Here is a 250,449-nt window from a genome sequence, read left to right as displayed (position 1 = left end):
AGGCAGGCTCTGCCATTGGTTTCTTTTCTTCTCCCTCGAATTTACCCTTGGTCGCCTTCTGGTCCCTCTATCTAGCTGCTCTGATATTCAAGCTCCTCCTCTGCGCCTCCCCCCGCCCCGCTGAGGCCCCTTTACCCAAGCTTCTTTCTGAACATCTGCAAGGCCGTTGTTCTATTCTAGGCCAGCTCTTTCCCACTTCCTCCGACTCACCTTTTTATCTGCTTATATGACATTGTGTTTCTCCTGAACCCTTGACAGCTTTGCGTACTCATGATAGTTTCTTTTTTTTAGTGACTTTTTTTTCTTTTTAATCAAAAAGATAGGAAGAGAAAATGGATTCCTTCTGGCTTTGCCTCCACGATTTCTCAGGGGCCCTTGGTACCTTGGGGGGTCATGTCGTTGTAGCTCAGTTGCTAGGTCATGTCTGATTCTTTGCAACCCCATGGATTGCAGCCCGCCAGGCTTCTCTGTCCTTCCCTATCTCCCAGAGTTGGTCAAAGCCAATTTTCACCTAGTTTACAGATGGTGACTCTTACCCAGAGAGATTTATGAGAGAGGAAGCAGAGAATACAGTTTTCCTATTTCTTTTGATTGATGATTTGCTAAATATGTCAACAGTCACGAAGTGTAGCACAGCATATTCTACTTGAATTTTCTGTTTACACATTTGAGACCCTAGACTTGATTTGCTCGTGGGCAAGGATTGTCTCAAGCTCATTTTTATATCCCCTGGAATATAAAAATATCCCCTGGAATCTCTATTCCAGTCTTCCTGGAATACAGTCGGCATGCAGTGTGTTTGATAGATTGGAAGAATGTGTATCTGTGTCATGAACCCCTGTGCTAGCTGTGTGCCATGATATAACAGGAGTTCTAGACATGATCCTGGAAGAATTGAACCATTTAAATATGAAGCTGGAACTAACAGTGTAGTTTGAGCTGAAGGGTGAGATGCTAAGTGGAGAGGAGGGTGAGATTGTGATTGTGGTCTAGGATAATTAGAGAAGGCTTTGGAGAGGAAGAGAAAATTATTCTTTGCATGAATCAGACTTGAAAGCCGGACAGAGAAGACAGGGTGTTCAGGAGACAGAAGAAGGAGAGGGTGCAAGCATGGAAAAGGCTTTAGACATCGTGGAAAATTCACAAAATGTTGGGGGAAAGGTCCCAGTTTGGGAAGTTACCTGTAGAATGTTCTTGAGCGAGTAGTCGCCAAGGGCAAATCTGCCAATTTTTTCCATCAAGCTAACTTTTTAAAAGAACTGTCCTCAACAAAAAAAAAAAAAAAAAGAACTGTCCTTTACTTTAAGAGTTTTGTCACTCCCACCAGTGCTGGTGTCTCTCTGGGTTCCTGGGGGGAAGGGTGAGAGGAGTATGTTCCCGGGGGGTCGTATATACATTGGGGAGAATGGGGTGGGTGAAAGAGGTGGTGAACCAGAGCCTCAGGAAGGCTTTGAGAGGAAAACATGCCTGGGTGATTCCAAAATTCTGCCCACATTCCCCACAAACATGGTACCGTATACCTAGGTGGTATAAAAATTACTACTATTTCAGTGACCCATACTTACTGCTGTTATTAATACCATAGAGTGAGTAGTTAAATATGCTTTTTTGAAGAAGTCTTTCCCATTAATAAAACTTTAAAAAGTAATTTTTGCTTGATAAATGTAAGTGATCTAACCTAATATAAGCAAAAAGTACAACTGCAAATCAAATAAACTTGAAATTTCAATGCAGCCATGTAAAAGTGAGCAAGCAGTGATAAATCAAGTAAGTTGTTCTTAAGAAACCATTCGAGTTAAATGAAGTGGCTTGTTGCCAGATGCTGTCTTGATCGGTTGGTTACCTTATTTAGGATTCTGATGGAAATGTTTACACGGCCACGAAATTCTCAGTGTAAGTTGGGCTCAATAAACATTTCATGCGATGCACGCACGCATGTGAGAAGAACACGTATACTTTTAAAAAATTCATTTCATTGAAGTCTGGTTGATTTACAGTGCGTTAGTTCCTACTATCGGAGAATGCGATGGCACCCCACTCCAGTACTCTTGCCTGGAAAATCCCATGGACGGAGGAGCCTCGTAGGCTGCAGTCAATGGGGTCGAGAAGAGTCCGACACGACTAAGCGACTTCACTTTCACTTTTCACTTTCATGCATTGGAGAAGGAAATGGCAACCCACTCCAGTGTTCCTGCCTGGAGAATCCCAGGGACGGGGGAGGCTGGTGGGCTGCCGTCTATGGGGTCGCACAGAGTCAGACACGACAGAAGCGGCTTAGCAGCAGCAGTTCCTACCATACGGCAGAGTGAGTCAGTCAGGTGTGTTCTTTTTCACGTCCTTTTCCATTTTGGTTTGCCACAGGATATTGAGCATAGTTCCTGGTGCTGTAGAGTGAGATCAGTTCATTTTTAACTTAATGCTCTCAAGGTGTGTGTGATGGGCAAGGAAAACTACCAGCACAGTGTCTTCTAAAACTCAGACTTGGGGTCAGCAGTGGCTGAGTTTCATCTCATCTACTCACCTTCATCTTTCTGAGTTTTGTTCTCTTAAAAAAAAATTTTTTTATTGGCGTATAGTTGATTTACAATGTTGTGTTAGTTTCTGCTAAGTGGTTCAGTATACGTATATTCTTTTTTAGATTATTTTCCCATATTGGTCATTACAGAGTATTGGGTAGAATTCCCTGTGCTATACAGTAGGTCTCTGTTGGTTATCTATTTGATGTATAGTAGTGTATGGGTGTTCAAGCTAGTTTTAGGAAAGGCAGAGGAACCAGAGATCAAATTGCCAACATCTGCTGGATCATGGAAAAAGCAAGAGAGTTCCAGAAAAACATCTACTTCTGCTTTATTGACTATGCCAAAGCCTTTGACTGTGTGGATCACAATAAACTGTGGAAAATTCTGAAAGAGATGGGAATACCAGACCACCTGACCTGCCTCTTGAGAAATTTGTATGCAGGTCAGGAAGCAATAGTTAGAACTGGACATGGAACAACAGACTGGTTCCAAATAGGAAAAGGAGTACGTCAAGGCTGTGTATTGTCACCTTGCTTATTTAACTTATATGCAGAGTACATCATGAGAAATGCTGGGCTGGAAGAAGCCCAAGCTGGAATCAAGATTGCCGGGAGAAGTATCAATAACCTGAGATATGCAGATGACACCACCCTTATGGCAGAAAGTGAAGAGGAATGAAAAAGCCTCTTGATGAAAGAGGAGAGTGAAAAAGTTGGCTTAAAGCTCAACATTCAGAAAACGAAGATCATGGAATCTGGTCCCATCACTTCATGGGAAATAGATGGGGAAACAGTGGAAACAGTGTCAGACTTTATTTTGGGGGGCTCCAAAATCACTGCAGATGGTGACTGCAGCCATGAAATTAAAAGACGCTTTCTCCTTGGAAGGAAAGTTATGACCAACCTAGATAGCATATTAAAAAGCAGAGACATTACTTTGCCAACAAAGGTCCGTCTAATCAAGGCTATGGTTTTTCCAGTGGTCATGTATGGATGTGAAAGCTAGAGTGTGAAGAAAGCTGAGTGCCGAAGAATTGATGCTTTTGATCTATGGTGCTGGAGAAGACTCTTTCGAGTCCCTTGGACTGCAAGGAGATCCAACCAGTCCATTCTGAAGGAGATCAGTCCTGAGTGTTCATTGGAAGAACTGATGCTGAGGCTGAAACCCCAATACTTTGGCCACCTGATGCGAAGAGTTGACTTATTGGAAAAGACCCTGATGCTGGGAGGGATTGGGGGCAGGAGGAGAAGGAGACGACAGAGGATGAGATGGCTGGATGGCATCACCGACTCGATGCACATGAGTTTGGGTGAACTCCAGGAGGTGGTGATGGACAGGGAGGCCTGGTGTGCTGCGATTCATGGGGTCGCAGAGAGTCTGACACGACTGAGCGACTGAACTGGACTGAACTGAAGTGTATGGGTATCTTAATTCCAAACTTCGAGTTTAATCCCTTTTGATAACTGTAACTTTGTTTTCAAAATCTGTGAATCTTTTTCTGTTTTGTAAATAAGTTCATTTATATCATTTTTTAACCTTTGGAAAATGTTAAGGATTATAGGTAATCACATATTTTTTTCATATTCCTGAGGTCATCCAGAGGCACAGTCAGCATGAGTTTTGCCTTATTTCCTGAAATGCACTCACACACACAAAATCAAAGCCAGCACCTCACTCTTCAGCATTAGCTGTAGATGCTGTCTTTCCTTTCCTGTGTTTGCATTAACGAGTATGTCAAAGCCATGCAAATGGTTCTGAAGAAATATGTTGGTTGAGCAATGGTCTGTACTATAGAAGTGTTCACTAAACATTGAACAAGGTCAGTGAAAACTTAGGAATTACTCTTATCTTTTGGAAAGGACCCGGATGCTAGGAAAGATTGAGGGCAGGAGGGGAAGGGGGTGACAGAGGATGAGATGGTTGGACGGCGTCACCGACTCAAATGGACATGAGTTTGAGCAAAGTCTAGAAAATAGCAAAGGACAGGGAAGCCTGGCCTGCTGCAGTCCTTGGGGTCTCAAAGAGTCAGACACGACTGAGCAACTGAACAAGAACAACTTCCCTTTTGGAAGGACGCCTAGAACCACAAGAGCTGTCCTACTTTTCTGGGGTTCAGCCTGGGACCACAGAAGACTTGCAACAGCGCAGAGTCTTTGCTGATGCTGTGACAGAGATGAGGGATCAACCCGCCTCGCTCCTGACTGCGAGTGCCCCGCCTGGCTTTTTCTTTGTCTTGAGGCATGCAGGATGGAGAAGCCCACAAAGCTTGGAGTTCATCCACAGCGTGTGTTTTCTCCCTGATGACCTGCCAGATCCTTTCCAGACAGAGCTTGGGAGGTGTCCAGAGACCTTCACTGAAAGCTGCAGGTGTCTCTTTGGAAGGGTTTTGACTCAAGCGAAACAGTGTTGGTTTTGTGGTTGATGCCAAGAGATAGATTACACTCCCTGAAATCAAGACTTAACAACAGAGCTGTCATCGAGTTCTTTCTCTGAGGCTCACAGGCTCGCTGCCTGGCTGGTGAGGGAGAAACTGTCTTGTCTGTGTAACACGTGCCGCAGGTGTGACTCTCACAGGTGCACACTCGCTGATCCAAATATGTAATCCTGTCCCCGTATCTCAGGGTTGCCATTCTCCTGTGTAGAATGGACTTCACTCTTGCCCGTTCATGGTAAACCATGCTTTGTTGTTGTTTAGACACTAAATTGTGTCCGACTCTTTTGTGACCCCCCTTGGACTGTAGCCCACCAGGCTCCTCTGTCCATGGGATTTCCCAGGCACGAATACTGGAGTTGGTTGCCATTTCCTTCTCCAGGGGATCTTCCCCACCCAGAGATCGAACCCATGTCTCCTGCATTGGCAGGCATATTCTTTACCACAGAGCCACCTGGGAAGCCCCCCAAACCATGCATGTGGATCTTTAAAATTATCGTTGTTTTCTTAGTCAATTTAGGGTTTTTTTGCCTTTCTTCCTCTCTGTTAGCTGGGTCCTAAGTTACAGAAAGTCATTAGGGAGTAGACAGGGAGGAGCCACTGGTCCTCAGTCATCACCTGTGTTATGGATTGAATGTTTGTGTCCACCTAAAATTCATATGTTGGAGTCCTAACCCCCAGTGAGGTGGTATTTGGAGTTGGGGCCTTTGGGAGGTGATCAGTGCGAGATGAAGTCATAAGGCTGGGGCTTCCATAATGGGATTAATGTCCTCATAAGAAGAAGAGGAGACACCAGAACCATCTCTCCACCTTTTGAGGACACAGTGAGAAGTGACTGTCTTCATTCCAGGAAGAGAACCAGTACCTGGAACCGAAACAGTGGCACCTTGATCTTGGACTTCCAGGCACTAGAATCTGAGAATTAACTTCTGTGGTCTAAGCCCCCAGTCTGTGGAATTTTGTTACAGCAACCTGAGCTGACTGATACATCTGTTCATGTTGGCACTTACATCATCCCATCTCGTTGCCAGGGTTTAGGGATGCAGGGAGGGACTGAGGGATGGAGGGATGGAGGGCTAACAATTCCAGGGACACCCTTGGGGTGATGAAACTGCCCTGTATCGACTGTGGTGGTGGTTACACAAGTCTACACGTGTGATAAAATTGCATAGAATTTACTACACACACACACAAATGCATATAAAACTGGTGAAATCTGAGCAAGTCTATGGGTTGGACCAATGACAGTTTCCCTGATTTTGACCTTATGCTATCATTATGTGAGATGTTACCAACAGAGAAGTCAAGTGGAAGGTACATGGACCTGATGTTTTATTTTTACAACTTCCTGTGAATCCATAACCATCTCAAAACAAAAGTTGAAAAAAGAAAGTTTATTGTACCCTACGTCTTTGGGACTCTAGGTGGAGGAAGAGGTAGGGAGAGAAGGGAAGGTTTTTTCCTGCTGTTCATCTGTGTGTGGGGGGTGTGGTCATTTTGTACCTCCTTTTACCATTGAAAGTGAAACTCCCTCAGTCATGTCGGACTCTTTGCAACCCCATGAACTGTAGCCAGCCAGACTCCTCTGTCCATGGGATTCTCCAAGTAAGAATATTGGAGTGGGTACCCATTTCCTTCTCCAGGGGATCTTCCCGACCAAAGGAAAGAACACAGGTCTGCTGCATTGCAGGCAGATTCTTTACCTCTGAGCCACCAGGGACGCCCCCCTCTGGCCGTAGTCACCACCTTTATTTTTTATCTTTCTTATCAAAAATGAACAAAACCATTCTTTCTTGGCTTACTCTTATCAATGAGGCATGACATCATATCTAATACAGAACACTGTTGGCCAATGAAATCCTACTATATGGGATTATTTCTTAGCTCTGCCACTGATTATGTCATTTATCTTTCTAGTGGAGTATCTTAAAAAAAAAAAAATATATATATATATATATAGTCATGCTTTTACCATCATTTAAATGAAATACCAGTGCCATGCTAAGACTCATGATTCTATCATGAGTCATGCTAAGAGAACTTTGTAACTGAATGCAAGAGGTACAGCCAACTTGTCTCACTTAATGCAACCACTTGCCAGTTGACGCTGAGTATTGTACACATGGCTTCTTTCTTCCTCAGGGCAATCTCTCACACACAGATAAAAAGGTGACTTCAGGATGGCGAGGTCCTTCGCCAGGTGACAGAGTTGGAAATGGTGGAGCTAAGAAGTCATAAATCCATGACCATCTGACCCTCAGAACAGCTCCGTAGCTGGTATTTCCTCACAAGGCTTCTGTGCTTTTGTTGACTATTCCACCTTGGAAGTGAAAGTGAAAGTTGGTCAGTCGTGTCCTACTCTTTGCGATCCCACGGACTACACAGTCTGTGGAATTCTCCAGGCCAGAATACTGGTGTGAGCAGCTGTTCTCTTCTCCAGGGGATCTTCCCAACCCAGGGATCGAAGCCAGGTCTCCCAAATGGCAGGCAGATTCTTAACTAGCTGAGCCACAAGGAAAGCCATCTTTGCTACACTCTAAAATTTTAAAGTCATGAAATACATCATTGAAAATGCCACCAATTATGTAGTATGATCTTGGAATGGACTCTCCTTTTATTTTTATACTGCCGTGATTTTACCATTTTTTCAATAGGAATACCATTATATCCCCCTTGTACCAAGACTCTTGTTGAGATAATGTCATCACAACAGGGAAGTATCATTTGCTATGATGTATTTGTATTACTGGAGAAGGAAATGGCAATCCACTCCAGTATTCTTGCCTTGAGAATCCTATGGACAGAGGAGTCCATGGGGTCACAAAGAGTCAGACATGACTGAGTGACCAACGCACACATTTATATTATACATCGATGATGTTTATCCCTGACAGATGCTCCGTGAGCATCTGAACTGGTTTCCTGTGGCTGCTATGATAGATGACCGCAAACTTAGTGGCATTAATGGCGCAAATGCAGTCTCTTAAAGCTCTGAGAGTCTGAACAGGGTGGACAGGGCTGTATTTCTCCTGGGGCTGCAGGGGAGAATTGTTTCCTTGTCTTCTCCAGATTCCGGGGGTAAACGGGGCTGCCCTGTCTCACGGGCCCACATCCTTCCAGCCTCTGCTCCCAGCCTCATGCCTCCTCTCTGACCCTGACCCGTCATCCTCCACTTTGTCTTACAGGGATCCCAGTGATCACCTTGGGTCTACCCAGATAACCTGGGATAATGTCCTCATCTCAAGATTACTTAATCTCGGCTGCAAAATCCCTTTTGCCAGGTAAGTTACACATTCACAGGTCCTGGGGATTCAGATCTGAAGATCTTTGGGGCTCTTATTTATCCTACCACACCATCAGAAGGCTTCCTTGGTACTCTCCCTGGTGGCTCAGCAGTAAAGAATCCATCTGCCAGTGCAGGTGACAGAGATTTGATCCATGGGTCAGAAGATCCCCTGGAGAAGTAAATGGCAACCCACTCCAGTATTCTTGCCTGGAGAATCTCATGGACAGAGGACTGGCGAGCTCCAGTCCATGGGATCACAAAGAGTTGGACACAACTGAGTGACTGAAGAACAACAACAACCCAAAGCCTGTGCTTTTCACTTCCAAGGAGAGAGGAGAGATGTGTCTTCTACAAAGGCTCTTTCTGCAGACACCCCAAGATCAAGAACAAAATGATACATCATACCATGCTGCAAGATGTGTGCTGCCCACAGGCGGGTCTTAGGGAGATGCATCCCCACCCCACTTCTGTGCCCCCTCAGCCATCACCTCCTCCAGGGCCGATGCTGGAAAGACTGAGGTCAGGGACCTCTTTGGGGAAGGTTGCTGGGGGTCTCTGGCACCTCCCCACCCCAAGAGGCTGGCTGAAGCCATCTATGAGGGGAGAGGGCAGACTGAGGGGTCAGCTATATGTGGTCCGTGCACGTGGACACATTCTCAGGAGGTATGGGCATACCTTGGAGGTAGCTGGTCTGGGATCACTTGCTTTCCATGCATGGAGAAACACTCAGTAGGACCCAGTGGAGGGACCACAAGGCAGGAGGCCAGCAGTTGAGCATCTTCAGACAGACAGGCCTCTGCCAAGGCACTTGCACCTGGAGGTAACCCCAGCGGAGCGCACGCTGAGTCACTTCAGTACTCTTGACTCTTTGCGACCCCATGGACTGTAGCCCGCCAGGCTCCCCTGTCCTTGGGCTTCTCCAGGCAAGAGGAGACTGGAGTGGGTAGCCATTTACTCTTCCAGGGGATCTTCCTGACCCAGGGAGTAAACCTCAGTCTCTTATGTCTCCTGCATTGGCAGGCGAGTTCTTTACCATTAGTGCCACGTGGGAAGCCCCGGGAAAGCATGCCAGCAGCCTATTCAGAAGGGAAACCAAACCAGCCCCCTCCCAGAGTTCTCCCCCCAACCCCTGCCTCAGCCAGGATACTGGTGTATAGAAGGTATTTTCGTGAATGCCGCTTGCTCGACTGGCTGATTATTTATAGTACGTACTTATCCACTGCTTCCGTTTCATAAGTGCAGCTTCTGAATAAGACTTAGAAGTGAATCTGTCCTCTGTATTCATGAGTTTTATGTGTTGTATGTCGGAATCAGTAGTTTTAATGTGTGGTGAAGCCAGTGTTTTTGAAGGGAACGCTGCATAGTTGACTCTGGTGATATTAGGTGTATGGCTATGCAATGCCACTAAAGTAGAGCTCCTGTGATTATTCTAGAATGACACAGGAGTTCCTGTCTACCTACTGCCTGGTCAATGTTTTACTTTAAAGTTCTTGGTCCCCTATTTTGCACAAGGACCATTTTGTTGTTGTCATTTAGTTGCTAGGTCATGTCTGACTCTTTTTTGACCTCATGGACAGGGGCCCACCAGGGTTTTCTGTCCATGGGATTTCCCAGGCAAGAATACTGGAAGGGTTGCCATTTCCTTCTCTGGGGGATCTTCCTGGCCCAGGGATCGAACTTGTGTCTCTTGCATTGCAGGCAGATTCCTTACCGCTGGGCCTTACCGCAAGGAAACCCACAAAGACCATTGTTGTTGTTCAGTCACTCAGTCATGTTTGACTCATCTCACACGACTCTTCACCATCTCCCAGAGCTTGCTCAAACTCATGTGCACTGAGTCGGTGATGCCATCCAACCATCCTGTCCTCTGTCATCCTCTTTTCTTCCTGCCTTCAATCTTCCCCAGCATCAGTTCAGTCTCAGTCATTTCCAATTCTTTGTGACCCCATGGACTGCAGCACGCCAGGCTTTCCTGTCCATCACCAAGTCCTGAAGCTTGTTCAAACTCATGTCCATCAAGTCGGTGATGCCATCCAACCATCTCATCTTCTGTCGTCCCCTTCTCTCACCTTCAATCTTTCCCAGCATCAGGGTCTTTTCCAATGAGTCAGTTCTTCGCATCAGGTGGCCAAATTATTGGAGTTTCAGCCAAAGTCCTGGAGTTTCAGCCAATGCCAAAGAATGTTCAAACTACCACACAATTGCACTCATCTCACACACTAGCAAAGTAATGCTCAAAATTCTCCAAGCAAGGCTTCAACAGTACATGAACCATGAACTTCCAGATGTTCAAGCTGGATTTAGAAAAGGCAGAGGAACCAGAGATCAAATTGCCAACATCCACTGGATCATCGAAAAAAGCGAGAGAGTTCCAGAAAAACAGCTACTTCTGCTTTATTGACTACGCCAAAGCCTTTGACTCTGTGGATCACAACAAACAGTGAAAAATTCTTAAAGAGATGGGAATACCAGACCACCTGACCTGCCTCCTGAGAAATCTGTATGTAGGTCAAGAAGCAACAGTTAGAACTGGACATGAAACAACAGACTGATTCTAAATGGGGAAAGGAGTACGTCAAGGTTGTATATTGTCACCCTGCCTATTTAACTTATATGCAGAGTATATCATGTGAAATGCTGGGCTGGATGAAGCACAAGCTGGAATCAAGATTGTCAGGAGAAATATCAATAACCTCAGATATGCAGATGACACCACCCTTGCGGCAGAAAGTGAAGAATTAAAGAACCTCTTGATGAAAGTGAAAAAGTTGGCTTAAAACTCAACATTCAGAAAACTAAGATCTTGGCATCTGGACCCATCACTTCATGGCAAATAGATGGGGAAACAATGGAAACAGTGAGAGACTTTATTTTGGGAGGCTCCAAAATCACTGCAGATGGTGACTTCAGCCATGAAATTAAAAGACACTTGCTGCAGTCCGGCACTGAGTGGTTCTTCGGATCATGTCTGGTGGCTCCGCGGATTATAACAGAGAACATGGCGGCCCAGAGGGAATGGACCCCGATGGTGTCATCGAGAGCAACTGGAATGAGATTGTTGATAACTTTGATGATATGAACTTAAAGGAGTCTCTTCTTCGGGGCATCTATGCTTATGGTTTTGAGAAGCCATCAGCTATTCAGCAGAGAGCTATTATTCCATGTATTAAAGATCCAAAAGGTAATTCTGGCACTTGGAGATTATATGGGAGCAACTTGTCATGCCTGCATTGGTGGAACAAATGTTCGAAATGAAATGCAAAAACTGCAGGCTGAAGCACCACATATTGTTGTTGGAACACCAGGGAGAGTGTTTGATATGTTAAACAGAAGATATCTCTCTCCAAAATGGATCATAATGTTCGTTTTGGATGAAGCAGATAAAATGCTGAGCCGAGGGTTTAAGGATCAAATCTATGAGATTTTCCAAAAATTAAATACTAGTATTCAGGTGGTGTTGCTTTCTGCCACAATGCCAACAGATGTGTTGGAAGTGACCAAAAAATTCATGAGAGATCCAATTCGAATTTTGGTGAAAAAGGAAGAATTGACCCTTGAAGGAATCAAACAGTTTTATATTAATGTTGAAAGAGAGGAATGGAAGTTGGATACACTTTGTGACTTGTACGAGAAACTGACAATTACACAGGCTGTTTTTTTCCTCAATACAAGGCGCAAGGTCGACTGGCTCACAGAGAAAATGCATGCCAGGGACTTCACAGTTTCTGCCCTGCATGGTGACATGGACCAGAAAGAAAGAGATGTTATCATGAGGGAATTTCGATCAGGGTCAAGCCGTGTTCTGATCACTACTGACCTGTTGGCTCGTGGAATTGATGTGCAACAAGTGTCATTGGTTATAAACTATGATCTACCTACCAATCGTGAAAATTATATTCACAGAATTGGCAGAGGGGGTCGATTTGGGAGGAAAGGTGTGGCTATAAACTTTGTTACTGAAGAAGACAAGAGGATTCTTCGTGACATTGAGACTTTCTACAATACTACAGTGGAGGAAATGCCAATGAATGTGGCCGATCTTATTTAATTCCTGGGATGAGATAGTTTTGAATGCAGTGCTCGCTGTTGCTGAATAGGCGATCACAATGTGCATTGTGCTTCTTTCGTTGGGAATATTTGAATCTTGTCTCAATGCTCATAACGGATCAGAAATACAGATTTTGATAGCAAAGCGATATTAGTTGTGAGCTCTTGTGAGGAAAGTCATTGGCTTTGTCCTCTTTAGAGTTAGACTGTTGGGGTGGGTATAAAAGATGGGGTCTGTAAAATCTTTCCTAGAAATTTATTTCCTAGTTCTGTAGAAATGGTTGTATTAGATGTTCTCTATCATTTAATAATATACTTGTGGACTAAAAGATATAAGTGCTGTATAAAATCAGCCAATTATGTTAAACTAGCATATCTGCCTTTATTGTGTTTGTCATTAGCCTGAATAGAAAGGCCTTTAAAATTGATTTTTTTTTTTAGCATTTGAATGCATTTTGTTTGGTATTATATTTATTCAATAAAGTATTTAATTAGTGCTAAGTGTGAACTGGACCCTGTTGCTAAGCCCCAGCAAGCAATCATCCTAGGTAGGGTTAAACCCCCAGTAAAATTGCCATATTGCACATGTCTTAATGAAGTTTGAATGTTAAATAAATTGTATATTCACTTAAAAAATAAAATAAAATAAAAGACACTTGCTCCTTGGAAGTAAAGCTATGACCAACCTAGACAGCATATTAAAAAGCAGAGATTATTACTTTGCCAACAAAGGTCCGTCTAGTCAAAGTTATGATTTTTCCAGTAGTCATGTATGGATGTGAGAGTTGGACTATAAAGAAAGCTGAATGCTGAAGAATTTATGCTTTTGAACTGTGGTGTTGTAGAAGACTCTTTAGAGTCCTTTGAACTGCAAGGAGATCCGTCCAGTCAATCCTAATGGAAATCAGTCCTGAATATTCGTCGGAAGGACTGATGCTGAAGCTGAAACTCCCAGCATCAGGGTCGTTTCTTATAAGTCAGCACTTCACATCAGGTGGCCAAAGTACTGGAGCTTCAGCTTCAGCATCAGTCCTTCCAATGAATATTCAGGATCGATTTCCTTAGGATTGACTGGTTTGATCTCCTTGCAGTCCAAGGGAATCTCAAGAGTCTTCTCCAACAAGGATGGGTGTATCAGCTCAAAATAGGTGAGCACCTTGCGCCATCTAGTGGAGTTACACAAAAAACATTTCCAGTGATTTGTTCAATTGCTTAGCAGCATCTGACTCCTTAGGACCCCATGGACTGCAGCATGCCAGCCTTCCCTGTCCTCCACTATCTCCTGGAGTCTGATCAAATTCATGTCCATTGAGTCGGTGATGCTGTCTAACCATCTAATCCTCAGCCGCTCCCTTCTCCTTTTGCCTTCAATCTTTCCCAGCAGCAGGGGCTTTTCCAGTGATTTACTGACCTGGATTTGCAGACCCACACCATTTAAAAGCCACTTTGGATACACTTAGGAATCACAGTAAAGACAGAAACTTTGAATAAAACCGGAATCTTTCCCCCACTAAGCAACAGCTCTAAAATCATTCTTTCAGACTCTCCCAGCCTTGTGCCCCCGATTCTGTACAGCAGCTTTGTATTAAAAATACCGCGCCCCCACCACGTGTCCTAGAAGAGACCACCCTGCTTATCATAGGATCTCAGAGATTTCCTTCCTTCACTATGTGATGCAGCGGCTTCTGGCAAAGTCAGCAGCGCTGCTGGCTGCCTAAGGGCAGCTGCAGGGCATGATGGAAAATGCAGATTCCTGAGGCCTGCTCACCTCTTGTCAGCTGCACACTTTGCTGTTGACGTAAATGCTGTTTGAATGTGCTGTTCCATGCATGGTACAAGGGCCTCCCCAAATTTCTGCAAATTCTATGTCTCATTCTTATGGTAGCATCTGCTTTTCATCTTGCTGAACCCCCAGTCTCGGTTCTACCTTTCCTCTGCTGGTTTTTTTGGTACCAAAATGCAGCTTCCTCCTACTTCCTGGCATAGAAAGTGAAAGTGAAAGTATCAGTCACTCAGTGGTGCCCAGATTTCTGTGACTCTACGGACTAGGGTCCACCAAGCTCCTCTGTCCGTGGAATTTTCCAGGCAAGAATACTGGAGTGGGTAGCCATTCCCTTCTCCAGGGGATCTCCCCAACCCAGGGACTGAACCCAGATCTCCTGCATTGTAGGCAGATTCTTTACCATCTGAGGCTTGAGAAAGACTGCTTTCCCAGCCCCACTGAAATGAAGCCTGGCTGTGTGCCTTCCTCTGGCCAGTGAACTGTGGACGGAAATGACATATGTCATTTCCAGACATAAACATCTAAATAATGTACTCTTCCTCACTTTTCCATTCTCTCCACCACAGCCTCCCAGCAGGGTTGGTCTTGTTCATTTTCCTGCCACAGAGACTGGCTGCCTGCCCGGCTCCATCCAGCTTACAGATTCTTTGCCTGGCTTCTGAGTTTTCCCTCTGTTGTGCTTTGGTATCTACATAGAACTATAACCCCATAATGAACCTCCTCTTTGGCCAGGGGGCTTCAAACTTGGATGCTGTCATACCCATTCCATCTTTTCATTTTTGTGCAGCTCTTTTCCTAAATTATGTATAGCATTATGCTCTCATATGACCCAGTTTTCAAATCTCTAACAATCCTGACTACTGTCCAGTAGTTTATCTCTAATTTCTTAGAGTCCCTCATGCTATTTCGTTCAGAATTGAATACAATTTTCCAGGTAGAGTCTACACTGGAGAATGCCCTGACCCTTTACTGCAATTTACTTTTGCCTATCAAGATGTCTTTGAATTCTCAACCTGTCTTCCAAAATATTAGGCACCCTTTCCAACAACTTGTTGTCTGAAATTTTGTCCAGCATTTCGTTCAAGTCTACTTCAAGTATATATTTGTTTGTTTTGTTTTTTCAATCAGCGTTATTACTGAGGTATAACATATTCATAGGAGAAGGAAATGGCAACCCACTCCAGTGTTCTTGCCTGGGAACTCTCGTGGATGAAGGAGCCTGTTGGGCTACAGTCCATGGGGTCGCAAAGAGTCGGAAATGACTGAGAGACTAAAGAACAACAGTGTGTATACAATACAATTCACCAATTTTAAGTGTGTAGTTGGATAAATTTTGACAGATATATAGAGTTGTATAATCATACCACGGTCATGATATAGTCATGATGTTTCCATGTCGTAAAGTTAGCACCCCCTTTGCTGCTAATCCCCTTCTACGTCAAGTTTCTTTTATTTGAACAGGTTCCGTGAGTTTTACAATTCTTTTTCTCACCACAAAATCTATTCCTTCATGTTAACATGAATCTACTCGTAAGAGCTTTTCTGCTTGGGTTTGTTCAGACAACAGGTTCCGTAATGAAGGCTTGGAAAGCTCATTCGTTTTCATTTTCCACCTCGTCCATGATAAGCATATTAGAATCCATTTGTGCTTATAAGAACTCTGGGTCTCCAGTGTAGAAACTTTGGGATAAAAAGAACTGAAGTTAGTTCAATCAAGCACTGTATAATCAGCAATCCTTTAGGCAGGGCAGGAAATGGCTCTTTGCCTTCCACGAACTCACAAATCAAGGGGGAGAGTTAGGCTATGATACATGATCGTGTTAATGGATTGCGTGTGTGTTACCAGCCCCTGGCTCTGCTGACAGGAAGGATGGCCCTTCGGTGCCTGGCCAGGCTTGGGCCCTCGCCTATGGTTTGGCCTCCAGTCAACGCCAGCACTCACCTGAAGGTGGCTTGGTCCTTCCTGCTTCCTGACCCTTGAGAAGGTCTTTACAGCACTCATAACTTCCCGTGGTCTTCAGATCCCCTTCTGCCTCCTGTGCACCCGCCTCCTAGGACTTCGGATCTCAGGCTGGCCTGCTTTGCCTTCTCTCGCCCATCCACCCCCTGAATCCCACTCTGATTCATCACCCCGTGTGCCTCCCGCCCTGTTCCTGCCTTGCAGAGTCTAAGGAGCCTTAGTCATCAAACCCCTTCCACACACATAGAACCTTGTCAGACTGCTCCCTTTTCTAGTTATTAAACCCTCTTTTGAATGGTTTCATTCACTCAGGCTTCTTTTTTTTTTTTAATTTTTTCAAAATAAAATCAACCTCAAAGGCCTTCCCTGGTGGTCCAGTGGTTGAGACTTCATCTTCCAATCCTGGGGTTGCAGGTTCGATCCCTGGCCGGGGAACTAAGATCCCACATACCTCAAAAAACCAAAACATAAAACAGAAAGAGTATTGTAACAAATTCAGTAAAGACATTGAAAATGGTCCACACTGAAAAAAACGTTAATAAAATAAATAAATAAAAATAAAATCAACCTCAAGCTCTGAAACCTATAATGTATAGCATCTAAAGGTCTTCTTTTTTGGAAATGGAGGGAACCCAATGGGAATCCTTTACAAGCTGTTTCTCTGAAACTTCTTTTGGTTCCCTTGGCCCTTAGTCTGGGCCAAGACATGGTTAATTTGAATTAGTGCAGTGCAGCCTTATTACCATCACATTCCTCCTGGGTTTATTTTCCTCTTAATCCATTGCTTGTGCTCCTCCTTCTGGCTGATGGTCCCATTCTAAGGAAGAGCCAAGGTAAATAAACTCCTGGTTGACTTTACTCTATTTTCCCTGGCTTCAGGCCTAGTGTTCTTCATTTTTTCCCATGTGCTCCAGACATCATTTTATTTTTATTTGATTTTACTTTTTAAACAAAGACTAATTTTTAGGGGAGGGGGGAGTGCAGCATGTGGGATCTTAGTTCACTAACCAGGGATTGAACCCGAGCCTCCTGCATCAGAAGCAGAGTCTTAACCAGTCAACCACTAGCGAAGTCCCCCAGACATAGTTTTAAAGGTGCGTTTTGGTGTTGGGATCTCTTGATTTATTCCTACTGTATAGCACAGGGAACTCTACTCAGTACACTCTGATAACTTTATGGGAAAAGAATCTGAAAAAGAATCAGATAACAATCCTTCTGCTGTGTACCTCCAACTAACACAACATCATTGTGTGAGAGTTGGACCATAAAGAAGGTTGAGCACCGAAGAACTGATGCTTTTGAACTGTGGTGTTGGAGAAGACTCTTGAGAAATCCTTGGCCTGCAAGGAGATCAAACCAGTCCATCCTAAAGGAAATCAACTCTGAATGTTCATTGGAAGGACTTATGCTGAAGCTGAAGCTCTAATACTTTGGCCACCTGATGCCAAGAACTGGCTCATTGGGAAAGACCCTGATGCTGAGAAAGATTGAAGGCAGGAGGAGAAGGGCACGACAGAGGATGAGATGGTTGGATGGCATCACTGACTCAGTGGACATGAGTTTGAGCAAACTCCAGGAGATGGTGAAGGACACGGAAGCCTGGCGTGCTGCAGTCCATGTGGTTGCAAAGAGTTGGACATGACTGAGCAACTGAACAGCACAACACTGTAAATCAACTATACTCCAATATAAAATTAAAAAAATTTTTAAAGTATGACGCGTCACACACTCTAACTTTGTATTTTTGGCTCATGCAAGCTCTATCCAATTTCTAACATTTTTCTTCTGAAATTTATGTTCTGTCCCCAAATTACAGTAACCCACACTTATGCTTGTTGTTGTTCAGTCGCTTAGTCGTGTATGTCTCTTTGCGACCCCAGGGACCACAGCAATCTTGATTCCAGCTTGTGCTTCATTCAGCCTGGCATTTCGCATAATGTATTCTTCATATAAGTTAAATAAGCAGGGTGACAGTATACAGCCTTGACACACTCCTTTCTCAATTTAGAACCAGTCTGTTATTCCAAGTCCAGTTCTAACTGTTGCTTCTTGACCTAGATACAGGTTTCTCAGGAGGCAGGTAAGGAGGTCTGGTATTCCCATCTCTAAGAATTTTTCACAGTTGTGATCCACACAGTGAAAGGCTTTAGCATAGTCAATAAAGAAGCAGTAGATGTTCTTCTGGAATTCTCTTGCTTTTTCTATGATCCAACAGGTATTGGCAATTTGATCTCTGGTTCCTCTGCCTTTTCTAAATCCAGGTTGAGCATCCGAAAGTTCTCAGTTCACGTACTGTTGAAGCCTTGCTTGGAGAATTTGAGCATTATTTTGCTAGTGTGAGAGATGAGTGCAATTGTGTGGTAGTTTGAACATTCTTTGGTATTGCCTTTCCTTTGGGATTGGAATGAAAACTGACCTTTTCCAGTCCTATGGCCACTGCTGAGTTTTCCAAATTTGCTGGCATATTGAGTGCAGCACTTTCCAAGCATCATCTTTCAGGATTTGAAAGAGCTCGGCTGGAGTTCCATCCCCTCCACCAGCTTTGTTATCCTTAGTGATGCTTCCTAAGGCCCACTTGACTTCGCACTCCAGGATGTCTGGCTCTAGGTGAGTGTTCATACCGTAGTGGTTGTCTGGGCCATTAAGATCTTTTTTGTAGAGTTCTTCTGTGTATTCTTGCCACCGCTTCTTAATATCTTCTGCTTCTGCCCTTTATTGTGCCCATCTTTGCATAACATGTTCCCTAGGTATCTCTAATTTTCTTGAAGAGATCTCTAGGCTTTCCCATTCTATTGTTTTCCTCTATTTCTTTGCATTATTCACTTAAGAAGGCTTTCTTATCTCTCCTTGCTATTCTTTGAACTCTGCATTCAGACGGGTGTATTTTTTGAGAAGAAAAAAGACCTGACAGAATGATATAGTAGCGTCTTGAGAAATTAAAAAAAAATAATCCTTGAAGAACCTAATGCAAAATATCTTAACCTGACTATCATAAAAAAGGCATCTAAGTTCAAAGACATGTAGAAAGCAGACCTGGTCCATATCACACCCAATCTGAACAAGCAGGTAAGGATCGGATACAGCTATTTGTAAGTTATATCACCTTTTGACTTCAGACTTTTAAAAGTATACTCTTTCACAACGGTAGAAATAAAACTGGATTTTGTAATTGTGTGATGGTTATCACGACACCATTATCTAAGCTACCAAAACTTACACTCAGAGCCACAAACCCAAGTGTATCGATGTTCCTGAGAATTCTCATTGGGCAATAAATGAGTTATTATTTTATTTAAACATTATGAAATGTACTGAATTTTTTTTCTCTTAGATTTCCTACCGATTCTCACATTTATGGAAGTGAATATTCCTGCAACATTTGTGGTAGCGATTTCCATATAAATCCAGACTGTGTAAGTAACAATGGAAAGTACCAATGGATACCTTCCATTCACCGGTGACAGCCACCCAGGCCCAAGGCTAGTGGAAGGAGCCCAGGTGAGGACCCCATGACCTGAGTACACACCTGCCCTGGTAGGGAGCCTGGCACTTCTGGATGGCAAGAGAGATCAAACGTGGTGAGTTTTTTTTCATGACCTTGGAATCTGGAGATAGGTCATCAGCATAAAAAGAGAAGCCTGGCTCAGGCTGCTCTTAGCTTGACTTGTCCTAAGGTCGTTCCAAATACCAGATTACAGTCATCAAGAGGAACTGATCAATGGAAGGGGCCAGAATTTTGGAACTCATACTTAACGTTTGCAAAACGTGCAGTAAGGTCTGAATAGTCATTATCTCAGCGGGGGATGCAAAGCTGTGATGGAACTTTTCCGTGAGGGCCGGGTTGAAGCACCCACTTGGCTGGGAGCTCCCCCAGCCCAGCCTGCACACAAGGGAGGGAAGGAGTGGTTTTCTCACTTCCAGCGTCCAGAAGATACATCTTCCCAGAGAGTATAGCACCGTGCAATTTCTAAGGCCGAAGGGAAAACCTGGGCAGAAAAATAGAGGCAACTCTCAGTTGCATCCTCTGTGATTGTATTTTATGCTCCAGGCAGGTTTTCTTTGGCTGTTTAGAACAGTAGCAGTAGTGACGCAAGCACAGGACAGCCACTCGCTCTGTGCCAGCACCTAATCTCATTCGTTCTTGGTCTGCTCTTCCTCCCTGCTGCGCTATGACATGACGGTATAGCCCCATTTTACCGGTGAAGAAACTGATTTACAGAGAGAGGCAATCTCCCACTACAGTCACTGGTCTAGTAAGAGACAGACTCTAGGTTTTGAAGATGGTGTCGTGTCCCTTTGGGGCTTCCCATGCGGCTCAGCTTAAGAATCTGCCTGCTAATGCAGGAGACTTGGGTTCATTACCGGAGTCAGGAAAAATCCTCGAGGAGGAAATGGCAACCCACTCCAGTATTCCTGCCTGGGAAATCTCATGGACAGAGGAGCCTGGTGGGCTACAGTCCTTGATGACACAAAGAGTCAGACACGACTGAGCACATCATGTTCCATTATTGGGAACTAAATAGCTTGATGCAAAAATATTTTGAAAAGGACAACGCATGAAAGGAAAGAGTTATTACTTTGGGGCCAGATCACCTTCCAAGAGTGGTTCAAGTCAGTGTTGATCCTTAAGGGTCAGTTATGTTCAAAGGCACTGTGGTGACTGCTGTATACAGTGCCAGGCACAGAGTAGGCTATCTATGAAGGCTGGGTTTTTTAGTTTATTGAAATATAGTTGATTTACAGTGTTGGGTTAGTTTCTGCTGTATGGCAAGGTGATTTAGTTACACACATATATATATTCTTTTTCCATTATGATTTATTACAGGATATTGAATATAGTTCCCCATGCTCTACATGGGACCTTGATGTTTATCCATCCTATAGGTAATAGTTTGCATCTGCTGACCCCAAGCTCCCAATCCATCCCTCCCCCTCCTTTTCCCCCTTGGTAACCACACATCTGTTTTCTATGTCTCTGAGTCAGTTTCTGTTTCGTAGACAAGTTTGTTTGTGTCACAGTTTAGATTCCACATATAAGTGATATCATATGGTATTTGTCTTTCTCCGTAAAGAACAGTGGATGAAGGTGTGGTGGTCTCTGCACTTGAGAAAATGTGGCAGGGCATGGAGTTGTGTGCTGCAGATATGCCCCCAATGACACGAGTGATGAATGTCAGCCAGAGGAATCCGTAGCATGTTGGTGACAGAAGTCGCAATGAAGATGACCTTTGAAAGGGGGATGTGATGCTGATAGATGGACATTGGAGCAGAAGGTGGGATTTGCAGGCAAGGGAGCTCTGTCGGGGAAGCCCTTGGATGAACGGTTTGGAGCTGAGTAAATTGTCTGGCTTTGTGGGGTGTAGGGCTTCCCTGGTAGCTCAGTTGGTAAAGAATCCACCTGCAATGCAGGAGACCCCAGTTCGATTCCTGGGTCAGGAAGATCTACTGGAGAAGGGATAGGCTACCCACTGCAGTATTCCTGGGCTTCCCTTATGGCTCAGCTGGTAAAGAATCTGCCTTCAATGCTTGAGATCTGGGTTCAGTCCCTGGGTTGGGAAAATCCCCTGGAGAAGGGAACAGCTACCCACTCCAGTATTCTGGCCTAGAGAATTCCATGGACTATATAGTCCATAGGGTCGAAAAGAGCCGGACACGACTGAGTGACTTTCACTTTGTGGTGTGTAGGTCACCTGGAGATCAGGCTGAAGGTAGTGGATTGACCACTGTGAAGTCACTTTTGGCTGGATCTTCTATAGGAAGAGAGTGGAGACTCTGGAGCAGGGAGTAACTGCTTCAGAGCAGCACCTGGGTGCTGTGTTCAGCCATGGTGTGAGGGTGATGGATTCAGAAACTGTAGCCAAGGCATCCTCTAGAAAACACTGCTAGCATTCCAGAAAATTAGTGAATGTGATGACAGTGGGAATGGAGAGGAAGTGGAATCCAGATCAACTGGTACGTTCCCAGAAATGCTTACCACGTTCACTCTTAGCTGAGACCAAGCATTTGGGGGGCGGGGAGCGGGGTGTGTGTGTAAATTCACTACCAAAGTCATGCAGTACATGCTTAACAAAACCAAATCAGTACTATCTGGGGTCTGACCCCACGTCATCTTCACTTATAGCAAACGCTGCTCTGTCTTCAACTAATAGATTTATCTGGTTAGCTTAGACCTCTATTTTACTTAAACAAAAATAGGTGGTGTGTAAAACAAGTGATTTTCTTTGTTCTGCCAAGGTTACCTGTATTCCTTGCTGAAAATATTTTAACTGACTTGGAATCGGTTTTCTTTGCTCTTTAAATTGTTTTTTAAATGTTTAATTGTGAAATATCACAGAGGAAAATTTAAAATATACTTGTTTAATGGAAGCAAGCCAAGTGTTCACGGCAGGATGAATGGATAAAGAAAATATGATATATACATACAGTAGGTGATTATATTCAGCCTTTTTTTTTATGTGGACCATTTTTTTTGATGTCTTTATTGAATTTGTTACAATATTGCTTCTGTTTGATGTTTTGTCTTTTTTTGGATCTTAGCTCCCTGACCAGGGATCAAATCTGCTTTGAAAGGCGAAGTCTTAACCACTTGGACTGCCAGGGACGTCTGATAAATAAAGAAGGAAATCCTGATGTAAATGACAACATGAATACACCTTGAGGACGTTATGCTAAGTTAAATAAGCCAGTCACAAAAGGACAAATACTGGATGATTCCACTTACATGAGGTATGTAAGGTGATCGTACTCATAGGAAAAACAAGTAGTAGGTGGTTGCCAGGAGCTGGGGCCAGGCAGAATGGAGAATTATTGTTTACTGGGGACAGGGTTTTAGTTTTGCTAGATGAACAATTTCTAGAGAGAGGCACTTCACAACAACGTGCACGTAGTTAATAATCTTAGATTTAATTCTCTTCTTTCTTTTATTATTATTTGCTCTAACGTCTGTCTTAACCCAATACCATCTTTGTAACCCCCATTTTCAAGTATTTAGAAAAAATAAGATAGATTTTAATGCAATCTCAACTTTCAGTCTGCTTTTGTCCCTTGGAGATAAAATGTAAATCTTAGAGACAGCATAAAGTTGAACTTTTTAAAAAAAATCAGTAAACCTTCATAATCTTACAGATACATTTAATCCATTTGCATTTATAGTACATTTGAAGCAACACTCCCAGTTATTTTGGGCACGTGCTTGGATTTAACAAATTTGTAGTTTTTTAAAGATCATCTTGCGTTATTTGAATGTCAGTTTATCTTCTTTGGCATGGTTTTTTATTTTCTCTTTCCACTTGCCTTGTTTTTGAAATAAACTTTAAGCCGTGTCCCTTTAAAGCAAACCAGAAGACAATCTCAGAAAAGTGATGTGTTTGTCCTGGGTTCACTGCAATCCACGCGGTGAGTGTCAGGGCCATGGAAAGCAGCCGAGTCTGGTCGGTACCGGTCTGGTAGAAACAGCCCTACGTCACAGGTCACACGGGTCATCACAGACTTCCTGTTTTCATGGGGTGCAAGTTCCCTTGTGTTAGTGAACTTTTAGAGAAATTATTTCAGCAGCAGCTCCCTGACCAGGTGCTGGATCAAACAACTTTGGACAGAAAGGCGGTAGTTCCATCCTGGTAAAGGAAACTGCCAGAAAAGACATGGGAGCTGGCCAGACTGGGGTCCACAGCCTGGCTGTGTGCAAGCAGATATCTGGAGTAGAGGCTCAAGAAACAGTTTCATCAAATAGACTGGTCACCCAGCTTGGGGACCACAGGTAAACTTTAGTGTAAATTCACACCCGGAACCCCGATCCCAGGGAGGAAACCCAGGGCGCCTCTCCCGGCACCTACTGAACTTTGATTCTCAACCTTGAATCAAGTCCCCACTTGCTGACTGTGAGATGGGGAATCAATTACCGAATCTTCTTTTCCGCCATTGTGAATGGAGATAAATGTAGTACACACCTGATATGGCTCTTTTATAGTTGAAAAGTAAAGGACTAAAGTTAATGCAAGTAAAAGAGACTGATACCACAGAGAACTTCATGAATCCTAGTTATCATTGTTACTAGGATTCCTGACCGTGAGCAGGAAGGGATTCCAGGCTGGGCTGTCCCTGGTTCTGGGACTAGGGGGAGCTGATTTTCCACCGACCTGAGTGAGGCTGACTGGAAGCAGTGGGAACAGACTCTGTTCTCTTCATCAAAGATGTTCCCAAAGTTTCCTCGCTGCAGGGCGTGCCTCCCACACTGCTTCTCACCCAGTTCTTTCATGAAATAGGTTCTCGGTAATCAAAGGGAGACGGAAAAACGCATTGCTCATGAGTGCTTTGCTCAGAAACTCTGGGGTTTCTTCTCCTCCTTTCCCTAAATTCCTCCTGCTTTCACTTTAGGCTTTTGTTTCCAGAAACTTTTTAACTTTAGGTTTTTCCCATCTGACTCAATTTCTCGGAAAAGTTCCTCACCTGGTCTTTCAAAGAGGATGACACTGACCTTTAGATCTCTTTGATTTTAAGATGAACAGAAATCAGCGGAAAGGGAAAAAAAAAAAAATACCGCACATCCATCTGACCCTGACATGCTCTTACAGCCCAGGGACTGCCTCTGGCTTGGCTGTTTGAATAACCTCTGGGCATCTGATCCACCCCCAGAGCTTAAGTTTGAACTCCAGAACAAATATTTGTCTGGTTTGGAGCAAAGTTTGAGAGCTCTCTTCTCTTTTCTTCTTTTTAAAGCCCAACTGTACTGCTCTGCTGTGCCTCTCTGATCGTGGTTCAGGGGACACTGGGCTCCCCCCCAGACCCCCCGCCTGAGAGCTGGGCAGAGACACCCAGCGCGATGAAGGGGCTCACGTGCTTTTTCCTCTGCTTCTTCCTTTCTGAATCGAGAGGCTTTGAAATCCCCACCAATGGACTTTCAGAAGTAAGTACTTCCAGAAGACTCCTTGCTGTAGGCCCCTCTGTTAGTTTGGTAAATAGAGTGTCGCTCAGTCGTGCCTGACTCTTTGCGACCCCATGGACCATGGTCCACCAGCCTCCTCTGTCCATGGGATTCTCCAGGCCAGAATCCTGGAGTGGGTAGCCATTCCCTTCTCCAGGGGATTTTCCCGACCCAGGGATTGAACCTGGGTCTCCTGCATTGCAGGTGAATTCTTTACCATCTGAGCCACCAGCGAAACCTATTACCTGTTGCTGTTCAAGGACTGTATCCTGTGAGGGTTAGAAATTTATGATAAAGTTCATCTGAGTAGAAGTGTTCGCTGTTGAAATCACTCAAATGTGTATTTACCCTTTAAAGCATTAATGGGCTTTTCATGAGAATTGAGTTCATGGGCTGGCCCCATAGTGTAGCACTTATGGAGTACAGCTGCCTCTCCTTATCTCAGAAACTGGGGATATTAACTGATCTGATCCAAAGGATGGTTATAAGGTTTAAGTGGCATTTGTAAACTACCCAGCACAGTGCGAACCTGAGCAAGAACTTGATAATTATTAGCTCTCATAACTATTATTATGAAATACCATTATTAGTCTTTTACGTAAGAGTATAAGAAAAGCCATTTTCAAAGCACTCTGGTTGAGGGACTTCCCCGACTCACCGGAAAAGACCCTGATGCTGGAAAGATTGAAGGCAAAAGGAGGAAGGGGCAGCAGAGGATGAGATGGTTGGATGGCACGACTGACTCAATGGACATCAATTTGAGCGAACTCCAGGAGATGGTAAAAGACAGGGAAGCCTGGTGTGCTGCAGTCCATGCAGTTGCAAAGAGTCGGACATGACTTGGTGACTGAACAACAACAAACAGCTGATGATCCAGTGGCTAAGATCTGAGCTCCCAATGCATAGGCCCTGGGTTCAATCCCTGGTCAGGGAACTAGATCTTCCATGCCACAACTAAGAACCAGAACAGCCAAAAAATTAAAAAGGACTGTTGTTTGTTATACCTAAGTGAACAGTGATTTCCAAGTTAAGGGCATTTAATATTCCTGTTAAAGGGGAAGATGGATGAGGCAGCGGGCAGAGTATAGGAATTATTCCCAAGGAGCTCATGGTCTTCCCTTCAGACCCTTGACCATCCTCAGCATGATGAAAGTCTTGGATTGAAAGTCATATAAGAGCTATTCTGATACTAGAAAAGCCACATGTATTCTGGGAATATCCTGGAAGATGCAGCGGCTTGTGATACAGGGTGGATTATGTATACAAATGCCAAAGAACAAGATGGCATATTTGCAAGAAAAAAAAATCACTCTGTCTGCCTAGAAATGATCATATTTTCCAACACTTTAGAAACCACCAGAGTGTGTTGGAAGCCTCATTGATTGAGCCAGGAATTGGAGGCAGGATTTCTAAAGGTGCTTGTGCTTTTTCAGTCACTTACTGGTATTCCTTTCATATAGACATTTCTAACATCTTAGTAGACATTTCTGATGCTACTAAGATCATCGCAACTCTTCCCCCAGGTACCTCCTTGTCATCTTCAGGCAAAGTGAAAAATGAATTCCTGCATCCACCAAGTTTGGAGATATTAACTCCTAGTTACTCACCTCCAAGATATAACCAGCAAACAAATAGATTAAAGAAATCATTGTAACAGACAGAGAAAACAGCTTTTGGTTACCAAAGGGAAAAGGGGAGAGGGATAAATTAGGGGTTAGGGATTAACAGATACACACTCCTATGTATAAAATACACACAAGGACCTCCTGTATAGCATAAGAACTATATTCAATACATTGTAATATTCAACCTATAATCAGAGAAGGCAATGGCAACCCACTCCAGTACTCTTGCCTGGAAAATCCCATGGATGGAGGAGCCTGGTAGGCTGTAGTCCATGGGGTTGCAAAGAGTTGGACACAACTGAGCGACTTCACTTTTACTTTTCACTTTTCTGCATTGGAGAAGGAAATGGCAACCCTCTCCAGTGTTCTTACCTGGAGAATCCCAGGGACGGGGGAGCCAGGTGGGCTGCCGTCTCTGGGGTCGCACAGAGTCGGACACGACTGAAGTGACTTAGCAGCAGCAGCAGCAGCATATATAACTGAATCACTTTGTTGCACACCTGAAACGTTGTAAATCAGCTATTGATTTAAAAAAAAAAAAGACATTATATGAAAAAAAATGAGATTGCACAGAAATATAGAAAACAAGACAAAATAATATATTAAATACTTTTTGCCTATCACCAGCTGCCTTTCTTTCATTGATGGAAATAAACATCCTGATTTGTTTTAAGTTTGCAGACTATGGAGACCATGTGGAGTTGGCTCCAGGCAAATTCCAGTTTGTGCCAGAGAATCGGAGGTATCAGGTACAGTAAACCTCAGTTCCAAAAGGGAAAATAAGTGCAAGAGATCATGAATGAAAAAATAAGAAAAAGACTGTAGATCAGTCTTATGGACTCTGTGGGAGAGGGAGAGGGTGGGGAGATTTGGGAGAATGGCATTGAAACATGTATAATATCATGTATGAAACGAGTCGCCAGTCCAGGTTCGATGCACGATACTGGATGCTTGGGGCTGGTGCACTGGGACGACCCAGAAGGAGGGTATGGGAAGGGAGGAGGGAGGAGGGTTCAGGATGGGGAACACAGGTATACCTGTGGCAGATTCATTTCGATATTTGGCAAAACTAATACAATATTGTAAAGTTTAAAAATTAAAAAAAAAATAAAAAAAAGACTGAGATGCTTTTTGCTACATTTTCTCAAGAGCTTGTTTTTCTTAGCAGCAAAGAGTCCAGTAGTATTATACTTGGGAGAAACACAGTTCTGCTGAAATGAAGGGAAACCTCCACGTGACTGTCCATCTCTGAACGCAGTGGTCATGTTGTTCGCTTAAACAATACGTGGCTACGTGTTCAAAGCTTAAGATTATGGGATGGTTTTACTGTCATATATGGAAGAATTTCCTCCTAGGAGGACATATTTTGTGGCTTCTTTGTGGGGCCACACATGCTCCCCCACTGGTCACGGTCACTACCGTTTTGGGGAGCCGCTCAGAGAGCACAGGCAACCTAGCCACGCTGGAGGCCGTCTCCAGTTGTTAAGATCTCTCCTTCCAGTACAGGGCGTGTGGGCTCAATCCCTGGTCTGGGAGCTAAGACCCCACATGCCTTGCGGCCAAAAAATCAAAACGTAATACAGAATAATATTATAATAAATTCAATGAAGACTTTAAAAGTGGTCCCCATCAAAAAGATTTAAGAGGAAAAAAAAAGAAACCCCATAGGTAAATCCTCATGTCAGGGTCTTCATCTAAAAGACAAAACTTAAAGAACTGTTGAGAATTGGATTTGAAGATCTGAAAAAGATCCATGGACATAGAAAACAAACTCATAGTTACCAAAGAGAAAAGGGGGAGAGGGATAAGTTAGGAGGTTGGGAGTAACAGATACACACTACTGTATATAAGATAGATAACCAGGAATCCCCTGGCTGTCTACTGGTTAGCACTCTGTTCTTCTACTGCAGGGGGCACAGGTTCAATCCCTTGCTGGGGAACTAAGATCCTGGAAGCTGGGCAGCATGGCCAAAAAAGAAAATAGATAACCAACAAGGACTTATATAGCACAGAGAAATATACTCAGTGTTTTGTAATAACCTTTGAGGGAAAAAAATCTGACAAAAAATAGATATGTAGAAATAACTGAATCACTTTGCTGTACATCTGAAACTAACACAACATTGTAAATAAACCTTGCTTCAATTAAAAAAAAAAAGTCTAAAAGAAGGCAACTGCTGGCCTTACTATGTCATATAACACCCCCGAAAATTTCAGCTCACCCCAAAGCAGGCAAGCTAAACTCTACTAACCCACATCTGAATTATTACTTTAAAATCCATCTGACATTAGATGCTCACCCATCGCTCTAAAGCCAGCCCGCTTTCCATGCCACAGGACAGTCATTCATGTGGATAAATCTCTAGCATGGCAGTTAGAATACAGGATTTTCCATCTGCCAATTACCATGTTTAACTCAGGGGCTACGCCAAGGAGAAGACCCATGCGTTACAGCTCCCATGTTGCTGCGTCTAATGGAAGAGACAGACATGCCTTCCCACTGTCTGGGTTTGAAGGAATTTTGCTGCTATGAAAACACTCAGGCAAACAGATGTTTTTATTTGAATTAATAAGGTGGTTTTTACAGGATAAAGGTGATCTGTGCTACTCAGCATGAGCTCAGTTGAATATTTTCATTTAAAAACATTGGTTTTAACATTGTATCAGAGAATGATGGGCATGCCACCAAAAGACAGCTGAGACGCTGAGACACTTACTCACGGAAGCACCCCAGGGGAAACTAGCATTCAAGAATATTTGATAGTTATGTCTTGGTTCCAGTGAATGAATCAGAGCTCAGTATGGAAGGAGAAAATGTTTCTTGACAGAGAAAACAGTTTTTGCCCTCAAAGCAGTAAGCAACACGCTTCTAAAGAATGATTTTATCCAACTTCCTTTCACAGAGAAGTATTTCTGGAGAATCTGGAGAAAGGACGGTAAGTGTACTTTGATTTTGTTAAAAATTGATGTCTGAATGACTTTTCTGTTACCTATTACTGAGAAATCAATACGGCTGCCTTCTTTGTCTTCAGCACCAAGAGTGTTTACCTGACTTTCGAAATACCTGTTTGCCCAAATCTGTTTGGAAGTGTGTTTAAAATTCAGCATAAGAGGGTGGAGTGTGTAAGCAACCAGGAGAGATGTCCCCAGGAGCTGAAAATGTTCCTTTTCTTTACTTTGGCAAGTTTTGCCAACAACACAGGTTTTGGGGTTTTTTTTTTTTGTTTTTTTTTTTTTTTGAATAAAAACTATATATTGATTCCAACATAATGGTTTTGATTTAAAATAGGACACCTAACAGCTTTCGTGAGTGTGGAAAAGGCACTTTTAAACACGAAATCGGAGAAGGCAATGGCACCCCACTCCAGTACTCTTGCCTGGAAAATCCCATGGATGGAGGAGCCTGGTGGGCTGCAGTCCATGGGGTCGAGAAGAGTCGGACATGACTGAGCAACTTCACTTTCACTTTTCACTTTCATGCATTGGAGAAGGAAATGGCAACCCACTCCAGTGTTCTTGCCTGGAGAATCCCAGGGACGGGGAAGCCTGGTGGGCTGCCGTCTATGGGGTCGCACAGAGTCGGACACGACTGAAGCGACTTAGCAGCAAACAGGAAATGGCCCGATTCCCTGAGCCGTTTGGTGTACCGTAAGTCCCCTACATACAAACAAGCCCCATTCCAAGAGTGAGTTTGTACATCCAGCAAAGTTAACCTAAGTACACAACCAGCACAACCAGCCGTATGTGGCTGCACTGTAATCGGTTTAGAATACTTTTCATACAAATAATACATAAAAAAAAACTGACACAAAAAATAAAGAATGTTTTTAATCGGACAGTACAGTACCTTGAGAAGTACAGTGGTCCAGTACAGGAGCTGGCATGCAGGGACTGTGAACAGGACAGAGGCAGTACTGATGGAGGAGGGAGAGGAGGTGGGAGACGGTAGGGCTGAAGGGTCGTCAGCAACAGGAGACGGAGGGCAAGCTGCGGTTTCACTCATGCCTGATGTTGATGGCACACGTTCCGGTTCCTTGCTGGAACCAGATGCTGGTTCGCATCTTTGAAAATTTGCAGCTGCACCTCAAAGGTCCGTATGTATGTTTGGGCTTACTGTAGTTCCTCCTGTGGCAGGAAGACATCAAAAGGAAAGTTGTTTCCTTGGCTTCATAGTCTGAATGGACAGCAGCTGTGAGAAGCTCTGGGTTAAGGGGGAGGAAGGACAAACAGCTTAGCCTGGGTTTTATCTTTGCTTGAGGTGAGCTGGATGTTCACCAGTTGAAAGATTTAATCTTGGATGCGAAGTTTGGGGAAAATGATACCTAGTATTGAAATAAGTAAAACGCTTTGGAAAAAAAAAAAAGTAGAAACCAGTGGGTCCCATCACTGCCACAATCCTGGCAGTTTAGAGGCACCTCCTAAAAGTTGTGTGTTTTCAGTGCTTTGTCTTTGAGCATATGGGTACTGGAACTGCCTTCAATCAATAGAGAAGGGTTGGGAGCCAGGTCCACAATGCTGGACCAGTCACCGCATCAAAATGCCCTCTGCGAGATGTTCTGTTCTTCACTCATATCCATCAGCATTCTCGTGCGTGCTCAGTTGCTCAGTGGTGTCCGACTCTTTGTGACCCCATGGACTGTAGCCTGTCAGGCTCCTCTGTTCACAGGATTCTCCAGGCAAGAATACTGGAGTGGGTAGCCATTGTCTTCTCCAGGAGATCTTCCCGATCCAGATCGAACCTGGGTCTCCCACATTGCAGGCAGGTTCTTTACCGTCTGAGCCACCAGGGAAGCCTAGCTCTCCTGTTCAAACTATATCTCATAGTTTGTTTTGATTTGGGAAACAACAGAAGACTGGGAAAAGGTGAAATTGCAATAGATGAGGTTCAGAAAGGTAGGTAGCAGTGTGGGGCTTTGGGGACCGCCTGTGTGTTCCACTCCACTGTACTCCAGGAAGTGCCTGGGTTCCCCTTCTACACTGCACACCCGCATCCTTTCCTGCCCTCTGGCCCTGTATTCAGAGTTATTTCCTGCACTTTGATAATCCAATCTTGCTTCCCCACAACTATTTCCTCCTCATATTCCAACTTTCAGAATCATTGTTAATAGACTCACAGTGCTGTAGAGGCATCTCAAGATTTCTTAAAACAAGAGCGAGCTTCTGCCTGCAGGATATCCCAAGAATTTAGGAGAATGCTTAATAAAAGCTGAGTTATATACTTAGTGATGCCTTAGAATTTTCTGTACTGTTATCATCAAATATGCAGTGAAGTTCTGTCATTTTTCTCCGAGTACAGTTGATTTTTCTTGCCGATTTCAGGAAGATGTTGATCAAGTGACTGTTTATAGTTATAAAGTCCAGTCTACTATTACTTCTCGAGTGGCCAACACTGTTATCCAGACCAAAGTGGTGAACCACTCTCCACAGCCTCAAAATGTCGTGTTTGACGTGCAGATCCCCAAAGGAGCCTTCATCTCCAACTTCTCCATGTGAGTAACTCCCACTCAGAACCGGAAACTGGATATGCTCTGCTCCCAGGATCAAACCCCTCTCAGAGTGGACCTTTAGTGCCTCAACTCTTCATGGCTCTATACCCAGCATCTTTGTGTTGTTTAATTGCTAAGTTTTATCTGACTCTCTGCTACCCTCTGGACTGTAGCCCACCAGGCTTCTTTGTCCATGGGATTTCCTAGGCAAGAATACTGGAGCAGGTCTGCCATTTCCTCCTCCAGGGGATCTTCCTTAACTAAGGACTGAACCCGAGTCTCCTGCATTGGCAGGCGAATTCTTTACCACGTAAATTACCAGGGAAGCCCAGAGTGGACCCTGCTGGTCAGCAATTCCAGGGGTTCTCGATTTCAGAGTTGTGGACCCACTGGACATGGAGTCATCTTGCTGCTGCTAAGTCACTTCAGTCTTGTCCGACTCTGTGCGACCCAAGAGACGGCAGCACACCAGGCTCCCCCATCCCTGGGATTCTCCAGGCAAGAACACTGGAGTGGGTTGCCATTTCCTTCTCCAATGCATGAAAGTGAAAAGTGAGAGTGAAGTTGCTCAGTCGTGCCCGACTCCCAGCGACCCCATGGACTGCAGCCTACCAGGCTCCTTAGTCCATGGGATTTTCCAGGCAAGAGTACTGGAGTGGGTGCCATTGCCTTCTCCGGAGTCATCTTGGGGTGGGACCAAATAATTTGCTTCTGTTCAGAGTAACAGAATTTGCAAAGGATTTGCTTCTCTTTTCTAATGAGTGAAAATATCCTTAAGCCTGTCTCTATGGCAGTAATCTCCCACTTCCTTACGGAGAGGCCATATGTTCTATTTTGCTTCAAAAACTCTAATCGGACTGCTCTGACTAATCATTGTTGGAACAGATTAGGTGACAGCAAGTGAAGAGTAAGGTAGGTAGGGACAGAGATGACAAGAGAGGGCAGAGTTCCCCCGGAGAGATGTTAGAAAGAGAAACACACACTTGGCAGGGATGGATCAGCACTTTTCTCCATCTTTCTTTGCTTTTTTTCACCCTCAAAGGATCCTTAATACATGGAAGAATGACCCTATAAACCACATGGCAGCCAGATAGCTAGTGGTTTATCAATCACAGCCCTAGGCACGTTTGTCATTCCAAAGGGATGCACAGGAGAACAACCCTTAATCCAAAGGGTAAACCTGGAAAATGAAGAAACATTTTTTAAAATTTTGCCTTGGAGGATAGTTGACCTACAATGCTGGGTTAGTTTCAGGTGTACAGCAAAGTGATCGAGTTACACAACTATATATGTCCATCCTTTTGCAGATGCTTTTCCCATATAGCTTATTACAGAATACTGAGTAAAGTTCCCTGTGCTATACAGTAGGTCATTGTTCTTATTTTATATATAGTGGTGTGTGTGTTAATCCCAAACTCTAATTTATCACTTCCCCTTCGCATTTCCCCTTTGGTAACCATATGTTTGTTTTCAAAGTTTGTTTCTGTTTTGTAAATAAGTTCATTTGTATCAATTTTTTGGAGGGGATTCCACTTATAAGTAATATTATGTGATGTTTGACTTTCTGTGTCTGATTAATTTCACTTAGTTTGATAATTTCTGAGCCCATCCATATTGCTGCAAATGGCATTATTTCATTCTTTTTTAGGGCTGAGTAGTATTCCAGTGTGTATAGGTACCACATCTTCTCTATCCATTCCTCTGTTGGTGGACACTTAGGTTGCTTCCATGTCTTGGCTGTTGTAAATAGTGCTGCTGTGAACGCTGGGGAAGAAGCATCTTAAACACAAGTAACAATACGGGAGAGAAAGCTTCTAGTACAGGAGCCTACCTCATCTACCTTAAATCACACTGCCAGATAAAGAAACTCCTTTTATGAAACCTGCAAATGTCTCTCTACTTGAAGGTTCCTTCCAGGTGCAAAATGATTAATAATTCATTAAGTCCACCCGGTTGGGTTGTTGGCTTGTTTGTTCATTGTGCTTCTATTCAGACCAGCTGTGACCCTTCTGTCATTTTTTAGGACTGTGGATGGCACAACTTTTACTAGTTCTATTAAGGAGAAAACCGTGGGCCGAGCTCTCTACGCACAGGCGAGAGCGAAAGGCAAGACGGCAGGACTGGTGAGGTAAGGGCAGGGTTCCCCACCACTGCTGCCTGTGCTCAAGCCCGTTCCCTCCGTGGCAAGCCAGCCCCCAGGAAGGCAGAGAAGCTCGTCCTTCTCTGCTAGGTCGCTTCTTTGTGGTACTTCCCTGATCCCACACGATCCAATTACCCACAATCTCACCTTGCTTGTTTACCATTTAAATTTTCTAAAAATCGCTGACTGTTTTTCCTAAGGCTCAACTCACCCTCATTTGACAACCCTGCTGTTTTCTCTTTAAAACCATAAACACTTCAAGATGAGTGATCACATTGGATTTGGTGTGTACGGGAGTAAATAAGGCATTAGGGCTGGAAATACATATTCAATTTGAAATAATAGATGTCTTCTTTATGAAGACTTTTAAAAATGTAAAGAATCCCTAGAATGAGTCTTACCAGCAGTAGGGGAAAGGTGTGCTGTCCTTTGGATCATCTAAACTGGAATTGAGTTCCGACCCTACAACTGACTCGCATGTGATCTCAAGTGGGTTACTTACCCTTTATGAACCTCATTTGTCATCACTTGCTAAATGAAGGTCTTGGTGTCCATCTTTTAGAGGGGCTATAATAGCAATGATATGTGTCAAGTTCCTGGCAGGTAACAGGGGATCACTAACCAGTAGCTCTTTGCAGATGACACTCAGATCTGTATGAAGCTCTGCAAGAAAAACATCAAGTAGGAGAGGGGAGGGGAATTCCAGGCTACTGGAAGGAAATTAATCTAGAAGTTGCTGTTATGTCTCCTGGACCTACCATTCGTTCTCCTAAGCAGTGAGCAGGTGGCTAGCCCAGGGCAGCCTGGACGCCCTCTGCGTAGATTCTACATGTGGACTTATGTGGGCGGGCTCGTATCTTTAGGAGCAGAGCTCTCGATATGGAGGACTTCAAAACCGAAGTGAGCATCGCCCCTGGAGCAAAGGTGCAGTTTGAACTTCATTACCAGGAAGTGAAGTGGAGGAAGCTGGGGTCCTACGAGCACAGACTCCACCTGAAGCCAGGACGACTGGCCAAGCACCTGGAGGTGAGCCCTCCCCGCTAGAGCTGGGCCCCCATCTGTGCTTTCTGTTCATCTTCTCTTCGTGGTGTTCCACGCCACTTGACACTGCAGGACAGGGTGGTGTATGGAAATTGACTCTGGGTTTGGAGTAAGGAAGTGCCGCTTCCTTACACATTTCAAGGCTAGCTCATCTCCTTATTTGCTGTGTCAATTTCCTGTGGCTGCTGTAGCAAATGATTGCACACAGGGGGCTTATGACAACAGAGATGTCTTCTTACACAGTTCTGGGGGCACGGACTGAAGTCAAGGTATTGGCAGGGCTCTTGAGGAGGGTCTGTCCCACTGCTTCTGTGGTCTGGAAGCGGCTGGCATTCCTTGACTTGTGGCCTCATGGCCTGTCATTCTGACCTATGCCTCCCTGATCACATCACCTCCTCCTGAGTGTCTTAAATCTCCCTCTGCTCTTGTAAGAACATTTGTCATTGGATTTCGGGCCCACCGGGTAGATCAGGATGATCAGGATCCTTTACTGTATCCACAAAGATCCTTTTTCCAAATCAGGTAGCAGTTTCAGCTTCCAAAGATTTAATGTAGACATGCCTTTGGTGGGGGGTGGGGGTGGGGGGACCATTCAACCCTCTGACCTTCCAACTAATGCTGATTCTCAATTTTCTCATCTGTGAAGAGTCCCATCTTAGATTCCTTGGTTCCAAGTGTGATGAGAGGTCGGCGAAGGTTGAGTTCATTGTCTGTTCCACGTTCCCCCCGTTGCACCCCAAGTCTCATCACCTGGATAGCAGTGCCTGTGCAGGGCAACTTGAACTCACTTCTGCTGTAGTCTTCATGTCTTGTCTTGAGAACTGAGCTTCTCTTTTCTTGGCTCTAAACTTGTTAACATCATGTGAACATTTGTGTAAGAGGCAGAGGAGGGCTGGCTGGAAGAAACCCAGGGAAGAACACAATTCACCTGGTCTCTGTTTGACACAGACGAGGGTGAAGCAGACAGGTTGTAAATTGTCTGTAGACAAAGAAGATTCAAGGGGATGAGTGGATCATGTATAATTTTCTTATAAATAAGAATGGAATGGCATGGGATGGAGTAGAAGGAGAATTAAATTCCAGAGAAACAAAGCGATAGAAAGGGAGCACTGAGTTGCCCAGAGGGTCTTTCAGCCTCCCTGGTGAGATGCATCATATCACACAGGATTTAAAGAACTTGCAGAAGAGATGGTGGAGCCATGCTAGGTCATCTTTGGGAGATCCTAGAGAGGAAAAGAGCAGCAGAGGACTTAGAATTGATAATCGTACTTCTTGCTCAAAGTCTTGAAAGATGTTTTAATGTTTTAAGTAACTTTCCCACTTCTAGGTAGATGTGCGGATTATTGAACCTCAAGGACTAAGATCTCTTCATGTTCTGGACACATTTGATGGGCATTTTGATGGCGTTCCCGTTGTATCTAAAGGACCCCAGAAGGTACCACAAGCAGTGATGTGACACAGTCTGAGTGGCCACTGGTTTGCGGGTTTTCCTCTCCCTCTCTGCTCTAGGGGATGGAAGAGTTGTCAGGTGCTGAGCTCAGGGAACTTAGGAACTGTGATCCCTGAGCAAAGTCTAGGGCCTCCCACAGGACATACAGAACAAAACCAATTGTTTCATTGCATTGTGACCAGTATCTGTCCATTTTGAAACCCATTTCCCCCAAGTCATCCAGTGGACTGGTAGCTAAAAGACAGTCTTCACATACTATATAGAGGATTTTCCTTAATCACTGAGAGAGCTACTCAGCTTAATTCTCTCTGCCTTAATGGCCAATACTAACCACCTCTGGAGGGGTCAAAGTCCTCTAAGAACCTTTTGCCAACTCTTTCTAGAGCTGGTGGCCATTTCTTCCATGGGGTGGGGGTGAGGGGGAGGGAGGAATTCTTCGAATCTCTTATAAAGGACTGAAGCCTGGCCAACAGCACTGAAGGCTGCTAGGTGCCCCTGTGATAGGACCACTGATGCTGCTTGGGTGCAGAGTGGCCCTGGACCCTCCCCTGTGTGCATGAGAAGGTGCTCCCCCCAGACAGGGACGGGGCAGAGACCAGGCTCTGACACCACTGCTCCTTACAGGCACACATTGCCTTCAAGCCCACGGTGGCACAACAGAGAAAATGCCTCAACTGCTCAGAGACGATGGTCGACGGCGAGCTGGTGGTGATGTATGATGTGAACAGAGAGGAGAAGGTTGGGGAACTTGAGGTGGGTGCAAACAACTCTCAGGGGCCAGCTCTGCCTTAGCCAAAGATCTATTTCTTGTTGAATAAACCCCCAGGGAAATGCCCTGGGAGGTAAACTGCAGAGAGGCTGGGCCCTTTCAGAAAAGGATGGAGCGGGCGCAGGAAAAAGGGAGAGATGGACGCAGCCAAGCCTCTGTTCTCTTCTTTACGACCGTCATGCCTCCTGCACCCCGTGGTCTCCTCTCCCCTCTCAGTCCCCAGACCCTCATCCTCCTACATGCCAAACACTGGTAATGGTTTGGCTCACAAATATGTCCTGTTTTTCAGGTATTTAATGGATATTTTGTCCACTTCTTTGCTCCTGAGAACATGGACCCAATTCCCAAAAACATCCTGTTTGTCATCGACGTTAGTGGCTCGATGTGGGGGATTAAAATGAAACAGGTGAGTAGCCCTGGGTTGCAGTGGTACCCAGGACTCCATGCCTTCTCTGATCCCCTCGTGATGGTGCAGTTGCTCGAGGCCCCTCCCCCCTAGAGCTAGTCTTAGTTCAGGCTGCTCACAAAGGAACAGAGGCTGGGTGACTTCTAAACAGGAGAAATTTATCTCAAAACTTGCCTTTTTGAAAAATTTCACCTCCATATAAGCCCACTCTGCTCAGGCTTCTGCTTCATATTCCTTTGGTTCTCCTGCATGACATTTTAGACTAATATCTTGCCATTGTGCATGAATAATTTTAAAAACGTTTAATGCACAGTTTTTCTAATTATGTTGTAATTCCTTGAGGGTGATCATTCCATCTCATGTCTTCCAGTTTGGAGTTCCTCATAGGCTCCTTCAGTGTTAATGGTGTAGGTACAGTTGTGAACAAGGACATTCCTAGTCCACCCATTCAACTAGTGTGAACCAAGCAGTGAATCTCTGTTCATTCAACACTCACTTGTGACCACCCAGGTGTTCACTACTGTTCTAGGATCCTAGAGACGGAAAAGACTTGGCCCTGCCCACCTATCACCAGGTTCTCAGCAGTGGCACTTGTGACATTTGGGGCTGATGAGTCCGTGTCGTGGGGACCACACTGTACGTTGTAGGATGTTTAGCAACATCTATTCACTAGATGCCATGGAACTCACCCTCCTGGTCATGACAATCAAAGATGTCTACACAGGGCTTCCCTGGTGGTCCAGTGGCTAAGAATGGCTAAGAATCGCCCTTGCAGTGCAGGAGACATGGGTTCGATCCCTGATCTGGGAAGATCGCAGGTGCTGTGAGGCAACTAAGCCTGCGAACTGCAACTAGAGAAAGCCTGCGCACAGCAGCAAAGGCACAGCACGGCTGAAAATAAATAAATAAAATTCAAAGTAAAAAAAAGAATGAGAAAGAAGGTGGTCTTCTCCCCCTCCACACTTAGAAAAGTGTCTTCAGACATTGTGAAATGTCCCCTGGGGAGAAAATTATCCTCATTTGAGAACCACTGCCCTAATACAGTTTATTTGTTCCTTCCTTCCCTCATTTAACAAGTATTTATTAAGCACCTGTCTTGTGTCAGGCACTTAGTTCATCACTGAAGTCTGAGATGACTGTTACACACCCAGTGGACATGACACAGCAAGCAGGCTATTGGCTCTCCAAGTCTGGTGTCAGAAGGTATTGAGTGAGACATGCACTTAGGAGCCACCAGTGTGTAGAAGGTACTCATAACAATGAGACCAGGTGAGAACACCGAGGAGGAAGTATAGATAAGAGAAGAAACAGAGAGCGAACCTCACACTATCCCAGTAACTAGAATAATGTGGGGAGAAGAGGAGGAATCAGCAAAGAAGACTACGCCAGCAACTCTCCTTGTGGCCCAGGGGCTAAGACTCCGTGCTCCCGGTGCAGGTGCTGGGGTTCGATCCCTGGTCCGGGAACTATATCCTGCACGCTGCAACTAAAGATCCCACATGCTGCAATGAAGACCTAAGGTCCCATGTGCTGCAACTAATACTCAGTGCAGCCGAAATAAATACACACATTTAAAAAGAAAAGAAAAAGCAGCCAATGAGAGGAGGAGAAAACCCAGAGCGGCCGAGGCTCTGGAAGAAGATGAGGAAGTTGTACAAGGACAGCGATGTGGCCGGTTGGTCCAAATGCTGCTCAGATTGGGTCTGATGAGATGAGAAGAGTCCATTGGATATAGCAACAGCCTTGATGAGCATAGTTTCAGTGGAGGGATGATGGTGAAAACCTGAACGGAGCGGGCTTCAGAGAGAACAGGAAAAGAAGATTTGGAGACAGTGTGCTTACAATTCTTTCGAGGAATTTTATTGCAATGGGAAACTGAGAAATGAGGGAAACGGGTACGTTCAAGGTTTCTAAAGGCATGAAAAATGAAAGCGTTATTGTATGTATGGAGATGTACCAATAGAGCGAAATGTATGATACAGGAGAGCCAGAGGACAGACGCCAGAGCCATGCCTTTCAGTAGCCGAGAGAGAGCCCAACCTAGGTCACCAGCGGATGGATTTGCATTAGGCAGAAATGCTTCTCCTAGTTCTGCATTACCTGGCATCAGGGAAAAGTGTATGGGCACAAATCCTGGCAGGGGGGAGGTTTATGGTGGCAGGGGTTGTAGAAATCTTCTTCTGATGACTTCCATTTCTCAGTGAAGTAGGATTCCAGGTCATCAGCTGAGACAGGGAGAGGGAGGTGTTGGTGGTTTGAAGATGAGAAGCAGGAATTAATGCATGAGAAGGCTGAGTAGAGGGACTTGAGAAATACATTTGATTTTCAGGCACCACAAATGGGACATCTGAAGCTCAGGATTCTCAGTGTAAAGTCAGGCTGGTGAGACTCGTCATGCAAAACAAGACAGTAAAACTTTCAGTATCAAAATGCAGACAATACATGTTTGGACGGAATAGGAGAGTGTTAGATCTGTGTTGACAGAGGTGGATTTATGAGGTTTGTGGGAGAACTATAGCTCGAGCTAGTGCTTAAAATGATGAATGATTGAGCTTCCTCATTTCTTCTTAGGTTTAGAGAGTATGTAGTAAGACCCTTCTCCATTCTCTCTCGAAATAGACGGTGGAAGCAATGAAGACCATTTTGGATGACCTGCGAACTGAAGACCATTTCTCCGTGGTTGATTTCAACCACAATGTTCGAACCTGGAGAAACGATTTAGTCTCAGCTACTAAAACACAGGTTGCAGATGCCAAGAATTACATTGAGAAAATCCAGCCCAGTGGAGGTGAGTGGGTTTAGCCTAAAGCCCAGTGAGAAACTCCCACAGGATTCAGCGGAGTCCTGAGAAATATGAGAATCACTTGAGAAATGAGATTCCTTACCCCAGTGGTCTTTGCCTTAATAATACAGTTATTATTAAACAGTGCATACTAAGTTCATGGTGAAAGCATAATATGCATCCCCCATCCCACACACATTTTTAACCATTCTGTCCTCAGAAAACGGTGTCAGTAAGTGACACTAGCTTTCTTATGACTCACACGGTAAGAGAAAGACAAATACCATGTGATATCACTAAAATAAGACATAAATGAACTTATCTACAGAACGGACTCAGACACAGAGAAGAGACTTGTGATCGCCAAGGGGAGCGGGGTGGGGCAGGGATGGATTGAGAGTTTGGCGTTAACAGATGCAAAGTGTTATCTAAAGAATGGATAAACAACAAGGCCTGTTGTATAGCACGGGGGACTATATTCAATATCCTGTGATAAGCCATAATGGAAAAGAGCACAAAAAAGCATGTATATTATATACATACATATATATATATATATATATATATATATAACTGAATTACTTTGCTCTACAGCAGAAATTAACACAACATTGTAAGTCAACTAAGCTTCAATTTGAAAAAGGGAAAAAAACACGTAGAATAACACACAGTTGTCTGCAGAACAGTATCCAAGTATATCAGCAAGGCTGAATAGGCAACTTCAAGTTGGTGGCTAACAAAATGACTGGTGCTTTGAAAGGGTTACTTCATCTCTAAGGGAACTGTTCACTCTTAATACAAAGTGAATATTTCACTCCACTGGGGGATCTGGACCAGCCTGGGTAGAATTTGGAAAGCAGTTGAATGATTTGGATACTGAAAGAATGACACGTGAGTCATCACCAGACAGATGAACCTGGGCTCCAGACGTGGTTGTTTCTGTGGGAAGTCAGAGTATATAACAGAACAGCACGTTCTCTGGCTTTCCCAGGCACAAATATCAACGAAGCCCTGCTGCGGGCCATCTTTATTTTGAATGAAGCCAATAACTTGGGAATGTTGGACCCCAACTCTGTCTCGCTGATCATCTTGGTGTCTGACGGGGATCCAACAGTAGGTAAGCACCCCTTCCATTTTTAGTGATACATATTTTTCCGGTTGTTTCTTGGGAACGTGATTGGCTTAAAATGGGAACTTGAATGGCCTTTGCATGAGTGTCTAAACCAGCTTGGGCTTCCCAAGTGGCACAGTGGTACAGAGTCCGCCTGTGAATTCAGGAGATGCAAGAGACACAAGTTCAATCCCTGGGTCCGGAAGATCCCCTGGACCAGGAAATGGCAAACCCACTCTGCTATTCTTGCCTGGGAAATCCCATGGACAGAGGAGGCTGGCAGGCTACAGTCTGGGGTGTTGCAAAGAGTTGGACGAAACTTAGCAACTGAGCATACATGCAGCACTAAACCAGTTTAAACCCATGCTTCCTAAAGGAAGAGTTCGTTTGACCCTGAAACACTCACCCCACTTACAACAGCCTCTAGATGTTTGGGAGGGGGATGCTGAATGCCTCAGCCTCACCTCCACAATCCGGGGAAACTTGCATTTGAATTTGAGTCTGTGCTATGCGGATTGCTGATACATACTAGTGCAGGGTCTTATCTCCTCAATGTAACTATGCTGAAGCTTAAGTGCATTTATAATTTGGACGAATTTTGCAGAACCGCCTTCCATGGATGTTCCCAAAACTTTGTGCCATTGCCTCCTCACTCCTTTCCTTCCTGTCCACATCAACTTTAGGTGAACTGAAATTGTCAAAAATCCAGAAGAATGTGAAGCAGAACATACGAGACAACATCTCCTTGTTCAGTTTGGGGATAGGATTTGATGTGGACTATGACTTTTTGAAGAGACTCTCCAATGACAACCGTGGGATCGCACAAAGGATTTACGGAAACCAGGACACTTCTGTCCAACTCAAGGTGACTTTGTTTTCTGTGCCTTTTTTGGTCATTGTTCACTCGAAATCATTCAGCTAGCAATATCTGATGCCTAAAAGAAGATGGCTGAATTCAAGTAAAAATTGTCATTATTTCAGCTATGTTAGTGCTCAGTCCCTTTCTCATGCACCCCACCCCCACTTGTATATCTGCAGTAACAGTGAGATGAGAGGCAGTGGTTGATGGGTACAAAGGTCCCTAGTCCCTGAACAGGTCTTGGGAAGCACCATCAAAGTTTCTTGAATCTCTCCAGTCCCACTGCTTGTCACGGGAACTGTTCTTCCTTGAAAGTACATTGGCATTGGGACTTCCCTGGTAGTCCATGGCTTAAGACTCTGTGCTTTCAATGAAAGGGATGCAAGTTCAATCCCTAGTTGGGGAACTAACTTACATGCCAAGAAAAATTTTTTTTAAAAAAAGGAAAAGTATATTGGCATTTTGGAAATCAACTTTTTCTAATGCAACACAAAGCAAACTGTAGCCTGTTTGTTTCCTTAAATACAAAGGATATGTATGCATCACTTGTTTATTTTGACTAAATGGACCAAGAAAAGATTAAGGAGAAGAAGAATATATTTTACCCTACCCTCTGTTGGTACCAAGTACCATGTATCAATAGGAGGTACTGTATATAAACCTGGGAACAGGTAAGAGACAGGTTCTAATTTAGGGATATCCACCCAGAGGACTTATTATGAGTGTCCCTGAGCTTTTCATGCTCGTCATAACAGAAAGAAAAAGTTCTGGGCTCTTGAACTCTTGTAATCTTCTTCACAAGCCCTGTTTGTCTCTATTTCGGTTCATGTAATAACTATGAGAATTTTCCATAGCTTTCCACAGAGATCTTGGAAGAATACTAAGCACTTGAAGAACCTCAGAGAAAAATGCCTCAGATTTGTAATACGATGTGAAAATAATGATTTCTCTGTTCTTTCTTTTTTTTTTTTTAATGAATTGTAGAAATTCTACAACCAGGTCTCAACTCCCTTGCTCCGGAATGTTCAGTTTAACTATCCCCAACCGTCAGTCACAGACGTCACTCAGAACAGCTTCCATAACTATTTTGGAGGCTCAGAAATCGTGGTGGCTGGAAAAGTGGACCCTGAGAAATTGGGGCAGTTACAGAGCATTATCACTGCAACTTCGGTACTTTTACTTTAATTCTAAAAATATGAATTGTCTCCTGGGTACACCTTGTATATTAACAGGCTGATAGCAGAATTCCGAGAACCACTTAGGTAGAATAAAAGCAAAAAGTGAAAGGGAAGTTCCTGAGAACAGCTGTGCCATCTTCCCAACTATGGTGTAAATCCTTACCTTTTTCTTCTGAAACCCAAGCCCAGACCCCAGAGGTTGGCACTGACTTCCTCTTGTGTGTTCTTTTGGATTATTTTGCATCCCCCTGCAAGTTACCTGCTACCCTAACTCACTCACAGGAGGTCCTTTAGAAAATGTGAACTGCTTAACTACAATTCCACTCCCCTGGTGTCCTTCCATCGTCCAGGCCAATGCAGAGTTAGTCTTGGAAACCCTGGCCGAGATGGATGGCTTGGAGGATTTTCTATCCAAGGACAAGCATGCAGACCCTGATTTCACCAAGAAATTGTGGGCCTATCTGACCATCAACCAACTTCTAGCTGAACGGTAAGAAGACCATATGCCACAGGGATTTGCAAAAGGTTTGCTGAGGTTACTTGATGTCACAGACAAAAAGAGTTTGGAACCAAGAAAGGCAGCAAATTATTTCAGGGTTTGGAGTATTCATTTCCACTGCTTTCAAGCACTTTGGGGGCTTCCCAGATGGCACTAGTGGTAAAGAACTCACGTGTAAATGCAGGAGACATAAGAGACGTGGGTTTGATCTCTGGGTTGGCAACCCACTCCAGTATTTTTGCCTGGAGAATCCCAAGGATAGAGGAGCCTGGCAGGCTACAGTCCACAGGGTCACAAAGAGTCGGACACGACTAAAGTAACTTGGCATGCATGCATGCGAGCACTTTTAACTAAAGCAGGGTTCACTCTTTTTTTTATTTTTCTTTTTTCGCGGATACCCCGAGCCCTGAACTGCCCGCGAGTCCCACCCACACCTCGCAACAGCCTGGAGCCCAGGGAGCCGCCTACCATCACCCCCACTCTTTTTTTTCTTGATGGATAACAAGCATACAGTAAAGCATGTGATGTGCATTCATTTTAAATGTACAGTTTAATGAATTTTAACTACGTCACCCATGTCATCAGTACTGGATCCAGCTCCAGAGCACTTCTTTCATCTCTGAAGTCTTCTTCATTCTTCTTCACACTCAACACCTACCTCTGGCCTTGAGTAGAAATCACTCTTCTGACATCTGTTACTGTTAGTTGTCTATGACAAAATTTCTTATAATGATACAAACTGTATTCTTTTGTTTCTGGCTTTTTGCACTCCATATGATGTCTGTGAGGTTCATCCATCTCATTGCAGTGGGGACCATGAATTCATTTGCATTCACTCCTGAAAATAGTTAATGTCCAAAGAGAAATTTAAGGTTATGCAATTCTGATATTGACTGAGGGCTTCCTATAGATACTGTTTCATCTCTGGCTTCTCAGCTAACTGGTGTTTAAATGCTCCAATACAAAAGCTATGTTTCTAGTGCAATGTATGGTTCTTTGACCACCATCAGGATTATGGGGTAGGGTTGGGGCTGGTCTTTGGAGAGGAACGTGACTGCTCCTCAGTCCCCTCCACCTATTTGATCAGATTCTTGGGAAGGGGGAGCAGACTGGTCTGAATGGAGTTGGGAAAAATGAAATATAGTTGTATAACCATACTCAGAAAATCCTTGATATCAGTAAGATTATAAAACAGACACAAGATTGTAAGCTGTGGCTTTAGAGTGAGTGAGCAATGTCTCCTCCCCTTTACAAAGGCAACTGGGTAATTTAAAGGTATATAGCAAATTGGTGCTGAAGTTAAATATTGATTTTTTTAAAGAACAATCCCTTAAACGAATCAGTGGTTGTCAGCACATGGGGAGCAGGAAGGTTGCATGGGGGTTGGGAGGGTTAGGACACTGAAACTACTCTGCTTGACACTGTAATGATGGATACCTGTCGTTATACATTTGTCCAAGCCCACAGAAAGTACAGCACAAGCATGAACCCTAATGTCAGCAGTGGACTTTGGGCGATGATGATGTGTAGATGTAGATGTATCGATCTGACACATGTACCACTTCTAATGGGAGATGCTGAGAAGGGGGAGGCTGTCGGGTGGGGGACGGGCAGGGAGTAAATATAAAATCTCTACGTTCTGCTCAGTTTCACTGTGAGTATAAAACTGCTCTGAAAAATAGTCTGTTTGGATGTGTGGTTACCAAGGGGGGTTGGGGGGTGGGGACGGAGGAGGAGTTTGGGAGGTGGGGGCTAGCAGATGCAACCTGTTCCATATAGAATGGATAAACAACAAGGTCCGACTGTATGGCACAGAAAACTATATTCAGGATCCTACAATAAACCATCATGGAAAAGAATATTTTAAAAAAGAATGTATACATATATATGTATATTTGTATGTATCACTGAATCACTTTGCTGTACAGCAGAAACTAACTCAACATTATAAAGCAATCATACGCCAGTTGAAAAGTACGTTTAAAAAAAGAATAAAAATAAATAATTTCCACAAAACTCAAAAAAGAAAAAAGAATGACTGTCATACGGACAAGTCTTGTTAATTAAAAAAAAATACATATATTTTTGTTGTAATTGCTAATTTAATGAGGAATACTCATAAAAATAAATTTGAGATCCATCAAAAAAAGAAAATAACAATGTAAATCACTGTACTTCACTAAAAAAAATAATAATCATAATCTGTTTAAAAAGTTCCAAGAGGGAGGCTCAAAAGGTAGGGTATATATATATATATATATATATATATGATATATATATAATGATATATAATGATATATATATCATTATGACTGATTCTCATTGCTGTATGCAGTAACAAACGCAGCATAGTAAAGCAATTTTTCACCAATTAAAAAATAAAAGAAGAAATTTAAAAAAATTCCTTAAGGGTACATAGCTAGGTAAAATACCAGGCTTCATGAAGCCAGCTCGTTCTGTTTTCCCTTGTGGCCCCCCGAGTCCTGGTTGACCCCAAAAGTGACAGAGTTCGGTCTTGTGATGCTGTCCAATGTCTCTGTTTCCTGAACACAGGAGCCTGGCTCCTACAGCTGCCACGAAAAGGAAAATTACAAAGACGATCCTGCAGATGTCTCTGGATCACCACATAGTGACCCCCCTCACAGCGATGGTGATTGAGAACGAGGCCGGGGACGAACGCATGCTGGCAGACTCCCCTCCGCAGGACCATTCCTGCTGTTCAGGCGAGTCTCCCTACCTGGACAAGAAGTATTCCGGTCGGTTTTCCTATCCTGCAGCAAGGTCCTCCATCCCCTCCTCTCTCTTCCCAGTCCTGTGTCCCCAGCTGACCTTCCTGCCAATTGACTTCGGCGACAGTTTCTCGCTGCCGTCTTCAAACATGTTTGCTCACTTGTCTTCCAAAGGAATTCTGAAAATCTGTGTATTCCCCTCACACATTGTTTAAATCAACATTAAAAAATTCTCACCTTCTTTAAATAGTGACAACAAATTTCATTCATGATGACACATGGAGCTGAAAGAGAACTCAGGAATAAAAATAATTCTAGAAAAACCTAGCTGAGAATCGCTGGTGTTGGCCTGCATAAACCCAATTCTTAAAATTATAAGCAGCTTCTATGGAAAAGTAAACCCAGAAACTAATGGATAGTGTTCTCCACGCAGGCGCCCTGTATCACGGCAGCAAAGTGAGCCCAAATTCAGTCCCATCTTGGGTCAACCCTTCACCAGCGCCAGTGCTCCCAATGCCTGCTGTCGGCGCTCAGGTGCTTGAGTCAACCCCTCCTCCACATGTGATGAGAGGTAAGAGGATGAACCCTCTGGGATGGAAGAGATGCACCTCTTGTGTGGGGAGGGCCAACGGGTATCCGTGGAAAGGGCATTCTCTTTGGAGATTGTTCACGACACTCACGTGAATATGCATTACTTAATAGTCTTTACTTCACTTCCTTTATTGTGAAAACAGGCATCATGATTCTATACATGACTGGGTTGTTGGTGAAATGTGAAACCATCTGTAAAGAGCTAGCATGTAATAGCCACTCAATAAACAGGTGTTATTATCAAAGACGAGAAGCTATCCATCTTAGGATCAAAAATACTTGAGTGTTATTTCCTGTAGAAGTGCACTATTGTTACTGTTGAGTGGCTAAACCATGTCCCACTGTTCGCAGCCCCATGGAGTATAACCCGCCAGGCCCCTCTGTCTATGGGATTTCCCAGGCAAGAATATTGGAGGGGGTTGCTATTTCCTTCTCCAGGGGATCTTCCTGACTGTGAGATGGAACCTGCATCTCCTGCCTCTCCTCCATCGGCAGGCACATTCTTTACCACTGAGCCACCTGTTCAGTTCAGTTCAGTTGCTCAGGCGTGTCTGACTCTTTGCCACCCCATGAATCGCAGCATGCCAGGCCTCCGTGTCCATCACCAACTCCCGGAGTTTACCCAAACTCATGTCCATTGAGTCGGTGATGCCATCCAACCATCTCATCCTCTGTCGTCCCCTTCTCCTCCTGCCTTCAATCTTTCCCAGCATCAGAGTCTTTTCAAATGAGTCAGCTCTTCGCATCAGGTGGCCAAAGTATTGGAGTTTCAGCTTCAACATCAGTCCTTCCAGTGAATATTCAGGACTGATCTCCTTTAGGGTTGACTGGCTTGATCTTGCAGTCCAAGGGACTTGCAAGAGTCTTCTCCAATACCAAGTTCAAAAGCATCAATTCTTCGGTGCTCAGCTTTCCTTATAGTCCAACTCTCACATCCATACATGACTACTGGAAGCCACCTGAGGAGCCTGTAAAACTGCATTATCATCACATTATTTGCAGGACTATTTGTTAATTTGCTTGCTCGATTTTAAGTGTATTTGAAAATCCTAGTTTTGCCCAGTGTTTAAAAATCTAGAGCTAGGGACCTTGCTTCTGTGTTTCAATGATGCCCTCTTGCACCCAGCTCCTACACAAAATCAATTAACCAAGTGTTTACTGATGACAGAGCATGGGCCTGATGGTGTGAGGAGTGCAGAACAGGGCAAGACTCTGTCTGTGCTCTACTTGAGTTGACCCTGCACATCTTGCTCCCACACATACTTGAAGGAGCACATCAGGATGGCTGGGAGAATCAGTTTGTAATCAGTGTGGCTTTAAGTCATAGCTGTGCCACTGACTAACTCTGTCACGTGACCTCAGGCAAGTCACTTGTCCTCTGCAGGACCACAGTGAGACTTAGTTAATATTTGCAGAGAGCTTTGTGACAGTATCTGGAAAACAGTGGTCTTTCACTGGACGGTACCCTGCTCTTTCGATTTTATTCTGGAGAACACAACCACTGCTGCTGCTAAGTCACTTCAGTCGTGTCCGACTCTGTGCGGCCCCATATTTGGCAGCCCACCAGGCTCCCCCATCCCTGGGATTCTCCAGGCAAGAATACTGGAGTGGGTTGCCATTGCCTTCTCCGAACACAACCACTGCAGCTCCTAATTCAGACCTTCCTCTTCAGTCCCTTCAGTTCTGAGGCTCAAAGCCTGACAGTGCGAAATTACTCCTCTCCACTAGGTCACCAGATACTGTGGCTTCTACCAGATGTCTCTTGAATTTCTCCCCCCACCCCTCCCCAAACCAATTCACCATGCTAGTTCCTGCATTTAACATTTCTTGCTTGAAAGACTGCTGTCTTAGCTAGTAAATGATCTTCCTGTGTGTACTTTCTGATACTTAATTCATACTGAGACCAGTAATTGTAATATTGGGTCGGCCAAAAAGTTCGTTTGGGTTTTCCTGTAATATCGTACAAAAAACCTGAATGAACGTTTTGGCCAACCCACTTAAATGGGGTCAAATCATATTACATTTATTCTCCAAAAGCTTTAAAAGCTCCCCAACAGAATAAAGGTCTGTTCTGTAGCGTGGCGGTTCATGGTCTCTATGACCTACATTCTTGGTCTTATCTCCAGGTACCTTGAGTTCCTATCCAAACAAATCATCAACTTCTCTCCCGCCATACCTTTCTCCATTCTGTCCACTCAAGGATAAAATCTCTCTCTCTCTCGTGTCTTTTACCTACCGGTCTTCCCCTACCTTCAAGACTTAGTTCAAAAGCCAACTCTTTCAATTGTTTTCTCTTTTTGGCCACACCATGGTATGCAGGATCTTAGTACCCCCGCCCCCTGCCACCAACCAGGGATCAAACCCACGCCCCCTGTGGGTGAAGTGCAGACTCTCAACCACTCACCCACCAGGGAAGTCTCTGCCCACCCTTTCATAAGGTCCTTCTCCACTTGCCTGAGTGGAATTGATCATCCTTTCATCTTCATTCCCAGAGCGTTGTGCTTGGGTCATTTTTCTATCATTTACTTTATTCCATCTCATATGCATGCTTGGTTCTGCCTTCATGAAAGAAAAAATGATATTCGTTAAAGGAAAGAGATTATTCATGACATCTGTGAAAGCACGGTAAGGAAGATTTTATTCAAGGGGATGTAGGTACCACTACACTGGGGTATTGCAGTGGGGTAAGGAGATTGGATTCAGTCTGAACACACCGTGGGAAAGTGGGCATTTATAGACAAAAACAGGCTGGGGTCAGTGGACGGAAGATTACTAAGAGGAAGCATCAGTGGGAAAGGGGAGGTCTGGTTAAACTGACCTAACAGGGCCTCCCTGATAGCTCAGTTGGTAAAGAATCCGCCTGCAATGCAGAAAATGCTGGTTCAATTTCCTGGGTCAGGAAGATCCGTTGGAGAAGGGATAGGCTACCCACTCCAGTATTCTTGGGCTCCCCTTGTGGCTCAGCTGGTAAAGAATCTGCCTGCAATGTGGGAGACCTGGGTTCGACCCCTGGGTTGGGAAGATCCCCTGGAGAAGGGAAAGGCTACCCACTCCAGTATTCTGGCCTAGAGAATTCCATGGACTGTATAGTCCACAGGGTTGCAAAGGGTCAGACACGACTGAGTGACTTTCACTTCACTTCAGCAGGATTCTTGCTGAAGGTAGGCCAAGTGATCAGACCCCACCTAGTGGGGGATGGAGGAGGGGAGGAACCTGATGAAGATAAAAAGGTGATCAGATTTGGAGGGTGGAGGATTCTAGCTAAACCTCCTTAGTAGGATTTTTGCTAAAACTGGACAATGCAGAGATGAACACAGAGGTCCAGAATCTGAGGTTGAACTTGAAGAGTTCAGGGAAACCTGAGTTTATTCAAAGAGAGAATCTTTGTCACGCCATTAAATTGTTCCTTTCTTGAAGGTAGGGACCACGACTTTTATAGCTACACCAAACATTGCCTAACTCAAAGCTTTGCACATAATTTGGTTTTTTCTCACTAAATATTTGTTGAGTGGTTAAACAAACAAACAAAAAAGATCAGCCAAAATAATGGTGTCTGGTAACAAAGGAGTACTTTCTTGGGAATAGCTTGATCCTTGATTGCTCTTGGAATTGATCAATACTAATTTGTATGCTGACAGGTAATGTCTTTTTTATTTTTATGCACTGTGTGCTGCTGCTGCTAAGTTGCTTCAGTCGTGTCCGACTCTGTGCGACCCCAGAGACGGCAGCCCACCAGGCTCCCCCGTCCCTGGGATTCTCCAGGCAAGAACACTGGAGTGGGTTGCCATTTCCTTCTCCAATGCATGAAAGTGAAAAGTGGAAGTGAAGTCGCTCAGTCCTGTCTGACTCTTAGCGACCCCATGGACTGCAGCCTACCAGGCTCCTCCGTCCATGGGATTTTCCAGGCAAGAGTACTGGAGTGGGGTGCCATTGCCTTCTCCGTATGCACTGTGTATAACTATTTAAAAATACAGGTACTTTATCTATATAAACATTCACTGTATACACACATATGTTGCTCTTCAGTTGCTAAGTCATGTCCAACTCTTTGTGGCCCCACGGACTATAGCCTGCCAGGCTCCTCTGTCCATCGCTATCTCCTGGAGTTTGCTTAAATTCATGTCTGTTGATTCGGTGATGCTATCTAACCATCTCATCCTCTGCCACCTCCTTCTCCTATGCATATATATGTAGTATATATATAGTATATGTGTGTGTGCGTTTCTTATGTCTTTTTTTAATATTTTATTTATTATTTATTTATTTGGTTGTACAGGGTCTCAGTTGCAGCATGTGGAATCTAGTTTCCTGACCAAGGATAGAACCCGGGTCCCCTGCATTGGGAGGGCAGAGTCTTAGTCACTGGATCACCAGGAAAGTCCCCCTTATGTCTTTCTTATTCATTTTTCTCTCTAGCCAAGCACATATGGTGTGGCTACAGAATGAGTATCCACTCTGTACATAACCTAAAACCTGATGGCAGCTCCATGAGGAGGGGACAGTGCTTGGACCCTGAGTCCCTGGTGCCTGGAAGAGTACCTGGCATATAATAGGAGCCCAAAACACATTTGTTCTTGTGAGATGTTTGGCAATAAAATACTGTTCAAAATAATCTTTTCTATGATTTTGCTTAGTTTCATTTTCTTTGTATATTTTCCAGTTGAAAATGACCCACACTTCATCATCTACCTGCCAAAAAGCCAAAAGAATATTTGTTTCAATATTGACTCAGAACCTGGAAAAATCCTCAACCTTGTTTCTGATCCAGAATTAGGTAAGATTAAGATATACTATATTTGAATTAGACTACTAGGTCATAGTCATTCTGCCCTATTGTTTTTATCTGGATTTCTTTCTTTCCCACCTTAATAAAAATGTTTTATATATTATATATAGGACTTCCTAGGTGGTGCAGTGGTAAAGAACCCACCTGCCAATGCAAGAGACTCGGGTTTGATTCCTGGGTCAGGGAGATCCCCTAGAGGAGGAAATGGCAACCCACTCCAGTATTCTTGCCTGGAAAATTCCACGGACAGAGGATCCTGGAGTGCTATAGTCCATAGGGTTGCAGAGAGTTGGACATGACTGAGTACAGCACAGCATATTTTTCAAGCTCTGATAGTAAGAAATTAAATATATTCTTGTTTGAACTATTATAGATACAATACGCTGAGTATAAACTAGCAGAACTTGTGATATAATTCATTTAAACCATAAAAAAATTATAAAATGAAAATTACAAAGGAAAAAATGGTGTGTAAATCCTGAAGCAAAATAAAACAATAATTTCCCATGTTGTCACGTTTTCTAAGTTTGAGTTATTGTGCCCACATTGGCCAAAAAAAAAAAAAAAGAAATAGCACATGGGACAGAAAAAAACTCGTGTCTTTTCCTGCAGGGGTTTTGGTCAACGGACAGCTCGTCGGTGCCAAGAAGCCCAAGAATAAAAAACTCAGCACCTATTTTGGGAAACTGGGATTTTATTTCCAACGTGAAGATGTGAAGGTAGAAATCAGCACGGAGACCATCTCCCTGAGTAGGGGCTCCCGAACATCCGTCTTGTCCTGGTCTGACACGGCCCACGTGCTTAATCAGAGGCAAGTACTGTAACATCCGGATTCAGATGTGACCTCGACCCATGATCCCATCAACAAACCCAGACGTCCATGACACAGAGAACTCAAAATCATCATTTTAAATGTGAGGAAGTCGAGGTTCAGAAAAAATTGTGTTCCTTCCTTCCCCTGCTCCTGGCAGTAGAGTCTGTGTGCTTTGGTCATGGAGTGCTTTATAGCCTAGCACCTGGCGCACAGTAAGGACTCCATAAGGACGTGTTGGACAAGTGAATGAAGCCATCAGCTGAAAGCCAGTCAGCCGTGTCAGAGCGTGCTCAGAAACACAGGGCTGTTGTCTTAGAGTAATATCTTCCCATGAGTATCTGTTCATTGTTGATACAGAAACGGTATACACTGACAGAATTCCAGTGCTAGGAGATACATCAACATTCTGTGATGAAAACGTTTTAAGGCTCTTAGAAAACTGGGGTGGGGATGGGGGGTTGTACTGGGCAGAGTGAAGTCATGTTAGGAGTGGGAGGGGAATGATTTGATAAATGAGTCAGTTCTAGGGACTTCACACTCCCAGTGCAGGGGGTGTTGAGTTCGATCCCTGGTCGGGGAACTAGAGGCTACATGCGGCAACTGAGAGATTCCACATACCACAACGGAGATCTCAGATCCTGCAAGCTGTAACTAAGACCCAGTGCAGCCAAATATTAGTGTTTAAAAAATAAATAAATAAATTTCTAGAAACATTCATTCCTTTTTTAAAATCTGTGAGTGAAGTGAAAGTCGTTCAGTTGTGTCTGACTCTTTGCTACCGCATGGACTGTAGCCTACCAGGGTCCTCTGTCCATGGAATTCCCCAGGCAAGAATACTGGAGTGGGTGAACATTTCCTTTTCCAGGGGATCTTCCCGACCCAGGATGGAACCAGGGATTGTAGGATAATTGTTTTACAATGTTGTGTCATTAATTCCTTTCTGCCTTCCCACTAGGGTGCTTGTCTCTGTGAAGAAAGAGAAAACTGTGACTGTCATCCTGGATAAAGAGATGTTCTTCTCTGTTTTACTTCATCGCGTTTGGAAGAAGCACCCGATCAATGTCGACTTTTTGGGGATCTACATCCCCCCCACAAACAAGTTTTCTCCTAATGTGCACGGGCTGATAGGTAAAGTGTCCCTGGACCGTCTGGCTGGCGTGGGACTGACCATCCTAGGTCTTAAGCAACTTTGCCTCAAGGTTAGAACGTTTGGGTAGAATGTGGAAAAGTGACAGGTGTGGAGTGGAGGCTTCAGGGGGACCCACACTCACACCTGGGTCTTAATTTCTGAAGGTGCCTGAGTGACACAGAAAGAGTTCAGTGTCACTGACAGAGTGTAATGTTTGTCACTGTTCAGTTTCCATAGAAACACAAAGTGCATCTTGCCATGCAGGGCCATGGGGAGAAAGCCAGATTTGGGTCAGGAACCAGAAGCAGAAACAAGGTCTGGGCTAGGACCTTTACTCTGTGGCAGAGACAAGACAGAGCAGCTGGTGTGGGGTTGGTTGGCTTGGTAATTGCAGCAGGCGTTAAGCTATAGGACGTCTTTCCGTGCGTGGTACCTTGTCCAGGAATGATTCCTCTGGGTCTCAGGCCAGAGAGAAGAGGTCTGGCTCGGTTCATTTGAAGATTCCAGCCGGGCTCCTGACTTCTTTGTTATCTTTCACAGTTGGTTTTCCCAGGGAGGGGTAGATGTAGTGTTTAAAAGATATCAAACATCATAAGATAAACACATAATTTTAAGATATCAAACATCATAAGATAAACACATAAAACACATGATTCCTCTAACAAAGCAGTGTAGGGCGACTCAGTCATGCTACAGCCAGGACAGTTTCCTGCTCCAGACAAGGTTTTCCCAGGGCTGGGCTTTCATCACCAACTGGGCAGATAAAGAGAACAGATTAAATTTTATGCTGAAGATTTTTTTCTCACTGAAGAGAAGTGAACTGGCTTAGGAAGTCTGTGATAATGAACAGGGTGTCCAGGTAAACCTTCCCTACTTTGTAAAGAACTATGGCAACTTAAGCGTATAGTAGCATCGCTACTTTGGCCACCTGATGCGAGCTGACTCATTGGAAAAGATCCTGATGCCGGGAAGGCCTGAGGGCAAGAGGAGAAGGAGAGCGTTAGAGGAGGAGATGGTTGGATGGCATCACCGGCTCCATGGACACGAGCAAACTCCAGGAGATAGTGAGGGACAGGGAGGCCTGGCGTGCTGCAGTCCACAGGGTCGCAGAGTCGGACATGACTGAGTGACTGAACAACAAATAGCATCACGAACCAACTTTGTTTTTTCAGTTTGACCAGTGCTCTCAGGTGCTGACCTTCAGGACATTCACATTTACTTAGGGTCCAGTTGATCAGCCTCATTGTCTAATGACAGCAAGGTGAGCAGCATGGGTCTGCCCTCAGGAAGGACCCACCCCTTTCCATCTGAATCTTTTTCCTCTCAACACATCTTTCTATCCCAGAAAGTCTGAGACTGACCCAAATGCAGCTCGGATCACGTGACCAGCTTGCCCTTTTGTCGCCCCTTGAGTTGCATGTAAATAAACATCTAGACCTTGTCTCATAGGCCAGTTCATGAATGAGCCAAAGATTCACGTCTTCAATGAGCGACCGGGAAAGGACCCTGAGAAGCCAGAGGCAAGCATGGAGGTGAAGGGACAAAAGCTGGTTGTCACCAGGTAGGTCTCAGATGCGTAAGACGGGATCAGAAGGGGCTTCTGTGAGGATTGGACTCATAGGGCAAAATGGAAGAGGTAAACACACTAGTTGTGTTTATGTGAAATTCAAATTTAACTGGCATCCTGTTTTTATTTATCCCTTTTTTTGGCCATGCCCCACAGCACGTAGGGTCTTAGTTCCCTCACCAGGATGGAAACTGCGCCCCCTGCATGAGGGCACGAGGGAAGTCCCTGACATCCTGGGTTCTTATTTGCTAAATCTGGCAGCTTCTTCCTTGCTTTGAGCTAATCTGGAGACTATACCAGCCCTAACTGACCTTGAGAACACAGCCGCCAGCCAGTTCTCACTGCTCCCTTGCCCTCTGTGTACCCCATGACCACAAAGAAGACTGGCCCTGAATCCTTGGGCCTCCCCTCTGCCAAGGTAGAAGGTGCAAAATGAGAAAAAAAGAAAGTGAATTTGCACTCCTTACGTTCCTGGGACTGTATCGGTCAATCTCTATACAGGTTATTTGAATTTCTAAGGACACACTGCTTATTCTCTTTCTAAACCAAGTCCCAGACTCTGTTATTTTGTACAACTTGGGGAATGGGGATGGGAGGGTGTTAGCAGATACAGTGCTACGTGTGCACTCAGGTGTGCCCGACTCTTTGTGACCCCACAGATGTAGCCAGCCAGGCTCCTCTGTCCACGGAATTTTCCAGGCAGGGATACTGGAGTGGTTGCCATTTCCCTGGGATCTTTCCGACCCAGGGATGGAACCTGAGTCTCCAGTATCTCCTGCATTGGCAGGTGGGTTCTTTACCACCAAGCCAATAGGGAAGCCCAGAGATGGTGCTAGAAGGGGGCAGAAAACAGAGAGGGAGAGCGTGTCTCTTTTCTGGATGTGCAGGCTGGCCCCGCCCTGGTCTGTTTCCTAACCACGCTCACGCTGTCTTGCAGGGGCCTGCAGAAGGACTACCGGACAGACAGAGTGTTTGGAACGGATGTTCCCTGTTGGTTTGTGCACAACAGCGGGAAAGGCTTCATTGACGGGCATTACAAGGATTACTTTGTGCCTCAGCTCTATAGCTTCCTCAGACGGCCTTAAAAGTTTATAGCTGGGGAAATTCTCGGTCAAAAAATAAAGTTTTTTTTTTTTTTTCCTGCCACCTTTGTAGTCATTCTTTGTAATCAAAACCTACCAGACATCAAGGTGGTTGATAAAACCTATTAACACAGCTGAAGAAAATAACTTTGCCAAGAAGTTTTAGGATGTTGCTGTTTGCAGATGTGAAGTTGTGTTAATTGAGGCACAGAGGAAAGCTGCTTTGGTGAGTCAAGCCACCATCTGGACAGTCCTGGGTTCGGCATTTACTGGGAGGACGTCACTATGGTTGAGTGTCAGGGCCTCGGCTTTACAACTGAATATATTTTTAGGTGGTCAGTTCCACAGGAAGTTCAATTATGAGGTTATCTGGTGAACTCTGAACAAGAAGTCACTCACCTTAATTGTCTTGTAGTTATATATACATAAATCTGTCACCCAACCTTGCTAAGATACCTATGATGGTCCATCGGCTTAATCAAAATTCCCTCCTTGGTACTGGCCTCAGAGACCCTTTTTAGTCCAGGAAGACATACAGTCAGGGTTCTGCTGAGAAAGAGAACTGGTGGGATGGCTGTATCATATATACAGATATACACACACTATACACACACATATATACAGTTGGCCCTTCAACAATGTGGGGCTTGGGGCTGCCAAAATCCCACAGTCAAAAACCTACAAACTTTTATCTCTGTCTCAAAAACAAAGGAATTGACATCCGATGACTCACCCAAGGGCAGGAGATGGAAACAGTCTGGAATGAACTAGGGCTCAAACACTAGTTCTTTTGATTCCATGTAGTGTGATCTCTAATCTGACACAAACTTCTCCCACACTTAGTTCATTTAAAGATCTGTAAATTGAAAATGTAAGTACTATATTTGGTTTTTAAAAAATCCATGCCGTTCATACCCATGTTGCTCAAGGCTCAATTAAAGAGCTCTGTTATTAGGAATTGGCTCATGTGATTATGGAGGCTGGTCCAAGTCTGATCTATAGTTATTCTGTACTTTCCTTTGCTTATAATCTTCCTTTAAATCTATTCTGAAAATGGGTATGTGTTCAAAGACCAAAGTGATAAAATTGCACTTTAGAAAAAAATTTAAATCTGCATTTTTATGAAGCTTTCTCTGCATAATTTGACAAAAACCAGTTTTCATTTTAGAAAGCAGACAAAGCTACCTTTTTGGAGATACTCAACCAGTATTTGAGAAAGCAGGTGATTATCTTTGGACATAATTGCAAAATATGAAATGTATGTGATTATTTCTATAACCTAAAGATAACCTCAGTGCTGACGAGGTAAAACAGCATTGCCTTTTAGTTCCATTCATCTATAAAAACTGGTCACCTATGATTTTTAAAAAAAGTCTACTACATCTTTTCCATTCCATTTCAAAAGTATGAATCTTAAAATGCTAATATTCAACACAAACTTCAAAAGTGGGTTCTTATCATGGCTACTTTGTAAAACATTTTTGCTCTAAAACCACTACTTTAGCTACATAAGGTTACTTCTAGTCCTAGTATTTTACATGTGCTCAGTAGTTTTACAAATAATTATGAAAATCTTGGGGTATAAATTTACATGCAGTGTATTTAGCAACACAGTCCTAGCAAAAGAAACTAGATTTAAAATTGAACCCATGTTATTAAAAACTTAAAAGTTATCAAAACTTCTATTAATAGCTGGTATTTTAAAATTGCCTATAGTCTTATTAATACTATTCATGTGACCCTCTTGAGACTAAAAAAATGCCTTCTCTATATAATTAATTTTGAATTATAATCATCAGTTTTGAATTTCAAATGAAGAAACCAAATAAATGAGAATTGTTGGAAAGAAAGGAACTATGCCACTGCCTCTTGACTAGTCTCTGAAAGTATACTGTGCTCAGCGATGAAGAGAAACAACTTGGTAATTATCTGTTTGTTTATTCGCTGAAGTACCTTGGAACCCATTGGCAACTGGTCAATATTTAATTTTGTATGTGGCTTGGTGGTAAAGAATCTTCCTGCCAATGCAGGTGATCCAGAAGATGCAGGTTTGATCCCTAGGTCAGGAAGATCCCCTGGAGGAGAGCATGGCAGCCCGCTCCAGAATTCTTGCCTGGGAAATCCCATGGACAGAGGAGCCTGACGGGCTACAGCCTATGGGGTCACAGAAGAGTCGGACACAACTTAGCAACTAAACCACCACCACAACAGAGCTAGGGTATGACAGGGCTCTGTGTGTGCATGCCAAGTTGCTTGTCATGTCCACCTCCTTGTGACCTCACGAACTGCAGCCCACCAGGCTCGTCTGTCCATGAGATTTCCCAGGCAAGAATACTGGAGTGGGTTGCCATGCTTTCCTCCAGGGGATCTTCCCAACTCAGGGATTGAACCTGTGTCTCCTGCATCGGCAGGCAGGTTCTTTACCACTGGTGCCACCTGAGAAGCCCAATACAGGGCTAGTATTTGTCAGATTTATTCATCTTTCAGACAAAGGTAGCCTGTCTTCAATGCTTTTCCTAAGTATCAACCTAGTTACCATTAAGCCAACTAGATACCTATGTCTTATTGTCAGAACTGAAACCCTTTGAGAAAAAGTGGACACTGGGTTCAGATCATACCTGTCGTAAGTTTGGGTTGTTCAATTACTGAAAATTAAACAAGGTTTCTTAGAGTTGGAATATTGATAATCCAAAGAAACAACTTTTTAAAGGGGGGGAGGGGAATTAAAGTGTCTCAGTGTGTAGTAAAAATGAACAATGAATCAGTAAGTTATTTTACTACCTAAGGGTATGAGGTCTTATGCAAATCCTTCTATTTCCTTTAAAGGATCACTTAATACCATAAGAGGCATCTTCTCTTCAGCCTTATCCCAACTGAAAGACACATAAATGACCTCAAAGACCCCTGTAAGAGCGAAGTAGAAGTTTACCTGGCTGCCTAGATACACAAAAAATGCCTATATGCTGTAATAGTATTTTTTATTCTTTCCTTAACACTTTTCCAGAGAATTCCATGGTGGTCCAGCGGTTTAGACTTGGCTCCTGGGGCCTGGGTTTGATTCCTGGTCAGGCAAACAAAAAAACACCAAAAACAAACAAACAAACAAATATTTTTTCCCACTGGCAAAGTCTACAGTGGAGAAGGCGATGGCACCCCACTCCAGTACTCTTGCCTGGAAAATCCCATGGACGGAGGAGCCTGGTAGGCTGCAGTCCATGGGGTCGCTAGAGTCGGACACGACTGAGCAACTTCACTTTCACTTTTCACTTTCACGCGTTGGAGAAGGAAATGGCAACCCACTCCAGTGTTCTTGCCTGGAAAATCCCAGGGATGGGGGAGCCTGGTGGGCTACCGCCTATGGGGTCGCACAGAGTCAGACACGACTGAAGCGACTTAGCAGCAGCAGCAAAGTCTACATGGGTGCTGTAGTTGTGTCCGACTCTGTGCGACCCCACAGACGGCAGCCCACCAGGCTCCCTCGTCCCTGGGACTCTCCAGGCAAGAACACTGGAGTGGGTTGCCATTTCCTTCTCCAATGCGTGAAAGTGAAAAGTGAAAGTGAAGTTGCTCAGTCTTGTCCAACTCTTGGCGACCCCATGGACTGCAGCCTACCAGGCTCCTCCGTCCATGGGATTTTCCAGGCAAGAGTACTGGAGTGGGGTGCCATTGCCTTCTCTGCTACATGGGTGACTTTTTCCTAAATAACCACTGTAAGAGGAAGGAAAATCAGGGATGCTTCCTTTAATGGCATAATGATTCAGTTACTCAGTTAACATTTCAGGGGCACTTCAGTCTACCTAATGGTGACCTTACAATGAAAGCTGCCCCATATTTGAATCCGGGGACCCCATTTTACCAGAGTAGGAACCGAGGTGTATGCTGGCAGCAGTTATAGGTTTCTCACTGAGGGACAGCAAAGTCAGGGTGGGTTTTTAAGCAGCTATTCCAGATTAGCTCATTTCCGTCAGCCAATCGTTTCATTTGAGTATCAATTCATTGAACACTGTCAGTTCCTACGCTACACCCACCTTGGGCCTATACCTGCTTCTCACCCTTTTATCTCCAGCACTTATGGCAATGGTTTACTTCTAGAGGCACTTAGTAAATGTTTGTTGAATAAATTTACTCAAAGATATCAGCAAAAACTGATAGGCAGTTAAAAGCATAAGGAGAGGAAACTTCCTTAGTGGCCCAGTGGTTAGGACTCAGCTCTTCCAATGCAGGGGACCCGGGTTCCATCTCTGGTTGGGGAACTAAGATCCCACAAGCCACGGGGCACAGACAAAAAAGCAAAGTAAATAAGTAATAAAATAAAAGAAGTATATAAGGGGAAAATGAGCAAATAGAGCAATGGGACCCAATGGCATTCCTAATGAAGAAACCTCCAGGAATTAGGTTTCCTAAGATACCAATGCCAATAATTTTATCTGACCTCAAGTAAGACTGTGAAAAAGAATAGCCTTCCAAAAACTGAGAAGCCAAAAACTAAGAGAAAGTACTTTCAAAAGACATATCTGGTATAAGACTATCATCCAAAATATACAAAGAACTCTTGGAACTCAACAGTAAGGAAGTGAATGACTCAATTTAAAAATGGCAGAAGACTTGACTAGACAACTCACCAAAGGAGACATACAGATGGCAAATAAACATACAGAAAGATGTTCAACATCATATGTCATTCAGTTCAGTTCAGTTCAGTCGCTCAGTCGTGTCGGATTCCTTGCGACCCCATGAATCGCAGCACGCCAGGCCTCCCTGTGCATCACCAACTCCCGGAGTTCACTCAGACTCATGTCCATCGAGTCAGTGATGCCATCCAGCCATCTCATCCTCTGTCGTCTCCTTCTCCTCCTGCCCCCAATCCCTCTCAGCATCAGAGTCTTTTCCAATGAGTCAACTCTTTGCATGAAGTGGCCAAAGTACTGGAGTTTCAGCCTTAGCATGATTCCTTCCAAAGAAATCCCAGGGCTGATCTCCTTTAGAATGGACTGGTTGGATCTCCTTAGGGACTGCAAATTAAAACAATGAAATACTACTACACACCTATTAGAATGGCCAAAATCAAGACAATACCAAATGCGGGTGAGGCTGTGGAGCAACAGAACTCTCTCATTCATTGCCTGTAGGACTGCAGACAGCAACAGAGACTTTGGAAGTCACTCTTACCATTCAATCCAGTAACCACGCTCCTTGGTAATTACCCCAATGAACTGAAAACTTGTGTTTACACAAAAATCTACACGTGGAAGTTTACAGCATCTTTATTCATAGTTGACAAAACTTGGAAGCAACCCAGATGTCCTTCAGGCTAAGTAAATGAATGGCTAAGTAAACTGTGGTGCATCCAGATAATGTGATATTATTCAGCACTAAAAAGAAATGAGCCGTCGTGTCGTGAGAAGATGCATAGAGGAAACTTAAACACATGTTACTTAGTAAAAGAAGCCAGTCTGCAAAGGCTCACACACTGTATGAGCCCAACCATGGCATTTTGGAGAGGTCAAAACCATGCAGAGGTCAAAAAGATCAGTGACTGACGGAGGGAGGGGAGGGAGGGAAACGAGGAGGTGGATTTTTAGACAATGAAACCATTTCGTACGATCCCATAATGGTGGATACATGTCGTCATAAACTTGTCCAAGCCGACAGAATGTTCAACACCAAGAGGGAACCCTAATGGAAACCATGGACTTTCAGTGACGATGACTGGTCAGTGGAGGTTCATCAATTCTGCTGCGAACCTGAAACTGCTCTAAAAAATAAAGTCTGTTTTTTAAAAAGAATAATAGCTTACAATGTTTTAAAAAGAAAAGTCAGGGAATTCCCTGGTGGTCCAGCGGTCAGGACTCTGTGCTTCCACTGCATGGGGGCTGGGGTTCGATTTCTGGTCAGGAAACTAAGATTTTGCAAGCTGTCTGGTGCAGCCAAAAAAAAAAAAGAAAGAAAAAAGGTCAATATAAGACTTGATTTTAGGTGTCTGCAGTTACTCTGCTTAATATAACCATATTGGCCTCTAAAACCTTATAGGGAAAACAATTCTATAGTATAGAATCATATTTTTATGCTTGATTTTTTAAAAATTAAACCTAACCTCAATAACGCTACTTTATTTTGTGATAATTTCAGGAAGATGTTGGAGAAAAGAATGTGAGAAGTAGGGATGAAACTTTTTTCTGTGAAGAAAACTACTGAGTTGATTCCAAAGTTACAGATTTGGGGGAGGCCTGTGGAAAGCATCATGTTTTATTTCTGCACCACAATCAGGGAGAGCCATTCCTTATGGAAATGGCTCTTCAAATGTTAGACACGGTATAACACGAGTGAGTTACTGTGCCCCAGGATCTGAAAATGCATGACCACAAAAAGTCTTGTGCATGCATGCTCACAGCAGCATTATTCATCATAGCCTCAAAGTGAAGCAATCCAAGTCCATCAACTCATGAATAGTTTTTGAAAAATGCGTTATATATCCATACAAAAGATTACCATTGAATGAAAATGAGGTAGTAACCTATGCTACAACATGGATAACCCTTGAAAACACTACGCTTTGTTTAAGAAGCTGGTCATAAAAGACCATATACCGTATGATTCCACTTCTATGAAATGTCCACAACAGGCAAATTCACAGAGATGGAAAGCAGATTAGTAGTTGCCAGTAGTCTGGAGTGACTATAGATCCAGGGTTACTTTTGGGGAGATGAAAATTCTCAAATTAGACAATGGTGATTTTCAAACAACTTTGTAAATATTCTAAAAACCACTAAAACGTCCACTTTAAATGGGTGAAATTGTATGGTGTGTGAATTACATCTCAATAAAGCTATTCTATTTATAGTTTGACTCTTAAAAATGTAATTATATTACATCCAACTTTACTACTTTACTGATGAAAATATAAATTTAGAGTATATGAAGGATTTGCTCTACAATAGTTCTACATTGTCCTATATACAACACTTTACAATAATATTCTTTTAATGTAGATTAAAAAATCAAGGAAGTATTACAAAGGCAACAAAAACAACAAGGACATAATTTTGATACTTCACGAGACATAATTAGATTTTTCTATAAGTTAGACTAAACAACTACAGTAATATTTAAATAAATCCATTTGTTTTATACAAAAGAAACACCCTAACACAGTAGAGTCTTGTAATGTCTTGGTGAACACCAATTTGATGCTTTAAGATTTTAATGTGATGCTAACAAATTTTCAAACTCAGGCAAGTTTAGAAATGTCTTCGTATTGAATTCCTTCAACTCTGCGTCCTTTTAAAGGGCCCTACAAATTAAAATAATTGAAGAAGTGGTTAAAAACACACATGCACTTACAGGACAAGAAAAGGACATATGCTTCTGGATGCCAACGTGCCTTTTCACATCCCTAAGACACCATTAAGGTGGCTAACAGTTCTTCGTGACTCTGAATTTTAAAAAAGTACCCTATGGTGTCCTTGTCAGGAACTGGTCGTGTTTTCTTCATACTGGGTGGGATGCATTACCACTAGATGCTGTGCCGGAGACCTGCTGGCTGGTGAGTACCTCCTATACCCCACCCGCTCCCCCTGGTCAGGCGTGGTGTGAGACGGTGCTCCGGCCCACAGAACGGACGGGTAGTGTGGGGCTCGCCAGGCCACGCATCCTCCACACGCACCCTCCACACGCAGTCCACGGACAGGGGTGGCGCGGGGCTCGCGCAGGCCACGCACCCTCCACACACAGCCCGTCACGCTGCCCATGATAACGGTGACACGGTGCAGCAGCGCGAGGATCTGAAGCCCGTCTCAGATCCTTCCTTTGAAGACAGGTCAGGTCTCAATCTTGTGAGCAGAACTGTCAGTGGACCAACTCTAAATGAATCAGCAATTTTACTTAAATATCAGATTCCTGAAATGAATTACTTTATTGATGTCACCTACCTTAAATCCTTTATGAAAGAAAGAAGAACACTGGAAAATTATTGATTTCTGTGGCTTTCCTCCATTAATCATGACTAATTCCTCACTAATTACACTCTGGCAGATTAAGTTTATATTAGTTATGAGGGGGAAAAAACAGATACAAAACTATACATATTATACATAATTTTATAAAATACAAACATGGGGGAAAAACAGACTAAAATATTAATGGAGCTTACCATTTGCCTGGAGGTTTATGGGCAATTTTTTAAAGTATTTATAGTAAATTGTAATTTTCAGCTTTTATATAAGAGTATTGCTGCTGACTGAATGTTTGTGTCCTGCCCCAAACTGATTCAATACATTAAAATGTGATGGTGTTGGGAGGTGATGAGGTCACAAGGGCAGAGCCCTTGAGGATGGGATTAGTGCCCCTAAAAAGGGACTCCAGAGAGCTCCCCGCCCCTTCCAGCACATGAGAGAACACAGATCAGGACACAGACCCTCAGCAGACACCCAGCTCTGCCTGCGCCTTGGTGTTAGACTTCCGGCCTCCAGAATGTGAGCAGTCAATTTCTGTTGTTTCTAAAGTTGCCCTGTCTATGGTACTTTGCTATAGGAGGGTGAACAGATAAAGACAAGTATGTACGGTATTTCTTTTGTAATCAGAAGATAAACTGCTTCAGCAATGTCAGTTATTAAAGAAAACAGGCTTATACAGGAACTTCCCTGGTGGTCCAGTGATCAAGAAACCCTCTTCCAAGGCAGGGGCTGTGGGTTTGATCCCGTTGGGGAGCTAAGACCCCACATGAAGTGAAATTCATTCAGTCACGTCTGACTCTTTGAGACCCCGTGGACTAGTCCATGGAATTCTCCAGGCCAGAATACTGGAATGGCTAGCCATTCCCTTCTCCAGGGTATCTTCTCAACTCAGTGATCGAACTCAGGTCTCTGACACTGCAGGAGGATTCTTTACCTAAGCCACAAGAGAAGCCCAAGAATACTGGAGTGGGTAGTGTTGGTTGCTCAGTCATGTCTGACTCTTTGCAATCCCATGGACTGTAGCCCAACAGGCTCCTCTGTCCATGGGATTCTCCAGGCAAGAATACTGGAGTGGACTGCCACTCCCTTCTAAAGAGGATCTTCCCGACCTAGGGATCAAACCCAGGTCTCCTGCATTGCAGGCAGATTCTTTACTATTTGAGCTGGAGTGGGTAGCCTATCCCTTCTCTAGGGGATCTTCCCAACCCAGGAATTGAACCGGGGTCTCCTGCATTGCCACCAGGACTTCCCTCGTGGCTCAGACGGTAAAGTGTCTGCCTACAATGTGAGACCTGGGTTCACTCCCTGGGTCGGGAAGATCTTCTGCAGAAGGAAATGGCAACCCACCCCAATATTCTTGCCTGGAAAATCCTATGGACGAAGGAGCCTGGTAGGCTACTGTCCATGGGATCGCAGAGTCGGACACGACTGAGCGACTTCACTTTCACTCCTGCATTGCAAGTGGATTCTTTACCAACTGAGCTATCAGGGAAGCCCGGATCCCACATGACTTGAAGCCAAAAAACCAAAATATAAAACAGAAACAATAGTGCAACAAATTAAGTAAAGACTTTTAAAAATGTTCCACTTCAAAAAAACTCTTAAAAATAAGGGATATTTGGCAAAACTAATACAATTATGTAAAGTTTAAAAATAAAATAAAATTAAAAAAAAAAAAAAATAAGGGGTGGGGCAGCGGGGATGGGGGAACCTTACAGATTTCCAAACAGGAGCGAATACAAACAGAACACCCAAATTCATAAAACACCAAATCAATGACAAAAACCATAGCACATTTTAAAAGCATTTTGAAATTTGTCTTTCTGTAAATATACTTACAGTTTCAATGACTATAGTAGCAGAAAAAGTCTTCTCATTGATGGATTCTAGGGTGCCTTCATTTCCTCTGTAGCCTCCATTTAAAACAAGGATTCTTTTTCCTGCAACAGAAAAAGAGTTAACACTTAATACAAAGAAAATGCCACTTTCTTACAGCCAAATATAACTGCTCTGCATCAACACAATGCAAGTTCTTAATCATTTATTATCTGTATGATTCTAAAGTACAGTTTGTAGATACTTTGATCACCACCACATTATAAGACTCCTCATTTTTTCCACTTATTTGTTAAGGGATGTTTTAATTTAAGACCAAAAAGCATAACATTCTTGGAGGGGATGCCCAGAGCCCGTAAGTAACCAGAAAAAAATTCAGCTTACTTTGTCTCTTTTTAAAATCACAAGATGGTTGTTAGTTTCATAAAAATGTAAACATATGCCTACTGAACCATTCTATCTCTAAGAATTTTCTCAGAAAAGAAATCTTATATCTATATAAAGATCTGTACATGAATATTCATATAGCAGTTTTATTTATAATGGCCAAGAACTTTAAACAACCCCAGTGTCCATCGGTGGGTGACTGCTTAGAGGCTGGCATGTCCACATAATGAAATACTCAGCAGTAAAAATGAATACAACACAGATGCACCAATATTATTCTGGATTCATCCAGAATAATGTGGATGAATCCAGAATAATGGATGAATGTGCTTAGTGAGAGAAGCCACACAAACACAGGACACACGATATGATTTTATTTATATAAAATTCTAGAAAAACAGGAGCTAATCTGTATGATGGAATGCAGACTAGTGGCTGCCTGGGGGAGAGCGGAGACAGAGCAGGGAGCAAAGGTTTGTAAAGGAAATGAGGAAACTCTGCGGGGGTGATGGACACATTCATCAACCTGATGGTAGCAATGGTTTTCATGGGAGTGGGTACGTGCTGTAACTTATCAATTTATATACCTTATACACGGATGCAGTTTATGTCAGTTACACCTCACTAAAGCTTTTGAAAAAAAAGTCCACAATTCCTAATCCATAAAATGAATTTTGTTTTAGGGAGAAAGAATAACAGGCTCTGATCTGATAAATGCAAGTTTGAGAGACTAACATTATCACTATGCCACCAATGATAATACCATGAAGGGTTTTGGGTCAGAGGCAGACAACCTAACCACAGTGGCATTTACATTAGAAATGTGTAATATGCTTAAGGAACAGAAAATGCAAGATAATACTAACTTTTACTTTACTATCTCAAATGGCTAAACAAAGGCATTAATAATCATCCTAACATGATTGATTTTATCCAGATATGTCTATGATTTGCTTCTGGGGGAAAAAAAATAGATTCTAGGAAGGGAAAATTTATTCATGCCACAAAATAGCTTCCTCAGAGGACTGGTAAACATCCATATCACCAAGTCAAACAGGAGCTGGTTATAATAGGCAATTACATTTTTCTAAAGAGGAAACTCATATCTGGAATTATTGGGTAATGTCCAGTAGGAATGGAATCACTTATTTCCACGGTATATGTGTTAAAGGGTCTGCAGAGTGATTTACCTGGTGCTGGAATGACTGTCTCTAAATGAGTCTGGTCAAGTTTCAGCTTGTCTCCAGAGTCAATCATCTTTACGACAGCTGTGTATTTGTCAATTACTTCCTGTCATGTAAAACCAACACTTTAATAACAGAAGAGACATGCCAATATGAAGTCCAAGGACAGAAATAAATAAATGAAAACAAATGAAATTCTAATCAAAGAGTAAGAGCAACTTGTTTTAAGAGTAACTCCTTCTATTAATATCAATGGAGTTTATTTTCTAGAAGCCATATTTGATCAGGCTATGACCATGAACTCCTTATTGCCAAATTCAGACTTAAATTGAAGAAAGTAGGGAAAACCACTAGACCATTCAGGTATGACCTAAATCAAATCCCTTATGATTATACACTGGACGTGAGAAATAGATTTAAGGGCCTAGATCTGATAGATAGAGTGCCTGATGAACTATGGAATGAGGTTCGTGACATTGTACAGGAGACAGGGATCAAGACCATCCCCATGGAAAACAAATGCAAAAAAGCAAAATGGCTGTCTAGGGAGGCCTTACAAATAAATGTGAAAAGAAGAGAAGCGAAAAGCAAAGGAGAAAAGGAAAGATATAAACATCTGAATGCAGAGTTCCAAAAAATAGCAAGAAGAGATAAGAAAGCCTTCTTCAGTGATCAATGCAAAGAAGTAGAGGAAAACAACAGAATGGGAAAAACTAGGGATCTCTTCAAGAAAATCAGAGATACCAAAGGAACATTTCATACAAAGATGGGCTCAATAAAGGACAGAAATGGTATGGACCTAACAGAAGCAGACGATATTAAGAAGAGATGGCAAGAATACACAGAACTGTACAAAAAAGAGCTTAATGACCAACATAATCATGATGGTGTGATCACTCACCTAGAGCCAGACATCCTGGAATGTGAAGTCAAGTGGGCCTTAGAAAGCATCACTAAGAACAAAGCTAGTGGAGGTGATAGAATTCCAGTGGAGCTATTCCAAATCCTGAAAGATGATGCTGTGAAAGTGCTGCACTCAATATGCCAGCAAATTTGGAAAACTCAGCAGTGGCCACAGGACTGGAAAAGGTCAGTTTTCATTCCGACCCCAAAGAAAGGCAATGCCAAAGAATGCTCAAATTACCACACAATTGCACTCATCTCACATGCTAGTAAAGTAATGCTCAAAATTCTCCAAGCCAGGCTTCAGCAATATGTGAACCATGAACTTCCTGATGTGCAAGCTGGTTTTAGAAAAGGCAGAGGAACCACAGATCAAATTGCCAACATCCGCTGGATCATGGAAAAAGCAAGAGAGTTCCAGAAAAACATCTATTTCTGCTTTATTGACTATGCCAAAGCCTTTGACTGTGTGGATCACAGTCAACTGTGGAAAATTCTGAAAGAGATGGGAATACCAGACCACCTGATCTGCCTCTTGAGAAATTTGTATGCAGGTCAGGAAGCAACAGTTAGAACTGGACATGCAACAACAGACTGGTTCCAAATAGGAAAAGGAGTACGTCAAGGCTGCATATTGTCACCCTGTTTATTTAACTTATATGCAGAGTACATCATGAGAAACGCTGGACTGGAAGAAGCACAAGCTAGAATCAAGATTGCCAGGAGAAATATCAATAACCTCAGATATGCAGATGACACCACCCTTATGGCAGAAAGTGAAGAGGAACTCAAAAGCCTGTTGATGAAAGTGAAAGTGGAGAGTGAAAAAGTTGGCTTAAAGCTCAACATTCAGAAAACGAAGATCATGGCATCCGGTCCCATCACTTCATGGGAAATAGATGGGGAAACAGTGGAAACAGTGTCAGACTTTCTTTTCTGGGCTCCAAAATCACTGTAGATGGTGATTGCAGAAATGAAATTAAAAGACGCTTACTCCTTGGAAGGAAAGTTATGACCAACCTAGATAGCATATTCAAAAGCAGAGACATTACTTTGCCAACAAAGGTCCGTCTAGTCAAGGCTATGGTTTTTCCTGTGGTCATGTATGGATGTGAGAGTTGGACTGTGAAGAAGGCTGAGCGCCGAAGAACTGATGCTTTTGAACTGTGGTGTTGGAGAAGACTCTTGAGAGTCCCTTGGACTGCAAGGAGATCCAACCAGTCCATTCTGAAGGAGATCAGCCCTGGGATTTCTTTGGAAGGAATGATGCTAAAGCTGAAACTCCAGTACTTTGGCCACCTCATGAGAAGAGTTGACTCATTGGAAAAGACTCTGATGCTGGGAGGATTGGGGGCAGGAGGAGAAGGGAACGACAGAGGATGAGATGGCTGGATGGCATCACTGACTCGGTGGACGTGAGTCTGAGTGAACTCCGGGAGTTGGTGATGGACAGGGAGGCCTGGTGTGCTGCGATTCATGGGGTCGCAGAGTCGGACACAACTGAGCGACTGATCTGATCTGATCTGATGGTCCTTAAAGAGTTCAATTCAAAGTTTAGTTGAGGTTTTCACTTGGAAGGAAAAGGCTGGCGATCTTAGAATAAGTCTTTAAGACATACAGCGAGAGGAACAATTCTGCCTTGTTTAAATACATTAGGAGGGTAATTTATGCAGGCACAAGGGCTGGCTGCTAGCATGAAACTATACTTAGGAAAAGCAGAAGAAAGAAAAAGACTAGAGAGCTGATTTTTAAATTTTAAAATCCTAGGGCACTCAAGATAAGCCTCTCAGGTTAAACACAAGGAAGTCTTCCTTAGAACTCCGGGGCATCATTTCATTGCCTGTCAACAACAATGGGAATGCATAAGGTGTACTTGCTGAAGTTTTTTAAGACATGGCCATGGACACCTATACTATTTGCTCCAGTAAGAAAGCAAACCACAGTTTATACTATGGCTGGAAACAGAATATTTCTCCAACCATTGTGCAGTCAGCCATCAAAATCCTTAGACACACTGCTTCTGCTGCTAGGACTTGGTTTTTGAGGAGTATCAAGATGGCTTTCGGAGAAGGTGATGGCACCCCACTCCAGTACTCTTGCCTGGAAAATCCCATGGACGGAGGAGCCTCGTAGGCTGCAGTCCATGGGGTCGCTAAGAGTCGGACACAACTGAGCGACTTTACTTGCATTGTTCACTTTCATGCATTGGAGAAGAAAATGGCAACCCACTTCAGTGTTCTTGCCTGGAGAATCCCAGGGACGGCTGGAGCCTGGTGGGCTGCCATCTATGGGGTCGCACAGAGTCGGACACGACTGAAGAGACTTAGCAGCAGCAGCAGCAGCAGCAAGATGGCTTTACTCAGCCCCCCACCAGCTCTGTTCCCAAATTCCATCCCTAGCTTCACAGTCCTACCTTTACAATCCCCTTCTTCTTATGATACTTCTCTCCAAGTTTTTTGGTTATAATTTTCACTATGATTTCCTAGAGAAAAAAAAAGATGGAAGGAACAATATCAATTACCTTTCCTCTTTTGATACTATATTTTAAACCATTTTCTCCAAAAAAATCATAGTAAAATGTTACCTGTTGTCTAAATAAGACCCTTTGGAGTTGGAAGCCTTCCCAGCACAATGGCAAGACATTTTCTTAGTAATCTTTCATTTCTTCTTTCTCTTTTTAACTCAACACAGTTGGTTACCAAGAGAAAAAAATGCATATCTCATGGCTGATTTCCACAGTGAAGGTTCCCTGAAATCCAGCACTTCTACCTACCAATCTCAACTAGTCTAGGTCTTTCACAGATGGCCAAAACAGAAAATAATTCTAGACTTAAATTCAAGGGGTCCTTAGAAAAATTTGGCACTAAACTCAAGGCACATTACTGGTTCAAGAACAGGAAGCTACCTTCCAACAAAGGTACAATCAGGACTTTACAGAGCAGATGCACAGATGAGTCATTAAAGTTATAAATGTATCTCCAGAAATGACAGATATTTAAGAAATTTAGCCATTTATATCAAAGACCATTTAAATCATTCACTTAATAGCACGGGGCTCAGCGGTAAAGAATCTACCTGCAATTCAGGAGACACAAGAGAAGTGGGTTTGATCCCTGGGTCAGGAAGATACCTTGGAGGAGGGCATGGCAGCCCACTCCAGTATTCTTGCCTGGAGAATCCCATGGACAGAGGAGCCTGGCAGGTTACCATCCATGGGGTCTCAAAGAGTTGGACATACAACTGTATCAACTTAGCACACACATAAGAACACACTTAGATGTAAGAAGGCCCAGTGGGATACGTACAGGCTGCAGCCAGTAATCTGTCCGTGCAGTTCTTTTCTTCTCCTCTTCAATCTGAAGGACACATGAGACATTCCAACAATTGCCTCTTTAAAATATTCAGTTTATTTCTAATAACATTCTATGTAGCAAAAGAACTCCATAAAACACACTTCACAGAAGACTGATATAATGTGCAAGCTCTGATAAAATTTTCTGCAATTTATTTTTGATTGAAAAAAAGCAACTCTAAGAAAATAAGGAACAGGCAAATCAACTGACCAAGAAGATAAACAGCTTCTATCAAGTCAAACTGCAAGGCTGCCTGCCAATATCACACAGTCCCGCCCCTCCTTCCTTCCCCAGACTGTCATGAGACGGAAAACAGGTGATGTTTTCAGGGGTAAAAATGTAACTCTTATGGACCAATCTAGGACAGTGTACTTGGGTATACAGTTTGATGACAAAAAGGAGCTTCCCTGTTTGACAAGGATGATAAAGCTGTCAAATGAAGGAGAAGGAAAACACATCCAAGAGAGATGTAAACAAAAGGGTGACCAAAAGGAAACATGCTAACCACCAGCAGAACTGCATCTCACACCTTTTTCTTTCTCAACTGCTTAGTTAACCCTATCAAAGGGAATGAACAATGCCATTCTTTGGTTGACCTGAAATTTCATTTTAATTCTGCCGACTTCCCAATGTGAACAAAGAATACCCTATAAACTTGGCATGTTATATTCTAAGCAGGTAGATCCAGCTTTCTGTTTCACTTAATTATATTCAAAATGGGCTCTAAGACTTCTGTGGGGCTGCCCCTTCTCTAACGTCAGATGCCACCACTCCAGTGCTCACTGGGCTCCAGCCACGTGGATCTTCCTTTCGAAGACTGAAGTAGCGATCTTCCGCGCCTCAGCTAGGGAACAAACCATCTCCCCACTCCCTGCCTTCAGATCTCCTTAGGGCTTCACATTTTGTGAATACTCATCCACTGGTTCACTTTGTCTGGGATATCTCCTTTGCTAGAGCAAAAGCTCCGTGACACGCAGGGTCCATGTTTTTCTCCCTACTGCACACATGCAGGACCTTGCATGATGCCCAGCACATAACAGCAACTCTGCATGGCTTGAATGCTAGAATGAACACATCTCACGGTGTACACGCAATATGTTATACTTCAAGCTGTTCTGACTGCCCTGCGTTTTCTGTTTTTCCAATAATAGGGAAGACCAGTTTCCTCCTATCCCTTCGCAAATGAAGGAAAAAGGTTGAGGAGCCCGGAGAAAATGATGTTAAGAGGGAAAATAATCAGTCTCTTGAACCCATTTATTCTTTCTCTTCATAAATAACTTGAAGATTTCATAAATTTATTGATGAGGGAAGGTGGTGGGGTGAAAGGGAGAACTGTGTATTTAAGGATATATTAAGAACCTTCTGCAGAATGACTCCAGAATTTCAGGTAAATTTAAAGCAAAGGTATAGCTCTAAGTCAGATAATCACAGGTTTTCAATGATGTCACATAAATTTGGCTATCTGGTTTAATCAAATTAAAAATATGTCTAAATGTTCTCTTCCTAGCTAGGAGGTGTTAAGTGGAAGTTAAGAGGCCACAGAAGAGATCCCTGGAGGATGCCAATTTTCTGAGCCACCAAAGGTGAGCAGAGCTTTTATTTCTGGCGTCAATCACCACAATGGTCCTTCTAAACGAAATCTACTGACCACAATTTCAGGAAGAGTTCTGCAGACAGCAGTTGAGGCACCTACCTAGGGAGGTTCTGGCTCCACCCAGATGGAACTGCATCTGGGCTCTTCGCCCCTAATCTGGCCTGAGCACATTTTCCTCCCTTTGTATTAATCTCTTAATTGGTGAAACTGTTTAACTCTCCTTGGTTGGAATCACATCGTTCACCAAATAGCTAGAGTGGACAAGCAGTTCATAAAGTTCACCTCCATGATTTCATCGAGGGCAGACTTCTTCTTCTTCTTCTCCTTTGACGGAGCCGAGCTCTGGGAGGACTCCTTCCGCTTCACTGATGCCACGGTCCCAATCGTTTTCAGGGCACTTGGTCCCAAAGAACTTGAGGGGAAGAGGAATGCGCTGTTAACAAAAACTGCAAACGTGCAGGCTTTATAATGGGTGAAAGGAACAACACAGAAGGAGCCTGTTAAACACGGTTAACTACAGATTAGTCAAACAATGATGGGCGTGTCCCTCACGCATAGGACTGGGAGCACGGAGCCCTTCCTGTCCCTGCCCCAAGTCAGCGCCACTCTACCTGTGTGACCGTCAGGGACGACAGCATCAGCCTCAGGGCTGGGGCCACGAGGGTTTCTTTCTACTTCTGCTAGGACCCTCAGCAATTCTCCCTACGTCCCAGTTCCCCAGCTATGAACGGGGATTGTAATGTGGCCCAACTTCAGTTGGACTGCAAGGATCAACCAGGTGAGAGGTTTGTAAGACAGCCAGCGGAAGTCCAGCACAGTGCTGCTGGTTCCACTTCTTTAAAACAAAGATTTCAACATTCAGTGTGAACTTTTTTATTACTCCTGATTGCCTGAGGTCTTCACAGCGCACATTCTCAACTTTTGAGTGCTACTATACAACCGTCACCACTGGCCCCAGAATACCATCCCTGATTTACTAGGTATACTTATCATTCTGAACAATTTGCTATTGATTGAGCCATGCCTGTCCAAGCCTCTGTAATTCTGCACATGCCTCTCTGTACCTAAAATAGTCTCTCCATTTATTTCCATTTGTCGAAATTCTTTAAGATCCATTCTTCATGAGACTTCATGGATTGTGTCCTTTTTCGAACTGCCAGAGCACTTTGGGGCAGGCACCTGGCTCCACCTCATATAAAACTCTTTGTATATATGATTCCTCTCTCATAGGAGGGGAGAGACTACATATATCCATATATATATATATATATATTTTTTTTTTCTCCCTGTGAAGTAGCAGTAACTATCTTGTGACTCAAATACATGCTCCATTAATATTTGCTGACTCACTGAACCCTCCCAGTCTAATTATTTTGTCGTATTTACAAAATATGAAACTGAGTTGTACTAAAGCTGTTACTTTTTCTTAAAACTAAGCTGAATAATAAACAAACCAGTTAAAAAATGGGCAATAAGTGATTCTCCAAAGATTATAAATGGCCAAAAAGCACATGAAAAGATCCTTACCATCACAAATCATTAGGGAAATGCAAATCAAAACCAAAATGAAACACCCTCAGTAGGCTGCTACTATTAAAAAAAAACACAGAAAATAACAAATGTTCACAAGGATGTGGAGAAACTGGAGCCCCCTGTGCAAATGCTGGTGGGAATGTAAAATGGTACAGCTGTTGTGGAAAACCTTTTAAAAATTAAACACAGAATGACCGCATAATCCAGCAAATCCACATCTGGATAAACACCAAAAGGAACTGAAAGCAGGAATGTGAACAGATATTTGTACACTGATGTTCAGAAGAGCATTAACCACAAGCACCAAAAGGCGAAAACAACTCAAACGCTCACGATGGATGACTGGATAAACAAAGCGTGGTCTACATGTACAAGGGGACATTTCCATCGAGACTAAAGAAGAAAGAAATGCTGATCCAAGCCAAGACATGGATATACCTTGAAGATGTTGTGCTAAGTGAAAGAAGCCAGACACAAACGGACAAATACTGTATGATTCTGCTCAGATTCATAAAGACAGATGAGCAGAACAGAGGTAACCAGGGACTGAGGGGAGGGGCAGTGGGGAGTTATTTTTTAGAGTGCAGAGTTTCAGTTTGGGGTGATGAAAGTCATGTAGATGGGTGGTGGTGATGGTTGTACCACAGTGTGAATCTACTTAATGCCGCTGAATTTATACCATTGTGATTAACCAAAAAAAAACAAAACAAAACAACAATCAACAACAAAAAACCCTCTACCCAACAAAAAATTGAGTTAGGTTAAATAAGCATTGGGCTTCCCTGGTGATTCAGCTGGGAAAGAATCTGCCTGCAATGAGGGAAACCTGGGTTTGATCCCTGGGTTGGGAAGATCCCCTGGAGAAGCAAACGGCAATATTCTTGTCTGGAGAATCTCCATGGACAGAGGAGCCTGGGGGCTACATCGATGGGGTCGCAAAGAGTCAGACACGACTGAGTGACTAAGCACAGCACAGAAATAAGCATCATGTAGAATATGAAGAAAAATAGCAAATATGATCCAGCTCAAAAGATAAATTCCACCAGATACCGGTGTCCTCCTGAACACCTATCCATGTTTAAACCTCCATGACTAAAACTGAGTGCACCCCACATGACAAGCAGCACGTGCATATCTGATGGAAGAACACATGAGGCCCTCGAGAAAAGAGAACACGAAGGGTAGACACAAACACCCAACCACAGGCCATCCCAGGGCTTGACACACTGCAGCCTGAGGGCCAGACCCAGCCTGCTTTCATAAACGAGATCGAACTGGAACACAGCCGGGCTCATTCACTTACGTATTGTCTGTGGCTGCTTCCTCAGTCCGATAGCACAGTTACGTGAAGTGGTGACAGACACACGGCCAACAAAGTCTAAAATACTCACTATGTGGCCCTTTACAGAAAAGGCTGGTCAGCTCCAGCTCAGTACCACACCCTTTAGAAGGGTAGGCAATTGCTACTGAGTGTCTACTAACGCATTTATACTTAACCAGGTGCTAAGGAGACAGCTGGAGAAGTTAAGTCTCTATTCTCAGAAAATCATAACAGAGCAGGTAAAACAAAAAGTGTATACCCCAGCTAACACAGTGGGCTATGATAGAAAAATAAATACTGCCATAGCATACAAAGAACCACTGAGTGGAGGAGTCAGGGAGTAGTACATGTTTACCATGTGAAGCATTTTAATAAAACATGAGCTTTCCTCAAAAAACAGAATCAGTTCATCACAGACAAATAAGAAAAAAACAATTTCTAAGAAAAAAATCAATCAACCATTAAACAAAACAAAGAGAGATGAAAATGACAACTAGAAAAAATAACTCACAATCCTGCACCTTTTAAGATAGTCATCAACATTCCACCCAAACTCTCAAGTTCTAAGATACCTGTCCACATGGCTCACCTTGATTTGGAAGATGCTGCTCCTGAACTACAGGCTCCTTTATTCAGATTAAATGTAACTGGAAGAAAAGAACTGGTATTCGATATATATTTGGGGAAAATTCTAGCAAAACATCAGGTAAATACCACAAAGAAGCCACACAGAAATTCATGGACATTTTGAATAAATGAGAGCTGGAATGCTCCTACCCAGAGATCATAAACTCCCGTAAAATATACTGAAGTGGTGCTTACAGAGCAGGGAGAGATCTTCACTGGACAGAGCATGTGGCCTTGACCCCTTCCCTGCTCCGCCTCCCCTCTCCCTTTGGTAACAGGAATCCCATCTTGTTTCGGTGTCTGAAGGCCTCACACATGGCTTGGAGGATGCTATGGTCTGAACGGGTGTGTCCCCTCCCAAATCTAAACGTTGAAAACCTAACACCCAAGGGGATGGGACTAAGAGGTGGGACCTGTGGGAGGGGATAAGTATGGTTCTTTGGTCTAAACCAATCAAAATCATTCCATTTCCTTTCCCAGTGACTGTTTTTGAGGGGGGACACAAGATACAGTCTGACCAATGACATTCAAAAGGAAACCTGCTGCTAGGAAGAAGGTCTTCTAGGAAAAGCTTACTTGCTCATAGGGGACTCCAGAAGAGAAACAGGCTCTCTGTTTTCCTCTGGACAGGCTGGGTCTGCATATGATGGCTGGAGTGCTGGCAGCCACCTTGTGTCCAGCTGCTGACAGTGCGACATCCAGAACCACCCTATCTCTGGGAGTCGGAGTCTTGGTATGGTAAAGTATTTCCTTACCGTTTAGGCTAATTTTACTCAGTCTGGTTATTCATTGCTGAAGGCATTCCATCTAATTCATTGTTATCATCTTTTCATTTTACTAATGAGAATAAAGCAGTCCAGGTAGATAATATGTCCTATTCCCAAACATGTTGCTAGTTTTTGGCAGGGCCAATATAAAAGCATCCATTTTCAAACAGGAAGAAAAGTACCTTTTTCTTCATCATTTTCTCTGCTTAATTCCGTAAAAACAGGGACTTCCTTAAAAAAAAAAAGAGTTCAAAGGTTTGGTTCACAGTGCATTTACTAACAATAAATATTCAAGAGCTCTAAATTATAACTCACTATCTAAAACAGTTAAGGTATCATATAAGAGATTACATGTATTGTAAACATCTTCCAATAAAGACATCCTATGGGGGGTGTGGGAGGAGCTGGAAACAAGCCACATGCTTCTCAATAGGAAAACGGATAAACACTGTTATAGTCATAAAATGAAATGTTATACATCAATCAAAAAGAAGAGCAGCACTAATGGGAAAGGACATGGTGAATGACACGCACAGAACGTTATGTTGAGCTAAGGAAGCCAGACACAAAGAGAACATACCATCAATAAAAATAAATGAATGCATGAATACATAAATAAAAAAGACAGCATACTAGATGATTCAATTCTTACAGAGTTCAAAGACAGGTTAAACTAACCCACAATTAATAATAGTGTGTTGGAACAGTGCTTCCTTCTCTGGGGACAAGGGGTCCTGGTTAGGAATGGGCATGAGGGAACCTTCTAGGATACTAGAAATGTTTAATATGTTCATGTGGGTGGTAGCCACATGGACTATCTACTTATCTATAGTTCGATCAACCCATCCATTCATCTCAAGACACATACATACGTAAAAGTTGATGGAAGTGTAACCGTAAGATTCATGCATGCCATACACTTTATGCATGCTGCATCACAATAAGAAGCTTTTAACAATACTCAATGGCTAGTAGTTCCACATACACACAAGGCTGTATTTTCCTGCTCTCACACACATCTAGTATACAAGCTCCTCGAAGCCAGGGATTTTCCTCTTCTCTCCACTACTGGATCCCCAGTGCCTATAAGAACGCCTGGCACACAGAGGTGACCAATAACTATCTGCTGAAATAAGTGCTTTGATCTAGTTATTCTAATGGCTGAAACAATTTTATCACGCCTTCCCTCCCCGTTCACCTGGGTTTGGCCCAGGAACTCCTCAAGACTTCTCAGCCTGGGGGGTTGTATCTGCCTTTAAATAATATTGCGTCACCCCAGGCTGGGGCAGGCGCCGGCCCTCTGTGTCCCCACACACTGTGGTCTTCCCCAGCACTGCATTAGCTACAATTAGTTGAACTGACTTGTTCACGTCTTCACCTTTAGGTACTGACTCTATTTTAGGGATGAGGAAACAGGTTTAGAAGATTACACAGTTACATAAGCATGTGAAGTCAGGAAGTGACCCAGCTTTGTCTCCACTCCACAACCTGGGCTTTTATACCAGGCCACGCGCTTTCTCCTACAAAATGTGGTTCAAGGCAAATAAGTGATTGTGCTTCTTCAGACCTTTGTCTGCTGCATCTCTGGATGATGCCCACCTGCTCTTTTCCTTCCAGACCTCTTCTCACTTGTTCTTGAATAAACTTGGCAGTTTTTTCTTCATCATCAAGGTCCTGCTTCTTCTTTTTCTCTAGTTCCAGCTGCCGGCGGATTGTTTCAGGGTCCCTATCTATATACTGAATATACCAGCCTTTTGGTGTCTCATCCACTTTGCACAAACCTTTAAAAAAGTAACCAATACTATTAGTTTTGTACACAATCAAAGCTGAAAGCAAATATAAATGTGATCTGTCTACAGTAATTACTCATTCATTCAAGTATACTCATTCAAACATGTTCAAATACACAAATTCATACAGTATGTGAATTTTCCATATTTAAAGTTACTGACATTTAGATTTTAATTGGAATACGTTCTAGAATTTTTAAATAGAAAAAAATATTATTTTGGTTTTTGACTAGGTTGCGCCAACACATTGAAAGAAGGGAAACAAAAAATGGATTATCCTGCTTAGTAATTATTCAACTGTCTCTAAGCATTTAACATCCACTGAGTACATGATATTCCTGCTGACTTCACTAGCAGAAAACTTACCCCCAAAATGGAATAAAGAAACACACTGAATAAGTAATACAATAATAAAAGAAATTTCTTCATCTTTTCTTTTCCTGAACTTTTTATCCTATTAGAAATGGGAAAAGAGGCAGCAAATTTAAAAATTGCCTTAACAAGAGTTTGTGAAAGTGAAATGAATGTGGGGGAAAAAAACTGGAAGAAGACAGGTACCTCTTGGTTGATATTCAACCTAACGATTGGATGCTTCAGTGATAAACCTTGGCATCATCAAGAGAATGGCTCCAGACGCCCTTACACGCCCGCAGTGTGCAAAAGCAACCCTGCAGGAGGCACTCCTCTCCACCAGTTTCTAACTGACCTACTCAACCTCTTTCCCGTAAATTTACACAGAAAGTGGACAGAGGAGTCTGGCGGGCTTCCATCCACGGGGTCACAGAGTTGGACACAACTGAGCAGAATACAGGACCATCTTCTCCCTGCCCACGTGCAGCCATGGAACAGCCGTTCACATCATGTCTTGTTCTCACCTTCTCTGCCCAGCCACTTGGTAAAATCTGTCAGTGTCTCCCACTGTGTGGCGTTCATGTGGATGTGCTCCCGGTGGCTGATGTACTCGTTGTAAACAATGTTGTTGTGAACCCTCTTGGTGCCTGAGAACAAAATACAACATGGCAGACCCTGAGCAGATTATTAGATTACAAAGTCACTGAGTGCACAAGACTTAAGGTGCTTACCAAAGCGTCTCCTGAGAAGTTCTAGGAAGTCATTTCGGAATTCCCTAATAATGCAAGAAGGGAAAGCATTAAGGTAATTTCTACAAATATACAGCACCATCTTCCTGAAATTTAAGCCATCATACAGTTTGCATGAGCAAATGATATGTGAAATATCTACGTGAACATCTGTTGTGAACCTTTAAACATTGAACGAGGGAAGAATCCTGAAAGATTATAGCTTTCAACAATTAAAGTTAACAGTTGGTTTGGAGGTGAAACTTTGTCTTGGTGAAGCAGGCACAAGGTGACCATGGGTCTCTGGAGAGGGTGCTTCATGAAGTTTCACGCTTCATGAACTCTCAGTAAATGTGGTGTAATAACCCCATTCTATCAATAACAAAACTGCCTTTTCCATGTGAAGTTGGCACTTAATGTGTCCCTCTGAGCTACGCACAATGTTAAGTGCCAGACAAACATAGGTGAGTAAGATACAAACCCTCACCGAGGTCACAACCTAGCAGAACCATCATAGCCATAACAGAAACTAAACTGTTGCTTGGCTAAGCTAACCTGAAAAAGAGATGTAATAAGATACCATGTGAACCTTGAGGGAGATACCAAGAGGCAGAGGCAATCTTTAATCTGGGTGGTGAAGTACAAATACAATTTTTACAGATGAAAAGGAAAAGAAGGCTGCTCCCAACCCCAACCAGCACAGAAACATGAAAGCATCACTTGGAATTTGAGAAATGACAGACAGGTAGACAACAGTTACTTCAAATTAAATATTCAGTACCTATTCTTCTCAAAAATAAACAAATGAGCCTTTGATATCAAGGAAAACAATTGACAATATTTGTTGCCAATATAAAATCTCAGCTTCCAAGTGAAAACAGAAATTTGGTAAACTAGTATCCACCACCATGATTTGACTCGCTTCCTAATACTTAAAGGTGTTTCTAAAGCACTGACCGGCATTAATGAGTAAGATGTTATGACAATGCATAGTAAAACGTATCACCGTTCAGAATTTCAGAATACCTCTCTACTGAAATAATAATAATATTAATAATTAACGGCTAATATTAATCAAGTACTGGGTACTCTTCTAAACGCTTAAAAATATTAACTCATTTAATCTTCACCTATGTGAGAGTTGGATCATAAAGAAAGCTGAGCACCGAAAAATTAATGCTTTTGAAAAAGACCCTGATGCTGGAAAGGTTGAAGGCAGGAGAAGGGGACGACAGAGGATGAGATGGTTGGATGGCATCACCAACTCGATGGATGTGAGTTTGAGCAGGCTCTGGGAGTCGGTGAAGGACAGGGAAGCCGCAAAGAGTTGGACACGACTAAGCAACTGACCTGAACTGAATCTTCACATAAACCCTATGAAGGAAAGACAATACTTGAGAAGATACAATATCTATAGATAAACTCTGGAAGCTCAGCCAAAGTCACTCAGCTCCTAAGTGGAGAGCCCAGGTTTGAAGGACTTAAAAGTCAGGCAGTCTGATTCCAGAGCTGTGCTCTCAGCCACAGCTATTTTAGAATGAAAGTCAGTTTTTCATTATGTTTGATGTGGAAGGAAGGAAAGACTGAATCATGAGAAATACTTTTTTTTTTTTTAACAATTCCACACAATGATAAGTTGTCAAAAGAAGACAAAAATGGAGCACAAAGTTAATGCCGCTATCACATTAATTTGTAAGGAATAAACAGAGCCTCTAATATATAAAATATTAAGCATCTCTTAAATGTCCAACTGAATAAAGCTTATGAGATAAAGATGGTGTTGAGTTACTTACTCTGAAAAATAATCCATAAACTGCTGAGGATTTTCTGAAGCCAGCAACAGCTGTCTCTGATGAGATTCAGACATACAATGACACTTAAAGCCATTCTATAAAAATGCAAAGGCAGTAGTTAAATTCTGATTTAGGTCATTAAAAGTATTTAATTAATAATAAATAATAATAATTTAATAAATAGAAAATAACAATTTAATAAGTAACATTAATACACTTATTAATAAATCAATAAGCAATTAAACCATAGATAACTGCTCTTTGATGATAAATTATAAAAAATAATCAAGTCACTGGCTGTAGCACCCTATTGTTTGTTTTTTTTTAACTTCATAAAACTGAGTTTTGCAACCTTGCTAATCAAAGAAGAATCCCAGAAGGTTAAAGAGACAGAAAAATGGCACTTTAGAAAACAGACATTAGCAAAAAACATTACATGGCACAGTAACGAAGAGTGATTTCATGTTTTGACTCTAACAAATTGCTATTGGGCACCTGCTTCATACAAAGTGTTAAGCAAGCATTTCGAGGAATATAATGAAGTAAAATGGGTCATTAGTGAATTTCCATTAGGGAAACTATTATATTTTCACTCACTTTCCTATACTTTACTCCTATACTTTAGCTCATTACCCAAAAGACACTACTTCATATTATACATAATCTTTATCATACTAAATCTGTATAGTCTTCAGATGATTTAAAAAAAAAATGCAAGTTTTGGCTTTGTATCTACGCTGCTTAGCATCTGAACCTAACTTGTCACTAGTAAGAGACATGAGAAAGTGCCTCTCCTGCGTCTCCCCATCCCGGGAATGGCGCCGTCCGGACCCTGCACCCAGTCCAGGACGCAGGATGCTGCACCCCAGAGGCCTCCATCTCCATAGCACTCTGTCTGCTCAGCCCTCCTAATGACTCACCCGGACCCTCTGCTCAACCCCCTTCCCACTGTCCTGAGTCCAATCTCAATCTTGCTTAGAGTAGCTTCTCATCTTTAGTCATCCACAGACGCCTACACAATTTTTGCCAGGACCCAGTTTACAGAAACTACAAGGGTTAGAGAAAGAGGACAAAAGACAACCACAAGCAAACATAATGGTTAAAAGGGAGTCCTCCAGGATCACTGCCGGCCTGGTCTCTTCAAGTCAGTGTCAATAAAAACAAATGGGGGAAGGAAAGGTGCTCCATCTCAAATTGAAAACTGAGAGAGAATTAAAAGTCCTAATATACCACACCACTGAGACTTTTAGGGCAGTGAAACTATTCTGTATGACACTATAATGGTGGATATTAGTCACTATACATTTGTCCAAACCCACAGAACGCTCAACACCAAGAGTGAACTCTAATGCAAACTAGGCACTTTGGTGCTAATGATGCACGAATCGCCTCACTGACTGTCACAAAAGTACTATTCTGCTGCACCATGCTGATGGTCTGGAAGGCTGTACATATTGAGGGCAGGGTGGGTAAGAGAGATCTTTGTACCTTTCAAAAAATGGACTTCATTTTTGCTATGAACCTGAAACTACTCTAAAAATAAGTCTGTTTTTTTTAAAAAAGTTCTAATAACTAAATCCAATGTATTGCTTTTGACTGGATCTTGGTTTAAAAAATAACTGGGGTTTTTTGTTTGTTTGTTTTTATTTTTATTTTATTGAGGTATAGTTGATTCACAATGTGTTAATTGCCACTGTGTAGCAAAGTGATTCAGTTATACATACACTTACATTCTTTTCCATTATGGTTTATCACAGGACACTGAATACAGTTCCTTATGCCAAAAAAAGTTTTATACAGCATTCATGGGAATAATTGAGAAAATGTGACTATGCAGTATATACAAGGTGATATGAAGAAATTATTTGACTGCACTGGGTCTTAGAGTTGCAGCATATGGGATATATTTTTCCATGTGGCTCATGGACTCTCTAATCACAGGCATGTGGACTCCATGGTTTGGGGGCTCAGTGATTGCGGTGCATGGGTTTAGCTGCTCCGTGGCACATGGGATGTTAGTCCCCCAACCAGGGATTGAACCTGTGTCCCCTGCATTGAAAGGAGGATTCCCTACCACTGGGCTACCAAAGAAGTCTCCAAGAAATTTTCATTAATTTGTTTATGTGTCATGACATATACTGTGACTATGTAGAAAAATATCCTAATATTTTAAAGAAGCATATTTAAACATTTCTGGAGTTTAAATGGATGAAGCACAAACTGGAATCAAGACTGTCGGGAGAAATATCAATAACCTCAGATATGCAGATGACACCACCCTTATGTAGATGACATCACCCTTCGCACAAAGTGAAGAACTAAAGAGCCCCTTGATGAAAGTGAAAGAGTGAAAAAGCTGACTTAAAAACTCAACATTCAAAAAACGAAGATCATGGCATCTGGTCCCTTCACTTCATGGGAAATAGATGGGTAAACAGTGGCAACAGTGGCTGACTTTATTTTTGGGGGCTCCAAAATCACTGCAGATGGTGACTGCAGCCATGAAATTAAAAGATGCTTTCTCCTTGGAACAAAAGTTATGACCAACCTAGACAGCATATTAAAAAGCAGAGACATTACTTTGCCAACAAAGGTCTGTCTAGTCAAAGCTATGGTTTTTCCAGTGGTCGTGTATGGATGTGAGAGTTGGACTATAAAGAAAGCCGAGCGCCGAAGAATTGATGCTTTTGAACTGCGGAGTTGGAGAAGACTCTTGAGAGTCCTTTGGACTGCAAGGAGATCCAACCAGTCCATCGTAAAGGAAATCAGTTCTGAATATTCATTGGAAGAACTGATGCTGAAGCTGAAACTCCAATACTTTGGCCACCGGTGCGAAGATCTAACTCATTGGAAAAGACCCTGAAGCTGGAAAAGACTGAAGGCAGGAGAAGGGGATGACAGAGGATGAGATGGTTGGATGGCATCACAGACTCAATGGACAGAGTTTGAGTAAACCCTGGGACTTGGCGATGGACAGGGAGGCCTGGCGTGCTGCAGTCCATGGGGCCGCAAAGAGTTGGACATGACTAAGTGACTGAATTGAACTGATTTAAACATTTAGAAGTGAAATATCCTGATGTTTGTAATTTACCTTAAAATATTTCAGGGAAAAGGACACAGCAAAATACTTCAAATGTTAAATCTGGGTAAAGGGTATACGGATTTCCCTGTACTAGTTTTCTGTGTGAGAATTTTACTGTGAGTAGTAGTAAAGAGAACCAAAGAGAAATGAAAGAGAAAAACTGTTATCAGTGTCATTCAACATTGAGTTCCATCTAAAGTATCTCATCCCTCACTTGCAGAAACACTGGATTACATTATTCCAAGTGTCCACTGTTCTTCCTTTCCTACCCAATTCAACATCCAGAGAAAAATAGGATCGCCTCACTAGCCTGCGGTCAATTTTTCCAGGTGCTTTTATCATCCACCTAAATAATGGGAAAAAAGTGCTCCACAGCACAGTCTACAAAGCTTCTCAATATCTGCCCCTCAGCCACTTTGCACATAATTTACTCATTTAAAACTCAGTCTCATGAGAACGGACAATTACTAGTCTCACTTTTCAGATAACTAAACAGGTGGAGAGACAGCAAGTAACTTGTAAGGGAACACAGCTCCGCCTCCTGGTTCTGACTCGAGAGTCCACATGTCACCCGAAGAAAACATCCCAGACCTGGCACGTCGCAGGCGCTCGACAAAGGCTTGTTAGGTGACTAGCTTGCAAGGGCTTAGTTCTGGTCTGTACCCTGATTATGTCTAAGAGCCTAGCCAAGTCTGAGACGGTGTTGTTATTCCAGGGCGTCCAGCGCCGCACGGCTCATCCCGAGTTTCGTGACAGCCTGACTAACGTCGCTTCTCAAGGGGGATGCAAAACCTTTTCATTCTTTATTCCTTTTGGGGTTATAACCTTTTCATTCTTTATTCCTTTGGGGGTGATCAGACTGAGGAGAAGGAGGTGTCCAAAGCCGGCTTCTCCGCCAGGACGGGGGGTTGAAGGAAGTACAGCCCTACTGAGTGGAGTCCCGGGCTCGCCCTGCGCAGCCCCCACGCCTGGGGGCGGGAGACCCAGGCGGTCGCCGCGGCGTCTGGCACCTCAGCCTGCATACCCAGCGGGGTACCGCCGGAGAGGCGCGGGGGTGCGCGCGGGGCCACCCCGCGCCCGCTTACCTCGTCCCGGCACTGCTTCTGGCACATCTGGCAATACCAGCGCAGCTTCTGAAGCCCCTTGGACTTGATCCTGTTGGCGATAGCCTTCGGGGTGAGGAAATCTGACTTCCCCATCGCGACGACCACAACACCCTTCCGGGGCCAGCGCCTAGACGACCGGAAGCGGAACAGGGCAAGCGGGAGTGGGCAGGACAAATACCGCCCGCCAGTCGGAAGGAGGCGGGGCCTCGGAAAGCTGGGCGCCGGACGCTCGCGAGGCTTCCTTCAGTCCGGCAGGAAGAAGAGAGGCTCAGGGAGACAGCGGGGTGGGCGGGGCGCGTAACGCAGCTTCCGCGCACGCGCGGTGAGGCCTGTCTGACCGACCTTCAGCAGGGCCGGCGTCACCATGTTCTCTCGGGCGGGCGTCGCTGGCCTCTCGGCGTGGACCGTGCAGCCACAATGGTAATGGCAGGTCGCAGCGAGTATGAGAGGGTTGCGAGGGATGGGAGAGCTCGGGTAGGGGAAGCAAGTGGGGAGGCAACTGGGACTGAACCGGGGTCTCAGGGCTGGCCAGGCCCCGGTCTCGCGGAGGCCGGCTGCAAGAGGCGCTCGGAACAGAAGGGCTCGCGAGGGCAGCGGAGACGGCGAGGTCGCGCCTCGTCTCCTGAGACGGGCCGGGGTGGGGTGAGGGCCGAGCGGAGTGGTCCTCAGGGACTTCGGTAGTGGACCTTGGGCCCAGTCAATTGCAGAGCGGCCTTGGATCTCCTCAGCGACTAATGAGACGCCTCGGAAGTCTCTGCTGCTCGCCAGGCGACGGGCCTCGGGGAGGCCTTTGGAGGGCCCCAGGGAAGGTCCAACGGAAGGTTAAGGAGTGCTTTTGTCCTTGACGCCGTTTGAAACCCTGCGGTGCAGAGGGCAGTGACTCCCAGCCTGTGTCGAGCACCGCTTCTGCAGCAGGCGCCTTGCTGGGCACTGGTGAATGAAATAAGTGCCCTCGTGGGCTGCAAAAGGGACCTTAAAAATATTAAGGCGAGGAAGGGAAAGATACCTTAACTATCTCGAAACCGTTGTGCGGAAACAGTAGCCCTGCAAGGTCATGACGTCATCATAAGGTCCCGAGGAGGAGGAGATAGACTTGTAAGCGTCATCTGTTCATTGCTATGCAAGTTTTAGGGATTTTAATAAACATTGGTTTCTCCTCCATCCCCAGAAAAAGGCATATTGGAAGGCCTGGCAGTAGGCAGATAAATGTTGGTTTGTGGTGGTGCTCTGTAATAGGATGAAATGTTTTGAAGCTAGGCGGTCTCGAAGGATTGCAGATAGGCTGCTAAGGGGATTGTTAGCTGTCGACTGGGTGTTTTAGCAATTACTTGGTTTTACAGTATAGGAGAATTCTAAGAAGCCACAGCACTAGATGTGTGTATCCTAATTTATGAGAAGGGGCTCTAATGCATTAATTAAAATAGGTATGTTTTCATTAAGCAGATAACTGATAAAAGATTTTCAGGGTAATGAAGAAACTAAATTTGATGTGAAAAACCTACACACAGATGTTAGTGGGTTTGCCGTGGAAGTCAAATTTTCTTTCCCCTAATGTTGAAAAGAGTATTCATGGGGATGAAGGAGTCAGCTTAGTTGGAGTCTCACTCATAGGTTGCCCTATTTCTTCATCACTCGGCACACATTTGTTGGGTGCTTGCCCAGCACCAAGTTGATACTGGGCAAAGTGCTGAGGTGTGAAGAACAGACAGACATGGTCCTGATGAAGTTTGTGAAGAACAGACAGACATGGTCCTGATGAAGTTTGTAGGACAGTGTGTCTGACATGCAGCAGTGGTGTGCAAATGTCAGCTCTCCTTCCTTCCTTCTTTCCCATCTTGCTGTGCATGAATGTAACCTGTAAATATTTTTAGAAGTTTAAGTCAGCCAAGTTGATCTTTTAAAAATGGACAGTTTCTGAAATGAGTACAAAATATTTTACCTTTAACTGTACAAAATCACTTTTTAAAAACCTGTAAGATCATTTGAGGATCCTTTAGTAAAGGATCATTTGAGCGTGCTCTCTGTCTGCGATGGAGAAGGCAATGGCAACCCACTCCAGGACCCTTGCCTGGAAAATCCCATGGACGGAGGAGCATGGTAGGTCCGTGGGGTCGCAAAGAATCGGTTGCAACTGAATGGACTTCACTTCTGTCTAAGATAACTACTGTGGGGGGCAGGGAGCTTAAACTGGAACCCCAGTGAGCAAATACATGTGGAAGTCCTGACCTTCATCAAATTGGTAGGTTGTGAATATTCATCAGACATCAGTGTTCCACCTTGGAGAACAGACGCTGTCCTCTTCCTTTTTTTGGATGGACATATTCCATCATTCTGCGTGCCTGGTGTCTGTTTTGCTCCTGCCACTTCCTAGTCACTGTAATCGCCTTTTGAATTCAGCAATTAAAGCCGTCTTAATGTTTCATACTCCACAGAATTAATCTGAAAAGGAAGTACACCTTTGCCTTTATAGAACCAGGAAGAGGCATGTCCTTGGTTCTGTTTTGGTTAACGTGTAGTTTGTCATTGTTCCAGAGACGTAAGCATACTAATATTAACTGAATGGTAGGTTAAAATTATTTTCATTGTTTAGGGTGTCAGTAAAATAACAACTAAATTTTTGAAAATTAAACCTTTTTTTAAAAGCTCATTTAAGAGAATGGAAATAAGAAATTTGGTTGGGGAGGGAGTTTTTGATTTTTCTGTGTCAGAGGGAAAATAAATTTCTATTTCTCAGTGTTCCACCTTCTCTAAGATGGAACTATTTTATATTAGGAAACCAATGGCCATAAGTGGAAATGTAGATGTTGAAAAGGAAGGGAGAAGGCGTTTCAGAGGAGAGAAGGCGTTTCAGAGGAGAGAAGGCGTTTCAGAGGAGAGAAGGCAGGCCTTCATCTGAAACTGAGATAGCAGATACTTACTTTTAAATGTAAAAAGCATGAGGCAGCAGTGTGTAGTATGCCAGATGGAGTGGTGCCAAACTGCCCGGGTTGCAATCTTGACTACCCTCAGGTTTGAATCCTGACTGCCTCGCTGTGTGGCCTTGTGCAGCTTACTCAGTGTCTCTATCATTTCCTCATCTGTTAGATGGGGGTAATGTAGTGCCCCATTAATTGGATTGGTGTGAGGATTAAATGAGTGTTTGTAAAGAAGTGAGGGTAGGGGGAGAAATGCTTGTGGGGACCCAGATGTATCCACTGAAAAATGAAAATGAATTTGTACATACATGTTTTATCTATATAAACTAACGTGAGAAGGTAGAAGCCTAATGAGGATGGATCGTAGATGGTAGTAAAGTTCTGGAAGTCAATTGGTGGAGAGCCAGGGTTGGACTTCCACCCCGGCATTCAGTATTCAGATTGCAGATACTTCATAATTTTCTTTTCCTCAGGAATTAGTGGATGCTGCTTCTTCCTTAATTTTTATGTTCACATCAGATCAGATCAGATCAGTTGCTCAGTCGTGTCTGACTCTTTGCGACAACATGAATCGCAGCACACCAGGCCTCCCTGTCTATCACCAACTCCCAGAGTTCACTGAGACTCACGTACATCGAGTCAGTGATGCCATCCAGCCATCTCATCCTCTGTCGTCCCCTTCTCCTCCTGCCCCCAATCCCTCCCAGCATCAGAATCTTTTCCAATGAGTCAACTCTTTGCCTGAGGTGGCCAAAGTACTGGAGTTTCAGCTTCAGCATCATTCCTTCCAAAGAAATCCCAGGGCTGATCTTCAGAATGGACTGGTTGGTTCTCCTTGCAGTCCAAGGGACTCTCAAGAGTCTTCTCCAACACCACAGTTCAAAAGCATCAGTTCTTCGGCACTCAGCCTTCTTCACAGTCCAACTCTCACATCCATACATGACCACAGGAAAAACCATAGCCTTGACTAGACGAACCTTTGTCGGCAAAGTAATGTCTCTGCTTTTGAATATGCTGTCTAGGTTGGTCATAACTTTGCTTCCAAGGAGTAAGCGTCTTCTAATTTCATGGCTGCGGTCACCATCTGCAGTGATTTTGGAGCCCAGAAAAAGAAAGTCTGACACTGTTTCCCCATCTATTTCCCATGAAGTGACGGGACCAGATGCCATGATCTTCGTTTTTTGAATGTTGAGCTTTAAGCCAACTTTTTCACCACTTTCACTTTCATCAAGAGGCTTTTGAGTTCCTCTTCACTTTCTGCCATAAGGGTGGTGTCATCTGCATATCTGAGGTTATTGATATTTCTCCTGGCAATCTTGATTCTAGCTTGTGCTTCTTCCAGTCCAGCGTTTCTCATTATGTACTCTGCATATAAGTTAAATAAACAGGGTGACAGTGTGTAGCCTTGACGAACTCCTTTTCCTATTTGGAACCAGTCTGTTGTTCCATGTCCAGTTCTAACTGTTGCTTCCTGACCTGCATACAAATTTCTCAAGAGGCAGATCAGGTGGTCTGGTATTCCCATCTCTTTCAGAATTTTCCACAGTTTATTGTGATCCACACAGTCAAAGGCTTTGGCATAGTCAATAAAGCAGAAATAGATGTTTTTCTGGAACTCTCTTGCTTTTTCGATGATCCAGCAGATGTTGGCAATTTGATCTCTGGTTCCTCTGCCTTTTCTAAAACCAGCTTGCACATCAGGAAGTTCATGGTTCACATATTGCTGAAGCCTGGCTTGGAGAATTTTGAGCATTACTTTACTAGCGTGTGAGATGAGTGCAATTGTGCGGTAGTTTGAGCATTCTTTGGCATTGCCTTTCTTTGGGGTCGGAATGAAAACTGACCTTTTCCAGTCCTGTGGCCACTGCTGAGTTTTCCAAATTTGCTGGCATATTGAGTGCAGCACTTTCACAGCATCATCTTTCAGGATTTGGAATAGCTCCACTGGAATTCTATCACCTCCACTAGCTTTGTTCGTAGTGATGCTTTCTAAGACCCACTTGACTTCACATTCCAGGATGTCTGGCTCTAGGTCAGTGATCACACCATCGTGATTATTTGGGTCGTGAAGCTCTTTTTTGTACAGTTCTTCTGTGTATTCTTGCCACCTCTTCTTAATATCTTCTGCTTCTGTTAGGTCCGTACCATTTCTGTCCTTTATCGAGCCCATCTTTGCATGAAATGTTCCTCAGCATTATACGCTCTTTAAAATTCTTCCAAGCTGTCTGCAGTGAATCTCGCAGACCCCATCCTGTACGGGCTCCTTCGGTTTTTCTCACACTGCCATGTGATCATAGGAGATCATGGCAGTCCACTATCTGTGCAATTTGCCCTCCATTGTACTGGGTAAGCTTCCGGTTCCTTGGATAATCTCCCGACGATTTCTCAGGACATGAGACAATTTTCTGGGACACACAGCTGATTCAGAACTTCCTTTATCTTCTCATTTGCAAAAACTGTATTCAGTAGAGCAAGCTCTCCCTAAAGAGAGCGCAGATCAGCTCTTTTTATTTTGTTTTTCTATTTTAATTTTTTTTTTTTGCATCAACCATCATGTCTGTTGATAGTTACAAATCTGTCTCTAATCTCAAAATACCTCATATTTTCCACAGACCCGGATCACATTTCCACCTGGTCCCATAGTACAATATTGCATTCAAAACTCATTATCACAAGTGAGAATCCCCCCCTACCTAGCTTTTCTGTCTTGGTTAAATGACAACACTGTCCACTCAGGTCATTAAGTTAGAAACCTTTGGGTCCGCTTGGTCACAGATCTAGGCTCCCATTGCTTTGCCAGCCTCTCGGTCCAGGTTCTTGCCTTCTCTTGTCTGGAAACTGCAAGCAGCTGCCCCTGTGGCCTCTGTGTCATCAAGATTCAGTATCATTCTGTGCTTTTCCTTGCCATCTGAGGTACTTTACTGAACAACTAAAGTTTCATCATTTCCCCGCTACCTATAAAATAATATTTAAACTTACTAACGCAGGCCGTGTCTCCAGCTTCAAAACTGCATACAGTTCCTTGGAATGCCCTAAGGCCCTCCTTTATGTACAATGTATGCTGCTGCTAAGTTGCTTCAGTTGTGTCCGACTCTGTGAGGCAAGATGTATAGATTCCTCAGTTCTTCCTTGGCGCTTTCCAGGCCAACAGGTGCTTGATGGATTTAAGAGCTGAAAGATGATGTATGTTCGATAACATGTTGTCTTCACCAATAAGGGGAAGAACCTCTCATATTTATCTTTAACTGTTACTATTTTTGACTTTTATGTGTTTGCACTTTAAAGACTAGAAAAATATTTAATGTAAAATTTATGTAAATCTTAAGTTTGCATGAATCTTGTTTATGAGATAATAGAATGCTTATTGGGAGAAGGCAATGGCACCCCACTCCAGTACTCTTGCCTGGAAAATCCCATGGACGGAGGAGCCTGGTAGGCTGCAGTCCATGGGGTCGGTAAGAGTCGGACACGACTGAGCAACTTTACTTTCACTTTTCACTTTCATGCATTGGAGAAGGAAATGGCAGCCCACTCCAGTATTCTTGCCTGGAGAATCCCAGGGACAGGGGAGCCTGGTGGGCTGTCATCTCTGGGGTCACACAGAGTCGGACACAACTGAAGTGACTTAGCAGCAGCAGCAGTATGCTTATTGTGGTCAGAGACCCAAGTCCTGGAGCAGAGTATCTGCTCCATAAAAGCTCACTGGATTGAGTTGAAACAGTTAAGAATTGGTTTTTAAATTCTACTTTGATACATGTGGTTATGTTAGAATGTATGATTGACCCTAAAGTGTTACGTTATTTATTGGTGAAATGAGGAAGTCAGGAGCTTGCCTGGGAACTGAGCAATCGTTTTTAGAAGTGGCTGACCTTGAGTTTAAGAATAACTGGATAGCCTGACAAGGGGAAGGACTTGTCTGTCATGGAAACAATATAGGCTAAGACATGGAGTCGGAAATAGAGCCTGTGTGAATGCCATGTGACCTCAGTGGAAGCTTTATGTTAGGGCAACTAGAAACAGACCTTTCAAACAGGGCTTGATATCTGTATTAGGGGTTTATATATATCCATATATATTCAGAGTCTTACTATTTGATAGATTGTTTCTTTATGGGCCACTCTTTAAGTCCATATATTAACTTTGGAAGTTTCTGGAGCTTTTTCCCAAAAAACTAAAAAACATTTTTTGCCATCTTTATTTTCAGGATCCAAGTTCGAAATATGGCAACTTTGAAAGATAGTAAGTACTTTATCTCAATATGCGGATTAAGAAAAACTAAATTTTGCCCAATACAAATACTTCTGAAAGTGTGCTGCGTTAGCGCATTTACGCACTTGGTTAAAATGGACAGTGAATGTGTGTCGTGTGTCTGTGGCATTGGAAAAGCCGCTGTGAGGTAACACATGGTGGCTGTACTTCTGTTGTCTGTGGAACGATGATGATTAGGAAAACTGTACTCTGTGTGGTGTGTGAGATGTTATGGGGCTTGTTTTTGGTTGAAAGCCACTTTCAATGCTGTTTAATGTTTTACATGCATAATTTACTGTTATATTGCCGTTTTTGCCTGTCCAGATAGCGCAAGGTCTGACTTACTGGTACTCTACTGTTAACTGTAATATGAAGCCTAGTTTGGTCTAACTGCTAGTTATTCTACCTTGCAGTTTAGGAAAATACTCCCATAAATTCACAAATGAAATCATAATTCCTTTATCTTAACACAGCACTTCTGTTTTTCAGTTACCAGGCGACTAAAATCAATCAAAAACATCCAGAAGATTACCAAGTCTATGAAAATGGTAGCAGCAGCGAAATACGCCCGAGCTGAGAGAGAGCTAAAACCGGCCCGAGTGTATGGAGTGGGGTCCTTGGGTAAGAGGGGCGTGCAGTCAGATTACAAAGACCTTTTAAGCTAGAGATCGCGGTCCTGAGCACTTACAGGCACTCGCGGTCATGGCAGCCCTGTGCAGGCGGGCACTGTTGGAGCCCCAGCTTTGCAGAGGAGAAAACCCAAGTCCAGTACAGTCATGACTTTACCTGCGTGACTTGGCATCCGAGCCTGTCTCTGTTCATCACTGTATGTGTTCACCTCCCTTTTAAAGTATTCTGAAAGATTGTTCCTAGATTATTAAATATGCCATCAAAAGAACATGGGGTTTAGTGCATCGGACTCAGATGCTTGATTTTATCCTGTTACAATGTGATGTGATCTTTTAGGACTGCAGGTTGGGATGGGGGTACCCTGCAGTGGAATTTGACTCAACAGTCATGGCTATGACTGAGTATATGGACAGAGTGTTGAAAGAGCAGCTGTAAAGGAGGAAAAAAGATATATCTGTATTATCTGTATTAATCTGTTAGAAATTAACTTTCTGCAGGAGTTTTCTTGTGTTCATATTTCTTGAGCATGCATTCATACTGCTACCGAAAGTTTTGTATGAGAAAATGATAGCGTTCCATGCTTCAGTTGAAATGACTCATTGCTTTGAAAATGCCATACTGGGACCTCCCTGGCAGTCCGGTGGTTAAGACTTCACCTTCTGTGCAAGGGGTGCACGTTCAGTCCCTGGTCAGGGAGCTTAGATCCCACGTGCCTCATGGCCAAGAAACCAAAACATTGGACAGAAACAATATTGTAACAAAATCAATAAAGACTTTTTTAAAAATAAAAATACTGTATTTAGTTTCACTTAGCAGTATAGGAGAGACTTGTTCTGTTAGGTTTTAGCCATCTTTAACAACACCAGCTGTTTGCTCTTATGAGTCCTGTTCTCTGCTGGGCTTAATGAAGAAATTGACTTGCATATCTGATTAGAATATTTGTGGTATAATATTAAAAAATCTTTTTTTTTTTAATTTTATTTTATTTTTAAACTTTACAATATTGTATTGGTTTTGCCAAATATCAAAATGAATCTGCCACAGGTATACATGTGTTCCCCATCCTGAACCCCCCTTCCTCCTCCCTCCCCATACCATCCCTCTGGGTCGTTCAGTGCACCAGCCCCAAGCATCCAGTATCGTGCATTGAACCGGACTGGCGACTCGTTTCATACATGATATTATACATGTTTCAATGCCATCCTCCCAAATCTTCCCACGCTCTCCCTCTCCCACAGAGTCCATAAGACCGTTCTATACATCAGTGTCTCTTTTGCTGTCTCGTATACAGGGTTATTGTTACCATCCTTCTAAATTCCATATATATGCGTTAGTATACTGTATTGGTGTTTTTCTTTCTGGCTTACTTCACTCTGTATAATAGGCTCCAGTTTCATCCACCTCATTAGAACTGATTCAAATGTATTCTTTTTAATGGCTGAGTAATACTCCATTGTGTATATGTACCACAGCTTTCTTATCCATTCATCTGCTGATGGACATCTAGGTTGCTTCCATGTCCTGGCTATTATCAACAGTGCTGTGATGAACATTGGGGTATATGTGTCTCTTTCCCTTCTGGTTTCCTCAGTGTGTATGCCCAGCAGTGGGATTGCTGGATCATAAGGCAGTTCTATTTCCAGTTTTTTAAGGAATCTCCACACTGTTCTCCATAGTGGCTGTACTAGTTTGCATTCCCACCAACAGTGTAAGAGGGTTCCTTTTTCTCCACACCCTCTCCAGCATTTATTGCTTGTAGACTTTCGGATCGCAGCCATTCTGACTGGCGTGAGATGGTACCTCATAGTGGTTTTGATTTGCATTTCTCTGATAATGAGTGATGTTGAGCGTCTTTTCGTGTGTTTGTTAGCCATCTGTATGTCTAGCCATCTGTATGTCTTCTTTGGAGAAATGTCTATTTAGTTCTTTGGCCCATTTTTTGATTGAGTCATTAAAAATTCAAGTCAAGGCTGCCAGTCAACTTCTAAGTCCTTCAAACTGAAAAAATATTAACTGCTGGATATTAAATGGCTAATCTTTAAAATATTTAAGAACTTTAAATAGGAATTTTATTTTTTATGCTGTACAATATAAAAGATAAAAAGAAACTCAAAAGGAATATTCTCTTCACTTCCCTGAACTTTAGAGTTGAGTATGTACCTTTCTCCACCTTTTATGGAGGATTCTCAGGTATTGAAATTTGAGAGTCCTGCTCTAACTGAAGAAGGGTAATAGGAATTTCGTTGAAGTGGGGGCATGTGGCAGCCATGAGGATGCAGTTTCCAACTAGAGAGACAGCTGCTGAAACCATCCTGTGTTTGCACCTGAGACAGGCTTCCCACGAGCCCCTCCTGACAGATGGGGTGCTCAGGCTGCATGTTCTGTGGAGACCTGGGGCTCCCTGGCAGCCTTGCTGAGCTTTCCCTCGACTGCTCTGCAGGCCAGGAAGCTGCCTCCTCACCTTTCTTCCTACTGGTCAGACAGGCATCGCAGTGTGATGGCTCTTCTGACCTCCTTCCTGTGTCTTCTCTCAGGCATTTTCCCAGTAAAATCCATATGTATTGAACCCTATTTGAATCCCTCTTGGCTTCTGCTTCTTCGAAGATCAGACCAACCAAGTGAGGCTGTAAAAGTAACACCCAAAGTAAAATGGCATCCATTATTTTAATGTCAATAGTTTTCATAAAAGCTCGCTGTGCAGATATATGAACAGTTCAGTAAATACTCCCTGCTTTCTTGGTTGTACTCTGAAGATTTTAATTATTTAAAAATTTGGTAAGTCTAGACAAGTTGTCGCTTCTCTAAGTCTGGCCTCTTTTCAAGCTGTGTGATTGTACTAGTGATTTCTTTTAGTCAGTACTTAGATAACTTTGTGTCTAGAGACCTCTTAACAGAGATTTAGACCTTTATGGTTTTCAACCTCTTTGTAAATGAAATAAGTGCAAAAATACTTGATAAGTAAAGGCATCATTTTGTGAATTAGGGGTTATTGCTGTATTTAGTGTAATTACACCTTTTTTTTTTTTTTTTTTTGAAGCTCTGTATGAAAAGGCTGATATTAAGACTCCTGAAGACAAAAAGAAGCACCTCATCATCGGTGTGTCCTCGGACCGAGGGCTCTGTGGTGCTATTCACTCCTCGGTTGCTAAACAGATGAAAAGCGAGGCGGCCAACCTTGCAGCAGCTGGGAAAGAAGTTAAGATTATTGGAGTTGGTGATAAAATCAGGAGTATACTTCACAGGTAATATAAATACATATTGTTTATGTAGAAGGCTGCAGGCGTGAGTAAAGGGCATTTTCTTTGATAGTTGATTTAAGCAAGGTGTCTTTTTGGTTACCATTTTATACACACGGAGAAGCTTTGTTTTGTTTCAAGTTTTGTTCCAGGATATCTTAGAATGTGTAGATTTCCCTTGTTTTTTACTTGTCATTTGCTTCTCCTTCTTCCAGACCATAAATGGAATACAATAGGAGTGTCAGAAGCTAAGGGCTTTTTTTTTTTTTTTTTGTAATGAGGACTCTGAGGAGTTGTCATGGCCTGGAAATGCCAGAAATGAATAACAGTTAATTAGAATTGGCAGGAGAGGAGTAAAGGCAGAGAGAGAGATAAGGCGAGAAAAGCTGATTGTGAGTCCTCAGTTCTGGGCAGGCTCTGAAGGATGGGTGATCATAATAACGTAGGGGGTACCTTATAATTCAGTGAATACCGCGTTCTCCACTCAAAATACACTTGATTCATAGAGTATTTTTGCCTTGTTCCCTGCGCAGAAGTATTCCACTCAGCTGTTACAGATGATCTCTTCGTTTTCTCATAGGACTCATTCTGACCAGTTTCTGGTGACATTCAAAGAAGTGGGGAGGAGGCCCCCTACCTTTGGGGATGCGTCAGTCATTGCCCTTGAGCTGTTAAATTCTGGATACGAATTTGATGAAGGGTCTATCATCTTTAACCGATTCAGGCAAGAAAAATGTTGGAATCCAAGCTTTTTTATGTTCAGATTTTTTTCAGTTGAGTAAATGTCTCCTTAATAGTGTGAAATTATAATCTTGGAATTTACATTAGTTTTTGCCATTTCTAGGTCTGTCATCTCCTACAAGACAGAAGAAAAGCCCATCTTTTCCCTTGACACCATTTCAAGTGCTGGTAAGTATATTTTGTATGACAAGTATTTTTCCTATGAAACGAGAGATTTGCAGATTGAGGAAAACAGTATTTGTCAGGGTGGCTTTTTTTTCAGCAGTAACAAAAATGTTGAGTTGTTTCTATCACCATCTATTAGGAGCTTCCATGAAACCATAAAACATTCATTGTATAAATAAATATCCATTGGGGGCCAACATTATATATGAAAGTCATCATTGCTCAGTGAAGCATTCTGGAAATAATACTCAGGAACCAATTTCATTTTCCTCTCCTATATATTATATTTCTTCTATTCTAAGAGGTACACTTTTTAATGTCTCTAAAATTGAGGTGCTTCTACCAGTCAGTAACACATCATTTTTAATTGGCTGTGTTACTTTATTTCTTCATGGTATATAAAATAGGAGTTACATGATCCTCTGCATCTTAAGTCAACGAAATGCAGCCCTGTCTCATTTTACCCTAATGAAGACTTTTTGAATGCGCTGCTAAATTTCTGCTGCCTAATTGCTGAAATGCAGAGCAGCCTCTAACTCTCTGACTCATATTCTCAGAAAAACTTTCCCTCCCTCATTGTCTTGACACTGTCAAATTTCTCCAATAACCACATGGTTGAGTTGGGATTTTTATATCACAGTATACAAGTCTCATTTCTCTCCTTAATTTCTCTATTGAAAAACACGGTCCCGGACTGTGCTGGCTTAGTCCAGGGCACTCTGCTAGATGCTCTCCAGAGGCTTTATACCCCTGAAATGTAGGGCTGTTACTTTAAATGTCAGCCTTTTGAGTTTTATGAAGTTAAGCATTTCAAGTAGAATACCAAGTGCTTTGTTTACACATCATGTTTTACTGAAAATCTGCTATAATCTATAGTATGAAAATAGATGATGAAGCTTTTAGAACTGTGTCTTTTAACCAGTCTCACATTGACTTCTCTGTGATTATAAAGGATTTTTGCACCAGGAAGCTTCTTGATTAAATCAGTCTTTGCATTTCAACAGAGAGCATGAGTATCTATGATGACATTGATGCTGATGTGCTGCGGAACTACCAGGAATACAGCCTGGCCAACATCATCTACTACTCCCTGAAGGAGTCTACCACGAGTGAACAGAGCGCCAGGATGACGGCCATGGACAACGCCAGCAAGAATGCTTGTAAGCGCTCGGCACAAGGGCTTCCCTTTGCTGAGGCTGCATGGAGGCCCTCGCTCATACCAAAGGGTGTTAGCAATTCTGGAAGAGGAGCAGGAGAGCTGGGGTCTGGTCCTGGGCTCTGCCACTGATCCTGTGAGGATAGAAAAGTTATATTCTTCTCCTTAAAGGAAGTAACGTCTTACTTGGTAGGAAGTAAGTGTGCAAGTACTTTAATTCTTGGAAAATACAAAAAAAAATATCTCCATAACATTTTTCAAGAGGCCAGTTCTACTACCTGAAAAGAGACAGAATCTTATTTTTGAATTAAACAACTTACATCTCATGAATGAGTTAGTAAGCAAGGTATTCTTTTCTGGTTTTAGATCTTGTTGTCTAATCTTCTGTTTTGTTTGTAGCTGAAATGATTGACAAGTTGACTCTGACATTCAATCGCACCCGCCAAGCTGTCATCACCAAGGAGCTGATAGAAATCATCTCTGGTGCTGCGGCTCTGTAAGTAACTGAGCGTTGCCTTCAGCATTCTTGTCTCGTAGTGCCTGCTCGTTTATCCTTGGCTCATTTATGTCCCCTTCTCCCCTCGCATTTTTTGGTCTGTTACAGCAAAAAAATGATCCATTGCTTAATCTTGTTTGCTTACTCTTAGAATATAAAGATTTGATGAAAATGAGATCTCTAGAGTATTTTTGATTGTTTCAGCTGAAACATTCAGGCTTAGTTTATGAGTTACTGGTTTTCAGTTTGTTTTTTTTTTTAATCTGTAAATTATTGAATGGTGGTAGGGTCAGGAAGTTTTTAAATAAGTTTTCTGTATCAGTACTGTCCTTCGATAGTTCTTAAAATACCGCTTTCCTCAAGAAAATGTCTTGGTTGTTTAGCTAGATGTTAATGTTTGTAACCAGGGTTGCAGTAATGGGAAATCTATAAAAAATGATTACGTTGAACACCCATTACATGCCTCATATAGTGCTAAAGGGTGGGATCCTTTGTCCCAAGGCGTTTACATCCTAATAGGATAAGAAAATGTAGACAATTGTAGACAATTGTGCCGAAAGATAAAATGTGTGTTAAGTAATCTTTGGCTCATTCTCACCTCCTGCTAGTTGGTCACCACGTTCTCTAAATCTTACCTTCTTCTAAATATCCCTTGACTTTCTCCCCTTTATGCCCTCTGAACGCATCTTTGTCATTTCTCTCCCAAATTAGGAAATAGATTTTTTAAGTGGCACATGCTTTTTCCTGAAATGTCATTCTTTTTTTCCCCTGCACCCTTAATCCTCCACCTGACTGACTTCTGTTTGTCCTTCATAACGGAGCTGGGGGACTCCTTTCCCCCAGAAAACCCTGGGGGTTTTCTGTGTGAATGGGGCTATTTCCCGTGTTTCCCTCCATCACAGCACTTACACCATTTTATTAGGAACTGCCCTTAGGTTGTCTGTGTCCCATGGCTTGAGAGGGGCCATGTCTCATTCACTTTGGTAGCTTCATCACCTGGCATGCACTTCCTTAGTAAATATTTGTGGAGTTAATGAATGGTGAGCCATGAGTGTATTAAGAACTGGAATTTTAGAAGAGACAGAAATAACACTTTGCTGAATATATGAGTACGTGGGTCCAGGTTTAAGACTTGGGGAAAGGTTCATTGCTAAGGTGACATAGAAGTTGGTCCTTTTTGTCTCTGGAGGATGGAAATGGGCAGGATTCCAGAGACACACACAAATTGGTTGAGACCATTCTGTCAGTGTTGGTTGACTCCATCAGCTCTGCTGTCCTAAACAGCCTTCCTTCTCTTATTTTGCTTTCAAGCCTGCGTTTGAACCATCTGTCCTCCTGGTCACTCCTGCTCTGTTAGCATCAGCATCCAGGCAGTGATGAGTGGTCCTGCCACTTGCCAGCTTGACAGAGACAGTTAAGATGCTCTCCCTGCAACACAGTTGTTTTCTATGACATGCGAGCTAGGATGGGGTTAAGCAGGTGTATTATTCGTGTCCTCCTTGCTGTACATTCTACTGCTTCTCTGGTGGCGAGTGTGCCGAGGCCTGGGGGAAAGAACTGCACTCTGAAGGTCTGGGAGCTGTGAGATGCAGAGAGCCAGGGGAAAGAGGAATGGATGCTCAGAATAAATGGAGGCTACAGCCTCTGCAGAGTGGAGGACCCAGCTCTTGATTAGGAATATGGGGACCTGACTGAAAGTAGCAAATGCAGAGAAATGAGAAGGAGATTGGGACATGAAGAATGAGACTTTTAATAACAGTTCAAATAACTGGAAATTGACTATTCAGTTTTCAGTTTCTAGAAAGGCAGGCTAAATCCTTTATTAAAGGTTAGCTATGCAAACCTTAATAATCCTCATGATGGATTATTTATATGAAATGAACTTGCATGCTCTGTAACCTATCAGCTCTTCTGCTTAAAGGCTAGTATTTAATACAAACACATTTCGCTATTTGGTAATAAAAGGCATGAGTAAACCATACTTGAGGTGCCAAATGTTAGTTGCTAGCTTAAATTAAAAAAAAAAAAAAAATTATATACTACTTATAACAAAGTTGTGGTTTAAAGTATGCTTTCATAGCCCTGCCTACTTGCATGAACATGGTTTTATTACTTTAACCAGATTCAGGTCTGTAATGTTTCCTAACAATTAGTGACTCTGTTTCAAGGAACTCTTTTGGTAAGTATTTATGTGATATACTCAAGGTAGTGAATGAGGAAATGGGCTTTTCTAGTTGGAAATTGTACATGATTAACCAGCATGGATTGCTTCCTGACCTGCTTGTTTTCTGTTTGTGTTTTCCTTCTAATATAATAACCCAGGGACTAATGAAAATCAAGTTTCATCCTCAGACAAGAGGTAAAGTGGTAATATTTCACACCTTCCCCCCATCCCATCAGAAAACAAACCCAGTCAGAGAGAATTCAAACTAATTCAGCAACAGGGAAACTGATTTCTTGGGAGATGAGACTGGCCGGCCATTAGGGCAGCAGTCAGATTGTGGGAGCACAGGGCTGATGCTAGGGGTCTTTTTTTTTCCTTCTTAAATATATTAAACTACAAGGATAAAGAATCAGCATTCCTTTGCAGTACTAAAAACAGGCTGGTGAAGAACAGTGGTTCTCAGACTTCCTGGTCTCAGAACCCCTTGAAGTCTGACTTCGCAAAAGATAGCTCAGTCCTCTCCACTTCTCTATTCATTCTGTTCTGACATTGCAGGTCATGTAGGTTCTGGAAAACTCCACCATGTACTCTTGAGAATGAGAATAAAACAGGCAAGCAGCATTGTTATAGAAATTAGTTTTGCCCTCACAGACCCCATGAAAAAGTCCCTAGACCAAAACTTGAGAACCATTAGTGTATAGAGTAACAGCTTATTATGTAGAGTCAGTTCAAGTCCCACTTTAGATACATATTATCTCTTGATATATTTAATTTCCAAGAAAAAAAAATTGTTTTTTATTTGTTGTATACTTTTATTTTTCAGGTAAAGAAGAATTCAGCAAGCTGATTTTGTTTTTAGCTTACTGCTGTCCTTGTCAGAAGAATTTATTGGTCCATTGTTCAGATTACTAAAGACAGCAAGATATTTGTAAATTATCTTACAATAAATGACTCAACATAAAATCACTGCTTTTTTTGTTTTACTATTATTATATAAGAACAACCATTTTCAAACTGAGATCTTACAACACTTCAAAATATTAACATACTTGTATTAAAATTTCTTAGTAAGAAGCTAATTGAAGAGGCTCTTGCGATTTTTTGGTTTCTTAACAGCCATGGAAAGCCTGGCTTCTGAGGGGTCACAGAGTGGAAGGAAGAGGTGCCAGCCCCAACCCCAACCCAGGCCTCCCTGCCTGTCACCCTCAGAAGACCACCAGCGCAAGGCAACAGTGCCATGTCCGAGCCATTCACTACTGTATAGAGGGTGGAGAATTCCAGGGACATACTGACTCTAAATAAATGTTTAAATCTTTTCCAAGGACTGAGAACCATTTCAGTAGGATATTCACTTCACATTCACATTTAGATAGCCATTAACTTTGGGCACCTGAGCTATTCTACAGAACGAGCTGGCCCTGCCAAAATGTTGGGATTTTTTTTTCCTATTTAAGAGGATTTAGGGCTATAGTCCATGGGGTTGCAAAGAGTCAGACATGACTGAGTGACTAACATTTAACTTTTTTAGGGGTTTTTTTATTGCAAAAGTAATACAGGAATTACAAAAGACTACATAACTATAAAAAATATATATAAAGCCTATCATCAACACTTTATATTACTCTTTTAAAACCATTAAGAAGGTTGCCAGAGGAAGGTAAACTGAACAGAATCTCAGTGTCATTTTCTGGCTTCCCTGAAATGATTTAAGAGCCATTTTGATTTCTGAGTTTTTGTGACACTTGTTTTCCTCTGAAAACTTAGGTCTCTACCTGCTTTGCTCTGAAATGTTGCCACGATGATTGTTAATAAGCATCTTTGGGCAAGTCTCTGCACATGTGGATGAATACTTCTGTGTACTTAATTGATCAGTGACTCAGACTGTGTATTGGGTTGGCCAAAAAAGTTCATTTGGGTTTTTCCATAAGGTCTTAACATGGAGCATAAACTTTGGGGCAAATTGGGTTAGAATCCTAGTTCAGCCCTTACCAGCTGTGTGACCTTGGGTGAGTTAATCTTTCAGTTTTATCATCTATAAAATGATTAAAATAGGACTTACTTTATAGGGTTGTTACGAGGACTACATGAATCAGTATTTGCAAAATACTTAGAATCTGACGTGGGATGAGTGCTGTAGCTGTTTAAATGTTACCCAATACACTTAAGTTATCATCATGTTTACTGATCTTCTATGTGTTGCTGCTGCTGCATCGCTTCAGTTGTGTCCGACTGTGTGACCCCATAGACGGCAGCCAACCAGGCATCCCGTCCCTGGGATTCTCCAGGCAAGAACACGAAGTGAGTTGCCATTTCCTTCTCCAATGCGTGAAAAGTGAAAGTGAAGTCGCTCAGTCGTGTCCAACTCTAGTGACCCCATGGACTGCAGCCTACCAGGCTCCTCTGTCCATGGGATTTTCTAGGCAAAAGTACTGGAGTGGGGTGCCATTGCCTTCTCGGCTTCTGTGTGTTAGCACTCTTAAATTCTGAAGATACGATAATTATGCTCCTCTATAGGAGCTTACAGTCTGGTGCAAAGACATAATAAAAATGTAAGCCTTTTGGGTATAGTGAAAGTGTTTGTCACTCAGTCGTGTCCAACTCTCTGCAACCCCATGGACTATAGCCTGCCAGGCTCCTCTGTCCATGGAATTCTCCAGGCAAGAATACTGGAGTGGGTTGCCATTCCCTTTTCCAGGGGATCTTCCCAACCTAGGAATTGAACCCAGGTCTCCTTCATTGCAGGCAGATTCTTTACCATCTGAGGCACCAGGTAAAAAAATCCCCCAATGAGGAGGACTTGTCTGGCAATCCAGAGGTTAAGACCTACATGGTTTCACTGCAGGGGACCAGGGTTCCATACCTGGTTGGAGAAATAAGATCCCATATGTCCCATGGCAAAAAAAAAAAAAAATACATATATACATATATATATAATTTTAAAAAGTCTTGACAATCGGAATTTATTAAAATTATCGAAATACTGAGGGAAGACATTTGCAATACAAATAAAATTTGAATATAGTTGTATTTTTTTAAACATCCACAAATCAGACAAAACCCACTTTTAAAAAAATGAGTTGAAAAAGCTCAGTTTACAGTAACTTAGATGAATGTCCAGGGAATTATGGTGGGAATTCTGAAAGGTTATACACTCTCTGATTCCATGTATGTAGCATTTTTTTATATGACAAAACTTTAGAAGTGGAGAATAGACTAGTGGTTGTCAGAGATTAGAGACAGCGGAGCAACAGGAAGGCTGGGATGGGTATCAAAGGGCAGTGAGGAAGATCCTTGTGTTAGACAAAAGACTGGACATCCTATTAAGATAACTGTCCTGGACTTTGCAAAAAAGTAAACGTCATGAAAGACCAAACAAAAAACCAACAAGCAAAAGACAAACAACTGGTGGGATTGGCCTTACCAAGAAAGGAAAATGAATTTGCTGGTGGGCCAGTGGTTAGGACTCCAGTGGCTTTCACTGCCTTGGAACTGGGTTTGATCCCTGCTTGGGACTGACTAACCTGTAAGGCGCTTGGCACGACCAAAAAAAAACTAAGTGCAATGAATGAGTCTTGAATAGGTCAGAGATTTAAAAAAAAAAAAGCTATAAAAGACATTTGGGAACAATGGTAAAATTTAAGAATGCTACTTCACATTGGGTCAGGTGACTGTATCAATCTTGTGTTTGCTGTATGTGATAGTTTGGATGGTGGGGTAATGGAAGTTGAGATACACTTCAAGGATCCCCCCTTCAGCTGGACTGAAGGAAATATTCTCTTAGCTTCCGAGGATTCTGGCAGCACACAACCCTCAGCTGACAAAGTTCATTGGAACTGCCTCAGCTGGAGACCACCTTGCCCAAGGTCATGGCTCCACTCCTGGGCAGCCCACACCCATGGCCTGATCACCGTGGGAGTAAAGCCATGCCCCCTTGCCTGAGCTCAGGACAGTTCTAAAGCTCTCTGTGGGGTTTGCTGAGGTCTTTCCTGAGGATGGGCTGCAGCTCAGCATCTCCCTCCCCAGCTGGACTCCTTCCCTTCATCCAGGGAGTGATCTCAAGAGCACCTCTTCGCTAGTCTCCATCTCAGACCCTGCTTCTGAGATCTGTCTCAGAACACACCTTGGAGGCGGGTCTGACTTGGGACCCTGCTCACGGGAAGGGTTTGAGGGAGCGGATGCTAGGACAGGACTTGGGAGCTGGCTCAGCCCCTCGGCCACCACAAAGACTGCTTTGGGAGTGGTAGATGGAACACACAGCCCCAGGCACGAGGTGGATCCCGAACGTGCGGGTTCGTACAACCCCCACGCTGGTTCCCTGGCTTCTGGGTAAGAACTATGGCAGTGGGAAGGCAGAGGACAAATTTTTCAGACTGGTTAAACTGACTTAACGGCTTCCCTGATAGCTCAGTTGGTAAAGAATCTGCCTGCAATGCAGGAGACTTCAGTTTGATTCCTGGGTTGAGAAAATCTGCTGGAGAAGGGGTAGGCTACTCACTCCAGTATTCTCGAGCTTCCCTTGTGGTTCAGCTGGTAAAAGAATCAAGCTGGAATGTGGGAGACCTGGGTTTGATCCCTGGGTTGGGAAGATCCCCTGGAGAAGGGAAAGGCTACGCACTCCAGTATTCTGGCCTGGAGAATTCCATGGACTATACAGTCCATGGGGTTGCTAAGAGTCGGACATGACTGAACTTTCACTTCCACTGGGGGTCGGGGGAGGCAGAAGTCAGTGGTACACTTAAAGACTTAAAGAAGTTGGTGTATGTGCACACTCAGTTGCTCAGTTGTGTCCAACTCTGCCATCGCTCGGACAGTAGCCTGCCAGGCTCCTCTGTCCATGGCATTTCCTAGGCAAGAATACAGAAGTGGGTTGCCATTTCCTTCTCCAGGAAGGAAATTCAATCCCAACCCAGGGATTGAATCTGTGTCTCCTTTATCGGCAGGTGGGTTCTTTATCACTGAGCCACCCGGGAAGCTCAGGGGTTGGGGCAAAATAGGGGAAAGGGATTCAGGGGGACAAACTGCCAGTATGAAATAAAACACAAAGATGTAATACAAAGCACAGAGAATGCAGCCAATATTTTACAATAACTGATGCCCAGTGTGATGGTGTTACAAGGTGGGGACTTTGGGAAGGTCAGGAGAGGGTAGCCCTCATTAATGAGATTAATGCTGTAATAAAAGAGATTCAACAGAGCTCCCTGGCTCCTCCCACCTTGTGAGGACACAACCTGAAAATTCTGTGCCCCAGGAGAGGGCCCTCCCTCACCAGACAATACTGATCTCAGATTTCCAGCCTCCAGAACTGTGAGAAATAAATGTTGATAAATAACCCAGTCTGAGTTACAGCAGCCAGAAGGGACTAATACAGTATAGGCTATCTTAATGCACTGCCCACTCCCCTGAAGGACTGAAGGCTTCCGTGTTCCCTGGAATTGTCTCATATCATATGCTCTCCTCAGGTAATGATTTGCTAAAATGGGAATATAAAGGTCCAGCCCCTTTGTTCCAACTCAGGACAGAGGTGAAGGGTCAATCCCGAGTTAGAGTTCCCTATGGGATTGCTGGAGGTCCCTCTGAAAAGTGCATTGGAAACCCCTTTCCTTGTATAGGTGTAGACCCTAGGAGCACTCGATAAACCTGCAGGTCAATCTCCACCTCAGAACTGGAGAACTGAATCCATGACACACGGTTACGGAGGGGAATGTCCTTCTCTGGGGAGATACATGCTGGAGTATTTCTGGGTTAAATGTCAAGATGTTTGCAATTGATTTTCAAACTATTCTGAAAAAAAAAAAAGTTCTATATGGATGGATGTATATAGTAAATGTGGCAAAATATTTACAATTGGTGAATCTAGGTGATGTGTGTACCTGTGTTTGTACTTCTGTTTCAATGTTTCTGTAGGTTTGAAAACACACAGAGAGGCGATATAAGAGATGTAAAAGGAATTTCCAGAAGTATTAACAGAACAGAAGAGAGTAGGGTGTCATGAGATCTAAGAGTTTCAAAATGAAGATGAGTGTTCAACATTATCAAATGGCTACAAAATGGTCAAGCAAGGATAGGACTGAAGTGTCCCAGAGATTTAGCACCCAGAAGGTCCTTGATAATCTTGGGGATAGAACTGTCAGTGGAGAAAAACAAAGGCAGCCTGCCGCCTACTAAATTGTTCATTGTCTGCAGCTTGTCATTCAGCTGCAGTATCATATTTTCCATTCTGTTGGTTTACTGGGACTTAAAAAAAATTGAATATTATGTTCAAAGTTCTGGAATGGTCCCTATAAGAAGGTAGAGTCATGGAGCAACTTACAATTTATTGGAGAGGCACATTAAGTCAAATACTAAATGCACTGTGATGGGTACAAGAACGAGGGACACAGCATAGAGGAGGGGAGGGGAGGAAGGAACACTCCAGAAGCTTTTAGAAGAAAACAGCAAAAACGGGTCAAGACCGAGTAGATGAGTCAATACAGCCTGGCTTCCTATAGGCTGAACCTAACTTAAATGTAGGATTAGTTTGGCTTGCAAATGTATTCCCAGGATTTCCCTGGTGGCATGTACAGTGAATAAGAATTTGCCTGCCAATGCAGGGGACAGGGGTTTGATCCCTGGTTCAGGAAGATTCCAGATGCCAAAAAGCAACTGAGCCCATGAGGACAATTACTGAGCCCACTCTCTGGAGCCCTAGAGTCACAACTACCGAAGCCAGTGCACCTAGAGCCTGTGTCTGCAACAAGAGAAGCCACCTCAACGAGAAGCCCACACACCACAATCAAGACCCAGCTCAGCCAAATAAATAAATAGAATAACACAATTTTTTAAATGTATTCTCAATAGTTAAAAATATTGATCGAGCTACTGATCACAAAACCCCAATTTCCTGCAGCTCCTTAAGATCTGGTAGCCCTTACCTGGAGCAGGGAATCTAGGGCAGGCAACAGTTCTTCATACACCCAGCTGGATTTTAGGACTTTCACCTCTGTAGGCAACTGAGTCCTCTCTTCTTTTGACAGATCCTAGACGCTGGTGAGAAGACAATGGCACCCCACTCCAGTACTCTTGCCTGGAAAATCCCATGGACCGAGGAGCCTGGTAGGCTGCAGTCCATGGGGTCGCTAAGAGTCGGACACGACTGAGCGACTTCACTTTCACTTTTCACTTTCATGCATTGGAGAAGGAAATGGCAACTCACTCCAGTGTTCTTGCCTGGAGAATCCCAGGGACCGGGGAAGCCGGTGGGCTGCCGTCTATGGGGTCGCACAGAGTCGGACACGACTGAAGCGACTTAGCAGCTGCAGCAGACGCTGGTGAAGGGAACACTGGCAAACTCTCGCCCAGCAGCATGCCACCCGTTTTTGTAAATAACATTTTATTGGAACCAGGGCTGCGATTTGAAAGAGGTGACCCGAGACAGGAAAGGGGCAGGGTAGTAGCTCGGATTTTTAAATAACTGTGATAAAATACTAGTAATTTTCATTACGCTTTTTGCTGTCCCCTTAAATTGAATCCGGTGGTCAGCGCCACACAGGCCACACCTTACATCCCGCCCTATTGTGAAGAGTTGCCAATGACACGATTAACAGCTTGGACCTGATTTAATCTATACACTGGTAAACAGATCTTTTCTTTTTTTAGCAGAGGCTTGATTAGATCCGCGACTGGAAGTTTCCACGCCCCTAAAGCCCACCCTTGCACTCACAGCCTCTCGGGTTCTCACTTCTCTCTAACACCCACATCCTGGCTCCTTCTTCGGGCCCTGAACCACTGACGGTGCCCTCCCCGGTCCCCTCCGATCGAGTACCCCAGGAGGCCCCAGGCACCTGCCTCCTCTGGCGCATCCCTCACCTGCGCCCCGCGCCGCCGTTTCCTGCATCCTTCCAGGCCCGAGAGTCAACACCGGGACCATCGCTCTGCTACAACGGGGCGGAGCTTCCGCATCGGCCCGCTCCGCACTCGGCTAGTGCTGCCTCGCCCCGGCGACCATCCAGCGGGAGGCGGAGCAAGCCCAAAATGGCGGCTCTCAGGCTGGCGCGCTCCGTGCTGCTCAGGCTTTGAGGTGGTCGCCGGGGGTCGGGGGGGGACGATTTCCCCGCCGCGGAGGCCCTGGAGGATGAATCGGGGGCCCTGCTAAGACTAGGCGGCGGAGGTGGAGAGAAGTGGCGGCACGGACTGCGTTGGAGTCCACGGAGCGGGATGTGCGAGAGTTACTCCAGGTCGTTGTTGAGGGTCTCGGTGGCGCAGATCTGCCAGGCGCTGGGCTGGGACTCGGTGCAACTGAGCGCCTGCCACCTTCTCACGGACGTGCTGCAGCGCTACCTGCAGCAGCTGGGACGGGGCTGCCACCGGTACTCGGAGCTGTGTGAGTACCGGGCTGGGGACGGGAGGCTGCCTGGCCGGTCACGAGTGACACCTCCGCGCTCCCCTGTGCTCTCCCGGCGTCCGGGAGGTGTTGGTCCTTCGCCCTCACCCCGCGATCGGGTGTCTTCTCCGCCCCTGATGCTCCTCCGCTCCCACTGCCCCTGGAAACTCGAGTCATCCCTCTGCTGCCTCTTCGCCAGCCGCTAACTTATCCCGCGTGCAGCAGGAGCCGGGTCCCGGCTCCCAGCTCCACACCCTCTGCTCTCCTCTCTGATCTGAACATCGGCCTTAATCATTGTCTCCTTTGGCAGCGTGCAGAACCCCCTGCAGAACGCCTTACAGCCTCTGTTAGTTTGGTCCTTTCCCTCCCCTTGCCCGCAAACTACTACAACTAGTTGTCACAGGCGCTCCGTCTACCGGCCGTTTCTTACAAGCCTGGCCGTTCTTCAGCTCCTGACAACACAGACTCGTTGACAGCTCTGCTGCGTTAGGGACACTGCCTCTTCTTTCTGTTTCTGTTCGTTTCACGGGCAGCATCTCTGCGAACTTGGTCAGTTTCACTTATGTTCACTTTCACTTACATCTCAATTGATTTCCTCCTCCTCTGTATTTTTATGTCAGTGGTTATCAGAGTGTGCAAGAGAGATCATAGGCAGTTTACAAGGTTACCCAGGTAGTCTGGGCTACAGCAGATGGTTTTTAAGTGAATATCTGGTAGTATCTGTTCTTTAGTGGCTAAGTCGTGTCTGACTCTTTTGCGACTCCATGGGCTGCATCCCACCAAACTCCCCTGTCCATGGGGTTTCCCAGGCAAGAAGACTGAAGTGGTTTGCCACTTCCTTCTCCAGGGGATCTTTCCCGGCCCAGTGACAGTCTGGCAGTCTCCTGCCTTAGCTGGCAGATTCTTTACCACAGGGCCACCAGGGAAGCCCCAGGAGTATCTATAGCTGGTGGCATTTACAAAGTTGGAATATTTAATAGGTGCAACACATCATCTCATTGATGGGAAGTCTGTGTGTGGAGACGGAACTGACCCTCATTGAAGTTTCAGGGCATTATTTTTCAAGTGGTAAGCTCCACTGAAAAATTGACACCCATGGATACACTTTACTTCTTAGGTCCCAATTTCCATTCCAACTTCCATGCTGCTGCTGCTGTTGCTAAGTCGATTCAGTCGTGTCGGACTCTGTGCGACCCCAGAGACGGCAGCCCACTAGGCTCCCCCGTCCCATGGTGCTATCAGAATAACCTGTCAGTCACGCCATAACACAAATCTGACTGTGTCATTCTTAAAAATATTCCACTTAGTTACAAGCTGGGAATCCGAGCTCTCCGGCAGCACGCGCTTTTGTGAGCTCACATTTTCTTACCTTCTGCTGTCCTGTCATCCTCAGTCTGCAGCCATGCTGCTTGCTTTTCCTGAAACACTTTAAGCGCACCCTTCCTGCCTGCGTGCTGTTTGATGGCATGTCCTTCACCCCCTGCCCATGGATAGTATGACTTCTGTTTTGAGATTCACTTAGGAAATCATATCTCTTCTCATAATTCTGTGCATATTTTCTGCCATGTTAACTGAACATCTTGTTTGTTTTTTAAATATATTTATTTGGCTGTGCTGAGTCTTAGTGGTGACACGCGGGGCCTTGGATCCTCATTGAGACTTTTGGGACCTAGTTCCCTAATCAAGGATGGAACCTGGGCCCCCTGCATTAGGACCTCGGAGTCTTAGTCACTGAACCACCAGGGAAGTCCCTGAATACCTTATTTTGTAATCATCTGTGTATGACTCTCACCCTCTCCTCTTCCCTCACCAGGAGACAAATTTATTATATTTGTATTCAGTAACCTAGTATAGTGCCAGGCAGCCAGCAGATACTTGTTGAATAAATAACTGAACTGATAAGCCACCACCATGATAACTATTTAGTCGTTTAACTTTTTGTATTTTAAAAATGTGTATCTTTGGACCGCTTGATTCACAGCCGTGTCAGATCTGCACCTGAAGCTACTGAGTGGCTCGTTCATGGTTGTCTTGCACGCGCACCGCCAGTGCATTGCTCTCTGCTTTTGCTTCATTTTCCTCCCTCCTCCCTTCCTGGCCCTTGAGTGAGTTTACTGTTACAGTATGTGTGCTCCCGGTTATATTTTTTGCTCCCAAATTCCCTAAATGAGGATGGCTCTTCTGTACCTTTAGGTCAAAATATCCCCAGAATACATAGTTACCTTTCCTGACACACAGAAACAGATGGGTGCTGGCACTGCACGCAGCCAGGTGTCCTGGAGTCATGGGCTGAGCCTTGTTTTGCCTGCATGTGAACCTCGTGGATAATTGCCCAGTCTCTGTAATGATTGTCTTACTATTAGTGAGAATAGGATGATCCGGTTCATTACTCCCCATTGTGATCTGGTGACTTTTCAAAAATGCTACTTCCTGGTATACTTAACTGGTTACAGACTTTTCTAGGTTTTTTTCCCTCCACTATTCTTATTTCAGACTGGAATTAGGTCCCTACTATGCAATCTTGTCTTTTGTTTCTGTATTTCTTTTGTCTTTCTGACACAATGTTTATTGAGCACCACTTACATATGTGTTACCTGATGGAGACGTAGGATTACTTAGGCATAATCCCTGCCCATAAGATGTGTACAAGGGTGTCGAAATGTCAGTAAAAACAAAAAGATGGTATTTGTTCCTTTTACAAAAGATGCTCTTTCAGTAAAGCAAGTATCGGAAGTTACTATTAATTCAACAAATAGTACATTTAAAAATTTCCCAAAGGTAATGATTTACCAAAGCACTCAGGAGCAGAAGTTTCCCTATGCACTCTATTATATATAAACAGTGTGTCAGTTCAGTTCAGTTCAGTCGCTCAGTTGTGTCTGACTCTTTTCCACCCCATGAATCTCAGCACACCAGGCCTCCCTGTCCATCACCAACTCCCAGAGTTCACTCAGACTCAAGTCCATCAAGTCCGTGATGCCATCCAGCCATCTCATCCTCTGTCGTTCCCTTCTCCTCCTGCCCCCAATCCCTCCCAGCATCAGAGTCTTTTCCAATGAGTCAGCTCTTCTCATGAGGTGGCCAGAGTACTGGAGTTTCAGCTTTAGCATCATTCCTTCCAAAGAAATCCCAGGGCTGATCTCCTTCAGAATGGACTGGTTGGATCTCCTTGCAGTCCAAGGGACTCTCAAGAGTCTTCTCCAACACCACCGTTCAAAAGCATCAATTCTTCGGCGCTCAGCCTTCTAAACAGTCCAACTCTCACATCCATACATGACCACAGGAAAAACCATAGCCTTGACTAGATGGACCTTTGTTGGCAAAGTAATGTCTCTGCTTTTTAATATGCTATCTAGGTTGGTCATAACTTTCCTTCCAAGGACTAAGCGTCTTTTAATTTCATTTCTGCAATCACCATCTGCAGTGATTTTGGAGCCCACAAAAATAAAGTCTGACACTGTTTCCACTGTTTCCACTGAAAGTAGTGCACGGTATCAGCAGTAACTGCAGAAGAAATACAGAGACGGAGAGACACATGTGCACTCTGGGTTCCAGGGCCGGCTTCACAGGGAAGACGAGATTTAAGTTGAAGCGTGACACACAGTGGTGCGAGGTGGGGAGCACGCCAAGTAGAAGAAAAGCATAACCTGAGATAACAAAGTGGGGTTCAGTGAGGCGGCCAGCTTGGAATATGTAACCAGTTCATTTGGAAGGTGCTAGAGAGAAGTGTTCGGAGAAGGCAGTGGCAACCCACTCCAGTACTCTTGCCTGGAAAATCCCATGGACGGAGGAGCCTGGTAGGCTGCAGTCCATGGGGTCGCTAGGAGTCGGACTCGACTGAAACGGCTTAGCAGCAGCAGCAGCAGAGAGAAGTGTTAAATGGAGAAAAATCAGGTGAGGGAGGGACTTCACAGATAGAGGCAGGAAACACTGCATACCTCTGTGCAGGGGGGAGGGTGCTGAAAGTGATACTTGAGGACAGTTGCGCTGTCGGTGAAATGCACTAGAGATGCTCTGGGGAGGGCTTGAAGCTGTGATGAGACGGGAAAGTGGGACGGAGTGAAAGGAGAAGTGCCGAAAGCCAGGGCCCACAAGGATGGTGCAGGGGGAAGGACTGGAAGGTCTTGGGCTGAAACTGCACAAATGTGGAGGAATTCAAGAGGATCACATTTTTTTAGAGTGAGAAAAGAATAGTGCTTTTAATAAGGATCAAAGAGTTGAAAATGCCTGCCTGTCATTAAGGGGAAGAACAAGTATTCATTTTATGTATTCTCTCTTTTTTATACATCATAAAAGTAACCTGTACTTGTACAGAAATTCAGACTACCACACTCTTGAAGTTAGATACGAGTCTCATGCTTCACTTCTTCCCTTCCCCGTCTGCTGCTTTCAGCCCTGTAACCTGTTAAAGTTGAATGTGTATCTTTCCAGAAGTTTTCTGAGTGGGTGTTAGCAAACATGTCTAGTTTTTGCAAACTGTGTATTGTTCTTTTCCATTTTACATCATGATTTAATTTCAGGTAAACTGAATTTGATATGATTATAGGAGATTACAGTAAAAAAAAAGAAGACTATCAGAAATCTGGAACTGGAATTTTCATAGTTTTCAAAGATGTAGAGACCTTAAGTTCTGCTAAGAGCAGGCAGAGAAGGAACCTCCTTTTCTAAAGAGAATCTCACTATATCTAATGCTTTATCGGTTTATCTCTACCCATTTTATATAGTATCTTCTAAATACATTTAAGATGTATATTTAAATTGCCTGTATGGTCTAAGTTGTGTCAACACATTTTCTTAGATTTAAAAAAAAAATTGATTTAGTGGTATAATCATTCAGCAGATGTTTATGGAGTGCCAGCTGTATGCCAACCACTGTTGTAGTTTCCAGCATTGTATCACTAACAGAGAGAAAATGGAATGGACGTTTACCCAGCTCAGCATTGTACATATTTGATAAAAAATTATAACAAACATTTACTTTGTGTCAGCCAGTGTTGCAGGTGCCCTTGACCATCTTGAGTTACTTTTGACGTTAGTTCTGTACTGGCTGGTTGTTAGTGTGAATTGTCTGTGGTGTTCTGGCTGGTCATCAGATTGTATTTAAATTAACTTTCTAATATTTAAACAATATGATGTTCTGTTGAAACTCTATTCAACTCTTTCCAATAACTGAGTCCTAAGTATATAGTATATTTGTTTCTGAGCTCCATATTTACCTAATACTTTTTATCTTAATGCCTTAAAAGATATTCATGGAATTTTCTTAAAATAATTTGCTCTGCTTTTGACTTTGTTTCAGATGGCCGGACAGACCCAATTTTGGATGATGTTGGTGAAGCTTTCCAACTCATGGGGGTTAGTCTTCATGAACTAGAAGACTACATCCACAATATTGAACCCGTCACTTTCCCACACCAGATCCCTTCATTTCCTGTTAGCAAGAACAACGTCCTTCAGTTTCCTCAACCCGGAAGTAAAGATGCAGAGGAGAGAAAAGAGTACATCCCCGATTACATGCCACCCATTGTGTCTTCTCAAGAAGGTTTGTGGGGGGTTTTGTTTCTTGCTCATGTATTTGTAACTATTTTAATGGGTTTTTAATCTGCTTAGGTTTTCTAACTGAATTATATAAAATGTTATGCTAACATATAAATTCTGGAAATGCAATAAAAATATTTTAATATTACTTACAGATTGTTCTAACCTTTAAGGCAACAAACTTGTAGTCGGCCTCAGCAGGCAGAGGCCTGGAATCATCAAGGCATCAGTTTCCTTTGTAAACTTTAAGTAGGGGAGAACCAAACGTGACCTCAGAGAGAAGCCTGTCAGGAGACATAGTAAATGAGAATGGGATATTCGGTAAATGAGAAAAGCTTTGAAGCATAAAATTGGGGTGGTTCTCCCCACTTTCTGTAGACGTGAGTTGGATGATACTGGAAACAGTGGGTGAACATTCACTAATATTATGTAGATTTATCTGTATCTTTATGATGAGTAGAAATATTTATGTTTGGTCATACAGAATTTTTATTGCAAAATAATACCTACTCAGGCATAGTCAATCCTTGAAGAGTTCCTTTTTTCCTGCATGATTTTACATGTTGATCTTCTAGGTTCACTAAGATTCTAAAGTGATACATATGTAATTTGTGGTCTGTAATGCAGGTACAGAACATTTTTTCTTGTTAAAAAGCAGAAAAGTTGCAATTTCTTTCTTTCTTAAAATTCTAAGACCGTAGTTGTGCTTCAGGATAATGCAGATGATGGCAGAAATCGCTTTATAACTTTTTTATTAATGTGCAGTTCGGTGGCTTTACGTGCATCGGCACCGTTATGCCACCAGCACCGCTGTTCATCTCCAGGACACTTTGGTCTCTAACTCTGTAACCATTGGACAATAACTCCTCATTGCCCCCTCGCCTCAGCCCCTGGCAGCCGTCGTTCTATTTTCTGTCTACAAATTTGACTGCTCTAGGTATTTCATGTAAGTGGAATTTTACATATCTGTTTATCTGGCTTGCTTCACTTGGCATAATGTCTTCAAGATTCATCCATATTGTAGCAAGTGTCAAAATTTCCCTCCTTTTAAAGGCTGAACTATACTTCATTGTGCATATGAAGCCACATTTGTTTTCCATCCATTTTTTGATGGCTGCTTAGGTTGTTTCTACCTTTTGGCTGTTGTGAATAATACTGCTATGAACATTGCAAATACTTGATGCCCTGCTTTTCAGTTCTTTGGGGTCTATACTCAGAAGAGAAATTGCTGGATCATATGGTAATTCTATATTGTTTGACGAACAGTTTAGACATGGAAAACTATCATAGCTTTCTGCTTTGAGTCCCTTGGAAAAAAACTCTACTTGACAGCTTAGTACTTTTCTACTTAAAGTTCTTAGAGATTCAGTCCTGACTGAAGGCAGCAGTCAGTTTCACCAGTAAATGTGATACAAAGCATGCCTTCAGTAGGTGTTCTTGAACCAAGTTCAATTAAGCGTTGTTTGTAGGGTCTTGCCTATAGAAGTTCCTTGTTTGTCCTCCTTTCCTGACTAATGGTACATTAACAGCACGGCTTGGAAATCTTCATACTTGGAAATCAGTCATTCCCAGTGTTCCTCAGTAGCTGCTAAGAATCTGTCTCCTCCCCACCTTTGAATTTATTTGTATTTGTAACCTTTATTACCTTGGAGGCTGTCTTACTCTTTGTAACCCCCTGTGTAAAGGCGTTCTGTTTAAACCCCTCATTCCGTAATGTCTGTGTTCTTGATCTTAGAAACTTATATTTGTTACAGCTTCTCTAAGCACATATTTACTTTAATAACAAATGAATTTCAGTGTTAACATCATCAAAGGAGGGTTTCTTGGGCTGAGGCCTGGTACTAACTGTTTTGAAAAGAACCCCTCTTCATGAAAGTAGCATTAAGTTAGTCTGTGATGTGTCCTCTTGTACTTTAAGAATAGCCTTTGTATGGCTCTGAAATTTTTTTTAGATGAAATGCCATTTAGAAGTATACCAGTATGCTTAAAATGCTACTTAGAATACACAAAATTTGAAATTGTGCTAAGAAAACGTGAATGGTCATCAAATGCTGGGAGAAAATGGAAGGCATTACATAGGAGGAAACTGAAGGGAAGACACTGTTGTGAGTCAGTGGCATATTAGTGATTCTCAGAGTGATTCGTGTATCATCAGCGAGTTAGACACTGGTCAAGTGGAACAGCAAGACTGTGTATGTTATCATTTGGTATGTGTTTGAGCTGGAACTACTGTCTTCTCCATATAAAGAGTTATATAGTCCATTTTCTCTGTGTACTTTGGAGCTTTCTAAATCTGTTTTGTAGTTTTCATATCATTTTGCCTCCCGTTCAACCTCCTGTTTAGTAGTTAGATTGTTTAAATTGTTTTCTTTTTTTTTTTTTTTAATTTGAATTCAGGTTCAATTAATCTCACTTCCTGGTTCACACACAGATTCCTCTCTGGTCATTGCATGGCCTGCATTTATTAATTTGGAGAGTTAATTATTTTTAATATTGTAATAAACCCTAATGAGCTCACTACTCAGAACCAAAGCTAGGACTTTGATTATAGTCTGTGCTTACCTTCTTGTTTCGTTTTTATGGCACTCAAATTATATACAATGAAATTCTCTCAAAGTGATATGGTTATCGTGTTTAAATACTGCCAAGGAAACGTAGTTAAGATAGCAGATTCGTACTGGGTAGTGAAGGAGAGTGAAAAATGATTCAGTGGTTTTAGCTACTGACTGCTCTCTGAAATTACAATAGTAAATTTTTGAGTTTCTCTTCTGGATTATTTGAAGCAAAGGAAGAATCCTATGTTATTTGAAGTTTCTGCAATAGAAATTATAAACATTCTAGGAGGAAAATAATGTAAGCCTTGACCACTTCTTTTTCCAGCTAACACTTGTGGATTTTCTAAGGAGCAGAAATATTGCTGATTCATATAATGTGCATATTGTTCATAAGGATATAGTAATGATAGGCAGTACAATAAGGTGCTTATTTAAAACCTTTTATTCAGGGAAAAGAACATAAAATACAGTCTTGGTTACCCAGTTTTTAATACAGCCACACAAGTCAATTAGTAAGTCATTTACAACCTGAAGTCTTTTTTTTCCACTGCACAGCACATTAGAAGGTATCTAGTATTCTGGTTAGTGGTGCACAGTGTGGTACAGATGTGAACAACTTTGGTAATAACATCTGTTCACCAGGTTTTTTGTTTTATTTTCCTAAGAGCCACAGGCATGGTCAGACTTTGGTCATAGAATCTTACTAGCAAAGTTCTGTCATGGGGCTACCCTCTTATTAATCTTTCAACCTGCTTCATGTCAAAAAAAGAGTGTGGGGACTCCCTCTGGTGATCCAGTGGTTAAGACTTTGCCTTCCAGTGCAGAGGGTGTGGGTTTGGTCCCTGGTTGGGGAGCTGTAGAAGAAGCCTGGGCTTCATGGAGCCATTTAGCTGTGATGCAGTTTGTTATTCAGTTTGAGTTTGTAGTCTCACAAAGGCACTTTACCTTTCCCAGTGTCATTTCCATCATCTGTAAGGCAGGTATATAATATCTGCCACCAGAGTGGTGGTGAGGACTGAGGGAGAGATTCTGTAAGACATTTATATAAAATAGGACAGTGCGTAACACATAATAACGCATGTTGGTCCCCTTCCCATCTTGCTGCTTCACTCTTGAGGAATTTCCTTTTCCCTTGAAGGACAATATACATTCGAGGAAGTGACTCAACAATAAGAATAAATCTAAAACAGTGTTAATCACATGCTTAGAGGCTAAGGAGACACAGACTTAATAGCTGGGTTGGGGTGTGTGCTTGATGGAGGAGCTCTCTGACTGTCAGCCGTGTGAAGATGGGGTGGGAGAAGATGAGAGACGAATTCCTACCTGTTATAACTGATTATGTGTTTACAAGTGAAACCTCTTTGAAAGGATATTATAAATGCACATCCTGCACACACTGTTACAGTTCTGATGGCCAGTACCCAGTGTGTTTTACCCAAGAACACTGCCCACATGCCAGCCCACCGTATGTATTTTCAGATTCACAACAGTAACATATTTTTCTTTCCTGTTTTATTTGCCAAGGAATGCGTGAAAAATAGCATTCTCTTTCAGAGTCATTGTTCGGTTCTCAAAAGTATGGTCAGTAAATCACTGGTCTTCTAGGTGATCTGTTGATTGGTCCATAATATTTGAGAAGGAAAAAAGAAACCATTTATTTTGCTTTACTTATTGCAGGAAACTTAACAACCTCAAACTAGGAAACTTGGTCAAGATACTATGATGTTGCTACTTTTAGGGCTTTAAAATTTTTTAAGTTAACTTTCTTTGAATAGATTTAGATTTATAGGAAAATCCTGTACCCAGTTTCATGTAATATTAATATACTACTGTGGGATGTTTGTTATGGTTAATGAACCAATGTTGATACATTATTATTATGCATTATTAATGTCCATTATCTTTACTTTTTACCTAATACCCTTTTTCTGTTCCATCCGTATCGTGTGCCGTGTCTTCTTAGGCTCTTGTTGACTCTGACAGATATCAAACTTTCCATTTCTGATGACCATGACAGTTTTGAGGAGTATTGGTCAGAGGTATATAGGTGCCCCTCTGTTGGAATTTGTCAGGTTTTTCTCATGATTGCATTGGAGTGACAGGTTTTGGGTGAGGAAGACCACAGTTGGGAAGTGCCATTTTCATCATATTAAAGGTACATCCTATCAACACGATTGATCACTGTTGATGCTGACCTTGGTCGTGTGGCAGAGGTAGTGTTTCTCGGTTTATCCATTCTGAAGGTACCCTCTTTTCCCTCTTCCCACACTGTCACCTTTGGAAGGAATCCCCTGTGCGTAGACAGCTGTTAAGGAGTAGGGAGTTATACTTTCCCCCTTTAAAGGTGGAGTATTTCCACAAATTAAACTCTTCTGCAGAAATCATTTGAAATTCTTCTGCATTTGTCTCTTCTCTCCCAGGGCTTATTTTATGAAGCACTTTCAAAAATAAACATTTATAGGTTCAAAATAATTTTTAAAAGTAACACAAGCATGTTGGGAAAAAAAAATACTGTCCAAGTATATTCAGTATAAAACGAAAGGTCTTCCTCGTCTTCCTCATACTCTCATTCGCCAAGAGTAATGTGTTTAAGGTGTGAATCCTATGTCTCTTAATAGGAAATGTTTTGACTCAAGGGTGTGTGTCCAGGTCAGTTCCTACCATTTGTCTCTCAAGCTGCTTCTATGTCTTCCTCCGTCCTTCTCTTGAAGTCGCTCTCATTGAGATCACAAAGTACCACCTGACTGGTTGACTTAAAGGCAGTGTTTATCCTTATCTACTGATGTATTTTTTTTGAGGAGTGGGTATAGCTTAGTGAATTATTACAAAGCAAATACCTTTATAAAGGGCTTCCTTGGTGGCTCAGTGGTAAAGAATCTGCCTGCCAATTCAGGAGATGCAGGTTCGATTGCTGGGTTGGGAAGATCCCCTGGAGAAGGGAGTGGCTACTCACTTTAGTATTCTTGCCTGGAGAATCCCATGGACAGAGGAGCCTGGCGGGCTATAGTCCATGGGGTCGCAAAGAGTCGGCTTAGTCGGCTTAGCAACTAAACAACAAGCAAATACCTTTTAACCACCTCCCATTTCGGTACCCAGAACTTTACCAACCACTCCAGAGCCCCGCTGTGTGCCCACCCCTATCTTTTCCACTCTTCTCGCTTTATTATAGGGAATGCTGCTGCTGCTGCTGCTGCTAAGTCGCTTCAGTTGTGTCCGACTCTGTGCGACCCCAGAGACGACAGCCCACCAGGCTTCCCCGTCCCTGGGGTTCTCCAGGCAAGAACACTGGAGTGGCTTGCCATTTCCTTCTCCAATGCATGAAAGTGAAAAATGAAAGTGAAGTCGCTCAGTTATGTCCGACTCTAGCGACCCCATGGACTGCAGCCCACCAGGCTCCTCCGTCCATGGGATTTTCCAGGCAAGAGTACTGGAGTGGGGTGCCATTGAATACTGCTTTGTTTTTCTTAATAGTTTTATCAGTCAAACGTGTATCCCTAGATGCTTTAATTTCCTTTCACATCTACCATGGGTTTTTTTTGTTTTTTTTTTACTTCTCGTATCTTTTAAGTTTCTTTTAATCTCCAGGCCCACTTCTAATTCCCTGCCCCCGCCTACTCCCTTTTCCCCCTTACAATGCATTGTATTTGTTGAGAAGCCTGGAGTGTTGGACTTTAGGATTTCCCACGGTCTGGATTTGCTATGTACTGTGTACTATCAGTGGTGCAGTTCACTGTGTTCTTTGAAATTGGCAGCAAGGATCTATAAGGACTGATAAGACTTTGTTTCCCTGCCTCTGGCAAGACAGGTGTGGGTTTGTACCTATAGTGTAAGTTTTTGAGTTAGAGTTTTAAAATATATGGGTGTCTCCAGCTTTGCATTCAGCCCTTAAGTAGAGGTGCATATATTTCAGAGTGGAGAGTAGAAGTTCCAGCACACACAGCTGTGATGGACTCCACTTTACACTGGACCAGGCCAGGATTCTAACGGAGAAGGCAATGGCACCCCACTCCAGTACTCTTGCCTGGAAAATCCCATGGATGGAGGAGCCTGGTGGGCTGCAGTCCATGGGGTCGCTAGGAGTCGGACACGACTGAGCGACTTCACTTTCACTTTTCACTTTCACGCGTTGGAGAAGGAAATGCAACCCACTCCAGTGTTCTTGCCTGGAGAATCCCAGGGACGGGGGAGCCTGGTGGGCTGCCGTCTATGGGGTTGCACAGAGTCGGACACGACTGAAGCGACTTAGCAGCAGCAGCAGGCCAGGATTCTCTTCCTGGTTGGAATGTTTTTCCTTTAAGCTTTCAGGATTTATGAAAATAAGAGCACGCTTGCAATATTAAAGTAGTTTCTGTGCTTCTAAATAAGCAAAGTATCTAATGCCTTAGGAAAGTATCTAATTAAGTATTAGATTCTTAATTAGAAAGTATCTAATTAAGAATCTAATTAAGCATTTGGTATTTTACATACCTTAACCACCACATTTGTCTGTTTCTCCCTTCCATGATAGAAAAATATTTTGTTGATTTTAATAAAATTTTAGAAATTTCAGAAGTTTCTAATATCCACAGTTAGATTTCTTGGAAAATTTCCCATACGTAGCAGAGGGAAAGCTTGAGAGGTGAATAGGGCAATAGACGTTACACGGCTGACTTGGACTAAGACCCCAGTGTGAGTGCTTTTGTTGTAAATTAGGATTTATTCTCTCTTGCTTTGTTGAATTTGAATCTTATCTGGAACAGTGCAGTAATTGCATTTTATTTAACTAATTAGCTGCTATGGCTGCATGGAGCTTTTCTGTTTCGGATAGAATAATACCAAGTTATTTGCTTCACTTACAATGGTGGTATATCGATCTTGTACCATTGGTGCTAAAGAAAATTCAGAATCGTATTTTCATTTATTTAACAAATAGCTATGAAGAGCCTACTGTCTGCCACGCACACTGGTTATTTCAGGAGATACAGGGGTGTGTCTCCAGAAAGGGCCAGCTTTGCCTTCCTAGAGTTTCTAATCTAAGAGGGTGTGGGAGAAAGACTAGAGTAATATTTATGTATGATTTCAAATTATGATTTAAATTATGATTTCAAATTATGCTGTTAAGGAATGAAGGACTTGATGACTGTGTTTTAAGTGGCCAGGATACGGTGATGGTGAGGGTGGAGGGTGGCTTTGAGAGAGAAGAGTCTGGGTGGAACTTGGTCATCCAAGGGGGAAGTGATGGGGCCTGGATTCTGACTCGTGACTCCATCAGAGGAAGGACCATTTTATTTCTGGTGGAGACTTTAAATTCTGCAGTCTAAATAAGAATATTGGTTCTTTTTTCCTGTGAAAGGGCTTACAGTTCAGTAGGTGGCACTCTTTCCTTTTCTGTAAGTGTTTGATATCCAATTAAATGCCCCCCAAAGTTTTTAAAGTCTTAAGAAAAAGCATATAACTTAAACCGTAGGTGGCTTGTTTTAGAAAGAAAGAAAATAGCATTGTTAATAATTTATTGTCTCTGGAACTTTGTTAGAGCAGTTATACATGAATATATTTACTATTTGTTTTCTTTAAGGAAACTTTTGTATTTGGCCAAGATTCCTTTTTATCATTTAGCAATATCATTATCCTTCCTGAAACTCCAGCTTTTCTTTTCAAAAATTTTTAATTATCTGTATCTACCTTTCCCTCTGTTTTGATTTTTAAACATCTTCAAAGTCCCATTAGTAGATACTTTTAGTGTGGGCATATTTTCCCCATTTTCACTTTCCCCTTATGTGTCCACCCATTTTCCATTTATGAAGAGAAGTTTTGGTTAATTGACATAGTTAATACAATTTGTATCCTGTGGTTTGAAAATTGTGTAAATCTTAATTATGTTGAATTGGTTCACAGTGCTTTTCAGGTTTACTGTATCCTTCTACTTCTCTATATATTCATTCTGTTAATTTTTGAAAGTTTGATATTAAAACTCCAACTAAAAATCTTAATTTATCTATTTAAAAATAATTGTTAATATAGAGTGGAACTATATGTAACCTTGTTCTGTATTTTCCAAGTCTCCTGTAAATGTGTTATCATACTTTCATAATTTAAAAAAATAAAAATTAAAGCTCTCTAATAGAGGCCTGAAAAAAACTTCTTAATTCAACATTATTTATATTCTGCTTTTAAACTTAACATTCTGTCATCTTTTTTCCTAGTTCCTATTTTTATATTTACTTTTTTTTTTTTAAAGAATGTACCATAATTTACTCAACCAATCTCTTTAATTTTAGAGACTTTTACTGTTTTTAAGTATTATAATTTTGTCTCAAGTGTCTTTGTACATATTTTTCTTTTATATTATTTTTTATGATAAATTCACAAGGGAGGAGTTCTTAAATCGAAGGTATACACACATGTATGGCTTTTGGTATTGCACACTGCTTTCCAAAAGAAGTTACCATTTTATGATACTTTTATGATCATCATTTTATGATGATTTTTGTGGTTTGACCATACCAGTATGCTAGACATCTCACTGGAATTGAACTTCAAAGTCTATTTTTAAAAATCTAGATTAAAATACATTTGTATTAATGTATTTAAAATGGCGGGGGACACTTCTGTTTTTAGGTAAAAATTGGGAACTAAAAAAAATAGTCTCGGACTGGAGCGTGGTTATGTAACATGTTAACAACTGTTCCTGTGATGTGGCCCTCAAACTGTGTGTGTGTTTACCTGTGCCATTTAACATAGCTTAATTACAGCATGAAATTTTATATACTGTGCTTTCTCATTTAATAATTCACCTACTATGTGCTAGCCATCAAATAGTTTTTATTTGGAGACAGTGGCAGATGTGGGCGTGAACAGGAAATGTATACGGTAGATTCAGAGGACTTGGTGTGGGTTTGTCATTCTGTCGTTGTGTTAGAAGTGTGGAGATGCTGCGGGTTTGTTAGAGATTTTGATTTGTGGTGCTTACTTAGTGAATATCTTTGAGTATCTGCCCCATAGCAGTTAGCTGTTCAGCTGTAGAGTGATGGTTGAGAGGTCTCGTCTGAGATGAAAGATGAAGAGTATTACTTATTCCATGTTGCTGGATAGTCTTTATAACCATCATTTTATTTTATTTATAAATTTTTTTGGCTGCACCACAGGTTTGTGGGATTTTTAGTTCCCCAACCAGAGATCGAACCCAGGCCCTACTCAGTAAGGGCGTGGAGCCCTAACCACGGGACCACCCAGGAGTTCCCTTTAACTGTCATTTTAAGTGACTGTGTGATGTGACACCCCTTAGTCTTGAAGATTTAGGCCTCTTCTAAGTTTTAACTTACATGAATATCACTGTAATACATGCTTTTATTCATACAGTTTTCACAGTATTTCAGATTATTTCTGATTGACTTTTGAAAATTTGATTACTGAGTTAAGACTATGAAGTTAAAAAATTTTGATGAAATTCTTCTAAAAATATTGTATTAATTTACAGTACTACTAGTAATATGAAATATCCATTTTATTCCATCTTTCATTTAAAACAGTGTTTCTAACTTAATAGGTGATATTATGTACACTTAAAATTTTTAATTATTCTGGTATTAACATTTAACACAATTTGAGAAAAAGTATTCTTAACCTTTGGGGTATTTTTAGAATTGATTAGCTCCAATTTTTGGTTTTGAGTTTTGAGCAGTTCTTTTTATTTGGAAGGATTGGCATTTCATGGTTTTTATTCTTTCTTAGAGGTTGTCAAAAGCACAAAGAGAAAATTTATTTAGTTTTTTAGTTGAATAAACCTCCTTCTGCCTTGCCATTACCATAGGGGTCCATTGCACCCTTACATAAATTTAAGTTACAATATGGGATCTTATGGATCATGTTTTCTGTATCTTGAAACATCTTGCTATTTAGTCATCATAGGTGTTATTTTATTATGACTCATCATTACTCATCAGTTATTCCAAAATATGCTTAAAAATGGAGGAATATGAAATGCAAATATGCGAGTAAAATGGAAGAATGATGAAATCACCTAGATAAGGATGATCCAATAGTGAAATAAGTTGTCACTTTTCATTTTTCTAATTTTGGGGCCATTTTCTAATTCTGTATTCTGTTTCAAGAATGTAATTAAGAAGACTGGAAGCGTCGTTCTAGCCGACTTTCAGGTTTAATTGAACACAGTTGAAAGTGCAAAATTTTTCATTTTCCATTTGGAAAAGAAGAAACTAACATTTCATAATTATTAGACAAATCAGAAATAAATGCAGAGCTAGCAACATTTTTTGCCTTGTTTTCATTCTCCTTATACTTATATTTCTGCCAATTATGTGTAAAATGGCTTAAAAATATGAAGGTTCCACTGAGCCAAGATGTCAAATCGTAATTGTTATTTTTCCTGCTATCCTGAGGGTGAAAGTAAGAAACATTTGTCGGATTTAATGGTGCTATTACATTTGAACACTTCTCTTTAGTGTACGGCCCTAATTATGTCTTGACAGACACAATTGGGAATAGTTAGAAGGAACCAGTAGTTCTGGGCCAATCAGCAATGGAAAGGAAATCTCAGGAAGTCCCAGGGCCACAGTAGAGGAGAAAACTCACTTTTCATTTCCTCTCCTGTACAGCGTGTTCAGATTAACTTTAAAGGGGCCTGAGCTGTAGGTGGGAAGATTCTGTCTGCAGTCGAGTGTTACCTGTGTGTTGGGGCCCCTCTCAGCAGGCATCGAGTCGTCAGTGCACAGACCTTGCCAGGTCCCCTGAGAACTGCTTCATATCCTATTGCATTCAGTATGAAACAGGGATACACTTAGTTTTGCATTTAAAGGGTTTCTGAAAGTTCAACCTCCAGTGAAGGCTGGCAGTGAATTCATTATTATTAAAGCTGCTTTGTTGGGAAGAAAAGGATCGTTTAGAACTGTCCTCTTTGGTGTTACCAAAAATGCTCTGGGAAATTTTTTTTTTTTTTTAATGGCAAAGAATTCTGTATCTTTACATGTCTATATGGTACACATCGTATGTCTTCTTACAAACACTGTGCAATTGTTGCACCCACCAAAGTGGTGTTTAACCCGCCGTGGCCTCGGAACCTATCAGTATACACGTGTTTATAGTTTAACAATGGAGAAGGCAATGGCACCCCACTCCAGTACTCTTGCCTGGAAAATCCCATGGATAGAGGAGCCTGGAAGGCTGCAGTCCATGGGGTCGCTGAGGGTCGGACACGACTGAGCGACTTCACTTTCACTTTTCACTTTCATGCGTTGGAGAAGGAAATGGCAACCCACTCTAGTGTTATTGCCTGGAGAATCCCAGGGATGGGGAAGCCTGGTGGGCTGCCGTCTCTGGGGTCGCACAGAGTCAGACACGACTGAAGTGACTTAGCAGCATAGTTTAACCAATGTTCAAGGTTTCCACAGATATTCATGGCAGGGTTTGTTCTTTCTTGAGACCTTTTTTTTCAACCTTGTCTTTCTAAATTTTAGTAGCAAAAAGGTGAAACATGGTGAGTTTATATCAGACTTTGAGGGACAAGGGCCTGAAGGCTGGATTTGATGGAACTTGGCGAGAAACAGCAGCACTTAGATGCCCTGAGTGAGGTGCCACACATTCTTCTCAGGGTCTTCCACATACTGCCTTATTTCATCCTCATCATAGCCCTGCCTGAGGATTAAGAGCTGGTGTTGGTCCTTCTGCAGACGAGCAAACCGAGGTGTGAGGGTGGTAGGGAACTTTTAAGATCACACACTAGCAACTGGGAGATCCAAAGTCTGACTCCAAAGGGCTAGTGTTTTTGTTTGTTTCTTTAAGTTACTTGAGCTCATTTTTTTATGCTTAAATTGTATTACTGTGATGTTCCTATTTATAAGGTTCAAATATCCATAATGAAGCTTTTGGTTACTTTATGCCACTGATTTAACCCTGTTGATTGTGGACTTCTGGGAAGACTTGAGGTTATTGTCTGAGTTGCCTGAAGCATCCTATGCAGGCTAAGTAAAAGAACTTATATGAACATATAATGTAACTCTATTTTTAGTGTGTAGAACAGTTGTTGTGGTTAATAGCATACAATTTCATTTAGTTCATAGTCTTTTGTTATTATGTATTTCCCTAAGTGGGCTCTCCAGGTGGCTCAGTGGTTTAGAATCTACCTGCAGTGCAGGAGATGTAGGAAATGTAAGTCCAATCCCTGGATTGGGAAGATGCCCTGCAGTAGGAATAGCAACCTGCTCCAGTATTCCTGCCTGGAGAATCCCATGGATAGGAGCCTGGTGGGCTACAGTCCACGGGATTGAAGAGAGGCAGACACGACTGAGCACATACGCACGCATTTCCCTAATTAGTGTATGCTAACATTACAGCTGTGTTGTGGGCATTCATGATACCTTTGTTATTAAAAAGGAGGGCATTATTTAGACATGATTGGGAACCATCAAGCAACTGCCTTCAGAATCCACATCTCCTGATGAGTCCTGCCTGGGCCAGGGTGAATTGCTCAGCTGACAGTGAAACCGGGTGTTTGCAGGGATGTACTTGTAGATTACATCTTTACAGTGTTTTAGTTGAGAAGTACACCTGATGGTTACTACTCCTTTCATTGATTTGCTCTCATGAATGAGAGCATTCATTATATTTGGGAATTGTAGGGCAACTCTTGCTATTAATTTAGGGAAGTCACGTTGGAGGCAATATCCATACCAGACATTAATTTAAAGTTAAAAATGGATACTATTTAAAATATTGACCTTGTAATACATATTATGTAATACATAAAACATGACCTTGTAGTACATTCAGCATGTACTTAGTGATTGTGTGTGCCAGTGAACAAAGAAAATACATATGAGCAGAACAGACAGCAGTTTTCGTCCTTGTAGATTTTATACTTTCGGTTCAGTTCAGTTGCTCAGTCGTGTCCGACTGTTTGCTACCCCATGGACTCCAGCACGCCAGGCCTCCCTGTCCATCACCAACTCCCAGAGTTTACTCAGACTCATGTCCATTGAGTCGGTGATGCCATCCAACCATCTCATCGTCTGTCATCCCCTTCTCCTCCCTCCTTCAATCTTTCGCAGCATCAGGGTATTTTCAAATGAGTCGGTTCTTCGCATCAGGTTTCAGCTTCAACATCAGTCCTTCCAGTGAACACCCAGGACTGATTTCCTTTAGGATTGACTGCTTTGATCTTCTTGCAGTCCAAGGGACCTCTCAAGAGTCTTCTCCAACACCACTGTTCAAAAGCATCAATTATTCCGCGCTCAGCTTTCTTTATAGTCCAACTCTCATATCCATACATGACTACTGGAAAAACCAGGGCCTTAACTAGATGGACCTTAGTTGGCAAAGTAATGTCTCTGCTTTTTAATATGCTGCCTAGGTTGTTCATAACTTTTCTCCTAAGGAGCAAACGTCTTTTAATTTCATGGCTGAAGTCACCATCTGCAGTGATTTTGGAGCCCCAAAAAATAAAGTCTGTCACTGTTTCCACTGTTTCCCCATCTATTTGCCATAAAGTGATGGGACCAGATACCATGATCTTAGTTTTCTCAGTGTTGAGCTTTAAGCCAACTTTTTCACTCTTCGTCTTTTACTTTCATCAACAGGCTCTTTAGTTCTTTGCTTTCTGCCATGAGGATGGTGTCATCTGCACATCTGAGATTATTGATATTTCTTCCAGCAATCTTGATTCCAGCTTGTGCTTCCTCCAGCCCAGCATTTCTCATGATGTACTCTGCATATGTTAAATAAGCATGGTGACCATATACAGCCTTGAAGAACTCCTTTCCCAATTTGGAACCAGTCTGTTGTTCCATGTCTAGTTCTAACTGTTGCTTCCTGACCTGCATACAGGTTTCTCAGGATGCAGGTCAGGTGGTCTGGTATTCCCATCTCTTGAAGAATTTTCCACAGTTTGTTGTGATCCACACAGTCAGAGTTTTTGGCATAGTCAATAAAGCAGAAATAGATGTTTTTCGGGAACTCTCTTGGATTTTCAATGATCCAGCAGATGTTGGCAATTTGATCCCTGGTTCCTTAGCCTTTTCTAAATCCAGCTTGAACATCTGGAAGTTCATGGTTCATGTACTGTTGAAGCCTGGCTTGGGGAATTTTGAGTTTTCCTTTACTAGCATTTGAAATGAGTGCAACTGTGTGGTAGTTGGAGCATTCTTTGGCATTGCCTTTTTTGGGACTGGAATGAAAACTGACCTTTTCCAGTCTTGTGGCCACTGCTGAGTTTTCCAAATTTGTTGGCATATTGAGTACAGCACTTTCACAGCATCATCTTTTAGGATTTGAAATAGCTCAACTGGAATTCCATCACTTCCACTAGCTTTGTTCGTAGTGATGCTTTCTAAGGCCTACTTGACTTCGCATTCTAGGATGTCTGGCTCTAGGTGAGTGATCATACCATCATGATTATCTGGATCATGAAGATCTGTTTTGTACAGTTCTTCTGTGTATTCTTGCCACCTCTTCTTAATATCGTCTGCTTCTATTAGGTCCATACCATTTCTGTCCTTTATTGAGCCCATCTTTGCATGAAATGTTCCCTTGGTATCTCTGATTTTCTTGAAGAGATCTCTAGTCTTTCCCATTCTATTGTTTTCATCTATTTCTTTGCACTGATCCCTTAGGAAGGCTTTCTTTTCTTGCTATTCTTTGGAACTCTGCATTCAAATGGGTATATGTTTCCTTTTCTCCTTTGCTTTTTGCTTCTCGTCTATTCACAGCTATTTCTAAGGCCTCCTCAGACAGCTATTTTGTTTTTTTGCATTTCTTTTTCTTGGGGATGGTCTTGATCCCTGTCTCCTGTACAATGTCACGAACCTCTGTCCATAGTTCATCAGGCACTCTGTCTATCAGAGCTAATCCCTTGAATCTATTTCTCACTTCCACTGTATAATCGTAAGGAATTTGATTTTATACTTTAGTGGATAGAATAGAGAGGAAATAAGAAAAACAAATTATATAGTATTCTTGAAAGGGGATAAGTACTATGAGAAAAAAATAGGGCATTATGAGGAGTAATGAATATGCCAGGGCTGGGAAGACAGTTGGAAGTGAAACTATGGTAGCCAGGTAGACATCACTGAGAAAGGGACATTGGAGCAAATATGTTAAAGAAGCGAGGCAGGTAGCTGTGCAGGACATCTGGGGAAAGAGCCTTTAGCAGAGAAATAGTGCAAAGCCCTCCAAGGAGTGCATGTCTGGTGGGTTTGCCCTGATGGTGAGTATGACTGGTACGGAGTAGTGATGGAGGGGAGGAGGTTGGGTAGGGAACCTTGGAAAGGAGCATCCTGGGAGGCTTCCGGTGGAGTCTCTGAAAGCCAGGGTGCTTCGGATAAATGGGTATTTCTGAGTCTGGGGCAGTAAGTCTACAGAGCAGCCTGGAACATTATATAGTTGGCAACAAGTTCTCAAAGATGGCTAGAATTAGAAGGACTCAGAGGCCAGAGTAGAGACGATCCCACTAACTGGTGTTCTGGTAGATGTTTCAAACCTCTTCCAAAAAAAGAAAGGAAGGAAGGAAGAGGAAAAGAAAAGAATGCATATATATGCGTTCACAGATTTATCATACATTTTCCTAACATAAAAATGTGTAGTACACCATTTGCAAATAATAATAAAAAATAAGACTCTTAGTTGTAAGTTCTATATAATCATCTGGTTTTACAGAATGCTTTTGATTTTTGCTAAACTTTCATATCCACAACCAAGCTACGGGTGCAGCTGCCCAGTGGGTATAGTTCTAACATGCATGGTTGATGTTTTCCCTTATATTAACAAGGAAGACAAAAGTGAAGCAAATAATATGTGTTGAAACTTGGCTCATTTGTTAGTAACAGGAAAGACTCCTTTGCTATTTTTAATGCTGGTTTTTAAATGCTGGAAGAGTATTTTCCCATTTGTTTGTGCTAATCTGCATTTTCAGCACTTTCTCCATCATCTTCCTTAGTCTAGACAATTAACAAAAATCCTTCTGTGTTTTATGATGTTTACTCATTTCCATGATGGAGACCTGGGTTTGATCCCTGGTTTAGAAAGATCCTTTGGAGAAGGGAACGGCTACCCACTCCAGTATTCTTGCTGGGAGAGTTCCATGGACAGAGGAGCCTGGCAGGCTACAGTCCATGGGGTTGCAAAGAGTCAGACACGACTGAGCAACTTTCACTTTCACACCTGATATAAATACTCCCACCATGGCTGGTTTCAAGCACTAAAGCGATGTGATGTTGGGAAAGAGAGCTGGTGACTAATGTTATTAATAATGTTTTCATCATGCAGGTGCAGCAGATGTAAATAACTCAAAGAACAATGTGATTCGGAGTGATGAATTTTAAGTCATTCATTACTTTTGTTTTTATATAATTTAATCAGTCACAAGTTTATATGATCTGATTTTAATTTAATTAATTTAATTTTCTCCCTTTTTCCAAGAGGTGTATATCTGGGGAAAAAATGTCACTCAAATTTTTAAAAATAAATTTAAAATAAAGCCAGAATGTTCCCTACTTAAAGGATACTTGTCCCTAATCCTTTGTAAAGTGATAAATCCTTCTGAAAACCAAGTGGCCATCTCACTTTCAGACTGAGGGACATTGATCTATGTGTGTGTGTGTGTGTGTGTGTGTGTGTGTGTGTGTGTGTGTGTATAAAATTAAGGCTCTAAAACCCAAAAGAACTCTTTTGAACTTTTATCTCCCTGGAAGGAAGATAGATCCTGCTTTGTATTTAGCATATTATGATAACGATATTACAGTTCCATCCCAAAAGGACTATGAGAACTAGAAATTCCCCTGTTAGTGTTCTAAAATTTCTTTTGAATTTACTTTTTAATGGAATCAGATCCACTCCTCTTTCTCTTTGAGTAACAATCAGAGCAAGTAGACACTTTGTTTCTAAGGTCGTGTTATTTGGGTGGTCATGCTGGTGCCTAAAATAAGTAAATGTGGAAGAAAGGAAGGAAGATAAAGGAAAAAAAAAAAAAAAAACAAGGATTAATGAAAATGTAGGCTCTTCAGCAAGCCTCCTAAACTCCCTTCTGAAATGGTGTCTCTCCTATCATGGGTACATTGTTTTATCCCATTAGCAGACTTGAGCTGCTTCTCACCACTGCTCTCACAGGCAGTGTATCAGGGAGCAAGTTCTGTGGAATCGGAGGAGAAGCTGGCAGGGTGCCTGCGGGGCAGCGCCGAGTACTCCCAGAGAGTCAGCGCCTTGGTGCCGGCGAGTCTTCGGGACGTCCAAGTGGACACTGGATAGGGTATCATTTGGGGGACCGTCACAGGACTCCACTCAGACTAGTTCTAGAGTTTTAAAAGGCATTTTGATTTTATGTTGCTTGAATTCTTCATCCTATTTGTGAGTTATTTCATGAAAGGGGAATTGTATTTTGATTTGAGGGGAATAATGACTTGTTTTTCTTTCACACGGGTATAAATATCATCCAAGGAAAGCTCTGAGCTTTCTCATAGCTTTTTTACACGACTATTTACTTCAGCACCTTAAGCCATGTTTTGTTAAGGTTAAGAAAGAAAACCTAGGTGAAAATGAGAGAAATTACGAAACTACTATTAGTTTTCTAAATTCATTAGGGGGATACTCTGATTTTCAGCCATACCGCACCCCTGCGGCCTTTTCAGCATTTCTGAAGTATGTTGTTTTTTTTTTTCCTACCAACCTTAGGGATTTTTCAGAAACTTTATCTACTTGTCAGTTGACTTATTTGAGGGGGAAGGTGGGAGTAGGAAAGAGTGGAATTTGAGGATTTATGGGGTTGACACGTTACAAATAGGTTTAAATGGCCTCAGTAGCATATTAACTGTTGAGCTCTATTTTATTACAAATGGGGATGTGAGATAATATAACTGCCTTATATCCTGTCGCCTCATAGAAGAACTCCTCTTTCAATAGTAACTGACCTGGCTGTTAGAAACAGTCTTTCCCCAGAGAATTTTAATGGTAGAATCGTGAACTCTTTATCTTTATCCTAAAGGTGCTGGTTTACAAATCATCAAAGAAATGAGTGATAGTACTAGAGATTTCCAGTAATTCTGTATAATTTGGACTTGGATTCTAGTTCTTTCACTGAATTTACATTTAGTTTTTCTTCCTGGCACTTGGTACCTTAGACCCTCTCACATAACCTAATCATTTATGTCAGATTTTCTGAGGACTTAAACCTGGAAAACAGCTTCTCTGGTTGCTCTGAGCAACCTTTCCTAAGAGGTAAGGGAGGATCCAAGATATGTAGGTAATGCAGACATCAAAAGATGTCAATTAAAGAAAACCAGACATCTCGAGTTCAGAGAAGGCAATGGCACCCCACTCCAGTACTCTTGGCCTGGAAAATCCCATGGCCGGAGGAGCCTGGTGGGCTATAGTCCATGGGCTCACTAGGAGTCGGACACGACTGAATGACTTCACTTTCACTTTTCACTTTCATGCATTGGAGACGGAAATGGCAACCCACTCTAGTGTTCTTGCCTGGAGAATCCCAGGGACAGGGGAGCCTGGTGGGCTGCCGTCTCTGGGGTCGCACAGAGTCGGACACGACTGAAGTGACTTAGCAGCAGCAGACATCTCGAGTTAATAAATTTAGTGCTTTTCTGTGTATGGGAAGATGCGAGAGTCTGGGCTCTTTGAAATCATTCGTTTGAAGGTGCGCCTTGACTGTCTAGGGCCAGCATCCTGCTTTCTCCATCCTGAAGGATCACCTCGAGGTGCATGATCAGGCCACCACAGTGGCTGATGGCTTGGCAGCTGCAGCGTCCTTGTTTTGCTGATGTGGCAGGTGACATTTTTTCTCCCACATCAGCTAGGCTACAGTTAATATCATTAACAACATTGATTTATTCTTGGATATATACTTAACTAGTTTTTCACAAGCTCTGGTCGTTCCTGACTATTTAGGATCACTCCAGACTTTCTTTTTCCGGTGTCTTGCAGACTGGAACATGGAACTAGGAGTCTGAAGGTTCTCGCATGGGCTCCTTAATCCCTCACTGTGTTAAGTTGAAAAGTCTTAGCTTATTAACTGAGTTCCGTCTTTTTGTTTCTTTTGACCCTCAGATACATCTTTTGTTAATAGAAGTTACTGTAGGGTTATTGTGAGTTTAATGCAGGTAACATAATGAGAATAGGGCTTAGAACCTAGTCAAGCACCCAGCTCTTTCGTTGTTTTAATATCAACATCATCCTCCTCCTCCTCCTCAGATGCGCTGATACATTACAGCATTTCTTCATTTTTGTTTGTCTGTTGGCTTGATTAGATCATCCAAGATACAGCTTTGCTTGTAGGACAGAAAGTGGGAAAGCGTATGCGGAGTTACGGCCCTGGCTCTGCTGCTTGTCTGGAAGCAGTTCTCTTCAGGATGGAGAGAGGTGGAAAGCTGGGTGTCCTCAGATAGAAAGAGGTGAGCCCTGAGCAGCCTCTTCTCTGCCTCCCCAAACAACGAAAACAGGCTGCAGTTACTGACTTCACAGAGAAGCAGATTTACCCCCTGCCTTCCTTGTGTCTTCTACTGAAAATACTGTCTGACCGACAGTGGCCGAAGCCTTCCAGCCCACTTGTTTCACGAAAGGTGACAGCAGAGCACCAGCCGTCTCGTGGACCTCACACAGTCGCTTGTGGTCTGTTGTAGTAAGACTCTGACCTGCTGGGCCTTCAGGCGCTTGATATGAGGCGTGGTCTCTCGGTTTCCGACCGAGGCAGCGTCACCTTGTTAATGCACTACTTTTTGTGTGTCTGCTTTGTGAGCGGAGCCGGAAGTCGAGTTTCTGTTGGACAGTTAGGAACCAGCCAGCTTGTTCTGAGCATCCGCTGTGTGTTCACGGTGCTCATCCCCTCAAATACAACATCTATTTAATCCTCAGAGCCTCACTCTAAGGTAGGTCTTCAGTCCTCATTTTAGATGGAAAACTGAGGCCCAGAGAAGTTAGATCCTTTCTCAAGTGGCAGAGCCAAGTTTGAAAGCTGGGCTTATGGGACTCAGGATGTGTCTGTTTTTAACCATCTCTTAATCTCATATCAAACAAGTGTACATGATTAGTCAGGGATGCAGAGGGATTCTGAAAGTCTGAAATTTGCCGTGCTTTCATTCCTGTTTAAAGTCAGTGATCTGAGGCTTGTCGGTGGGGATGACACCAGAGCCTTGCTATGTGTGTATGTGTGAGTGTGTGTGACCGTGTGTGTATACGCGACTGTGTGTGTGTGTCCCACTCGCATCCTCACTTTCTTCAGTCTTCATTCACATGTCACCTCCGCAAGACTTGCTGGAACACCACGTTGAAAGTCACAGCCCTTTTCCATCCACACACGTCCTGTCTTCAGGTCCTGCCGTGTGGTTTCTGAGTTCCGAGAGGGCAGCTGCGATTACGGGCTTTTCCTGCAGGCCCTCCCAGATTGGGCTGTGAGAATAACAGGACCCATATTCCGACTTGCCCACTTCCTGATCCCACGTCCGTGGTGAGACTGCTTGCTGTTCACCTAATTCATTCACTCATTCATTCCTCCTGCCCTGCCTTTGCCCTTGAGAGAGACAGGAACTTGTTAAGGCCATCCTCAGTTGAGAATGAGGTAAGGAGACAGAAGGAAATTCATTTGCCACTTGTGTTTCATTCCATTTTTAAAATTTTTCTTGGTTGAAAGTAGAGTAGCATTTCAGATGCTTTATAGTACTTGACAGTAGACTTTTTTGCTCTCCTGTGTGCAATTCAGGACCAGCCTGTAAACTTCTACATGAAACACTGCTGGGATTTGTGTTGGGACTGCATCAGGTCTGTAGACCAGTTTGGAGAGAATCAAAACCTTAACCCTGTTGAGCTTTCTGATCAATGGACATGGGTTAGCTCTCCTTTTATTTAGACCTTTAGTTTTTCTCAGTGGTGTTTTGTAGTTTTCAGTGTACAGCTCTTATACATATTTTGTAAACTTGTGTTTATAAAAGTGAATAAGTATGTCACATATTTGATGCTGTTTTACACGGCATTAAGAAAAAAAAAAAGGCTTTGTTTTTAAAACAGTTTCAGGTTCACAGTGAAATTGAGCAGAAAATAGAGTCCCCAGTTGTTACCTGGGGAAGTCTTGTCTGGCTCATGCTGTTCTGCCATTCCTGGAAGTTGAACTCCAATCAGCAGTTTTTCTTTTTGGAAATGATATTTCAGAACCACAGTCTGTGCGCTGGAGTGCTCCTTGCTCTTGCGTTAGCCTGACAATTCTGGTCTTGTATTTTCCTTTTTAAAAATATTTTGTTCTTTTTAATTAGACACTCAAAGGATTTCTTTTTTTTTTTTTTTTTTGTTTTTCTAGGAAGTCTCCCGATTTTATCAGACTATCTTGGCATTGGTTGTTCTGGTTGATGTTCTCAGGTACATCTTGTCCTCTTTAAATATGTAGTTAAAATCTTCAGGAAATTTTTCTTAAAGTATTGCCTTTCTGTTGTTTCTATTCCTTTAGTTTGGTTTTCTTTTTCAGGACTTACTGTTAGCTGTATGTTGGGGCTTTTTTGCCTTTCACCATTATTTTTTTTTTCTTCTTAATTCTTTCTAACCTTTTAACTACTTGATTTTAGTATTTTCCTTTTCACTTTCTATTTCTCTTCAGACATCAGAGTTTATTTGCTCTTCTTTTTTTTTTTGGTCTTTATTTCTAAAATTTAAAAAAAATTTTGAAGTATCTATCATCTTGTTTCTGAATTTTTTCTAATTCTCCTTTATGTTTTTATTTTCATAGCTTATATAATTTTCCAAACAATCCTTAGGTTGTTTTTAAATAGTATGTTTCAGTGCTGAACTGGAGAAGGCAATGGCACCCCACTCCAGTACTCTTGACTGGAAATCCCATGGACGGAGGAGCCTGGTGGGCTGCAGTCCATGGGGTCGCTAAGAGTTGGACACGACTGAGAGACTTCACTTTCAGTTTTCACTTTCATGCATTGGAGAAGGAAATGGCAACCCACTCCAGTGTTCTTGCCTGCAGAATCCCAGGGACAGGGGAGCCTGTTGGGCTGCCGTCTCTGGAGTCGCACAGAGTCGGACATGACTGAAACAACTTAGCAGCAGCAGCAGCAGCAGCACTATGAACTGTTTTTTTTTTTTCCGTATGTGTGTCCAGTTTTTATTTCATTTTCAATTGAGTGTTAATCTCTTTCTCCCTTTTCTGCCATAATGGCTTTGCATGGGTTTTGACCTTGGTACTTCTTGGGTGCTCATTTTTGTTGAGGTTCGTTTTCTTAGGAGAGGGCTTGGTTCAGATGGCTTTTCTATCTTCCCAGGGCTCCCTCTTTTGGTCTGTGCATATAGTGTTCAGAAATACTGCAGCTTGACTTAAGCTCCCCTTGCTGCTTCTCCTTGTCCACTTTGTCTGACTTCGTCTTTCTTTCATCTCTGTTGTCCCTGTTCTGTTCCAGTTCTGGTACCAGCCCCAGGAGGTTCTCCTGATTTCAGGGCCCTGTGCCGGGAGGGTGCCCTGACCTTCGCCATCCCCCGAGGACTTCACCGCAGGGCTCAGGGCCTGGTCTGGTCTGGAGTGACCAGCACCCCTGCAGTTTTAGCCACTGTTCTCAGCTCGGCCCCTGTGCTTTCCCGTGAATGTGTGTTGGTTATTTCTCAGGTTAAGTCCAAGGTTCTGATGCTTGCTTCTACTTTTTCCATAACATGCTGATGATAAATAGGTCTTGTGTTTCTTGTATTCTTGTCCACATCTGCTTGTATTTTGGAATTGTTGGGGATACCCCTTAGTTTTCTTGTAAATATTATTCATGGGTTTCTGATTTTGCTATCTCATGGTTCTGCTGTTCTCATGTGGAGGTTCAGAGAGATCCCAAAATTATGCTGCCACTGCATACGACCATTTCCCCAGAGTTTTCAAGATAATTTTTTAAAAAATGCAAATCATCCCAGTCAGTTTCTCGTATCTCTTTGTAATTTCCTCCCTTCCTTCCAAACCCCACCCGAGCATCCCTCCCTACAGTCACTGCCCTGTATTCTAGTCCTGTGATTTTTCCTTTTCTAGAACATCATACATGGAATAGTACACTGTGTAGCCTTTTGGGTCTGTCTTCTTTTACTTGGCATAATGCTGTTGTGATTCATCCCTTTTATATTTACCAGTAGCCATATTTTTATTGCTGAGTTGTATTCCTTATAATGAATATGCCGCCATTTATTTATCCATTCACCAATTGACGGACCCTTTAGAAAAGGTTTTGGTAAGTATGAATAGAGCCGTTACAAACATCCGTGTGTTGGTTTTTGTGTAGGGACTGAACATTTTGGAGGGCAAATATTTTCTCTCAGCCTCTGTTTTGTCTTTTCATTTTATTAACCATGTCTGTCAGGGAGCAGGCATTTCAAATTTTGATGAAGTCCATTTTATCTTTTTTTGAAAAATGATTTGTACTTTTTCTGTTTTGTGAAGTCCTTGCCTATCTCAAGATCTCAAAGGTTTTTTTCATGTTTCCTTCTACAGGTTTTATAGATTTAGGTTTTACTTTTAGGTTTATGATCCATTTTGAGTTAATTTTTGGTGTAGAGTGAAAATAGGTTGAGATAGTTTGGTTTTGTTTTGTGGGGTTTTTTCCCCTGGGGCATATGGATATCCTATTTTATTGCATCATTTGTTGAAAAGTAACCCATTCTTTATTGAATTGCCTCAAGTGCTTTGTTGAAAATCAGCTGACCATGGATGTGTGGAGATAAGACCTTTGATAAGACTTCCTCCCCTGTTACAGGAGGGTCTGGTAGAAATGCAGGGAGATTCCTAGGTCTGGAGAGGGGTTGGGGGGGAGTCCCCAGTCATGAGCTTCTGAGTGATGAGCAGAGACTGGAGGGTCAGAAGGCAGAGCAGGGTGGAGGAGGTGTGACCAGTGGTTCAGAGAGAAGGAGAGCGGGCCAGCCAGAAGACACGGCTCGGCGGCTGAGCTGGCGCCGGGCCTGGTTGGAGACTGGCGGTAGGATAGGCCTGCCTGCGCTGTCTTGCTTTCGCTGTGCCTCACAGTTCTGTTGCAAGTCCGTGGATAGTGGCGACATGGTTCACCTAGACTGAGGGCTTTTCACAGGCAAGAGTGAAAAACTAATAGAAAGGTTAGCAGAGGTATTTGTCTTGACCAGGCGAGCCTTTCAGTTAGCTCGAAAATCAGAACAATGCAAGACAGCACACCCTGAGTAGGGCTCTCGGCTGGCTTCCTCTCTCCATTTCATTCCCTTCTGCTCACCATAGGGCCTCACTTTTATGTCTCTCTTCACAGCGCTTGTTTATGTAGATAAAAGCAACTGTGACACTGTTTTACCATCCCCCCCCATTTCCTGCGCAGGTGCTGCATTCAGCGCCCACCACCCCGCGCCCTGCCTCGACTTTCCCTCACAGCACAGCCTCTCGTTCCTTCGCAGTTTCTAGCTCAGAACTCCTGAGTCCTTGTGATGGACATGCCAAAATAGCAATAGCAGTTTTGTTTGGAATGTAAAATCATTTTTGGAATGTCCCTCTGTATTGTCTAAGTTCCTGCAGTGTGCATGCTGCTGCTGCTGCTTAGTCACTCAGTCAGTCCGACTCTGTGCCACCCTGTGGACTGCAGCCTGCCAGGCTCCTCTGTCCATGGAATCCTCCAGGCAAGCGAGCTTCCAGGGGATCTTCCCGACCCAGGGATCGAGCCCCGGTCTCCTGCATTGCAGGCAGATCCTTTATCACTGAGCCACCAGGGAAGCCCACACTGTGTATATGTCATGTTTATGATTAGTGAGCTTGGAAAATTAAACATAGTTTTTTACCAGACATCTCCTCCACACCATCACCATGCTGAACACTGGGCATGTGGCAGCAAATAGAACAGGCGGAGGTCCCACGTCCTGGTGCTGGGGTTCCATCTCGTGTGTGCTGACAGCACAGGAAAAAAGAGGTGCAACGCACATGTTCTCTGTGCAGAGATTTAAAGGAAGAGGTGTGACTGAGATGCCCTGGGGTGTCGGGCGGCTTCCTCCACGTCGGGCGCGTCTCTGCTGATGGCTCCCTGGTGATGGTCAGGGAAGAAGGTGCAGGTAGGAGCGAGCTGCTGCCAGAGGGCGGAAGACGGGTTGTTCTCCAGACCCAGGAATGAGGCCAGTGCCTCTGAGAGGGAGCAGGCTAGAACATGCGGCCAGGGTCAGTCCCAATGTGGTATGCGTGGAGAAGAAACAGGACTTTAACTGCAGTGGGAACCCATTGAAGACTTCCAAGTTATTAGAAAGAAAGCAGAGCTATAGAGAAGGCTGGAGTTGACAGATGAGTTGGAGGAGAACCTGGAAAGCCCATTTGGAAGCGATTTTGAAGAAAACCCTGCAGCGTTCAAGGCAGCAGGCTGATGCCGAGGAGGAGGGCCAGAAAGAGTTATTAATTGTGCGCTGTAAGATGTAATCTGCCCAAGATGGGAACTCCAGATCTCAGAGATAAATTCAGATTTAGATCAATATACAGTCTAAATCCCAAAGAGAGGAATGCAGTTTAGAGATATGATTTCAAGTGTGCATTTAAAAGCTAGTTTATATTTTAGAGTAAGGAACTAGTTCTTAGTCCCTTCTTCGAGAATTATTCTGCTGATGCTAAGGCTGAAATCCAGTGTTTAAATTTGACCTTAAAAACAAGTATTTCCTGACTTATTTAAAAATCACACCCTTGTTCTGAATCAGCCGGGAAATGGATTTACCATTACCAGATCCATGGTGTTCGAGAATATATAGAGAATTTGAAGAACATGCTCATTCCACTTGGAGGAGGAAGGGTGGCTACTGGAAGTTTAAAGGTCAGGGGTACGGTCTTGCACAGCTCTGAACAGGGGGGGAGGTTTGGTGTGTTAGTCACAGCAAAGAGTTGGATTTTTATTATATTGTTTGACAAGTGAAATATTCTGAAATAAAATAATAGGAAATGTCAGTTCAGCAGAAGGAGTAAAAACAGCAGTAGCACAGCTAGCGTGGTGGAGGAGTGGAGGCGTGCAACATGGTAGTTAAAACCATAAGCTTTGTAGGCACCCAGTCTTGGGTTCAAATTCTAGAGCAGATCTTCGTAGCCATTTCACTGGATGAGTTGCTTTAGTGATCCAAGTCTCATTTCCTCATATGTGAAATACACATCACAAATAGTTCCTACCTCACGGGAAGTGGAGAAGAGAAAATGATGTAGTCTATGTAAAGGTCTTAGTGCCCCATCTTCTGGGCTCTAGACAGTACTGAGTAATCAACAGTAATGTAGTTAATAATCACTATAATTTTGTTATCTGTTTACTCATAATCCATAGTGTTAGTCGCTCAGTCGTGTCCAACTCTATGTGATCCCATGGACTCTAGTCCGCCAGGCTCCTCTGTCTGTGGAATTCTCTAGGCGAGAATACTGGAGCGGGTAGCCATTCCCTTCTCCTGGGGATCTTCCCAACTCAGGGGTCAAACCCAGGTCTCCTGCATCTCAGGCAGATTCTTTACCTTTTGAACTACCATGGAAGCCATAATAATAAAATCCATAAGGAAAGTATTAATATTCTTATTTTGCAGATGAAAAATAAACTTTGAGAACTTTAAGAAACTGTCCTAAGATCACACAGTTAGGAAATGCAGAGGTAGGATTTAAATCGAAGATCTGAGTTCAGAATTCATGCGTTTCAATCTTAACCCCGTATCATCTTCTGTAAAGATCCTTCCAAGATTAGAATTCAGAGCACTGGTTTTAGAGTATAAACCAGCACATCATAGAATGACTCCCCTATTTTGTTTGTTAATCTGAAGATTTCACACACTACTCTAATGTCCTACTTGTATTTTAAAAATAAAAACTTTATTATATAAGAAAGACACTAATTTTAGAAAAAATTTAAAATCCACATAAGAAAAAGAGGCATCACTTACAGTCACATTTCGTGGTGGGAGCTGCCTGGCTTTCCCCCTGGGTGTGTGTATATGTGTGTAGTCCTTCCTGGCTCCTTTTTTCCCAGGGTAGGATCGCACCATGTGTCCTGAGTTCTGTTTGGTTTCCCTCCCACTCTCTTACTTTATTAAGCACGTCTTTCCGTGTCTGTGGCTGTATTCTGGTGGCAGCTGACATTATTGCAGTATTGCCCTGTATAGGTGTGCCATCAGTCCTTGTGGTAACCCTTCTGTTGTTTAGGATTTTTCACCATCTTAACAGTGCTTTCAGGAACATCTTTGGTCACGTATCTTATCTGCACTTTCTAATAATTTCCTGAAGAGAAATTTCTAGAGCAGCATCCCTGGATCAATTAAAGGATTGCCACACTTTTAAGGATACATGTTCCAAATTGCCCTCCAGCGAGGTAACCCCAGTGTCTCCTCTTAGCACGGGTCCGCTTCTTCCCTGTCACGTGGCCTCCATCGTGGGAGTTACTTTTGCTCTTTGCCAGAGTGGTGAAAAATGGCTGTATCTTACATGCCTTTGATTAACAGTGGCTGTGTTTATGACGTGTTTGTCTTCTTTTCATCGTAAATTGCCTCTTTTTATCCGTGCCTGACTTCTGAGTTTTAGTCAGCTCAAAGAAATAATTTTCAGGAATTTAAATTCTTGGGTAGACAGTGTTTGACTCCACTTTACAAATGTTTAAATTTAGGGATTTCATATGCACATCCTTTTTTCTTTTTTAAAGATCATGGGGAAAAATGGCAGATGGTCTGTAGTATTATACACATAGTAATACAGGTATCAGAAAAGGGCAACTTGCTCTTTTCTCCTGCATGTTAAATGAGGCATAACTTTGAACTCAGGAGTAGGAACTGTAAAACTCTGATCCCAGAAATGATCGACTGGGTCCTTTCCTTTTTGTAATCCATAACTCTTTCACTGTACTGCTGTGCTTTAAGGACAGACAGTTCTGACTCTTTCAGGAAGTATATCCTTAAAAAAAAATCCTCATCCTTCAGGATATACTCCATTTTCACATCTAATGTAAGTCTCTGCTGCTTTCATAATTATTTCTGTTTCTTCTTTTCCAATGGTCAGTTTGAATACAGTTTCTTTCCTAATTGAACATACTTCCTGGTAGTTGATTATAAAAGCGATGCTTGTAAAGTAAATTGTAGTTTTTCTGTTGATGACCATTATAAAATTCAAAATTAACTGCTGCTGAGACATGCGGGTCTTTTGTTGAAGAAGAGTCAGGATGGTAACTGGTTAAACCACCAACCAAACCCTTTTCACTTGGAGTTTTAATCCCTGTCCAGCAGCAGAACTTGACACATTTCTGCCTTTTCCTCCTTTCCTCCAAGTCTGTTTCTTGGACCTCTCAACAACCCTCCCTGCTGCCCCCACCAAAAGCTTTACCACCACCTGCCAGTTTCCTGAGTGTAGCTGCCTCGTTCTGACCCTGCCTGTGTCCCGTCCCACTGCTGGCCCAATTTAAGTTGCTGAAAGACTGTATCCTGGGCATCACCTTTCTTGAAGCTCAGAGTTTCGTGTTATATAAAACAAGTCAGTTTCCTATACAGTTAGAAGTTCTTGCTTTAACTGCTTTTTTTTTTTTTTTAATCCACCATTAGTTTCCACAACTTAGATTGTATGTGTCTGTGATGGAAATAAGCTGTTTAAAAGGAAAGACAATAGGAAAGCTTCTTCAGTTCTAGACACAAGGGATAGTTTATTTCTGCTAGAGATTAAAGTTGTAATATTAATATACTTAGGCAAGTTGAATGTGCTTGTCCTTAAACTTTATTTTTTAAGGTTTTCTATCTTCCAAATGTAAGATTTGGAAAATCTCACATCTTGTAAAATCTAAGATTCAAAAATTTTAAAGAACCGTGTAACTTTAAGTCTCATAATCTGGTTTCTTGGAAATCAGATTTCATACATGGTTGAGTTTTTAGTTCAAACACAAGAACTGTAATAGTAACGATATTTTGTTATTGAGAGCTGTGTGCTAAGTAAACATAGATTGTTAATTGTTGCTGAAACCAAGGGTATTCTTACAGAAACAGTAGCTGGTTAAAAGAAATAACTATAAGAAATAAATATTTTCTGACTATAAGTTTATTACAAATAACTTATAAGTTTATGACAAGTATTACAAATAACTACTGCTATCTTGATATTACGACATTTTATCCTTGATGGACAGAGTTAGGTAAAATTTATACAGTTAATGAGTGAAAATTTAGTTTCTTTTACTAAATATACAAGTTTTACATTAAGAAATATTATTTATGAATGATCCAAATATTTTGTTTTGTTTTTTACTTTTTTTGGCTATGCTGGGTCTTACTTCCCCCGGCATGTGGAATCTAGTTCCCTGACCAGGGGTTGAACCCAGGCCCCCTACACTGGGAGAGCAGTCTTAACCACTGGATCAACAGAGAAGTCCCCACATATTTTTAATATTTATTCATCATTTAAAAAAAAAATTGTCTTTTACTCAGATGGTATCATTGTAAACCATACTTCTTAAATTTAGTTATTTTAAAACTCTAAATCTCATTAAGAAGCTTTTAAAATATAAAGTTAAATATTGATGTGTCACAAATAGAACTTATTTATGTTAAAGCAGCAAAATTTTCAGGAATCAGTCTGTTCTCAGTATGGCTTTAGTTTTTGAATAAAATGTTTTTTTCTTTGCAAAGTGCAGCACATACCAGTAGAGGGCACTGTTGTACTGCAGTAGAGGTGTGTTATTGATTCACTAACTCCCCCATCTGCTTTTGCAGTTTGGAAAGTGTTTTTAAAAGCAATGTTCTCTGTGTAATTAAAATCAGTTCCCTGTATAATTAGCAATGGAGCCTTATTCTTTGTGGCAGAGTTTGTGGATGGTGGTTTTTTTTTTTTTTTTTTTTTTAAAGTCTGTTCTGTTCTATAAGCCAGTGCCAAAAACTGTCGCCTATTAAAACACAGAAAGTTGTATTGTGGTTTATCAGCACCAAGCAATATTGTAGATGGAAATATATAAAATCACAGTGTTGTATTTAGGTGCTCGGAGCAAATTGTTCGATAGGGAACGTTTAAAATTCCTGGTTCTGTCTTGAGAAATAGCAGAGTTAATGTGCCATAGTAATAATGTCTTAGGTTCAGGTGCTCTGAATAATAATAGAGGACAAGGAATTCTTGCAGGGTTTTAAAAAATGTATCAGCATTACTGTACTGCTTTAAGAAACCACTGATCTACTTAGCCAATTCTCTATGTAATTTCTTTTTCGTTCCTCCTTAAAATTAAACACTATTGATGTAGATATTTAGCTGGTAAAATAGTGAATATTAAAGCACAATTAAAGTTACTCCTCTCTTTCTTAAAGGAACATAAATGTTACATAAAATGACAGTAAGTATGCATTTGCTGCCTGGCAGCCTATGGGGGCAGAGAGGTTAGAGGAAACCCAAGACTAAATTTGAAGTTGTGTCAGGGCTGTGATTCATAAAATCATAATTTATCCATAAATCCTAAAGTTGCTTAAAAAGGGACCTTATTTGAAATCAAATTATAGATTACTAGTGGTATATTTTTCAGGAACTTAAAAAAGTAGTAAAAATTTCATGTGCTTGAAATTAATTTCATTCTATACTTTAATGTTTGTAAAAGGAAAGTATTTGAGAATTAGAAATCTTAACGGTTTAGTTTAAGTCTCTAATTGGCAGCCATGTGATATTCTGGAATTAACTAGCATTTTTTTCAAGAAGTTTTTTTGTATTTTTTTAAGCTTTATGTAATACTCTAGTTAAGGGTGTAATCGACTGTTGAAATTGTGTTTAATCTCAAAACAGGCTTCTATTTTAAAAGGTGAAAAAGGACTTGCATTGGCTTACTTTGTGTATCACAGACTTTGAAAAACTGAATAGGTGATTTAATGTTGACTTAGGCATTCACCCTGACAGTAAAATTGCAGGGGTAAAATTTGAGAGAGGAGGAAGATGGTTGAGGGGAGCTACCACTGTAATTAAAAAAAAATTAGAAATACGTTTTATTCATTGGTCACTGCATTAGAATTTTAGAATATTTTGGTGGACTTGGAATCAAGTGTGAGCTGAAAATTGAAATGCACCTTGACCAGGCTCTCTGTCATTTCCCCTAAATTTCTGTGACATCATAGAAGTCGGTGGAGGAGGACTTTGTAGTTTTCTCCCGTCCTCCCATCAGTCCCAAGCTCTGTGCTTTAGGTGCGTCATAAGACAGACTGGACCAGATATTTTGAAAGAGCAGTCACATGACGGAAGACTCTATAGAGACTGCACTAGATTCTTGCTAGGAAACTAAAATATGTCAAGTCAGTTAAAGAAAGTAACTCAGTGCTTAATTATTCGTAGATACAGAGCTATTGTTTTCTCATTTCTTAGGACCACAGTGAGAGTAAAGCAAGTTTGCATTTTGTGGAAGCGTTTGTATGACGCGCTCGCAGCTCCGGTATCCTCTCGGTAATGATTATCGCTGTGTTTTCCCCCAGAGAGGCCATCACAGGTTTTAGTCGAGGCTATTTGTATTCAGCAAGGTCAAGATAAGTTTTATCTCTCCAGATAAGTCAAGAGCATTAGGATCGATATGTAATAGTAAAATGCTCTGAAAATATTATTGCCAAGCTCTTAATGAATTTTTAAAGCTTGTGAGCTTGTCATATAAAATATACCTCTTACTATTTTTATTTATTTGTATGGAGCTCAGGAGTACAATTAATTTTATAGGCATTTTAAAGAAAAGAAACTGAGAACAGATTAATGTTTTTAGAAATCCTTAATTGCCCTACATTTAAACCTGTACTGATGATGTTTTAGAGGCTAGTTTTTTTTTTTTTTTTTTAAGAAATGCAAAAGAATAAATATTACAATCCATTTATAAACTATGAGTATTAATTGGGTTTACCTGTTAAGATAATCGTTTTTATGAAGTTATATGTACCTTACCTCTGGGCTTTCCTATATACATCAGAAGTCTGGTTGCTTGGTGATAGGGAAAAAAAACCTTACCTTATCAAGAGGTGATTGTATTTCATGATTTTGACACTTCTTTTCACACCTAGATATGAGCTCACATGTTGAAAGACAAAAAGTATTATTTTGTTTTCTGTGTTACTCGGAGGAATAGTTTTATGTCATGTGTTCATGAATATATTAGAAAATGTAGGCTCTAAAAGGATATGTTTTGTCTTGATGCTTTTTTCAATTACTTTTCTGTGGAAACAGCACCACAGTGTTAGGAGAAATGCTGGTTGAGGTAGTTTTCTTCCAAGGTGCAGATTTCTCAAAAATTCCCCCCAGATTGCTTGCCTACAAATACAAATGTGCTGAGGCCACACCTGCCAAAGAAGCTGTATAGACCGGGCTCTGGTTCCTCTTCCTCGTCAGTAACTGCCTGGGTTTCATAGGCTGGAATTACGCCGTCCCTGCTCGTGTTTATATTTCTTAGTTCTCCAAAATGCACTGTTTTTCCTTTAGCCCTCAATTAAAGGTACAGATTTGTAAGTATTCCTTGTTTTAAATGACGCTTGCTTATCTGAGCCGTTAATTGAAATAAGGAGACTGAAAACAGTCTTCCTGCTGGTTTTAGGTATTATTTATCCATCGGTATTTACACGGTAGTAAATAAAAAACGCTGCTGCTGTCATAATCGGCCCCTCTTCCCTTTTCCCCCTTCTCCGTACTTCACACACTGTTTATTTATTTAACCATTTAAATTGAAGGTAATATAAACATCTGGCACCGTTTCTGGAAACTGTAACCGTTTTCTTTGAAAGTTCCTATAAATGATGGTCTTGGAGCTTCACGTGTATTAATCTCTCTAATATAGGTCTACATTTCCACCTACTTAGCCATTTCTCTTTCTGGCTGAAGAATGACACGTTTCCATCAACGGTAGGTCGATTTATATTATTGCTGGCTGATGCAGATTGTGTTATAACAGAGAGAAGACCCAGCCGAGCGGAGGGAGCTTTGGCCATCTCCACCGAGGGCTCGGTTGGAGGCTCAGTGGAACCAGGACACTGCTGGTGTTCCAGCTGGGGGTGGGGGCGGGGGCGGCCATGTGAAATAGAAGTTGACAGTCTCTTCAACAGTTACCTTTGTAGGGTGGTCCGAATGCATTATTAACAAAGTCAGAGCCTTAAGAAATAGAACAATGGTCCTTTTTAAATATATCTAATTTAGTGAATTTGCCCACTCTCCCCCCACCTCTGGTGTCTAATTACTCCAAACAGAAGAGAGAAAAGAAGAAATCCTTATCTACTGGCAGAAAAGTACACTGCAAAAAGCACAGGTTTTTACTTCTCTTCGTGGAGAACCTGTGTGAATTCTGCTTTAATCAGGAGGCAGTAAAAGCAAACTTGGTTTTAAAAGCAAATAAATTCCCCTCCCCCATAGGACTGTTTTAGGGACAGAATATAGTCAAACTCCAAACAAGCAATAGTAATCTCCTGTTCCTCTTAAACTTTCAAATCTGTATTTACAAATAGAAAGCATTCTTTCTTTCCCTTCCTTCTTATTTATGGTTTGTGTCTTCTGTATCACAAGGGAGACCCCTAATGACTAAAAGGTAAATGTTACACGTGTATAAGTTAGTTGGGGAAATGATTGATAGTTTTATTTTCTTTGTTCCCTTATAGTCAAAACATAGAAAATATCAATAAGAGAAAGAGGATACTGTTGCTCAGGATTAATTTTCCAAAATAATGTAAAGATTGTTACCAAAAAAATGTGCCTTACCTGCAATGTTCAGGGGTCTGCATGTTCCTGACTGTGGACTTCGTCGTTTCTAAATTTAATCATAAACTGTCATCTAGAGTTATTTTACTTTTGAATGAAAGGGGTATTTTAAAGTGCAGATCACTCTGGGAAAGTTTTCCTGTTGGTTTCGTAAGGATTGTGTTTGAAGGAACAGCTTGTTTATGGTCACGGTCGCCTCTGAAGTGCTGTTGCCAGAAGTGCGTTAATTGTGCCCATGGGAGAGAGAAGCCAGCGAGGTCTCACACGTCCCTGTGTGGGGGGGCTGGGCACGAGGTCATGGGCATTATTAACTGTTACGTCACGTTCTGTGCAGTTAGTTTTAATTAGCTCATTTGTAAATATCAATGTATTGTCTTAAAAGTCATAGAGCCTGTTGGTTACTTTCTTTACTTTGGAAATATAGAGCCAAAATCGGTTATTTTACTGAAATCTTATCCACATTTTAACTTTTCTGCCACCTATTCGGAGAAGGCAATGGCACCCCACTCCAGCACTCTTGCCTGGAGAATCCCATGGACGGAGGAGCCTGTTAGGCTGCAGTCCATGGGGTCGATAGGAGTCGGACTCGACTGAGCTACTTCACTTTCACTTTTCACTCTCATGCATTGGAGAGGGAAATGGCAACCCACTCTAGTGTTCTTGCCTGGAGAATCCCAGGGATGGGGAGCCTGGTGGGCTGCCGTCTGTGGGGTCGCACAGAGTCGGACACGACTGAAGTGACTCAGCAGCAGCAGCAGCCACCTATTAAAACTATTTTTCTCACCTCCTTCTTAGATGTTTAAACTTCAGAGTGTACCCAGTTCTTCCTCCAGACTTTTTCTAGTGCTAGAAATAGGACAGTGTAGCTCACCTATCACTTCTGCTTTGGCTTGCTTCCTTTATCTTTAGCAAATCTAAATAAAACTGTCACCCTGATTTTCAAATCTCTCTTTGAACCTCCTTTACCCAAATTGCTCACTTTCCTATCTGCTCACTGTGTTTTGTTTTTTTTTTTTATGGAGACTCCACATCTGATGTTTATTTTCTCCTTTTTTGCTATTTTTTTTTTTTTTTACAGTTTACTGCTTGTTATTCCCTTTTTGTAACTGCAAACTTTGCTGAGAATCTTGTAGAAAAATGAGAAAATTGTCAGTCTTTAAGAGTCTTTAGGAGTAATTAATACTGAATTTATAAATTTGTTAAAGACACCTGAATTTGTAACTTTAGAATTCATCAGTAGGGATTGAGTGGGTAGTAAGGGTATAGATATCTAGGAGGTCTTTTTCTTTTTTTTCCACCTTGGAATGTTTTTTACATGATTAATTTCTTGGTTTAAAAAACTTTCAGTACAGTTGGTAGACACACTTACTAGCCCAGAATTGTCAGCAAAAGTTTTTAAGTTGGAATTTCTTGCTCCGTTCTTTAGACACATAGAAAAAAATTAAACTACTTGTTTACTTAATTCCTAAATATTCAGAATATGAATGAGAATACAATACTATACCATAATGTGTTATTCAGTTCAGTTCAGTCCCTCAGTCGTGTCCGACTCTTTGCAACCCCATGAATCGCAGCATGCCAGGCCTCCCTGTCCATCAGCAACTCTCGGAGTCCACCCAAACCCGTGTCCATTGAGTTGGTGATGCCATCCAACCATCTCATCCTCTGTTGTCCCCTTCTCCTCAATCTTTATTAGAATTTTCAAATACTCTTTTAATTAAAAAATAGAAATATATTTCATTTATTCTTATTATCTTACAGTGAAAGTGTCTAAGAATCGTAGAGCTGAAGAGACTCTGAGATTATAGTCCTTCAATGTAAGAAAATAAGGTGGTTCAGGCCCATAGTAATGAAGTCTTAAAAGCTAGTGACAAATAGAGATAATAGAATGAGGTTTCTTGGTTCTTATTTCACTTTTTAAAACTACATGATAAATTCAGTGTCCCTCTCTCCCCTTCAGGTGCCTCTTGTACACCGGGTATGTTGTTTGAGAAGGGACTAGCTAGAGAGGTAGTTCCCACAGTGTGTTGACAATTCAAATATGAAATATATCTGAGCTAATGTTTCTGTCATGTCACAGTTTCCCTTCAGTGACTTTTACTGTACTTTCCACTGTGGCATTTATTCAGTAGACATGCATGCATACTATGTGCCACTGGACTGCAGGATGGTAGGTCCCAGGTATCATGCTTCTGCCTTTCCCAGGCTATCTGTTATTCTAAAACATTCCTTTTAAAAAGAACGTAAGACATTTCATCTTGTGGATGTACCCAGGAGCAGATCTTGGTTTTGTGAAGCACAGGGCTTCTACAACTCTAGGAGTCTTCTATAAGAAAGTAATATAAAATAACAAATACAAAAAAGCAGATTCGAAGTCCTCCTGGCAGGGAATGGATAAATATAGTGTGGAATATTATATAGCAATGAAAAGGATCTCTAACTACACACAGTGTAGAAAGCTCTCTCAAGCAGAGAGTCAGTGAAAGAAGCCAGACCAAACCCAGCACTGCTTCTGCTCTTAGGAGAGTGTGTGGTGGTGCCTCGTGGAGGCTGGGGGGAACTGAAGCGTAGGATGCTGGTCATGCCCTTCTCTTGATCTGAGTGTTGTGAAAATCCATCAAGCCATATGCTGTAATATATGTATTTTGTGTATGCTTATTATATTTTAATAAAAAGTTTTAAAAAATTAGATACAGAAGCCTTAAAGTGAAAGTGAAGTCTGACTCTTTGTGACCCCATGAACTGTAGCCTACCGGGGTCTTCTGTCCATGGGATTTTCCAGGCAAGAATACTGGAGTGGGCTGCCATTTCCTTCTCCAGGGGACCTTCCCGACCCCAGGGATCGAACCCAGGTCTTCCACATTGAGGGAAGATTCTTTACCATCTGAGCCACCAGAGAAGCCCTTAGAAGCCTTAGTGGAACCCCAAATATTTTTATATACAGATTGATTAGAAAATACTTATTTGGCGATAAAGCTTGAACTTTACATCTTTTATATCAGATATTTGTTTATACATTTCATAAATAAAAAGAACAAGACAACGCCCAGTTTCTAGAGAGGTCTTTCAAAGCATTACAGACTAACAACTGGGTGTTTAAATGTAAATGAAAAACTTATCCTCAAGGAAGCATTTCAGGGTCAAGTTGGCAGAGAGATGAGATACGGATGAGATACGGCAGAAGGAACTCTGACATGGGCACCTTAGGCTTGAGTTCTAGTTCGGGCTTTAAATCTAATTCACTGTGTAACTCCTCTGCCCTAGTTGACTACTTTTTTTGTTTGTTTTTAACTACAGAACAGCATTTTGTGATTCTTAAGCAGAAATACCATCACTAGGGACTGTATATATTAGATGTTGATAGTCTTTCCTATGGGCTGTTCCTGTAACTTAACAGGTGTGCCATAGGTTGAATAATGGAAAGAAATAGTGAGGTCAGTTGAACAGCCATCGATTGGGTAATTACAGTGTGCTCAAAACTGGAAATCAAGCAGGTCGATTAATCCCCAAGTTTTCACAGACACAGCTGTTTCCTAAAGCGGTTGTTTTTCAGTCACTAAGTCATGTCCAACTGTTGTGACCCCATGGACTGCAGCACGCCAGGCTTCCCTATCCTTCACCGTCTCCTGGAGTTTGCTCAAACTCATTGAGTCGATCCATTGAGTCAGCGATGCTATCCTACCATCTCATCCTCTGTTGCCCCCTTCTCTTGCCCTCAATTTCTCCCAGCAGATCCTAAAGTGGTGGGTGCATTATATATTTTACTGGGTTTCAGGGAAGCAATTAAACATTTAAAGGTGTTTTTGTATTCAGCTTTTGAAAAATTAGATACAGTTGGCGTTGTGCAGAGATCTACTTCCTGGAGCTTGTCAACCAACCATTGGTCTCAGCGTGTTGCGTTTGATGGTTTTTCTGGTCCAACACGTGCATCACACTTAACCACATGTCAGTGCCAGGCACACTGCATAGCCCTTGCTCTAAGAAATTCGCAGTCTTGTGATAGGATCTGACACATCTAATCCATCTACTTCATTTTGTAATAGAAGAAATAATATTATTAAGAGACAGAAAAAAATCTTCAGAAGCAAGAAAATGAGAGTAAGAAGTTTGGTCTTTGCATGGTACCATTAAAGATGGTACCTAAAGATGGTAGAAAGCCTTTGAAATGATTTAGGGGAAAAAGATTGTAACCACAGGGAAAGGCACGTAGGTTTGAGGGGTGAAAAATACCCGGGGCATAGACTGGGCCTCAGTGTAAGGAGGAATTGTCTAACAGGTACAGTTGTCTGAAGAGGCAGTGGTTCATATCCCAGGCTGGTAGGAGGAGCAGGGGGCCACTGTTGGGTCCAGGAACTGCCCAAGAGAGCACTTGAGGTTCTTGCAAAAATATTAAGCAGCAGCTGGTTCAATATGTGAGATGATTTTGTTTTACTTTCTACTTGGAGATCATTTCAGACTTACAGAAACTTGTAAGAACAACACAAAGAATCCCTTGTATTCTTCACTTATATTCCTAAAACATTAACATCTTAGCTCATTTACTCCATCATTCTATTTGTGTGTATATATACAAACACACGCATACACGTTTTCTTTTGTCTTTTCCTAAACCATTTGAAAGTAGGGTGCCAACAAGATGCCCTTTTACCAGTAAATATTTTGGTGTGTATTTCCTAAAAAAAGAGTGGGTTTCTGATATGTAACCACAATTCAGTCATCAGAATCTGGAAATTAACATTGATATAATGATATCATCTGATTTATAGGCCATATGTTCAAATTATATCACTTGTCCCAGCACTATCCCCTGTAGCAAAACGAAAGGAGAATGTGTGGTCCAGCATCCAGCTAGGAATCACGGTTTCCTTATGAGGTTCCAGTGATGTGTTTTTGTCCAGAATCCCATGGAAGTAGTGCTGTGTTCTTCTTGTGGGCCGTGTGAAGAGCCCAGCAGTGTTGATTCCATTTTGGTTTTCCAGGTCTCTCCACTGTCAAGTTATTAATTTTTTCTCTGTTGTTGCTAACACTCTTGTGGGGAGATGCTTTGAGATGATGCAGATATTCTATCCACCACTTCTAGTGCCCACTGATGATTTTCACCCGGACCAGTTATTACCGTCAGAGTTGCTGGGTGGTAAATTTCTAATCCATCCTTCTACATTTATTAGTTGGCATTCTATGCTAAGGGAGATTTTTCCTTCTTTCCCACTTATTTATTCATGTATTTATATCAGTGTACACTTGTGAATTTCTATTTTAGTCAGTGGTTATTTGTTTTGGTGCTTAAATCTTCCTTGGTTTGGCCCATGCAAGCCCCTCAAGCTGCCTTGGTGTTCTTTAATGTGTTCCCATCATTCTCGGAGGACTTCCCTCATAGCTCAGTTGGTAAAGAATCTGCCTGCAATGCAGGAGACCTGGGTTCAATTCTTGGGTCGGGAAGATCCCCTGGAGGAGGAAATGGCAACCCTCTCCAGTATTCTTGCCTGGAAAATTCCATGGACAGAGGAGCCTGGTGGGCTACAGTCCATGGGGTGGCAAAGAGTCAGATGCAACTGAGTGACTTAGCACAGCTATATGAAAAACAGTCCTCCTAACTAGATTTCAATTTTTATTCACAATTACTTCACTTGTTTAATATTTTGTTTGAAGGTATATAGTCAAGAGTTTGTGTTCAGAAGTTCTTTGGAGGGGCTGGAGGGTTATTGCTTAGCAGCCACGGGGAGGCTCTTTGAGCTTCATGGGCACTGCCTCTGGTGGTTGTATTTGATGACCTGTCATCGGGCTTTTAGCTTTGAAAAATCCTTTCTAGGCCAGATCTTCTGCGTGTTGGCGCTTTGGGACAAGTCAGCCACTTTCCATGCGACCAACCGTCCTTCCCACCCGACGCTGTCCTCTTCCCTCCCCAGATCCTGGGGTCTTGGCGTCACCTGGAGCTCTGGTCTCTCTTCTGTTTCTCAAGTGGATTCTTTTCTTTCTCTTGCCTCTTTCCTTTATCACAACCTTCCATAGAATCCTGTTAATTTTTGTTTTATCCTGAAAATAAATATTTCCTCACCATATGTCATAACCAAAGAAAAGTGTGGGCTTGGCACTTGGAGAGGTCTACGAGAATCCTGACCTGGCCCCTCAGTAGCTGGATGACTCTCTCTCAACCCCTGTGAACTTGTTTCCTTATCAGCAAGATGAGGGTCATCGGGTCTCACGGGGTGGCCATAAAAGCGAAACGAGGCCTCACATCTCCACTGTAGCACACAGCAGACAGCCAGAAAGTGTTCATCCCCATTTTACTCCCAGTATTCTCTGTACTTCCAACACTTACAGCCTGCTCTCTGCTCTCAGGTAACTTCTGTCAGTCTTAAACAGGAAGCGAAACTTGCATTCCTGACATGAATAGGAAAATAATATACAGACCGGAGTCATCTCACATTGAAATTATTTTAAATACCTTCTTTAGGAGTGTCTTTAAATTTTGCCTGAAACGTTCTCTTTCGTGTCAGGAAGACAAGCTGGTGGAGGAAATGGTAAGGGGAACAGGGTCTAAAGCCGTTTCTGGACAGCTCCCGCTGTGAAGGGGGTGCTGGAAAAATGAAGGTCCCCTGGGACGTGCTGTCCTGTGTCAGGCAGTGCAGCTCCGAGGCCGGCGTGGAACTGCACTTACAAATTGTGGCGGGTGTGGAGAGAACTTTTTGTGATCGCACAGAGTCAAGAAAGGCTTTCTCTTCATGGTGAAAAGACTGCGTGTATAGCTCTTCTTCCTCTTCCCGTCTCTCTCTTTTCTTTTTTCTTTCCCCACTTCTGCTGCTCATACGGAAAGGAAGCAGGAGGATCAAAGAGCAGAGCAGATGAAAATGCAACCTAAGACTTTTCCTGGCGATGACTGTGAACTGTTTAGGAAGATGAATTGACTGCCTGGGACTGAAACAGATAAGAACCCCGGGAGTGTTTTGATGCTGAATCATCTGAAGCCTGAGAAGAAACCTCAAGAAAGGCTTTTCAGTCCACCCTAGAATTGGGGGTGATAAACGCAGAGTTAAGGATTAGAGAGGAAGATACTTGATTGTACCTTTAGGTTATTAAGATTCTTTGTAATTTTAATTGGCCATTTAAAACAGAATGCCAGAGGAAATGATTGAGTTGAAAACAGAGCGTTGAAGTCTTTCATGCAAGCTCTCGGCCAGTGGTTCCAGCTCCATTCCACAGAGCAACAACAGAATAACTTGGGGAGCTTTTTAAACTAGAGGTTTCTAGGCCCCCGAGTCTCTATTGTAGAATGCCCCTGCTGTTGGGGTGAACTGGCCCACCTGGCCAGCGTTGGGTCCATTGCTCTGCATCTCATCACCTCGTGTTTCCAGCTCCTTCTCACCCTGCTTCCCCTGCCTGCAGACACGCTCAGATCTCTTCCATTTTAAGACAGACATTTAAAGCCCTTCTTTAACTTCCTCCAGGCCAAGGAGCACACCCCTTCTTTCTGGGTCTCCCCACATGTCCATGCTTCAAGGGCCACCATCTTCTATCTCATTCCCCTGGTAGATGCCTGTGGGGTCCTCTGACTTTTTTTTTCACTGTTCTCATCACCTCTCTCTCTTGAATTCTTATCAGTTCCGCCTCCTCAACATTAAGTCCACATTCCTCTCTGACCCCAAGGGTTCTGATTTCGCAGTTACCCTTCCTGCTTCCTCTGTCCCCCATACTGGGCCTGAGCAGTATTTCTGTAACAGAGATCTAGTTACTGCTCTACTTACAGTTCTTCAGATTATTTTGCCTTCCTGATAAAAATCACAGGCTTGTCCACGGCAGGTAGGACCAGCCTCGCTCTCTGCACCCCTCCTCTGCCCTTTACTTGCCAGCCTGCAATGCTCGGGGGTCTCTCACCTGCCCGCCTTGGTTTCTTCTGCTTCAGAGACCTCCTCCTCTGCCTATCTGCCTGCTGAACTTCTATATCCTTTTTAGGATTTAACCCCTTTCAAGTTCTCTTTGACCTCTCCTTGCTGGCCAGGCCTTGGCTGGGAGCTGGGAGCACCCGTCCCCGTGTCTGTGCTGGTCCCTTATCGCTTGCAAGCGAGCTTCTGTGTCTGCGCTCCTGGTCCCAGCTGAGCCTAGAGAAGCTCTTATCAGACCTCAGTTGGTCAGTTCATCACAGAAAAGAAGTCAAAGCGGAGAATTGTTTAAAAGACAAGATTGACACGTGAGAACCTTAGCACTCGATATTCAGCTGAGACATATACCTGTCTCTCTCAGTGGGGGTCAAGGCTCATCGACTGTTGGTTTTCTGGTTGGAATTTAACATGTCTTTTTGTGCATCAGACCCCCTCTGGTACATCATCTGTGATCTCCACTGTCACTTTCTTTAAACTGAAGTTAGAACTTTTAAAACTTACAAAGTAATCTGTGTAGAATCCATCTAGATTTTTAACTTCTAATCCTTCCAGTTTATTTTTTAAATCTCTGCCCGCACTTAAATCAACAGACATTTCCCCTCCAGTGGTGAGTCTATATTGAGTCTTTCTGAACCATTTTGATTTAATTTTCATTAGAAACAAGTCACTTTTTTGCATTCATATCTCCTTGGTTAATATTTAATTAAGTAACCTAGCTGCAATAACAAGTATAACTGGCAGGCACTAGTTTGAGAACAGCACAACTGATTTTGATAAACACATAGGTCAGCTAGTGGGGGCTAATATTTGTAAATATTGTAAGTGACTGGTGGAGAGTAGCTCCAGGCTTCACTCGATGCGTGCTCTCTGCAGAGTGGGAGTGTCAGCGGATACAGTTTAGAGAAAAAAATGAAGAGCATTAGTTAATCTAGTGAGTCACTTAAATGAAGGTTGAAGACTTTTGATATGGATGGAGTGATCTTTCTTTGGTTGGTTGCTGGTCACAATTTGTGCTTTTTTAGCCGCTTTTATGGTTTTGCCTATTTTGATACATGGGAGTAATTTTTTGAATGAATTTTAAGCTTTCATCATTTATTTATTTATTATTTGTACCCCAAGTTATTTTCAGCCAAGATCGGAAGATGCTTATTGTAAAAGACACAGATACAGATTACATTTTGTATACGTAACGATTAAAAAATCAGCAAATTATATCAATTTCAAAAAACTTAGTATAAGTTTAGTTATTTCTGATTATCTGTGAGCTAAGTGCCCCATGCTGTGAACTAACCAGTAAATGTATTGAAAGGCATTGTTGATTCTTATGGTATACTACTTACAGAAGTAGTTAGAAAAACAATTTTTTTTCCCTAAAAATAGCAGTAAGCTTAAAAAAATATTTTCTTCCCCTCTTTTTTCCCTCTTCACCCTCTTCTCTGTATTTTTGTTAGAAAGTTTTCTCCTTAAGATATTTGATTATGGTATATGGCAGCTAATTCAAGCATCTGTTTATCACTGCCTGGCTAGACTGAATGTAAAATTTCAATTGAATTACCTCCCAAGAGGGCTTTGAGCTCTTAGGGTAAAACACATCATTTTCTCTTTTCTCCCTGGGGACTGTCAGCAGAAAGAATTCATCTAAATAGTTTACATGCATTTTGAAAATGTTGTATCTGCTGGACTTAGCTCTGTTGTTTGTGGAACATTGCCAATATAAATGGAATAGCTACTTTGCTTGTTAACTCAAGCACAATGGTGTTATGTGGTCTTACAGTATGCGTATAAATTGTAACAGTGAATGACTTTTGCTGATAGTTAATTTATAACCAATTTTCATATTAACAAAGAGATTTTCATCTTTTAACAACTTAATTTCAAAACCTGGATGTTTAATCATTCAGTCATTAAATATTTATTAAGCAATTTCCATGTATACAACTTTATTTATTAACAAAATTCAGATATACATTGTAAATGCTTATTTTGTCCCTTTTCTCTGGAAGAGTTTTGGGTTTTCTGTGGACCTTAATGTATTTTGTAAGGGCTTGCTTGGCTAAGAACTAATTAATTGAGCTGAACTAAATATATCAATAATCAAATTCAGCATATTCTGTCTGTAAGCATCTGTAGTACAGACACTGTGTATCAGCTCCTGAGTTTTCAACTTGGACTTTTCACTCATTTTTCAGATACCACTTTTATAAGAAAACACCGTTAATTTTCTTTTCTTTATTCTGCTGCTGCTGCTAAGTTGCTTCAGTCGTGTCCGACTCTGTGCGACCCCATAGGCGGCAGCCCACCAGGCTCCCCTGTCCCTGGGATTCTCCAGGCAAGAACACTGGAGTGGGTTGCCATTTCCTTCTCCAGTGCACAGAAGTGAAAAGTGAAAGTGAAGTCACCCAGCCGTGTCTGACTCCCAGCGACCCCATGGACTGCAGCCTACCAGGCTCCTCCGTCCATGGGACTCTCTTCTTTATTCTATTTTGATTGCAAAAAATTTACAAATATAAAATAAGATGAAAAAGGCAGAAGAAAACTTAATTGCTTTAGTTTTTCTTTAGCTACAATAAAAAGTGATGTTTTTTTAAAAGCACAAAATATTTCATAATTTTTAAAACTATGTTAAAATATTAAATCTTGCTGCTGCTGCTGCTAAGTCGCTTCAGTCGTGTCTGACTCTGTGCCACCCCATAGATGGCAGACCACCAGGCTCCTCTGTCCATGGGATTCTCCAGGCAAGAACACTGGAGTGGGTTGCCATTTCTTCCTCCAATGCATGAAAGTGAAAAGTCAAAGTGAAGTCGCTCAGTCCTGTCCGACTTAGCAACCCCGTGGACTGCAGCCTACCAGGCTCCTCCGTCCATGGGATTTTCCAGGCAAGAGTACTGGAGTGGGGTGCCACTGCCTTCTCCGTATTAAATCTTAACATGGTAAAATAGAATATATTGTCAGATTATTAAAACAAAAAAATTTTCACCTGTAATTATCAGTTCTGCTATAAAATTTAGGTTCTTTTGAGAAGAATCCCAACAGCCTGTGTGTCTGTTGGGTGATCCTTTGGTTGGTCAGTTACCCATCTTTTCTTTGAAACGTCTAAGAAGCTAAAATGGAAATAATTCTTCATTATATTATTTCAATATATTAAATTTTATTTTATGAATAGGCTTTAAAATACAGTCTTGGAGCACTTGAGATGTATATTGAGAAAGTTACTAATTACTTTCAGAGAAAACCGTCAAGGCCTAAATTACAGAAAGAAAGTTTTGTTGCTTAACACTGAAGGTGGCTCAGATGGTAAAGAATCTGCCTGCAATGCAGGAGACTCGACCCCTGGGCCAGGAAGATTCCCCTGGAGAAGGAAATGACAACCCAGTCCAGTGTTCTTGCCTGGAGAATCCCATGGACAGAGGAGCCTGGTGGACTACAGGCCATAGGGTCACAAAGAGTCAGACACGACTGAGTGATTAATCCTTCACTTCCATGGGGAGAAGTGTTTTATCTATAGCTTTGAATTTGTCACTTGAAGGGTCTGTGCTCTTTAAGACCTGATAAACGTGAGAAGCAGGGAGGAGCCACATGGTGTGTGGGCTGCTGCAGGCTGTCCTGTGAGGTGACCCATCAGAACCCCTGCAGAGCCAGGACCTGGCTTTACTAGACCGAACTTTCACCTTCTCAGGTACCTTCCTCTGTGCTTTGGTATCTCATCTGGCTTTTGTGCCTCAGCTGCTTGTTTCCCTTCATATCATTGATTGCATTTGTCACTTCTTTCTCACTCCCGTGGCCACTTCTTTCCTGGTCATCTTCTGCTCCAGTTGCTGCCATTTCCTTCTCATCGATGCCCTGACTTCCAGCATCAGATCCAGCCTATCTGATGTGTGTGTACAAGGTTATCTCCACCTCCTCCTCGTCCAGCTTCGGTTTCCTACCTCTCTTTTGCCCAGGTCAACTTTTTATCAGATAGTGTTACTCCTTAATAGGAGTTTTCTTATATAAATTCATTCTCATAATTAAAATATCACCTCTTTTAATATTTCTGTATACGCCATATCTCTCTAATCATCCTTCTCAAAGGAACCCTTGAAGAAAAACAGAAGAAAGCAAGGGTTAGTCTTCCTCTATCTGTAACTGAATGCTATTGCCAGCAGAGTAGGTACTAAGCTCAAAATACATATCTTCTCTCCAGCCATAATCTCCTCGCCTGTATTACCAAAGGAATTGCACAGTTAATTTTACTAGGCCTAAAATCATCCTTTCCCTTTTCCATTTTTATGTTGTCTTGTAAACTCTCAATGGATGATTAGCTGTTCTAATGAAGGCAGTGAAATGCAATCCACAGCTGTGATTACTCTCGATATTTGACTTGGGAATGTTGCATATCTCACAAACTTCTTCTTCACCTAACCAATATACACTGTTCAGTGTTGTAAATAGTGTCCCTACTGTCCTTAGAGGCCTTAGCCCTCAAGGAATGTATTTGATCATAAGAGCAAAGAAGAAGAAAACAGCCACAGAGGTAGAAAATGGTAGAAAAGTAGAAAATGACAAGACAGAAAAACAAAAACAACCAGGTCGTTGTTGCCTGTGTGTTGCATCTCAGCGCTGCCTGGTGTTGGATGTGGGAGAAGAGGTGTCCTGTCTCCCTAGCAGGAGCGGTGTGCTGGTCCCTGGATGGGCCGTGAACACTGAACTTGTGGCCGTGGAGACACGGTTTGCTGTTGGTCAGTGTTTTACAGTGGAGTTCATTTCTTGGAAACCTGTTTTCTATTCATTTATTCAGTCAGTTAATGTTTATTGAGCCTAATGAGCGTCCCTTGGATAGCAAGGAGATCAAACCAATCAATCCTAAAGGAAATCAACCCTGAATATTCACTGGAAGGACTGGTGCTGAAGCTCTAGTACTTTGGCCATCTGATGCAAAGATTCGACTCTCTGGAAAAGACCCTGAAGCTGGGAAAGATTGAGGGCAGGAGGAGGAGGGGACAGACGATGAGATGGTTGGATGGCATCACCGATTCAATGGACAGGAGTTTGAGCAAACTCTGGGAGATAGCGGAGGACAGAGGAGCCTGGTGTACTGCAGTCCGTGGGGTCCGAAAGAGTCAGACACAACTCAGTGGCTGAACAACAGCAACAATTAGTATCAGTTCAGTTCAGTCGCTCAGTATAAATATGTCAAATTAATCTATGATTTTAATACCTTTGGTGGGGGCAGGAGAATTGGATATGGACAAAAATGAATCCCTCTTTAACTTTTCCATCTTGATTCAGAGATTCTCCCTTTGACTGTTCAGTCATGAGTGTTGATCTTGCTTCGACTATCAAGCTCAGTTTTTCATCACAGAGGACCAGGTTACAGCGTGGTTCCTTTCTAAGCCAACAAAGGTAAATGTCTGTTCCATGTGCAGTAGTGTGCTAATGCTGGGGAGCCAGACCGGAGGGGCAGTCTGTGGCCTCAGGATGCTCCCCAGTTCTGCTGATGTTGAACACTAAGAAACAGAGAGAAAAAATGGAGGGAGAACTAGACATCCATGGTAGGAACATGCTCTGGGCTGTAATGTTAAGTAAAAATAGTGTGCAAACTCCTTAGTATGATATTTCAGTTAAATACGTGTAGAAAATAGTAAAAGAAAATGAAAACCCTAATTGTATTAACAGTGATCCTCCCCCTGCCGGCAGATTGTGGAATTTTAGTTATTTTATTTTAAACTTTTTATTTTGTATGGGAGTGTAGCTGTTTAACAATGTTGTGATAGTTTCACGTGGACAGCTAAGGCACCGAGCCATACATATTCGTAGATCCATTCTCCCCTAAGCTACCCTCCCATCCAGGCTGCCACATAACACTGAGCAGAGTTCCATGTGCTGCACAAGAGGTCCTTGTTGGTTATACATTTTAAAGATAGGAGTGTGTACATGTCCATCCCAAACTCCCTAACTATCCTTTCCCTCCATCCCTTCCCACTCCCCAGCAGCCATAAGCTCATTCTCGTAAGTCTGTGATTCTGTTTCTGTTTGTAGGTAAGGTCATTTGTATCATGTCTTTTTAGATGGGGTTTTGGTAATCTTAAAAGAAAAGTACCTATAATTAGGGTTGCCTTTTCCATTCATTTTCTTCAATTGACATAAAAACTAGCATCTACTTACATCACTGCTTCTTTGTTTGCCTCCCCATTAATTGTCTGTTGGAATATTTTGGAGAGGAGTAGATAGTATTTGCATAATGGTGTTAAGTTTATCCTTGTTTCATCACTAAGTTGTTCCTACTCTTTGCGACCCTATGTACTGTAGCCCACCAGGCTCCTCTGTCCATGGGGATTCTCCAGGCAAGAATACTGGAGTGGGTTGCCATTTCCTTCTCAGGGGATCTTCCCGACCCAGGAATCTGACCCACATCTCCTGCGTGGGCAGACAGATTCTTTACTCCTGAGCCATGGGGGATGCCAGAGTAAAAAATCCACCGATAGGGTAACTTGGCTAATCATCTCTGCACTCTTTTTAGCCACTTCTTCCTGTTCCCCGCATTATTTCTAATGGCTAAAGTAAGCCTTCTAAGCTTTAAAAGGAAAAAAAAAAAAAGCCCAGAAAACATGAAGAGTCCAATAGCTTCATATACAGGTGTTGATGGATTACACTTTTAATAGAGGTTTTTGTCTCACAGTCATGTGAGTGACGAAATACCTAGAATACTGCATCATTTCTAGGGGTTTTGATTGATTTGGGGAGCTAGGGTGTTACAGATAAGATGGATGACTGTTTTATATGCAACCACCCGGATGGCTGAACAGCAAGGTGGTCAGCCAACTGCTCTTGTGTGACTCTCAAGAGGAACCAGGAAACAGGCACAAACATTACAGCGCTGGCACCTGAAAACGTGTGCTGTGTCCGCTGAGATTCCGTCTCAGAAAATAGACACTTATGAAATGGTTCAAGTCCTTGGAGTTACTACAACAGAAAAAGATTTTTGTAGAAATGGTCATGCATAGGATGTATTTAAGAAGCAGTGACCCCAATTTTTAGGGAGATTTCATAGGAAAAGTACATCTACTTGTCGTAGGGTCTTGTTTGTTTTTAACTTATTCTGTTTTTACAGAAGTTCTTTTTTTCTTCAGAATTAATATTAACAAAAAAAAGATTTTGATTGGGAGCATGTGAATTTTATCTTCAGTTAGGAAGAAATCATAATTTTTTAAATCACAGCAAATTCATCACAAAATAATTCACATTTAGGATGCCCTGTTAATCTTTAAAATGATTTCTTAAAGTCATGCTTCATAAAGTAGTAGTGTATATAAATATTTATAATTTCTTTCAGCAGGCTTATGGAAACTTTCCAGATGTTCACTTTTTTTTTTTTTTAAGACCCAGACCAATCATCCCCAAATGAATTTTTGGCTTGCACATTTAAAGTTACTAAGATTGTTACATTTGATTATAATTTACTTAAGAATGCCTCATATTCTAAAACTTGTTTTCTTTATGGGGATTTACTTAGGCGTGTACTGTCAGTGATATTATTAAAGCTATTTGTAGTGGAGTCTGAATACTACACCAAATGTATAGCCTTAAGGTAAAGGAGAAAAAATACTAGAAGACGCAAAATTTTGAAACAAAACCATCCTTGGAGTGTTGCCACACTGATGCATAGTCCATGCCACAAAAGTGAGAAGTCTGTTTGAGTGAAGTTAATTACCCACGGGGTGCATGTTGGTCACTCTTTAAAATTCTTATAAAAACAAAGAAATTAATTATCCAGCATAAAAAACGAGCCATACTCTTTCTGGCAAACATTCAATTAACTTTTTAGTGCTTGCTACTTAATGTTGTTTTTGACCAGCCAACCATTGAGAACGACTTTCCTTTGAAATCGGGCTTGAGTGGAAAACAGTGTTGCGAGTAGCTGTTCAGATGGAGGGTATCACTGGCTCGTCAGCTTCTTTCCCATAATCTGTGCATTCAGGGGCTATGGTTATATGTTAGCTTCACTGTGCCGTGTGCCTGGAGCCCAGTTATTTTGAGTGTTTAGTGTCTAACAGAGTTAACCTGTCAGATCTATTGGGAATAATCAGAAAAATTCCTAAATTAGTATTTCATATTAGAACATTCCAAACATGTCATAGCATGAAAAAATTTTCCACCTGATCAACTAAGGCTGGTAACAGTTACATTAATTTTTTTTTTTTTGGAAAGTAAGTACTTGCGTTGCCTTTCTTCTTTTGTCTAATTCCTCTTTCCACTCAACTCTCCTTCAACTTTTCCTTCTGAAGTTACTGTTTCAGTGTCTTGTCTTTAATTTGCATATTGGGTGGTAACATTCCTCTCTATCACAGGCACATAACCCAGAGGTGGAACACACACAACATCTAATAATGCCCACGTTTAAAGAGAGCAGACCTGGTTCAGTCGATATCCTTTCTGACAGAGCTGTCAGAGACAAGTTTAACCACAGCTACATGATTCCTGGTCAATGGGAGAACTTGATGTTTGCCCATTAAGATTACCACTCTGAAGCTCCCTTCTCCTTTCAGAGGTAAACTTTGAAAAAACCAGTAAAATGTTGAAGGATTTAGGAAGGTGGCTGTTTTGGGAAAACCTAAAGATTTCTGCTGCGTTGCTGTTGATTTGCCGTGTGGAACCAGGGTGGCACCGACGAGGACATCGTATTCTTCTGTTGATCTCTTGTAGCTGTTTGCACCTCCAGCCTGACAGCGTGTTTCAGATCTGACACTGCTCATGTGCCATCCAGCCTTTCTGCGCCTCTGGGCTTTTCTCCCATGCATCTTGGGCTAGAATTTAGGTGACTGTCTCTGGGCAGAAAAGTGCTCCTTGGGCCAACCGTCTTAGCCTTCTGTAGACTCGAATAGCTTGAGTAGCTGTTCGGAGTCTTTGTGCTCCGAACCCAGGCTCTGGCACACGGGGGTACCAGCGCATGTGAAAGCTCTGGGGATAAAGCAGTGGGAGGCGTGTCCACATCTCTGGCTGTTGTGCTGTCGCCTTAGTGCTCGGGACACCAGGAGGCCCAGGGTCCTTCCGAGATCTGTTGCTGGGACCCCATTTAGAGGACAGTTACCATGTTCCTGAGATTGCCTGAATCCAGCGCTTCAGAGTGTGTGTGTACATCTCTGCTGGCAAGTGAGGTGATGTCAGGTGACAAATGAATGTTTAGGTTTATTTTTTGTATTTTAACGTATACTACAAAAATAGTAGTATTGCCATTCTTCCCTGGAGAAGGAAATGGCAACCCACTCCAGTGTTATTGCCTGGAGAATCTCATGGACGGAGGAGCCTGGTAGGCTACAGTCCACAGGGTCACAAAGAGTCAGACACGACTGAGCGACTTCACTTCACTTCACAAGAATATAATTAACACAGGATTGGGTGATTTCACAGGTGTTATTGTTTATAAAAAGGATAAAATGGGTACATAAGTTCGGGCACTACTGGTAAAGAATCCTCCTGCCAATGCAGGAGACGTGAGAGATGCAGGTTCCACCCCTGGGTCAGAAGATCTGCTGAAGAAGGGAATGACAACCCACTCACTCCAGTATTCTTGCCTGGAGAGTCCCGTGGATAGAAGAGCCTGGTAGGTTACAGTCCGTGGGGTCACAAAGAGTCGGACACAACTGAGCACACACACAAGTCAAACATTAGCCAAATTTTGAGAGAAATAAAGGGATGGTAATTCACGTGTCATACCAATACTACAGAAGAATTAAAAAGGTAATGTACAAGTACCAGAAGTTTGGGAAATACTGACTCAGCTGAACCACAGGTAAAAAGAAAAAATGAAATGGTTTTCCCCAAGTCAGGTGGACAGTTTGTAGTATAACTCTGTAGTGTCTTATCCTGTGTGTTGGCTTTTATGAACTGATTGTGCCTCAGGGGGGAATGCAGTGAGCTCCTGGAGCTGCCTACTCTCTTCCAGAGCTCCTGTTTGAGGCAGCTGCCAGGTCTCCCTCTGCCTCTCTGCAGGGAGGGAATTCTGCTTTTCTGCTCCCCACACTTGCTCCATGTGGTTGGATTTTGCTTTGCTTTATGTTTTAAAATCAGAAAATAAATAGCAGTCAGCCTAACTCCTAGCTGGGAAGGAAACCCTGTGAGTATCTTTCTTCTACCAACTCCGTTTCCTTTTCCAGAATATTCAGCAGGTTAATTATTTATGTGAGTTTGGGTATACGGGTGGGTTGTATTAGTGTTTTCTAACTTTGGGGATCATAGAATATTTTTTTTAGAACCTAGGACCTTGAGTTTATCATTGACTTGTTTTCTAAAATGGTTGAAAGTCTACATTAGAAAAAAAACACATATCAAATTGTATTCATTAAAAGCTGCAGTCATAAAAAGGCCAAATAAACAGTGGCTTAAATAAGACAGGAGTTCAGTCTCCCCCGCTCCCAGCGTGGCTCATCTAGGCCCACAGGACAGCTGTCTTCCCCGAAATCCTTGGAGAACTTGGGTTCTTGCCACCGTGTCACTGGGTCATCTCCTAGGAGAAGTGCCCCAGTCCACAAGGCAGGGGAAGCTGGGTCACTGCCCTCTGGGTGTCCCCGAGTCCAGCAGGGTTGCTTTAACTCGGCAGTGACCCTGACGGTACCACCCAGCCATTCACACCACTCAGCCCTCCCCTCCACCCGGCTTCCCCAGAGGTTGCGAGGTGGCATCTCCAGCTGGACCACTGCAGGTGCCCGGGAGGAAGGTGAGAATGAAGTTGTAAGGGACAATTAGAGCTGTTCCACATGCATCCTTTTAATACATTTATCTCCCCGGTACACTGTCTCATCACAGAGACGGTTCCGTGTCTTAGTGTGAAAGCAGATGTTGTAACAGTGTGGAGCCGTGAAGGGTTTTGGGCAAGAAGGCAAAATGATGAGATTTGTGTTTTAGAAAGAGCGCTCTGAAGGCAGAGCAGAGGTTGGATTGAAGCTGGAAAAGATTGCAGGGAGGGAGCTGGTGAAGTGAGCTTTGTTGTAATCAAAAGTTGGAGGAGGAGCTGCTAGAAGGCGAGGGCTCAGCAGATAGTTGGGGCTTAGCAATGCCAGTGAGCCAGCATCATCTGGGATTTGCCCTGTGCCCGCACGTGTAGGTGAGTCCCTGTCAAAGCCTTTCCCCGTTTCCAGCCTTAATTCCACTCTTCCCTTTGCTTCGCCATCCCAATCACCTCTACATAGCAATATACCTTTTTTCCCCAAAGCAGGTGCCACAGACTCCTGCCTTTCCAGACCAGGAGTTGAGAACTTGGGGAAGGAGCCTGTGGGTGGGGGGCAGGACCTTTGAACCCCAGGGTGCCTTTCCTGTTAAAGACAGCGGGCAGCCACTGCTCAGCCTTGCTGATTATCCTCAGGCAGGAATGCAAGCCCTGCATCACCAAATTTTTCAGTTTTAAAAACAGAAACCAGAAATGTCCTGGTTTTTAAGTGTTGGTAGCTTTCAATACTCTAAATTCTCACAATAGCTATTTCACAGGGTGGCCATGAAAATTAAATGGGTTCATAAATGAAAAGGTCTTTTAGAGTAGTACTTGATAAATGTCATCTGTACACCACCATTGTCTTCATCCCCAAATTCACGTCGACCTTCTTTTCTACTTCTGCATTGCCAAGAGCTACCGAAGGAAAATAGCCATGAAGCATCCAGGCCTCCCTGTGCTTCCAGAGTCACGGAGCACAGAATGAGACGGAAGCGAATATCAAACATTGTTCAAATCACAGGACCCTTTCTTCTGCGAACGCTGACATGGAAACCTGAAATGTAAGAAGGATGAACTTGGAAGTATTCTGTTGGAAGTGGTTATGGGGAACTGAATAGAGCAGGGGTTCTTCCACTTTAGGTCGGAATCACTTAGAAGACCTATTAAAGCTCAGATTTCTGGGGGCTAACCCCAGAGTTTATGAGTGAGTGGCTCTGGGACGGGCCCAAGAATTTTTGTTTCTAACAAGTTCACAGTGCTACTGGTGCTGGGGTTGGGGAACCACAGCTGAGGCCTGTGCTTTGAGGTTACATTTTTACGTCACTTGCCTTGAATCTGAGCAGATGTGTCAGTGCTTAGCCATGGCTGTGGCCTCCCCTCTTCCTCAGATGCCTGTTGTCTGGAATGTCAGGTGGTCTAGACAAAGCCTGGTCCACCTGCCAGCAGTAGCAGCATCATCTGGAGCTTTTTAGAAGTTCAAGTTCAAGGGCCTCCTTCCAGACCTACTGAACCAGAATCTCTTGGGAGCCCAGGATCTGTGCTTTTTAAAAGTGTTCTGATTACATGCTGAGGTTTGAGAACTTCTGGTCCTACTCAGGAGTTGAAGGTAGCTTACAAAAAGCCTGTGGGTAGAACTGTGTCCCACTTTCAGGACTTGGTCCCCCCATTACTTCCCACCCCTTGGAGCCACAAATGAACAGCCGCAGATGGTAAGTGAAAAGCTCTGGTTCCACCAGGAGCTTCCCTGGCCTTCAGTGTTCTGTGTCATTGGATAAACTGCTGCATTGGCTAACAAATGAAATTTTAAAATGATTAAAATTATGGGAAATGAGATGGGATGACAGTCCAGTTATATAGAAAGGGTGATGAATTAAATTTTAGAAATATTTGTGGTTGATGACTGCAAATTTAGGGCAAAAGGAAACTAGTGTGATTTAATACTCTAGCATATGCCAGGTGCTTTATTGGGTCACATTTAATTCTCTTAACAGTAAAGAGAATTACCACTGCAAAGCAGGCGAGGATGTCCTCATTTGAGAAGAGGAATCAACTGGGAATCAGCAGAGGCAGGATTTGAAGCCAGGTCTTTATGACACTGGGCTTCCCTGGTGGCTCAGTGGTAAAGAATCCACCTGCCAACGTAGGAGACCGGGTTTGATCCTTGAATCAGAAAGATCCCCTGAAGAAGGAAATGGCAACTCACTCCAGTGTTCTTGCCTGGGCAGTCCCATGGACAGAGGAGCCTGGCGGGCTACAGTCCATGGGGTCACGAGAGTCAGACACGACTGAGTGACTAAGTCACAGTACCTTTAGGACACTAGAGCCTGTGCCCATTGCACTCTGTGATGGTAATCATTCCATTGAGCCCCCAGGGCCCTCATCTCCTCCTGATGCTGAGCATTTAGTTTGTACCCACTGAATTTTTTCTGCTTTACTTGGCAGAATGTATCTAATACAAAATATATATTGCATAGTATGACGTGCTACAAATAGGTAGTAGTAACTACTGCAGCATAAAAATTCCTAAATATCAGGAATTTTGAAATTACTGCCATACTTTGTGAATTTTAAGCATGTCTCTGAGTATAATAACTCTGAGGATTAAGTTAAAATGACTTTTCAGGAACATTAACCTAACTACTAACCAAGAGCTAGGAATAATTTGGTGGATTCTGACCCAAATTTAAATATCTGTTTTTATGTGGAATCATGAGCCAGGTCAGAATTTTAAAAATATACCATCTGTAAGTTCAAACCAGGAATAATGCGTACTTTCTTAAGTGGGGCATAATTTTCATTCATCCCACAGATGTGTTTAGGTGGACTTACACGTATGTTTAAAAAATGTTTAAAAGTTCTTTTCTTTTGTTGCCAACATTTTTAAATTGGATAATTTTTTCCATACCACGTAACTTTTTTTTGGCTCTTTCCTTGAAGACTGGAAGATCAGAGCACATTGAGCTCCCGTGCCAGGAAAGGCCACAGTTGCTCGCACTGTCCACCCGTGAGTTCCTGTTAGGGTTTAGGATGACGACTTTTTAGGTTTCCAAAGTTCTGTGTCACCCTGAGTTAGGAATGCGGCGTAGCTTTTGAAGCCCCGGTCTCGTTGAGTGTCTGAGTACTGCTGTGTCAGAGTGAGTGACTAGTTCGTAAATCGTCCCAGTGGAGTCCTTTCACTTAACCCCGAAGTATTTGGTCTGGACACTCCCCAGTAGGTACTTGTTAAAGCACCACACAGAATAGAAACCTGGCTCTCGGTCACCCAGCTATTAAAGTTTCCTCTGTTGATGGATTATTCCATGATGTCTTTTTCTTCAGATAATTAAAGTAGATATTCCAATCTTGACCATGTTTTTCAGTTGCATACACACAGAAACTAAGTGTGGAATACTCAAAAACTTTAAAAAGGTTTTCGTTATGGGAAGTTTCAAGTAGAATAGTGTAATTAATTAACTTCACGGAACCATCACTCAGCTTCAGCCCATCAGTTTCATACGTGGACTGTAGCTATAAAATGCAATAAAAAGAAGACATTAATTAAAGAATATGAGAACTGGATTAATTCTGAAAATCTAAGTATATCTGTTGATATATCTACATGTATCTCAGTTTAGGTAGTTTGTTTTAATAATGAACACTATGTCTGTTACATAATTTTCTATTTAAAGTAACCTGTAAGCCAGCTGAGCTGGTGAAAGGCATGTCTTTCATATCAGGTGAGATTTTACAGTATGCTAATTTAATTTGTGAATCTAAGTTTAACTGCAGTTAAAGGAATCTTTTAAAAATTCAGTTTTACTCTTGTGTTTATACATTCAAACTGTCATGTATTTCGTAGTTTTAAACCAACTCACGAGTGTGTATAGTTTTCTGTTTTTCAAAACTCCTGCTTTCTATTTTGTTTACTATTTGAGACATATCCTGTATCTTAAAACATAATACATAGTTCTGAAGTAAGTTGAATGACAAAAAGTAAGTGAATTGGGTTTATACTTGTTTGTCTAATTTTCTTGAGAAATACAGGCAGTATATTGTATCCTAGGAAACTCTTAGGCTTCCGAATGATAGGAGCCTGCGCTCTCAGCCCCCTGACTGCTAACCAAGTGCACCGACTCAGCGGATACTCGCTGCGTCCCCACTGTGTGCTCCACTCACAGAGAAGTGCATCAGCGAACAAAGCATACCAGGTTCATGCACTAGTTCTGCCGGCATTTTAGTTGGTGAGATGGACTATACTAAAGTAACTAAAGAGATATTTGACAGAATTTCAGATAGTAGTATGGAGAAAGAAAATGGCAACCTGCACCAGTATTCTTGCCTGGGAAATCTCATGGACAGAGGAGCCTGGCAGGCTACAGTTCATGGGACACGACTGAGGGACTCAACACCAGCAGAGAATGAAGCAAGGAAGGAAAGAGGGTGAGGACAGGGAATCCAAAGAGGCGGCATTTTGAATGGAGCCGTCAGGGTGGCATCAGAGCAGACAGTCCCGGTGGATGTCCCCCCTCCCACCACGTGTGCATTTAGGTATAACATTAGGTATTACAGTGCTTTACGACTGTAGCCTGGCAGGCTACAGTCCATTGGACACGACTGAGGGACTCAACACCACCAGATAGTAGTAAATACTGTGAAAAGAATGAAGCAAGGAAGGAAAGAGGGTGAGGACGGGGAATCCGAAGAGGCGGCATTTTGAATGGAGCCGTCAGGGTGGCATCAGAGCAGACAGTCCCGGTGGATGTCCCCCCTCCCACCGCGTGTGCATTTAGGTATAACATTTCAAGCAGAGGGTGCAGCATGGGTGCTTGTTGTGGCCTCACAAGAGACGGGCTTCATGCCTTCTAGAATAATGCGGTAGCCTGTGGCAGTGCAGGGCCTGGAGCGGGTGGTAGGAGCTGAGCGTGGAGAGGCTGGTAAGCCGCCATCTAGAAGGGTTTACCCACGTGCTGAGTTGCATCTGACTCTTTGCAGCCCCGTGGACTGCCCACCAGACTCCTCTGTCCATGGGGTTTTCCAAGCAAGAATACTGGAGTGAGTCGCCATTTCCTCCTCCCAGGGAACTACCTGACTCGGGGATCAAAACCTCATCTCCGGAGTCTAGTTGCAGGGACAGGTGGATTCTTCACCACTGAGCCACCTGGGAAGCTCACTGAGTAGCATAGTTATATGATTTACATTTGTTGTCTTCTAATACAGTTTTCCCTACATGAGACAGTTTTCTGGTAAAACTCAAAATGTAACTGCATATATTCCAAATACATTGACATATATTATTATACAGAAATATTGAGAATAGGAGCCTTGAAGTCTAGTTCCTTCGTATCCTTTGTGTGTGTGCTCAGTTGCTCAGTCCTGTCTGACTGTTTGTGACCTCATGGACTGTAGCCCGCCAGGCTCCTCTGTCCATGGGATTCTCCAGACAAGAATACAGGAGTGGGTTGCCATGCCTTCCTGCAGAGCGTCTTCCTGACCCAGGATCAAACCCGAGTCTCCTGCAACTCCTGCACTGCAGGTGAATTCTCTACCGCTGAGCCACTGGGGAAGCCCCATGGAGGAGTCTGGATCTCTTCTAATCTAAAGGCAGTTTTGATCAAGGGAGGGGCATCATCTCATTTGTGCTTTGGTGAGATCACTCTGGCTGCTGTTAGGAGACTAGCAGGTGGGGTCAGATTAGGAGGCTGTTAGCAGGCAGCGGGAGAAGCAGTTGAGGTGGTGGAGTGGCCGGCTCATGGACTGGGTGCGGGTGTGAGGAGAAGACTCGGACGCCAATAAGGAAAAAGGCATTTGGAAAGGAAATACTTCTGAGAAATTACCTAAGATGAAAACTGAAAGTGGATCACTGGATTTGGCAGAACAGAGGCCATTGTTGGCCTTGACTAGAGTGGTTTGTGGGGAGGGGTGGGGATGAAAGTCTGATTGGAGGAGCTTGAAGAGCAGATGGGAGGTGAGTAGTAGAGAAGGCCAGCAGTGGGGTTTCAAAGGGTGTAGACAGGACAGCAGACACATGGGAGGGGGCAGGCCCAAGGAAGGTCCTAATGTTAGTTTTATTTTGTGTTTCCGATTGGAGATGGCATAGTGTTTGCTCCTAGGAAAGATCTGCTGGAGAGAAGTCAGTTGGTGGTGGCAAGGGAGCGTAAGTGGAGGAGCAGAGTCTTGGAGCAAACCAGCTGGCTGGGGAAGAGGAGGTGCTGGTTGCTCCCCTGGCGACACAGCAGAGTGAGAGGCAGTGAGAACCAGGGAGGGAGAAGGGAGATAGGGCAGTGTGAAGACGCAGGTGAAGGCACGGTGCGCTCTCCAAGGCGGATGGGAGAGAGGGAGAGCTGGAGGAGTGTAGCAAGGCCAGGCAGTGCTGGGGGCCCATTTGCCACAAATGGGTCCATGTCCAGAGATAGTCCAGATGGAGCCAGCTGGTTAGAGGCTGGGGGTGAGTGAGGACCTGGGAAGTAAGCAGGGATGGGGTTTGGTCAGGTGAGTGTGATGATGGCAGCGGGAGCGGGGGAGTCAAGAGCCTCAGGTGTGGTCTGAGGAGGCTGGCCTGGGAAGCAGGGATGGAGAGGGTTGGCGGGGGTTACTAGTGAATCACTAGCGGGTCAGACTCCGCCATCGTCCTCGGGTTACAGTCGGGGTACAGACGAGGCTCCACGCAGTCAGGTAACAGCCCACCAGGATGGGGCGCACGGGGTGCCGCTCTTGTCGTTCAGCCGTTGAAACCATTACATGGGTGTTGCTTGGGTCACTTGAATAGAGGTGGAGATAATAAAGCGGGGATGAGAATCTCCCCAAAATGAGGAGGCCTAACTCCTTGGGCCGGAGATGAGCACTCTAGAAAGCGGTCATGATGCTGCCTGGTGATGTTGCTCCGCGGGGAGCGTGGCAGAGGGGGAGGATGGTGGGGAAGCAAGATGAGGAGAAGGGACCCAGCTCACCGGGGACATCTGGCATGCGGTCCAGGGAGAGAAGACGGCACCAGTTGAAATGGCCATCATGGGCGCGGTGTCCCCTGAGATTCCACAGAAAGCTCGGGGAAGCCTTGGAAGAAGACCCTGGTCCCACAGGGGACTCTGCTCATGACGGGGTGTGAGTCCGGAGCAGAGTCGGGGCAGATGGGGCCGGAGAGCCGCACGGGAGCGAGCAGCCAGGTGACGATGGATGGACATCCGGGGAGGCTCGGCTTCAGAGGTGAAAGGAGGCTGAGATAATAGGGGTGTCCTGTGAGGTGTAAGCCGTGCTTCCATCCGGAGCTGGGGAGCCGATTGTCTTGCTTTATGATGACGGGCTCCTTATGGGGTTTGTCCCTTATGCGCCCGGCCCCAGCGAGGTGGACGGTATTGAGTGTGGCGGCCGGGGGGCGGCCCCACCAGGAACTCAGTGGTCCTGCTTCTGTCCCACAGAGTACGTCGACCTGCTGTTTCTTGGATTAATTGTACACGTGAGCAAGTCATAGGGCCTTCCCCAGCCTCAGGGTTTTCACCTGTAAAATGGGGATACATCCAGGCTTGCCTGTACTTAAGATTTAGAGAGGATGCACACATAGAACCCAGCGGGGTTTGGAGTTAGAGCAGTGCTGCGTGACGTTTCCCCTACATGTGCAGAGAAAGGCGTTGTAAGCATTGCTAGTCCTTGCTTGTACTTGATGATGGTTGGTTCATTTATTAACGTTATCCTAAATATATACACATATTTAAATCATGTATATGCTTATATTCATACACACACACACACACACACACATGTATCTATGTAATACTTGGGTCATTTGTTGGGTTTGCCCCCCACCAGATGCATGCTGTGGGAATCGCATGATCCCAATCTCTGTTTACAATGTTGAGGTTTTCATGCTGTCCGTTTTGTTCCGAGATATAAATGATAAAATGCATTCCTAGCCATCTTATCCCCAATAAAGTCATATTGATTTTTGTGTAGCGTATAATGAAATAGAAAATAATCTCCTGGTGTCTACTCTGTATTATTCACAGAAACAATTTCTAAAGAACAAGTCTGCATTTGTACAATATAAATGCCTTATCTTGTTTACTTGACATAAACTGGTGTTTTTGAAGGCAGAAGGGAGATAAAAATCACAGTTAATTGTTGTCCTTCTTTAACATAATATGGCTCAACCTGAAAAGCCTTTTGATTTGCAGGTAAAACATTTTTGAAATAAAGCTTATCTTTTTGCCATATATTTTAAGGAAACATCGTGGCACTGAATCATAGTACAACTGTTTTTGTCAATTGGAAACTTAATAATTTTGTTAGCAGTGATTTATACTGTAGCTAAAAAGCTCTTGGTGGTTTCCCAAATCTTAAAGCTAACTGACCTTGCATTTGAACCCAGCTGTAATATAAACATTTTCTTGAGATGGCAAGGGCTTGGGCCAGACAATCTGGAGGATATTAGTGGTATTCTGTTTGAGGCAAGTTGGAATCCCCAGATAATTCTCAGGAGCTCTTTTTTAGGTCAGAAGCTATCTTGGACATTCTGCATTTCTTCATTCTTTCTTGGTCTTGTTAATAATGCACACTGTTCCTCTTGGAAATCTAAACTAATAAAAGACATACCTTATTGAAGCAGGACAGTAAGTGTAGTTTTATTTATAAGGTAGTTTTTCTATCCTTTCCACATTACTTAGTTGCTAAAAATTAAGAGTATTCAGACTACTGCACTTGAGGTTACTGCCCTACTGGCTTTAAAAATTCCCACTTAGTATTCTGTTACTTATCCAAAATATTCTGTTCAAAGCTAAAACCTACATCAATTCCCTTAGACACCAACCCCCTTTTAAAAAACCTTTCTGAGATGAACTGAGCAGTTTTTCCAGCTTCAGGTCATGACTCATTAATGATTGTTAAGTCAGTTTAGTGGGTTGAAAACGCATTAAAATTTTTTATGGAATTCTGCACCCAGAGTGAGGGCAAGTATTGTCTCATGACACTTTTGCTGAACTTATACATAGATGTGTGTGTATAAGTGTGAAGATGTAGAATTTTTTTTACTGTGGCTTGCCGTCAAAGCTTGGAAACTTACTACCAAGAAGATTTCAGGTAAAAGTTTCTGAGTTCTTTTTTTTTTTTTGTAAGTTTACATTTCAAGATGAAAACATCTTGAGTTTTCAGCTCTATGGCCAATACAATTGTTAGTTGAATTGTTAGTTGTTAGTTGAATATTTTAGAAGTTTAAAAGACAGAGACATTTTCTGTTATTTTGCAAGTGATTTTTATTTTCTAATTTGGACATTATCCTATGGATAAAGAACTGAAATGCCAGAGCTAAGCAAAGACCATGCTTCTCTTAATTCAAGAAACATTTAAAGATCTCATACCAGGTGATAGATGTACTGAACTGTATAAGGTATAGTTTTCCATCTCCCAGGAAATCACAGTCAAATTTTCATCAAGCCTATGTTGAAATATATTTGTGTTCATATATGTTTTATTTTTTTCTCTTTAAAAATGGTGATCTGTTTTCGTAAGTTCAACTCCTCACTCAAACTCAAAGAAATTTTTACAAGGAATATTTGTCCCTGGAACCTTGTCAGATTTCTCCAGGCTATAATTGAGTATTGATACTTATTCCTGCTTGAATTTTTGTTCTGCTTATTAAATATACTGTCATTGAATTAATGTTAATTGTTGAATGGTTTTGGACTAGATTTGAATTGGGGTCCCAATATGGTGGATGTATTTGCTGCTTTTTCTGGAATCAGGTGAGGACGATTTGTGAGTTTTAAACTTGTACAATTTTTCAAGTGTGATAATTGTCCTATTTAATCTCATCCCTTAATTTCTCCAGACGTCTCTCCTCTTTAGGAGACCATAGATGATAATCACGGAGAAGGCAGTGGCACCCCACTCCAGTACTCTTGCCTGGAAAATCCCATGGACAGACGAGCCTGGTGGGCTGCAGTCCATGGGGTTGCGAAGAGTTGGACACGACTGAAGCGACTTAGCAGCAGCAGCAGCAGATGATAATCAAGTAGTACTCCAGATAGCAAACAGATGCCTCAGTGTCCAATTTAAAATAATATAATATGCAAATTGCCAAGACATTATAAATGACAGTGTAGTGATTAGTCATAGCCGGCTTGGTGTTTTTATGTCAAGTACTTTTTGGATAAAAGTACAACATAACTGAGGTAATGACTGTGCCAGGCAAGTAAGACTTGTTGATTCAAAGCGCTTGTTCTCCATCCTCCCTTAAATAATCGCTTTTTAAAGCAGATGACTAGCAATCCCCTGATCATGGTTTATTACTTAGTTATTCCTGTTTGAGTGTATATTTTGATTACTTACTGTCCATAGTGAAGGATAGGGAAGGCTGGTGTGCTTCAGTCCATGGGGTCGCAGAGTCGGACACGACCTAGTGACCGAACAACTGCCAGTTTTGTATACTGGTACATAAGAAAAGTTCTATTTTAAATCAGTATTCTAGAATAATACTACTACTCCTTGAAACATTAAGAAACCAGTTCATTTTATCTCAGCCATATATAACTTTAGAGAAAACAAAAGCAGATTAAAATTCCTAATTGGAACAGTGTCTTGTTCTGTCATAAATAATAGGTTTATTAGGAAACTTGTATCTCCTAGCATATACATTTAAACCACTTAGTAACATTAGGTTCTTTTAATATGTGTAAATCTTCCATATAAGATTTCTCGTCAGCCTATCCAACAGTTATTTCCTCATACTACCTTTATTAAAAGTTTTTTCTTTCTATGTGAGTAAACCCAAATCATTAAAATGAGCGTCTTTGTCTAAATCCTATTATGATTATGACAGAAATCTCCAACAGCAAAACAGTTCAGGTTGAAGGCTGACATTTTATATCCTTGATTCACACTGTATGAACCAAAATAAAGAGTCTGTAAGAGCAGAGTATCAGATGTAATTGAAAATTGCTTTGTGTCACATCTTAAGTAATAATATATGGTTTATGTGTCTGTTTATTAACCTCTTTGTCATGGGTTCTGAGTGTGTATGTCATGAAAATGGACTCCTGTGTACTTTGGAGGAGGGCTTTGTTTATTACTGTAATCTGTAATATTACTTGCATGAAAACTAATTTTAATTTTTCTCGTGTTTACCACATCTTTATGTTTAAAGAGGTCTGAATGAGCTTCATTCATTATTTTCTTCTGACTTCTTATTTTTGGAGTTAGTATTACTGTGTTTTCTGTAGTAAAAACAAATCTTGTCTTTTTCTTCCACCTCTAGTTGTCACGTTAGTCCCTGTTGACTTAATGTTCATCCTGAATTAAATGCAGTAGTTGATGCATGATAGTACATATTTTTAAGGAGTACCTTCCTACTTTAAATATAAATAAAATGTGGACCCTCTTACCCAGTTTTTTGGATTCACTATACAAATACTACTATAGTTGATAGTTCATTGTATTTGAATAACTGGGAGGAGAATTAAATTTTTGCACATGTGATTGGTTCTTTATACAAAAGCCAAGGTTAGATATCTCAAACGAGAAATCTATATAAAGTTGACATTTGATGTAATGTAATAACAAACTGTTTATTTTCATTTTAAAAATAAAGGACCACTCCAAGGTATAAAGTATATGCCATACTTGAAGTTTATGAAGTTTGATAGAAGCATTAAAACTAGGACAGTTGAACTATGCAGTTCACAATATTTAGCTATAATTTTATTTTAAAAATTCCTTTCTCTGTCAGTGTGAGGAAGTTTGAGTAGCTCATGCTTAGTGTTTATTAATTACTATTTTGTACTTCGTGCCAGGGTGTTTGAGAGGTGAGGAGGGATGGAGAAGCCAAAGCTGGTTTTCTTGTACATGAAGTTTGTTTCATTTTGTGCTGACTTGATGAGAAAATATTTGGTATAAAAACACTGAAGAAAGTGACACTTTTGTGCTAGCATGTTCTGATTTTAAAGTACATCCAAGCAGTCTTAAGCACTTTGTCCTGTCAGGAAACTGGTCTGCCTTCGTGTCTGTGCTTCGTTTATCATTCAGGAATTTGAAGTTCCCTTCCAGCCTCGGTTGTTAAGCCCAGTGACCTGCCTGTCAAACCATAACAAACATAGAAGTCAAGCTTGTGGGTCATTCACGCAGCTTCATGGGACTATGTCCACTTCCTTTCTCTTTAACCTTTTTCAACACCAAAGTCATTTGTTTTGGTAGAAGTGAAGAGTGTGCTCTCTTGGTGGTGACCCTGTAAGCGATGAAGTATTCTTTAAAAATCGATTCAGGTTATTTTTTTATTTTTAAATATGCACAGCATTAAAGAAAGATTGGAAGGTATAAAAGAAAAACACCCATAACCTTGTACCCCAGTGAAACTGTCTATGCTTTTGGAGGGGCAAAGGGTGAAGAGGAGGGAAATCAGAATTAAAACGTTGAGGAGAAATCCTAGTTTTCTAGTTGTCTCGTTAGTTTCATCCTATCAAAGGACATGAGTATGTCCAAATCTCACCGAAAAGGTAGGCTGTTGAGAAATCATAGCTTGCTAAAGAGTCTGCTTTTTGAGTAATCATGTCGATTTAGTTCCCTGCTGCTTATCTTACTACTGTTTCACTCAAACTAGATAAATAGTTTTTTCAAAATTAATTTGTTTGAATGCATAGGGCACCCAGTTGTACCCCCGAGGAGACCACTGAGGTGTGAACTAATATTGGCAACCTAGCAAGCTTCCTGTGAACCTTGGGGTAAAGCACCTCTTATGTTGATTCATTTTAACTTCTTAAATGTATAATTAATTGCCGAGAATTGTAGTTCTTTATTGATCTTTGGAGGAATTGTGTTCTGCTCTCACAGTTGAACAGAGAAGTTCACATTTCCTCATGTGTGTGACCCCTTGGGTCCCTGGCCAGTCAAGACTCCACGTGGTCCTTGACTTCTTCACAGGTCCCCAGCGCCTAGGACAGTGCCCACCCAGGGTACTGGAAGCACTCAGTAGCTATCAAATGAGCTAATTAAAACAGTTATACACAACAGAATTACCCTTGACCTGAATCTTAGGTATGGGGGGGCGTCCATAAATGGATTTTCCATGAAATTTTACTTTTGTGTCAGAAATGCCATTTGAATGCATCATGGATATTTCCAAATTGTATTATGCATTGTATTAATTAATACTGGAGTACTCCATCCAAACATACTTCACCTGCTGACTCAAGGATGTCATTATGAATAATAATTGGTGTAATTCTTATGTGGGCAAGCAAAGCTTGTGGGACTGCCTTTGTGTTAATAACTGCGACTTAGAACAGATAAAAACTAATATTCTAATGGCTTTTGTAGATCTGCCTACCCACAGTTATCTGAGTAATAGCCCAAGACTGGCTCCCTTTCTCTTATCAGGAAATGCAAATGATCTTTTGGGCAGGTAGTCATCATTTAGTAGCTTTTGTTTTCAGGTTCAGAGAACTGTCTGGAAAATCTAGAAAATCAGGATTTTTCTTTCTTTCTTTTTTTTTTTGGATGCTTGACCTCTAGAGAAGTAGGCATATTATAAAATAGGTTACACCATGTAACTGAAGGCGTGTGCTTATGATAAAATTTTCATCTCCAAAGGAGAATTGTTTTTTTAGAGTTTCCCATTTGTTTGCACTGTTTGCAGTGTTATCATAAGCAGCCTTTAGTAACCATAAGCAAAATTCTCATAAACTTGAATTTAATGTAATAAAACTACATTTGTTCTGCAGTGCATAGTTAAGGGAGGCTTTTGGAGGCGGGGGGTTGCCTTTCAGATTTTTCTCTTTCTGCACTTTATTCCACTCAGAAGGAATTAATTTCTAAACATTAGAAGATGTTTTATACCAAGATAGGTCTTCCTGTAACTAGAACTACAAAAATGTCTTCATTTTCATTAATTGAGAGATGTAAATTTTTTTCTCTGTTTTTGACCACGTTCTTCCACAATCTCTTATTGATTGGAAAATGTTTTATATTGAGACAGGTCTTTCTGTAACTAGAACTACAAGAATCCCTTCATTTTCATTAATTGAGAAATGTAAATTTCTTCTCTATTTTTGATCACATTCTTCCACAGTCTCTATTATTGTTATCAGTTCAGTCCTTTCCAGTTCAGGATGCCTGTGAATTCAGACGAGCACGAGGAAGTGGTTCCTCTGGGATTCAGGATTATGTGTGGCATTTTGTTTTGCTTTGTTTTGTTTTGATGTTCCACCTTGCTTATCTGTGTTTTCTACTTTTCTGAAATAGTAAGCCTATATTATTTAAACAATACATTACCAATACATAAGAGTATAGAATCCTGTTTATATTCATTTAAGAGTTGGGCTTAATTTCATAGTGGTCTAAAATAATAAGATGCAATTAAAAAAAATGACAAGAAAAGGGAAAAATAAACCCAATGTAAAAATATCACCCAGCATGATAAACCCAAGTAAGAAATTAAATTTCTGTGTAAATGTAAAGGATACAGCTGAAGAGAAATCCTAAAAGGCTAACAGTTACATAGGCAAGATTTTTAGGTAGGAGTCAGTAGGTAGACAAGGAAAAAATGGGCAAATATGTACCTACTTGGATTATGTGTAACTGATTCTTGACCATCAGTGAATGGGTTGTGAAGGTCACGTATCCCCTAAGAAACAAAGTTCATCTAGAAAAGTAAGTTTGAACAGTTAATTTTATAGTTAGTAATACTATAAGTGTGCATAATGCTGATATCCGTTTTCTTAATACTGTACAATTAGCATAGGAAAATATGGGGGTTGTATTTTTGTAGCACATGTATTATGTTAATATCTCTACCGGGGAATGAGATCTTTATCTTTAGAAATCCCACAACTTTCTGTTTCCAGAACTGTCTCCACCAAACCCGTGGTAGCACTACAGATACATTAATAACATGGAGAACCTGATGTGTCCATCACCAGCTCATATTAACAGTAGCATCGCCTGGCTCTTCTGGTGGTTTTTGGTTTTCTTCTTTTTCTTTTTTTTTTTAAATTTAGGTGTTATGCTTGATTAATTCACCTAGTAACTCATGTAAGTTAAAATGTATCAAGCATTTATTGTGTATCATGCATTGTCTCATTTATTTGGCTTCTCACAGCAACTCATAGTTGGTTTTATTATCATTCCCATTTTACTGATGATGAACCAGAGCATGAAGAAGTCAGGTGCTGCTGCTAATCCGTGGCAGACTTGGGCCTCGTTCCCCAAGAATTCTGTTCTTAATCACTATGCTGTTTATGTTTCTGTTGACTGTAAAGTTCATTTACGACAGAGTCCCCTTTCTCACCCTGGGAGAGACCTTCCGTGGATACTTGAAACTGTGATTCACTGTGGACTTGGGTCCAGGGAATTTCAGCTCCCAAGCTAAGTTCTCATAGACCATCAGAGCACACCCTCAGTTATTCCACATTTCTAATTACAAGAAGATTTTATAAATAAACAGAACATGAATTATCATAGTGGTTCTAAAACATAAGATGGTAATTATAACTTGAAGTCTTCAAAATGGAAGATTAAGAGCTCATGTTTTCAAATCTTAGATGATGACAACATTGTACATCCTGCAGTTTAATTTTGCCAACTGATCCTAGACCTTCAGGCAACATGTCTAACACTGGATACTTATTTCCTTTGTTAACAAACCTTCACGGGCAGTTCGAGGTACAAGATACAGAGAGATTACTAGATAGTCCCCACCTTCTCAAAGAGGCTGCCAGATATAAATTAGTATTTGTTAAACTGAAGTTGAACTGAATATAACAAAAGAGAATTTCAGAAAAAAAGGAAGCGTGATCAGCCTTTACTCATCTAGAGCGGGCAGGGAGAGGAATCTTTGTAGTGAGAGGTGAGGAAGTTACAAGGAACCAGCGAAGGGCATTTCAGGCAAATGGTTGGGGCACTTAGGAAAGAGTTGAAGAGTAAATAAGTGGTGAACTGGAATAATCAGGGAAAAACTCTTTTTTTGGAGCGATTTGATGAAGGACTGGGCACCCTCTTCTGTACTCTGATGGTTCCCTAGCTGAGCTCTCATTTTCTTGTGTGTCTTCCCTGCTCGACTGCATTTCTTGGGGCTGGGAAATGCCTATTGTCTGAGTTTTTGAGATCTTGGGTGTTTCGTGATTGAGAAGGATTGTGAATGTGTTTGTAAGCAGTGAAGAAGAAAGACAACAGTATATGAGGAACGTGGCTCTGTGTTCCTGCTTTCTTAAATAACATTTAACTTTAGAACATTTTTTTGTTTTTAATAGGTCCATTTCAGTTACATCTTATCACTTCCCCCAAAAGTGTCACATTGAGTATAGCTTCAAGGAGTCGGAAACATTTGTAGTGAGGTCAGTTTCTTCACAAATGGAGTTGTGTCGTATGACTCCTCTTCAGTTATATTTCAAAAGGTGGCAGGTTGACATTTTTATTAAGTTCTATAGTGTTCTATTAGTTACATTCTTATAATTCATAATTCTGTTTTGGAAGAAATCCCTTCGAGAGTCAGAGAAAAGAAGTCAGCCTTAGACATCCATGGTGATACATACATTGCCTTTTATAGTTCTCTGTAGGGTTTCCCATATACAGGGAGTCAACAAATATTACTTATCTGAAGAGATACTTTAAGGTAAACATTTTATTATCAAATATATTTTTAATCCATTTGCTTTAATTGGATTTCATTGGCATATATATAAGACTCTTCTCTGGGAGTTCAGGGATTTTTTTTTCAGCCTAAAATTATAGCACTTATTTTTCAGCCAGAAACATTTTTTAGTGTATTTACATGTTTGTTTGATGTTGCTTCACATAGATAACAGGACCGTGTTGATGTGAACAGAATATTCATTTTGATGTGCCTATAAACCCTAAGCTTTGTCTTTCTTTAGTTAAACCAGGTTCTAGAGAAAACTTCAAGGATTCTAACCAAGTCCTAGGTTATACCACCAGAGACTGTCTTGGGGGCCAGTCTGTTCCAGACTTCCCAGTGGGGGCTGCAGGTGGAGATCCCGAGAGGAGCTGGGGATATGGTGACCATGAAGTGGCCCCATGGGGATGAGGTTATAGTGGGTTATAGCCTCATGGGGATGAGGCTGTAGGGCTCTAAATCTGATGTTTTTGGAAAGGCAGAACATTTAGATCTTTAGGTTTTTATTTTCTTGGCATTTCTGGATTCTCAAATCCTGGCAGCTAACTGGAAATATTTAGAAACATTATGCACCCCCTTCCGTTTGCTGCCCCCCACTCAAAAGACACTTCTAGAATCTTCTTCTCTCAACAGGACTGTGACCACCTGTCATGGTCTCCATCACCTGACTCAGGCCCCAGTCATTCCCCCACCCCCGGGCCACCACGATTGTCACCCAGCTTTTCTCTGTGCCTCTGTTTCCCCCCGTCCCCGCCAAGTCTGTTCTCTACACAGTGGCTCTTGGGGTTCTGCTGAGACCACGTGTCAGTTAGGTTTTGCTCTTTTTGTCCCACGAGCCTGCTGAATACTGTGCCCAGGCTCTGGACTGTGGCTTTTTTAGGCTCCTGGAGCCAAAACCCAAATGTCAGGCTCACCTCCTGGTTCTTCTGGATCACAGTCTGACAAATACAGGCTTCCAAGTAACTCTCTGATGGCTTCAGAGAGATGGAGAGAGTGGGAGGTGGGAGAGCCGGGGCTGGCAGGCAGGTCTTCTCTGCACGGGCTCACTGGCTGCAGCCTCGGTGGCCACTGCCCGAAGCAGACCTCCTCCCTCTGATTCGCTCACATTTACTTTCTGTTGGACAGTGCTGCTCTTACTGTTTGTTTCTGAGAGCCTTGGCACTCTGCTTAGTTTTTATTATTGAAAACTGTCTTATTTTAAATGATACATGTGTTTCCCTACTTGTAACTTTCCCATAGGTGAGCATTTGGAAGGTCTTTTACTTCAGTCCTTAGCACTTGGTACCCAGTGTATAGTAGGTACACAGCAGACTGGTGAATGGATGCTCCCCTTTTGCTGACCTTTTCCACATGGCTTCCAAACCTTACACCAGTCTTCATGTCATCCAACACCCTGCTAGCTTCCGGGGACATCTCTGAGCTGCCAAACTCAGACACTTTCCAGTTTTCTCTGAGCTCAAAGCTTGCAAATGGTAGGTGCTTGGTAAATTAAACGCATGATTTGTGCCTCTTGGGTTTTTTGTTTGTTTGTTTTTCCTGGTGCCTACTAGAGTTCTAGAAGAAACTGCTGCTAAGCTGCTGCTAAGTCGCTTCAGTCATGTCCGACTCTGTGTGACCCCATAGATGGCAGCCCACCAGGCTGCCCCGTCCCTGGGATTCTCCAGGCAAGAATATTGGAGTGGGTTGCCATTTCCTTCTCCAGTGTATGAAAGTGAAAAGTGAAAATGAAGTCACTCAGTCGTGTCCGACTCTTAGCGACCCCATGGACTACAGCCTACCAGGCTCCTCTATCCATGGGATTTTCCAGGCAAGAGTACCAGAGTGGGGTGCCATTGCCTTAAGGTAAGCAAACATGAGCTCTTTGGATTTTCAGCTTTCTTCAGGATGTATGTATTCCAAAGCAATTTCTAGTGAATTTGGAATCACTGTCTCTATCATTCCCATCTGTTAGTAAGGGTAATCAAGAGCTGATATAACTGATGTGCTTTATTTGGAGGATAAGCAATGAAAAAAGACACATTCCCCCTTTGTAGACTTTGTTTGAGTCTGTTGACCATCCTCAGGTTCTTTGTACTTTGAAAATTGGGTGGATTTTCTTGTTCTGTCTGCAGTTGATACTAAGGGGAGAACACAAGACTGTGAATCTATTCATGAAATATGCTTTTAAAGTTATTCACTTTTTTTTTTATGTTGCTGTATGAGAGAGAATACAGAGGTAAAGAGAGAAACTAACTTATTTAGGCATGATTGTTAATTTTCTTTTTATTTTCTGTCTACTTATTGCTTTGGATAAATATACTGGAATTCTGCCAAAAATTCAGGTGGATGAATACTAATTTTGCTGAAATTAGATGGAACAGCCATCCTCTGCCAATTTTCTGTCTAAATTATGCAGAAATCTGACTCTTGCAAGACAGAAATCTGGTCAAAAATAGAGTCCTAATTTTCTATTTAGTCGGTAAGACCTTCAGCAGACTAATTGTTCTTGTTTAAGCTTTTCTTTTTCAGGTAGCGAAAGAAATCCAAGAAAAAGGAAATCCAGTCCAAGTTACTTGCCATTTCTCTCCTGTGACCCAAATGTAGATTTGTGGGGTTAAAGAACATGACATTCACAATTTGTCTGGTGCAGAGCAGCAGTGAGCCTCAGAAAACAATTAGTGCATCTTTCAGACGTATGGTAGTTACTGAATAATTACTCAAATAATGGTCAGTAATGGAATACAAAGGGTTATCTCTTAGCTAATCCTCGAGTAATGGAATTGGTGTATCTCTGATTTTTCTCTTGGCCTTCCAGGGTTCAGAAGAATGAGACAAAAGTGATTATGGGAACTAGAGGGAGCCACTGGAGGCCGGCAAGGAAAAGGAGACCTTATCTGAAGCAATTAATCAAGAAACTCATATTGTGGGACAATTATTCAGAGCTAATTCTAAAATAGCTTCAGAGCCCCAGGTCTTGGGATATTTCTTCCAGAATTTTGTCAAGGTCATTTAGAGCACAGGGACAACCCTGCATTAGAATAAAGGTTTGGTTAAAATCATGTGTACTCCCTACCTAGAAGCCTGTGCGGTATAAAAGCATAGCGTCAATCATCAACTACTTAAATGTAGTTGTTATTTTTTACTTTATTTTTATGGTGGCAAACTGTGCAAAATAGAATGAGGTATCATCCCAAGGATAAACGTCCTTTCTTGATGTACTTTAAGTACCTTGGCCTCTGGCACGTATCTGTTTGCTTCACCGTGTAAACTGGGAAAGCAGTGCTGATATGCAAGTTCAGTGACTTTTTACATGTGTGTGATTTCATATAATAATTGATTTTCTATTGAGTGTGGTTGTGTTAAATCTGACTAGTCCTTTAGCATTTTTCCCCCGAGTGGCTAGAGAACTGTTATTTTCTCAGGAATCTGGTCTCAGCCCATATGTCACTTCTTCAGTGAATGTTCTGCCTAAAATAGCCCTTTCCCTCCCCAGACCTGTGATCCTGTTTTATGAACTTCTGAGCACCTAATCACTATGAAATATTGTTTATACTTACTAGTTGCCTATCCACTGTACCGACATGTAAAGTCTCTGGGAAGGGAAACCTCGTCTTTTGTTTACTTAGGTCCGTGTGGCCTGCTGTATATTGATCATAATAAACATTTGCTGGGTAAAGGAAGGAATGAATGAATGAATGAAATGGCCTTTATCTTGTGACACTCTCCTTACCCTACTGCCCTTCTGCTTTCACCTCCGCCACCACTGTTTTTTTGGCCATTCATGGGCAGGTGCAAGGACATTTGGGTTGTGCATGTTTCTGAGTCCAAACATGGCGACACCCTGCCTTCTTATTTCAACTCAGACTGTCGACAGGTGTGCTTTCTCAGTCTATTTCTTGCCATGCTTCTCGCATTTTTGGCTTGTTGGTGATTCTGCTCTCCAAAGTGGCCCCCAGGCAGGATGCTGGCTGGTGATCCCGAATGCAAGAAGGCTGTGCTGTGCTATATGGTGAGAACAGAGCAGCTCCATGCAGTCGTGGTTACAGAGCCATTGGCAGTGAGCTCACTGTGAGTGAGTCCACATATATATTAAATGAGATGCCTTTAGACAGAAACACACATGAAACAAGATTACATATTGATCTGCTGTCAGAAATGTGACCAGAACCTCTGAGGAACCTAGCCTTGTATTTCCTCTGGGAAGAGTGGTTCAGTTTTCACTAATTTAGTATTTGCAGCCCCTTTGTAGAACATAACCACCATAGATCACACAAATCTACTGTTCGTGTGAACACATAGTTAACATGTTGCTATGTGGCAAGCTACCTCAGGAATCAGTGGCTTAAAATTACAACTGTTTACTCACTCACAATCCTGCGAGTTGGCACTTGGGGTTGGCACAGCAGTGCGGTTCTTCTGCTGGGTATGGATATACTTTTGCCATCAGCTGGTGATCAGTGGCCTCCCTTATATGTCTGACGGGTGTGACCGGGGCTCTGAGCAATGCGTTTCTCACCTCCCAGAGTCTAACCAAGGCTCATTCGCTCTAGGGGTTTGCAGGTCTCCCAGGAGCAGCAGGAGGGCAAGCCCCAGTCTGCAAATGGTTTTCAGTCCTCCGTTCGTGTCACTGTTGCCAACTCTGATTCATCAGCCAGAGCAAGTCACACAGCCTCCCAGATCAAGTAGGCTCCACATCCTGCCAAGACCTAGAGTCACCCATAGAAAGGGCATTGGGGCAGGGAGGAAGGGGTCTCTCTGATACTCAGAAGCCAAAGAGGCAGTACTGACTGTTGCCTGGAATGGGCAAGAAAGGAAACAGAAATTCACAAAGACTAAGCAACCACACCACCAGTGGTGGGCAAAGGCAAGTCACACACGTCTGCATGATGGCAGAGTTTCTATTCTCTGTCTCTTCCCTTCTGATAGACCACTGGCTGATTTGCCTTGTTTGACTAGCTCTGGGGATGGAGAATCAGCAGTAAGATTAGCCTCATTGCTACAGGAGAGCAACAACTGCCGTCATCTGTCTCGGAAAGGATTCCATACCCTGTGCGTAGTCTTACTGTCGTGAGTATAAGAATGTCCTGGTGGGAGTGACTTGTGAATGTGTGGGGCTCGATCTTGGATTTGATCTGCACGAAAGGCTTACATCCTGGGATATGGAATCTTAGTTGTAATAGAATTTATTCTGAAAGACTTAAAGGCAGATGATTAAAATATTAGAGATATTGACGTTGTCTGAAGAGATCTCCTTGTATTTATTTCTTTCAAAAAAAAAATCCACAATATTGCCATAGCTAGGCCCTATTATGCTGTTGTAATCATAGTTGCACCAAGAAGGGTGATTAACGATAGCAATTTATTGTATCTGAGGAGGAGAGAAAATAGGAGATGTTGTCGTTATCATAAATCATATCATAAATAACCCAGAAGAAGCACTCAGAGCGCCCATGTGGTGTCAGCAGCCAGCCCTCTCAGGCACGCTCGCCCAGGGTGTAGCCATAGAAACCCCAAAGTCATACTGTTATCTTGGCCTCGCTGCAGTTATGTGATACAACACTATTAACATATAGATTAGGCCATTTATAATACCAGGTGTCATTTCAGGTTGGCCTGCTTATATAGCATTTTAGTTTTTTATTGTGCCAAATGTTAGTGAAAAAAGTGCTTTTCTGCAGGTCAGTGTATATATAGGTATTTGTAATGCATCAGCTTCACTCTGCTATTAATTTATTATGTTATTGATTGGTTGTACTGTATGAATTGTCATGGCCTAATTGTCTTGTCTTTGCTAGTAATTTCATTTCTTTTTCAGGTAAATAGCTTGGTTTTGAAAATACCTACCCACTCATACATGTTGAGCTGTGTTTTAAAGGGTCTAATTTCAGTCACGTTATAGGTAGGACAATTTTTAAAGTATCTTGTGAAGAGACAGATGGGATGTAAAAAAATTTTTTGGCCTCATTTGGAACTAAGAGAGAAAATGTTGGCTGGACTGGGTGGTTTTAATGCTGCTGCTGCTCTTCCTGCATTTCCAAGGTGTCCCGTGTCTGCCTGTCATTCTCCAGCTGCCCAAGGTCTTTGTCCTCGCCCCATAGCATCCTGCTAGAGCCTGTCCCTCCTCAGAGCACCCTGGGTACCAGACCCTCTCAATCCTCAGCATTCTATCAAATTGCTTCACTGAAGTTTCACTTACTCAGAGTCTCCTTACCTCAAAAAGTAGGGTAGACTCAATCATTTGTCAGGTTTACAGTCTTAAAAATATTCTGGCAGCAGCATTTTTAAAAATACAGCCCTTATCCAAGACATGAATCAAGTGGTCAGAATGCCAAGCTCTGAGGCATGTGATCAGAGAGATATTAGGGTCAGAAAGGGCTCTGTCCTGCCCTATAGAGCATCCCCCTGCATGTGGAGATGGCCCTAATATTAGAAATCTTAAGTTCTTCGAAGCAGGAGTCAGATGTCAATCTTATAGTTTGCAGATGGGGAGACTCAGGTCTGAGAAAGTCAGTGGGCTGTGCTAGGTCAAGTTGTGGCTCTGGAAACAGGCCCCAGAGGCAGTTTCCATCAAGCTTCCTCTCTGGTGGGCCTTGGGGTTTCTGTTCCCATGTCCCTGGATGTGACAGCTTGTGTACCGTATGCCAGTGCCTGCCACGGCACTTGAATCAGTGGCCACACAATGTGGTGGCTTCTTCAGGATAGGAAGTCATGTCTCATTTGACTGTGTGTTCCTAGGGCCTAACATAGTGCTTGCTCTACTGGTGTTTACAAGGCACCTGGAAGGTGAACAGATAAATGAGTGATGAGTAAGGAGTGAATGAATGAATGTAAATAGTTTTGAGTCACTCCAACTGGTTGTAATAAACATAATATATAGAAAGATGTTTTCTGAAAAGCGTCCATTTTAAATCTTTTCATATCTATTATGAAAACATTAGTATGCATAATCTAATTAGACAGTGGGAAGGTTTCTGTCATTGTTGCTAGAAATTAATTTCTGCATGTACATTTCTAAAAAACTACATGAAATCTAGTTTTAAGTACATTTAGTTTTTGGTGAGATGGACAGGTAGCATTTTATTGTCCTTATAAAGTTCAGAAGCACAAGTATATTTTCTGCTTGAAATCATGCATCTGTATAGTTAACGAGATAAAAACCTTTCATGCCCATGCAAACAATTTCCTAACATCCATCATCTTTTAAGATTATAGTATTTCTTCAAAGGCATTTATTATTCTGGTTTAAAAGATTTTTCTTAAAAAAAAGAGATATTCTGAATCAATATTTTTAATAACTTAGTAGTGTGTTAGTCATTCAGTCATGTTAGGCTCTTGTGACTCTGTGGACTGTAGCCTGCCAGCCTCCTCTGCCCATGGAATTTCCCAGGCAAGAATACTGAAGTGGGTAACCATGCCCTACTCCAGGGCATCTTCCCAAACCAGGGACTGAACCCTGGTCTCCTGCGTTGGCAGGCGGGTTCTTTACCACTGAGTCACCTGGGGAGCAGGCACCCTTGCACATGTTAGACCAAAGAGGAGGCTGCAGAGAAGTTTGGTGGAGAAGCATGTTTTGCTCATCACTCCCGTGGGAAATGTAGGAAGTGTGGATTATTTATCTGTGTCATCAGTGAAGGAAGTTGGAGTGGTGTTTGTAGCCTCTCCCCGACTCCTCTTAATATCTGTGGAATTTTTTAAACAATGGACATCAATATAGATCCATTTATTTTCTTACGTATCATTAAAAGAATCTGACAGTTGTTCTGCATTAGCAAAATATTGATTTGGTAAATATGGGTAAAAGCTATTTGTGAGTAATTTGTAGCACTTAGAACTTTTCTATCAGTTTGAAATTATTTCAAGTTGAAAAATTTTCACAATCAAATGTTGACTTGAGATCATTGATTGTTTAAAGAGAGATTATCTCTAACTCCGTCTTTTTCTGCATTGTTGTAATTTTCTGCTACCAATTAAAAATATTTTAAGTGATATTTCTAACTGTGCAGATAAATTTGTGCTGAATCATTCATATGTTGCTTGCTGCTGCTACTGCTAAGTCGCTTCGTGTCTGACTCTGTGCGACCCCATAGATGGCAGCCCACCAGGCTCCCCCGTCCCTGGGATTCTCCAGGCAAGAACACTGGAGTGGGTTGCCATTTCCTTCTCCAATGCATGAAAGTGAAAAGTGAAAGTGAAGTCGCTCAGTCGTGTCCGACTCTAGTGACCCCATGGACTGCAGCCTACCAGGCTCCTCCATCCATGGGATTTTCCAGGCAAGAGTACTGGAGTGGGGTGCCATTGCCTTCTCCATATGTTGCCTATTGTTCCCATTTTGACAAATGAAAAAGTATTGTTATATATGGACAACGTTTGACAGAATGAGAAGTTACTTCTTAATATGTCAGGTTTTTACTTAGATTGGATTATAGTGTTCACACATTTTAGTGAATTTATATGAAGAGTAAGGTTCTTGGTAGTAGACATGAATCTCTCCCAGTAATTTAACATTAAAGAAAAAAATACGGGTTCCTACCCTGGTTTCTACGTTGTTCTTCATATGTCATCTTTTTTAATGGCCTTTTTTTCCTCTTAGAAGTGTAGGACTTAAATCATAATTTATGGTAGTCTTTGATGAATGACGGTACTACTAGTCAATTATAATACATATCAGCATTTTGAGTAAACCCTCTCACAAAGAATAATCAGATCAAAAGTCATCACTGTTACCTTTAGCCAAATCTTAGCATAAGCAGGAAGGGAAACACCAGTTTTGTAAATAATTCTTAACCCTACCTTTGGCAGCATGACCGTAACACTTCTGCAGAACTAGCCTCCTTGAGTAAAATTTCTGTTATCCTTCCAGAGTCTCCCCAACAGCTCCAGACTGCTCTCACTGCAGGATAGAGTTATTAGGGCAGATGACTGCAGTGATTGTCCACTTGACCTGTAGATGCTAACTCCAGACTTGCCCTGTTATGTGGTCTTAGAGAGATTATAGTGAGGAGAGCTGTTTTTTTTTTTTTTTTTTAATCTTCTCAAAAAGGATTGTAAAGTCAGTTTTAAAAGGTTTATCTCTTTTATTGTTCATTGTTATTATTTAGTAGTTTGAATACTTACTCAACTCTAATTAGCAATTATTTTTCACTGTCCTCACAAGATAAGCAATACTAGGGTGTCCCCATCTTCTGGATCAAGGACCTGAAGCACTGAGAAGTCAAAAAGAACTTATTTTAAATGTCACAGTAATTTTCCTTGAGCTGTTTTTTTCCCCCCAATATTTGTTTGTTACATGGATACGGAAGAGTCTTTCCCTCTATTTTAAACATTTTTAAACAGTAGAAAGTGAGTTCTTAGTTCTCTGGAAATAATCTTTAAAATACTTCTCATATCAAGTAACATCACCTGTTTGACTTTAGAGCACAGCTTCTGTTCTTGTATCTATATTTGTGTTATATTAGAAAGAGTTGTGACTCAAATTTTTTTTTTCAAATTTTTTATACTATTTTTTATACCTTTGTGTAGTAACATGTCAAAAGATCAGGTATCTTGTAATATTAAACTTCTGTTAACCGAATTATATGCTATTTTATAATAAAGCTGTTTCCATGGATAAGTATAGGAAAATGCTAAAAACCACTTTTAGGGTATTTTCCAGATTTTTTGTGAATTGTGCTCATTACACACATACACACAATGAGTACTTCATTGCCATTCACCTGTAATCAAGCTGAAATTAACCTGCAAGAGGGGGTTTGGGTGACAGTAGAGAATAAACCATTCAGTAGCTATTACATATTTATCTTATTCCAAACTCTTAGACCACAGAATTAAAATAACTCATGTAATAGAAAACCAGACACTAATTATGCAGAATCATCAATTAAGTCTGTTTGAACAAGCATAAGCTAGTTGTATTCATTTGTTTGCACTTTGTAATATTTTAAAAATAAAATATATTTGCTCAAGTGGAAAACTTTCAGTACCAGAAGAATGGATAAATAAGCATGGTGCATTTCTACAACAGTGAAAATGAACTGACTACAGCTACCTGCATGGACATAAGAGATGCCCAGAAACATAATGTTAGGGGGGGAAAAGCTAAAAGATATTATAGTATGATACCGCTTACATAAAGTTCAAAAATAAGTCGCTGCATACAAATGTGGTAAAACTGTACAGGAAACAAGGGAAGGATAGTAAAAAGAAGAGGAGTTACCTGGAATGGGATGGAGAGGAGAGGGGAGAGCATCCATCAGAAAGTAACCAAGGGGCGTCTCGATGGCGCTGCTAGGGCTGTCTTCTTGAAGTTGGGTGGTGGTTTTACAGGTACTCATTCATCGTTATGCTTTATGCCTTGCATGCAGTCACACTCTCTGTTATGTATCTGTTTCTAATTCAGAAAACTGTTATATTTTCACACTTTTCCTGTTCTTATTAAAGCTTAAGTCTTTCTCTTCCAGCAAAATTCCCTCTTCCATTTTGATTAATTTTGATGCCACCATTGATGCTTTCTTATAAAATCTTTAAGCATAAAATATTTGTAAATTAATAAAAAGAAGCATTTGTGTTTTTAAGTATTTTTATAATTCATTTATATTCCTCTAAAGCACATAAAACTTCTAGATGCATACAAGTTATTAGGGACTTGAAATAAAAAAATGAAAATTAAACATTAAAAATAAAATAACAGAACTGGAATGATCCTCTCTAGTTTGTGGAGACCTACTTTGAATCAAGCATTATGTTAAAAATTTTTTTTCACTTAAATGTAAGCAGCCATCATAAATTTTTCTAATACTTTCTGAGGTTCTTATACAGTTTCCTTGTGGCCCCCTCCATCTCTGTGTCATCTGTTCCTTCATCCTGTACTTCTCCATTCCCAGTCTCCAAATACCCAAAACGCTCCCTCATTCGTCAGGTCTTTTCCAGGTCTTTGACACGGAGGTAGTCTGTTTCTCCTTTGAGCTGCTATGAGGCTTTGTCTTATAGTCCTGATCACTTTCTACAGACGGTCCACCTGCATGGTGTCTCCTGCTGAACTGTAAGGGCTTTTAGGTCGTGGTTTATTCCTGACTTCCTCCAGCAGCCCTTTCAGCCTTTATCATTGTTCATGGTAGATGCTTGGTTAATATGTGCAGAAGGAAAGAATCTGACCCCACAACAACTTGGTCAGGTTGGCGGGGCAGGTAACATTAGCCCCTTTTGAAAGGTCAGAAAACAGCCTCCAAGAGATTGAGAGACTGCCTCGGGCCCATTGCTCTGCGATGCCTGAACGCCTGTGGAAACACCGCATCTCTAAGGCCAAGCCAAGTGTCTTCCATATCGCCACACTACTTCTCAAAGTGGCTATCCCTAAGTCAGCAGACGGGAGGAAGAAGTAGCATATGAACTATTAAAAAGTATTCTTTTCTGTCATTTCTGAGGTTAGTAGTTTACATGCTAACCTGTCTCTTGGTTTTTAGAAGGGTGTTGGGGGGGGGGGCATGTACACAAGAGGAAGAGAAAAAGAGAAAGGCAGTATTTAGTCAAGCTGGGAAAAGAATTAAGGAAGCAAAGGGCAAACAAGAAATCTTTAGCAGACTTCAGATCCTGCATTTAAGGCCACGTTGCTCAAAAGGAAAACAGTTCGTGTGTCTCCTGGCACTGGTTGCCACTCCCAAAGACGGCATGCGTGTTTGGAAGGTCCTAGAAAACTTAACCGCTCTACTCTCTAACAACTGTCAATAATTTCCTTTCTTTCCTAGAAATCATGTTTGAAGCATTGTTTTTTTTTTTCCCCCCTTAGGGTATTTTTTAAATATATATATCCTAATAACACTTCTTTTTTCTTCCTTCCCCAGAAGAAGAAGAAGAGCAGGTACCCACAGATGGAGGCACGTCAGCAGAAGCCATGCAGGTTCCCCTGGAGGAAGATGACGAGCTGGAGGAAGAGGAGATTATTAATGATGAGAATTTCTTGGGTAAGAGGCCTCTGGACAGTCCGGAAGCTGAAGAAATGCCCGCGATGAAGCGGCCACGCCTGCTAAGCACCAAGGGGGATGCCCTGGATGTGGTGTTACTGGAGGCTCGAGAGCCGCTCAGCTCGCTAAACCCCCAGAAGATCCCTCCCATGCTGTCCCCCGTCCACACCCAGGACAGCACGGACCCAGCTCCTCCATCACCAGAACCACCAATGTTAGCTCCGGTGGCAAAATCACAGATGCCAACCACAAAACCATTGGAAGCAAAGTCGTTTACACCCAAAACAAAGACTAAAACCAGTTCTCCAGGACAGAAGACGAAATCACCCAAAATGATTCCGTCACCAGCCATGGTCGGAAGTCCTATTCGGTCTCCAAAAACCATATCCAAAGAAAAGAAATCTCCTGGACGTTCCAAGAGCCCGAAGAGCCCCAAGAGCCCCAAGGTCATGACTCACATTCCCCAAGTACCTGTCAGACCTGACACACCCAACAGGACTCCTTCAGCCACAATAAGTGAGAAAATCAGTAAAGAGACTGTTCAGGTGAAACAGATACAGACACTGCCTGATGCTGGGAGACTGAACAGTGAGAGTCAGCTCAGAAAGGCTGTCGTCACCGACAAGACCATCGATGACTCCATTGATGCTGTGATCGCACGGGCTTGTGCGGAACGCGAGCCCGATCCTTTCGAGTTCTCTTCTGGGTCTGAATCAGAAGGAGACATTTTTACCAGCCCTAAGAGAATTTCAGGTTCAGACTCTGCTACCCCCAAAGCCTCCACCTCCTCCAATAATTTCCCCAAGTCCGGGTCCACCCCTCTGCCTCTTTCAGGCGGAACTTCAAGTTCGGACAATTCGTGGACAATGGACGCATCCATCGACGAGGTGGTTCGGAAGGCCAAGATGGGGACCCCTCCCAGCATGCCCCCCAGCTTCCCTTACATTTCCTCCCCTTCGGTCTCTCCTCCCACCCCTGAGCCCGCGCACAAGGTGTATGAGGAGAAACCCAAACCGCCGGCCTCCTTGGACGTCAAAAAGAAGTTGAAAAAGGAACTGAAGACGAAGATGAAGAAGAAAGAGAAGCAGCGAGATAAGGAGAGGGACCGGGACAAAAGCAAGGAGAAAAGCAAAGAGAAGGAGAAAGGGAAGGAGAAGGAGAAAGACAGGGAGGCCACCAAGGAAGCCAAGTATCCCTGGAAGGACTTTCTCAAAGACGAAGAGGCCAATCCCTACAAGTTCAAGATAAAAGAGTTCGAAGATGTGGATCCAAAAGCCAGGTTGAAAGACGGGATTGTGAGGAAGGAAAAGGAGAAGCACAAAGACAAGAAAAAAGACCGAGAAAAGGGCAAAAAGGACAAAGAGAAGCGGGACAAAGAGAAAGTGAAAGAGAAAGGCCGCGAGGAGAAGCTGAAGGCCCCCCCGGCCCCGCTGGTCCTGCCCCCCAAGGACGTGGCGCTGCCCCTGTTCAGCCCCGCGGCCGCCATGCGCATCACGGCCGTGCTGCCCTCCCTGACGCCCGTGCTCCCCGAGAAGCTCTTTGAGGAGAAGGAGAAGCCCAAGGAGAAGGAGAGGAAGAAGGACAAAAAGGAGAAGAAGAAAAAGAAAGAGAAAGAAAAGGAGAAAGAGAAGAAGGAAAAGGAGAGGGAGAAAGAGAAGCGTGAGAGAGAGAAGAGGGAGAAGGAGAAGGAGAGACACAAGCATGAGAAAGTAAGCACTCTACCTTTGGGGCCCCGTTTGAACCCTGTCCTGGTGGAAAGCGCAGGTAGAGCCAGCAGCTGTCTGTCTGTTCCGGATGTAAATCACCCACGGCTTAACTGGAAGCTGGTCTGTAATGTGTTTACAGAATTTAATTTTAAGTCTCAAACCCATAAACCTGTCATCAGCCTCCCCCCTCCCCTGCCCTGCCCCCCCATACACCAGAAAACGTTCAAAATTCATAAGCCTGAGAGGAATCCAATCCATAGGCCATCATATCTCTGTTAGCCACACTAATCTCTGGCCAGTTTAAAAAGATCCGTACTCTTCAATTGTAAATAGTATTTTTTTTTTTTGGTAATTATCAAGTCTGCTGCATACCGATCTGTACCCAAATGGTAGATACCTGGAAAAAGCAGGACCTAGTTTTCTCAGAGCGGGCGAAACCATGGCCCTGCCCTCCTAAGAGGACAGCAAGGCCCACGGGTCCTCGCTCCCTGACACGGCTCTCTGGTTGGTGAGCCGTTTTGCAAGTATTTAAGGTCATGCCTGTCTTCTACTTTCTGCAACATGTCTTATCCGTCTGTTTTCTGCTTTAATAAGATGAGGACACGTCTCTTGAGTATCTAGCTCATCTGACAGCCTGGTTAGTGGGGAGAAACTAATGCTGAATATTGTCCATGTAAGTAGCTCAGGCTTCCATAGAACACAGTCTAAGAAACCGATGTATCCATACATCCTGCAGTTTGTAGCGGGAAGGACCTCGAGCCCTGTGGCACAGGGTGTGACCTCTGCCTTGATAGCTTTGCTCTCGCCCCACCATTCTTTGGATTACAGCGGTTGACTAGTTGATTAGACAATTTCTTTTAAACTTTCTTAAAAAGTGTCCAAGTATTCCTGCTGCTATACATGCAGACCCTCAAAGATCCTCTCCCTGCCCTCTGGGAGCATCCCTTTTTGAGGCTGGCTACAAAATCATACCCAGTAATATTTCCCACATGGTAAAGTGTGCTGTATTTGACCTACAGCAGCTCTATAATCCATACTTTTGCACTGATTTTCATTTCAGACTTAACTGGGAAAATTAGTTTAGCTGATGAGCTAACCAGGATAATCTCAAATTTTCCTGCCTAACTTTATTCTTTCTCTGTTCCCCTTGGCTATTATTCTAAAATATAAAGAAGTAGAGTGGAAATTCTGAAATTAATAACTGAACATCAGCAGGTTAACAAGACACAGAAATCCAACTCTTTTTTTGTCCATTTTTGAAATCGCTTTATTATTGCATTATTTTCCCGTGGTACCTGGAAGATTTTAAAGCACTTTCACGTGCCTTAGTTTCTCCCCTGACACCCATGTGACATGGGTCCGGTGGGTATTGTTATAACATGTATGGATGAGACATAAACATGTCTCATGTTTATGGATGTTTATGTTTATGGATGAGAAACAGCCTGAGCGACTTGTCCAGGATTGAGGTCACAGCCAGCAAGAACCAGGTCCTTTACACACAAACTTGACTTCCCATTTTGAAATGTTTACAGCAGTTAGCCGCTTGTCCATTAGGTACGTAGTAACTTGGCAGAGGAGCCCTTAGCAAATCAAGAGTACGGTTGCTTTCACCATCTCAAGCCTGGAAAGTCCATGGTGGGGGTTTCAGTGGCCACTGTGACTTGAGTAAAGCGCATCAGGTTAGCTGGTAAAACGACCCCTGCCTTTGGGAAGGACCAGTCCCTCAGACCATCGTGGTTGGAGGCTCAGTTACAAGCCACACAGATTTCACCTAACAGAAGTAATCAGGCCCTTGTATCAGTTTTGATGGTTATGGAGCAGTTTTTAAAGATAAAAACTTATCAAAATCAGCCATCAGGGCTTTAAAATGAATAAACGTTGCTGTCTCTGGAGGTCAGCCCGAGTTCCCACCCTGACCTTTCCAGCCTGTGAGCTTGGGCACCTGGGCACCTGGGTGAGAGTAGCTCTCTTCACCACGTCCCCTTGGGGCAGCCTGCTGCGCCTCACTTTAGTTGTCTTACTTCTGCACACATAGAAGACTAAGTTGGGGGAGAGTGGTCTCCCCGGTTCACGCCTCTTGACAAAAGGTCCCTGGCGTCTTTCCTTTCTGTTGTAAGTATACTGTTGACTCATTTCCATCATGTTCTCATCAGCTTTCACGATGAACTAGTGAAATGAGGGGCTTTCAGTAAACAAAATCTAACCTCAGTAAGAAGGGGGGAATATTCCCTTCCTGTTTCTTACAACTGTCTGTTCCATGAAGAAACTAGTAACTTCATGTTAAATGAATCTGTTTGAGTTTATAGACGCTTCCTCAAGCCCATGCCCAAGGCTGTGGAGGCACGAACTGAACTCTTACTGAGAGCCCGAATCCTGTTTCACTCTCCCCACTGGATCCCACTCCTTATATACCTGACCACAACCGTAAATCTTCTGACCATCTGTTTAATAGTTTAAACAGTTTATCAGTGTTAGCTAGACTATGTTTCTGAATGGAAATAATGTAAAGACCTTCATTGTTAAGAAAGACAGCAGAGTAGTTGCCAGTTGGAATACTTCAGCATCTAAAATTTTAGGTTATTAAATTCAGCTTTCCACCAGTACTATTTTGGGGTGTTTTTCTGATATATTAGCATAGATAGATATCTGAACCAGTGCTGGCTGAACTTGCTGCCAGTGGCACACATATATAGGTGTGTGTGTGTGTGTGTGTGTGTGTGTGTGTTTAATGAAAGAAGTTTAACATTAAAAAAATAGAAAGTAAAAACTTGGCCAGATTATATTGACAAAGCTGCCCATTACCTTTGCAGAAAGTCCCTGTCAGAAGATAAACTTTAAAGCTGGAATGCATGAAAGAGTTCCAAGATAGAATTTAAATTTAAACTGATTCTTTATAGATAAGCTTTTTAAAAATCCACCTCTTTGCTTCAAGTCAGGATTTTAAAAATAAATTTCCCCTTTAAATCTCTTGAGCGATTTTCATTTTTTGCAAGGCCGCACTGCTGGTGTCCTGGAAAAATGGAGAGTTAGAGCTTTATCAGTTGGTGCCCTGAGGTATGTGGCAAAGAAGCTAAATCCTTGAAGATTAGCAAAAAAAATGCAGCACATGGCAATAAGGGGCTTATATGACGACTAGTATTAGTTCAGGTGAAAGAAGTATTGCTTATACATAAAACTGGACAAATCCACTGACAATGTATTTTTAGTTAGCTACAAAGGAGTCTTATATTACTGGACTTTGCTTCTTTAGTGAATTGGGAAGCTTAGTAATCCACTGTAAATGCTCTTCCACGCGCCCCAATTCTCAGCATCATTCTAAAGTACTCTTCTTTTATTTTAACCCTTACAAGCTCCTCTTTCCCCTGGATTTTGGCTTCGTGCCATTAAAAGATGGTGTCAATCTAACTGTTCAGGAGATCGAAGCCATTGTCATCCAGTGTTGATTGCCACCGGATGGGCACATGAGAAGTCATTGCATGATTGTAGGAAACTTCCCTGTGTTTTTATCTGGGTGGCTACTCAGATAAAGTCAGCGTGAACAAAGGTCTGGAGAGAAATTTTTATTTAGAAAGTGTGCTTTCTCTATCAACATTGTTAGCATCCTTACTAGTCTTTTTCTATGCTTGCTTGAATTTTATCTTTCAGTTAAATCTGCTTTAAGAATGAAATGAAAGTATTTAACTGCTTTTCAGTAGGGTTGCCATACGTCCTGGCTTGCCTGGGACAGTCCAGTTTACACCTGTTACATGGTGTGAATAACAGCTCCTGCTTTCGCTGTCAAAGCTCTTTCTGGATGGGGTAGTCACCCTAATTACAGGGAAAACTTTGAGCCGAGGTAACAGGTTCTGAGTTGTTCATTAATTCAGCAATTTTACTAAATATCTCTTGTCCTCAGGGCACATATATACCGTTTTTAATCTGACTCTTAAAATAGCCTGCATTTTTGTTTCCTTTTGCTTTTACGTATTGTATCATTTAACTTTTTAAAATACTGGTTGTAAAAAGACCATGCCTTGATTCTTTTTGTCCTGCCAAGTCATTGCAGTCAGCCTCAAAAAGCCAGCAAGTTCAGTTGAATGGAGGTGAGGCCAACATTCATCTCAGTTTCCATGTAAGCTAGTTTGTTTTCCATAGGAGAAAAAACTGTATTTTACAGTCTACCCTAGCCATCTCACAAGTACGTGTCACTCACCATAAAAGACATTGACAAAGAGACTGAATAGTTCCCTGTAGGATATCAGCATCGCCAGAAGAAAAAGACCCAAACTATGTGGCAGAGAGTCACAAATACTGTGGTGAAACAGAGGGTGAATTGGGGGCAGAGGACTAAATTTCGGTCATTTACTTACTAACTTTGTAACTCTGGCCAAACCACTCAATCTTTCTGAGCCCTCAGTTACATGTGAGTAATAATTCCTTCCACACACCTTAGAGAGTTATGGAGATCACGTGGGATTGTGTGTATGGGACACACTTGGTGGAGTGCTGTGCAAGTAAGTTGGAATTATTGTGCAGTGTGGTAATAGGAATGGACCCGAGTAAAGTGAGAAGCATAATGATACTAAAGAAGATTTTTTAAAAGGGCAAACGGCTTTATTTTTTTAATAAAGCTTAAGGGGTTTTAATAATAGTTTTGTGGGTTGAAGGAATATGGAATATTACTTCTAATACTAGCATCACTTATGAGTGTATGTGTGAGACCCTAAAATATTTTAGAATTGAAGAAATTTAGGAACTTTATATAATTTTTCATTCTCTGAATTAAAAAAAAGAAAAACTGTATTCAGTCCTAGTTTTGCCATTTTTGTGACCTTAAAATAGAAAAGGAAAAGGAAACAGAAAGAAAGGGAAAATGGTTGCTTCACGTATGATCATTCTGTCTGTAAAATGGAAACCATAACACCTGCCCCACCTGTTTGTTAAAGAACCTGAATGAGAACATCTGAAAAAGAACCAGACGTAATGCCTGGTAAGCATTAAGTGTTTTAAAACTGTTTGTTTGCTTGGGACATACTTATTTTCCCAGAGGTAACAGAATGGTGAGAAAAATATAGAAACCTTAGTAGTTTACAAAATAGGCTAGACCATTGGTTCTCAGGTTTGGGTTAGATATAGATGTCTGTGGTCAAAGAATCAGAGAAAGTGAATTCAGAGGTTTTTCCGTGGGTCTCTCTCTGCCCCCGCCCCAGTGACCCTTGGTCCCCGAAGCCTCGAGGAAACTACTGGATTAAGAATGGGGCAAAAGTGAGACCATTTAGAGGAGCAGGTTTTTGTGGGGAAACTGGTAAGATTTAGATGTGGTGAAATCTTTATAGAGTAGTTGAAAATGTCCAGCAGACAGCATTATATTTTGGTGTTACTTCCAGTCAGTGCTGGTCCAGAGAGGGTGATTTTGAAGACATGACATATTGAAAACTTTTATGACCAAATCCATGAATGTGAGTGAAGTTGGTGTCGGGTGACAAGAAGAGAGGACCCAGCGAGCAAAGAAGGACTTTGTTCAGGTCAGGGAAGGAGCATGGTGAAGATCTCAGTGGAGCAATAGACAGGAACACTAGGGAAGAGTGGGTGTCTAGAAAGAGTGGCTTTAGTTGGGCCAGAAAGGAGAGTGAAGTTGGGTGAGGAGTGGAAAGACTAGAACATGTGAGAGGTCATCAGCTGGAGGGTAAAGGGGAGGTAAGTGTTTTAAATGAGAGTTGAGCGCATTAGAAAGCTGGAAGAAAATAATGGAACCGAGACAGTGGAGATGCCACAAATAAGGAGGAAGTTTCTTTCACAGACTGGAGGAGACGGACTCTAGTGTAAATGTGGGTGCAGACATTTGTAGGGAATGGAAGGAGTTGTGCCCAGTGGTTTCAGCATTGTTTCCTGTGAGGTTTGATGAGCAGAAGGGGAAGGAAGTATATGGGATGGGTCTTAAAAGCTGTAAATGTTTGAAATCATTGCTTCCGATCGATTCTTAAAATATATCTTAGGCACTTATGTGTCAGACCCTACAACAGGCACTGGGAAATAGCAATGCACAGAGCAGGTATGGTCTCCACTCTTATCTAGTTTAGCAGAGAATCCAAATAGGTAGACAGTCTTAAAGGCACAGATGAAATTGGAGTTTTGGTGGCAGAAGCTGGAGCAGTTTTACATTTTTTCTTTGGAATTAGTGCTCTGGGGAATGATTTCAGATTGGTCCTGGACAAATGGTGAAATGACTGAGAGGCAAGGAGTTGAGGGTGCTTGCAGGATAAGTGGGTCATTCAGCAGAGGTTGGTTGAGTACCTCCTGTGTGTCATGCACTGCTCAAGAGAATGAATGAAGTCGTAGGTCTTGATGGGACCGTGGATTTACAAAAAACAAACAAAACTCAAGAAAGGGACAGGTTAAAACATACAAAAAATGGTAGATTTGATCAATGTGCAATATATTGGTTCTGTGAGATACTATTGGGTTGACCCAGAAGTTCCTTTGGGTTTTTCCTTAATATCGTAGGATAAAAACCACGATGAACTTTTTGGCCAAAGGCAATATATTGAGCACTGTGTTATAAACTCCTTCCCCTTTAGAACCATTGCACAATTTCTTTTCTTAATTTCTCTTGAGCTTGAAATACATAAATCAGAGGTTGGACCAGTTGTCGCAGTGACTAGCGGCGTTCTCCTGCCGAGCCAGGGATGTTGATGCCTGGCAGTGCCTGGGACATCTGCTCAACAACAAACCACCCCACCGAGAATGCCAGTGAAAACCCTGTTGAAAAACTGTGGTGCAGGTGATAATTTGAACGGCAGGGCTTTTTCTCATTTTGTTCATTTAAAATACTGATTTTACTATAGAGGATCTTCAAGTCAGAAATTGGAAAGAAGCCCTTTCAATACCATAGTTGATTTGTATGTTCCTTTTCTGATTATTAGCTCAACTATTTGAGCTGGTATCTTCAACTTACTCAGCAGTCACTGCCTTCACCATGAATCCTTTCTAAGTAAATATGTTTTGTCTCTTACAGTATTTTAGATCACTTTTCTACTAGCAGCCAAAAAATGAAGCAGTTCAGTGCTATCATTACACTGGGTGGGTCAGTTCTCTTATATGGCATGATAAACGTAAGATGAGTTTAATGTTTTTCAAGACCCATAAATTTTATCTTATAATGAAGCTCTTTCTGCAGTTTTTTGCTATTATATATTAAGTCTGGCAGTCACATAAATATTCCACTGAATGACTGAGGCAACAATTCTTGTTTAAAAATTCTGACAATAAAATCCAAGAAATTAATCAAAACTAAGCAAATACAGAAATAGCTCCCATATTTAAAGTGTTTAAAATTGGGGGAATTTCTCATGATGCCTGAGTGTTTGAGAAATGAAAACTAAAGAGCCCCAGGTTAGCTTTACCTCTAGCACCTCAGCCACATTTGAAACTCAAAAGCCTATCAAGTTTGTGGGGATGAGGAAGTAGGGGAAAAGGGAGGTGGTACTTCTGTTGAGAAATGTGTAATTGACTGTAATGTACTGTCTTCGACAGATCAAAGTGGAGCCCGTGGTCCCAGCCCCAAGCCCCGTCATCCCCAGACTGACTCTCAAAGTTGGAGCCGGCCAGGACAAGATGTAAGTACTGACGTTGCGGTGTAGAGGGCATGAGATGGAACTTAACTTTCATTCCTCTTCCCTAACGGGTTAGAACTCTACGGATCTTTCCAATGTGAACATGTACAATCAGGCTTTATTCTGAGAAGTCTTCATTCTCAAATGTTTATTGGTTTCCTTCTCAGAGTAAATGCTTACTGCTTTATTCAACATATAGGAGCCTTTCTGCCCACCCCACCCCCAAGCCCCTCACCCCAGTTCTTCTCTTCTTTTAAAGACTAATACAGGACATTGTTTCTGCTTAGTTTGTGAGGCCCCGATTATCTGAAAAATAAGAAACTGTATTGAATGGACTGACTGCCCACATTACATCCAGGTGGATGTAGTATTAAACCTTCTCAAACGTGTGTTCTCTGTCACCAGGACAAAGAATGAAGATTCTCTTCCTGCTCAGATGGCACATGGTTTTATTCTGTGTGTGCATATAAAACAAGGATAATGCCAAAAGCTTGGTCAAGCACTGTATCAGTGACAACTGAAGTCTGAATTATCCACCCTTTTCTTTTAAGAGAGAACTGGAAATGTAGACCTGGTGTTTACTGTTTTTTTCTTAATTTCATGGAATCATCACATCGGCCTAGCCTTCTTCAAAGTTAATTTGTTGGCTGTGTTTCTTTTATTCATTTTTGTGATATGAATTAAGACTTAAAATGCTCTTGTGTGATCCTCATAAGGTGATGAACATTGATCTTTTTTTTTTGCAAATCATGTTGAAAATCATTCATCTAAAAACCATACTATGCATCATTTCAGTGAATTTTACAAGCTCAGAGTACAAATTTATAACTGTACTTTTTACCCGTAAAGCCTAAAGATGGATTAGTTTACATCACAAGCAATCAAATGTTATATAGAAAATAGGTTTACAAAGCATTTAACTTTCATTCAATTTTTAACCATAAAGATCAAAGTAGGAGCCATGAACTTATTTGTTTAGTAGGTAGAGTAGACAACAGCAAGTTTGCTTTGCATTCTCATCATTCGTTCCATCTTAGAGTTTGTGTGTTGGACAAGGCAATGGCACCCCACTCCAGTACTCTTGCCTGGAAAATCCCATGGATGGAGGAGCCTGGTGGGCTGCGGTCCCTGGGGTCACTAAGAGTCAAACACGACTGAGCGACTTCACTCTCACTTTTCACTTTCATGCATTGGAGAAGGAAATGGCAACCCACTCCGGTGTTCTTGCCTGGAGAATCCCAGGGTCGGGGGAGCCTGGCGGGCTGCCGTCTATGGGGCCGCACAGAGTCGGACACGACTGAATCGACTTGGCAGCAGCAGCAGAGCTTGTGTGTAGCGTGTATTTTATGCAGCCACTGCTTCTGTTAATTCCAAATGTAATACTGAGAAAAAGTCCAGTGTCACTCCTATTAATGATGGTGTAGGGCAAACATGGCCTTCTAGGAGAGTGTGTATTCTTCTGAAGATTGAAAGAAGAAAATCTGGTTAGTGCTTTTCTTGCCTAAATTATCTACGTAATTTCCACATTGCTTGTTCTGGTTGTGCCAGCGGAGACCCAGACAGTAGGCTGTAGTATTACTGACAAGCTTAGAAAATGGACCAAAAGTACCATAGATTGAGCTCTTTTTAAACCAAATACTGTGCAGGTGCCCTTCTATCTTCCCTACAAAAATTGTAATCATGTCCTTATCCCTCAGCCATTAGCTAGTTAGCACAGGGACCCAACCAAAGCACCTGTACCTGCCATCTCCTTAGAAATCCTGTCTTTGGGTTCATTTCTCTGAAGGAAAGATACTCTTACCTATCTCTGGACAAATACTCTTCTCCTCCCCATTCATATTTTATTCCAGTTTTGTCCTAAATCACCATTACTTCACCTTTCCTTACACATACAAGTTCAGCTTGCTTATTCCTTTAGAGGAATAAGATTTTTAGAAAGGCATTGATAGTAGTAATCTTCACATCTGCCTTTAAGCATCTTTCTGTTGTTCGGTTGACTAATTCCTTTCCCTATCAATAAATCACTCATATACCTAAGGTATTGGAAGTTGTGAGAAATAGATCCTATGACTCTGGAACAGAATGTCCAGTATCAGGGAAATTATAGTACCCAGACAGTCTAGACAAATTGTCCTTGAAAGTATAACATGTAACGTGACCTTTCTGATATTTAGGAAATAACTCCCGTATCATATGAATAATCAATCATTTGACCAAAGTCAGAGCCAACGAAATATATACTTATAATGAACAAAGGACACGACTGAGCGACTTCACTTTGACTTTTCACTTTCATGCATTGGAGGAGGAAATGGCAACCCACTCCAGTGTTCTTGCCTGGAGAATCCCAGGGACAGAGGAGCCTGGTGGGCTGCTGTCTATGGGGTCGCACAGAGTCGGACACGACTGAAGCGACTTAGCAGCAATGAACAAAGGAATAAATTAAGTGAAATATATTACATTTTAAACTTGAAAGAAAAAGAGGCCCAAGTCACATATTGTTCAGTCGGTATGTCCTGCCTGACTCTTTATGACCTCATGGACTGCAGCACACCAGGTTCCTCTGTCCTCCACTGTCTCCTGGAGTTTGCTCAAGTTCTTGTTCATTGAGTCAATGATACAATCCAACCATCTCACCCTTTGCTTACCTCTTCTCCTTTTGCCTTCAATCTTTCTCAGCATCAGGGTCTTCCAGAGTTGATTCTCTGCATCAGGTGGCCAAAGTACTGGAGCTTCAGCTTCGGCATCAGTCCTTCCAGTGAATATTCAGGGTTGATCTCCTTGCAGTCCAAGGGACTCTTAAGTCTTCTCCAACACTGAAATTCGAAAGCATCAGTTCTTCAGCACTCAGCCTTCTTTATGGTCCAGCTCTCACATCCATACATGACTACAGGAAAAACCATACCTTTGACTTCTATGGACCTTTGTCAGCAAAGTGAGGTTTCTGCTTTTAAATATGCTGTCTAGGTTTGTCACAGCTTTCCTTTCAAGGAGCAAGAGTCTTTTAATTTTATGGCTGCAGTGACCATCCGTGGTGATTTTGGAGCCCAAGAAAAGAAAAGCTGTCACTGCTTCTATTTTCCCCCCTTCTATTTGCCCTGAAGTGATGGGATTGGATGCCATGATCTTAGTTTTTTGAATGTTGAGTTTCAAGCCATCTTTTTCACTTTGCTCTTTCACCCTCATCAAGAGGCTCTTTAGTTCCTCTTCACTTTCTGCCATTAGAGTGGTATTATCTGCATAGCTGAGGTTATTGATATTTCTGCTGGTAGTCTCAATTCCAGCTTGTGATTCATCAAGCCTGGCATTTCGTATGATGTACTCTGCATAGAAGTTAAATAAGCAGGGTGACAGTATACAGCCTTGATGTACTCCTTTCCCAATTTTGAACTAGTCCCTTATTCCATGTAAGGTTCTAACTATTGTTTCCTGACCCACATACAAGTTTCTCATGAGACTGGTGAAGTTTTCTGGTATTTTCTTTTCTTTAAGAATTTCTACAGTTTTTTTGTGATCCACACAAAGACTTTAGCAGAGTCAGTGAAGTGTAGTCAGTTAAGCTAAAGTAGATGTTTTCCTGGAATCCCCTTGCTTTCTCCATGATCCAAAGAATGTTAACAATTTGATCTCTGGTTCCTCTGCCTTTCCTTTTTTGTTTTTTGTTTTTTTCATTTTTGGCATTTAGTTCAGAAGAAATTCAAAGAATTGAGTGTCCCTACTATAACAAATCACTTTTCATTTCTGTTTGCTTATTTATGTGAACAAGATTTCTCAGTGTTTCCATTCATCAATATTAGAAATAGAAATTGATATTGATAACACAACATTGTAAATAAACTATACCCTAATAAAAAAATTTTGGGGGGTGGATTTTTATCTTTTTTAATTTATTAATTTATTTTTATTGGAGGCTAATTACTTTAAAATATTGTAGTGGTTTTTGCCATACATTGACATGAATCAGCCATGGGTGTACATGTGTCCCCCATCCTGAACCCACCTCCCTCCCCAACCCATCCCTCAGGGTCATCCCAGTGCACCGGCCCTGAGCACCCTATCTCATGCATTGAACCTGGACTGACGATCTGTTTCACATATGGTAATATACATGTTTCAGTGCTGTTCTCCCAAACCATCCCACCGTCTCCCTCTCCCACAGAGTCCAAAAGTCTGTTCTTTATCTCTGTGTCTCTTTTGCTGTCTGGCATATAGCGTCATCATTACCATCTTTCTAAATTCCATATATATGCGTTAATATGCTGTATTGGTGTTTTTCTTTCTGGCTTACTTCACTCTGTATAATAGGCTCCAGTTTCATCCACCTCATTAGAACTGATTCAAATGCATTCTTTGTAATAGCTGAGTTAATATTCCATTGTGTATATGTACCACAGCTTTCTTATCCATTTGTCTGCCAATGGACATCCAGGTTGCTTCCATGTCCTGGCTATTGTAAACAGTGCTTCGATGAACATTGGGGTACACGTGTCTCTTTCACTTCTGGTTTCCTCGGTGTGTATGCCCAGCAGTGGGATTGCTGGGTCGTATGGCAGTTCTATTTCCAGGAATTTTAAGGAATCTCCACACTGTTCTCCGTAGTGGCTGTACTAGTTTGCATTCCCACCAACAGTGTAAGAGGGTTCCCTTTTCTCCGCACCCTCTCTAGCATTTATTGTTTGTAGACTCTTTGATAGCAGCCATTCTCACCGGCGTGAGATGGTACCTCATTACGGTTTTGATTTGCATTTCTCTGATAATGAGTGATGTTGAGTATCTTTTCATGTGTTTGATAGCCATCTATATGTCTTCTTTGGAGAAATGTCTGTTTAGTTCTTTGGCCTATTTTTTAACAGGTAGTTTATTTTTCTGGTATTGAGCTGCTTGAGCTGCTTATATATTTTTGAGATTAATTCTTTGTCAGTTGCTTCACTTGCTTCTTCTGCCTTTTCTAAACCCAGCTTGTACATTTGGAGGGTCTCAGTTCACATACTGCTGAAGCATAGGCATAGCTTGAAGGATTTTGAGCATTACCTTGTGAAATGTGAAATTAGCATGTGAAATGAGTGCAGTCGTATGGTAGTTTGTACATTCTTTGGCATTGCCCTTCTTTGGGATTGGAATGAAAACTGACCTTTTGCAGGCTTGTGAGCACTGCTGAGTTTTCCAAATTTGCTCACATATTGAGGGCAATACCTTAACAACTTCAGCTTTTAGGATTTGAAATAGCTCATCTGGAATTCCATCACCTCCATTAACTTTGTTTGTAGTAATGCTTCCTAAGGCCCACTTGACTTCACACTGCAGGATGTCTGGCTCTAGGTGAGTGACCGCACAATCATAGTTATCCTGGTCATTAAGATATATTTTTTGTATAGTTCTTCTGTGTATTCTTGCCACCTCTTCTTAATCTCTTCTGCTTCTTGAAGAGATATCTAATTTTTCACATTTTATTGATTTCCTCTATTTCTTTGCATTGTTCATTGAAGAAGGCCTCTTACCTCTCCTTGATATTCTCTGGAACTGTGTATCCAGTTGGTTAGCTCTTTCCCTTTCTCCCTTGCTTTTCACTTCTCTTCTTTCCTCAGCTATTTGTGAGGCTTCCTCAGTCAATCACTTTGCCTTCTTGCATTTCTTTTTCCTTGGGGTGGTTTTGATCACTACCTCCTGTACAGTGTTAGAAACCTCCGTCCATAGTTCTTCAGCCACTCTCTTTACCAGATCTAATCTCTTGAATCTATTTGTCACCCCCACTGTATAATCATAAGGGATTTGATTTAGGTCATACCTGAATGGCCTAGTGGTTTTCCCTGCATTCTTCAATTTAAGCCTGAATTTTGCAATAAGGAGCTCATGATCTGAGCCACAGTCAGCCCCAGGTCTTATTTTTGCTAACTGTATAGAGCTTCCCCATCTTTGGCTGCAAAGATGCAAAATAATCCCCAGGAGTTGGTGATGGACAGGGAAGCCTGGTGTGCTGCAGTCCGTGGGGTTACAAAGAGTCGGACACAACTGAGTGACTGAACTGAACTGACTTCTGATGCAAAATGATCAATCTGCTTTAACTATTGACCATCTGATGATGTCCATGTGTAAAGTAGTCTCTTGTGTTGTTGGAAGTTGTTTGCTATGACCAGGGTGTTCTCTTGGCAAAATTGTTAGCCTTCGAGCAAGCCTTCTTCATTTTGTATTCCAATGCCAAACTTGCCTGTTATTCCAGTTATCTCTTAACTTCTACTTTTGCATTCCAGTCCCGTATGATGAAAAGGACATCTTAGAAGATCTTGTAGGTCTTCAGAGAACCGGTCTACTTGAGGTTCTTCAGCATCAGAGACTGGGGCACAGACTTGGATTACTATGTTGAATGGTTTGCCCTGGAAACAAACCAAGATCATTCTGTCACTTTTGAAATTGCACCCAGATACTGTATTTTGGACTCTTTGATGGACTATGAGGGTTACTCCATTTCTTTTAAGAGATTCTTGCCCACAGTAGTAGATATAATGGTCATCTGAATTAAATTCGCCCATTCTCATCCATTTTAGTTCACAGATTCCTAAGATATGGATGTTCACTCTTGCCATCTCTTGCTTGACCATATCCAGCTTACCTTGATTCATGGACCTAACATTCCAGGTTCCTCTGCAATATTATTCTTTAAGGCATCAGACTTTACTTTCACCACCAGGCACATCCACAACTGGGCGTCGCTTCTGCTTTGGCCCAGCCTCTTCATTCTTTCTGGAACTGTTAGTAATTGCCCTCCACTCTTCCCCATAGCATATGGAACGCCTTCCCACCTGGGGGCTCATCTTCCGGTGTCATATTTTTTGCCTTTGTATGCTGTCCCTGGGACCCTCGAGGCAAGAATCCTGGAGCGGTTTGCCATTCCCTCCCCCAGAGGACCACGTTTCGTCAGAACTCTGCACTGTGCCCTGTTTTGTGTGGCCCTACACGGCATGGCTCATGCTTCATTGAGTTATGCAAGCCCCATTGCTGTGAGCAATAGGATTTTATATAAAATACAACATAGTCAGTAAAGCGGGGTCTTTTTGTGTTTTTTTTGTTTTTTTAAATCTAAATCCATGGTCAACAACCTACGGCCATGGGCCAGTCCATCCCACTGTGTGTTTTTTATGGCTCGGCTGAAAGAAATTAAAAGAAGGATAACACTTTATGACACTTGAAAATTATATGAAATTAAAAGTAATCTTTTATTATTGTAGTATAGGGATCATGGCTTATTCCTTGGCAGTAATGATGGAAAAGAGATGGTAGATTCATATAAACATGCCTTTATGTAGTTTGTATTCACCTGGGGCTGTAATGATGCTCTTTTGAAGTGGAATTAATGAGTAGACTAGGACTCAAAGGGGGGGTTTGAATAGTCTAGGGGGAGGAGTTTATTTCTGAAGAACAGGCAGAGAATAGAGTCTTTTGAAACCATAGGAAAAAGAAAACACTTTACAGGGTTCAAATTATACCCTCTTGTTGGAAGATCTCTAGGACAATATTTAGTTTGTAAATCTTATATAAAGAAATGATGCCTCTGACCCATGATCCAGGAAAGTGCTTTGAGGTTAGACCGTTTCCTCTCTTCTCTGTTATTGTTCCTGGAAGCCAGACAGAGGGCCCTTGTCCCCCTTGATTGAACGCTCCTGCTGAGTGTGGTTTGAAGGGTCTGTGGGGATCCAGTGCCACCTCCTGATTGTGTTAAAGTTCAAGGTGACTCCAAGCACCTCAGATTCCTTTAACAGGTATCCCAGGAATGAGGACCCAGAGTTACCCTTAGTCTATATTGAAGAGGAAACTAAAATACTGATCCTGAAGTTACAGATTCAGCATCTGTAGCTTGCAGGGGTGGTGTGAATGGGAAGAAAGAATGCATTCAAGTAAATCAGTGAATAACTGGGTCTGGCCTGACGGCCAAGCTTTGCCGTGATGCCAAGAGAGCAGGTAGGTTTAGCTGGCCTGGGACCAGCGCCTAATGTCATATTGGTCAGGTCAATACGGATGCTGTTGAGGTCCCCCTGGACTTATGTGCTGGAAGGGACGGTGAGTGTCCCTTGTGACCAGAGGCACTATGGGCTGGCCAAGTGGCAGCACAGTTGCCATGTTATTTGTTGTCCCAGTCTTGTCATTTACTGAGTCAGTTTATTTTGAGTAAGCCTAGGAAAATTGGGCTAACTTTTGGTGTCTGTGCATTTTGTCATTTCTGTGAAGGATATAAACAGAAGACAGTGGTGTAAGCCAGGGAGCACCTGAGGGGCGGGACTGCTTAGACAGGATTGTCAGAAGAGACATGTGGAGCATTAACTGTGTGGTTATATTTATAAAGCTCAAAATTCTATTAAAGGAGCATCTCATTTAAAAAGGCAACTTGAAGTATTGGTAGAGTATTAAGAGGAAAGGCCCTTGTATGTAGATTTGAGGATAACAGTGGTGGTTGGGGGTTACGGTCTTCCCCTCCTCACGTTTCTCCATGTCTCTTCAGGCTCTCCTCTCGCTGGCGCTGGGGAGGTGGGTTTGTCCTTTTCTCCGTCTGTCCTGTGGCTCTTTTGGGGGCGCGGGGCTGAGTGGCTGTCCTGCCACAGTATCATTTGGTCTGGTTGGTGGGGCTGCTATACTGGAGAAGTTTGGAGCTGGTCTTGCTCTTAGGGCACTGCTGCCCTGGCTCAGAGAGCTCACCAGGGACGGGTAATGAGTTGGGCCCCTCCACACATCCAGCCGGCTTCCCAAGTGGCGCTAGTGGTAAAGAACCAATGCAGAAGACATAAGGGACACAGGTTCAATCCCTGGGTCAGGAAGATCCCTTGCAGGAGGAAATGGCAACCCACTCTAGTACTCTTGCCTAGAGAATCCCAAGGACAGAGGAGCCTGGTGGGCTACAGTCCAAAGGGTCGCAAGGCTTCAGACACGACTGAGTGACTTAGCATACACACATCTGGTCATGCTCAGTCATTGTTCCAGGTAATACCCGATACTGTATTTGGTCAAGTGACCCAGAATCGTTTTGTGTCACTTTCATGAAAATAATATCATTACCATTAATAATTCTAAATTTTCTTTTGTCTGAGAGGGCACAATAGATACTCTCTGTTACAAGTTTAATCCTTTTCCCAAAATGCACACAATTTGCCAAAGTATTTTTCATTGACCACTTTACTGCTGGCAACTAGAGTTTTCCTTCTGCTAACACTTTGTCACCATAGCCATGAGTATTATCAGATTTCTTACAATTCAGGAAATTCTTTGATTAATCAGACCTCTCTTAGCAGAGGTACTGAACATTGGATGCTTTCCTTTTCCTGTAAGTAATTTAGTTTTTTGTTGCAGTTTATAGAGTTTAGTTTATGCCTGGGAGGAGGCTTCTTTTTAAAAAATTTATTTATTTTTAATTAAAGGATAATTGCTTTACAATATTGTGTTGGTTTCTGCTGTACATCAACATGAATCAGCCAAAGATACATATGTCCCCTTTCTCTTGAACCGAGGCTGCTTAATAGATGTAATTTCTAAATTATCTATATATACCATAAAAATGGAAGCTAAAACTTTTTGCTCATTAATCCTGAAAAATAAATGGTTAACCTTTAAAAATGTAAAGCAAGTATAGGTATTTGCTGTCTTTTCTGTGATCCAAACTTTTCTGATTAACTCTTTTTGACAGTACAACCAGAAATAGAGGATAACTATGCACAATTACAAAAGTAACCATTTAAAATATTTTTAAAGAAGGTAAGCATTTTATGTTCTTATGTAACCAGATTTAACTGAAAGACATTTAATAGGTAAAATGTGTATAGTGGTATTTTAGTGGCAAGTTCTTTAGAAAAATAATAGCAAATTATTTTTATTTCACTTTCTGCATATTTTCCTACACTTAAAATGTTGTTTATTCGTATGTAGCTTTTTTCTAGTTTAAATAAATTTAAGAGTGACTTAGAGAACATAAAATAAAGATACTGGAAAATACAAGGAAACCAAGAACAAGGTAAGGAAAAAAGAAAATTTGTACATCAGATATGATCACGACTTCCTAGCAATAAGGGCAGAGTGAGATACATTTTTTTAAAAAGAAGGTACCCCTTAGTTTCTCAGGAGAGACAACGTTTTTCAAGATGCTAAATTTGAAGTTTTATTTCCATAGGAACCTAACGGCAAAATAGCCGTCTTCCATAGCAGCTTTTACAGCAGATAAAAGGTGTTTTTTTCTTTGACTGTTTCTTAGACCAACCCCTAGTCCAAGGATGTAGCCTCGGAGCACACGCAGTGCAGGTGCTTCATAAAGAGTCCTCCCTTCTCCAGTGAAACACTTCTCATGCTTTCTATTTGTCAGGACTCTGGGCGCAGTAACAGAAACCCTAATCAAACTAGCTCAAACCATGGTTAAAGCGGTTTATTTGACTTTAGGCAAGGTGACTTTAACCAAGGTTCAAAACGTGTCATTAAAACTCTGCTTACTTTCTTTTTCTCTGTCTGGCTTCTGTGTGGAGGCAGAGATGGTCCCAGTTGCTCTTGGCCGGCGTGGTTCTTTCTGTACTCATAGGCTGAAGCCCCCTACTTGACAGCACCCCTTGTTGGGTCCCATCCTGGAGCCAGCCAGCCCCAGTAGAGGGGATGGAGCCCTGTTGGAGAGGGCTGGTAGGTTCCAGAAGCAGAGAAGGGCGCTTCCACTGGGATAAGGGGGAGGGGCAGGCAGAAACGATTGATATGCTTTTCTCTTATGTAGAGAAAGGCAGTCAAGTTCATGTTTTAATAAAAGCATGCTGAAGAGGCAGAGCAAGGGAGCTTGTTGTTTAAAAAAAAAAAAGATGATCCTTTAGAAATAAAGTTCAAGAACATTTCAGACCATCGTCCCGTCGGACTTGGAAGGCCTTTTGTTCTTCTATTTTTAATTTGTTTCCCTTGCAGTAAAACTGTCTGCTTTGATTTAAAAAAAAAAAAAAAAAGATTGAAAAGTGTTGATAGTTTTCTTTGTTTTGCCCTGGTTAACTTGCCGCTGACACAGAAACATTTCATAGGTATTTTGCCTGTATGAGAAGCTATCTAACAAGAACAGTGACCCCCCAAAAAATTAATAAATAAGAACAAAAAACTTAAGAATGACTGTATTTAAAATCTATGGCAAATAACTTATTTTTAATGCTAGTGAAATATGGTACCATGACAAATGAAATTTCCTAGCCACTGAACAATGAGAACACAAATTGTGGGTGGTAGCCATTATTCTTGCTACTTTTTGTACTTATATTGATAAATTCAACAGACCCAAACCCATATATCTCAGTTATAATTCCAAGAGGAAGCAGGTCGTTAACATTTTTCTTTCTCGGGTCTTCAGCCCTTTTCTGATATTTTCCAGACTGGGAGGATCTTGACCTTCTTAGAGCACTCTCTCTTTTTTACCCAGCTAAAGTTTAGATGAAATCCGCAAGTTTGATTTCTTCCCCTGACACATGGTAGTTTGTCGACTATTGCCAAAGATTCAGTGTATCCAAGAGGAAAAAAAAATAGTATGCTGTCAGAAAAACTGGCTTCAGGTTTTGGGAAATGTTTTTACTACCCAGTAAAACAAGTGGAAAGATTATAATCAAAGCATTTCCATCTTACTTGTAAACAATTACAGCAGTCCTTACACGGATGCCACATTAGAAGACTGGGGAAAATTTACTGGATTCCATTCTAATGCAATTAGAGCTAATTTTGTTCTTTAAATGAATAAAAGGTCAGCTAGTAAATCTAGCTTATCTTGCGTCCAGACTTCAATAAATTGTTTTATTTAATTTGTTGTAAAAGATCTTATCCTTAATGGGTCTAGGTCTTATTTAGTTCACTTAGGTTTTAAAATATTTATGACCACCTTTTTAGATATGATTTGAATGATAGTTGGAAAGTTCCTCCCTGCTGTGTTATCAAGGCCCAGGATCACTAATTGAGTGAATATAGGAAGGTACTTAAGATTTGTTATCTAGAAAAAGCTGATGTGAACTTCCAGAATTTAAATGTTCTTTAACCTGTGACAGGCAGAGGTGATTTAGCTATATCATGGTAACCTTTTGGATACTGTCTTACCTATAATTTCCCCTAAAGATCAAACTACTTGCACTTCTAGTGTTTAAAGAGAATGTATCCCTCCTAATGAGAACATTCTTATTATTACTGACGACAACACAGAAAATTTAAATCCTTCGCATCCTATCCTTCCTGTCGTTTTATAGGGCTGGCTCAGATGGTGAAAAATCTGCCTGCTATGCAGAAGAGTTTTGATCTGGGTTTGATCCCTGGGTTGGGAAAATCCCCTTGGAGAAGGGAATGGCAACCCACTCCACAATTCTTGCCTGGAGAATCCCATGGATAGAGGATCCTGGCCGGCTACAGTTGTGGAGTTGCAAAGAGTCAGACACGACTGAGCAACTGAGACTTTCACTTCAATATTAAAATATTTCCGTAGGGACTTTAGGGGCACAGTGCAATGTTTCTTCCTCTCTGTCCCCGCCCTGGCCTCCTTGTGAGATGAACACTCGCATCCCAGCCCGACCTCTGTGACGGAGAACCCACACGGGTTGGGTTCGGGGACTTGTCCCTGCGGGGACTGACTGGCTGCATCGCCCCTGTTTGGATTCACTCTTCCAGGTTCCAGAGCTGCACCTGTCCTCGCGGCTTGTCCTTCAGCCTGGTCCAGAAAGGAGCCCAGCATCCCTCCTGACCTTCAGGACCCGTTCCTTCTCCATCCCCACCTTTCCTGGCCCCGCCCCGCCCCCCCCCTTTGTTACCTCCTCCCGTCTGTATCTTCTCTTCCCTTCTCCAGTCTTCCCTTGGGTTCTGCCATCCTGACCCTCACACACACACGCCCACTAGCCTCCCCTCCAGGTGAGGGAAAAGTCACGTAGATGCCTCTTCTCATTTTCACTTTTCAAAACGTATTCCTTATATGGACTTTCTTCCAATTCCTCCCCTCCCCCCCCCCCGCCCCCCCAGTTTTATTCCTCAACTCACCACATCCTGGTTTCTGCTCTGGAAACTTTCCTGAAGCTTCTCATTAAGATGATTAAATGCATCCTGAGACAAATGCTGCAGCCCTGAGACTTCATCCTTCCTGTTCTTCCAATACCTTCTTCCCCCCACACCCTTTTTGAAAACCTCTAGTCCTTGTTTTCCATGACACGATGCTCTCTTTCTCCATCACTGCTTCTGTTTTTCTTTGATCACTTTCTCTTCTTGCCCTTGATCCACCACTCTGTTATTTCTCCCTAAATTTTCTTTTTTTTCTTTTCAAAGTTAGGCAATAATGATTCCCAAATCTTTCCTTCCAGCTCAGATTTCTCCCTAAGATGCGGCCTAGTCTGCCCAGTTACCTGCTAAAAAGCCCAAGTGGGAGGACCAGAGAGGCATTTCAAACATGTGCTTAGAATCTTAATCAATTATTTCTGCTTCTTTAGCCCACAAAGGTGGAAAGTATATATATATATGTGTGTGTGTGTGTGTGTGTGTGTGTGTGTGTGTGTGTGTATTTATTTCTCTGGGCTTCCTTGCTGGCTCAGGCTAAAGAATCTGCCTGCCAAGCAAGAGATGCAGGTTTGATCCCTTGGTTAGGATGATCCCTGGAGGAGGAAATGGCAACCCACTCCAGTATTCTTACTGGGATAGTCCCATGGACAGAGGACCCTGGTGGCTACAGTCCATGGAGTCACAAAAGAGACATGACTTAGTGACTAAAACAACAACAGCAACAACAGCATCTACATATGTAGCACAGGCTATAAATGTATATTTTTTTCATGCTATTTACAGAGGAAGGTAAAAGTTCATGTAAAGCATGATCATTTTGGATAAAGACACAACAGCTATTATCAAAGTTTAATATATTTTAAAGTAATATCGTTGGGTTTTCCAAGCACAACCTCAGTCATAACTGAATATTACAACACTATAGTGAGACACAGATCTTAATCACAATCTTATTCATTTTTCTAGTTCACTGAATATCATCTTCCTGCTTTTAATGTTTTCATATAACTGGGATGTTATTTAACCCTACAATGAATGAATAAACGAATGAATGAGTGCTTGCTCATCTTTTATAGTTAACTTGCATACTTTCATGTGTAAGCACCTCATCGTTCTCTGTAGACTCCTGGCCCAGAAAGTATTAAAAGTGAGGTTTCATCAGTCCCTACTGTTCAGTTTCATTTGGTTTGGCTTTTTCTTATTGAAGGCACCCTTTCTTTGCTGGAGAGAAGCAGAAGCTTTTCTAACATCACAAAATCTTTTACAAGTTCTGACTCCGGGGAATTTGTTTTTTTTCCAAAAGAACCCTGGCCTTGTCCTGGAAAACACCTTCATGGTCTTACATGTTTTAAAAATTATTTTGCATTTGAAAAATACTAATTTTGATTATATACATAGTAAAAATGTCAGAAATACACTTGTGCAAGTGGCAAATTTGGATCAGATGTTGTGTCTTCTCTCAGGAACATAGATATAAACAATCATAACAGAAGGTAGAAAGTGTGAAAATCTGTAAGAGATACATCTCAACTGATCCAGATGTTCAAGTTGATTACTTCCAGCCCAAAAGGATCAGAAAAGACTTGGGTGGAGCTGAATTTGAGGAGAGTCTCAAGTGCTGTCCTCCTGAAGTCACTGTGTATGGGGGGGCGGGGTGCTGGCTATGTCACCAACAAGATAGACATGGAGGTTCATTCTTTTCTGTTTATTTTTTACTTGTAGGCAGTTTTATAACTTAAAATTTCTGGATGTGTAAGACATTTCCTTGCCTCCAAAGTTGAGACTGTATAATAAGATGTGTTCAGAGAAGTCTTGCTTTCCATCCTATCCCTCTGCTTTTATCCTCATGGCACTACACCTTACCATTTTTGTTTCTTTTTTAAATTATCTTTTTGTCTATCTTTCTGAAAATACTGTGAAGAAAGACACATTTTTATTTATCTAAGCACTCTTGTCCTTCTAGACCATTTTACAGATTTTGAACATCTGACAGTAGAAGTCTAATCACTTGGGGATCTCCTTTGGAAAGGAACAGTCTACAGTGGCTATATTTTCCTCTAATTACTTCATGCAATCTGTTTCATTTTTCAAATAGGTCATGCCTGAATTAAAAGATAAAATGTTTGCCACTTGGTATGTACTTGGGCTATGACAAGATAAGATGATGTAAATATTCAAGAGGCAAGCCATGAGCTTGAGGAATTAACTGCATTTGCAGTTATGTGCTAATTATATGAGCACTCAGAGTTGAGCTGTAAGGATCAAGAAGAAGAAGGATAATGACTGATTTGAAGAATCAACATAACACCAATTCTCATAATTGTCTTTGGGTATTTGTTCCTTTTGATCACATGTGAAATATGGAAATGACTGTGTTACAGTTCGTTGTTTTAAGTCCTGATGCTCTCAAATATAATTTCTCCTAAATTCTAGGTATTTATTTTTGTTCCTAATTGAGATGAATTAAATACTAATTAAATACTTGGTATATTAATTTTCTATTTCCACATAACTAATGACCCCAAAACTTAACAGCTAAAGCCATAAACATATATTACTTCCCAGTTTCCCGTGGGTCAGGAATTTGGGGTGGTTTTGACTCCAGTCTCCATCAAGCCACTGCCCTGGGCCTCGGTCACTGGAAGGCCTCCCCAGGGCTGGAGAATGGCCTGTGGGCTCAAACGGTGCTGTGGGTAGGAGGCCCCACTGGCCGGTCACATGGGCCTCTTCCTAAGGCAGATTCAGCATCGTCATGACTTAGCCTCTGGCTTCCCCAGAGCTCTTGATCCGAAAGAGAGCAGGACAGGCGCTGCAGTGTCTCTCATGACCTAGGTGGACGTCACATGTAGCTGTTTCACAATAGCCCGTTAGCAGCCGTCCAAGTCAGAACCCACCCAGGCTGTGAGGAGACTACCCCAGGGCAGGAGGGGCTGCTGCAGGCAGCCTACCGCTCTTGGGCCTAGTATTTCTGGGACTTTTAAAAGAAAAGTAAGAATGCAAAACGGTGAAGTCTTATAACCAATGACGCAGCAGTGCTGGTACGGCAACCACACTAATACTCGGTGAAAGCCCAGTGGTCTCTTTTTGGTAAGGAGGGTTAGTTTACAGTACACCATGGGAATCTGTTTCACGTGTTTCTCAAAAGATGCACAGAATTGCTGAGATTGATCAGAGGTTTCAATATGAAGAAGAAAAGCAAGTTAGAATCCCAGGGATGGGGGAGCCTGGTGGACTGCCGTCTATGGGGTCCCACAGAGTCGGACACGACTGAAGTGACTTAGCAGCAGCAGCAGCAGCTTTATCAAAGTGAGTTTTCTCCAAAACATCAAACAACTTCCCCGTTGAAAAACTGATGTAAAATTCACGGAGGCACTGACAGTAGATTTTACCTATGGCATCATTTTGTTGCCATTTAAAAATGGCTCTTGGCTTCTAAGGGTGAGTAAGTGAGCCATTGTGAGGGAACTTGTGAACTTCGAGCAGTGAGTAGCCTCTCATTTGGACTTTGATGACTCTGATGGCCGGCCTCACAGTGTTTGCACACAATTGCTGACTGGTGAGGATCTTTAAATTCCCCCTGGTAGAGTTCCGGGGTTGGAAGAACAGAGAAGGCGATGTCTGAAAGTAGGAAACTACAAAGGATGACGGTGAAGACCAGTGGGAACCCAAAATTATTTATACGATGATCAGATTAGGTCGAGGGATGACGGTTTGTGTTACAACTGAGGAGAAGTTATATCATGTGATACCGTTACCTATTTTTTCGATAATGTTCAAAACTAAAGCCATAATAAAAGAGTTGTTCTTAAAACTCTGCCTCCAGTTACCTCAAAAGTAATGGAGCAGCTGGAATCAACAATAGCTTTCAAATTCTCGTCAGTTTTCTTGTGGATTTCAAAAGAGTTGGGAAAGGCAGGTCCCTTTAGAGCCTGCATAACACCAGTCTGTATGCAGGTCAGGAAGCAACAGTTAGAACTGGACATGGAACAACAGACTGATTTCAAATAGGGAAAGGAATACATCAAGGCTGTATATTGTCACCCTGCTTATTTAACTTATATGCAGAGTACATCATGAGAAACGCTGGGCTGGGTGAAGCACAAGCTGGACTGAAGGTTGCCGGGAGAAATATCAATAACCTCACATACGCAGATGACACCACCCATGGCAGAAAGTGAAGAAGAACTAAAGAGCCTCTTGATGAAAGTAAAAGAGGAGAGTGAAAAAGTTGGCTTAAAACTCAGCATTCAGAAAACTAAGATCATAGCATCTGGTCCCATCACTTCATGGCAAATAGATAGGGAAACAGTGGAAAAAATGAGAGACTTTATTTTCTTGGGCTGTAAAATCACTGCAGATGGTGACTGCAGCCATGAAATTAAAAGATGCTTGCTCCTTGGAAGAAAGGTTATGACCAGCCTAGACAGCATATTAAAAAGCAGAGACATTACTTTGCTGACAAAGGTCTGTCTACTCAAAGCTATAGTTTTTCCAGTAGTCATGCATGGATGTGAGAGTTGGATTATAAAGAAAGCTGAGTGGCAAATAATTGATGCTTTTAAACTGTAGTGTTGGAGAAGACTCTTGAGAGTCCTTTGGACTGCAAGGTGATCCAACCAATCCATCCTAAAGGAAATCAGTCCTGAATATTCATTGGAAGGATTGATGCTGAAGCTGAAATTCCAATACTTTGGCCACCTGATGTGAAGGACTGCCTGATTTGAAAAGACCCTGATGCTGGGAAAGATTGAAGGTGGGCCGAGAAGGGGACGACAGAGGATGAGATGGTTGGATGGCATCACTGACTCAATGGACATGAGTTTGAGTAGACTCTGGGAGTTGGTGATGGATAGGGAGGCCTAGTGTGCTGCAGTCCATGGGGTCACAAAGAGTTGGACACGACTGAGCACCTGAACTGAACTCCAGTCTGCTCTCCTGGAAGCAAAAAATTAGTACATATTTTGTCTCGTCAACACTGAGTACCCACTTTAGTGTTTTTTCTTTTGCTATTCAGAAAATTTGAATGAGAAATATATATATATCTCAATATGTACCATATTTAAAGGAGTAATTAATTGAACTAGAATAATTCAATTGAATTGGAGGAATAGACATTTGGAAGGATTATTTTTATTAATTATTTTCATGAAAGGGCCATTTCTCTAAATTGGAAAATAAGCAGATTTATTCTGGTAGGTATTTCTGAGACCTCAGGTATTGCCCCATAAACTGATCAGTAGTCTGTTTACATCCATTGGCTTCACTGCTAATGCTAAACCATGGGTACCATTCACAAGCCTTGAAGGTAAGGGAGACACTAGATCCTAACTTTCCTTTTCAGAAAAAAAGAAATGATAATTACATGACATGACGTGTTAAAGGTATTAGCTGAAGCCACGGCAGTAATCAGATTGGAATGTACGAGTGTGTCAAACTGACGCATTGTGCAGTCAGACTTACACGAGGTTACCTGTTGGTTAGATCTCAGTTATAAAAAACTAAGTGAGGAAAGCTTGTTACCAATGATAAATGTGAATTGTTTATATACTCGAAATGCCTAAAACAGCAGTGGGGTGCACTGTTTATGGGCATCTGCAGAAAAAGCTCAAAGAACAAAAACATGGAAACACGCCTGCTAGCCGGGGGACAGTGGACCCTTCTGGAGGAGCGAAGGGGGGAGGCCGGAAATAAACACACTTTCTCTATGGTTGATGTGTGCTCTGCTGCTGCTGCTAAGTTGCTTCAGTCGTGTCCAACTCTGTGCGACCCCATAGACAGCAGCCCTCCGGGCTCCCCTGTCCCTGGGATTCTCCAGGCAAGAACACTGGAGTGGGATGCCATTGCCTTCTCCAATGCATGAGAGTGAAAAGTGAAAGTGAAGTCGCTTAGTTGTGTCCGACTCGAGCGACCCCATGGACTGCAGCCCACCAGGCCCCTCCATCTACGGGATTTTCCAGGCAAGAGTACTGGAGTGGGGTGCCATTGCCTTCTACTGATATATACTGCCCCCTGCCAAATAAAGGAACTTTGTGTAAACAAAAGAAGAAGAAATAGTTTGAGGACCAAATAGGCAGGCCTCAGTTCAAAGCCTGCCACTCATTTACCCAAACTCCGTTCTCTCTCTACTCCTGTTTCCTTGTTTATAAAACAAGGGTCACTGCAGCTTTGAAGTTGCCCTGAGGACTGAATGGGGTAATGTGTGGGAAGTACCTAGTGTAACACCTAACTGCTTAGAGGTGCTCAGCAGCTAGTGCTTTTAAAATGACTTGCGTAAGGTCACACCCCAGCCTGTGGAAGACGTAGGGTTTGACCTCAGACCTCCTGGTTCTGAGTCTAGTTCTTCCCCGGCTTGGGTTCTATGAAGAAGGCAGTGTTGATGCAGAAACAGAGCAGCGGGCAGCTCTGACCATGGAAAGGAGCTGGAGCCCCTGCCTGTTTCCTGCTGCCCAGCCTGTCTCCCAGCCCTGATCGTGGAGAAGCCGCTTGGGCAAGAGCCTTGCAGCCTGAGCTCTGCCTCTCTCTGAACTCTCTGAGACGTCTTTCGCTGCTAGAAGAATCAAGTGATTGTGCCATCGTGTTTGTAGCTACCTGGCTTGACTCAACTGTGTGTTTTGATTTTTCCGTTTCTCTCTTGTTGACAGTGTCATCAGCAAAGTGGTCCCAGCCCCCGAGGCTAAGCCGGCACCTTCTCTGAACAGACCCAAGACACCGCCCCCCGCCCCAGCCCCCGCCCCGGCCGCCATGCACGTCACCCCTGCCCCGGTGCCTTTGCCCCTCCTGGCCCCGGCCAGCGCACCCCTCGCCGGGATGCCCGCCCCAGCCCCTGCTGCTTCGGGAGCCGCCAGCTCCAAAGCCCCTGTCCGCAGTGTGGTCACGGAGACGGTCAGCACTTATGTGGTGAGCTGCTTTCTGTTTTGGGGAGTATTTAAGAGAAAGTCACTTAAGAGCTCTTTGCTCATGAAAATGTTTCCAATTAAAAAAGCAGTGTCAGATGTATCAACATTGAATTTCAGAAGCAATTCTTCATGACTGGAAAGGCATGTTCATTGCATCTTCAAGCCTTTGGCTGACAAGTATTGTGTTAGGATGTTTGCATAGTTAGTCTCCATAAATAATGTCAGAGCATTGTTTTTGTTACTCATCATTGTTTCGGAATATAACTATATATGTAGATATATACACACACACAAACATATATACAGCACAATCAGTGTATAAATATAGAGGTGAATAGTGGCAGTCAAACTCCTCATTGACTTTCTTGATCAAGCAGTGATTCACTTCAGAGAATAATTAGCATGACATGCACACATCTCATGGGCCAGCCACTCTTTCTGAGCAGGAGCACTAATTATAGTATCTCACTGGCTGAGGTCCAGGACATATCAGGGCCTGCAGAATGAATGAAAATGAACCTGTCAACCACAGAACTTCCTGAGTCCCAGGAAGTCTTCAGGTGGAAAAACTCCCCTTGACAAATGTGTTCACACGGTTGTCATGAGAGTGTTCTCCCCTGTTTCATCCCTACTCAGTACTATCAGGTCTAACTCAAGCCCTGAATTCAGTTGAGTAATAAAGAGGCTCTTTGGGCTCTGTAGTGTGACACACGAGCACATGACAAAAGGATTTCAGGCACGTGGCGGTCCCCAGTGAGCTGACACCGCGAGACCACAGAGTATGTAGCCTGAGATGTGTCCGCCTGGTGGTGGCGCGGATCTTTCAGAATAGATGTGCGTGGGAGGCGACAGGCTCGGACTCCTTCCGTTGTCGTTAAAAATCGTGCAAGTATTACATTTCTATACAGGCATTTTGAAAGGAAATTTCAATGAATCATTGTGTTTGAGGCACTATCATGATACAGAGGATAAGAAGAAAGTCTCAGAAGTCTTCAGAGAGGATATAAAGACATGAAATATTAAGGAGAAAATATTAAATTGTCAATTCAAACAACAATGGAAGACATGATACAAATATCTGTGGTCATTAAATCAGTGCATTCAAGGACCAGCTGCCACAGGTGTTTAATTGAGGCCAACGTCACCCCAAGATGGGTAAATCGAGGAGGACTTTATGCTTGATCTCCTTGACCTCCATTTCTTCAGCTGTAACCAGGGATTGTTAGACTAGGTGATCCCTGTGGTGTGTTCTAGCTCTAAAATCTGATTCTCCAGTGGGTTTTTGAGTCAACTCCCTGGAGATAGATCAGACTTGCATAAACAGCGTAGATGAAAAGCCTCTGTCCCCTCAGAGACACTCTGTAGACAGAAGACAAACTGTGATTTGAAGGAAGGACACAGGCTGATTTTGTTGCTGCCCAATCTATGACACTGGAACTGGCACTGACATTCCTTCAGCTCCAGTCTCCCCATTTCTAACCTACCCAAGCATTGTTTTAGGAGGATGAAACCAAGTCAGGTGTTTTCGAAAGAGCCTAGTGAACTGCGAGGGGCTGGGCACTGTAGCAGATTTCTCATGTCACAGGGTCATGGCCTCCTAACTTCAAGAGTCAGCAGCAGGACAGGGCATGCATGGCAGCTTCAGGGCGCAGGGTGCTGGGCTGGCCTTCACCCCAGACAGCTGGCACAGGCCAACTGGTGGTCTCTCTGCTTGAAACTGGAGACGAGGCCCAAGTCGGGGATGTGGCTGCCCACAGATTTGTTCAGGAAACCTTTACAGCCTTGTCTGCTCTTGCAGAGACTTTCCAGAATGGCAGACCTTGAAATAGTTAGAATTCCGTGAGTTAGAATGAACCGTCTCTGCCCCCCATACACCCATCACACAAACACAAAAAACCGTTTTTCTTCTGCATATCCAGTCAGTGTTGTATATGAATGTACCAGGAGAGACTACAGCTTGCAAAATCAACTGAATGAAATTATATGCTGTGTGATCAGCAAAACTTTAAAAAATTAACTCTTAGTTATTGGTGGCTTTGAAAGCCTGTCATAGAATTGTCTCTTCCAGATTGGTCTTGTTCATGTGGAATTTGAGGAGGTGGTTCAGTTGGGAATGCTTCTTATTTGGAACTGCTAAGTCAAGTCCAGAGCACAGCATAATTGTTGCAAAATAACGTGAAAACGTGTGGCTCTCTGGCCTCCTGCGTCCCTTATTTCATTTGCCCTTTAGTTGATTGTACTTTGCTGAAAATGTCATAAAGGGAATGGAAAGTTACTTAGTAACAACTCTTTTATATCCTTGATCTTATCAGCCAGTTCAGGAGGAGGGTTTGGCTAATAAGTAATAAGGCGATATATGCACATAGGCCGTATTTATTAATCCCAGACCTGTGAATGCAGTGGAGGGAACAACACAGAGCTGAGCTAGGGAGCTTTCAGAAGTATCAGGCATTAGTAGTCATTCAGAACCTATGTGTTCCAGTATTTTTTTAGATAAAGATGACTGTAGGTCACATGGCTCACAGAAATGATTATCAAATGTTTTGTTTTTATGACTTTCAAAAGACAGTTTAAAATAGCCATTAAAAATGTCTTGGGAGTTCCCTGATGGCCTAGTGATTAGGACTCGGCACTTCCGTTGCCAGGGCCCAGGTTCAGTCCCTGGTCAGGGAACTAAGATCTTGCAAACCATGCAACATGGCAAAAAAAAAAAAAAAAAAAAGTAGAAGAAAGGTCTTATCATTGAACTCTTAGTAGCATTTTTTTTTCCATATGATGCCAGGATAGTGAGGGCCATGATCACAGCTTTAATAAATTGTTAGCTCCTGGGTTTTTTGGTCTGTTCGTTTAGTCTGTCAGTTTATTAGCTCCACAGGATGTAGTAATCCTTATAATGCCCTTTTTGGGATTTCTTTTTTCTCAATGCCTCTCTGGTTTCCTTCCCCCCGCCCCCAGATCCGAGACGAGTGGGGAAACCAGATCTGGATCTGTCCCGGCTGCAACAAGCCCGATGATGGGAGCCCCATGATCGGCTGTGACGACTGTGATGACTGGTACCACTGGTGAGTCCCCTGCGGGACACGAGGGGAGAGGCTCAGCACACGAGTGGCCCCGGCCCATGCAGGCTCTTGTCCCAGGGCAGCTCGTCTCCCGGGAAGAGCGTCTGGAGCAGAATCCCTGTGCCAAGAGAATGGCGTTCGTATTGTTTCCAAAAATTAGTCTTTAGACTGTGGCTCTTCAGCCTAAATTCAATGTGTCTCTTAGTGCACGTATTCTTTAGAAAGGGAAAAGGAGATACAGGGGGTTGGTTCCCTTCCCTTTCTTGTCATTCATTTTCTGTAGCAGCTGCAGAAACACTGAGGGACCCCGTAAACACTGCCATAAAGTGCAGGAGTACCGGGGCGGCTCGGGTGGCTTCCCCGGCTCCTCAGCGCCCTCCCCAAACTGAAGGCGCAGCATCAGGACGCATGCAGACCGTCTCGCTGTGTGATCTTGAAAATATCAGATATGAAAGATAGGCATCCACTTAGTCACACGCTATACAATGTCTCTGAGATAAAGACAAAGCCGTGGCTCAGAACAATTAGACTATTTCTGGCTGAAAGGATGAATGAGCTAATTAATGTCTCCAGCAGGGCCTGGGGAAGGGGCTCGTGTAAGGTGATCACCCACACGCCCAGCAGGAGTGCAGCAGCGTCTGTCCGCCAGACCTGGTGACTTGGGTGTCCAGTAAATGCACCTTGAAAGTGAAAGTCGCTCAGTCGTGTCTGACTCTTTGTGACCCCATGGACTATACAATCCGTGGAATTCTCCAGGCCAGAATACTGGAGTGGGTAGCCTTTCCCTCTTTCAGGGGAGCTTCCCAACCCAGGGATCAAAGCCATAAACCTAACAGATTATTGAATGATGTGAAATTCCTGAAGAATGTAGGACAGGAAGATGTGTGTCACTGAAGCCTGTTTGTCTGAAGTGCCTTTTGCTTGGTTCCCGTGTAGGCCCTGCGTGGGGATCATGGCCGCGCCCCCAGAAGAGATGCAGTGGTTCTGCCCCAAGTGCTGCAACAGGAAGAAGGATAAAAAGCACAAGAAGCGGAAGCACCGGGCACACTGATGCCTGGAGCGGGGGTGCCCCCGCCCACCCCCCACCGCATCGCCCCGGACGCTGAGCCCGGCCAGACTGAGGACAGAACACGCGCCCCCCCCCACCCCCGGGGGCTCTGCGAGGGCCCCTGGCCGAGGGCCACGTGGTCGCCCCCGGAGAAAGACTCTCATGCACGGGGCGGGGGGGGCCTCGCCTCCGTTTCCTATTACCAGTGACAAGTATTATTAATAAAAAGACTATAATCTTTCCTTTCGATTTTCCTCAATTCTCTCCAGGGCCTTTTCCTTAAGGTGTTAGCTGAGAAGATGGCGTGTGGCCCGCCCTGACCGTGCCCGAGGGTGACGTGGGTCGGCTGTGTGTGTCTCCAGCCTCCTCCCCTCTGTAGTCAGATAATCGTAATCACATGAAAGAAAACTCCAGGGGGAGTGTCAGTAAATATTTTTGTGATGAAAAATATATGAAGCTTCCCCACCCTGCACCCCCTGTTTTTAGTACTAACATGTAAAATGTTCAGGCTTTTTGTGAAATACCTTATATTTTTTAAGAAAAAGGTTTCTATCATGTCCTGTTGGCTCTTCTGTGGTTTGTTTTTGTTGACTCTCCCACCTGTCCTCTCTCTCTGTCATCCCCCAACTCTGCCCTTTCCTCCAAACTGCTTGTGGTCTTCTCATGGATTACCCATCTCATCAGCTTGTAGGAAAACTCTGCACACCAGGAGATCTCCCCTAATGTAAATAATAAATATTTATGAAGTAGTTATTTTTAAAAATTTTTTATCGTGTTTAATTCTGGCTTTCTGTGAAACGCGCTGTGGTTTCAGCCCCATCTGTAATTACTGCTGTACATAAGCAAAGAAGGCTGGAAAAAAAAGAGCCGTACGTTAAGTTCAAAGTTACCTACCTTGAGCTGAACCCTCGCAGAACACTGGGGGGAGGACCTGAGCAGTTGGAAGGAAAACAAGGCAATTTAAATCTATGGCTTATGATTTGAAATTGTTTTGTTATTTCTTCTATTTCTGTAAATTTCTTTGACTTCCTTTTGTTTCAAAGGACATGTAGATTCCCCGAAAGTAAAAAAAAAAAAAAAAAAAAAATACTGTAGCATTTTGTGTTTATATTGTTTTATTTCTGCAAATCTGTTCATTGATATTGTGGTTTAAGGCTGAAATGAAGTATATTATGCAATTTTTTTTTAAAAGAAAACTCATCAAATTTCAGGGTATCACAAAACTTTATTATATTACTATACTGCCCACTATTTATTATATGTTAATAGATGTCTGAGAGATAAACCAAATATTTTATTTTTAATGTAAAACATCAAATTTAATTTTATTAGCATATTTTAGCAACTTTGGAATAAATATGGACTTTTACTTGATTTTGAAATAATCCCAACTTGGGCCAGTGTTAATGGATATCTTGAATGCTAGAATATGGGCTTTGAACCTAATACAAATATATTAATAGAAATTGTGATTTTTTTTCAAATGCCAAGTAAATTGATATTAGTGTATGAATTAATCATATTTTAAAACATATTATGTGGTTAGAGAAATGAGGTTTTCTGCTGTGAATGTTAAATTGCAGATCAGTGTCACCCTCTTGAGTGCAGTATCTCATTGCCCTCCTTGTTCTAGAAGCCAACATTTTTCTATGCCTACAAAGAAAGCATCTATGTTGAGATACATGGTTTTGTTCTATTGATTTGAGATCATCCTAAATACTTTATACAATATTTTCACATGCACAGAATCTACCCCATTAGTGCTTTTTGGAGAGGGATGAAGGTGGGGAAGTGCAAAATAAAGGATTATTGGCTATTTCATAGTTTGCTTTTCCATTTTCTTTACTTAGGATTTAGTTCCTCAAGGCATGGTCAGTGGATCTGACCTTGCCACATCTAAGTGAGCTGGTCATGCCACTGAAATCAGAATGCAGTGCCGATATAGAACTTTCCCCCAGTCCCGCTGTCTGAGAGACCTCAGCCCACAGGACACTGAAGGAATTTCAATCAGTTCGTTGTCTTTTGCTATTTCATGGTTGCTTTCCTAAATCCAGTTCATGATTTTATAAATGGCCTTTGCAATAATAAAACCAAAGAATCACTTTCAGGGGGCCGAAGAGCTCGGGGGATTAGTAATGGAATACAGAGCCTTTCACCTCTGGGTCAGTGAGCTGAATCCAGTCCAGGCCACCAGAGACTCGGAGTTGTTACCGTCTTCTGACTGTTCAGCGGCCTGTGTGAAATGGGCTGGTGGTCTCCGTCTCTACTGGATGCTAGCCATACACCAACCAAAAGGGGTCCAAGAAACTGCAAAAGGAAATGTGGATTAGAGAATAAAACCCCGGTGTTCCGAAGCAGAGTTAGAAAGCTGGGCTGAATCACCCCGCATAAAGTTGCACTGAAGAAAAAGAGTTTTACGGACGTCACGAAGAGGATGGAGATGAATTCACTCACCCTAATGCAGTCGAACTAAATAGGGAAATGAAAAGCCTGTATTGGACGAGAGGAGAAGGGTTATGTTGGGAAAGATGATGGTTTTAATCAGAAAACCTTGAGGGGACCCATGCAGTAGAAAGAGAGTGGGTTTTGAGGTGGGGGGGGGTTGGACTGGAAAATTCAAGGCATTTTTGGGGTCTTTTTTTAAAAAAAACTTTTTGTTTTGTATTGGGGCATAGTTGATTAACAATGTTGTGGAAGTTTCAGGTGTACAGCAAAGGGACTCAGCCATACATATACATGTATCCATTCTCCCTGGGCTTCCTCCCATCTGGGCTGCCACGTAGCACTGAGCAGAGTCCCCCGGGCTTTACAGTGAGTCCTCGCTGGCTACTCACTTTCAGTACAGCCGTGTGTGCATGTCCATCCCAAACTCCCTAACCAGCCTTTTCCCCCACCCTCTACAACCACAAGTTCATTCTCTGTGAGTCTCTGTTTTGTAAGTCCATTTGTATCATTTCTTTTTAGAGTCCACATATAAGGGATGTCATAGGATATTTCTCCCTCTCTGACTTACTTGACTCAGTATGACACTCTCCAGGTCCATGCATGTTGCTGCAAATGCCATTATTTCGTACTTTTTAATGGCTGAATAGTATTCCATTTCCATATGTACATGACATATATATATACATATACACCACGTCTTCTTTATCCATTCATCTATTGATGGACATTTAGGTTGCTTTCCGTGTCTTGGCTGTTGTAAACAGTGCTGCATTGAACACTGGGGTGCAGGTATCCTTTCAGATCATGTTTTTCTCTGGATGTGTGCCCAGGAGTGGGATTGCAGTGTCATATGGTGGCTCTATTTTTAGTGTTTTAAGGAACCTCCCTACTGTTCTCCACAGTGGCTGTGCCAATTTGCATTTCCACCCACAGTGGAGGAGGGTTGAAAGAGAGTGGGTTTTGACTTTTGAGGGATAAGAAGGTCACAGAGCAGCAAGCATTGTAAAAACTGCCAGGACTGAGCAAATGTGATGCAAAAGCACAGAGGGTGCTTCCTGTGGGAGTGGGACACGTTCCCCTCCCCCAGGGGGGTCAAGGAGCTCATTTCTCTGACTGGCAAGCTGCTTGTCTTCTGAAGGTGTCGCCACCAAAGCGCAGCGAGGAGCCCTACCCTCCAGATGACTTGCGGCTCCAAATGTCCTGCAGAAAATCAGAGGGCATCGGAGCACTCTGGCCCCGTCGGGCTTTTCGCAAAGATAAAACGTAGTGCCTCGCTCCGCGGTATCACCTCAACTGCCTTTGTTCTCCCCTGAATAGGACGATTCAACAAAGACCCTGGTGACCAAATTAAAGTGTAAAATGAACACTGAGATATGGAAACCTGGCTGGTGAGAATGCTAATGAATGAAGTCCACTCAAGACACGCGGGCTAAGTTTTCAATACAAATAGTTTTATGGCCAATCTCTCCAGATTATAGCAGTCTTCTTTAGAAGTCCAAGTCTCGAAGTAGATAGTCGTCCCAGCTGAAGAATGAAACAGATGATGCTCTGAATAACGTCTCTCCACAATAGTATCTGTCATTCTCTTAGGAAACTCTGTCTTTGTGAATCCTGCATTTGTCATGGCCCAAAATATCTAAAGAAACTATTAATCCCCAAGTGCCGGCCAGGAGGTGACACTGGGAATCAGATATTCTGAACCTTTTCTTCTTCCTATCAGGGAAACACAACATTTAGTTTACATGTGAGGTAGTCAAACAACCACTGGTCACCTTGTTTCATTCCAGACCACTCAGCTTGTAGGTCGGTTTCTAGGACAGTTGGGAACACTTTGATTTGTTTGTTCAACGTTAGCTGGACACACTTCATGGAAACGGCAAACGTGCACAAAGGGGCAAATGTATGTTCGACCCAAGTTCAGTTTTCCTCCACCATCAGGCCTCCACCGTTTTGCGCTTGTTCCCACAATATTCCATGTATTAACTTGCACTTCACGGACTCCCGAAGCCCCTTCTGTACTCTGTCTCCACTTCTCTCCACATCACCTTGCTATCATCTTAGACCACAGTGGCTTTTCATATGGATATGCTTTGAAATGTTTATATTTAGAATTTATACTTTGAAATGTTTATATTTAGAACAAAATATTGAAAAGCTTAGCGAACAGTTAACTATTCTGGGAACTAGCAGAGTTGACAAGATAGGAAAAAATTCATTTCTTTGGGAAGAAATGGATGCCACAAGACATAAAGGTGTGGGGGTTTCAGAACTGAATCATTTTAGATATTTTCCCCTTAGCAATTATCTCCTACTCTATCCTTGGAACCTAGTCAAGATTTTGTTAACCTTTTGAAGTTTTGAGGGAGTTTTGGGTTTTTTTTTAGCTTGGTCTTATTTTTGATTGGTGAAACGTTTTAGAATGGAACAGTCTTAAGCAAAACGACACAAAACTGAAGACTCATTGGCCTGAATTAGTTAACTACTGCCAAATTCAATGGTTTGAAGAAAATGTTTGTGCTGATTCTAGGGCCTCATTTAAATCTATGATAAAAGTAGTCATCAGTAGTCATTCAGTTACAGATCCAAACACAGTTTGAAAAAAGACACATAAAGAAGATATAAATTTAATGCATGCAGCTCATCAACCAGCCTGTAAGCACTCCAATGGGGGGCCGTGGATATGGCCAATTCTATTCAGTTTCTAAATTCAATTCCATTTCTAAACATTGGTAAGAATATGGTAAGTCAAATATATTGTTATCATACTTCCAACAAAATTTGACTTGAGTTGTTTCTTCCTGAAAGTGAGCTTGATTCCTAGGAGTCAGGGGGGTAACCTGCCCTTATCATAAGGAAGATCACCATGTGGTCCACCTAACTGTTTTCAGATTCAGATTTTTACAGCTCTGTGCTATGCTCTGCCCAAAGTGAAAACAAAATACTAATAACCTCACCCATGGCCTGTTTCCCCGTGAGGTGTTTGTGGAGAATGACATTGGACAGGTTGTTAGCTGAGCTTCGGGAAAATCGCGTTCCACACGTTCTGTGGCAGCTTCCTTGGGAAGCTCTGATTGCCTCCCTGAGTGTCCAAAGTTCAGGAAAAAAGGTTTTTCCTCATACTTTTTAAAAAACTATACAGGTGTTTATAAATGTTTTTTTCCTCTCTTATCACACTTCCTTGGTGAGACCACACTGCTGCTGCTGCTGCTAAGTCACTTCAGTCGTGTCCGACTCTGTGTGACCCCATAGACGGCAGCCCACCAGGCTCCTCTGTCCCTGGGACTCTCCAGGCAAGAACACTGGAGTGGGTTGCCATTTCCTTCTCCAATGCAGGAAAGTGAAAAGTGAAAGTGAAGTCACTCAGTCGTGTCTGACTCTTCATGACCCCACAGACTGCAGCCTACCAGGCTCCTCCGTCCATGGGATTTTTCCAAGTAAGAGTACTGGAGTGGGAGACCACGTTAGTGCTCCTTTAAGCGAAACTCTTCTCTGGGCATTTAGCATGACAGGATGAACAAAAAATTGATCTGCACATATTATACTAGGAATATATTTATATTCATTCTAATATATTCATTAGATTGATTTTTCTTGAAAGGTTCCATCATTTGAGTTTATTCAATTTTAGATTTTGTTCCTGCTGCTCCTGCTAAGTTGTATCTCTGCGACCCCATAGACAGCAGCCCACCAGGCTCCCCCATTCCTGGGACTCTCCAGGCAAGAACATTGGAGTGGGTTGCCATGGAGTGGGTTTCCATTTCCTTCTCCAATGCATCAAAGTTCCTGGGAAGGTTGTAATTTTGTCAACTTACTGCTTTTTTTTTTCCAATTCAGATTTTTTTTTTTTTTATTCTAGAGAGGAACAAGCACAATAATACTTAAAACTTATGTAGAGTTTTAACAAATGACAATAAAGTGGTGTCAGGATGACTACCTCCCAGATCAGGAATAAGGCTTTTACAGAGATTCAGGAGATGAGGGTTCGATCCCTGGGTTGGGAGGATTCCCTGGAGGAGGAAATGGCAACCCACTCCAGTGTTCTAGCCTGGAGAATCCCATGGACAGAGGAGCCTGGTGGGCTACAGTCCGTGGGGTCACAAAGAGTTGGCCGTGACTGAGCTAAATAACAGCTGCAGTGCTTGGAAGCAGCCTGAGTCTATGCTGCCACTCCCACATCCACACCCCTCTCTCCTGACAAAGGAGCCACCATCCTTGGGTTTATCGGGGTCTCTCCTGACTGTCCCACCTTTGTGTTCATCCCATTTACTTGATGCCATTTTTCCTTTTTGAGGACTTTATAGACAAGGACTCATGCGATACATAGTCTGACATCTGTGTTGGTTTATAGCATCTTATGGTACGATGTTCCTTGGTCTCATGGACCTGAAATTGGAACTTGGTCAAACACGAGTCAGGACTGGCCATCTTTCTGTGCGCTGTGGCTTGGATCCATTTCTGAGCTGTGGAGCACGTCTCTAATGTATTTCTCTGTCGTCTCTCTCTGCAATGCTGGGGACACGTCTCAGGGCACGTCTCAGGGCATCTCTGTATTCTCACTATGCAGGGAGATGCCTAATAGTGTTTTGGGGGATGTGTGTGGATGTGGCTACATGCAGGACATTCTGGGCCCCTTCTTTGTTTTTGTGAATGTTGACATTTGTTGTTGTTCAGTTACTAAGTTGTGTTTGACTCTTTGCAACCCCAAGGACAGTATAGCCCATCAGGGTCCTCCATCCATGGTATTTCCCAGGCAAGAATACTGGAGTGGGTTGCCATTCCCTTCTCCAGGGGATCTTCCTGACCCAGGGATTGCCTGCATTGGCAGGTAGGTTCTCTACCACTGAGCCACCAGGGAAGCCTGGATGCTGTAAATAGCCATGTCAGAAGTAACAGAATGAAGGAGAGAAGAGGAATTGGTCATTCAGAAACCTCCTTCTAGAGAATTCACTTTCTAAAAGCTAGAAAAAAAAATTTAGTCAACATTCCAACAGTATATGAAAAGAAATAATCAAAATATAACCTGATGAAATTTTTGGAGGATTTGAACTCCTTCCACATGGTGAATTGCCTTGTGATACCTCCCTGACTCCCAGGAATCAAGCTCACTTCCAGGAAGAACAATCCAAGTCAAATATTGTTGGAAGTATGATAACAATATTTTTGACTTACCATATTTTTACCAATGTTTAGAAATGAGATTGAATTTAGAAATTGAATAGAATTGGCCAGACCTATGACCCCCCATTGGAGTGCTTATAGGATGGCTGATGAGCTGCATGCATTAAATTCATATTTTCTGCTTTATGTGTCTTTTTTCAAATTGTGTTTAGACCTTTAACTGGATTTTAAGGAATCTAGGCAGAATGATGGTAGCCAAGAGCACACATTTTTTTTTTTGTCAGAACCTGGATTTGAATCCTGCTGTGTTGCTCAACTGCTAAATGAACTAGAATAAAATATTTAATTTCTCTAAATCTCAGCTTCCTTCTCTGTCAAAGGAGAATGAGAATGTCTTCTTTTGATAATTTCAAAAATTGAACGAGATCTGATGCAAAGCATTTAACACATGGAAAGAGCTCAACAAATGGGAGCCATAGTATCTATTGTAGGAATTCTCTTTTAATCTGTTAGTAGGTATTATCTTGCTCTTCCAATAATTTTTCAGAGCTCTATAAATTCTGGATTTACTATGATACTCATATTCTGGATATTGATATCCCACTAAAGTGTGGTCTTGGCCAGCAACTCCACTCCTGGGCATGTACCCTGAAAACATGAAGGCTTTAATTCAAAAAGACACATGCACCTCTGTGTTCACAGGATTTCTATTCACAACAGCCCAGGCACAGAAGCAACCTAGACGCCCATCAAAAGAGGAATGGATAGAGACGTGGTACACATATGTCAGTTCAGTTCAGTCGCTCAGTCGTGTCCAACTCTTTGGGACCCCACGGACTGCAGCACACCAGGCCTCCCTGTCCTTCACCATCTCCTGGAGCTTGCTCAAACTCATGTCCATTGAGTCGGTGATGCCATCCACCCATCTCATCCTCTCTCATCCCCTTCTCCTCCTGTCTTCACTCTTTTCCAGCTTCAGGGTCTTTTCCAGTGAGTCCATTCTTCGAATCAGGTGGCCAAAGTGTTGGAGCTTCAGTTTCAGCATCAGTCCTTCCCATGAATATTCAGGACTGATATCCTTTAGGATGGACTGGTTGGATCTCCTTCCAGTCCAAAGGACTCTCAAGAGTCTTCTCCAACACCACAGTTCAAAAGTGTCAATTCTTCGGCACTCAGCTTTCTTTATGGTTCAACTCTCACATCCATACATGACCACTGGAAAAACCATAGCTTTGACTAGATGGACCTTTGTTGACAAAGTAATGTCTCTGCTTTTTAATATGCTGTCTAGGTTGGTCATAGTTTTTCTTCCAAAGAGCAAGAGTCTTTTAATTTCATGGCTGCAGTCACCATCTGCAGTGACTTTGGAGCCCAAAAATACAGTCTCTCACTCTTTCCATTGTTTCCCCATCTATTTGCCATGAAGTGATGGACCGGATACCTTGATCTTCATTTTTTGAATGTTTAGTTTTCAGCCAACTTTTTCACTCTCTTCTTTCACTTTCAGCACAAGGCTCTTTAGTTCTTCTTCACTTTCTGCCATAAGGGTGGTATCACCTGCATATACAATGCAATATTACTCAGCCATAAAAGAAAGAATGAATAATGCCATTTCCAGAAACATGGTTGGACCCCGAGATGATCATACTAAGTGAAGTAAGTTAGAGAAAGACAAGTATTGTGTGATATCACTTATATGTGGAATCTAAAAATAGTACAAATGAACTTGTTTACAAAATGGAATCAGATTCACAGATAGAAAACAAACTTATGGCTACCAAAGGGGAAGGAAAGGGAAGACTAAAATAAGAATTTGGGATTAACATGTACACACAGTACTATATAAAAATAGATAAACAGCAAGAACCTACTGTATAGCACAGGGAATTCTACTCAATATCTTCTGATAAACTATATTCAGTTCAGTTCAGTCGCTCAGTCATGTCCGACCCTTTGCGACCCCATGAATTGCAGCACGCCAGGCCTCCCTGTCCATCACCAACTCCCGGAGTTCACTCAGACTCACGTCCATCGAGTCAGTGATGCCATCCAGCCATCTCATCCTCTGTCGTCCCCTTCTCCTCCTGCCCCCAATCCCTCCCAGCATCAGGGTCTTTTCCAATGAGTCAACTCTTCGCATGAGGTGGCCAAAGTACTGGAGTTTCAGCTTTAGCATCATTCCTTCCAAAGAAATCCCAGGGCTGATCTCCTTCAGAATGGACTGGTTGGATCTCCTTGCAGTCCAAGGGACTCTCAAGAGTCTTCTCCAACACCACAGTTCAAAAGCATCAATTCTTCGGCACTCAGCTTTCTTCACAGTCCAACTCTTACATCCATACATGACCACTGGAAAAACCATAGCCTTGACTAGACAGACCTTTGTTGGCAAGAATCAAAAATATATATGTATGTATAACTGAATCTCTTTACTGTATAACTGAAACTAACACAGTGTTGTAAGTCAATTATATTTCAATTAATTTTTTTTTTAATTTTAAAAAGGCAATCTTGGTTTACAATCAAGGTTTGAAAGTTGGATACGGCATTATTTGATTTTATTATCCAATGATTTGATTTCTGGATACAGAAGGTCACTAGGAGAGAAACTTCATCCCAGGGCCTGTTTTCTCCAGCTCAACTTTATACCCATCTGTACAGAACCCAGAGGTGGGCAGTGGAGGGAGAGGTGTGCTGCCATCAGCAGGCCTAGACAACTGATATTAATACACAGCAAGTCAAAGTGCAACGGATTTGGCATTGGCACTAATTCTAACTTTGAACAATCTCAGAGAACTGAAACTATATGACCCTGCAATCCCACTCCTGGGCATATATCTGGAAAAAAAACATGATCTGAAAAGATTCATGCACTGCAAGGTTCATTACAGCAATAAATAGCCAAGACCTGGAAGCAACCTAAATGTCCATCAACAGATAAATGGATAAAGAAGATGTGATACACATGTTCAGTGGAATATTACTCAGACATTAAAAAGGAAATGATGCTATTTACAGCAACATGGATGGACCTAGAGAGAACCACACGGAGTGAAGTAAGTCAGAGAAGGAGAAGCATCACATGACATCCCGTATATGCGGAATCTAAAAAGAAAGGACGCAAGTGAACTTACAAAGCAGAGACCCACAGACTTAGAGAATGAACTTATGGTTGCCTGGGGGGAGGGATAGTTACGGAGTTTAGGAAGGTCATGTACACACTGCTGTATTCAAAATGGATAACCAACGAAGACCTACTGTACAGCACAGGGAGCTCTGCTCAATGTTATGTGTCAGCCTGGATGGGAGGGTGATTTGGGGGAGAATGGATACAGGTATATGTATGGTTGAGTTCCTTCACTGTTTACCTGAAACTACCATTGTTAACGGCTACACCCCAAACAAAATAAAAAGTTTAAAGTTTGAAAACAAAATGCAATAGTAAATCATAGAGGACAGGCACTTGCTAACTTCACCCTCACTCAGCACGCCATGGCTTTACCTGCCGTTCCTGAACAGCTTCAGGCCTCAGTGCAGGAAGTGGATCGGAACTACCACGCAGTCGCACTCATCTCTCACGCTAGCGAAGTAATGCATGGAATGCTCCAAGCCAGGCTTCAACAGTACGTGAACCGTGAACTTCCAGATGTTCAAGCTGGATTTAGAAAAGGCAGAGGAACCAGAGATCAATTGGCCAACATCTGCTGGAGCATCTAAAAAGCAAGAGACTTCCAGAAAAACATCAACTTTTGCTTTATTGACTATGCCAAAGCCTTTGACTGCGTAGATCACAATAAACTGTAGAAAATTCTTCAACTGACCTGACTCCTGAGAAAGCTGTATGTAGGTCAGGAAGCAACAGTTAGAACTGGACATGGAACAACAGACTGGTTCCAAATAGGAAAAGGAATACATCAAGGCTGTATGTTGTCACCCTGCTTATTTAACTTATATGCAGAGTATATCACAAGAAACGCTGGGCTGGAAGAAGCACAAGCTGGAATCAAGATTGCTGGGAGAAATATCAATAACTTCAGATACGCAGATGACACAACCCTTATGGCAGAAAGTGAAGAAGAACTAAAGAGCCTCTTGATGAAAGTGAAAGAGGAGAGTGAAAAAGCGGGCTTAAAAACTTAACATTCAAAAAATGAAGATCATGGCATCTGGTCCCATCACTTCATGGCAAATAGATGGGGAAACAATGAAAACAGTGTGAGACTTTACATTTTGGGGCTCCAAAATCAATGCAGATGGTGACAGTAGCCATGAAATTAAAAGACACTTGCTCCTTGGAAGAAAAGTTATGACCAACCTAGATAGCATATTAAAAAGCAGAGACATTACTTTACCAACAAAGGTCCATCTAGTCAAAGCCATGGTTTTTCCAGTGGTCATGTATGGATGTGAGAGTTGAACCATAAAGCTGTGCGCTGAAGAATTGATGCGTTTGAACTGTGGTGTTGGAGAAGACTCTTGAGAGTCCTTTGGACTGCAAGGAGATCCGACCAGTTAATCCTAACAGAAATCAGCCCTGAATATTCATTGGAAGGACTGATGCTAAAGCTGAAGCTCCAACACTTTGGCCACCTGATTCGAAGAACGGACTCACTGGAAAAGACCCTGAAGCTGGGAAAGATTGAAGGTGGGAGGAGAAGGGGATGACAGAGGATGAGATGGCTGGATGGCATCACTGACTCAATGGACATGAGTTTGAGTAGGCTCAGGGAGTTGGTGATGGACAGGGAAGTCTGGCGTGCTGCAGTACATGGGGTCGCAAAGAATTGGACAGGACTGAGCAACTGAACTGAACTGAAATTAAGGAAACCCAACTTTCTCTTAACCAAGAGGAATTTCTCAGCACCCTCTGAATGTGATCCAGACCGAAGAGTGTGCTGGTGTCTAGAGCACCCCCTGGTGGAGGATCTGCCATTGCACCCTTTCCCCATGTGGTTAGGAATCTCCCACACACAAGCGTTTCTGTTCTAGGGTCACTGCGTTCACCTCTCTGCTCAGACCGTGAAGTTGGATACGTCTTTCTTTTCACTTCTGCTCTGTCCAATATAGGGGCCACCGCACATGAGTTGTGGAGCATTTGAGACACAGCTACTGCAGCGAATAACTGTTTAATTTTGCTTAATTTTAAAATAACATTTATTTAGTAAAAATTTTGTTTATTTGTCTGAGCCGAGTCTTAGTTGTGGTGTGTGGGATTTTTAGTTAAGGCACGCACTTGGGATCTAGTTCCCCAACCAGGGATTGAACCCAGGCCCCCTGCTCTGAGAACACAAAGTCTTAGCCACTGACTGGACCACCAGGGAATCCCTAGTTTTAATTCTAACTAATTGAAATAAAATAGATATATTAATTTTAACAAAAAATGTTACAGTAATTTTTCAAGTAACATTTAAATTTTAAAGTAATTTTAGCCAGTTGAAATGTAGATGAGCACAGGCGGCCAGTTGCTAGTGCATCACTGCAGCTTTGGGACACTCATGACTGTGGGCGCTGTTTGCTCCTTCAACAGGGCTCTGACCGTCTACACAGCCAGGAAGCTCTGACATCATTGCCTCGTTTTCTGAGCGTGTGCCCAACTCTCCCCAGGGCCTCAGCCCCATCAATTTGAAACAAAGAGGTCCCATGAGATCTACCGGCTCCTTGTAGCTCTCACATTGGGCTCGAGACTTGAAATATTATAAATAAATTAGTTCCGTTTCAGAGGTAGTGATACATCAAATCTATCCACTGTCTGTTACAATGTCAGGTCCATATGTGTTGTATGCAAGGAACCCCATCAGAAACGCTGACTTGCCCTCAGCATTAAAAAAAAAAAAGTATTTATTTATTTATTTGACTGCACTGGCTGTTAGTTGCGGCATATGGGATCCAGTACCCTCAGCATTTTAAAGTGTGGATTTATTTTAAAAAACATTAAAAAAAACATGGGCTTACAGTTAAAAAATTGAAGTAAAACCAGGATACAAAAAATAAGCACTGTCTTCCAATTAAAAATAAATTAAAAAAAAGTAAAGCAATGATCCTCCAATTAAAAATAAATTTAAAAAAATAAGCACATCGTTTTCAGGCTGTTTACCTCTCACACGAGCACATTTTTAGGAAGAACAGCAGAGAGCATGTCTTTAGCAGGCATAATGGCTGTACAGTGATGGGGTGGCAGAGAGCTACTGCCCAGGTGGGTATATTCCCTAACATTTCCTGCACGGGAGGATATTCTTCAAGGTATAGAGGCATTTATGTAGCTTTACTGTCAATAGACGGGGAAAGGCAAGAAAACATAAAGAGTTTAATGTTTTCAACTTAGTAACAATTTCTCATTGAGTCCATACTTTATGTATCCAGGAGTCTTCTCCTATGTTCAAAATACCAGTTCTCAGTGGTTTGTACAAGATTGTAGGGAACTTTTTCTACTACACTGATTCAACCATTAACAGGAACATAGCTGTTCATACGTATACACTGAATCCATGGACGTGTGAACTGCTTCCATGTTGCCTCTAGCATCTTGAGGATAATACAGAACCTTTCAACAGTTACTTCATTTGTTGGATGGTTAGTTATTTGTTGGAATGTTTTTACAGACAAACCACTGTCACTGAATTTTCTTTCAAATCACTAAAAACAACACAGAAGTTTTGCTTATCAATTACAAAATACTCAGCCCTCTTGGAGGGCTTCAAATTACCCAGACTGCCCAAACCAAGCTAGCCCATGTTTCAGTTCGTGGTCACAGACAATACAGCAATTTAATGCAGCAGAAATCCTGACCGAATTCAAAAGACGGTATTTCTGCCATAAGAAGTTTATTCACCTCCTTTCCCAAAGAACTGGCTAATGCTGAGAACACCCCACGTTGTCTCTCAGAGGTCTATGGATACAGACTCATCTGAAGGATGTTTATATAAAGATATATGGTGTGATTACAACCTACAGCTCACAACTCTTCCTACATCAACTTTCATGTGTAATTTTCAAAACTGTGGCGTTTACAGACACAAAAGTCACATCACATGGCCATCAATTTGAATATGCATCATGCAGTTGGAAATAAGAATCTGGCTTCATTAAGCTGTTACTCATGTTTTGCTGGTGCTCAAAGGTCAGAAAGAAAAGCAATAATTTGGGGAAATAGTAAGCGAAGGCCCAGGAGAGCTGTCTGGTCCAGTCACTGCTCGGGTGCAATGACAGCTCGGGTCACTAAAACAAACCTCAGCCCAACCATTTGATGGTCTTGGCTGGCACTGTCTGAATTTTTTTTTTCCCCACAAGAAAAGCTGGTCTTTCATATTAAGTAGAGTCATGTCAGAAACTGGGCAAACAATCTATTCAAAGTTCAAGTGGAGACGGTGCCCCATAGGTAAAGAAGTGGCAGAAGTGTAAAAAAGTGTGCCATGGCTTCAGAAACTTGACTGTTGAAACTCAGGTGAGGGTACCATCACTTTGGGCCAGAAAGAAAGAAGAAAGATTAATCATGTTGTACCTAAGCCAACCCACTAATCACGAATACAAAATAGAGTGCTAAGATATGAAAGCTCTATAGACCTGCCACTGAAAGCTGGATGGAACGGTAAACATTCAGAATTCCCTCCCCCTGCCTCACACCTAATCTGATGGAGCCACCCAATGGCTTTACACCAGGGTAAAGGGAGCCGGCTGCCTCGGAGTCTGGGCAGGCTTTGAAACGGCCTTCTATTAGAAACCCGCGGGAAGTATCTCCTGGGATCGCTGGGGTGCTTAGTTGCTTCGGGACGGCTGCTTGCAGCCAGCCTTCAGTGAACCCCATGGTAATGGAAAGCACCACGTGACCCTCAGGTCCACCCCGTCTCTGTTTTCAAGGTCTTTCCTGAAAGTTGGCCACACAGATAACCTGGTTTCCATGCTATTTATTGCCCAGGAAGGAGGAAGGGTTGAGCCCAAGCCCTTGGGGATGTGAACTCGCGGTTCCAGGGAGTCTAGGGCATCAAATCTGATGCTTTCAGGACCAAGCTGCCCCAGAGAGTGAGCCCAACCGGAGCTTTCTCTTAGAACCAAAAACGGGCCTGAATTACAATAGCTCTTTCTTACTTGTGACACATCAGGGGGGAAAAAGACAGACAGAAAGCTTTCCCTAGTACCTTAGGACATATTTAACCTGTGGCTTTTGCAGTCATTTTTCTACATTAGAACAAATTCCACTTCATATTCTTTTTATTAAAAGAAACATCATTTCATCTGAGATCTCCATTTACTGATGGCAAATTTGGGTCACTTTAGAGACCCAGAGTCGTTTCTTCCATCAAATTTGTTTAGTTTGCAGGTTGCGGAAGATTATTCAATCAGGTCAGACGCCTCACTCCTCCTAGCATTTTAGCAAAGATAAAATTCAAATGATGCTTTTTAGTAAAAAAAAAAAAAAAAGATTTCAAGAAAGGTAACAGTGGGACGATCATTTTTTCCAACAGCACACAAGTTTGGTCTCTTTGGAAGCAGGTTTATGAAATAGCTGCCTTCCACGCACTTGCAGGATTTCATTTGGGGTGAGTTCTGGACACAGCCTGACTTGGGGACCCATCGATCTCTGGGCCAGGAAGAGTCCCTGGAGGAAGAAATGGCAACCCACTCCAGTACTCTTTCCTGGAGAATCCCTTGGACAGAGGAGCCTGGTGGGCTACAGTCCACAGGGTCGCAAAGAGTCAGACGCTAGGTAAAACATGATGTATCAAGACATCGTTTAAGACAGTGAGAAACCTACCTCTTTAGCTTTGAAAAATAAACCTTTATGCAGCCATCAGTTTTGGATAAGACTTTGCAACTTCCAATATGTTGACAGATGGGCCATCTCTGGCCACCATATTCCTAACAGATACTGAGGAATATTTTTGAAAATATTGAAGCATTTACACCTGTTTGTAGCTGCTCCAAAAACATTTGTGTTGATTTCCCAAGGTTCTGCCACTTTTTGGTACTAGATTTCATTCTGTAAAATCCAGTTCCTCCCTCAGACCTGTTCCACTTGCATGAGGTTGAAATACAGCAAACCCTGAAAAAGTATCAAAGGTCAACTTGGTTCAGGGGTTCAGCCGATGATTTAAATTATTTAGTGAAAATTGGGCATGGGTGTACTATCACATAGGTGGCCTCACACTCAGAAAATACTTCCTCTTCATTCAAAAGAGCTAAAAATGTAGGTCCCATTTCTGGCACTTTAAATAAAGTTCCCCGTTGCAGGATTATTTATCATGGTTAGCGGTTGCCATCAGTCATGAAAAGTTAACGAAGACCTATTGGGTTTATCTATAGGCAGCTAAACAAACATATCTTGCTCTCCTGTTATCTTCTTGTTAACAAAGCCCTATCAGGGTGTTCTCAACATCAGCATTTACTGCACAGGGGCCCTTTATCTAGGATGATATATAGGGAGCCCATCAATTAGCGTGAGGGTTTGTAGATACCTGCCATATATTCATGAGGGCAGCGGCTTCCCCGTCTCTTGCCATCACAGTCACGGCGCAGCGTGGTGTTCTAGGCGGTGTCACCGCTTGCCTTCCGGGCTCTGGTTGATTTCTGTCACGGCCGTGAAACTGTCAGAGTGCCTTTGGTCCAGGCAGGGATGTGCCTGCATCATAGCCAGCGACCAGAGCTGCTGCTCTCAACACACTCACAAGAGCCCAGGGGACCAGGGTCCCTAGCAGCCATCGTGAGAAAATGCACAGAGACACAGGAGCCTTGGTGTAAGTGTTGCTTTTGCCTAAGCATTTGGGGGTGGGGGGAAGTATTACTCAGTTGCTGTATACAATTTGAAATTATTGAGGCAAATACTTTAGTTCCGGGCATGTGGCTGTGTGGGGGGCGGGCAGGGGGAGACCTGTCATCAGAATGGCACGGGGAATCTCTAACTTCATTCATTCTGATGCCACTATTCCTCTGCGTGAACCATCACTGGTTCCCCAGTGCCCACCAGATAAAGCCACTTAGCTGGACTCCACAGTTCACTGGCCTGAGTTTTGACCCCTCCCACTCCTCCCCTGCTCACGTGTGTTAAGCTGATTCAGTTGTGTCTGGCTCTTTGCCACCCTATGGACTGTAGTCTGCCAGGCCTCTCTGTCCAAGGGATTCACCAGGCAAGAATACTGGAGTAGGTTGCCATGCCCTCCTCCAGGGGATATTCCCGATCCCAGAATCAAACCTGATCTCTTACGTCTCCTGCATTGGACAGGCAGGTTCTTTACTGCAAGCATCACCTGGGAACGCCCCCCACCCAACACCTTTCTCATCCTTTCTCCAACCCTCCAGGCCCTTTCCCCACCACACCCCCCACCCCCATCCCAGTGCTATTGAACTTGCCTGTTTACTTCTGGAAAATCTCTTCCTTGCCCGCCCTGCACTGTGAGCATCCCAAGAGCCAGATCCAGCTTCCCAATTGGGTGAACATTTAGGGACACGCCCAAGCCTTCTGTCTTCTGTTCTCACACAGCAGGCTTTTTACAGACTGCTTATTACACCTCAAGTGATCCATTTGCTTGTCCTTCCCCCTCCCTCTACCTGGGCACAGGGACAGTTTCCTGTCTCAGAGCTTAGCAAGGTGCCCACCAGGCAAACACAAGGTTACAGGAAGGAAGGATGAAGACACAGAAATACTCCAGTAACCCCACAGACATTCCCCAGCATACACTGAGGTCTCCTGGAAGAAATGAAGCCCCAGTGATGAGGGCTGGCACCGTGACCAGACAGGCTGGGTCACCTGTGAAATGGGGATAAACCTATCTTACAGGGGGATTGGAGTTTATAAGCATTATTTCATAACCAATGTATTTTACGATGGATGCAGATGCTGTTGTAACATCTCCGGATTGCTGCGGCCTTTGGTGTAAGTGGCCTGGCTTCCTATAACCTGGAGGGCCCTTTCCTTAGAACAGAGTTTTGTCAGTTTGGTTTCCCCTGAGATAACTCAGGTGGGTAATGAGTTTGTGTGGCGTGCGGTGCCTTCCAACCTGCAGAGATCAGGTGGCCAGACCTAAAGCCAACCCCTCAGCCAAGACCCCCAGGGCCACCAAGCATGCTAGCACAATCGTCACCTCCATGACCAGCCTGAGTGCACTGGGGTCTAGCCCCCGAGGCCCGTGGACTTGCAGTCCTCCTCCCCTTCCTCAGGTGCCTCGAGCCCGAGCCAACCCTCACCCAGACTCAGGCCTCTGCCACCCTCCCGCCAACACCAGGCACAGTTCAGAGGAGGGACATGTGACCTGGCTGTGACCCTCGGAGCCCCGTGCGGAGCAGCCAGGACAGGAACTCTTTCTGCTTCCTCCTGGCTCTGATCCCAGCCCCCCAAAATGCACTTTCCGTGGCTGGGATCTCCTTGTAAAAAGTGAGACCAGCTGCCTACACA

General features: G+C 42.4%; 4 protein-coding genes and 1 pseudogene across 9 annotated transcripts; 4 read left to right on the top strand and 1 right to left on the bottom strand.

The window, feature by feature from the left end:
* The first annotated feature begins 11,155 nt into the window (after positions 1-11,155).
* LOC109567891 (eukaryotic initiation factor 4A-II pseudogene) lies at positions 11,156-12,934 on the top strand (annotated as a pseudogene).
* Positions 12,935-24,697: 11,763 nt separating this feature from the next.
* ITIH2 (inter-alpha-trypsin inhibitor heavy chain 2) lies at positions 24,698-57,054 on the top strand. Its single transcript, XM_019972923.2, has 21 exons — positions 24,698-24,928; positions 27,246-27,320; positions 29,475-29,507; positions 31,891-32,060; positions 34,081-34,185; positions 35,061-35,223; positions 36,566-36,673; positions 37,313-37,441; positions 37,747-37,863; positions 40,483-40,651; positions 41,637-41,762; positions 42,440-42,621; positions 43,600-43,785; positions 44,144-44,283; positions 46,846-47,015; positions 47,455-47,592; positions 52,273-52,386; positions 53,011-53,209; positions 54,168-54,340; positions 55,791-55,902; positions 56,846-57,054. The coding sequence occupies exons 1-21, from the start codon at positions 24,845-24,847 to the stop codon at positions 56,991-56,993; spliced, it is 2,841 nt and encodes a 946-aa protein (XP_019828482.2). The 5' UTR covers positions 24,698-24,844; the 3' UTR covers positions 56,994-57,054.
* A 4,502-nt stretch (positions 57,055-61,556) lies between these two features.
* On the bottom strand, positions 61,557-87,462 carry KIN (Kin17 DNA and RNA binding protein). Of its 3 annotated transcripts, none has more exons than XM_070800756.1 (13): positions 87,277-87,462; positions 83,110-83,204; positions 81,320-81,363; positions 81,113-81,235; positions 80,047-80,228; positions 78,630-78,678; positions 77,643-77,700; positions 74,482-74,611; positions 72,558-72,608; positions 71,666-71,734; positions 68,356-68,455; positions 66,782-66,882; positions 61,557-62,002 (listed from the first exon to the last, which is right to left on the bottom strand). In XM_070800756.1, exons 1-13 carry the CDS (start codon positions 87,388-87,390, stop codon positions 61,688-61,690), a joined length of 1,431 nt encoding a protein of 476 aa, XP_070656857.1. In that variant the 5' UTR covers positions 87,391-87,462; the 3' UTR covers positions 61,557-61,687. The 3 variants fall into 3 exon arrangements, with proteins under 3 accessions (XP_070656857.1, XP_070656858.1, XP_019828478.2); XM_070800757.1 differs by lacking the exon at positions 61,557-62,002 and adding an exon at positions 62,239-62,908 and having other exon boundaries at positions 87,277-87,461; XM_019972919.2 differs by lacking the exon at positions 61,557-62,002 and adding an exon at positions 62,239-64,281 and having other exon boundaries at positions 87,277-87,460.
* Positions 87,463-87,565: 103 nt separating this feature from the next.
* On the top strand, positions 87,566-104,014 carry ATP5F1C (ATP synthase F1 subunit gamma). Of its 3 annotated transcripts, XM_019972921.2 has the most exons (10): positions 87,566-87,717; positions 94,417-94,451; positions 94,950-95,081; positions 98,128-98,332; positions 98,907-99,050; positions 99,171-99,235; positions 100,237-100,392; positions 100,788-100,884; positions 103,207-103,243; positions 103,872-104,014. In XM_019972921.2, the coding sequence occupies exons 1-9, from the start codon at positions 87,662-87,664 to the stop codon at positions 103,211-103,213; spliced, it is 897 nt and encodes a 298-aa protein (XP_019828480.1). In that variant the 5' UTR covers positions 87,566-87,661; the 3' UTR covers positions 103,214-103,243; positions 103,872-104,014. The 3 variants fall into 3 exon arrangements, with proteins under 3 accessions (XP_019828480.1, XP_019828481.1, XP_070656859.1); XM_019972922.2 differs by lacking the exon at positions 103,207-103,243; XM_070800758.1 differs by lacking the exons at positions 103,207-103,243; positions 103,872-104,014 and having other exon boundaries at positions 100,788-100,888.
* Positions 104,015-111,027: 7,013 nt separating this feature from the next.
* On the top strand, positions 111,028-233,329 carry TAF3 (TATA-box binding protein associated factor 3). Of its 2 annotated transcripts, none has more exons than XM_070800755.1 (7): positions 111,028-111,407; positions 116,707-116,949; positions 198,078-199,903; positions 207,416-207,498; positions 227,145-227,400; positions 230,355-230,461; positions 231,395-233,329. In XM_070800755.1, exons 1-7 carry the CDS (start codon positions 111,242-111,244, stop codon positions 231,507-231,509), a joined length of 2,796 nt encoding a protein of 931 aa, XP_070656856.1. In that variant the 5' UTR covers positions 111,028-111,241; the 3' UTR covers positions 231,510-233,329. The 2 variants fall into 2 exon arrangements, with proteins under 2 accessions (XP_070656856.1, XP_019828477.2); XM_019972918.2 differs by having other exon boundaries at positions 111,029-111,407; positions 198,075-199,903.
* Positions 233,330-250,449: the final 17,120 nt, after the last annotated feature.

This window comes from Bos indicus, chromosome 13 (assembly GCF_029378745.1).
Source record: "Bos indicus isolate NIAB-ARS_2022 breed Sahiwal x Tharparkar chromosome 13, NIAB-ARS_B.indTharparkar_mat_pri_1.0, whole genome shotgun sequence".
Classification (NCBI taxonomy): Eukaryota; Metazoa; Chordata; class Mammalia; order Artiodactyla; family Bovidae; genus Bos; species Bos indicus.
Note: the sequence above shows the minus strand (reverse complement) of the source record. Positions and strands in the feature narration are given on the sequence as shown.

What these genes read in the sequence shown, in the direction of transcription:
- ITIH2 (XM_019972923.2), top strand. Translation starts at nt 24,845, where the DNA reads ATGAAGGGGCTCACGTGCTTTTTCCTCTGCTTCTTCCTTTCTGAATCG. An exon ending in AAGACGGCAGGACTGGTGAG is followed by an intron (nt 34,186 to 35,060) that starts GTAAGGGCAGGG and finishes TCGTATCTTTAG; the next exon opens with GAGCAGAGCTCTCGATATGG. An exon ending in TGACGGGGATCCAACAGTAG is followed by an intron (nt 41,763 to 42,439) that starts GTAAGCACCCCT and finishes CATCAACTTTAG; the next exon opens with GTGAACTGAAATTGTCAAAA.
- ATP5F1C (XM_019972921.2), top strand. Translation starts at nt 87,662, where the DNA reads ATGTTCTCTCGGGCGGGCGTCGCTGGCCTCTCGGCGTGGACCGTGCAG. An exon ending in ATCAGGAGTATACTTCACAG is followed by an intron (nt 98,333 to 98,906) that starts GTAATATAAATA and finishes GTTTTCTCATAG; the next exon opens with GACTCATTCTGACCAGTTTC. An exon ending in CAACGCCAGCAAGAATGCTT is followed by an intron (nt 100,393 to 100,787) that starts GTAAGCGCTCGG and finishes TTTTGTTTGTAG; the next exon opens with CTGAAATGATTGACAAGTTG.
- KIN (XM_070800756.1), bottom strand. Translation starts at nt 87,390, where the DNA reads ATGGGGAAGTCAGATTTCCTCACCCCGAAGGCTATCGCCAACAGGATC. An exon ending in GTCTGGAAGGAAAAGAGCAG is followed by an intron (nt 78,679 to 80,046) that starts GTGGGCATCATC and finishes TTTTTTTTTAAG; the next exon opens with GAAGTCCCTGTTTTTACGGA. An exon ending in GACAGTCATTCCAGCACCAG is followed by an intron (nt 66,883 to 68,355) that starts GTAAATCACTCT and finishes TTTCTGTTGCAG; the next exon opens with GAAAAAGAATCCTTGTTTTA.
- TAF3 (XM_019972918.2), top strand. Translation starts at nt 111,242, where the DNA reads ATGTGCGAGAGTTACTCCAGGTCGTTGTTGAGGGTCTCGGTGGCGCAG. An exon ending in AGAGACACAAGCATGAGAAA is followed by an intron (nt 199,904 to 207,415) that starts GTAAGCACTCTA and finishes TGTCTTCGACAG; the next exon opens with ATCAAAGTGGAGCCCGTGGT. An exon ending in GGAGCCGGCCAGGACAAGAT is followed by an intron (nt 207,499 to 227,144) that starts GTAAGTACTGAC and finishes TCTTGTTGACAG; the next exon opens with TGTCATCAGCAAAGTGGTCC.